The sequence below is a fragment of the Myotis daubentonii genome, chromosome 2, assembly GCF_963259705.1.
Source record: "Myotis daubentonii chromosome 2, mMyoDau2.1, whole genome shotgun sequence".
Classification (NCBI taxonomy): Eukaryota; Metazoa; Chordata; class Mammalia; order Chiroptera; family Vespertilionidae; genus Myotis; species Myotis daubentonii.
In genome coordinates, this window is record NC_081841.1 from 13,902,984 (window position 1) to 14,162,189 (window position 259,206).

Genomic DNA, 259,206 nt, shown 5'->3' on the forward strand with positions numbered 1-259,206 from the left:
AGTCCTATATAATAAAAGCCTAATATGCTAAATGTCTGGTGATCTGGTCATCTGTTCGACCAATCAAAGCGTAATATGCTAATGATATGCTAAGGCTGCTCAACTGCTCCCTAGGACATGCACTGACCACTGGAGGCAGATGCTCTGACCAGTAGGTTAGCTGGCTGCTGGGATCTGGCTAATCGGGACTGATCGAGACGAGCCGGACATGCCTTGGAACCCTCCCACAGTCCCTCCCCAGATAGCCAACCTCCCCCATCCCTCCCCAGCCCCGATCGTGCACTGGTGGGGAGGGCTCCAGGGCATGTCCGGCTCGTCTTGCTCAGTCCCAATTAGCCGGACATGGGGTCAGTTAATCATATATTTTACAAAATGTTCCTGGCCTGCGCCCTCTTGCAATCTGGGACCCCTCAGGGGATGTTGGAGAGCCAGTTTTGGCCCAATCCTGCAGGCCAGGCCAAGGGACCCCACTGGTGCACGAATTCATGCACCGAGCCTCTAGAACAGTGATGACAGTGTCAGAGGTGACACGGGAACTCATTTTTTTGGTTGATTTTTCTTTGTTAAATGGCATTTAAATATATAAAATAAATATCAAAAATATAAATCTTTGTTTTACTATGGTTGCAAATACCAAAAAATTTTTATATGTGACTCGGCACCAGAGTTAAGTTAGGGTTTTTCAAAATGCTGACACGCTGAGCTCAAAAGGTTTGCCATCACTGCTCTAGAAGTAAATAAATAGTAGAACATGGATATTGGAAAAATCCTGAAGATGGTACAGTGGAGCCTTGACTTACGAGTGTCCCGACTAACGAGTTTTTCGAAATACAAGCCGTCTCTCGGCCGATTTTTTGCTTTGAGTTTCGAGCTAAAATTCGGGTTATGAGCCAGCCTCAGATACCCCACCGCTAGTTGGTGCAGCGAATGTCACAGTGAATGCCACAACATCAGCCCAGCATCACGTGTCTCACTCATTCACTTTTTGATTTGACATACGAGTAATCTGAGTTACGAGCTCCATCAGGGAACGAATTAAACTTGTAAGTCAAGGCCCCAACCCCCAACCCATAGCAAGAGACCTAAAAACAAGTCTTTCTCTCTTTCCCAATAACTCCCTTGCCCCACCCTGCTTCCTATGAAAACCTTCCTGATAAGATTCTCTGGAAGGTATCCTGGCCCTGAAAAACTGCACCCTTTTAACTTCATAGTCCCACCCTCTTTCTGTCTATAAACACCTTCCATTTTGTACAACTCATTGGAGTGACCTTCTAGTTGCTAGTTGGGATACTGCCTGATTCATGAATCACTTAATTAAAGCCATTTGGATTTTCAGATTTACCCAGTTGCATTTTGTTTTTGTTTTTTTAAATATATTTTTATTGATCTCAGAGAGGAAGGGAGAGGGAGAGAGATAGAAACATCAATGATGATAGAGAATCATTGATTGGCTGTACCCTACTGGGGATCATGCCCGCAATCCAGGCATGTGCCCTCGATCGGAATTGAACCTGGGACCCTTCAGTTCACGGGCTGACGCTCTATCCACTGAGCCAAACCAGCAAGGGCACATTTTGTCTTTTAACACTTCTTTACCAACGGAGTTTGAGTTGGTGTGTCCCAAATTTGACTTGTTTTTAGGTCTCTTGCTATGGGTTGGGGGTTGGGGACCGGGCCCACATGATAGATTACCTTACTGGTGCTTGCCTAGAAAATTCCAGACTGGTTGATTGTGTTTCTGAAAAAGGTTGACGCTGCAATTATGTCACGTATTAAATCAGGTTTGGTATTGTGGTAGGCAGTTAGACAGACATGAGCAAAGAGCAAGGACGGTAGGCCAAGTACAGAAGGTCACCAGGATGGAAAACTCCGGGTGCCTAGCAACGGGCAAAACAAAGACCTCGCCCCGCAGGATAACCTTTCTTCCCCTAACATATCACTGGTCCTGAGGCTTAGACCTCCTGACTTTTTAAATCGCTGGTCATGAGGCTCATCGGACCCACCTCTGACCTTTCCTCCCCTGGCATGTTGCTCATTATGGAGGTTAGACTTCCTCAGAGGGAGAATGAACTAAGGGGTCGGAGAATAGTCCTTAAGCAGTAAGCTCCCAGGACAATGAGCTTCTGACCTGCATCAAATATGTCTAGGCCTCAGTTGTATTTCAGCTCCAGGCCCAGAAAAGCAGCAAAACCAGACAAGTGATGCCATGGCTGATCTCAGGACCAGCTGTCCTGAGTAATGACTCCCTGTCCTGGCACCATCCAATCAGTAGAGACCATGACCCTGAAAGGACACACCGGCAGAGCTGATGAGTATTCTATTGGGATCCTCCCCTCAGACCTCCAGATAAATACCCTCAAGCTGGAGGACCCAATGTGCTCCCTCCCCCCAGGAGTGTTCTCCTTACCTCTCTTTTTTCCTAAGCTCCACTGGCCTTTCTTTCGCCTCTGGAACTTATTTCCTGAGCCCCTTTCTTCCACAGCTCACATATTCTACCTGACTTTCTAAATAAACTTTCTCTTATAGTTTGAGTCTTGACTCTGAATTCTTTCTTAGCGAGAACTCAAGCACTGAGGTTGCTGAACTAAGGTCCAGTCTAACTCCACCAACCTAACCTAGTGCAATTTCACCACCAACAGTATCATGGGCTTGCAGCACCAGTGACACCATTTTACTTTTATTATATATATACACAAACACATACTAGGGGCTTGGTGCACAAAAATTCGTGCACTCAGAGGGGGTCCCTCAGCCCGGCCTGCACCCTCTCGCAGTCTGGGACCCCTCGGGGGATGTCCGACTGATGACTTGGGCCAGCTCCCCAGGGGACTGGGCCTAAGCTGGCAGTCAGACATCCCTCTAGCAGCCCAGGAGCCCTCGGGGGATGTCCACGGGGAGCGAGCCTAAGTTGTAAGTCGTACATCCTTAGTGCTGCCACAGAGGCGGGAGAGGCTCCTGCCACAGAGGCGGGAGAGGCTCCCACCACCACCACTGCGCTGGCCAGCCATGAGCTGGCTTCTGACTGAGGGCACTGTGGAAGCACACTGACCACCAGGGGGCAGCTCCTGCGTTGAGCATCTGCCCCCTGGTGGTCAGTGTACATCATGGTGACCAATTGCTCCCCGTCATTCCTCTGTTAGTGTCAATTTGCACATTACCCTTTTATTAAGTAGGATACGAGTATATAAATTTATTTCAGAGAGGGAGAGGAAGAGAGAGACAGAAACATCAACGATGAGAGAGAATCATTGATCGGCTGCCTCCTGCACACCCCACACTGGGGATTGAGAGGCCGCAACCCAAGCATGTGCCTTGACGGGGAATCAAACCATGACCTCCTGGTTCATAGGTCGATGCTCAACCACTGAGCAACATGATCCGGGCCAGTGATGCCATTTTAGGCCTGTGGTTTTGTTTCTCAGAAGAAACTCAGGTGATGGCCCCATCCAAACTTCTCTCCCATTCTCCCTTCCCCCCCCCAGCTCAAGTCCTCAACTCCAGCAGGATGCAAACCCTCACTCTGTCCAGGTAGGTTTCATCAGCTGCTCCCCCTTCAGACACCCCTGCCAAACCCTAACTCTTTCCAGGGAGCTGCTCTCTCCACTTGGCTATTTCTACCATTCCTCTTAGCCCTTCACCATATGCTGCCTTGTAACTGAATCACAAGAGACAGATCCCACAGCATTCAACAATTCCATCCATCGAGCAAGTTAGGTGTCTGGGTTTCACTTTTCACACCTCTATAAACAGGGAGCGGGGGAAGGACAGTATAATGGTCATAATCTGAGCTTTGGCGTCAAACTGCCCCAGTTTGTATCCCAGCTCCACCCTCACTAGTTGTGAGACTTGGGACAAGTTTCATAACCTCCTTGTGCCTCAGTCTCTCCATCAGTAACATGGGGGTTATGATAAACCCCTTAGAGTGCTGTTGGTAAGGGAAAAGGTTATCCGTGTAAAGTGCTTAAGACGGTGTTCAGTAACTGTTACCCACGATGACCATCATCTGCAAAGTGGAGCAAACATGAGCCCCTTTCTCATTTCAGAGATGAACTGAAAGGACACAGTGGGATGGTGGTGGGGGAAATGTGCCTACGACTCGAGGAGGGGGAGGGATCTGCCTGGTAACATCAGGGCTCAGGAGGATGTGTGTGGGCAAGGGGGGTACCCACGCCCCATCCTCCCCCTTTGGCACTTAGCCTCCTTTGATTCGGGTGCTGTCACTCTCAGCTCAGAGTCCTGGCTTTTGGGGAGGTGAAGGTAGATTCCCCGCACGGAGCCAGATGTGTGGTCCCTTCCTCTCTAATATTTCTTTGGGAACATGGAGTTTGCAACAAGGTTTGCCCAGCTTGAGGGCAAATGAGAAACAGTGAGCCCGGCGCTGGCTCCGTGGTTGAGTGTCGGGGTTGCCGGCTCCATCCCCAGCAGGGGGCGTGCGGGAGGCAGCTGATGGATGGTTCGCTCCCATCATTTGATGTTTCTCTCTCTCTCTCTCTCTTTCATCAATAAAAATAAAAATAAAAATAATAAAATAAAATAGCCCTCGCCGGTTTGGCTCACTGGATAGAGCGTCGGCCTGCGGACTGAAGGGTCCCAGGTTCGATTCCGGTCAAGCGCATGTGCCTTGGTTGCGGGCACATCCTCAGGAGGGGGTGTGCAAGAGGCAGCTGATCGATGCTTCTCTCTCATCGATGTTTCTAAATCTCTATCCCTCTCCCTTCCTCTCTGTAAAAAAATCAATAAAATATATTTTTAAAAAAATAAATAAAATAAAATAAAATAAACACAGACCAGCGGTTCCCCCTGGTTTCCGAGCCTCTGTGTGTTCCGGCAGGCGGCCCGCACTGCCTCCTTCCACCTCCTGCCTCTCAGAGCTACCGGGCCAGCCCCGGCCAGCGCCTGCCTCTGTGTCTCCGGGTAAACGGAGGTAGGTCACGTTTCTCCGTCGGCGGGGCATCCGCAGGGCAGGTTTCGCCCCTTTCTGGACCCTCCAGGTTGGCGCAGGTCGGCCCGCGACGACGGCCACGTGCAGCCAGGCCGAGGGCTCCGGGATCACCATGGCGGGCGCCCAAGGTCCTCCCGGGCCCCACGGCCCGCCTTCCCCTCGGTCGTACCTGACGAACCGCGGCCCAGGTCTCTCTTGCCTTTGGCCTCCGGCTCAGCCTGCGCGGCCTCCCTCACGTCGGTGGTGCTGCCGCAGCTGCCCATGGAGCGCGACGCCCGTGAGGACTCCTGGGCTGAGGAACTCCGAGCGGAGACCGCGCGCCCCCTGCTGGCCGCGGGTGGTGGGCGTGGCGTGGCGTGGCGGGCGGTGGGCGGGGCCGGCGAGGACGGGTGGTGGGCGTGGCGGGCGGGTGGTGGGCGGGACCGGCGAGGACGGGTGGTGGGCGGGGTGAAGGGGACGGTGGGCGGGGCTTGAGAGGCGGGGCGGGCGCTGGGACTCCCGGGTTCCTACCCTCTTTTAAGCTTGTGGATTCTTTTTTTAAATATTAAAACGCGCTCACTAAACATAAAACAGAAAGTGCATAGTGGAAAGAAGAAAATCAAGAGCAGCATCAAAATATGATCGTGAAAACTGCTGTGTTTACTATTTGTTCCCGTTTTCCCGCCTCCTTGACTAGTTTACGCCAGCTTTTCATTGGGCACAGGTATCTCCCGCTTTTCGGAATTGCAGGCTAAGCCACTTCGCTTTCACCAGAGACCTGCCTTAGTGCCTGTTTTCACTAACTGGAAGAAATGTAAAGAGCATTTCCGGGTCTACGAAGCGATAACGTTCGGCGTTTGTTTTACAGCGAGCTGAGCATTAGAGAGGCGGTGCGCACCCGGGCACCCGAGAACGGCCCCGCCACGCTCCTTCCCTGGGAACCACATTCAGCATCTCAGGAGCCAGCTGTGGCAGCATTAACTATTTGTGAGCATCTTGCTTCACCTCCATTTATTGTGTGCCTTCTGCTTTTACTATTATGTTAGTGTTCTTCTAGGTTTTATGTGGTATTTGGTATGATTTTGTAGGTTATTTCCGGGAGGGGGACTGCTAAAAAATTTCCTAGGACTGCTAAAAATTTTTTTCCTTTTCAATGAATGGCAATTGCTACTTTTGGATGGAGGTGGGGGTGCTCTACTAGCATTTTCCACCCAAATAATGGCCTGTCTTCCACCCTCTCCTCAGGTTTTGCCAATGAATGAGACTTACACAGACAGTCTTATTTTAAACAGAAGGCCTAGCCCTAGCTAGTTTGGCTCAGTGGATAGAGAGAGTGTCTGCCTGCGGACCAAAGGGTCCCAGGTTCGATTCCAGCCAAGAGCACATGCCTGGGTTGCAGACTCAGCCCAGGCCCTGGTCAGGGCCAGTGCAGGAGGCAACCAATCCATGTGTTTCTCTCACATTGATGTTTCTCTCTGTCTTTCCCTCTCTCTTCCACTCTTTCTAAAAGATCAATGGAAAAATATCCTGGGGTGAAGCTTAAAAAAAATAAACAAAAACAGAAGCCTGTTCACCCACCCCATCCTCACCTCCACGTCCACCTCTTATCTTGCACTTCGGTTTTATATAGCACTGACAGCCTTAGTCGGTTTGGCTCAGTGGATAGAGCCTTGGCCCACAGGCTGAAGGGTACCGGGTTCGAGTGTGATTGAGGGCAAGCACCTCAGTTGCAGGCTCAATCCCCGGCCCACATGTTCCTCCTCCCAGAATAGCACCTTTGCTTCCAGCCCCCCTGGTTGCAGTGAGCATCCTTGTGTTTAGAGCTCTAAGGCTCCCCTTACACATTGTCAAATGGCTTTTCCAGAACGATGTTCCCCATCTGTACTCCCAGTGGTAATGAACCTGGGAGGGATTTTTTTTTTAAACCAAAAGCACATTGTGCCACATCAGGTGGGGTCATGGTTCTCCACCAATGCAGTGCTTTGTTTTTCCTTCTTCCAAGGAAGTAACATATGTTAAGCATCCAGCCCAAATCCGGCCTTGTTCTAGGGTTACAGGGTGTCTAACCCAAGTTTCCTGCTCTCCATGAACTCCCATCCCAGCTGAGCGTTAGTGAACTTGTCTGGTCACCAGATGTGTGGTAGTGGTGCAGGCCCTTTGTTTTTATCTGGGTTTGTGGGCAAGCTTGTTTCCTGCTTTTCTTGGGAGCAAACCAGAGGCAAATGCTCTTGGAAAACGCTGGGTGTTTATTTGCTTAAATACAGAAAACAAAAGCTGAACCAAAGCCTTTTAAAAACGGACACGGCCCAAGGCCAAAGTGAATCTGAATAACAACCTTCATCCAGGTGTTTGCAGTCTCTGACAGCAACTAATAGAACTACACGGGGGCCTTTTAAAAGCCAAGAAAAGTTCCCTCCCTCTCTGAGCCAGGTCCACATTTTTCTTTGTTCAGTTCAAATGATTTGTTTCAGAGAATTTTTTAAGAACATGCTGTTCAACTTATGCTAAAATTACTATGTTGTCAGCAACATTCCAGTTGGGGTTGTCTTTTCTTTTTCTCTATTTAAAGCGCACATTTAACAAAAATGATGGCTTTTCCTTTTTTTTTTTTTTTTTAATACCTAGGAGAAGGTAGCTGAGAGTCATGTGCTTACCTGAGTCATCCAAACATACACCAACCATCTCTGAGGCACTTAAGATGAGCCAGGTACCCTGCTGAGTACTTTATCCAGATCATTCCGTGTTATCCCAAGAGCCCTATGTGGCAGGGACTATCATTATTATTATTCCTGTTTTCCAGGTGAAAATCCTGACCCTCGGTGGGTAAATTGCTTAGGATCACAGGGCCCGAGACTCCAATTATGGCACAAGGATCTAGTCCCCTCCACTGTGTCTGGTTCCCCTCGCATCCTGCCTCTGTGGGGCAGATCTGTGCCATCTCTGCCCCCTCGTGACTCCCCCCAAACCTGTCTCCATACAGCACACGCATTTGACGCTACCTATAGGCCAACCAGTCAGTGTGATGGGACCTAGGACTTCAGAGGAGAATAAAACAAAACTCCCTGCGTCACTGAAATGTACAGGGATTCGGAAGAGAGGGGACGAATCCCTCAGCACACCATGCAAGGAGGCCCTCTAGTGATCTTCCTCTCTCCCTGCTCTCCCCAGAGCCACGTGCACAGTGAAGCCAGGCCACCTTGGGGCCCTGAGATTAGGAAGCTGGCTCAGCTGCCTGCCACCGCCCTTCTTTGGCTAACGTACCTCTCCTCATCTTTCAGGGCTGGGCTCACTGGACCAAATGCTTCCGTCATTGTTGCCCTCGGCTGCACTGTCGATACCCCCTCAGCGCAGCTCCAGAAGGTCTCTTCTAGGGGCCTTCCAGGGGCAGAGATGGTGTAGAAAAAGAACAGCTTCACCGTAAGCTTGAGAAAAGGCTAACTCTTCCCATCAAAGACTGGAGGTGGCTGGGAGGCTGGGAGGAGCAGAGAAGTGAAGTCCCCCAAGCTACCCTCTGACACCAACCATGTTTTCCCCACTTATAAAGGCAGGTCCGTGTGTGTTTAATTCACCTTTGTGTCCCCAGCACCTGGCTCAGTGCCTAAAAGAATGAATGTGAACAGCCTATCACATGACATCAATCATCAATTAGACACTGAAAAACATCCTAGTTGTTTGAGTTTTCTGGTTGTTTGAATTTGCCCTGGGAATTAGATTTTAACGCAATTTACCTAGCCCGGCTGGCGTGGCTCAGTGGTTGAGTGTCAACCTATGAACCAGGAGGTCATGGTTTGATTCCTGATCAGGGCACATGCCCAGGTTGTGGGCTCAATCCCCAGTGTGGGGCGTGCAGGAGGTAGCTGATCAGTGATTCTCTCTCATGATTGATGTTTCTATCTCTTCCTCTCTGAAATATATATATATATATGTACATATATAGCAATGGGAAAAATATCCTCAGATGAGGATTAGGGAAAATAAAAAAATGAATGAAAAATAATAATAATAAATAAAGCAATTTCTCTATTATTAGAACTTTTTGCTTGAGTCACACATGCACTCCATGTTCCATTCTAAAGGAGAGTATAACACTGGGTCACCTGTTTGTAGGACTGCCTGTGCTCTAGTCATCCAACACAATGAACTAAGTACGTCAGGCAAGATAAAAATAACATGCACGCTGGTTTTGCTGTGGATGGAAAGGTAGACAGCAGCACTGCTTGTGGGAGATGCACCTCCTGATGCCTCCAGTCAGAATTGCCTCCTGCCTCAAGAAGTTCCCACGGCCCTTGTCCTGGCCACTGTCATCCCAGGTGAGAAGAGCAGAAAAGCAGGCTTTGTCATGAGACAGAACTGAACTTGAGTCCTGCTCTGGCAACCAGGAGCTGTCTGTTGCTAAGCTTCTCTGGGCCTCCACCTTCTCTATAAACCGAGACCTATTTTACTATCTATATGGCAGGGTAGCTATGAAGAGTAAGAGTAAACACTCAACATAATTGGCACCAAGGACACACTCCACTGATGGGTGGTTTCTGCCTCCCCTTGGGAGCTGTGATTCCAGGTCCCCTGGAAAAAAGCTCCAAATACTCTTACATTAGTAATAATAACACATGGGCATTATTATGCCCGTGTTGCAAATGAGGAGTCCGAGACTAATGTTGTTAAATAGGTTCCTCTGTAAAAGAGTGGCCAAACTAGAATTTCCTCCCAATTTTATCTGACTCCCACGTTGGTGACAGATGCTACACACTATTGCCTCTGAAGCAGCTTCATCTAGTTTATCATTTTCTTGGCCTGGCTTTGTCTTCTGATTCAAGAACTGTTTCCCCTGCCATTTTAATCCTTATTTTCCCCCGTGACTCACAGTTGGCTGAACACATGGTTAGGACTTATTCTTGCTTCAAGAATAGTGTTTTTATTTTTAGAGTAAAGCATGCACAACATAATATTGTTTTTTTCCCCTGAAATACGAGTTTACACCAAAAAATAAGGCTCTCTCTCCCACCTTACTCCAAACCCCAAATCTGCCTGCCTGGAAGCAACTACAGTTAGGTGTTTGTGGATCCTTCCAGAAAGAATCTTTGCATTGATAATGAGGGCACAGCTTTACGGTGGGAATTGAGTCCTTTTCCTGTATCAGGCAAATGAAAAATTAATGTCAGTGATTTTGCAAATCAGTCAACCTCTTGGGGGTGGCGGGGGGGGGGGGAGGCAGATTAGCCTGAATAAATACTGAGGATTAAGGATGATCAAAAGCCAAGCAATTTGGGAACAGAACTTTAAAGTCTGAGCTTCTGGACCCACATGTCCCATGGAAAGATGCTCTTGCAACTAGACTCTATATTTTTAAAAATATTGTGCGCTGCCTAAAAATATTGTCCTGAGGAATCTTTACATACAGAGTAATAAAAGAAGAAATATGGAACCTAGGAGTGACCACAAATTAATGATGTTCTCACAAAGGAGACTTAAACAATAAATCAAATATACCAAGGGGTTATATATAGAACTTACTTATTTCTCAGATATTTAGATGCTACAATTAGTTCCGAGCCTCCTGTGTGCCAGGAGCTGGGAAAAGGAGTTCAGCAACTACGCAGTTGTTATTTCTACTTCCCTCTTTATCTGTCCTTCCAGCTATTCCATTATAATTATGTCATCCGAGTCTCCCAGACCCCAACGAGGTCCAGCGAGATAAAAAGACTCACCCAGGTCAAGTAGCTAACCGTGGCAGAGTGAGGACCACAACCTGCACCTTCCGCCTGCACATCCAATGCACTTTCCCCGACACAGCTGCAGCTCTGAGAGCCCAGGACCTAAATAAAGTCCATGAGAAAGTCTTTAATTGCTGCAAGGGAACTGCTCATAAAATGCCGAGGCTCCACACCCATGTTCAGAGCAGCAGCATTTGCAACAGCTGAATGGTGGAGGCAAGCTACGTGTGTATGGATGGATGAATGGATAAATAAAATGTGGTAGCTACACACAATGGATGACTATTTAGCCTTAAAAAGGAAGGACATTCTGACACATGCTACAATATGGATAAACCTTGAAGACATGCTAACAGAAAAAGACAGCCTGAAGAGGACAAATCGTATGATTCCACTTACAGAGAAGTATCTAAAGTAGACAAATTCACAGGGACAGAGTAGAATGGTGGTTGCCAGGGGCACTAGGGAGGGAGAAATAGAGAGTTATTGTTCAGTGGGCACAGAATTTCAGCTTGGGAAGATGAAGAGTTTTGTGCATGCAGATGGTGGTGGCGGTTGCACAACCATGTGAAGGTACTTAATGCCTCTGAACTCTACGCTAAAAAGTGGCTAAAATGGCAAGTTTTATGTTATGTGTGTTTTACCGCAATTTTTTTTTAATTAAAAAGAAAAAATGCTGAGACTCCTCTAATACCAGCTCGGACAGGACAAAGGGCGAGAGGCAAGGACAGACTCTACGGGAGTGTGCCCATTGGGTCTCTTGCTGGAACAAAAATGATGTGTGCAGTGGACATCCGGACCCATATGACTGCCCAGCATCCCCTTCCTCTTCCTTCTGCAAACAGAACCCTTTTTTCGGGCGGAGGAACCCAGACCACGAAGTTCAAGGGAACCCAGACCAGGCCAGTCACATACCCCATCACTAAGGTCATGTCATTTGAGTAAACAGAAGCTTAGGAAAAGTAAGTCATTTTTCATCAGAATCTGTTCCTACATCGGTTCAAATGCTAGAGTGGTTTTCCAAATATGTCTGGAGATTCTGTCACACTAGTCCCTTCCAAAGGTGGAGCCCAGCATCCCCGCCCATAAATGCAAGCTGAAGCCAGTGACTCATTTCCAACTAAGAGCACGTTGCATACATGGGGGCTGTGTGTCATCCAGGGCTGGATCCTAAGTGACATGTGGCTTCTCTCTCAAATGCCTGGCCTTGCTCTAGAGGACGTCAGTGGCCGTGTTATGGGAACCCTCATGCAGCCCAATGGAGAGGTCCACTCAGTGGGCAATGAAGGCTTCCTGCCAACAACCAGTGCAGAACGGAGGCCTCCCGCCAGCAGCCCCATGAGTGTTCCCTGGGGGGCAAAACCACGCCCCTTCCCATTGAGAACTACCTGTGAACTGCCTACAGGGCCATGTGGCAAGGAACCCTAGATGCCCTCCAGAAGTCACAGCAGAAAGGAATGAGGACCGCAGACCTACACAGCAAGGACTTGAATTTGCCAGCAGTATGAACGAGTTGGGAGGCAGATTTTCCCACAGAGCCCCGGGGTGGGAACTCAGCCTGGCTGGTACCTGAATTTCAGTCTTGAGCTGGGAGATAGTAAACGGGTGTTGTTATAGCTGCAGAGCTTGTGGTGGTTTGTTAGGCGGCAGCAGAGACCTTGAGTTCCATGAGATGTGTCTATATTGTTATAATCATTTCCTCCACTCCTTTCCCCCGTTAAGCCACTTGAAATAGGTTTCTGTTATTTGCAACTCAAAATGTCCTAAGTAGAACATGACCTCACCAGCCGACTGAATTGCACAATTGATTGATCTGTATGTTTCACTGTATATAAATTCCACCCCAATTAACAAGAAAACAAGAAACAATTACCTCACAGGGTTGCAACGCACTTACGGTTCTGTATTAGGAATCTTTTGGATACAAGCGACTGAGACTCAAACTGGGTTAAGCTAAAACAGGAATGTATAGGCTCACAGAAAGACCTAGGGCAGTGATGGCGAACCTATGACACGCGTGTCAGAGGTGACACGCGAACACATTTTTTTGGTTGGTTTTTCTTTGTTAAATGTCATTTAAATATATAAAATAAATATCAAAAATATAAGTCTTTGTTTTACTATGGTTGCGAATATCAAAAAATTTCTATATGTGACACGGCACCAGAGTTAAGTTAGGGTTTTTCAAAATGCTGACATGCCGAGCTCAAAAGGTTCACCATCCCTGACCTAGGGGCAGGTCTGTGCTTGAGTTCCCCATTGCTCGATTTCCTTTCTTTTTAAAGCTGAATGACATTCCACTTTATGCAGGTAGCATACTTTGTTCACCCATTTATTTGTCGATGGGCATTTGGACACTTGCTTCCACCTCTTGGCTATTGTGAATACACTGCTGTGAACACGAGTGCGCACATACCTCTTCAAGTCTCTGCTTTCAGTTCTTTCGGATACATACCCGAAGTGGGGTTGCTCATCATAAGGTAGTTCTGTTTTAAATTTTTTTGTAAATGTGTTTTTATTGATTTTTTAGAGAGAGAGGAAGGGAGAGGAATAGAGAGATAAAAACATCGATGAGAGAGGACCATCATTGATCAGCTGCCTCCTGCACACCCCCTACTGGAGATCGAGCCCACAATCCGGACAGGTGCCCTGACCAGGAATCGAACCAGTGACCTCCTGGTTCTTGGGTCGATGCTCAACTGCTGAGTCACACCGGCCAGGCTATTTTTACTTTTTGAGGAACTTGCATACTGTTTTCCATAGCAGCTGCACCATTTTACCTTCTCACCAACAATGCACAAGGATTTCTTCACACCCTCACCAACACTTCTTATTTTTTGTTTTGTTTTTCACACTGTTTTTGGGTTGTTATTGTTGTTACTCCTCACCCGAGGATATTTTTTCATTGATTTTTTAGGGAGAGTAGAAGAGAGAGGGAAAGACAGAGAGAAACATCGATGTGAGAGAAACACATTGATTAGTTGCCTCCTGCATGAGCCCCGACCAGGGCCTAGGGCTGGGGAGGAGCCTACAACCAAGGTAAGTGCCCTCGATCGGAATCAAACCCGGGTCCCTTTGGTCCAAAGACCGATACTCTATCCACCGAACCAAACTGACTAGGACTGTTTTATTTTTTTCTACACTGTTTTGTTTGTTTGTTTGTTTCTTTTTTTAACTCACTGGATGCAGAGTCGTGAGTGGCTGAAGTGAGAGATGAAACTGCACAGCACTGGACGTTGGCCAAGATATGAAATGTTCTCACTAATCGTGTTGCTTTGTAATCATGGATCCAAGGCAAGTTTCAGGGCAGTTTGTATCAGCTTGTCAGCGCTGTTGATAATTGTGAGACTGATGATTTGCATCTTGTCTCAATGAGACCCCCTTGGGGGCTCTGCCTTTGGGTTAGTTCCATACCAAGAATGGCCCATGGGCCCAGCAGAAGGCCGGCCTGTGCTGCATCTTGGGCACTGTGATTCCCAGGTGTTCAGTCCCATGGTGGTGGTTCCTGATCTAAAAGCAGAGGTATGTCCGTTCAGCTCTGCAGAAAGGGGACAATTGGTGCCCGCGGCTGGCTCCCCAGACCCTTTGTTGCGATGCAGACTCTGGCTCCTTCTATGCGTGAACTCACTTTAATGCGCTTGCTACATTTTAGCCTTTTCTGCAACACTGTCATTTTGGGTCCCCTTTGGTGTCTTTAGGAATCAGAGCCTATCTACCTGCCACCATCACTTCCAGGGGGAGGAACTGGTTCTGTGGTAGCCCGGTGCCTGGCACAAAACATGCTTTTATTGTAAATATGTGTTGAGTAGTCCAGGCGAGAGCTGGTGAGGAGTGAAGAGTGAGGACAGGAGTCCTACAATCCAGCTCCTTCTGCTCCCTCCGGAGTCGCACAGACTGCTCATCAATGGCTGCTCCGTAAACACTTCGCAAGTGAGTAAATAAATGAGAGGAAAAATAAATGTTCTATTTACTTGGACTTGCTACAGAGTGAAAGAAAGGAAGGGCAATTAGCTGGCACCATCAAGCTTGTTCTTTCTCCAGGCCTCCCGGCCACACCTTTCTGATGACAGTTTCTCATGGTCCCTTCCAGATAAGTTGTCCTGAAATGAGAGAGTTCAACTGATTTTATTCTGGCAGACATTTCACCCCTGCTCCTTTGTGACCATCGCCCCAGGGGCTCTCGGGCCTTTTTTGAACTGCCAAGAATGGTTTAAAAGCAGATTTGTTTTTTTTTGGTACTAGTTAGTTTTTGTCAATCCTGCCTCTTTTAAAGTTTCACTTTCAAAAAATGGCCCATAAATTTGCTTTCCTCTAAACACCTCTAAAGAGAGGAATTCTCTACACTTAAAAAAAAAGTCTTTTGAAGTCCTGGATCTAGAGATATCTTAAAGTGCCATAATTTCTTTTTCTTTTTAAAAAAATATTTGCTTTTTTTTTTTTTTTTAATTGATTTTAGAGAGGAAGGGAGAGGGAGAAAGCAATAGAAACATCAATGATGAGAGAGAATCATTGACTGGCTGCCTCCTGCACGCCCCCTACTCGGGATTGAACCCACAACCTGGAATGTGCCCTTCAGTCCACAGGATGACACTCTATCCACTGAGCCAAACCAGCTAGGGCCATTTCTTAAACTTCTCTCTTTTTCTCTCCCTTAAACACCACTAGCACCTAAAAAATATATGAGGTTTCTCTCAAGTTCCATATTATTTTTATTCAGTAGTCAAGAAACACCTTTTGTGCTTGAGATGGGCTTTAACAGAAGGGTCTATGAGTAAGTACTCATTTAAATTTTTCTGAGTATTAATAAAAATGAACTTGATGGTTCACTGAAACCATTGGAAGTAAACAAAAAAAAAAAACAAAAAAAAACACACAACAACAGTGGAATTGCCCTTGGCTTTAGTACTTAGAAAATGAGCGCCAGGTTTCTTAATCTGGCCCTTTTAAGGGGTTATACAGATAGCATCTATAATAATAAAGGTAATAATATTCAAAAAAGAACTATGCCACCCGGCCAGTGTGCCTCAGGCTTTGAGCACCAACCCATGAACCAGGAGGTCAAGGTTCAATTCCCAGTCAGGGTACATGCCCAGGTTGTGGGCTCGATCCCCAGTAGGGGGAGTGCAGGAGCCAGCCAATCAATGATTCTCTCTCATCACTGATGTTTCTATCTCTCTCTTCCTCTCTCTAAAATCAGTAAAAACATATTTAAAAAATAAAAAAGAACAAAGCCAAAAAAAAAAAAGCTTATCTTGGGGAAAGAAATGTAAATTTTGGTATTTACACTTGGAAATGGGTTTGCCTGATTTCTGGTAACTTTCTTACCACATTTGTAGTCAAGAATGAAGCTACTTTTGGAGAAACTGCTCAGAAGGGTCAGTGACCCGTAGTTTTCTCACCCAAAGGTTTTGCTTCTGTTGTATTTCCTGTGAGATCACAGCCTTACTTTTCATATCTAACCACACCTTTTTCTGGGTAAAGTGAAGATAATAACAAAGCATGTTTGTTTTTCAAATATATTTCTGGGGACTCTTTCACATGTAACTGGCAAAACCCCCAAAATAACTAGAATAAATGAAAAGGTAATTTATTGGCTCACCTAAAGTAGTTGGCTTCAGGCACAGCTTGATCCAGGAGCTCAAATGTCATCAAAGCACACTCCCTTCTTCCTTAAACAGGCCTTCTCTAATGGGGATCATAATGATGACCGAGAGCCCAGACTTTCCTTTGACCAGCTTAGCATTCTCAGGCAGGAGGGCATCTTTCCAAACCTCTTTGGCAGAAAATGCTCAAGGAGGACTTTTGAATGGTCTCAGTGGGCTCGTGTGCCCAATTCTAAACCATGCATTATGTCCAAGGGCATGGAATCCTTTGGGAGGTGGATAGGACCAAACCCACTCAAACTACACAGGGCGGCTTTTCCCATAGGGAAGAAGAATGCTGCTTCCAGAAGAGGGGAGGGATGTCCGGCCAACAAACAGAACACACAGTCCCCACAAAAGGCCTTTCAGGGCGACTTCGTGGGACAGAGAGGCAGCGGGAAGTCAGAAGTCAGGGGTGGGGCACCAACTGTGGGGCACACTCTTTTTTTGTTTTTAATTTCCAGGACCCTCCTTTCCTCTTCCCTTCACTCATCTCTTGCAACACACCTTCTTGCTTGCTGGAAACAGCAGCAGCAGGAGCTGTGGCTGTAGACTTTCAACACAACATAGGAGGATTTTAATAGGGGTATGAGCAACGGGGGCTGGTCAGGCTTGCCGAGAACGTAATTTCGAGTGAGGTCTGAGTGATGAGAAGGAGGGAGTTTGCCAGGTTAAGTAGGAGAGGTGAAGACAGGTCAGGTAAAAGAGATAGCTGGCACCAGATTATGGCGTCCTGGCAGGGTAGGCACATTTCATTCAACACAGGAACGTTCTCTGTGGCTGGGGCAGAGGCTGCGTGCGAGGAAGGGGGCTGGTGATGAGAGAGCAGCGGAGAGGAACCTCAGGGCAGATTGCAAAATGCCTTGAACTTCATGCCAAAAGGTTTGGACTTTAGTCTGATCTCTCGGTTTGGGGGGACGGGGGAGGTCTTTAATCCTAGAATTAATTTTTCAAATATATTTATGATGATCTCTCTGACAGTTAAAGGGAAGGGGATTGGGCAAGGCTGCTGGCAAGGAGCCCCGTTAGGAGGCAAAGGTGGGAGCCCTGGCAAGAAGTGACAAGGACCCCTAAGGCAGTAGTAGAGGAAAGCTCGGGATTCCGGCGGTAGAGCCCAGGTAGAATCCATGGGATTTGGTTCTGCCGCTGTTGGGGGAAGAACTGATTAGCAGAAGCTGTAGATGGAGACAAGAGTTTGGAGCAAGGAGCTACTGCCCTCCCCTGGCAAATAATTAACACAGTGAATCATCCATTAAGCACCGGGAAAGTTCGCTGTATTCTCAGAACAGCAGATGCCTGGTGCTGGGAAACCACGTCAGGAGATACTTGTTGCATAAGTGCAGCTTTTCATTTCATTTACTGCCCAACCAATGCTTACTAGGCTCCTGTTATGTGCCAAGACCTGTGCTAGACACGGGGTAGAGACTGGAAAGTGGAACAGGCATGATGCCTGTGCTCCTGGAGCTGTCTGTGTACGAGGGGACAAGGACAACAGACGAATGTCTGTTTAATTGACGTTTACCGTGTTGAGTGTATGGAGGTAATGGGTTCTGGGTCCGATGAAAAGAAAGGCATAGGGAGCCGAGAGCCTCCCAAAGTGGGAGGTCAAGATGAGGCTGGGTTCCGAGCGGGACTGTTCACATCGCCTCTCATCTGGGGAGGGCAGGTTCTAGCCCAGCAGATGTTCAAATAATGCAAATTTTGTTATGGTGATAAAGTTCATTTTGACCTCACAAATTACTCTTTCTCCCAAGTATCTTTCAGGTTGTTTTTAAAGCTCGTGTCTTTTTTTTTTTTTTTTTTTAAATCCTCGTCTGAGGATATTTTTCCATTGATTTTTAGAGAGAGTACAAGAGAGTGGGGAAGACAGAGAAATATCAATGTGAGAGAAACACATAGGCCTGGGCTGGGGAGGAGCTTGCAACCGAGGTATGTGCCCTTGCCTGGAATCGAACCCGGGACCCACAGGCTGACACTATATCCACTGAGCCAAACTGGCTAGGGCTTATTTTATTTTTAATTAATTGATTTTTTAAATAATTTTAAAAAATGTTTTTATTGATTTCAGAGAGAAGATGGGAGAGGGAGAAAGAGGGATAAAATCATCAATGATGAGAGAGAATCATTGATCGGCTGCCTCCTGCACGCCTCCAACTTGGCATGTGCCCTGACCAGGAATGGAACTGTGACCACCTGGTTCATGGGTTGACACTCAACCACTGAGCCACACCAACTGGGCACTTTCTTTCTTTCTTTCTTTCTTTCTTTCTTTCTTTCTTTCTTTCTTCCTTTCTTTTTATTTTTTTGGTAGAGAAGCAAGCAAGAATTTATTGACCACAGCAAAAATATACTTAGGACAGTGAAACAAGGAAGGGCATAGAAGAAGCACTAGGAGAGACTGGGCTGGGCTGTGTTGGCTCACTGGGAAGTCAGAGAAAGGGGGGCCTTGGAGACAGGTTCAGGGGGTGAACCTGGGACTAGCTACCAATGCCCATTGCTCCCCTGGATGCAAGTCTCATGGGGCCCTTTAGAGGCTAGGGGATACGTGCCTGTGGGGGAAGAAGGAAAAGGGAATGGCACCAGCGTGCTCCCTGGAGGGAGAGTGCCTCTTTAATTTTTTGTTTTTATTTTAAATATATTTTTATTGATATCAGAGAGGAAGGGAGAAGGAGAGAGAGACAGACACATCAATGTTGAGAGAGAATCATTGATTAGCTGCCTGCTGCATGCCCTCCACCCCCACCCCTGGGGATTGAGCCTGTAACCCAGGCATGTGCCCTGACCTGAATCGAACCATGACCTCCTGATTCATAGGTCGATGCTCAACCACTGAGCCACGCCCGTCAGGCATCTCTTTCAGTTTTAAATGCACTCTGAGTAACAACACTGGCTTGACTTAACCTCAAGGCTTTGTGACTGTAACTCATTTGGTATTTTAAAATGTACGATATGAGTCTTCACATCTGCTGATTGATTTATTCGATGTCCCAGGGTAGATTGTTACAACAAAGGCTCCACTCAGTCAGGGTTTCCTAGGTCCGACCACTTGTGTGGACGCTTCCCACACTGGTGTTTGGTGTGGCCATGTGATGTGCTCTGACCAATGGGACACTGGAAGATATGATACAAGCGGAGAATTAACAAGTGCTTGAACACTGGGTTTGCCTGCTCTTCCTCCAGAGAGTGTCATGTGAGGAAGCCTGAGCTAGCCTAGCCTATTAGAGGATAAGGAACAGAGATGAGGAACCCATCGGAGGCCTCCTAGCCAATCTACAAACTGACTGTCACCACATGAGTGACCCTAGACAAAATCAGAAGGAAATCCATCTATCTGAGCTCAGCCCAAATTATAATCCCAAAGAAATTTTGAGCAAACGAAAGGATTGTTGTTTTAAACCCCTAAAATTTAGAGTATTTTTTATGGAGCAAAAGATAACTGATATGGCACAATCTTCAAACAGCCTAATTATTTTTTGCTTTGAAACAAGGAAACTTAAAGGCAGCAAAGATAAATGACTCTTCTACGATCTCACCCTAGTGTGGGGGTAGATCTGAATTCTTACTTTGCATCCTAGACTCTAAAGGCTGCTTCGTCTCTGCCACCTCCAGTGTTTCTTAGAAATACCCAAACCTAAATCCTCTAATTAATCACAGTTTCCCAACGTTCGAGTTTTCTTAGCCTGCATCCTAAAGTGATATTCAGATAATGGGCTTTGCTTCCATTTTAAATAGTTAAGAACCAAGATTATATATAAATGTATAAACAGAACTCGACTCATCATTTTCAAAATAGCCACCTAACTTCATAATCAAACCTCAACCTTCTGGGAAGCATATTATTTTCTCTATCATTCCAAACAAAAACTAGCTCAGAGGCAATAGAAGAACATTTTACAAAATTTGTTGAAAGGAAGTCATTGTGGCTCTCTCTCTCTTTTTTTTATTCTTTGTGCTTATGGAAGAACTGTATCTTTCCAGTTCTCTGAAATATGAGAACAATAACTAAACTTAAAGTAGTGTAATATAACACATATGTTTCTGAGTCTTTACAGATAGAGAATAATTTGTTCTCCAGGACATAAGAGAAACTCACATCCCTTTAATGTTTTCTGTACCTTTTTTTTTCTCTGAGAATCACTTTCAACTTTTTTTTAATAATGAAGACTTGAAGATGTTAAGTTACTTGCCCAAGGCAACAGATTATAAATCATAGAGATGGAATCAAAAACTTTTCTTTTTGAAGCCAAATCCCATTAACTGGCCTAACTAAAAGAATAATTCTTGTACAAGGAACACATGTTCATAAAACCCAAACGATACAGAAATATACAGATTAAAAAGCTCCTCCTCCGTCCTTGTAGCAGGCTGCAATGTCAGGTTATTTACCTGCCATTCATTCCCCATGTTTTACTTCCTTATAGAACCTGGATTTTTTTTGCGGCGCCCTCACCTGCCTCTATAGCCTCATGCATCTGGGGAGGTGGGCACTAGCCTAACTTGAAAGTGTGGTCCTGATTGGTCTATCTTTACATCGATTACAGTGGTTTGGACAAGGACCTGTGACACGTGGGACACACGGGGGAAGTGAGCTGGTGCATTTGAACTTAAGAGGAGAGATTGCTTGTGGATGTCATGAGACCGTCCCGCAGAGCTCAGCTGCAGGAAGCATAGCTGACTGGTGGCCGTTGCAGCGTCTAACTGCAGTCCCAGGGGCTGCTGGGAGCAGCAGTGGTGTGTGGCTAACACACTCAGACAGACTTGTTTCTGACAGGTGGCTTTGGCCTCCTCTGCTGGGGAAATTAAGTTTGGATGTTTCTCCTAAAACTACTACCTCCTTCCCCCTTGAGAGGAGCTGCCTGACAACAAAGCCCACGCACTGAGAAGGGCAAAGCAGAAAGATGGAAAGAACCTGGGTCCCCAATGATGCCCCGAGCTGCTGGGTAAATCGACCCAGGGTCCCTCTCCCCACGGGCTTGTTGTATCTATAATAATAAAAGCGTAATATGCTAATTAGACCAGACGTCCTTCCGGATGACCTTCTGGACAAAGCCAGGGTCTGGAGTGCCAGAGGGAAGCTGGTGCCAGCAGCTGGGGAACGAAAGGCCTGCTTCTGCACAAATTTTGTGCATCCGGCTTCTAGTAAGATAATAAATTTCCTACTGTGTGAGCCCCTGCGTGGGGGTTTTCTTGACTTGCAATGAGAGCATTGCCACTGATACAATTCCTCTCCCATCTCACTTCCCAAGAGAAACTTCTGGTAACATGTTACTGTGAACTTCGCCGAAACATTTGCAAACATAGGTATCGTTTTGCAACTTGATTCTTTTTGAAGTCATCAACATATATGTACATCCTTCCACAGCAATACACAGAGATCTAACTCAGCCTTTTCCATGGCTGCCGAGAATTCTATGCAGGGTGTGCCCTAATCAGTGTGCTTCTACCCATGATCATTTATGTTCTGCCCTTTTTCTGCCTCAGAAGACATGAGGAGAGAGCACTGGCAAATTCCTGTTATTCTTCCCATCCCGGAACTGGGAAATACACACCAAAGGCAGTCTGAGCAAATAAATCAGCCTTCGGAGCAAGAGAGGGCAGATGTTTGGTAGGAGTTGCCTGAGACTGCGTGTGCTTTGAAAAGGGGGAGTATTCCAGACTATTCTAGCCACTTGCACCTGCTCTTGCTCTTCCCTTCCTTGCCCCCTAGCCTCCTTCTCTGGCTTCAGGTGTGCCAGGCTCTGGGGACCAAGAGGGAGGCGGGAAGGGAGTTGGCTTAGCAGTAAGAATCGCCCCGCAGCCCTAGCTGGTGTGGCTCAGTGGATGGGCACCCTCCCGTGCACCCAAAGGTTGCAGGTTGTGGCTGGATCCCCAAGGAGGGCGCGTGCAGGAGGCAGCCCATCAATGTTTTGCTCTCACGCTGATGTTTCTCTCTCCCTCTCCCTTCCTCTCTCGCTAAAATTCAATTAAAAATGTTTTTTTAAAAATAAACCACAAATCTCCCTCTCCAGCCAGGCAGGGGGCTCTGCCCTGTATTCCTACAGGCCTAGCCCCCAAGCCCCAGCTCCACCCAGCTCTTGGCTTTAGCACCACCCTCTTGTCGCCATCCACTCTCCGCCCACTCTCTCCCTGCCTGGATCAAAGACCTTTGGCCTGGTCTGCCTCCCTGTTTAAGGGGTTGTGTTGAGTCTGTAAACAAACAGGAAAAGCAAAACAGAACAACCGGCAAGTGTTCGCTCTTTCTAAGGTGCCTATTGTTAGACCCACACAGCCAATGTGGGTCACCTAGCGAGACCCTCCGCGCCACCTCTGAGAGACGGAGCCCTCCTCCTCAGATGCTTCGCCCATCTCCAAGGTACGAGGTGGAAGACCGAGTTCTGCGCCCTGTTCCTCCCGCACCGGAACTGCCTCTGGCAAGCACCGCAGTTCCTCCCCATTCCAGGACGCTTCCCACGCGCGGCCAGCTGATCTCAGCCTCTCTGTGGACCTCAGACTGGCCCGCGCGGGGATGGATTTGGTCTGGGTGGGAAGATAAAAGCGGCTTGGCTTTTTCGGAGCTGTTGTAGGCCAGACTACCTATTATAGCAAACATTAAAATAGTACCCAACCACACAACACATCAAATATACTTTCTGGGCTTGGGCTGTAAATGTTATATGAAGAAGATGGAGAAAAGTGAGTGTACTCTTCCAAAGTTTATATAAAAAAGAGGGAGATACAGATATATGTGTGTGTGTTTACTTATTTGGCAGAGTGGAGTACAGTGGGAGAACATACCATTAAAAAAACAGGGGAAGAGAAGAAACTGACTGGAGAGAACAGAAAGAAAAGCTAGACTTCTTTGACTAGAGCTTGTTTTGTAGGTCGAAGGAACCATGCACTATTTTATGTAATTATGAAAAATAAAATAAATAAAAAGCAGTATCTAGTAGTAAAAGCAAAAGGACAAGAAGTTAACTGTGGATCCCATTGTCAGCATAGTCACATTGTGGAGCACTGACTCCTAAATAACAGCATTCTTTACGGCACCATTGGAGGAGACTGGAGAACCTACTCATTATTTTGAAAACTAGGCAATAGTTTAACTAAAAAAAAAAGAGAGAAAATAAAGAGATCTGCCTGGAGTCAGCTCTGAATTTCTCTAATAGCAGAGGCAGGCGGGCAATAGGACCCTGGGATCCTGCTTGGTCCTCAGTCACCTTGTGTGTCTAGTTTTTTCCACTGGAGGCTGTTCTTGGCATTACTCTTACTATCACTTCATCTGCCCTAGACATGTTGAGCTGGGAGGCAGGGGCAGAGTGTAATTTGCCCTGGGCCCCTCACCTGCTGGGGAGAGCTATTAGCCTGGAACCCTCCCTAAAGATAACTCCGAACACAGATTAAGCATGCATTTCAAGCATGATTTAATGAGCGTTCTTAGGTACCAAGAAATAAAAAGATAAGCAAAGACTGACTCAAAGATCAAGAGGGCAGAAGAACATTGAACGGCCAAATCAATTTTTTTTCTTCTCCAAAATATATGTTTGCAAATTTGTATTGGCAGCAAACTTGAAGGATTTTGGCTTTGTGGTCTCATGGGCAAGCATATAGCCAACTGCAAAGGCAAAAGTCTGCTAGTATTGGTTCCATCCTTCCTTAGTGAGTCAATCAAGTGCCACCAGTTGAATTCTCTTTATTGGTCCCTGCACTGCCCCTCTGTGTGCTTGGAGGTCTTTAGAATATAAGAGTTGGCCTGTTTGATGCTAAGGAAACTGGCCCAAAGCAAATAAGACTCAGAGCCAGAAACACAGCCTGATTTCACTGAGAAGGTAAACCAGAGAAGGATGGAGCCATCTGTGTTCAAGCTTATGAAGATTGATGAGGATGGTACAGAAAAGAAGTTTTCTACGGTTGGTCTGATGCGAAGTCCTGAGTGTACCAGGCAAGGGTTTTCTGAGCATACTAGAGATAACGAAAGATCCCCTAGACTTCCAAGAATGCATGGTCAAGGAAAGACAGACAGCTAAGTAGATAATTACAATACAACCTAATGTTGTATTGTAATCAGCCTGCTAGGCTACACACCACTGCAGGCCATTATTCACATTGAAGTCTAGATCAGTGGGGTGGGCACAGGGAGAAATCCCTTGGCCAGAGTCAAGCTATTTGTGGTGCAGAACCAGTTGTTTTTTGTGATATTGTGATTTATAATAAGAAATATATACCTGGTCTTCCTAAAACTCTTAGAACTTTCTAAGTAGTAAGAGGATAAAGGTGTCTAGATATTCATAACAAACCCCTTTTAACCACACATGAGTTTATGGCAATGAGGTGACTTTGGAACTCCCCTAAGTAAAGCCTCTGGTTGCCAGGGAACCAACCAGATGATTGATGGGTGGAACTCTCAGTCCTAGAATTCCACACCCTCCAGAGAAAGGAGATGGGCTGGAGATTGAGTTTGTTAACATAAGAAACATTCAACCCTGCAATGAATTTTTGTGAGTTTATTTGACCCAACTGTCAACAATTGCCCAGAAGCAGACTCTCAAGGAACTGAGACAATGCTCCGGAGAATGGCGTTTTTTCACCCATGTTTATAAATTACCATCAAAGGAGGAGTTGAAAGTTGGTTACATGAAATCCATTGGTGATAGATTAGGGCGGGGGGCGGGGGAGGGAGAGAAAGTAAGGCAGGGAAACCTCTGGGATTGGATAAAAAAGCAAAATGATAGACACATGCTTCTTATACATAGATGGGTATAGGATAATTAACTGTCAACAATTAACAGGATAACAATAACAATGAGGGAATTTGTGGTCTCCACCCTGGTGCCCTGGCATATTGGTTGTGCCCTGAGGGGTCCGGAAAAAGGGAAGTTATAAGTTCCCCTGACATTCCAAAGGTATGTTATCATGGATGCAAAAAGACAATAGGCTCAGTTAAGATCAAAGTTGATCTTTGTCAGGGAAGATACTGGCCTGGAACATGACTACCTACTATAAACTGCCTTTTAATTTTAAAAAGTTTTAATTTAACCATCCTTTGTGGTTACTTTAGGTCTCTGAGTTTGCAAGGCCGCCACGCAGGCCTTCCCTCAGTTAATCAGGTCAGCATGTGGCCCCTTTTCCTCCACAAGTTCAATCTCCAATGGCCAGTGATTTTATAACTCATGCCTATGTAATGAAGTCTCCATAAAAGCCCAAAGGAGGGGGTTCAGACACCTGAACACTGGAGATCTGGGGAGAGTGGCACCCTTGGAGAGGTCATGGAAGCTCTGCGCCCCGCCCATATGCCTTGCCCTGTGTATCTCTTCCATCTGGCTGTTCATCTGTTTCCTCTATAATGTCCTTTATAATAAATGGGCAAATGTCAGTAAATGTTTCTCTGAGGTCTGTGAGCCATTCTAGCAAATTGATTGAACCCCAGTGGGAAGGAGGGAAACCTCTGATTCACAGCTTGTTGTCAGAAGTACAGGTGACAACCTGGACTTGGATTGTCTTTTTGTTTGTTTGTTAATCCTCATCCGAGGGTATTTTTCCACTGATTTTTACAGAGAGTAGGAGGGAGGGGGAGAGACAGAGAGAGAGAGAAGCATCGATGTGAGAACACCATCAAGAAAATGAAAAGACAATCCATAGAATGGGAGAAAACATTTGCAAATCATAATTTGATAAGGAACTGATACCTATAATATATAAAGAACTCTTACAACTCAATGATAACACACACACACACAATTAACAAATGGGCGAAGGGTCTGAATAGACATTTCTCCAAAGAAGATATACAGGTTGCCAAAGATGTGAGTAGGGTTTAGGAAAACCAATAGGAGACAGAGTTGTTTCCCAGGGTTTATAAGACCAGGAACCGTTAGCACCCATAGGTCTGCAGGAGCATGTGGAGGGAACAGTCTCAGAACCAATGGGGAGGGATGCCCAGACAGGACGGAGGCCTTTGGTAGAGGGAGGCCTCTAACTCACAGTTCAGCAGGAAAGGAACCAGGGTACAAAGACTTCCCACCTTTGATCTCCTGCTGGTACCACCCCCATTGGCCAAACTCAAGAGTAGAGCTTGTGTCTGAAAAAAGTGCTGGAAACAGCTGAGCAAAGGCGAATGTGTGATTTAGGGAGTAGGAGGCAGAGGTAAGATTTATCTGTGGGCTATGGACATGAAAAATCAAAATGAAAAGAAAATTAAGGAGAGTAGCAGGGCAGGAGCAGGGAACCAGATGTACTGCTGATTTAGGTATGATAAGGTTGCTCACTGAGCACCAGGATGTCCGCTGGTGGGCAGATCCATGGGCCAGGTCATTCTGAAGCAGATGTAGCTGTGAAACAGTTGAGCTGGCTTCCAACTCTTAAAGGGACAGATAGTAAATATTACATTTTGCATCACAATAACTGAACTTCATTTGTAGTGGGAAAGCAGCCATAGATGATATGTAAATGAACAAGTGTGGCTGTGTTCCAATACAATTTTATTTATAAAAACAGGCAGCAGGCCTGCAGGTCATAGTAGGCCAACTTAAGAATTTTTTCATCACTTTGCCTTCAGATAGACTTTAGAAAAAAATACATGTGTTTATTGATTTCAGAGAGAGGAAGGGGGAGAGAGAGAGAGAGAGAGAGAGAGAGAGAACCATCAAGATGAGAGAGGATCATTGATCAGCTGTCTCCTGCACTCCCCCACACTGGGAATGGAGCCTGCAATCAAATCATGACCTCCTGGTTCATGGGTCAATGCTCAACCACTGAGCTACACTGGCCAAGTGATAGAGACTTTTTAAAAAATATATATTTTATTGATTTTTTACAGAGAGGAAGGGAGAGGGATAGAGAGTTAGAAACCTGGATGAAAGAGAAACATCGATCAGCTGCCTCCTGCACCCCCCCCCCCCCTACCGGGGATGTGCCCGCAACCAAGGTACATGCTCTTGACTGGAATCGAACCCAGGACCCTTAAGTCCGCAGGCCGATGCTCAATCCACTGAGCCAAACCGGTTAGGGCAAGTGATAGAGACTTTTGATGTATCTATCGGAATGGGCCTTCCCCCAGTTCTGACAGATAAGCAATCTGAACCTCTTACAGGGTACCAGGAGTGAAAGAGTCAGGAGATTCTGCTTCAATTCCTATTGATGTCTAAGAAAGAATGCATGTGCAGCTGATGAACCAGGCCCTAGTCTGGTGAAATGAAGATGAAGCTTCGAAATCCTACAGACCTGAGTTGAAAACGTGTCACTTACTCACCGTTTGGCCTTGCTGAGCCCGTTCTCTCACCTGTAAAATGGAGATGATACTCACCTCATAGATAGCAATAGCTGCTATTATTACAAGGAGTAACAAAATACGTTCGTACCTCCAAACGCTCTCTTCCTTGTCCTTTCCTACTGTCTTCCTGAAGACTGTTGGTTCTTGTAGTTTGTTCCCAGGATCTACAGGCTTTTTCATCTGGGTTCTCTGAATGCTCCTCCTGGCCGGGTAGCTCAGTGGATTAGAGCTTGGTCCTGATATGCCAAGGTTGGGGGTTATGTCCCCGCTCTAGGGACATACGCGAATCAACTAATGAATGCATAAATAAGGGGAACAGCAATAAGTGATCTCTCTCTCTCTCTCTCCCTCTCCTTTCTCTCTCTCAGAAATAAATATATTTATAAAAAAATAAATACTCCTCAGCCAAATCCAAAATAGATCTCAATTTATATATTGATCAGGATTCTTTGATTGCCAGCAATAAAACTGAATTGAAACTCGTGAAAGGGGGAAGACAGCTGGGGTGATGTATAGGATACTGGAGTCATTCTGAGAATCGAAGGATAACAACTCAGCCTCAGGAAATCGAAACTAGGCAAGTTCAGGATTTTCAGAGACTAAACTCCAACCTCTCTCTCCCTCCCTCCCTCCCTGCCCCTTCCTGCCTCCATTTCTGTTTCTGTGTGGACTAGTATTTGCCATACTTCAAGAGAGGTACCCACTGAGAACCCTTGGTCACATCGTGGCTTTACCATCTAAGAGGGAAGTTCTTTGCTTCTTCTTCCCCTGGATCTTTCAAAGTCCATGAAAGGGCCCTGTCTGTCCTGATGTGGGTGGTTACGTGCCCACTCAAGCTAAGTACTGTGGCTGGAGGAGAGGTCTTATGATCTGCTTAGCTTTCAACCACCCACATAATGTTTGGTGACGCAGGTGGTTGCAGCTGGGGTGGGGGTGGGGGGCAGGGAGCGATAGGGAGATGGGCAATGGCACCCAAAGAAGGAGAGGGATGATCCCTGAAGGGGGTGGAAAGGTATGCTGGGCAGCCAGGTGTGCCCAGTGTTCACAAATGACGCCGGCTCTAATCATGTGACATAACCATTTTTCCTATGTGCCTGCCATGATTACACTGCCAACATCCTTAGGGCGAGCTACAGGACAGGCACGGCCTCTTGACTCCTGCCCTGTTGTCAGAGGAGAGGGCCATGAGCGGAATATCTGGAATCAATTCCGTTTAAGGCAGCGGTTCTCAGCCTGTGGGTTGCGGCCCCTTTGGCGGTGGAACGACCCTTTCACAGGGGTGGCCTAAGACCATCCTGCGTATCAGATATTTACATTACGATTCATAACAGTAGCAACATTACAGTTATGAAGTAGCAACGAAAATAATGTTATGGTTGGGTCCCAACATGAGGAACTGTATTTAAAGGGCCAGAAGGTTGAGAACCACTGATTTCAGGTATAATGTAGAGGGATTCCACCAATAGTTTTCCAGGTGATCAGGCCAGACCTGTCAGAGTTTGATTCTAAAGCCATCCGTCTTTATTTTAGCCGAAAATTTTAAAAAAGGAAGTCCAGTTCACCGTGCCTCCCTCTTTGGACTCTCTTACTGCCTCCCACTCTGTGAACTTCCTTTCCCCTTTCTTGGCTCTCTCTCAAATCCTGGTCTGCCTCCCTCCTTATAAGCTTTGTGGTGATTTCTTTTGCATTTCATATCACTGGGGTAGTGGGGGCGGGGGGGGGGGGATACAGGGTGGGGCAGAAATAGGCTTACGATTGTGAGTATGCAAAACAGAGTTTATTCTTGTATCCTTATTTATTAATTATTGTGTTATTTTCCAGATGAACAACTGTAAACCTACTTCTGCCCCATCCTGCACATATGAACTCAGATTAAGTTCCTCTTTGTGGTTATTGTGTCTGGGCCTGTACCAGACACAGGAGGTGTTACTCAGGACTCAGTGTCAAGGTCAAAACCCGGCTAACACCAGCTCAGACCAGAGGGAGAACCAGAGACTAGAACTTGATGGAGACTCGCCTGTGTGTCCTCTCTGCTTCCCTCTTTGTGGGTTGGCTTTCTCCCCGGGGCTGGTGGCCTGGCAGCAACCGCCACCCCGTAGGCTCCTCCCAGCTTCGACACCAGAGAGAGACTGACATTTGCTCTCCTTGGTGTCCAGTTTTCAGTCCTGGGTGAGGGTTTTCACTTGGGATGGGGTGGAGGTTGAACCAGCGCATGGTGAGCCAGGGAGGGTCTCCCGAGAGTCGGTCACACACGCTTGTGTCTTTCTTCAAGGCCAGGTTCACTAGGGGAGACCTCCCAATGAGCCAACAGTCACACACGGGCTACACACAGAGGGCGGGGGGAGCTTCCGCGATAGAAACCAGCAGAATGAGCATCCGGTGTGAAGTCCTGGCCGCTGGCTGTGTCTGCAGGTGGAGAGGGTGTGGGTCAAGCCAGACGGCGGCAGTGGCTGGGTAGGAGTTCATAACCTTTGAGCTAGAGCATCTCAAGAATCTCTTAGCAATTCTGCACATGAAACTGGGACTTTGATGATAGGTAAACAAAGGTGGGAGGAGCTTTTCCAGATGGGGAAACGCTGTTTCAGAAGGATAACTGCCAAGTGGGGAGGGGCACTCCGCAAGGCGTCCTTCACTTTACATCTCATAAACTCGGCGACTTCTCAGAGTGAGGTCATACAGGCCTTTTAATAAAACTTTACCACTCTGGGCTCAGAAAACTCAGCCATGTAAATTCAGTCTGTGCTTTATAACTTTGTGTCCTTCGGTTGCATTGGGCTGTCATCAGACTCAATCAGTGTCAAGTCAAAGGCATGGTGGAGGGTCGCCGACGCTGAGGGAGGGGCATTTTAAGGGTCCTGGAGACTGGCTAGCGTGAGCTCCACAGAGCTGGCAGGGGACTTCTCCTCCAGGTGCTTGCTGGGGATGAGGGTGAGGGTGAGGGTGAGGGTGAGGGTGAGGGTGAGGGGCAGGACTGGAGGGAGTGGGGTAGGTATGTCAGGGGGTGGCATGCATTCAATAATCTGATCATTCAGCAAACGTCATCTTAGAGACATTGTTTAGGGCGCAGTGGCGAACAAGACAGACATGGCCAGGCTCTTGCAGAATTCACTACGAGGTTGTGCTTAGTGAACAAATCGCATGTAATTCTGAGGCTTGGACTTGGAGGATGAGGGAAGGCTTCCCGCAGGGGGTGAAATCTAAGTTAAATTCTGAAGGATGTGTGCCAGGGAAATGGAAAGGGGTGGGGGTCAGTGGCCCAAACTTCCCAGGTGGAATTGCCTGTTGTGCAAACCAAGAATATGCTCAGGGACCAGCAAAGCAGGGGTATCAGAAATGAGAGGAGGCCCTGGCCAGGTAGCTCAGTCGGTTAGAGTGTCTTCCCTATGTGCCAAGGTTGTGGGTTCAATCCCCAGTGCGGGCACATGCAAGAATCAACCAATGAATGCACAAGTAAGTGGAACAAATCTCTCTCTCTCTCTCTCTCTCTCTCTCTCTCTCTCTCTCCCCCTCCCTCCCTTTCTTCCTCTCTCTCTAAAATCAATAGATAAAAATTTAAAAAGGAGTGAGGGGGACTGGATGAAAGGAAGCGAAGAGTTGAGCCAAAGAACACCCATGCACAGCCCATGGTCACAGATAACATCACAGCATGGTGATGCCCAGAGGAGGGAAGGCTGGGTGGAGGCGGGCGAAGTGGGGGGCAATGAGGGACCTCTGTAATTCTGTCAACACTTTTTTTTAAAGTTCAAAAAAGAGAGAGTGGCTGAACAAAAGAAAAAGAAGATGAGGTGAAATTTTTTGGGAAAATAATTTGAAATTGAGAAACATGTCCAAGTGCTCATTTTGGAGAAAGAGAACTCTTCGGGATGTCCATCCATGTATTTGCAGTGAAGCATACTCTTTATTTGGAATTACATACGGGAGACATGGCATCATCATTTTTTCGGGCCTCAGAGCCACTAAAAAGCCCCTGGACCCAGGGGTGGACGGAGGGCTGTGACCTCCCATTTCCTCTCCTCCAGGGCCTCCCTCAGCACCTCCTTCCCTCTTCACACCTCCCTTATGGGACCATTTCCTAAAGTCCCTATTAACATTTACTGCCCTTTTATTCCTTCCCCAGGCACCTCTAATGCACAATGACGATGAGTGTTAATGATCACATTGCATATAAATTACTCCCATAACTGGGTAAACCAGATAACCTTTAAACATGGCAGGATTCCACTGTAATAACAAAATATTAGTAGCTGTCACACTTCCTAAGTACTCACAGTCTTTCTTAATGTTGATTTCTTTCTCAGTTGTCCCCTTCTCAACACTCACACCAATGACAGTAATAGCTAACACTCTGGGCCGTTTCTCAATGTGCCAGGGACTCTTTTCATGCCTCCCAACAACCCTATGAGTTAGGTCATGATCTCCAAAACGGATGAGGAAAGGCATCACTTCGCAGATAAGGAGGTTGGGGTAGACAGAGATGTAGCCTGTAGCCCGGAGTTCACATGGCTGGTAGTTAGTAACACCAGGATTTTAGGCCAAGCAACCCAGTTCTAGAGCCTGTCTCAGTTACCCATGCCAGCCACCCAAGAGTAACCCTATTTATTCACTACTCCTTTGCTTCTCCCTCTAGGATGTATTGCCAATCTATCCACTATCTCCAGCTCTGCCACCCTAGAAGAAACCACCATGGCGGATACATTTGAGGTCATCCATAAAAGGGGGCTAAATGAATGAGTTCCTAACTGAAATCAATGTGTGAGTTGAGTACTTATTCTGTTTTTCAAAGAAAACTGTGACTTTCAACCTATGAACTTGCAGGTTTTCTCTATTAATTTTCATGTAAATATAGACTTAAAAACTGGGGTTGTATTATATGTCTCTCTTTCTTTTCTTTTTTTTTTTCAAATCCTCACCCGAGGTTATTTTTCCATTGATTTTTAGAGAGGGTGGAAGAGAGAGGGAAAGACAGAGAGAAATATCAATGTGGGATAAACATATTGACTGGTTGCCTCCTGCACGCGCCCTGACCAGGGCCTGGGCCGGGAAGGGGCCTGCAACTGAGGTCCATGCCTTTGATCGGAATTGAACTGAGACTCTTCGGTCCACTGAGCCAAACTGGCTAGGGCTTATGTGTCTTTTTACCCCCCTTTTTCTTTTTGGTAGTGTGCTGTATTCTCAACATATTCTAAACATCTTCCCATGTTATTAAAAATTCTGTAAACATTTGTAATAGCAGCATAATATTCTATTTCATGACATACTTTATTCGACCATTTTCAAATTGTTAGACAATTAGATTGGATTGGATTGTATTATTTATCTATTGCTTTGTAACAAATTACCCCAAAACTCAATAATTTAAAACAACAAATATTTATTAACTCATAGTTTCTATGGGGCAGGAATCTCGTAGTGGCTTTGGCTCAGGGCCTCTCAAGGCTACAAACAAGGTTTCAGGTGGGCCGCAGTCATCAGAGGTTCAACTGGGGGAAGACCCACTTCCAACTTACTTGGCTGTCGGCAGAATTTGGTGCCTTGCTGGCTGTAGGCTGGAGACATTGGTTCCTTCCCCTCTCTCTCTCTGTATGTATGTATATACTAATATATATATTATATGTACATTATTTATATGTCTATATCTATCTATATCTCTATATACATATGTATACATCTATCTACACATCTATCTTTCTAGAGAAAAGGTACCCAAGACAGATCTCACAGCCTTTTTGTAATCGAATTTTACCTTCTGTATTCTATTCATTATAAGTGAGTCAGTAAGTCCAGCCCACACTCCAGAGGTATGAATACCATGAGGGGGGTCATTGGGGGCCATTTTAGAGTCTGCCTACCACTTAGTTTTTCCACTACTCCCAGTGCTCTTCTGAATATCTTATTACCTAATTGTCTTATTACCTGCATTACAAATTATTTCCTTATGACACACTTATTGGCCAGAAGGTAAGGACATCTTAAAGGCTGCTAATGCACACTGACTAACTGCTTTCCAGAAAGCTTCCCATCATCATGTATGGGAACACCCATCCCAATCATCTCCATCATACTTGCAACATTTTTTGCTTATTTGATGTTTCTCCTTTTGATTTGCATTTAAGGTTAAATCTTTTTTATTATCCATTTGTATTTTTATATGAATTTTATGATTTTTTTTGCTCATTTTTCTATTGAAGATACAGTGTGTTTCTTTTTTTATTGTTTAAATTATTACATGTCTCCTTTTTTCCCAATTGACACCCCCACCACCACCCTGCAGTGTGTTTTTTTATCAAAATATATGTACTTCACACATAAAGATATTAACAATAGGTGGGATTTTTTTGGTAATAGTTTTATTGAGATATCATGTATATACTATACTGTTCACCCATTTAAAGCATACAATTTAATGCTTTTCAGCATATTGACAGATTTGTGCAATCATCACCACAGTCAATTTTGGAACATTTTCATCACCTCCAAAATAAACCCCATGTCCTATAGTTATCATCCCTACTCTCCCAACCCCTCCCCCAGCCCTAAGCAACCACTAGTTGACTTTCTGTCTCTATGGATTGGTCTATTCTGGACATTTAAAATAAATGAAATCACATATGCTGTGGCCTTTTGTGTCTGGCTTCTTACACTTAGGTGAAGTTTTCAAGGTTCATCCATGTTGTGGCATGTATCAGAACTTCATTCCTTCTTATGGATGAATAATGTCCCATTGTGTGAATATACCACATTTGTTTATTCATTCATCAGTTGCTGGACATTTGAGATATTTCCACATTTGGGCTGTTATGAATAATACTGCTATGAACCTTCACATACGAGTTTTTGTGTGGACATATTTTTTAATTTCTCTTGGGTTCATACCTAAGAGCGGAATTGTTGGGTCATATGATAACTGTGTTGAACTATTTGAGGAACTGTCACTGTTTTCCACAGCAGCCGTACTATTTTACATTCCCACCAGCAGTGTATGAGGGTTCTGATGTCTCCACATCCTCAACACTTGTCATCATCTGTTATTTTTCAAAATTGATTTTAGAGAGAGAGGAAGAGAGAAACATCCATCTGTTGCTCCACCCATGCATGCATCCATTGGCTGACTCTTGTTTGTGCGGATCAGGGATCAAACCTGAAACTCTGGCTCCTTGGGATGATGCTCTAACCAACTGCGCCACCCAGCTGAGCATCTGCCTCTTTTAGTATCGCCAAACTAATGGGTGTGAATTAGTATCTCATTGTGGTTTTCATTTGGATTTCCCTTGTGATTAATGATGTTGGGCATCTTTTCATGTGCATCTTGGCCATCTAAATATCTGCCTAGTGCAGTGATTTTCAACCCTTTTCACTTCATGGCACGCATAAACTAATTACTAAAATTCTGTGGCACGCCAAAAAATATATTTTTTGCCAATCTGACAAAAAATACTTATAATTTTGACTCATTCACACTGGACAGCTATTGTCATTTTTTTTTTAATTTGACAATCTAAGAGAAAAGAGGTCAGTGCCCCTGACTAAATGGTCAGTTATTGCATGTCTTGAAAATTCTTGTGGCACATCAGTTGCCTCTGTGGCAGGCACACTGATTGAAAATTGCTGGTTTAGAGAAATGTCTATTCAGAAACTGCGGATGTGTGGGATTTTTATAAGAGAGACTGGGCTCAGAATGAACCTACAACAGGGCAAGACTAAGAGGGGGTCCTAGGTTTGAGACTTGGCTTCCCCACCTACAAGCTAGGTGTTTTCTGGGTTTCTTAAACTCTGGGCTTATGTTCAAGTTTTTAAAATGGGGATAATAACACCTACTTCATAAGGCCATAGTGTGGCTGACATGAGAAAACACCCGTGTAGCACTTGGCAGAGTACCTGATACACAGTAACCATGCAATAAATGGGAGCCATTTTCACGATTTTTAAAAGGTATTAACATGGTAAGAACTGTGTTTCAGGAAGATGAATGTGGCTTGTTATATTAAATAGATTAAAAAGAGATTGGGCCCTAGCTGGTTCGACTCAGTGGATAGAGCGTGGGCCTGGGGACTGAAGGGTCCTGGGTTTGATTCTGCTCAAGGGCACATGCCCTGGTTGCTGGCTCAGTCCCCATAGGGTGTGTGCAGGAGGCAGCCGATCAATGATTCTCTCTTATCATTGATGTTTCTATCTCTCTCTCTCTCTCTCTCTCTCTCCCTTCTTCTCTGAAATCAATGAGAGAAAGAGAGAGAGAGAGAGAGAGAGAGAGAGAGAGAGAGAGAGAGAGAGGAGAGAGGGAGAGAGACGCCTTGGCCAGTGTGCTCAGTGTTTGGAATGCGCTGAAGGGTCAGGAGTTGATTCATGGTCAAGGGCACACACCTGTGTTATGGGTTCAATCCCTGACCTCAGTTGAGGCAGGTGTGGGAGGCAACTAGTCAATGTATCCCTCTCACATTGATGTTTCTCTCTCTCTGTCTCTCGCTCTCTCTTTCCCTCCCTCCCTTTCACTCTCTCTCAAAAAAAAAAAAAAAAAAAAAAGGAAAAAAATATCCTTGGGTGAGGATTAACAACAACAAAAAGAGAATATAGATAGGAGTACCAGTTCAGAGAAGAAACAACTATTGAAGCAAAAAACAGACGAAATGAGAAAAGGATGCTTTCTGGCTTTCCTTCCTATTAAGGACGAGTTTTCCCTCCTGCCCTTTGCCTGAGCAGCCCTAAAAAGGAGAGTGATCTTGTTGCTTTTTCAAGTTCATCAAGGATATTTTAATCATCTTTGTATTTTAACTCATCTAATCCAGGGTGAAATGGTGATTAACATGTTTTAAATATTTTGATTAACACTTTATAATAACTTGCTAAAACGCTAAGTATGCTTATGAATTCCGTTTCTCTGGAGAAAGATGATACAAAACTTTGGTAATTTCAAGGTCATGTACACTATCAATTAAAACACTTTCCCACTGCCCGCTCATGCACTCATTTCATTCATATATATATGGAGTGCCAGCTCTGTGCCAGGCACTGAGTACAGAGTGGTGAGCACAAGGTCTCTGCACTCGAAGAGTTTATATTCTAATAAGGTAAAATATTAAAATCCATTCGTTCAACAAGTATTTATTGAGTACCTACTCTGTGCTTAGGATGCATTAGTAAACAAAACAAGCAAAAATCCTTGTCGTCATAGAGTTTACCTTCTAGTGAGAAGAGACAGACAGTAAACAAAATATAAAATATATAAGAAAAGTCTACCGTTTGTTAGAAGGTGATAAATGTTATTGAAAAAGAAAATAACACAGTTAAGAGAGAGTGGGGGTAGGGAGCTGAAATTGCAATTTTTAGATAAGTGATCACGGTTGCCTCATTAAGAAAAGGAAGGAGAAGTGAACTGTATGGATATCGGAGGGAAGAATGGACAAGGCAGATGGAACAGCCAATGCAAAGGCACTGAGGCAGGAGTGTTCCTGCCAGAAATAAGAACAAGGAGTAGAGTGAGCAAAGGATAAAGCAGGAGGAGATCCAATTAGATGGGGAGTGGAGAGGAGACAGATCATTGATCCCTTTAGGCCTTTGTCCAGTGAAGAGGCCAGTGTCATATCGCAAAGAAACAAGTAAGTACTGAGCGTATTTTTTTTCTAAGCGAAGGACGGGTGCATTGCAAGAACAAATCTCTGGACAAAGAAATCTGTGGTCTTACATAGCCTTTTGGAAGCATGGAGTTGGTTAATTAGCACTTTTAGCAACTGGACTGTTTAGAGAGGAAGTGAAGTTTAGCTGAGGCAGCAAGCAGGATTATAGACTGCCAGAAGCCGGTCCATCCTTGCTGCTTGACACAGTCGCTGCAGGGAAGAAACATCTGCATAGCATATGTTTCAAGGGACCTGGCGTATATGGCATACTGTTCTTAATATGTTTGCTCTCCTTCTTGGCGCTATGTGTTTTAACCAAGGTCACCTCTCTGAGAAAGGTTGTTTCCCCAGGTAGGGATTTTTCCCTGAAGTTAGGGAGGGAATAAAACCCCTTAACTAAATGCCAGGAAGTTAATCACTTTAACTTCGAACAATCACCCTTAAGCTACATAATCTTTACTCCCTGGAATGGAGATAAGAAACGCCCTAACCTTTGGAATAGAAAATGACAGGATTAAAATCAACTGGTATAAATACAGATGTAACAAGACAATAAAACACAGAACTTGGCTGGAGATGACAGAACCTGGCTGGAGACCCTGACAAGAGGAACCTGGCTATGATGATCACATGAACGTTGTCTCCGTGTCATTCCTTCTTCGCTGACTCCGTCCCCACCTTTGGGAACCCCTGGACCTGCTGGGGCTGGACCTCAACAGGAGACAAGTTAGGAGGGGAGAGGAGATGTGCCTTGAACTATGGTGGTAGTAAGGGAGGTAATAGGAAGTGTTCCCACTTGGGATATATTTATGTCAACAACAACAAAAACACGCCATGATAATCCAATTAAGCCAATCCTATTGAAGTAACAGAATATTTGCCTTCACACTGGATGAAATGGCTGGCTGACATTACAGAGAGTAACTGGGAGGGGCTGCTTTAGAAGGAGGAGTCAAGAGAAAGCCTCCTTGAAGAGATGAGACCTCAAAGATGAAAAGAAGCCAGTTAAGACCTTACTGGCAAGAGGCTGGTGTGTGTGTATGTGTGTCGAGAAGGTGGTGAGGTTAGGGGGCTGGGAGGAGGGAAGCAGAAGCCAGAACCCTCCAGGCCTTCAGTGCATAGAATGGATTGAGAAGAGAAGAATGGAGACAATACTATAAATACTGTAATAGACACTGTCCTCCTGGGAATTCTATGAGGCCTCATTAAAGTCATAAAGTAAAATCCAACTGAGACGTCTTCATTGTGCCAGAGATTATTTCATTGTTTGCTGAATTATGACTCAGAAATAATGGTATAAACTAAGGGGCAGCTGTGGTGCCCATACACCACGCAGTCACCCATCCTCTGTCTTTTGACTTTAATGCAAGGTCTGGATTAGCTATGTCTTTCTCAAGACTAAATTGTGATCCACGTCTCTCTTTCACCAGCTGATCATGAAAAATGGTTAAGGTTACTAGTACTGAGGGCTTCCTGAATATCGGTATAAAAAGACAGGTTGTCAAGGCAGGATGACCTGGGGGGTTCAACTGCAGAGAGGGTGTGGACTAGGTCCCCAGTCTCCTCCAATGAACAGATACCAGGGGAAGGAGAGCGCTTTCCTCACCTTCGTAGCCTCGGGGCTCCTAGCACAGTGCCTGGTAAACAGTAGGAGCTGAATCACCTTTTTGTTGAATCTGAATTAAGCATGTAGATTAGATCAACAGTACTGAAATAATACATTAGCTCAGAGAAAACAGTCATCCATGCATCTTTTGGTTCATCACCCAGTGTGTGGATTAGTCATACTTCTGATTCTACTACTTCTTTTTTATATTTCCTGCCTTTGAGCACATCCTTTCACTCCACTTTGTAAGTAATCATAGAGAAAGGAAGGTAGAAATGCAAGCCAATTTTAATATTTTCCTTTTTTTTAACCCAATAACAGTTTCAAAAAGTTTGATACATATTAAAATTCATATCATATAAAGATCTTGAGATAATGAGCCCATTTTTTTTTTAGGGCTTTCTATGTTAATTCTAAACAAGCCTAAGCTGTAGCTAGTATTACCCCCCACTGTGGAGGTGAGGGAACTCTCACACAGTGGTAAAGCAGTTTGGCCAGGGTCACAAGCCCTTAGGGGCCGGAATTTAAATCAGGTTGTCTGACTCCACGGCGGCATTGCTCCGTACTGCTCCTGGAATAATTTGGAGGCTTTCACTTGTCTTTTGCTTCATTATTTGCTCCAGAAATGTTAAAATATGTGGAGAAACAGTAGGTGCTCTATAAATAAAACATGCCTGTATATTTCTAAATGATTAAAGCTGGAAAGTTTAATGTGGCACGATGCCACTTGTTTAGTGGAAGCGAAGGGAAGGCGATTCCCGGCTCCCCTTGCAGAAATCCTGCCACCCTTTTACAGTGAGTGGCTTCTGGCTCAGCGCCCATCGGTGATGGTCGCGGCCCGGGGAGGGGGAAGCCCGACCCAGACTGCAGGCGGGGAAAGACAGCAAGGGCGCTCGGCTGCACGGAGGAGAGAACGGGCCAAGGATTCTTGCAGCCCAAATGTCATCTGGTTGGGAAAAGCCACTGTCAGTTGCAACTACTACGGGGATTTGGGGGGGTGGGGCAGGGGGAAGGGGCGGGTGCAACTTTTTAAGTTGGGGTGAAGGCTGGCTAGGCTGTATTTTTAGGTGAAATCCGAAGAAAAGCGACCACCATAGCTCAGTGCCCGAGTCAGAGGGAACGCATTTGGCAACGTGAACAAGGACACAAGGAAAACACGAGGTGCTGAAGGCGGTCCAGGAGGTAACTGCCGCTCAAATCCACCCGGCGGCTCGGGTGTCGCCCTGGCCCGCGGCTCCTGCCCTTGGCCTCCCCTTCTTAAAGAGCGAGGCGCAGGCCGGCGGCACCCAGGCAGGTGTGACAGCTCCACGTGCGAGAGGGTGGGGGCTGAAAAGGGGGAGCCCGAGATCCCCCGCTTCGCAGGGCCCCGGGGAGACACCGTGGGAAGAAAGCCTTACAGACCTCAGCAGCGCCCCAGATCCCGGCCCCTGGAAGCCGCGGGCTCGGCCAATAGACCGCGGGGCCCCCCAGACCCGCACCCCGCGGCGTGCAGCCCGCTCCGCCAGCGCGCGCAGGGGCGGCTGCTCGGCGCACGAGGAGGGGCCGGGGCGGGGCCGCGGAGGGCGGGCGGGCGGGCGCGCGGGAGGCGCGGAGGGAGGGTGTCGGGCGGAGGGAAGCGGCCCGCGGCGGAGGGAGGGGAGGCCGAGTGCTGGAAGCGGAGCTCCGCGCTGGGACTGGTTCCTTCGCAGCCATTTTCTGTCCAACCAAACAGCCGATTGGAGACGGGAGCCAACCAGGGCTGCATTGGAGGTTTGTGTCTCGCTTCGGCCAATGATCGCTCCTAAACCGACTCCACTTTAGCTCGAATGAAATGTCCGTCTCCTCCCGGCGCCGTCCCCGCCGCCAACGCCGCCGCGGCCGGGGGCACTCGCCTCTCTCCCGCCCGCTCGCCCTCCCGCCCGGGCCGGGGCCGGCTCGGCGCCTGCGAGGCCGCTCCCGCTGCGGGCCCGGCCGGGGAGCGGGCGCCGGGCCGCGGCGCGGTCTTTGTGCGCCGGGCTGCGAGCGGCGGGACGCGGGCCAGGGCGCCTCCCGCCCGCCGCCGCGAAGCTCCGGCCGGACGCCGAGCCAGGGGCTCCGGGCGCCGTCGGGCCCCCTCTCGGCGGGGCCCCGCCGGCTCCATTTTGTGCGGGGAGCGGGCCGGGGGCGGAGGGGACGCGGTTCGGACCCCCTGCCCGGACCCTGCCCTCTTGGCCGGCAGCCGCGCGGGGGTCCCCGGGGAGCGCCCCTCTGCCGTCCGTGGGGCATGCGGGTCGGGCCGCTTTGTCTGCCCCGCACCGGGGCCCCGCGCGGCGGGCGGGCGGGCGTTGGGCGCGGGCCCGGGCCTGGGCCGGGGGGATGCGCGGCGGGAGCGGGAGCGGGAGCGGCCGCCCCGCACCGGCGGGACTGACAGTTTGGCGGCTGGGGTGCAGGGTCCGCCCGCGCACCGTCGTGGGGAGGAAGCGAGGCCCCGGGAGGAAGGAATGGATCCGGTCGCCCCGCAGTCGGGTTTGCACGGGAAGGAGGCAGCCATCTGGCGGCTTGCGGTCCGGGGACCGGCCCCGAAGGTGGGACTCAGGTGGAACCTCGCGGGGGAGGCGGGAGGCTGTGTCGGGCCTTCGGAGCCCTGGTCTCCGAGAACAAAGCAGTACAGAACACCCACCAGTCGCAGTCTCCCCCAGAGTCCTCTAGCGGGGTGACTTAGCTCAGGTAGGGCGCGACCTTTCAAAACAAACCGAACACAGCGCATCCCACTCACCTTGGACTTCAGCGTCCGTGGGCCGCGCGCGAGTCGCTGGTCAGCGGGTGGCTGGGGCTCCGTATGCAAACGAGTCGGGAGGGAGGGGGTGAGCCCGTCGGTGTGAGTGGCATTCACAAGTAGGGGCTCTATTTGCAAAGTATTGCAAGTTCAACCAGAGTCCCCTCAAAGGCAGTTCAGTTATCCCTGCTCTTGGAGCTCAATTTAAGGACTTTTATTGATGCAAAACTCCGGTGGTTGATGCCGAAGACGGGAGGGCGGAGGAGGGGTCTGCCGCTTTTCTTGGATATCATTTGCATTTCTTCAAACATTAAACAGATGTACGCATTCCCTTGAGCTTTCACATATATCATAACCTGTCTTTAAAATATATATGCCATATGGGGTGAGAACGTTTTTCTTTAATTTACTGAATCTAAATACTCAACTATTTGGGTGAGTGTGGTGTGAGGGGTAGACCAACCCCACCCCCACCCCCACCCCCAAGCAAAATACACAAATATCTATATATCTTATATTTTAAGTGTTGTGAGGATTTCCCCCTCCCCCCCAAAGACACCCTTAAAAAAAATAACACTTCTAGTTACAGGAAATAATTTTTGGGGCAATGTTGGGGTTAAAAAGAGGACAATATTTGAAAAGAAATTAAAAATTGCTTTTACGATTATAGCAGACAATGTCAGCCTGTCTTTGCTGCCTCTACCCTTGTAATGGCTTTTTGAAAATCCAATTTCAGTGGCTACAATCTTTTCCTGCTGTTTACTAGATTTCATGCTGGAATGCCTATTATTTTTCTTCCCTTAAAATTAACACTGAAAGGATGTTTTTGTTTTGACACCTCTCCTCTAATTGTTTCACTTGAAAAAAGGAAAAGAACAAATGAGAAATGGAGATTGTAGCATTAGTAATTGATACCAATTTATTCAGCTATTCACAGTGAGAATGAAGAGCTATTCAGATGCAATTTTAGTCCAGATTGGTGGTGCTTTAAAATTATAAATAGAGGTCTTAATTGATTGTGTTGTTCTATGTATGTTCTCTGGACAGCATGTATCTTTCCAGTATAATCTGAGATATTTAATTTTAAAGCATTATATTCTGAGACAAAATTTTCTCCCCTTTTGGGCCCCTGAATCTCATTCTAAAACATTAAGAAAACCATCTCCAAATTAAGTCGATATTGTGTCTTGGCTGTTAATATTTTAAGTAGTTTAGATGTGTAATTTTTTGTCTCTTGCATATTATATAATTTGGTGTGTTGTGATGAATATGGTGAGCATGACTAAACTCAGAGCTATGTTGGAAAGGCAATCCCCCCTGCAATAGAATCAACTTTTAAAATTTGAGTTCTCCAAAATAAACCTTCCAATTTAACAAACACTTATTGGGTGCCTGCTTTTTGCACCGTTTTACACCATGCACTCCATTGAATAAGAATTGTAGGTAAAATTATACCTGCCTTTTAAAATTTTACAAACAAGAAAGCCTGCAGGCTATACATTTTTCCTACTGATACATGTTTATATTCCAGGTTGAAATTGGGCAAGTATTAGACACCGGTTTGGAAGGGTGTTCTTGAACACCACTGACAACACCGTTCTGACAGTATTTCATGACAGTAAGTATGTTTTACCATTTTGGTTGTTAATTAGATTTGCACAGTAATTAGCTGGAAATTACAACTGATTTTATATTGGAGATTCCTTATAGGATGAATGCCTTTCAAGTCTAGACAGACAGTACCGCTATTCATTCCCAAAGCTTCCTTCTTTTTAGTGACTTGGTCTGTAGTGTTTGCTGTGGGCCCCCCAAAGGGCTGTCAGAGAGCTACAGGATACATAGCTTGTCCCGGCTCTTAAGAGCCTGTCTGTTTATCTGGTCAGGCTTTAGTCGAATTGAGTACTTCAAGGACAGTTATGAGTGGAATGGAAAATGCTGGCTCTAAATAAGGACAGTACAAATGAAAAGACGAGAGGTGGGTAGGCCTGGGTAGTGGGAGTGTCATGGAGGGAGCTTGCAGGCCTCCAAATGAGCCTTGAAGGTTGAATGGGATTTGGATAGGTGGGGGGTATTGCCAAATGCAGAAGCCTGAAGGCGAGTAACTTACGTTTAGGGAATGGAGAGTACATCTGCATGGTCCAAGGGGGGGATTCCACAGGATAATCCAGTGGTGAGATTCCCCTTGGCCTGTCTGGATACTTAGTCCTGGATCTGCTACAATATCTGTGACATCAGGCCTTGAGCAGTGATTGCCTCACTGCTAAATTGAAAGAGCTGCATCTGGTGATCCATAGAAAGGCACGTTCTAGCACTAAGATTTTTTTTTTTTATCAGATTATAAGAAATGAAAACAAGATTAGTTAGGTTAAGTGAGGGACCCACTCTTCATGCCTGGAAAGATGATGAGAACTGCATTTGAAGGGACAGTCGTCATAGAAGGTTTCATTTGTCCAGTTCTTCCTACATATGGTGCTCTTTGCTCAGTGCTAAAAGGCACAATAACTTCACCTCTCACAGCAACCCCATTTGAATGGGGACGCTGAAGCACAAAGAGGATGGAACGGGAAGACATACAGCTACGAAGCGGGAGCTCAGCCTCAAACCCAGGTGGTCTAAGAGCCACTGTTCCATCATGCCTCCTGGTAAGATGAATCCGAAACCAGGTGCATTTCTTAGCCAGCTGACCATTAACGTCACACATTTTAGAGAACACTATTTTCAACAATCGTCACTAAAGGAATTCAGTGGGATTTCACTACTCTATTCCTACCAGTTCCCTTGATCCTAATGATTCATCCTTTTACCCGTTCTCTTGTCATTTTCCTACCTGCTCTTCCCTCTGTTCCCTGTCCTTCACCAGTAAGTGTCACAAGTGGGCATCCTGGTACCACTTATACGTTCTTGGTCACCAACTTCAGCCAGGCTCTTCCTTCCCGTTCTCTGCAGCAGTGGCATCGTCTGCCCAGCTGCGAGAATCCCAGCATTATCCTTGGTTCTTCCTCCAGCTCTGGTTCAGTCAGATCTGCTGCTGCTTTTACCTACTGCTAACATCTCTTCAGCCTCTGCTCTCTCCAGTCTCCAGATACTGGAGTGACCATCATCCTGCCTGAGTTCCTGCCCTGATTGCAGCACTGTGGTCCTTGCTGGTCTGCCCCTGTCCTAGCCCCCCTCAGTTCATTGTTACACTGGACTGTAGCCCGAGTGGTCCTTTAAAAAAGAAATCTGATTTGCCCCCTTTGCTCTTGTCCACTGCACTGCTTGATCTAGCCCCCACTGAGCTTGCTCTAATCCACCAGGACTACATTTCCCTCTTTTCTTTGTTTGGAACATTCTTTTCCCATCTTTCCCTGCCTGATTTCTATTCATCTTTTAGTCTCAGTTTAAATGTGATTTCCTAACACAGCCTTCCTTGACTCTCGGACTGTGAGGTCCCTTTCGGGAAAAACTCCCCAAACATACAACAAAACATCTGTGTTTTCCTTAGCACTAACAGTTAATCATTTGTAATTATTTAATAGCTCCTATTGTACAATGCTGTCTTTACATGGCAAGTTCTATTCTCATCCTACTTGCTCAAGGTCTCATGACCAGCAAGTAGTAGGGAATTCAAACCAGGTGACCCAATTCCAGCACATTCCTTGGAAGTACTGATAGGCTGTGCTTACCACCCCTTCCCCATGCCCCCAGTTGGCGTAACGTTTGTCTCTGCTAGATGAGGACAGAGACTTGTCTGTGCTGGTGACTGCTTTCCCACAGAGCAGGGACCCGATAAGTGCTAAGTGTTTACTTGGTAAATGTTTGTTGACTGGCTTGCTTACAATTGATAATCCATTTTTAGAAATATTTATAGGATATTTTAGACCTAGAAAGAAATCTTTGGGATGTAGCAAGTTCCATCTCTCCCAATATGCAGATAGCATATTGTAAGCATTAAAGAAGAGGCTAATTTGTTGATGTGCTCATTCATTTGTTGAATGAAAGGTATAAGTGCTTTGGGGATTCAGAGAAGGGAACACTAAGTTTTGGCTTGCAGAATGGAGTAAACCCAAAAGATTTCAGGAGGATGGGGGAACACTGGGTTTAAAGTATGGGAGGAAGACAGGAGGTATGGTGAAAGGACAGGAAAGCTAAAACTTGCGGAACCAGAGACACAGCTAAGCCCGTGATGGCTGGGAGGCTTATCTTCAAAGAAGGGGAGGTGATAGCTGATGTCTCCTGAGTACTCAGTGCCAAACACTGTCCTTAGCAGGTTTCTGTTCTTTGTTTAATTCTGACAACTCCAAAATACTGTCAGAAGCATTTTTTAGAAGCTGAGGTTTAGAGGCTAATCCAAATGATGATCTTGCTTTCTTAATTCCAGTGCATGACAAGATATTGCAATTTTTAACGTTTTGCCTTCAATACTTCTTATGTTATATTTATAAATTAATCTCTCAGATCCTAGTTATTTGAACAGTGTCCTGCAGATCAGCTAATTTAAAAAGACTCATGGTATCCTGTGGATATTCATTTTGGAAAGAATTTTTTACTGTGGTTATTTTCTCCCCTATTAAAAAGAGTTGTTTTCAGTTGTTTGTTCTGAAACAACCACTGGTCCTGTCTCCTGCACCGTGATCTCCCCTAGGGCATTGTAAAAACTAGTCAATTCACATTTATTCTAATTGAGCTTTTTTATGGCTAATAAAACCTATCATCATTCTATCTATTAAAGACTACTCTCCTAGTATCTTGTTTGTATTTTAGGATCAATACAGTATTTTATATTTGGGTAATGTTTCCCATGCATTTGTATTAACTGCAGTATTTGTGTCCTTGTCTAATACTTCTTTCCATCTCTGTTGGACTTTACAAAGTCTTCAGTAACAAGGCATTTATTTGATACATCTGTTGACTGCGGTATCTAACGTAGTTGGAAATACAGATATATTTCCATAATTTCCATAGTTTTTTTAGGGGATAGAGAACAGAATTCACATACCTTTAATAATTTGTGAAAGTACAGGGTACCTATTTACTCATACTTTAAAAAAATATTTGATTGATTGATTGATTTTAGAGAGAGACAGCAATTTGTTGTTCCACTTATTATGCATTCATTGGTTGTTTCTTGTATGGGCCCTGACCACAACCCTGGCGTATCAGGACAGTACTCTGAGCTACCCAGCCAGGGCCTCTAAGAAGTGATATACAGTCAGTGAGTTCTGACTCTGCCTTTCCTACTGATCTCTGAAAACAAGAATCCCTATTGGTTAAATGTATTTCTATATAAAATGGAAATAATGTCACCTTCCCTATCTCAAATAGCTGGGTTCTGGGCTTGATGAATATTTAGGATCAAGTGTCTCTTGATTTGGCCTGAAAGCATGTATATATTCCACTTAAATTTTGCTATACTGTTTATTCAGATAATGCATTACAAATTTTCTACCCACAACTAGCCAGTCCCTTGTTTTTTGTTTTTGTTTTGTTTTTTCTCTCTCTCTTTAAGTATTATCTGCAAAGCCGAAAGACTTCCAGGGTTAGTCATGTTGGTGAAATAAAGTGTAGTAGTTTAAAACTAATGGTTCTGTTTTTTTCCAGATTTTTCCCTCTTAAAGTTCTTTTAGCTCTGACCAAAATTAATTAAGCAGGCATCTTTTCAAATAGCCATTTTAACTCTCACTCTCGTCTGTGGTTATAATTTTCCTACCCTTATATGCAGAACTCCAGTCTCCTTGACCCCTCCTTTTTTTTTTCTTTAAAGAATCAGAAGTTTGAGGGTAGGGGAAAGAGAAAATGAACCTTTGGCTAGAATTAGAGGCTGATGAGCTCACTCAAAATGTGGGTGCATGCTTGGTTACATGGGTACGGATTGTGCAAGGAATTCATATACTTCTTATCCCAGACAACAGTTTGCATCAAGACGTTGTCTACTGTGGAACTTCCGTGAGACCACAAAGGAAGTCTGCAGAGGAACCAGAGGTTTTCCTAGGAATCTTAGGCTTCAGCAGGCGAGCCGAACGTGCCGCACGCAGGTGGCTTTTAGGAGACTGCTAATTTTGGTTTTGCTTGTTAATCCAGGGGTAAGTTAGGTTATAAATCAGAGTTGTCTATACTATATTTCAGGGTTATGCAGTTGAAAATAAAGAGATGTGTATTTTAGATTCATTCCTTATTTTGTTTCCCTGTTGGTCTTATGTTTTCACTTACGGAGGATGGTAGGGAACTCTTGGATAGTTGGCAAATTATCAAAAGGTTTCCAAATCAAGAAATAGAAATGTTTTCTTTTAGTAAGCTTAAGCTATGAAAAATGTAGTTGACCTGTCCTATGATATTCCATGAGCACTGACTCTGTTATGTTTTTTACACAAGTTTTACTGAAGAAGGCTGAAACACTTTTTCTTCCTAGATGGATGGTGACAGTTCTACAACAGATGCTTCTCAATTAGGAATTTCTGCAGACTATATTGGAGGAAGTCACTATGTTATACAGCCTCATGATGGTAAGAGCCACAGTCAGAACAGCTTCACAAGTAGAAGCAAATTAGGAAGTGGAAATTTTATTAATATGATGCTATAGGCTACTTTTGTCTTTATAGGAAAATTAGCAATCTTGCATCACCATTCATTGAAAGTGTATAAAGGTGTACTGTGCTACTTTATTTAGCAACAGTCTTCAAAGAGTGATGAGTTATAGAAAAGAATTCTGTAAGAGTATACCTTTTAAAGTTTCTTTAAAAATTTGTTACTGATTTCCTATTTGAGAATGAAATATAAAAAACTCTTACTCAACTGGAACAATAAAAAGTTCCTTAGAGGGTGAGTTGCTAGCTATTATTTTTAGTACTTATAAACAGATTTATTTTTGTTTTTCCTTCAATATTAAGTTTGAGTTTGCAGGTATTAAAATTGGCCTATCAGAAATAATTTGGTTTTGTGGCATTCTGATTTGTAAGATTAAAAACATTAAGATACATTTTTGTAGAAGACAATTAGAGGAGGCAATTAGTTACTTCATCCTAAAACATACTTAAACAAGTTAATTTTGACAACATCCTTTTAAACACATGAAAATGTATACTGAATCAGCTTAAGTGACTTTCCTATTTAATTCATATAAAGAGTGGGAAGTTTCCTTACAAGATAATGCATTTAATCATCAAAGGGTATTATTGGTACTGTGAAAGCTTCAGTTATATCTCAATCTACATAATTTGAAAATTCACTTTTATAATAACATTGAATCACTGCTATAGCTTTGTTCAAAACTATAACTACATTTGTAATAAACCAATTAGATCAGTAATATTCAAGTCCAATTTTCCCTTTGTAGGTAAATTTGGCTTTGGGTAGACATATAAGCTCTTAATCTAGCAGTAGTCAAGGAGCCATCATCATAGGTCAGGGTCTGTAAGTTTTATAGCTCAGTCATGAGACACATTTATGAGCACTTCTTATGTTATAGGTGCTACCAAGTGCTAGGAAAGAATCAAAGCTGACCCCTGGTCTCAAGTAGAAAAAAATCTAATAGAAGGAATCCTATATAATAAAAGGCTAATATGCAAATCGACCGAATGGTGGAATGACCTGTCACTATGATGTGCACTGACCACCAGGGGGCAAACGCTCAATGCAGGAGCTGCCCCCTGGTGGTCAGTGCGCTCCCACAGGGGGAGCGCCGCCCAGCCAGAAACCCTGAGCCGGGTTCACGGCTGGCGAGCCCAGCAGCCTCTCCCGCCTCCGCGGCAGTGCTAAGGATATCCAATTGACAGCAGTCAGAAGCCATCAGTCGGACATCCCCCAAGGGCTCCTGGACTGCGAGAGGGCCAATTTCTTGCACCGGGCCTCTAGTCAGAAATAAAAAGAATCATACAGTGTGTCAGAAAAGATGCAGAGGCACTTGTGATGTTTTGTGAAAGCAGAGCTCACTTCTGAAGTGCTGTGCGAGGTTGTTACTGAGCTCTTGGAGAATGAGTAGGTAGGATTTGAGTAGGAGAGCTGAGGACCAAAGTGTTCTAGACAGTAGGTTTGAAATTAAGGAGTGGGTTTCGTTCTGGCCCTGAGAAAGTGGTGAAAAAAAACTACTATATCCCAATCTCTAATAAGGGTTAGGAAATGAGCCAGAATGGCTCTCATCCTAGATTGCTATAGACAGTCTTCTCTACCTTGAAGTAAAAATTATGAGAAGCCTTAAACTAAATTACTTTTATTTCTTTAGATACTGAGGACAGCATGAATGATCATGAAGACACAAATGGTTCAAAAGAAAGTTTCCGAGAACAAGATATATATCTTCCAATTGCAAATGTGGCAAGGATAATGAAAAATGCCATACCTCAGACGGGCAAGGTAATGTAGAGGAGAAGCTTAACTAGGATATTTTGGGGATGGGGTGGGGTGGGATGTAAAACTACGTGAACATAGTTCATGACTACAGTTAGTTATTGATTTCAGTCCTTCAGCAAATCAAGTATTTCTTTCAATTCTAATACTTAGTTACTGAACAACATTCCATTTTCAGTTCTATCATGTCCCCAAAATGTGCTCCTTCTCCCACCTATTATAAGCAGATGAAATATAAGAAACTTTAAAAAAATAGGTGTATTGTCAGAGCTATCAGGTTTGGGCATATGAGGTAACTTTCATAATGTGGCAGCAAAATTGGGTCATATTGGACTGATACATGTATTACAAGGATTTTTTAAAAACCCTTTTATGCCCAAGCTGGTTTGGCTCAATGGAGCGTCAGCCTGTGGACTGAAGGGTCTCAGGTTCGATTCCAGACAAGGGCACATGCCTGGGTTGTGGACTCGATCCCCAGTAGGGGGTGTACAGGAGACAGCCAATCAACGATTCTCTCTTCATCATTGATGTTTCTATCTCTCTCTCCCTCTCCCTTCCTCTCTAAAATCAATAAAATATATTTTTTAAAAATCCTTTTATTTGGAAACAACTATTTTGTTTTTTATGTTTTTGTCATTTTACCTGAGAGAACATTTTTTAAAATTGATTTTTAGAGCAGCAGTCGCCAGTCTTTCGGACCTCATGGACCACCAGTGGTCTGCGGACTACCGGTTGGCGACCGCTGTTTTAGAGAGAGAGAAAGAGAGAAACATTGATGTGAGAGAGAACCTCTCGTGGTTGACTCCTATACTTGCCCCAATTGGGATTGAACCCGCAACCTGGGCATGTGTCCTAACTGGGAATTGAACCCACAACCTTTTGGTGTACAGGACGATACGCCAACCAACTGAACCACCTGGCCAGTGTGAAACAACTTTTTTATAAAATTATAGATCTTAACATACATTTAAATTCAACTGGTAATTTTTTAAGTAGTTTTGTTAGAACAATTTTAAAAATTCGTCACTGTACTCACCACATGGTCTCAAATAAAATTCACTTTTTATGTTTTATATTGCATAATAAACTTCTATCATTTTATTATAGCTTATAAAGTATACGTGAACGTAATAAAGCTTTTAAATAAATATATTATTAAAATATATCACTCAGCCTAGAAGTTCCAGTTTGAGAGGTCCTCTTTATGTTTGTTTGTTTTTTTAAATATAATTTTTTGTTGATTTCAGAGAGGAAGGGAGAGGGAGAGATAGAAACACCAATGATAAAGGAAAACCATTGATTGGCTGCTTCTATACATCCCCTACTGGGGATCGAGCCTGCAACCTGGGCATGTGCCCTGACTGGGAATTGAACCATGGGCTCCAAGGCTCAACTTCTGACTCACACCTGCTGGGTCTCTATATTTTAAGGGGGAAAAAGCACAACTGCTTATTATTGCTGAGGCTAGGCCTGCACTGTTGTCCAGTACCCATAGCTTCAGATGGTTATTGAGCACTTGAAATGTTATTGAGCTAATTGAGATGCACTTGAAATGTAAAACATAGACCAGGTTTTAGAAGTTTGTATGAAAAAAAGAATGAAAATACCTCAATTTTTAAATTGATCCTGTGTTTAATAATATTTTAGGTTTATTGGGTTAAATAAAACATGTAAAATTAACTTACCTGTTTCTTTTAATGTGGCTACTAGCTATCTAAAGTTATATATACAGCTCACATTATATTATCTTGCTTGACTGCATTTATGAAATTCGTTTACTTTTCTCCAGGATGCTGTTTAGGTATGGAGATGAAAGATAGTATGTTTTAGCAAGGATTTTGAGTGTCATTCCTATTAGAGTGGCTTTGGAATTGCATAATTTAGTCCATTAGAGTCTTACTTTCAAACCCCAGGCCCTTAAGAGAACGGTTTTTATGAGATGGTGGGTGTGTGCTTCTTTAGGTAGGCTTTCTTGTTGTTAATCCTTACCAGAGGATATTTTTTCCATTGATATATTTTTTTTAAGAGAGAGTGGAAGGGAGAGGGAGAGAGAGAGAGAAAGAGAGAAACATCGAAGTGAGAGAAACATATGGATTGCTTGCCACCTGCATGTGCCCCAACCTGGGCCGGGGATCGAGCCTGCAACTGAGGTCCATGTCCTTGACTGGAATTGAGCCCACCCTTCAGTCGGGCCAGCGCTCTAACCACTGCGCAACCAGCAAGGGCTGGGTAGGCTTTTTAATAAACTCAAAACCTATGCCTGACACTTTGTATCTTCAGTAGAAAAAATGTCACCAGGTGTCATTCTTTCACTCCCTTGCAAGTCTTATGTGACTTCAGTGTTTGTTTTTCAAGATTTTGGTGCCGTTATTCTTGGAAATGGTAGAGCACAGAACTGGCACCGAAGTCTGTAGCCCACAGTATACTATCTACACACAACCTGGTTTTCTTGGGACACTCATTAGTAAGGGTTTTTATCTTGGGGTGGAAGGGACGTCCAGTGGTTGCTTTTATAACTAAACTAGAGCCCGATGCACGAAATTCATGCAAGAGTAGGCCTTCCTTCCCCCAGCTGCCGATACCAGCTTCCCGCTGGCACCCAGGACCTGGGCTTCCCTTGCAGCCCCAGCTTCACCCCGAAGGTTGTCCAGTCTAATTAGCATATTATGCTTTTATTATAGATTATATCTGTTTTCTGTGAATAGTTGTCAAGGCTTCTCTGACTTATATTTGAGTTTTTAATTTTCACTCTGAGGGTGGAATTTTAATAGTACAAATTGTTTATGTTAGCATATATTTCAAAGATTAAAGGTTTAGTCATAAACTGAAGTTTGTATTATTCTGAATAGCTTTCACTTTTGCACATTGTTAGGAAGGTGATGATTATATTCCCTGCAAATTTACCTTTCATTTTTCTCTTCAGATTGCGAAAGATGCCAAAGAATGTGTTCAGGAATGTGTGAGTGAGTTCATCAGCTTTATAACATCGGAGGCCAGTGAAAGATGCCATCAAGAGAAACGGAAGACAATCAATGGCGAAGATATCCTCTTTGCCATGTCCACCTTAGGCTTTGACAGTTATGTAGAACCTCTAAAATTATACCTTCAGAAATTCAGAGAGGTGAGTAAAATGTCTTCCATTATGCTTCTAAGAAAATAAGATACACTATTCACTAACTTGTAAAATGTATTGCTTAAAAATTCATTTGATAGCGAACTACATAACATTTGTCAGATGTGTGTCATCACTTATGTTACTGTACTTAAGTAGCAAGTCCTTTCTTTTTCCTTTGGTTATTACTAACGACAGCATAGTTACGTAATGATTAAGAACGTGGACTCTGAAGGGTGAATCCCAGCTCCACCACATGTAAACCATGTGACCCTTGGCAGCTTATTTAAGTACCTTAAGCCTTGGTTTCCTGATCTGTAAGGTGAGGTAATAATAGTCCCTGCCTCCCAGCATATGGAGAGGGCCAGGTGCAACAGCCTATGGACTGCATTTAGCTGGGCATATAGTGAGTGCTCAATAATGTCAGTGTGTGCGGGTATTGTTATTAATCGCTGCCTGTGAATTTTATGAAAATGAGTTAAAATCGGCATATTTATTTCTGCACTGCAAGTTGGGTATATGATTCACTTTGCTTTCAAAATATTTTCTTAGTGTCTTTAGTGTTAGGATACCATTAAATTCGTGATAACTTTATGGAATGATTAAAGTAGGAAGAAATATGTAAATTCTTCACAGTATTTTTCCAAATCTTTAGCATCATGGGACCTTAGAATGGAAGATAACTTAGAGGTCTTTGGTCCAAACTGTAATTTTGATTTAGAAATTTTAAGCTCCATCTATCTGAGGAAAATCAAGGCCCTGCAGTTATTAAGAAAGGCAAATAAACCCTCCTTCTTATCTTAGTTCATGTAATAAAGGTATTTGTTGTTCTTAAAAAAAAAATTAAACTTTAAATTTGCTGTTACAGTACTGCCCAGTTAGCTGAAAGTGTATATGTAATTGATAACATGGGTCATTTGTAGTAGATTCATAAGCTGAATATTTATACTATTTTACAGACTATTTCATCTGTAAGTAGAGTTCTATTTTCCTTTTGATGTAGTGTGGAATTAGAATAATTTATTTAATTTTACCCATAAATAATTTAGATTTTCTAGGTCATTATTAAGACTATCTTTTGATGATTACTACTTGTATAAAAAGTTTTAGCATTTGAAGACCTCTTCATATGTAATTAACCAGAAGTGTTAATAAATATTCTGTGTAGTGTTTGTAAAAAGAGAAGCTCCTAACTTTAGGAATTAATCAAGCATTGTTGTTTAGAAAACTGTTTCTTTTGAATAGCAGTGATTACTTTTTTGGTTCTCCTCCCCCAGGCAATGAAAGGGGAGAAAGGAATTGGTGGAGCAGTCACAACTGCAGATGGACTGAGTGAAGAACTCACAGAGGAGGCATTTAGTAAGCAGTGTTGTTACACGTTTATACAACTAAATTTAATGTAATTTAATGTCAGTGGTGGTACTTTAGGAATATCAGCACTGAGTGTTTTAACATAGCACTGTCTTGAATAGTCCTTCTTAGTTGATGCCCGTATATTTGAAGTCAGTGAGGGATAAGTATAAAATTTAAATTTTGCAGACATAATCTTTCACCAGTAGTTCAACTGATTGCCATAGCCCTTATTTTTTCGTTTAAGATTCACGTGAGATAGGAATGCTGAGAACTGTAGTTTGCAATATAAAAATCTTGTGATTTAAATAAATTAGAACTGATTTATTTATTTATTTATTTATTTTAAATATATTTTATTGATTTTTCACAGAGAGGAAGGGAGAGAGATAGAGAGTTAGAAACATTGATGAGAGAGAAACATCGATTGGCTGCCTCCTGCACATCTCCTACTGGGGATATGCCCGCAACCCAGGTACATGCCCTTGACCGGAATCGAACCTGGGACCTTTCAGTCCGCAGGCCGACACTCTATCCACTGAGCCAAACCGGTTTCGGCTATTTTTTTTTTTTTAAATATATTTTATTGATTTTTCACAGAGAGGAAGGGAGAGAGATAGAGAGCTAGAAACATCGATGAGAGAGAAACATCGACCAGCTGCCTCCTGCACACCCCCCACTGGGGATGTGCTCGCAACCCACGTACATGCCCTTGACCGGAATCGAACCTGGGACCCTTGAGTCCGCAGGCCGACGCTCTATCCACTGAGCCAAACCGGTTTTGGCTCGGCTATTTTTTTAATTATCATATTGTTATATGGTGAAATAAAAGGTCTATGGTGATTATATTTCTCATATAAACTTTATATGTAAATATTTTATATTTCTCATATAAACTTCATATGATTTCTTATATATAAAATATATGCTGCTTAGGTATGTGAGTGTTGCTTCCAGCCAACCCTCATGGTGTAGGTCTACTCCTGACTCAGAAACTCATTTCCGCAGGTTTGTCCACATGGGTAGTTAGCTAAAGTACAGTTCAGAGAAATGAAGATTCAGAAAATCAAAAATGCTTTAGGAGCTTTTTTAAAATGGAATATTTGGGGGTTATGCTTTGGCCCAAGATTACATTGATAAACAGCAGAATTATAAGAGACGTTAATGGCACATTTTTACAGTTCAGACCAAGAAAGTAGATGCAATTCTTTTCTCACTTTAACTTTTTTTGGGTCTTTTAGCTAACCAGTTACCAGCTGGCTTAATAACTGCAGATGGTCAACAACAAAATGTTATGGTTTACACAACATCATATCAACAGGTAGAGTACCTTCTTTGTATTTAAAATTATTTTAAGAATTTATTATATCCATTGATTTTGATCACAGGTAGTTAATTTCAACACATTATTATTATTAACCTGATTTTTAAAAAGGTTAAATATTATTTTCTCGGAATATATAATTGTTTGGTACTCTCGTAATGTTATACACACACACACTCACACTCACACTCATGAGGCCCGGTGCACAAATTTGTGCAAGGGTGGAGTCCCTCGTCCTGGCTGTCGATCAGGGCCGCCTCGCCCAGTCCAGGGGGAGGGACTGTGGGAGGTTGGCTGTGAGAGCGCACTGACCACCAGGAGTTAGCTCCTGTGTTGAGCGTCTGCCCCTTGGTGATCAGTGCACATCTTAGCAACCGGTTGTTTGATCGACTGGTCTTAACGGTCACTTAGGCTTTTATATGTGTGTGTGTATATGTGTACACACACACACACACACACACACACACACACACACGGTCATATTTGCATAGAAGATTTCTAGAAATATAAACAAGAAATTAATAAAGTAGTTTCCTTGGGTAGAGAGAGAGAAGATTTGGGGTGAGAAGACTTATTTTTCATCTCTATTGTTGTTTTTCTTAATTGTCTATTATTTTTATTCATTGAATGTTTATAATATGCATGTTATTTTTAAACTAATTTTTCATTCTTGTCAACTTAAATTTTCTAATCTTAGATTTCTGGTGTTCAACAAATTCAGTTTTCATGATCTGAAGAAATGATGGAGCGGAGTAGGAGAAGCAAGTCTGTACGATTCCGAAGCAGAGACATTAGAAGGAAAGGACTGGGGAAAGTTGTCTCTCTGTATATTAAATAGCTGTAATGTAGCTTCCTGATGCTTGACTAATTGAGGTGTTAATTCTGACTTGAGGATCTTTTTCATGAATGATTTTAAAGAAAAATTTGGATTTTAAAGGTATTAAAATATTTTTGTTTTGTACAAGAGTTTGTTGCTCTGTATGACTCCTGTATGCATTGTATATTGCAATTTATTACTGTCAGAGATTTGTAGACAGTTTCTTATTTTCATATTGAATCATGTTACTTTTGTAATTCAAGTAAGCAGCTGGGTTAATTCATGATGTTTGCCCTTTTAATAAAATACAAGGGTAGAGTTCATTTTGAATGCAAGTTGCCTTTATTATAAGTTTGAGTTTGTCTTGGTTATATACTATCTTGCATGATAGCCTAGCTAGATTTTTAACATTTGCCATATTTATTAAAATTAATTTTTTGTAAAACATTCATAGCATAAGCAGCACCATTTTTAAAAAATGTAACTGAAAAATTAAGTGTGAATGCAGAAGCAAATATTGTCTGTCCTATTAAATTTGGTGCCCATTAACAGTGTTTACACTGTTCATTGTGCCTGTTAAGATAATTTTAGTTTATTGGAGCTTTGTTAAGACTACATTTATTTATTATAAGTGTTGGAATTCATTTAAGTTTAATGTAGTCCTAGTGCTCTTGAAATGGTGCCCCTTTCATTTTGTATAAGATTTTTCCAAAACATATCTTACTATCCTCTTCCAGAAGAGGGACTTTATAGTCTGATGGTAAATGTCCTCATTTTACTTTTTTAATTGAAATATCAAGTTTCCGGTTATACTATGGGAACCAAGAAGCATCAGACATCAGTCTGTATACTGACATTTTTTTGCATGGGTGAGTGAATGACATGAAGAATTGGGTGAGTGCTATGAATGGGGTGAAAGAGAAGCCGCCAGCTTCTAATGTGCTGTCTTGATCTTTGCAATAAACTAAACTTATATAATGTAACTTTGCATAATTTAGTAGCATGTATTTGGGTTGTTCCGTTTTTGAAATTAGGATTTGTATTTTTTCATCTTTTAGGTGATAATTAACTTGAGTGTGGTTTTTTAAAAAAATCAATAATTGCTATTGTATATTTTGCCTAAAAGGGCGAGTGTTTGAGAGAATGTGATCTTGGAAGAATGCTCATATTTATAAGGTATAAGCAGTTTCCCACATATAGGCTGAACAGAAGCATTTACTTTGCCAGAAGGCGCCTTTGGGGGCATATTTGGACTAATCTGAGGTTAATAACTTCCCCTCCCCTTTAAAAAATAGTCATCACAGAGAACAAATAAGCAAAAAGGGGAGGAGTGGTGAAACAACCATCATTCTACTACTATGTTGAAATGACCAGTGTTAATATTTTGGTAAATATCATTTGTCCTTTTACTTTGCTAAATATGTATATTTTTATAAAAATAGGTTCTTACTTGCTTGCATACTGTTTCATAATCTGCTTTTTTTCACGGAATATATTGCAAACATTTTCCAGGTCATTAGTCTCCTAATTTTATTCCTCTATTCTATCGTGTGACTGAAGCATAATTTATTTAATCCTCTATAGGACATTTTGACTGTATACATCTTTTCCAGGTATAAACAATACTTCACTGAATCTTGTGTACATCCATGACTGTTTTCTTAAAATAATTTCTTACAAGTAGAATTGCAGGGTTAACAGATAGGCAAAATTTTTAGGCTTTTGATACTTACATATAAGTGTATTTTTGAAATATCTTCTATTTGATCCAGGTAGTATGTCACTATCCTATATAATAAAAGCCTAATATGAAAATTGATTGAACAGCAGAACGACTGGTCGCTATGATATGCACTGACCACCAGGGGGCAGACGCTCAACTTAGGAGCTGCCCCCTGGTGGTCAGTGCTCTCCTACAGGGGGAGTGCCATTCAGCCAGAAGCTGAGGGGGAGAAATTAATAAAGTGTTTCCTTGGGTAGAGAGAAGATTTGGGGTAAGACTTCCCCTGAGGGGTCCCGGATTGTGAGAGGGCACAAGCCGGGCTGAGTGACAGCCACCAGTGCACAATGTTGTGCACCAGGCCTCTAGTATAATTGATAAAAAGCATTTGGTCTTTGGTAGTTTAAAGACTGTGTTATGTTTAAGCATCAAGATAAAGAAAAATTAGACAACTTTAAAATTTTAATATATACCAAAACAAATTTCTAAATTTAGTAATTCTCTGGTAGTCCTGACTAAAAGCTTTAAAGTAGGTAAAACCAGGTCACTTTGGGTTATGTGACTTTCATACTCTGAGAGAATGAGCATTCTGCATGTGCCAGGTACATAATCTCCTTTTACACACGTAAGAGGTAGTGATGGAGTCTTTCTTGGCTTATGTTGCACTGAACTGAATATGTTTTCGTCCCCTTTGGAATGTCGTAAGTATATAAGTTCCTACATTAACCTACAAGTGTGTGTTTTTAAAAAATGTAAGTTTATACATCCTGCTTTTATAAATATCCAAGAGAGAAATTGCCGGGAGCCGGTCCATCCTTGCTGTTTCAAGGGACCTGGCATATATGGCATACTGTTCTTAATATGTTTGCTCACCTTCTTGGCGCTGTGTTTTAACCAAGGTCACCTCTCCGAGAAAGGTTGAATCCCCAGGTAGGGATTTTCCCCTGAAGTTAGGGAGGGAATAAAACCCCTCAACTAAGTGCCAGGCGGGTAATTAATCCCTTTAACTACGAACAATCATGCTTAAACTACATAATCTTTTCTCCCTGGAATGGAGATAAGAAACGCCCTAACCTTTGTAATAGAGATTGATAGGATTGAATCAACTGGTATAAATACAGTTGTAACAAGACAGAAACACTCAGAACTCAGAACACAGAACTAAGGACACAGGGCTTGGAAGACAGGACCAAGAGAGACAGAGCCTAGGCACAGAACCTACACAGAACGTTCTCTAGAGACAGAAGAACTTCACTGGCGAGAGCATGCCGGAGGATCCTGGACAGGGACTGGCCTCGGAGCCTGGAGGCAGAGCCTGGCGAGAGAGCATGGCAGGGATCCTGGACTGAACCTGACTGCGGAGATTGGCAAGAGAACCTGACCAGGACCTGGCCACAGAACCTGGCTGGAGATCCGAAGCAGAACCTCTCTGGAGATCGAGACCATTCCTTCTTCACCGACTCCGTCCACACCTTTGGGGACCCCTGGACCTGCTGGGGTTGGACCCCGGCAAGAAATGGGCTCAGAGACTAAGTCATAGATAGAATATATATAAAAGTTAAGATATAAATGATCTAATTCAGGGGCACCAAAAATATGCACTTAAAATAGACTATCTTTTGGTGTAGCTCTTAACTTAGTATCATTTATATGAGTAGCTGAAAAGTATATTTTATCACATAAAGCAACAAATATTCTCTGGTTTGGGACTGTTGATAAAATAACTTTCCCTAAGAGATTTTTTAAAAAAAATCTTGCACTGCAAGATTTCATTCTTAGCAAATGGTAGAAGCTATTCCCCCCCCCCCCCCATGTTTCATGCCTAATTGCTACTGCTGTAGGAAATCCTTTTAGTTGGACCCTCATAACTGTGTTCAGTTAGCATTATTAAAGGTAGCCAGTGTTCCTTTAACACACCAAGGCCATCCAGAAAACAGGCAATAAGGCTTTTTTTTTTTTTCAAGAAAGGAAAATACTGAATAGATACTACACAGTAGGAGGAAGAGAAATACAAATAGCTTAAAACGTCCTCATACCCAATTATATGACACTAGGAAGGTAAAATTCTCTCTGGAGTAAAGCATCTCTATTATTATGAGGTAGAGAAGGGGCAGATAGGAGCTAATGAAGAAGCTATAGTCCCTTAGATATTTATTTCAAGACTTTTTATTTATCCCGATTTAAAGGATTTGAAAACAGTAAGGCAGAATCCCTTCAAATCATGCGCCACAGCTGACATTGGATGGATTAATTTCTCTGGCTTCTGGCCATCACCTTTCAAAATGTAAACTTGTGCAATAGTACAGGTTTCCCTAACCGTGCTTCCAGAAACAGTTTTCTTTTGCACTGCATATTAAATAAATACTTGTGCAAGGCAATGTATTATAAGAACTCCTATGCCACGGTTAATGCCAGCAAGTGTGCCCCCAAAAAGTCAGATATGTGCTGGCTCTGTCTATAGTAACCTAATGTTCATGGATTAGTTCTGGGGGTGCAAGTTATAAGTTTGATAGGTAATTTCTCCATCTTCCACAAAAATACCTAAGATTAAAAAGTTCTGACACTACAGCGTAAACTTTTGCCTCTAAGGCAGTGGTTCTCAATCTCTGGCCCTTTAAATACAGTTCCTCATGTTGGGACCCAACCATAAAATTATCTTCGTTGCTACTTCATAACTGTCATGTTGCTACTGTTATGAATTGTAATGTAAATATCTGATATGCAGGATGGTCTTAGGCGGCCCCTGTGAAAGGGTTGTTCGACCGCCAAAGGGGTCGCGGCCCACAGGTTGAGAACCGCTGCTCTAAGGTATAATTTAGGTCATTTTCGTCCTCTAAAACAAACAGTAACAATTTTGTGTCTTTTGCACCTGTTTTCCAAAGTTCAATTTCAGAGTACATGTGAATGAAAGATATTTTCAAACCTTAAACACCGGATAATTGATGTAAAACAAGTTGCTGGGCAAAAGATAAGTCATAACAGACAGTGCCTCCAGCCAGGACAGGTATGCCAAGAGGCCTATTCATGCATAGATAATCCCCAATCCTATGTTTACAAGAAATCAGATCCAAATCCTTTTTTCAGACCAAAGCAATGACTAATCAAAGAACACAAAGGAGTAATATTTGGGCTAACAGCCATTAAAGGAAATGCAGAGCCATTCTTTTAGAGGAAGAGTATAACTAAAGAATGGTTTCTGCACATTTCTAACCTTGCAAGTAGCAGTCTCACAAAAGTGCTATCTTGTAGAACAGTGCAAAGCAGAGAGCTTGGCACCCTGGAATTCTGTATAGACCAGGGGTGGGCAAACTTTTTGACTCGAGGGCCAAGTGGTTTCAGGTTGGTAGCTCTTCCTGCAGTGTCTGGCAGAGCAAACTCTCCTCAGGACCTCAATTTCAATCCATGCTTCAAATAATTCCTATTTCCCAAGGAAAATAAGTTTTAACTCGAGGGAAAATGGCACCACGAGGGAAAAACAACACAGTGTATACAACAGTGGAATCACTCACAAGGACTCTAAAGGAAAAAAGTAATTTGTAAAGGAATAGAAGCATGGAAAATACGAAGAATGAGCAAAAGATTACACAGAGAACAAACAAGAAGATTTGTAAACCAAATAAAACCCATTGAAATAAAGACCTGGCCAAGTGGCTCAGTTGGTGCAGCGTCATCTCATACACCAGAAGGCTGCAGTTTGATTATTCCCAGTCAGGGCACATATTTAGGTTGCGGGTTCGATCCCTGTCAGGGTATGTACAAGAGGCAACCGTTGAATGTTTCTATCTCACATCCATGTTTCTCTGAGAATCAATAAAAACATCTCCTAGTGAAGATTTAAAAAAAGAAAAACCCAACAAATAGAGGGGGAAAAATAAACACCTCCCCCAAAAAAAACCCAAGACATAATTTCTGACAAGGAACTAGAAATAAATCCAACTTATATTTGTAATCACAATAAATATAAATGTACAAAACTATGCAATTAAAAAGATAGTTTCTCTTTGGTCTTTTGAGTGTGTCTCCTGCAAATTCAAAATATAAGACCAAAGACAGATCGAAGATATTCAGATAAAGACTAACCAAAATCTTGCTATAGTAACAAAATAATAAAACTAAGGCAACAAACAACATTCATAGAGATAGAGTCCCTGCATGGTTATAAAGGGTCCAAAATTCACCAGGGAAGACAGAATTCTATATTAGTATGTATCTAATAATAAAGCCAAAAAAGAAAGAAAGCAAATAATGATAACTTCAAGAGACATTGAAAAATCTATCATAATCAGATCGTGAGACTTCAGGAAATAAGAAATCAAGTAAAAGGTCAATCAGTATAGAGATTTACACAGAACAACTACCAAGTTTGATTTAATAGACATGATACTCCACTAGTGGGGAACACACATTCTTTTCAAGTATATGTGGAACATGCATGAAAACTGATCACTTGATAAATCATAAAGCTATTTTCATTTCAGAAAACTGAAACCTCATATCTCATATTCTCTACAAAATGCTAATAAACTATAACATTTCAGTCCCCAGCATTTCCACCAAAAAACAAATATATAACACACCCTGGCATGTGGAAATAACTTTAAAAATAACAATTGGGCTAATATTCAAAGCTCTGGAATATTTAATATTTTAATTTTTAAAAAGGCGCAAATAAACTAGTAAGGCTCATAACTACAGATGCTGTGGAAACTAAAAATGTAAAGGTAACGGCTTCATATAAAAACATTTTAAACTAAGATGAAATGGAGAAATCACTAGAAAAAAATATTAATCAAAACTGTGTGCTTGCTTTGGCAGCACATATACAAAACTAACTCAATATAAAATCTTCATGATCCTACAACCCCTAAAGAAATGGAAGCAATAGTTAAAATTCTTCTCTTAATGACAAATGGCCTTAAAGACAAGGTCCAGCACTGGCCGGTGTAGCTCAGTGGATACAGCGTGGGCCTGCAGACTGAAGGGTCTCAGGTTTGATTCCCATCAAGGGCACATACCTGGGTTGCAGGCTCGATCCCCAGTGTGGGGTGTGCAGGAGGCAGCCAATCAATGATTGTCTCTCATCACTGATGTTCCTCTCTCTCTCTCCACCTTTCCCTTCCTCTGTGAAGTCAATAATGTTAAAAAAAAAGACAAGGTCCAATCTGAAACTCTTCCAGACAACTGAAAAACTCATTTCATGAGGCTAGTCTAATCTTGATACCACGACTAGACACGAAAGGAGTATTATAGGCCGATCTCACTCACCAATATAGGCATAAATATCCTAAACAGAACACTGGCAAACTGAGTCCAACAATGTATTAAAATGCACGAGTGCATGCACACACACCCATGACAAAGTTGGGTCTGTCCTAGGAATTAAAGATTGGTTGAATATTAAAAAGTCAACTACCATAATTTTATACATTAACATTAAGAAGAACAATTCTACCATTTAAATAGATGATAAAAATAAAATTCAACATCCATTCATAATAAAACTATTAGCCAACTAGAACTAGAAGGGAATCCCTCCTTAACCCAATAAAGGACTTTTGTGGGGGAAAAATACTGAACTGAAATGTTGAAAGCATTCCCTTTAAATCGGGGCTAAGACAAGGATGTTCATTATCAGTTCTTTTCTACTATACTACAGGTCCTTGCCACTGCAGAAGTGTAAGAAGAAATGTTTTTAAAGGTAAAAGGGTCAGAAAGGAAGAACACTTCACTATTTGCAGATGATATAATTATATAAAAATTCAAAAGGACATCTAGACACATTATTAGAACTAATAAAAGTTTAGCATGGCTGCTGGATCCAAAAATCAACACATAGTAACAATCCTATATAATAAAAGGCTAATATGCAAATAGACCGAATGGCAGAACAACCGAACAACCGGTCGCTATGATGTGCGCTGACCACCAAGGGGCGAGCACGGAACATGGCGGGCATCGGCAACAGGCAGCAGGGCATGGAACATGGTGGGCATCGGCTGCAGCGGGATGGTGGAGCAGGTGAGCGGGGGCGCCAGACCAAGGCGGGGTGCCAGTTACTGTCATTGGGGTGAGCCTCTGGTGGTTACTGAAAATTCTTTGCTTCTGCGCACCATGGTCCTGCCTGGCACTCGCACCTGCTGCTGGTGCTGGCCCTGCTCGCACCCACTGCCGACACCTGGCACTGGCCCTGATTGCTCGGCACTGTCAGCGGATGCAAGTGGCGGCTGCTGGCCCCGATTGCCCCTCAGGGCTTCTCCACCTCCCCCTGCTCCTGAGGGGCAATCAGGGCTGGAGCCGCTGCTCACACCTGCTGCTGGTGCCGGAGCCGCCACTCGCACACAAAGCTGGCACCAGTCTGGCTTGCACCTGTAGTTGGCGCTGGAACCGCCACTCGCACCCGCTGCCAGCACCTGGAGCAGGTCCTGATTGCTTGCACCCGCTGCTGGTGCCAGCCCCAATCGCTCCACACTGTCAGTGGGTGCGAGAGGGGCTGGCGCCATAAGCACATGGCTAGCGGCAGCAGCAGGAGTAGGGCTGCAGGCAGACAGGGGACCGGGGGCTGCGGTGGGAGGGGCCAGGAGGGGGAGTGAAGGATGGGCCTAGACCTGCCCCTGTGCCCACCGCAGCCTCGTGGCCCTCAGTTCCTTTCAAGGTGCATGAATTCGTGCACTAGGCCCCTAGTATATGTATAATCAGCAACAACCAGTTAGAATAAAAAGTGTAATAAAAAAACACACAACTTACCACAGCATTAGAAAATACAAAACTCCTAGGAAGAAATCTAAGACATGAAGGCCTTTATGGAGAAAAATTATTAAAGTTTATTGAAAGATATTAAAAGACCAAATAAGTGGAAAGACATACAATGTTTTTGGCTAGGAAGACTCATTATTGAAAATCAATTTTCTCCAAATTGATCAACAGATTCAATACAATTACAAAAGATATTACACAAACTGGGAGAAGATATATGCAACATGTTTAAATGACAAAGGATTGGTATCCAGAATATATAAAGAAATATGAATCAATGAAAAAAGACACACACCAGACAGAAAAATGGGCAAAAGACATGAAAACATTTTTATACATGGGAAAAAACTAAATTTCACAGAAAAAGAAACATGTTTACATACAGCGGGAAAAAACTAAATTTCATTAATAACCAGGGAAATTTGAATGAAACCCACAGTAAAACACAATATAATAGCTATCCAATTGACGAGTATAAAAGACAGTCAAGACCACGAGTTTGCTAAGACGTGGAGCAATGCCACTCAACCACTGCCAGTGGGAGTGTAAACGGGGACAAATGCTTTACCAGACAGTTCCGCACGGCCAAGTAAAACCTGCTTCTTAGAGCAGCGGTTCTCAAATTTTTGGTCTTAGGGCCTCTTTACATCCTTAACAATTACTGATGATCTCAAATTGCTGTTGTTCATGTGGGTTATATTTATAAATATTTGCCATATTAGAAATTAAGAGACATTTTCAAAACACAAAAATACACAGGTACATACTTGATTAGCTATCGGTGTGATGATGTCATCATAACTCTGGAAAACATTTAAACTCATGAAGAATGAGGGTGAAAAGGACAAATAATGTCTTAGGATTTTATGAAAATAGTTTTGTCCTCAGAGACCCCCTGGAAGGGTCTCAGGGACCCTTAGAGGTCCCCGGACTACACTTTGAAAACAACTGCTCAAGAGCAACTCTTGAGCATGTGCCACCAGGATACATGTTCAAAAATTCATTCATTCCTCAAATAGATGTGGAGCATCTACCATGTGCCAGGCATTGTTCTAGACGTTGTGAATGTCTAAACGGGCAAAACAGACAGAACCCCTGCCGGCACAGAGTTTACATTGTAATTGGCAGAATGTTCATAGCAGCGTTATTCATAACAACTAAAAACTGGAAACCCAAATCTCCATGAACAGAACAGATAAATTGTGGTATAGTCAGGTAATGGAATACTATACAGCAGTGAAAACAAATGAAATACAGTTACATGTATAAACATGGATGGAATCTCAAAAACAATTGTCAAAAAAAGTCACAGAAGAATACATACTGCATAATGCCACTTACATAACAGTTCAGAAACAGGTAAATCTAAACAACATATTAGGGATACAGACATAGATGGTAGAACCATAAATAAAAACATGGAATTATTAACAAAAAAATCCAGAATATGTTTGCCTCATGTGGTGTGTTTGAAGAGAGGACAAATGGAGGACTCTAGGCATCTGAGAACGTTCTAGTTCTTAAGCTGCTGGTTGACCATATGCATGATCATTTATTTCACAAAAAATATAAAAGTGGCATAAGGTTATATAATATATAATTTCATCAACAAAGAGAGGGAACATCTCCCCAATATTTCAGCCACTTCTGTGCACTGCAAATTAACCAATTATTGTAACTGGTGGGGAAGAAGTACATGATAATATGAGAAAAGGAATGAGCATGGGCTATTTCTTACAGAAGTTAACTGAGTTCCCATAGGATCATGATCCTACGAGGTATTATAAGCAGTGCCAGGCTCAGAGTCACTAGCATAATTCTGGTTAACTGGTTATTTTGTACACTGGGTATAATTATTTGAATAAAGTGAGAATGAAATGATAGATGATGCAAATTCCAAAATAAACTGACAAGGACACCGCCTCTTTACTGAATTCAGTTGACTATCAAAAGCACAAATTCTCTTTGGCACATTCTTCTAATAATGCATTTATTTGTTAAGTAATAAAAAAACATGGAAAGTGCATAGCTATTGACAGTTTCTCCACATCGATCAGTCGTAGGTGCCAAGCTGATCACTCAGATGTCATAAACAATTTTGCAATCTTATCTTTGTCAAGTTCATCAATGGCAGTGATACTTTGCAGATCAAACAAGATACAGTTAAGGTACAATGTCTTCTCCTCATTCAGGGTATTAGCTACCAATTTCAGTATACTATTTAAAAACTTGAGAAAAAGAGATCTTAAAACTATCTATTCCCTATAGCCAAACAGGGCAGGCTAAAGGTATTATCTTGAGTTAGGGAGTTGGTGCAAGAGGTAGACTAAGCCCGGCAGTAAATGGCTGGCAAACCACTCCCAGGAAATGGGGAAGTAGGAAGTAGATTCCCCAGGTCCAACTCATCAGAAAGTTCCAGACATTGCTGTAGCTGTTTAACAAATCTCAGGTGGCTACAAGACCCAAACCCTACCCATATTTAAGCTGGCGTGGACAATGCCACCAGGGGGTGCTAGCCTGCAACTGAGAGCAAAATGATTTTGGATCGAGCAGTTAGTTGGACCTTCAGAACAATGCCCACGCTCTCGCATGCTATGCAGCCATGAGTGGCACACGCACACCTCTGTTGTACTGGATGGTAATTATCACACCTGTAGCTTTTCCCTCCGTCTCCTATAAGAAACAGAGAAAGTAGGAGGGAACCTTTCTCAAGTGCTTAGGGAACTTCCATTCTATCTCCCCAGGTAGGAGGAGGAACAGATAATCCTCTTGGTCAGAGCTGGACACGTATTGGACCACGATTTGCTAGTGGGAAGAGTTAACTCTATGTTCAAAAACAAATACCAGCTGCTACCTTTATTTTTAACGTGTGTATGCTCCGACACAGAGGGTTCTTTTTGTACCTTCTCAATTCTCATGCTGAGTAAGGAATGAAGTCTTCAGCTTCTTGTCTCTGGGTGGTAAGGAGACCAGGAAGGGGAGTGGGTAGATGAGGGACCATTTCCTTCTCTACTACAGCTTTCATATCTGATATGCCTCCAATCCATATTTTTTGCACCTTCGGAGGTTGTATGTAAACACCCTGACATCTCTGAGCATTCTGCAAAGACTTTTTGCTGAACCAGCAAATCAAATCAGGAAATAGGAAATCCTTCTGTTCCCTCCACAGCCTCACATCTATGACTTCCTACCCTTCTCTCTATCCAAAGCCAAAGGCTTCATAACCCTGTATTCTCAAGACTTTTGAATTTGAAGTACTACCATGAGCGGTAGTCAGACTGTGAATTTCATGAACTTTAAGTACAAGCTTCTTGCTCAAATCAAGTTATGCAAGATACCAACTATGCAAAACAAAAGAACCTTCAACATACTCATTTTCAGGTGTCCGCGCTGAGAGGAACAGTCACACAAGTGGACATTTTCCTGATGTTAGTTCTTCAGAGGTTGGAAAAGAAGAAAATGGATATTAATAAAATAATCTATTTTTAACAAGGAGGCTGATATCCTTGAATTTTATAGCTTTTCTTTCTTCATTGAGTTTATAGAAATTATTGTTTCTACGCAGAATGTTGTAGTTCATGTTTTTCCACGCCTGATAAAAAAGTCTTTTCCTGATCATAAGAATATATAAGTATGGGAATTCCCAACTACACCTGGGAAACTTGGAAGGAAGGTGTGCCAATGTTATTTTGTTCTCCAGTAGTATAAGAATCCTTTGTCCCATAAGGTCAGAGGTGACAAAGTGACCTGACTGGAAATGTAACGGAATCCAGTGTGGCTCTAATGCTGGTGGCTCCAGCAGTTCCCTGTGCTTAAATATTAACAATAGGTAGCTTTTTCTAATGTTAGACAACTACCCATGGCTTTCCTATAGGGAAACAGAGAAATTAACTTTGAAAATATTTTTAGCTCATTTTCCTGACCATCCAATGTTTAAAATCATATTCCAGCAATGCCCACTGATTTCACACTAAATGCTGAAATCTTTTAGACCAAAGGCTTCCTCATGAGATCTATGCACACTTACATTAAACTCCTTTTAGCCTAGTAAATATGGGACATATCCCTTATTTATCCCAGAACTTCTCTCAGGAACCTAAGTAATAATAGCAGGACAGGGGAAGACAAAGCTGGAGTCTTCATTTCCTCCAAAGCCTTATTAAATCTGCTAAAAACTCTTTCCCTTTCAAAGCCTCCCTCCCCTTTTAACTCCAACTTGATAAAGGGGAGTGAGAGTATGAGAGATATAAAGGTGACAATTTTCTGTAATAATTTGTTGAAATATTTAAGTACCAGCTAAGTGGGTAATATGGGAGAGACCTAAGGACCCAGTCTCCGCCTCAGAGATCTACCACCTGGCAGAGGGAGAGGAACAATTCTAACAAATAGGGCACACAGTCTAGAGGCGGCTGTGACAGAAGATTTAACAAAGGACAGTGGGGGTACAAGAAGGAGTAGAATCTACTTGGAAATGGAGTGTCAGGAAAGGCTTCATTTCATAAGATTGGCAAAATTTGACCTGAGTTTTGAAAAAATGGATGGAGACCAGTAGGGGTGGAAAAAGAGAAATACATAGAGAAAGGTAGAGCATGGTATCAAAGAAACTAAAAAAAACTTGTGAAAGTTTCAAGAGAATGGTTAAAAGGACTAAGTATAATCAAAGAATTCACTGGATCTGGGAAATGAGAAGTATCCCTGACCTTTGCAAGATCCATTTCCATGTTGTAGCAGGACAGAAGCCTGGCTGCTGTGAGTTAAAAATGGGTGAAAAGCTTAAGGACAAAAAGATTAAATAGATTTCACTTATATCTGGAATCCAAAATAAAAATCAAAATAAATGAATAAACAGAACAAACAGAAACAAACCTTCAAAGGGGAGGCGGGTATGGAGATAGGTGAAAAGATGAACGGGAATAAGAGATACAAAATTCCAGTTATAAATTAAAAATGCATGGGGATGAATAGTGTACAGCACAGAAAATAGTCAATTATATCATCATAACTTTGCATGGTGACAGACAGCTACTAAACTTATCGTGGTGATCACATCATAGGTATATAAATGTTGAATCACTATGTTGTACACCTGAAACTAATATAATACTATATGCCAACTATGCTTTAATAAAAAAAAATTTAAAGAGTAAGTAGAAGACTAAAAAAGAGTTGACCAGTTTAGACTGTTTTTGGAGCTATTTACCTTTTTACTTACAAACAGACCAGTTCAGCTATAATAGGGTTAGGCTTTACATTTCTGTAAGAAAATGACTACCTAACACAATCCACTAACTTAAGAACAAATTTTTTAGACACAATCCAGTCTATGAACCTGCCTATATTATTTTACACGACTAATATAAAATCAACATTTCTAGTGATGGCAGATTAGTGATCTGCCATCACTAATTTTTCTTTCATATAGTTCAAAATAAATAACACCTATACTTGGTAATAGTAGAAAAGGTGCTTTATTTTACATATCATTGGTACACAATACATAAAACTGCCTAAAGTAAATCTTGAGAAACATAACTGTCAGTTAAACCTTAAATGGTGAAAGACCAAGTCTATTTTGCAACTTACTTCATTTATGATCAGATGACTACAATAATTTTAAATACTAATAATCTCTTCATATCCAATGTTACAAGTGATTTTTATGCTACAAGTGCTGCACTTTTAATAATAAAAATATCTTCAGTTATAGTAGACCATATCTCTAATCAGAACAAACTTTTGCTAGTCTACAAGTCTTTGAAATAATGATCAACAGTTTCACCTTCTTATAGATCATTATATTTATGTAATTGGGTTATAGGGCAGGGGGGCCTTATACATGCAATGAGATTATTTCCATTTTTTTAAAAATGCAGGGGAAAGTGAGTTTATAATACCCTATTTCTAGTTAAATTGCCAAAAACAGTTTACTAAACTTAAATGAAACCAATACAATATTTTAGAAAACATAATTCGAAGAGCATGCAACATCAAAATCTTTTTACTACATAAATGAACCAAAGTTGCAGAGCCCAGGAAGAGGACTGTGGCACAAAGACTTGTACATCTGAATTGCTTACCCAGCTGGGAGGAGTAAAGAAACTAATTTAACTAAGTGTAAATCCTCTTATGATATCTGCATTACATAGCCCACTGCTACTCAACGGGATCTCACCTTAGAAATGTACCAATCATAAGCTAAATGTGTTTCTCTTTTTATTTACCCCAATCCATTCTAGTCATGAACACACAGCTCAAAGATCTCTTATTGACTGTTAATGTCAAAGCCATAGAGATTTCTCAATGGCATCTTTCAGTCACCAATCACTTATCAGAGAGATAAATGTGACTAATATTTAATGTACAAATGCTAAAAAAAATGATAAACTCTGGGCTAATTCTCAAAGTAAAAACATTTGCTATTTTAACAAATCCTTTCAGAAAGAAAGAATGCCTTTCTCTCTAGAAAATAAGGAAGATGTTAGAACCAAAAGTTCATATTCACCTCCTGATCTAGGACAGTAGAAGCATTTAAGCAAAGTAAACTAAATCAAATACAAAATAGGTATAAATGTGCATACTCAAACAAATAATCCATTCTTTGCTTAAAATCAGGTTATTCCTTATTATTAAGAGAAGTGCTTCAAGATACAAACTGTTAATTAATATAGAGAATAAGGGGTTTAAAGCCAGACCTTTTTCTAATAAAGCAAAAAGGTCATTAAAATAATTGGGCCTGATACACATACTTACTATAACTTTCCATTCTTACTCTTTATAACTAAACGCGCACACATACACAACAAACCCTAGCATTTAATATGTGCAAAATTGCTTACCATTTATTTTAACTTTGGTTACGTTTTTGTTTAGCCTATTATCAGTCACATTATAGAAGCTATACAAATGATTACAAACATAATAATGAGGTAAGTTAAAATTCTACTAGTGCAAAAAGCAAGCATATGCCAAAAAGCAAAGCATATGAGTTACACAAATGCAGAATGAAGCTCTCATCAAGGGTGGTGCTGGGATTAACAAACCAGAGAAGCTCCTTGTAAACATTGTTTGTAAAATACACATTTAAAGATTAAGGATTCATACAGCCACAAAAAAGGTATTCTAATAACACCATAGTAGTGCATTTATTTTACCTTTAGAGTTTGGAAATCACTCAGTATGCATCTAACAATTTGCATATTTTCTTCAAGAGAAATTTAATTAGTGAGACACATTAATTACAAATACTGTAGTATAAAAATCCCACTTCTTTACAAAAATTATATATTAAAATATTCTATACACTTTAAATTAGTAACTGGAACATACATACATATCAATTCTGCACAATTAAACCTATCTTTGCTTGGAGCATTATACATGAAGTTGGAGGACATAGCTACTCAGTCAACCTAAACTGGCATAGGTTATAAGGTATAAAAAAGATAGACCTGTGCCTCTGCAGTTACTGCAGTTCTTAGTTTGAAATATCTTTTCTGCAATTATTGCTCTGTATCTATTCCCGATTTGAATAGGCAGTGAAACCAAGAAATTACTAAAAGGTTTAAAACAGGTTACCTGGAGCAGAGTATCCACAATGCCTCTCTGCATCTTTATGATCGCAATGGAACCTGAGTAAGCTACCTAATGCTTGTATTTCAGTTGTAAAAAAGTTTATACAATTTTGAGGTAAAAACAATGCAAAAATAAAATATTTAGAGCATTTACAAAAATCTTACAAATGTTTAAAACACTATTTCAAAATCTGTGTCCTTTTAAGGTGCTTCTTTCTTTTTGCAATAAGGGGAACATGCACTTTAACTTTGAATGTTTTAGTTTCAGCAAAAGTAAAGTTAGGGCCATGAAAACAGATGTTAAAATATTCAGGGATATGCTTCACTTCTGATGAAAATATAGAATTTAAGTGCTGAAAGGGACCTTAAAGGTAAAATTTTAAAACTCCCTCATCTATTAATGAGGAAATTGAGGGCCAGATAAGTGCTTTGGCCAAAAATATATTCCAATATATCACCCTGGTATGAATCAAGAAAACCCATTATATTTTGCCATGATTCTGGAAAAATAATAAAAATTCAAAAGCAGTTTCTGAACTTGCCTCTTTTTTAATTTCATTAAGTTCTGTGCTAACTATATATAAACAAAGAAATCAAATGGCTGCTAAAATCAGTAAAACAAATATTAACCAATAGAAGACAGTTGTTAGAGGATCACTGATCATATAAAGTTAGAGGACGTACTCATAGACAGGGCCTTTACAATGTAGGGAATGTTTACGGTATAAGACAGCACACTGTACAACAGCCAGTTACTAGAATCTCCTCAATAACCCTAGGATGACTGAGTTACATGACCTTTATAAAATATATTGGGGTAATAATGTCTTCTAGCTTTTATCTTAATTTTACTATTTTCCTTTATAAAAGAGCTATAACTATAACAAAGAATCCATATACTAAATCTCAGAGAGTCTTTGCGACTTTTCTATTTTTATTTGGATCTAGAATTGAGCAAATACATTTTAAGAACAGCTTACAAATTCAAATTCATAACTGCTAGAAATACAAAGAATACTCTTTTTAAATGACAAATCTTCATAACCAGTTACTAATAAATAATCATAATCACAATAGCTTTAGTAAAAACAATTCAATTTAAAGGTGTTTTTTTATTGTTACCTTGAAGCCACCGAACTTGTGTAGCTGGTCCATATCCCTTTTCATTCTTTGCGGATATCCTGAACACAATGGCAGGTCTGGATGTGTAATCAATATGTGCATTTGCAAGTTGCCCAGTGGTTACTATACATGATGTCTTAAGACCACAATAAATCCTCATAAAAACAAGTTGACTTGGATTATCTTGTATTTGTGCTGTGCGGATTGCCAAGTAGGCTGAATATTCCAAAATATTTCCAGAAGGTGAAGTTGGAGGTTCCCAGGAAAGATGGATACCCTCAACATTCTTGAAGAGAGGAGAGAAAAAAAAACAGGTAAAGGTTCTGAAGTTTTCTCTACTATGTTAATTCTATCTATAGAATACAAAATGCTTTTTGTAGTAGATGTTAGAACTTTTATTGCTGAGTTTTAAAAACCTATCTTAATTGGATCTGCAATGTGTAATTAATGCCCACTTTTCAAAAACATATCTAGGCTTAATTGTCTGCTTGTCCTATGCCAAGAAAGGTATTTTTCTTGCTTGAAAGCAGACATTTTCTTCTCTAAAATTTTAAAGGGGCAGGACCTTAGGATAAAATATAATCCAATTTTATGTATTCTATTAAATTCTTCTAGCACAAATCTTTGGTTCCATAAACAAGTATAAAATTAATATTAAGAAATATAGCAGATTTCCCTTTCTTTACTTTGGATGCTGTAATTCTACTTGAAATTTGGTCCTTAAAAATATTGTGATTGATTAGCAAAAAATATTCTTTTAACCTTTTAATCACCCCTTTTAAATATCTCCCATTTCATTAGACACTAACAAGAATCTCTTTACTGACAGTTTTACTTCATGTACAAAGTTTCAAATAATTTACATAACCAAGTCTTAACCTGACATCTCACCTTTGAAATTCTGACTGCAGAAGGAGCTCCAGGAAAACCAGGAATACAAGTTTTAAATTCACTGATTTTGCTGAAAGGGCCTATTCCACAACCATTGATAGCAGCAACCCTGAATCTGTATCCTGTGCCTGGAACAAGATCTTGTTTCTTAAGTAAACTGTAGTCAGGTACGTCTGCATTTCCTATCTAAAATGCAATATATGCAAAAGTAAAGAAAAGGTGCAATTAATTATTTTTTAATTAAAACTTTTAAAGAATGGATTGTTTAAAGGTTCTAGTCTACATTTATGTATTTCCCCCTTTTCACACATGGAATGAGAACTCCAACACCAAAACAACAGAGCCCATAAATTGGTGATTCGTATTCAGAGGAAAAGTGCCCTTCCAGCTGAGAATCACTGATTACAAAAAGAAGTGCAAGGGTATTCTGCACATGAAGAGTGCACAGGTAGCAAAAATTAAGGATCACTATAAACAAAGTAACAACCATCTCATCTCCATGCTGAATAAATGTTAAATAATTGGATTTCATAATCTAAGTGGGAAGATTGTAATATTTATAACTTTCAAATAATTTTTACAAATTCTCCCTAACTCTTACTACACCTCGGTGAAACATGTAGCACCAACACATCATCCCATTTTAAGGGAGCTATATCATCTCCATAGGAAACTGAGCCTCAGAGAGGTTAAATGAGTGATTTGTCCAAGGTCACACTGTTGAGTGCTAGAACTAATCATGCAAAACCAAGTTTACTGATTCTAAATGTTAAGTTCTTTTTACCTTTCAGGAAAAACAAGTAGCTGCTAGGGCCTTATATAGGTATTTCCTTACATATGAAATCAAACTGCAGCCAGAAATTTTATTAGGCATAATACTAACAAATTATTAACCAAGATTTCTATTTTGTTTTCGAGAATTGGAAAAATTCAATATGAAAAAGAGGGACACCAGTAGTAATATTAGAAAAACTAAAATATAATGATAAATGATATATTCACCATTTGTGCAGATCTTTGGGAGATTCAATCTATTCCTTGGCAATTCTCTCTCTGAAATTTACCATTCCAGATAAAAATTAGTTCAGTATGCTTTGGCGCTGTTATCTGTTTCACAATCCTCAGAGGGTAAATGTCTCACTTATATATATGAAGTCCTCCTTTAAGGGATTTCAGAACCAAGGGAAACTTAAATTGTATTCACTAGCCTACAGGGGCTTTTAAATTTTTTAAGTTGTGAATTCAGAAATAAAGTTGAGAGTAAGAAAAATATTCTATTCTCTAAACACAACACATAATATAATTAGAGATATTTCAAAAAATCCTTATCTATACAGGACAGACTATATTATTTATGACTCAAAATCCAGTCCAGTGATTGTATAAGATTTTTAAATTACCTGCTTGTGCCCTAGCCGGTTTGGCTCAGTGGATAGAGTGTCAGCCTGTGGACCAAAGGTCCCCGGATTCAATTCCGGTCAAGGGCTCATACCTTGGTTGCAGGCTTCTCCCAGGCCCGGGCCCTTGTCAGGGCGCATGCAGGAGGAAACCAATCGATGTGTTTCTCTCACATCGATATTTCCCTGTCTTTCCCTCTCTCTTCCACTCTCTCTAAAATCAATGGAAATATCCTCGGGTGAGGATTAAAAAATAAAAATCAATAAATAACCTGCTTGTGATGTATTTTATAGAAAGATCCTTTAAAAAGAATACAACATAACTAGATATATAGAATTCTCAATTACAGATTGTGAACAGATCCTAATTTCATGCATTCAAGTGTCTTCAATTAAAGTTACATAAAAACAACACCAACCTCATTCTAGAGGCTTGTAACTCACAGTGTAGAAAATACATCAATAGCTACCTTTGAAATGCTTTGCTTCCCTTTTGGCAGCAAATAAAACTGGCTCACCAACGCTGTGTTATTTTTAAAAATTCCTACATCACACCACTGTCGTTCTCCTGCTTTCGTTGTGGTCACTGGATTTGAAGAAGTCTCTTTCTGATTTCAGAGAAAAAAAAATTTATGAAGACTCTTATTGAGCATATAATAAATTTCTAGATTTAATAACTCCATGCAGTGATCTACAAATAGGCATATGGGTAAACACCACAACATTAATAGTTCATAAGTAAATAAACTCTTAAGAGATTAGGTCAACTGACAGTGAAACAGGGATGCCAATTCAAACACAGGGAGTGACAGGCATTCTCCAGGTCAGTAGCTCTGTACTATCACCCTCGCTGGAGTTAGCATGCTTTCCAATCCACTAGTGGTATGTTAAAATGCCAGCTGTTTTATAGAACATTGTCATTTCAGAGACTCTCTCAGAAAATGTCATCTCTTTAGTGTGACAATACAACTTGCTCCAAAAGGAGCTAATAAGAAAAAATTCATTCCAAGCTGGCTTATTTCTAGATTCAAAAACAACTAGCAGAAATTCAGTGATCTTTGCACTTGAAATACCTGTGATTCTCCAAACCTAAAAGGAGAAAAAATGTTCAAAACTAAAATGCAATTTGAATACACTTTAGTATATATACTAAAGAGGAACAGATTAAACAGTTTTACATTTTTTGCCTTGCTTTAAAACAAATAAACTTCCTCTACCTTAAGCTACTTTTAGTGATAAGTGAATTATACTTATCCCTGGAACTAACCTTTTTAAGCCATCTTCTTTATAAATGAGACACTGTTTCCAGAAGCTCAAAACAAATGTGCACTTCAGTTATTTATTTCTGTCTTAAATATATAACAGCAGAGGTACATGCTTACAATTCACATTATTTATTATTTAGGCTATCACACATGACAAAGTGAACTAACCAAGAATCTTTAAGGTTTTTCTTTAAAAAAAGGAATAGCTTTGAACTTGTTTAATTTTTAAAGTTGTAACAACTCTCTTCAACAACTTTTATAAAACAACTGGCTCCAAATGAAATAACAAATACCATTCTGGCTGATGCATCACAAAATAGATTTAAGAGAAAAAAGTTCACTTTAATAATTCTTCCCTGAGAAGAGTCTTAGAACACTAGGATTTAACATTTTGTAAAGGTAAAAGCTGATGATGGTAAATATATGATCAAAATCCGTAAAATCATGATTTAAAAAAAACTAAAACCATAGACAATTGAAAACTCTAAAACGTAAATATTAGGTCAAATAAAAACTCTTGCTCATAGCAATAAAGTTGAAATGATTGATAATTTAAAAATAAATTAAAAGGCATATGCACACACATGCACACAAACATGTATTGTCCCTATATTTAACTAATTAAGACAATCTTGGTATCTTTGTGAGGCACTTTCCTAGCATTTTAAGTTTGGTGCCATGCAGACCCATTCTGGCTTCTCTTTTAGTAGCAAATAATATTGTCCAATGTCAGAGAACACTGGGCTACCCTATAGGTATGTCTAACCCAGTATCACAATATTCTGTTGTTCTCCTATTAAGCAGCTAGCAATAGAGTCATTCAAGTTTTATGTTCCATAACATAGCCTTTTACTCATAAAACCATTAATATAATTTACATATATATATATATCTACATACACATTTATTATTATAAAAGTAACACATTTCATTATAGAAAAATATAGAAAGCATAAAGAAGAAAGTAAAAATTGTCTGTGGCCCCACAACCTAGAAAAATTCATCTAGCATTGTAGTGTGGATGTGGGTGAACTCATGTGATGTATAAATGAATGTATTAGGTGTATTTTTTAATAAAATTTGGACCACAGTATGAATGTATTTCTGTGTGTGTGTGTGTGTATATATCTTTTTTCACTTATCATTACTGTGAACATTCTTCCTATTCAACCCTTTATTTCTCAATCTATGTCAAATCATTACTAGAGGACACACATGAATCTTTCTGTGAGTTTATGTCAAAGCTGCTCAGTATTTAAAGTCTATTTACTCGTCTGTAAACACACACTGTCTCCAGGTCATATACTTACAGAAAACGGCATTGCTGCAGCATGTGTCTCCACACGGCTGATCTTAGTTGCAGGCAGTGCACAGGTTTCGTCAACTGAAAATTAAACAATTCATCAGGTAAGACTTATATAATCACTTATCAAACAGACACATTAAAATATAATTTATAAATATGCCAAATTAGCCAGAGGGGAAAAAATCACAATAATTAGAAATATGTACCCTCTAATTCAAACTAATTCACAAAGCTGATTTTTCCAGGGTTTGATAACCAGCTATAACTTCAGCAAATATTTACCAAAGATGAAACACAATTCCTAATTGCAAAAAAAATGAGAATTTACAAAATCAGAAATCATTCAAGCTGGGAGAATTGTTACTCCATAGTCTAGAACTAATCTTTTCTAAGGAAAAAAAAATTGTTGAATATATTCACGGTATTGTGTTTCAGTGTGTGCTGATTTCAATATTTTATGTAAGGCAGCAGAGAGTATATTACATAATCATTTTAATTGAAATGCTTTATATGTTTATACATAATTCAATCCAAGGTGAAATGCAACTCCCATCTAAAACAAGTCTGATGAATTTATATACAAATAAAGGTTCAAAATACAATATGTGAAACACATTTCATTTCCTATTTAAAACAAGTAAGTTTGATGAATTTATATATAAAAATGGTCAAAATACAGTATGTGAAACACATTTCAAACCTTCAGATTTGGTACTGAATGTTGTTAGTGAAGTTTCATCTTTAACAACTGCCCCATTTGTACTGGATGATTCAGTTTTAATGGTCTGCTGGGTTACCATAGTTTGTGCGCTGCAAACAGTACTGGATACAGAAGTTTCAGGAATTACTGTTCTTAAGTCCAGGCAACTACTTAGAACACCTATATTTGCTGAAGTGTGAGGACCTAAAATTAAAGGGAAAATATCAATTATTAACATAATACCTGCAGATAATTGTTGTATCTTATAGTTCTTATAATTCTTGGTATTTTCCCATTTTAAAATCATAAACATGAGCACCACAAATGTCACTCATACTAATTAACCATTAGGCAGAAAATATTTAGAAAAATAAAGTGTATAATATCCAAAACAGATCTCCAACTTCTCAGCTCCCTCTTCCATTCTGAACACTGAATCACTGTTCTCCAACTCTACTAAATGACGCATCAGATGCCTTATCTCCCATTTTAGGTGAAAAAATAAAGGTCATCAGGCGTGAATGCCATCAATTTTGTGCCTTCTCCTGCCCTAAACTAGAAAGGTATGTATGACTGTGTCCATTCTCTCCATCTTCTCTTCATTTCAGAGGATGAGCTGACCTCTCTCCTAAGGAAGTGTAATCTATCTTCCTGGTCCCATTCCTCCCCCATATTTTGGGACCCTCTTACCAATCATTCCTCTCTCTTCAGAATTTACAGGTTCTTTTTCTCCAGTTTTTGGCCTTCAGTCCATAACATTATCAAGTCTCTCAAGCAAACAAACACTCACCTTTCTTGACCCCGCCCCCGCAGTTATCCCCAGTTACTCTCTCCCCTTATTATTCCCTTCAGAACAGTCCCTATTTCCCTGCCCTCTCCAAATGTGGTTTCTAAAACACTACCTACTTTAATGAAATGGCTCTGGCAGACAGAAATGATTTCTAAAGGATAATTTTCAATTTTAAGTTACCTCACCTTTCTGCAATGTAAACTATGCTGACTATATACTCCTTTCTATAACTTATCTTCATTCATTCTACAATATTGAAGATTTACTATTTACCAGACTTTGTGCTTGTTTCTATAATGGTGAAACAAAGAAAGTATGGTCCATATCTCATGAACTTACAGTCACACGGTAGAGAGAGAGATGCATACACTAGTCACAAACTGTGATGCCTACTACAGAGGGGAAAACATACCAATCTTTTTGGTTCATTTCCTAACCTGCTAGGAACCCCTTTTCAATCTCTTCAGCTAGCTTCTCTCCTTCAAATGATCCTTTAAATGCAGGTATTCCTAAGCCTTTTCTTTTCTCCTTTTACATGTTTTCCCTGTGCTTTAACTACCATTCATGATTATACTTCTCTCAAGTACACGTGGGCACTGTGCCAAGTGCTGTAAACTAGAGCAGCGAACACATCAAACAGGGTCCCTGCGCTGAGAAGTTTACATGTTAGAGACCCTTAACTTCTAAATTTATACTTTCAGACAAGAACTGCCTCCTAAACTCCAGACCTAAGTATCCAACTATCCATTAGAAATCTTTACCATATGTCCCTCAAATGCCTCGAAAACAGTCAAATTCACACTTGCTCCTATATATATTTCTTCTCTTGATGACAAGTATCATCATCCATCGAATGTCCAACACTGGGAGTCATGTTCAACTCATTTTTATTTATCATATCCAACAAGTTTTCAAGTCTAATAGTCTCCAAAATGATGTATTCTCTTTCCTCCAACTCACCCACTGCTTTAGTCTCAATGTATCTCTCAGTCCTAAAAGTTTCCTAACAAGTTTCCCAATCAATTTCTATTATAGTTCTTCCTGATGATGAGACTAGAGTGCCCTTTCCAAAACAAAACATTAATCATGTCACTCTTCCACTCTTGAAAAATACCAGCTACTCCAACCAGCAGACAAAAGACCCAAATCTGCTCATGTTAACCTGAGATTGGGTAGCTATTCACTCAGACCCTTGAGTGTCGATGATGTGCCAGGTACTGTCAATGTATAACTACTTTGATTTTCCCATTTGCCTAATATTCATTTTATCCAGACTGCCTTACAATGTAGAATTTAGAGTACATTAAGATTTTGAAATCTCAAAGCTCATATTTGTTTTCAAGAGTATAAACTTCTTTATAAAACAGACATAGAACATCACGATAAGAAAGAAATTAAAGTTGAGATCTAGGTCCAAGTTTCTATAATTTTGACCAAATAATTTTCTTACATCAGCAAATCAATAAAACAAAAGCACTCTCCTCTTCCACAAGTAATGAAATGACAAAACTTATAGGAAATTATTTTCCTTGAATATTTTTATCTGCCATCAACTTATGAAGAAAAATGGAAATAAAAAGAATATTCCTCTTGCTAAGTTTGAATCATTAAAGAGGAATTAAATTTAATCAGCTGTCATAATTTTTTCAAACTAAAAATAAAGTCTCATGATCCTATGTCAGGGATGTATCAGAATGAGATTTATAAAATAATTTTAGATATTAAAATCAGAGGCAATGCTTATATCTCATATGGCTTCAGAATATTCAAATTAAGTTATTTTAAATATAAAGATCACCAAATTATAAGCTTTTCCATGACTGCAACAGCTCTCATAAATGAACCATCTTTCTGAAAATAATCCAGTTATTTGCTAAACAAATATTTACGAAGTGACTACTTTACCAGGCATGAATCTGGGTGCTAAGAAAATAGAGGTGAACAAGATAGACAAAAACTCCCTGCCCAAAATAAATAATATCAAACAGTTATAAATGTTAAGAAAACAGAGCAATAGGATAGTGACACTGAACACACTGGCCAACTACAAACACTGGCCAATTGCAAATGTCATACAAGAGCTTCCTCATGTAAATTCTTTTTTTTTCATTTTTAAATGTATTTTTTATTGTTATTTAAAGTCCATAGCTCATAATTATTCATTACTATTCAGTTTAGTGCTTATAATTGACATCACAAATCACTCTAACTAGTCAATTCGTTTGTTATATTATTATTTTGAAAATGGATCAAAACCATGTAACATTTACTTTTTTAAACACTCAAAAATTCCCTACCGTTATTATAAAAAGCTTTAGCTTTACTTAAAACACTATCTTTATTACCTTCATTTTTCCTTAGCATATCCACCATACAGCTATTATGATTAGAAGCATTAGTTGCCAAAGGTGAATGTAAAACAGCATTAGAATCAGTTGATGATTTGAGATCTGGTTTGTTTTTCACTGAAGTTACTTTCATAGCTGTATGTTCAGTTTTTGCACTGTTCATTATATCATTGATCTACAAGAAATAAAATAGTTTGTTGTAGCAAGCAATGCTCAATTGCATAGAAATACATGTAAAAAACAAGCAAAATAACCTACAACTTAATGATTTTGAAAATAAGTTAACCAAAATATGAAAGTGTAAATTATATTCTTAATTTGTAAGAATTATTTTTAAAATTTATATTAGTTTAAGAAGACAATTTCTTTTTACTTAATTTCCATTCTCAAATGGCTTGTTCTAAAGGGAAAAGGGAGGGTATATTTTGAGAGGGGAAAATCTACATTTTTATAAGTTGTAGTTAGTATTTAAGTAAATATGTATGTAACACAGGAGACAGCACCACAGCTACTGAGTCTAACATTCTGGTCAAATTTTCTTAACAAGGATCAGACATGTATATTACAGATCTGACAACTACTAAAAGTAAAATCTCAGTTACATGGACTCTTCAAGCAAAATAATTATTCTGTATAATTGAACTTCCCATACAGATATCAAGATTTAATACACAGACATATCAATATACTTCACCATTAAACATTTTAGATAGGAATCATTCTAATTATATTTTATTTTTCTTAGTAAACATACTATAAAGAACACATTTAAACTTTTTTCTATTTCAAGTCATTAACGTGAATATCAGTTATTATATTACAACTAGAGGCCCAGTGCATGAAATTCGTGCCCTGGAAGAGGGGGGGGGGTCCCTCAGCCCGGCCTGCACCTTCTCACAGTCCAGGACCCCTCGCTCCTTACCGCCTGCCTGCTCGCTGCTCGGCTCGCTGCTCCTTAGCACTGCTGCGGAGGCGGGAGAGGCTCCTGCTGTTGCACTCACCAGCCGTGAGCCCGGCTTCTGGCTGAGCAGCACTCCCCCTGTGGGAGCGCACTGACCACCAGGGGGCAGCTCCTGCGTTGAGCGTCTTCCCCCTGGTGGTCAGTGCACTTCATAGCGACCGGTCGTTCTGGTTGTTCCACCGTAATGGTCGCTTAGGCTTTTATTATATAGACTAGTAACTTTGCTCTTTCAGGATCTTTCAGGGTGCAACAAATGGCACCAGGGCCCGGACCACAAATTCCCTCATTGTTATTGTTATCACTAGAGGCCCGGTGCATGAAATTTGTGCACTGGGCTGGGGAAAGTGCCTTAGCCCAGCCTGCGCCCTCTCACAGTCCTGTACTCTCTCGCAGTCCGGGACCACTTGGGGGATGTCCGCCTGCCGGCTTAGGCCTGATCCCCCTAGTGCCTAAGCCAGCAGTCAGATATCCCTCTCGCAGTCCAGGGCTCTCACAGTCTGGGACCCCTCACTCCTTACTGTCCGCCTGCAGCAGAGTTGGGAGAGGCTCCTGCCACTGCCACTGCGCTCACCAGCCATGAGCCCAGCTTCTGGCTGAGCAGTGCTCCCCTTGTGGGAGTGCACTGACCACCAGGGGCAGCTCCTGCATTGAGCACCTGCCCCCGGTGGTCAGTGCGCATCATAGCGACCAGTCGTTCCACTGTTTAGTCAATTTACATATTAGTGTTTTATTATATAGGATACTTATAGGTCCAATGAACCATAAAAATGATCTGATTTCATTGATACTCCAATATCGCTGCTCCTTTTTAGTTACCTGTTTTTTGTTATTTTTATAACTATATTGTCAACTATAATTTCTCATGGTTCTAAGGAGACTTAACATGCCCTATACTTCTCTTCTAATTGATAGTGATGGTGCTACTGTTAATAAATAATGATGCTGGCCACAAGCATTAGGAAGCATTATACTATGTGACAGGAATTCTTTAAGTTGAATAATATGACCCCTATTATTCATGAAAAAAATGAGATTCAGAGACCATAAATAATCTACCCACAGTCAGGCAGTCAGTAATAACAGAGCTAGAATTTGAACCACCGTGTATGTCATTCCAAAGTCTCCATGTTATAATGTCTCTAATGTACTCTTTGCTTAAAAATCAGGTATCTATCTAGTCTAACTAGAATTGTTAAAATTAGAAAAAAATAAGCCCTGAGGATTTTTGGTTAAACTTAGCAGATTAAACACGTTTCAGGAGATTCCTCCAAAAATCCAACTCAAATAGTCATAAAGGAATATCTGTCTCTAGAGAGGCATAATCAAGAGGGACAGAGTGGGAAATTATTATACTTCATTATAAACCTTGTAGTACTATCTAAAATTTTTTAAGAATCTATAATAAAAGAATAATATGCTAATTAGACCAGATGTCCTTCCAGACGACATTCCCGATGAAGCCAGGCTGCAAGGGAAACCCGGGTCCCGGGTGCCTGCCAGTGGCCAGAAGGAAGCCTGGGTCCCGGGTGCCAGAGGGAAGCCGGTGCCAGAAGCCGGGGGAAGGAAGGCCTACTCTTGCATGAATTTTGCGCATTGGGCCTCTAGTATATAAATAAAATATAAATTCAACATATAACATGTGTGTATAGCACCCCTTAGCCATAGTTTCGCTTTTTGTGATTTCAGTTACTTGCTGTCAACCAACCATGGGCCAAAAATATTAAATGGAAAATTCCAGAAATAAACAACTAATAAATAATTCAAACGTTCTATACTGCATGCTATTCTGAGTAGCATGGTGAAATCTCCCGCTGTCCCACTCCATCCTGCCTGGATGAGAATCCACCCTTTGTCCAGTGTAGCCATGTTGTATACACTACCTACCCACTGGTCACTTAATAGCCATCTTGGTTATCAGATGGACTGTTGTGGCATCGCAGAGCTTGCCTTCAAATAACTCTTACTTAACAATGGCCCCAAAGTGCAAAGAGTTGTGATGCTGGCAATTTAAATATGCCAAAGAGAAGCTATAAAGTTTGTTCTTTAAGTGAAAAGGTGAAAGTTCTCAACAAGGAAATTTTTAAAAATCGTATGCTGAGGTTGCTAAGATCTATGATTAGAACAAACCTTCCATCTGTGAAATTGTGAAGGAAAAAGAAATTTGTGCTAGTTTTGCTACCGCACCTAAAACTGAGAAAGTTACAGCCACAGTACATGGTAAGTGCTTAAGATGGAGAAGACATTAAATTTGTGGGTGAAAGAATAAACAGAAAATGGGTCCCAACATGTTGTGCAGAAAGCACTTAGCCCATATGAAGGCTTTAGCAAGGGATCTCCTGAAACAAGCGACCACATTCATATAACCTTTATTACAGTCTATGGTTACAATTGTTCTATTTTATTATTAACTATTGTTGTTAATCTCTTATTGTGCCTATTTTATAAATTAAACTCAATCATAGGTATGTATAGGAAAAAACAATATATAGTGTTTGGTACTATCCACAGTTTGAGGCATCCACTGGGGGTCTTGAAGTGTACCTCCCCACAGAAAAGGGGGGATTACTTTATGTGTGTTGTGTGAGTCTATAAATATGGGCTATTCAGAAATGGCTGTATGGACTTTATTTATTATATCCCCTTTTTGGAATAATAGTCTTTTTTGCTTATTACAGGTCCTCTTCCCAGAACACCTGAGTCTATATCTACATCATTTCCCTAAAAAAGAATGTACTGTGAATGTAAAGCACAGTTTGCCAGATAAAATCAGTGTAAATCCTAGTAAGCTTATTCATTAATCTCTACAAAAACCTACTGTGAAGCACTTCATAAACAAGAAAGAACCTCACACACACCGGTGCTCAACTTAGCAACTCATATTCTTTGGTAAACAAAATACATAGTTAAAGAAATATATTTCGCTGAAACCGGTTTGGCTCAGTGGATAGAGCGTCGGCCTGCGGACTGAAAGGTCCCAGTTTCGATTCCGGTCAAGGGCATGTACCTGGGTTGCGGGCACATCCCCAGTAGGAGATGTGCAAGAGGCAGCTGATCGATGTTTCTCTCTCATCGATGTTTCTAACTCTCTATCTCTCTCCCTTCCTCTCTGTAAAAAATCAATAAAATATATATTTTTTTAAAAAGAAATATATTTCATATGTATTTTGAAAGTACACCTTTAGAAATTTAAAATGTGTATAATATTTAGAAATGGCGAAAGTATAAATAATGGATTAGCCTCTGATGCCATATGGAATGAGGTCAGGGGTTTTTAATTCAGGCTACTGTCACCATGATCTATGGACCTTACTTTAAAAACACAGCTACCTGAGCATCATCCTAAAGATTCTGCTACTACTAGATCTGGGGAAAGGCTTGGGAATCTATGTGTTTATTTTTTAATCTCACAGGTGATTCGGATGTACAGCCAGGATGGAAAACTCCTGTCCTAAGATAATATGCTAACAATATTAAAACATGGGACTGTGACCATACACATTCATTTATCATCCTAAATTTTTTTAAACTTACACTGTTAGGAATGATGCTATTACTGTCCTGTTTGTGAGGTTCCATCCTGACTCCTGCAAGAATAAGAAAGTTCAGACTGATATGATCTAAATTAGCTTCAATAAAATATATTACAATCAAAAGTTTTCAAGAGTTACATGTTAAAGGTTAAAAAGTAGTTATCTTTATCAAAGTTTATCTGCTTTCTTAATAATTGACTGAAATCATTTCTTGGGGAACATGTAAAATTAAATTTGCTTTTATTTTCCAAGTACCTGTTAGTTAAAAATATTTGGGGGTGGGGGAAGCCAAAATACATCTGAAAGCTAATTAAAATCATCTCCTGGCCAAAACCGGTTTGGCTCAGTGGATAGAGCGTCGGCCTGCGGACTGAGAGGTCCCAGGTTCGATTCCGGTCAAGGGCATGTACCTGGGTTGCGGGCACATCCCCAGTAGGAGATGTGCAGGAGGCAGCTGATCGATGTTTCTCTCTCATCGATGTTTCTGACTCTGTCTCTCTCCCTTCCTCTCTGTAGAAATTCAATATCATCTCCTGGAGTTAAGGAGCTTGTCAAATTAAGAAAGTCCATCAAAATGAACTGAAGAAGAAACAGGCTACCCTACATATCTGAGTTCTACTACATTGTAATTGTAAAACAGTCAAGTTACAAAGTTGAAACAACATATTTGATTTACCAGGCAGGAAACATCATATAAGATTTCTTACACCAAGGCATACTAATAGGCTTTTTAGTATCTTAAAAAAAAAAAAAAGCATACATGCTATAAGTGTGACAATTTATGTTAAGTATGCAATTTACCTTGCATATTTGTTGCTGCTGAAGAATCTGACGATGCAGCTTGGTATGGCAAGTCGGTATTCAACTGCAAAAGATAGCCCTCAACTGTAGGCACTTCATCCCATTTGACATGAAAAGAGTTGGTAGTGGCTTTGATCAGTTGTACTTGTGATGGCGCTGGTGGTTTCTCTAAAGAACAATATTGATATTGATATTATAAGCTTCAAATGTGTCAATAGTTTGCCTATAAAAGTTTGTGTAGACCTGGAGCTCTGAAAATGTCAGCAATGAATATTTCATCTGTTTACCAAGAGGGAAAAAATTTACTAAAATAAACACAGCTATGGAAGGTCAAGTGAAAATAGTTTGGGGTTCTACTTTTTTATTTAATCCTTTATATAAATAAATTTAAAAATAATGTAGTTCCAACCTATTTGAATCATCAGGTTAAGAAAAAAAAATGTTTAATCCTAAAAGTGAGGGGAAGTATTACATAGTAATAGCTACATAATTTTACCTACTCTAAGTTTTTAATTTTATGAATCAATTTTTAGGCAACAGTATACATGTTAGAAATACTGTTAATGCTAGGTGATTTGGGTATGATATTTTGGAACAACAAAACCTCTTTAGAGTTAATACCCTTTTATCAAAACTTGTACTATTCAAAACAGGTAATTACTGTGGTATAAAATATTACCAACATTTCCAAAACAAATAAAAATTACAGACTCTTAGAACTTGAAAAAAGGAACTGAGATTATTTCTACGATATCCTTTTCCTCTTTTAGTTACCTGCCAAACCACAGAACTCATAATTCCAGAGGTAGTATATCACATCTTTGCACAGTTATATAAGACAATTAATTCTTCTAGTGAACTGAAATCTATAAATGATAACTTAACCCCTACAGAGTACATCTAATATCTCTTTGTATCTTTTAGAGTAGCAGTCAACAAACTATAGCTCATGTGAATGTTTTGTAAATGAAGTTTTATTGAAGGTATGCTCATTTTTTTATGTATTGTCTATGACTGCTTTCATGGTACAACAACAGAGTTGAGTAGTTATAACAGAGACCATATGGCTTGCAAAGCCTAAAATATTTACTACTTGAGCCATTACAGAAAAAATTTGATGGGCCTAATTTAAAGGATAATTAAGCCTAGATCCTTTAACTAGTCCCATGTATATTCCTCCATGACCCAATTAACAATCCAATTTATTTATGTTACTCAAAGTACAGCAACCTACACCTGAACAAAAGTATGGTTACAGGAGGTAAGCCAAGCATTTAACAGAAGTTACATGAAGAGAGAAGAGAGAAAACAGTAGGGTGCAAATCAATGAAATAAATAAAAAAAATTCCCAGAACTGAAGACCACGAAATTCCAGAAAGAGTCCACTGAGTACTCAAAACAATGAATTAAAAACAGGCACACAACAAGCACATCATCATGAAAATTAAGAACAAGTTGGGGATGAAGAAAAAAATCCTAAATGTTATCAGGAGTGAGGGGAAAGGACACATTTAAAAGGAGCAAAAATCAGAAGTGGTTCAGATTTCTCAACAAAAACATTAGAAGCTTGAATACAATATAACAATGTTTTCAAAATTCTTAAGGGTAATGATTTCTATTGTAGAATTATATATCCATGCAAACAGTCAGTTACATCAAAAGAGAGACTAAACATATTTTCAAATAATGCAAGATCTCAAAATAAACTGTCACCTATGCACCCTTTTCCTGGGATGTGTTCCACAAAAATGAGGACATAAACTAAGATAGGGAAAAACACAGGATCCAGGAAACAGGAAATCCGGTACAAGTGAGAGGCAAAATATATCCCCAGGAGGATGCTGAAGGGAGACTCCAAGATGATAGCTGTGCTCAATCTGTGGAGAGCAATCACCCAGATTGAAGCAGAAGTAATCTCTTCAAGATGATGAAATTTGATAGAACATCTGATGCATCTAACCATAAGGAGATGAGAGAAAATTTAAGCAAATAACAGAGTATGGATTGAATTAGTGGTGAAAAAACATACAAATCTAAAACAAAAGTGATAGTTATTAACCCATGGCAAATAAAAAATAGAACAAGGAAGGTATTCAGAATACTCTATATGACCCACCTGTGAACAATGTTTACATAGTCATGATATAAACATTGAATATTCCTCTAACAAAATGTTGGTGTATTTATATTGAGAGAATAGGAAGTAGGGAATGGTGGGGAAAGATAAATCCTTAACCTCTATAGTAGAAAGTGAGCATGTTATGCCTAAACTGAAAAAAATCCAAGTAACAATATACGCATGTTATATGTAGATATGGAAGTAAATATCAAAGAAAAATGAACAGAGTTAAAAATAGATGCTTGTGAGGCAAGGATAATGGGAGGAGAGTGGGAGCAAAAGACCACTATTCATAAAAAGCCTTATGGAATTATATTACTCTTTTAAATATTATCAAGTGCACAAAGTTTAAAAGTGAAAAAAAGCAAAATGAAGAGCCCTCATACACCACCCACAAAATTGATGCTAACTTATCAAAAGGAAAAGCAAAATGGCCCTTATGATTAGTGGCTATAATCACTTTTATTTTATTTTTTATTTTTTTAAGTATCTGCCCTCTGACTCGAGGAACAGACAGAGAGAGCCTGCCCTCTGATGGAGGGACAGACAGATAGCCATAATTACTTTTAGATAAATATTCATGTCTAACGCCTTTTATGGAAAGATTTATGGAAAAAATGGCTATTTAAAGCCAATGACTTTTATCCTTTTAAAAGTCCCAGATCCAGGGCCCTGGCTGGGTAGCTCAATTGGTTATAGTGTCATCCTGATGCAATGATACTCTGTCAGGGCACATACAAGAATCAACCGATGGTCTTAGCTGGTTTGGCTCAGTGGATAGAGCGTCAGCTGTGAACTGAAGGGTCTCAGGCTCAATTCCAGTCAAGGGCACATGCCTGGGTTGTGGGCTCAATTCCCCAGTAGGGGGCATGCAGGAGGTAGCCAATCAATGATTCTCTGTCATCTTTGCTGTTTTTCTCTCTCTTCCCACCCCCTTCCTCTCTGAAATCAATTATACACACACACACACACACACACACACACACACACACACACATATATTTTTTTTTTTAAAGAATCAACCGATGAATGCATAAATAAATGGAACAAGTCAAGGTCTGTCTGTCTCTCTCGCCCTTCCTCTTTCTCCCATTAGTAAGTAAATAAAAATAAGTGTTATAAAAGTCATAGATCTCTTAGAGACTCTGCTTAAAGTGACATACCTGCTACTGAGAAAAACTTACATGCACACATTTTTCTTCCAATCTCAGAGACTGAAGCTTATCTTTGGACTTCACTTAATAATTCCCAATTTCAAATATGAATCAGTACGTTGGTTTTTCTATATTTTTTCTCCCGCTTGCTAGTCTGTGCTTATTTCATAGTCTCTAACTTTTTCCATTTATTATTTTTTCATTATCTTAATTTTAAAATTAAACTGTTTTTACATTACCAAAGTAATATATGCTATTATAGATAATACAGATAAGAGAGAAAACCTTTTAAGAAATGTCTGATCTAGCCCCATAGATAATATTGTGGTACACAGTGAATCTTTCAAGATTTTTCTGTTTATACACTTTAAAAAACATAGGTATGTTTTATCATCTGCTTTTCTCATATAACAACACATATTACATCTCCAGATCTGATCTTTCTACTGGCCTCCAGACTTCTTTATTCACTAACCTGACTACTTGATCTTGTTATTTCATGGTCTAGCACAGTCTAAATGGAACTCAATTTCCCCAAAGCTTGTTTTCTCATCTGTCTTCCCCATCTCAGTAAATGGAAATACCACCATATTTTTCATGCAAAAAACTTCATCCTCCACTCCTCTCTTTCTGTCATCTGCCACAGCCAATTCCATCAATAAGAACTCCAAAATATATTCTGAATTTATCCATTTCTCCTCATCTCCACTGTCACCACTATCGTCTGACTTCCTTGTCTACTGCAAAAGCCTCCTGTCTCCCATGTGTGCACTTTTGACCGCTATCATTTATTTTCCACACAACTGCAGTGACTGTTCCAAAATGTTCAATAGATCATAGCATGCCTCTCCTTCAAACTAAAAAGTAACTTACTATTGTACTTTAAAAACAATTTAAACTCTACTACGGTGTTGGAGGCCTTACATGATCTGTCCTATGGTCACGTCTCTAACCTCCATTCCTGCACTCTCCACTTTTCCTCAGCTTAAATCTGTTCCCAAACATGCCAAGTATTCCCATCTTAGGGCCCTTGCACTTGCTATTCACTCACTCCTCTTCTAGTTTTCCTCCAGCTTTTTACATGGATGGCATCTTCTCACCATTGGGATTACATCCCAAATGCCATCTCATCCTTTTCTAACTCCCCATTCTGAAGTAGCCACCCCTCCCTTCATTCCTAGTAACCACACACCCCCTCCCCCTCACTATCTCATTGTTTTCTCTTACTGTCTTCACGTACTGACCAGAAACTTATTTTGTTAATTTGTTGGATTATTGTCCGTCATCTCCCTGCCCTCATACTCTCTTAGAATATGAGATCTTTGAAAGCAGGGAAACTATCAGTCTTGTTCATTGCTGTATCTTTAGCATTTGGAACAATATCTGGTACACAGCTGTCAATCAAGAAATATTTATTGAAAAAAATAGATGTGAGTTCTATCTTTAAAATATTTTTGGTGTTATAATACTTTTTAAAAAAATCTTTTTATTTTGGAATAATTTTAGATTTATAGAAAAATTGCAAAGAATTCTCATATATCCTTTCCTGTTTCCCCTTAATGCTAACACATCTGTTAAAACTAAGAAATGAACATTGGAGGCCCTGGCCTGGTAGTTCAGTTGGTTGGAGCATCTTTCTGATACGCCAAGGTTGTGGGTTCAACCCCTGGTCATGGCACATATAAGAATCAACCAATTGATGCATAACTAACTGGAACAAGTCAATGTTTCTATCTCCCTCTTCCTCTCTCTTTAAAAAATCAATTAAAAAAAGAAATTAACATAGACTACAGACTATTCAGATTTCACCAGTTTTTCAATAATGTCTTTTTTTTTGTTTCAGGATCCAATCTAGGGCATCACCTTGCATTTAGTCTTCATGTCTCCTTAGTCTCCTCCAATTTGTGACTATTTCTCAGTCTTTCCTTGTTTTCCATCATTTTGAAAATTTGAACAGTACTGTTCACACAGTCTGCAGAATAGAATGTCCCTCACTTTGGTTTTGTCTGATATGTTCTCACAGTTAGAATGGAGTAATGGATTTTTGGGATATCACAAGGGTGAAGTTTCTTCTTATCTCATGATATGGGAGGCAAGGGCAAATGACATCAACATGACTTATCACTAGTGATATGAACCTTGATTACTCACTTAAGGTGCTGTTTGCCAGGTTTCTCCACTGTAAAGCTTCTATTTTTCCCTTTCGTACTCTATTCTTTGGAAGGGAGTCACTAAATCCAGTCTACCTTCAAGGAGAGGGAAATTAAGAAACTCTCTTGGAGTGGGAAGTATCTACATATATTATTTCTTCCATGAATTTTTTAAATTCTCCTCCAAGGATATGCTTATTGATTTTAGAGAGAGAGAGAGAGAGAGAGGAAAGGAGGGAAAAGGAGAGGAGGTCGAGGGAGAGACAGAGACAGAGAGAGAAACATCGATGTGAGAGAGAACATCAATTGGTTGTCTTCTGTACGTGTCCTGACCAGAAATCAAACCCGCAACCTAAGTATATGCCCTGACCAGGAATCAAACCCACAACCTTTCAGAATATGTGATGGTGCTCCAGCCAACTGAGCCACTCTGGTCAGGGCTCTTCCATGTATTTTTTAATTGCTGATAGTACTACAGATGTCTCCCATTTCTCCCCTTTTTGCCCCCTCCACCCATCTCCTATGTATTTTTAATTATGGGAAAGACAAGCAGTGGAATAATGTCTCAAAAGACAGACATTATTCCAACACTTATTTACCTAAAGGAAAATTGTTATCTGTTGAATATTCTTACCTACCAGTATCAAGATACCAAAGATCCTTGCAGCAAACTTGACTATTCAGTGCTTTTCTATAGCCATCTCTTCCACTCCAAAAATACAATCGTGTGCCAATTGCAACAGCACAGTGCCCAGCTCTTGGTCTTGGTCTTGAATTTTTTTTATCTTCCTGAGAATCTGATACTAGGGTGGTCCACTCTGCTGTATCTAAAAAGATAGAAATATCCATGACTAATCTGTTATTCTTAAACAAAACAAAAATTCTTTTGTTAATAAATTCTATTTCAAAAAGCAACTCTTAAAAGACTCACCCAGATTTAGGTAAGAAAATGAACTGGTACATTTCCATTCACAATCATGAGATGAAGCCTCAATATTTTCCCCCTTATGTGGAACCCATCCTCCAAAAATGTACATCCTAAAAAACAAACAGACAAAAAGAGCATAAAGTAGTTAAATTTTTTCCTAAAGCTTTAATTTTATTATTTAGATTTAAAATCCTAATAATAGACTTAAATGTCTTATTTGTTGACACCAAGCTATAGAACTATTCACTCACTTGTCAATGCCAAGGTAATGGAAATAAGATAATGAATAAAGTAGACGTCTTTCAAGAGTTTACAATTTTATGAAGCAAAAAAGAATCAAAATTATCTCTCTCTGGCAAGTTATTCAAAGTGGGGAATATTTCGATTATTATGCATTTGAAAATCAATACTGATGTAATATACTAAGGGTTTCTCAGTCAGAAAGATACTCAAATGATCCATGACATTCAAAGTCAAATTTAGAATTGTATGCATATAGTAACCAAAGAGGATTAAGTTTCTTAATAGTCTGGCCACTGATATAACTCAAATAAAAAACTTTAAACTATGTTCTTAGGGCCCTCGCGGTTCTTGAGACACCCCTAACGGCTAATGAAGGAGAAAGGCTCATCCAGTAGAGCTTGGGTCCCATGTGACTTCAAGCTAACCAGAGAAGCTCTATTTTTAATCTCTTATATATTAGAGTTCCAATGAAAAGCTACATTTTATAAAAGGGTTCTGCTGTTTTAAAAAATGTCTACTTTTTAAAAAGAACTGCCCTAATCGGTTTGGCTCAGTGGATAGAGCGTCAGCCTGAGGACTCAAGGGTCCCAGGTTCGATTCCGGTCAAGGGCATGTACCTTGGTTGCGGGCACATCCCCAGTAGGGAGTGTGCAGGAGGCAGCTGATCGATGTTTCTAACTCTCTATCCCTCTCCCTACCTCTCTGTAAAAAAATCAATAAAATATATTGAAAATAAATAAATAAATAAATAAAAAGAACTAATGAGTCCTAGCTGGGTAGCTCAGTTGGTTAGAGCACTGTCTGGATGCACCAGGATTGCAAGTTTGATCCCTGGTCAGGGCACATACAAGCATCAATCAATCTACACTAATAAAAGAGAAAAATGGTAATTGGCATACGACGATACCCTTTTCATTGGCTAATCAGGGCTATATGCAAATTAACTGCCAACTATGATTGGCAGTTAACTGCCAACTAAGATTGGCAGTTAACGGCCAACTAAGATTGGCAGTTAACTGCCAACAAGATGGTGGTTAATTTGCATATGTAGGCACAATGCAGGGAGGCGAAAGGGAAAGCAGGAAGAAGCCCCCTGCCACTGACAGTGATCGGAAACCCAGGGGGGAGCTAAGAGCTGGGGGGCAGGGCAAAGGCGGCCCTGGGGCCGCCTTTGCCCTGCCCCCCAGCCATGATCGGAGAATCAGGCGCCTTTGCCGCCCTGGCCAGTGATAGCAGGAAGTAGGGGTGGAGCCAGCGATGGGAGCTGGACACGGTCGAAGCTGGCAGTCCCGGGAGCTAGGGGTCCCTTGCCTGTGCCTAAAGCGGAGCCCACGATCGCGGGGCCGCTGCAGCTGCGGGTCCCCGCTGCCCGAGCCGGACGCCTCAGCCAGAGGCGTTAGGCCTGGGCAGGGGCAGAGCCTGCAACCGTGGGGAGCTGGGGGTCCCCTGCCCAGGCCTGACACCTCTGCCGGAGGCCTCAGGCCTGGTCAAGGGGCTGATCCGGTGATTGGTGATCGGAGGGTGATGAGGGTCAACTCCTCTGGCTGAGGCATCAAGCCTGGGTCGGGGGCTGAGCCGGGGATTGGGGGGATATGAGGGTCCCCTTGCCCAGGCCTGAAGCCTGGGTCAGAGGCGTCAGGCTTGGGCGGGGGGTGGAGCAAGCAATCAGAGGGAGATGGGGGTCCCCTGCCCAGGCCTGATTCCTGGGCCAGAGGCCTCAGGCCTGGGTGGGGGCCAGAGCCAGTGACTGGGGGGAGATGGGGGTCCCCTGTCCAAGCCTGACACCTTTGGCGGAGGCGTCAGGCCTGGGCAAGGGGCAGAGCCAGCAATCGGAGGGGTCTGGGGGTCCCCTGCCCAGGCCTGATGCCTGCGCCAGAGGCATCAGGCCTGGGCTGGGGGCAGAACCAGTGATGGGGGGAAATGAGGGTCCCCTGCCCAGGCCTGACACCTCTGTCAGAGGCGTCAGGCCTGGGCAAGGGGCAGATCCTGCGATTGGAGGGTGATGGGGGTCAACGCCTGAGGGCTCCCAGTATGTGAGAGGGGGCAGGCTGGGCTGAGGGACACTCCCCCCCCACACACACCCAGTGCACGAATTTCGTGCACCGGGCCCCTAGTGAATGTATAAAAATGATGTCTCTCTCTCTCGCTATCGCTCTCTCTCTCTCTCAAATCAATAAATTAAAAAATGTTTTTAAATAAAACAATTAAATAAAACTAGTGAGGTTCTAAATTACAACTAGTTGTTTCCTAAAACATATTTTGCTTGTCTATTTTGAAAAACAAACTAATAAATAAGATGACAGAAGGAGACAACTTTGGGTGGTGAACACACAATGCAATATACAGATAATGTATTACAGAATTGTATACTTGAAACTTATATAATTTTATTAACCAATGTCACTCCAGTAAGTTTAATAAAATTTTGTGTGTTTTCATTTGTTCAGTCCTCACCTGAAGATATTTTTCCATTGATTTTTAGAGAGTGGAAGAGAGAGGGAAAGACAGAGAGAAATATAGATGTGAGAGAAACAAATCGACTGGTTGCCTCCTGCACAAGCCCCAACCAGGGAGGAGGAGCCTGCAACCGAGGTCTGTGCCCTTGACTAGAATCGAACCTGGGATCCTTCCATCCACAGGCTGCAGCTCTATCCACTGAGCCAAATCGGCTAGGGCAATTTAGTAAAAATTTTTAAAAAGAACTAATGAGGATCTAAATTACAACTGTTTCCAAAAACACTGCTCTTAGGGTAAAGTCCCTATTTAATTAAATACTTAAATTTTATTTTTAAAAATACTAGTTCAAGCCCAGCCGGCGTGGCTCAGTGGTTGAGCATCGACCTAGGAACCAGGAGGCCACGGTTTGATTCCGGGTCAGGGCACGTGCCCGGGTTATGGGCTCGATCCCCAGTGTGGGGCGTGCAGGAGGCAGCCAATCTAAGATTCTCTCTCATCACTGATGTTTCTATCTCTGCCTCCCTCTCTCTTCCTTTCTGAAGTCAATAAAAATATATTAAAAAAAAAAAAACTAATTCTGGCCCAGTGTTGCACAAATAAGGGCATTTACTTGTTGACAACAGTAATAGCTAACCATTAAGTGCCTCTATGTACCAGGCACTGTTTGAAATATTTTAAATGTATCAACCCATTTAATTCTCCTGACAACTTTGTGAAGCATGTTTTATTATCATCAGCATTTTATATTTCAGAAGATTGAGATACAAATAGGTTAGGTTTCCCTGCCCCAGGTCATATAGCACAAACAGCAAAGCTGGGACTTGAATTCAGGCAATCTAGTTTCAGAGTCTGTAGTCTAACCATAACTCCATCAAAAGTATAACCATGGAGTGCACATACTGAGTAATAGCCGAGTACAAATCAAGCACTACCAAAAATACGTAAAAAGAAACAGTGAGGTGTGTCAAACCTGTCAATGGAGGACTGATCACTTTGACAACACTTTGCGTTACACTTACGTAATACGTACTCTGTGCAAGGCATTGTAAAGAATGTAAAGAAGTATAAGAGGCAGCATGATAAGAAAATGGCACATTAAACATTTTAGCTTCTGTAGGCATAGTTTTTTAGCTTCAGTAAGCACAAACATTATTAAATTCAGTAATATATTTCTAAGAAACTAGTAGCATCACTCTTCTTTGTGTATATCTTTCTTTTTTTAAAAAAAATAAATCTTTATTTTTGAAAGTATTACATATGTCCCCTTTTTCCCCCATTGCCCTCCCTCCACTCTCCCTGCCTTCCTCTGAGGTTTGACAGTCTGTTCGATGTTTCAATTCAGTTTAAAAACAGTGAAAACAAAAAAGCACCATACTTGTTTCCTATAACACTGGCTGTGTGAAGGCTTCGTGGAAGTGGCACTGTCCCTTTAGTTTCTGGTTTTGACCATGACATAGTTTCTAAAAGTAAAGATAAGTATATTAGCAACTTGATCTAATAACAGCAAACTATCTCAACTTGCAGAATTTTAAAAATTAAAACCAAAAAGGTCTTACGAAAATAAAGAAAAAATATTTCAAAACTGTTACTTGAATTTTATTTTAAACATTTCCAACTGACATAAATTGCTAGTCACAGAAATCTATTTACACTTTATTGTTAGTACTTGTAATAGAGAGATGTATTTAGAATGCCATCAATTCTGAATTGGGACATTAAGGATTTTAATATTTTAAGTAAGAGTACACTGGGCAGAGACAATCAAAAGTAAGAGGCATACCTACTCCCCAATTATTTATTCCTAGGATCTCTTTAAAAAGGGCTACTCAAGCCATGGCTGGTATGGCTCAGTTGGTTGGAGCATCACCCCGAGCACTGAAAGGTTGCGGGTTGGACTCCTGTTGGGGAGCATGCAAGAAGGCAACCAATTGATGTTTCTCTCACATTGATATATCTCTCCCTGCCCCCCTCTCTCATCAGTAAAGAGCATATCCTTGGATGAGAATTTTTTTATTTTTATTTTTTTGGATGAGGATTTTTAAAAAAAAGAGGTACCCAAGGTTTTTCGCTGACCAGCAGTAACATTACTAATGCTACATTTCCTGTAGATAAGAGTAACGATATAAATTTGATCATCCCCAACTGGGACACTTCAGAGTGAAAGTGGATGCTATGGATAATTACATGGGATAATAAGCATGAACTAGGACCATTAAAGCAAACCAGGACATATGGTGATCCTACTGACAGGAAATACAGGAGAGTCACTGTCATAAACACCCATTTGTTCAATCTAATTGATCAGCAGGAACCATTCACATCACACCCTGCTGCCCCTGGTAATGTCTACAGTGCTAGTCTAATCTAATAAAAGAGAAACATGGTAATTGGCGTACGACCGCTACCCTTCCCATTGGCTAATCAGGGAGATATGCAAATTAACTGTCAGCCAAGATGGCGGCCGGCAGCCAGGCAGCTTGAAACTAACATGAGGCTTGCTTGCTTCAGTGAAGGAGGAAACCAACGTTCCCCGCCTGCCTTGCCGGCTTCTGAGCCTGCAGTTTCAAACATTGTAACAAATACAGACGCTAAATAAAACTCCAGAAACCAGCTTTCAGCTGGCTGGGATCTCAGAGCTGGAGTTGATACAGAGTTTCGAGAAACGAAACAAACCAGATACCTGCTTTCAGGAGCGGAGGCCTAAGAGCTGGAGCCTCAGAGCTAAAGCTGGCCCAGAATTAAAAGAAAAAAAGAAAAAAAGGAGCAGTTGGGAGCTTCAGTCCCAGCCTGAAAACAGCCCTCAGCCCCTCACCCAGACTGGCCAGGCACCCCAGTGGGGACCCCCACCCTGAATGGTGTGTGACCAGCTGCAAACAGCCATCATCCCCTCACCCAGGCTGTCCAGGCACTCCCAGTGGGGACCCCCACCCTGATCCAGGACACCCTTCAGGGCAAACCAGCCGGCCCCCACCCGTGCACCAGCCCTCTATTCTGTATAGTAAAAGGGTAATATGCCTCCCAGCACCGAAATCAGCGGAGCCACGAGGCCTCCCGGCACCAGGATCAGCGTGACAGGGGGCAGCGCCCAAACCCCCTGATTGCCCTGCGGCTCTGTGTGTGACAGGGGGTGGGGCCACAACCTCCCTATCCGCCCTGCTCTGTTCGTGACTGGGGAAGGCGCCCCAACCTCCTGATCAGACCTGCTCTGTGCCTGATAGGCGGGAGGTCCCCAACCCCCTGATCGGCCCTGCTCTGTGGGTGATAGAGGGCGGCGCCCCAACACACCCCCCCCCACGGGCCCTGTTCTCTGTGTGACAGGGTAGAGCCATAACCTCCCCATCGGCCCTGCCCTGAGTGTGACAGTGGCGGCGCCCCAAACCCCTGATCGGCCCTGCTCTGTGGGTGATAGAGGGCAGCGCCCCAACCCACTGATCTGCCCTGCTCTGTGACAGGGGGCGGTGTGCCAAATCCCCTATCGGCCCTGCTCTGTGAGTGACGGGGGGAGCTCCTCAACCCCCTGATGGGCCCTGCTCTGTGCGTGATGGGGGGAGCTCCCCAACCCCCTGATGGGCCCTGCTCTGTGCGTGACAGGGTGTGGCACCACAACCTCCCATCGACTCTGCCTTGAGTGTGACAGGGGGCGGTGCCCCAACCCCCAAATCGGCCCTACCCTGAGGGTGACTGAGGGTGGCATCGCAACCTCCCAATCCGCCCTGCTCTGTGCATGACAGGGAGTGGCGCCCCAACTCCCCAATTGGCCCTGCTCTGAGCCCAACCACGGGCTGCACCTAGGGATTGGGCCTGCCCTCTGCCACCCGGGAGCAGGCCTAGGCCAGCAGGTCGTTATCTCCCAAGGGGTCCCAGATTGCGAGAGGGCACAGGCCGGGCTGAGGGACTCCCCCCTCCCCCCCCAGTGCACAAATTTTTGTGCACCGGGCCTCTAGTCCTATATAATAAAAGCCTAATATGCTAAATGTCCAGTCATCTATTCAACCAATCAAAGTATAATATGCTAATGATATGCTAAGGCTGCTCAACCACTTGCTATGATGTGCACTGACCACTGGGGGAAGACACTCCAATTAATAGGTGAGCTTGCTGCTGGGGTCTGGCCGATTGGAACTGAGCAAGATGGGCCAGACATGCCCTGGAGCCCTCCCATGGTCCCTCCCCAGCTTGCCAACCTCCAGCTTCCCTCCCCGGCCCTGATTGTGCACTGGTGGGGTCCCTTGGCCTGGCCTGCACCCTCTTGCAATCTGGGACCCCTTGGGGGATGTTGGACCGCCGGTTTCAGCCCGATCCCCCAGGCCAGGCCAAGGGACCCCACTGGTGCACAAATTCATGCACCAGGCCTCTAGTTATAAATAAATCTAAGTGCAACTCAATCAATACTGTAATAAAAAATACTTTTCAAAGCAATTTTTATATTTGCTTTTATCAATCATAACCAGTTCTTGAGCCTGAATCAAGTTAAACTTACCTAAGTCGAGTTGCCATAGGTCATCCAGGCGAGCACCACACATTCCACCAAAAACATACATTTTAGGACTTCCAGAATCTTTTTTGCAATATATAACAGCTGTGTGAGATTCTCTTGGCGAAGGCACAATCCCTTTAGTCACTGGAATGCTCCAACCCACAACACCAGAACCATGCTGTAGCTCCAATTCATAGAAATCATTTAAATATCTAAGATATCATTAAAAAAATGAAAACATTAGCATAATGTATACCTTTCATTTTTTTTCTACCTACAAAGGTAATATATGCTTACTGTGAAAATTCATATAGTACAGAAAAACATTATGAGAGCAGAAACCCCATACCTAATCATCAACACATATTTACCAAACACTACTGTGTATCAGGCACCCTTCTGGGGATAAGTAGAACAGAAGAGATCTAAAAAATTCTGCCATCATTTAGCCAACACTCTTGTCCATGACAATAACCATTGTAGTTTTAAAACATAGCCATAAATTCTGTGACACTCTTCCCACTCTCCCTTGATTCTGGGCAGGCCTGTGACTGCTCTAACTAGTAGTGTATGATGAAATGACAGTATGTGACTTCTGAGGCTGAGTCACAGAAGGCCAATGCAGCTTCACTATGAAATCTTGAACCACAATGTAAGTCCAACTATCATACAACCACCATCCAGAGGAGCCATATGTAGGCACAAAGGATGACAGTCCCAGCTGAGTCCACCCTTCAGCCATCTCAGCGGAGGCATCATACATGCAAGTGACCATTCATGCATTCCCATCTGAGGCCTAATCATTATTGCTATGTTCTGTCTGAATTCCTAATGCACAGAATCCTTGAGTGTAATAAAATGGTTATTTTGCATCACTAACTTTTAGAGCAATTTATTACATGGTATGAGATTACAAAAAATATTACTACTGATAATAATTGGTAAGACTTCTCTCTGTGTGGATATCCACAAATGTATAAATGAGGCATATTACAAATGTTGTTTTGCAAGTTCTCTTTCTTTTGAAATTTTCACTCTATAATGTCCTATACAACAATGTCCTATACAACTTTTTTACTTTTGGAACTGGCACAAACTTCTTATCTGTGACATGAATGTTTCCAATAAAATAATGTTTACAGGAACCTATTTCCTATTAAATTACTACTCAAATATGAAAGCAAAATTAAAACATTTGAGGTATATAAAATTTCAAAGTTTAGCCATATAATTGTTTTAGGAAAAAGTGATTCTAGATGTAAATCAGGAAAAATAAAAAGAAATCCAAGAAGAAATACACTGAATAAGAGAAATAGAAGAGCAAAGAAAATAGCAATTTATAATTATATTTAAATTGATGTTGATAACTGTGGTTGTGAGGTCTAAATAATCACTAAGAAAGACTGACCAAAAAATTAATTTATTAACATTATTTCAATCTAAAATAAGATTTAAGAATATATGGAAAAAGGAGGTAAGCATAAAAAAAAAGGCTTAGAGGTAAAACTAGTAACCTATTCCCAAATGATTTTTAAGAAAACTACTTTAATCTGATTAAAGATGTATATTAGAAATCTACAGCAAATATCACAATTAATGATAAAAAGATAAATATACCAATGAAACAATAGAACCTAGCACAAGAGTTGACGAACTTTTTTGGTGAAGGGTCAAAAAATAAACATTTTAGGCTCTGCAGGTCATAAAGTCTGTCACAACTACTCAGCTCTGCTTTTTCAATAGAAAGCAGTCAGAGTCAATATGTAAATGAATGGGCATGGCTATATTCCAATAAAATTTTATTAACAAAAAATAGGCAGCAGGCCAAATTTGGCCCACAGAGTAAGTATAGTTTGAACTCCTGGTCTAGAGAGCCTAGATAAAGACCCATTTATTTGAGGATAAAGATATGACAGAGATAGGGCTTCCAATTAATAAGAAAAAAATGGCTTACTTAATAAATGGTGGTGGGAGAATTGGAACTCCATTAGGAAGAAAAGTAAACAATAGTCACAAAAATACATTCTAAATGTATTAATGTTTTAAACAAAAAACAAAGTTGTGAATGTACTAGAAGAAAATACCTAAAAAATTATTTTTATAGTTTTGGAGTAAAAGAGTCTTCCTAAACAAGATATAACACCAGAAAGCCATAAAATAAAATATTGTCAAACTTGATAAACAAAAATAAGAACTCTATAAAAGAAAAAGGGAAACAGAAGATTTGGAATGAGTATTTGGAACATATTAAACAAATATACAAAGAACTCCCAAGAGTCAATAACAAAACTGAAATCCATGCAAATATGATTAAAATAATAAATGAATTCAGCAAAGTCAGAGGATACAAGGCCAATATACAGAGACCAACTGTATTTCGATATACTAGTAATGAACAATCCAAAAATAAGAAACCAAACCTATTCACATCATCGAAAATAATAAAAAATTAAGTATAAATTTAACAAAATAAGAGCAAGACTTGTACATTGAAAGCCTCAAAATATTGCTGAGAGAAACGAAAGAAGGTCTACATAAATGGAGAGACATTCTATGTTCATGGATTGGAAAACTCAATATTAATAAGATAGCAATTCTCCACAATTCAATCTATATATTCAACACAATCACTATCAAAATTCCAACAGAACTTTGTGCAGAAATTGGCAAACTGATCCTAAAATTTACATAGAAATGTAAAGCACCCAAAATAGCCAAAACACTCTTGAGAAAGAATAATATTTAAGAACTTACATCTTCCAATTTCAAAACTTACTACAAAACTACAGTAATCAAGACAGTGTGGTACTGGCATAAGGCTAGACATACAGATCAATGGAACAGAATTGAAAGTCCAAAAATAAACACTTACACTTTGGGTCAACTGATTTCCAACCAAGATGCCAAGGCAATACAATGGGAAAAGGATAGTCTTTTCAACAAATGGTGTTGGGACAACTGTATATCCACAGGTAAAAAGATGAATTTAGACATTTACTTTCCGCCAGGAAAAAAAATTAACTCAAAATGAATCATACATATACATGTAAGAGCTAACACTATGAAACTTTTAGAAGAAAATAGAGGAACAAATCTTCAAAAGCATGAGATAGGCAGAGTTCTTAAATATGACATTAAAAGCCTGATCCATAAAATAAAAAATTAATATGTTGGGCTTATCAAAATTAAAAACTTTGTGCTTCAAAAGATACCATTAAGCCCTAACTGGTTTGGCTCGGTGGATAGAGCGTCGGCCTGCGGACTGAAGGGTCCCAGGTTCGATTCCGATCAAGGGCATGTACCTTGGTTACGGGCATATCCCCAGTGGGAGGTGTGCAGGAGGCAGCTGATCGATGTTTCTCTCTCATCGATGTTTCTTACTCTCTACCCTCTCCCTTCCTCTCTGTAAAAAACCAATAAAATATATTTTTTTAAAAAAAGATACCATTAAGAAAATTAAAGACAAGCTAGACTGGAAGAACATATTTATAAATCACATTTCTGATTAAAAACAAACTTGTATCCAGGAATATAAAGAATTCTTACAATTTATAATAATAAAAGCAAAACATGTTAATTAGACCAGGCATCCTTCCAGATGTCCTTCTGGACGACATTCTGGATGAAGCCAGGGCTGTGAGGGAAGCCCGGGTCCCAGGTGCCTGCCGGCGGCCAGAGAGCAGCCTGGGTCCCAGGTGCCGAAGGGAAGCCGGTGCCAGCAGCCAGGGAAGGCCTACTCTTGCACGGATTTCGTGCATCGGGCCTCTAGTTCAATAATAAGAACATAAACAACTTCATTTAAAAATCAATGAAGAGTTGAATAGAAATTTCACCAAATGGCTGAAAAGCTCATGAAGAGATGCTCAATATCATTGGTCATTAGGAAAATGAACCACAATGACATACCACTACATTGGTGACAATAAAAAAGGCAGACAATAATAACAAGTGTTAGCAAGGAAGTGGAGAAACAAGAACCCTCATAAATTGTTGGTGGGAATGTAAAATGAAATAGTCACTTTGGAAACAGCTTGGAAGTTCTTAAGAACTTAAATATAAATTTACCATATGACCCAGTAATTCTTCTAGGTTTCTAATCTAGAGAAATAAATGTATGTCCATACAAAGCTTTGTATGTAAATGTTTACAGCAGCATTATTCATAAAAGCCCAAAACTGGAAATAATCCAAATGTCCATCAACTGATAATACAGATAAACAAATGTGCTATATCCATGCAATCTATACAAAATAGGAAATGCAAATGTCCAAAAAGCAATTAATGAAACTCATTTCCAATTTAAAAGATATCAAAATAAAATCATCTATCTATCTATATAAAAGCCTAAGCAACCAGCTGATCATCCGACTGTTCAACCGGCTGGTAGCTATGATGCACACTGACCACCAGGGGGCAGATGCTCAATGCAGGAGCAGAAACCACAGGCATGGAAACATGGAACAGATTGATGAATCTCAAAGGGAAGGCAGGAGGGGGGAGGGGGGAAGAGATTAACCCAAGATCTTATATGCATACTAGAGGCCCGGTGCACAGATTTGTGCATCGGTGGGGTCCCTCCACCTGGCCTGTGGGGATCAGGCTGAAACTGGCTCTCTGACATCCCCCGAGGGGTCCCGGATTGCAAGAGGCACAGGCCAAGCCAACGGACCCCACTGGTGCACGAATCTGTGCACCAGGCCTCTAGTGTAATATATTCATCAATTAGCTTAGCAACAATTAAGAAGAGTGACACAATTCAGTATTGCCAAGGGTGTAGGCATTCTTGTACACTGTTATTAGGAATATAAATTGTCTTTCTCTTTGGAGACTGACTCAGGAGTATCAGGAGTACCTAAAAAATTTAAATGTAAATACCCTTTGACATCTCCTCAAATTCCACTTATAACTATCAGTCTTACAAAAATATTTATACATGTGCCAAGACTAATAGCAAAAAAGAAAGATATTTAAATGTCCATCAGCAGGGGACTGGTTAAGTAATTTGCATAATTCACACTACTTTCAGCCTTTAAAAAACAAGGTCAAAATATACCTGCTGCCATGAAAAGAGCTCCAAGCTATATCCTTAAAAGAATAAAACAACAAAAACAAACAAGTACACACCCAAAGTCACAGAGCAAAAAGAAAGATCCCACTTCTATAAAAGAAAATACATGTCTTTGTAGGATCAAATTAATGTTTCCAATTCTCCTCTCCCAGTAAGCAGAACATATATCCCTGGAATCATTCCTGAAGGCTTGGCCTTATGACTTGCTTAGACCAATGGAATGTGAACAGAACTGAATGTACTAGCTTTAGTCAGAGGCTTTAGAAAATACTGCATGTATCTATTTGCACCCTCAAGTAGCATAAACTCGGGAAGCTTGCCAGCTACATACAATAACTTAAGAAAAGTTGAGTAATACAATGTATTACATGAAAAAGGTCCCAAAAGATACATATCAAATTGAATTATGTGTTTGCCTATGTGGGGGACATTGATGCTGTGAGAAAGAACTTTACATACTTTCTAATTTTTATGAGTCTCTATCTAAAAAAAACTGTTTAATAGATAAAATGAAAAAAAAGACATGCTCAAAGTAAAAGTATCTGCATTAGTGTGGTAGAATAAATTATTTTTCCTTTTCTCCAGTTTCCAAATTTTCCATGTTTTAGTAAATGTTATTTTTTAAAGTTTAAAAATAAAAACTAAGACTCTAACATTAATTTAATGTAGTAAAAAGACCCATTATCATGGTCATAATAACTACTGTACTATGTGCTGGTGGCAACCTCAAAGTGCTTTGAAAATTATGCCAATGATCTTTTTTAGCCATCACAATGACACTAAAAGGTAGGTATTTAATCACTCCGATTTCAATGAAGGGAAGCAGGCTTAGATTACTTCTACTAAAGGACACACATAGTGAGCAGTGAATCAGAAACAGCCTTTTAGACTCTAAATCTCCAAATCCTGACTGCTATAATGACAGTGTGATCAAAACACTATGTGAAAACAAAAGAGGTAGTGATTCTGTTTGGAAAAAGAAAGGATTGGTTCCAAAAGTATTTGCCTGTGTGAACCATTCTAGTAGCTTTCTGTGTGAATAATGGAAATGATGGCCTTCATTTTGTAGTCAAATATTTGTCACTAAATTCCCAGAGAAATCAATGTGAAAATAACCATTTGTTACTTTTCATGATCATTTATGTCAACCAAAATACATTAGCAGGTTCAAAAGATACAAATATATTGCTATAAGCAGTTATATTAGTATCAATTTAATAAGTATTTTTGATGAGAAAAGGCACAGTTTTGAAAACATATACTCCAGGGACTAAGGAAAATATAAATGCACACAAATTTGTTCTGTTAAGTTATGCAAAAAAGGCTAAGCTTCATCCACTCTAATAATTAAAGATGGAAGAAACTAAATGTTCTTAATCTTAATCATAAGATAAGCATTTGGCCTGGAAAAGGGTCAGCATACCTGGGAACATTATTATTTGAATCTTCACTTTCATTTGCCAGGCCACCAAACAAATAGCATTTGTTACCATACAAAGAAAAGCTATGTCCAAGCCGAGGACAAGGAGGTAAACCAGAAGAAGGGGCATGGGGTTTCACTTTTTTCCATAACCAACGACTTGCCTAAAAAAGAGCATAAATACACTCAGACAAAATCAGGAAAGTATTCCTATATTGCTAATAGTATAAAATCATACTAATGCATTTAAATCTGAATCCAATCAGAAGACTCCAAAAAGGTACTTTTGGGACAAATGACAATTAAGCAAATAACTTCTGGAATTAAAATAAATGTTTCAAAAGAAATTCTGTCTAATCTTCCATATTCATAAATTTATTTTAAATATGTTTTTATTGATTTCAGAGAGTAAGGGAGAGGGAGAGAGATAGAAACATCAATGATCAGAGAGAATCATTGATCTGCTGCCTCCTGCACGCCCCCTATTGGGGATCGAGCCCACAAAAGGGGCATGTGCCCTTGACTAGAATAGAACCTGGGACCTTTCAGTCCCCAGGCTGACACTCTATCCACTGAGCCAAACCAGCTAGGGTCATATTCACAACTTTATGCAATGGCAAATCAAGCTTATAAAAATAAACACTAACAGTCCTAAAATATTTTCCAAATGAAACATTAAATATTATATATAGCTTTAAGATTAAATGTAATTTTTAGTCTTACTTTCTGAAATTAGGTACTCCATTAATGGTATATATTTTATCCTTTAAATAAGCACAAAGACAATTTAACAAATCAAACTCAAAAACTTATTCTCTAGCTATACATGCTTTCTAAAACGATTTTTAAAATTAGTTGCTTGCAAATAGGTATAATCCACCTACATCTGACAATTACCAGATGCTCTCATGCTATATTTTTAGGCTTTTGTATTTTGGTGCAGTTCTTCAACTTCAACCTGCAACACAAGCACCTGAAGGGCTTGTGAAAACATAGATCATGGCCCTGAGAACATATGCACAATTCAGGAATAAAAGTCAATTAGGTCTGTGACAGTGGACTCTGGTTTAGTAGATTGTCAAATTGAGAAAGGATATGTAAAACTGCTATCCTTCTTTTGTATGTCTGGCCAGAAAAAAAAAAAGTTTAGTGTGAGGGTAACTATTCCTATAACTAAGGCAGAGGTTTTCAAAGTATTATCTGGGGGCCAGCAGCAGCAGGTGAGAACTTGGTAGGAATGCATACAGCGAGGTTCCACTACAGACAGTATTAATCAGAATCTCTGGAGGCAGGGCCCAGCCACCTGTTTTCACAAGCCCTCCCAGTGCTGCTGCTGCAGGCTGAGGTTGAAGAACTGCACCAACATACAAAGCCATAAACATGTAATATGTACAATGATGCTAAGTAACAGATATCTTAATGATACAAATGTTCCACTGGGTATTGGAAAAAGATTACATTAAAAACTAGTTTTTCAGTGAAGTGGAAATAATTTCTTCTGAACTATACAAGGTGAAGCTCACACTATTTTCAGTATGTTAATGAAATATTTTGAAGAATTATGAGCAATATCATTGAAATAATAAATCTGAAATACACTTACTTGTAACTCATATAACTCATTGCTGTATCTTCCATATTCAACCATTCCCCCAAATACTAATATTCTGGTACCATCACAGACAAATCCATGGGCAGCACAGCCTGGAGGGATGTCTCCTCTAACAGCTGGTAGGAACCACTGATTTGTAACTAGTTGCCAAAACAGAAACAAAATTAAAAGCAATTATTTTATTTATTTATTGACACTTGAGGGGGGGGCGCAGGAAATGGGGACGGGGGGAGAGAAATAAACATGGATTTGTTGTTCCACTTATTCAGGTATTTATTGGTTGCTTCTTGTATGTGCCCTGACCAGATGTCAAACCTGCAACCTTGGCTTATAGGGACAACGCTCTAACCAACTGAGCTACCTGGCCAGGGCCTAAATGCAATTTATCACAAACTATGAGCATGTACTTTATGTCTATCATCTACATCAGTGGTCCTTAATTGGGGATGATTTTGCCCCTCACCCAGGGGCAAACTAGAATTTTTTAGTTGTCATAACTGGAGGGAGGGGGATGGTGCTACTGGCTAGGAGTGGGTAGAGGCTATGGATGCCGCCAAACTTACAATTAAGTACAGTGCAGTCCCCGTCCACAAAGAATTCTCTCATTCAAATGTCCACAATGCTGCTGCTGGAAATCCCTGATCTACATCATGTAGCTCTTACGAAAACCCTGCTGGAAACCATCATCTCCGTTTTACAAGTGAAAAATCCGACAGCACGGATTCTAGGAAACTGGCGGAACAAAACTCAAACCAGGTCTAACTTATCCCAAAGCGAAAGCTTTACACCACATTGTCAAATAACGTTTAAAAAATGTTTTCTATCGACGTTGGAGAGAGAGAGGAAGGTAGAGAGACACAGAGAGAAACACATCAGCCGGCTGCCTCCCACAGGCGCCCCCACCGGGATCCAACCCGCAGCCTCGGTGTGTGCGCCCGGACCCAGGACCCAGGACGGAACCCAGCACCTTTCCGTGCACAGGACCGAGCTCCCACCAGCCGAGCCACGCCGGCCGGGCAGGGCCCAGACAACTTTAGCACTTCCTATGTCGGGGCGCCAGGAGAAGGGGAGGGTGAGAAAAATAAAATGCGCCCGATTCCGCCACCGTGTTAGCCTTTCAGTGACCACTACGACTGAGCGGCCGGGTCCAAGAGAAGGGACTGCGGCCCAGACCCCACCTTCAGGAGAATTAGCCTTACACCGAGGAAACCGGCTGCTCCCGGCAGCGGGCGCATTTACAAGTGGGAAAAATGAAGCCCCGACTTCCTTTCTCACCCGCGGAGGTGCTCCAAGGCCAGGCCTCCCGGGCGAGGGGCGCGGGGGACGTGCGGTGGCGCGCGGGCTGACCGTCCCCTTCCCGGGCGGAGCGGCGGCTCACACCCCCCACTGTGCACCGACAGGCGCTGCGCTCACCCCAACCACTTCCCCGACAGTTAAGGGGGTTACCAGCGGGGGTGGGGGGGATCTAACCTGCCACCTGCCCGAGACCGGGCTGCATCGGAGTGAAAGCACCAGCAGCCTCTGGGTTTCCCTCCGCACCCCAGCCCCCAGCCTCCCTTCCTCCCGAGAGGAAAGAGGGCGAAGACCGGGGAGGTCCGGAGGCGCCTGGGTTTGGGGTTGGTTTGGGTTTTTGACAGAAGAGGGACCGGGGGTGGACGAGACTTGGGAAGGAGGCACAGGCGGTTAGAAAGAGCCACCCTCGCGCGCCGACGTCCTCTAGCGATGGCGGGGCGTGGGGGGGGGGGTGGTGATTGTCGGGACCGCTCGCCGGAGGGCCGGCGCGTCCCGCTCGGGGGCAGGTTCCGCCCGCACGGGCACCGGGGAAACGAAGCTGCCCCCCCGAGACACTGCGGGGCCCGCGCCGCCCGGCCGCGCCGCGCCCCTCGCCGCCCGCGGGAGGAGGCGCTGACCCGGCGGTGACAGCTGTCAGGCCCGGGCCGCCGCCTCGCCTCCCCTCCCCCTCCGCGGCTCCCACAGGCGGGGCCGGAGACCGCCGCCGCGCCTACCCGTGTTGTAGACGTGCAGCTCGTCCGCGATGCCCTCGTTGCCTCCACCGAAGATGATCATCAGCTCCCGGATGGCCACGGCCCGGTGTCCGTGCCGGGCGCGGGGGACCGGCCCCGTGAAGGAAGAAACCCGCCTCCAGTTGAGGAGGCTGGGAGCCGCCATCTTCCCAACCCCCGCCCCTCTCCCCACAATGCCGCGCGCCGCTCGGGCGCCTGGGCTCCCGGGGGAGGGCGGGGCCCGCCTCCAGCTGTGCGCGGGGGTGGCGGCGGGGGCGGTCACGTGACGGCGGCCGCCCCGGGGCAAGGCTGGAGGCCAGCGGGCCGCGGAGGGGGTCTAACGGGGGAGCTCGCCCCCACCCCCGGGCTACATCGCCGGGCCGGGGCAGCGGGGCCACAGGTTTTGGGTGGGAGGACGTTTCCTACCGACCAAGTCTCCCCTCCCCACCCGGGGCCCCGCGGTTTGTGTGCGCGAGAGAAGGTGCAGCGTTTTCCTTTACGGCCGCCTTGAGCATCTAGATGTGCGGGCGGGTCAGACCCGTTCAGCGGTCACAGCACCGAGGGCGGAAAGCTCGCGCAGAGGCGTCGGGACGCGGGGAGGGGAGAGCGAAGTCTGTCTCCGCGGAGGCGGGACGCGCCTGGGCCGGGGGGGATGCCCTGGAACGCGGGCGCGAGGGAGGGAGTCTGGACCACGACCCCAGGGAGGAAGGGAGCTGAGCCTGCAGAGGCCGCTCGGGACGGGCAGGCTTGGCGACGACATTCCAAGGGGCTGAGGAACGGCGAGCCCCCAAAGGTTCTGTTTTTGTTCCGTGTAAGCAGGTGAGAGTTATACGGAGAGTCCTGTTTTATTGCCGACAGGTGAGCGTCCTCCGTTGCCAAGCACCGTCCTCACGGCCTTGGCTGTCTCATTTGATCCTCCCCGCAGTCCAGGGAGCGGGTACTGTTACCTCCTTTTCGCGGTGGGGAAACGAGGCACAGAGAAGGAATTGTCCCCGGGGCTCCGAGCAGAACAGGATGGGGAGCAGGGTTCAGGCGCGGGGTTCTGATTGCAGAGCCCCTACCCTTCACCACTGAACCGCCTCTGGTCGTGGTTAGATGTAACCCTTGTAAGTCAGGCTCGGCTGCTTTGTGACCTAGTCCTACACAGAATCACACTCAGAGAGATACCAGTCAAGCCGGAAAAAAAAAAAAAAATGGGAAGCAATTAAAACCCCTACCTCACACTCTAAAAAAGCAGGAATACACACAACATCTATAAAATTTCCTAACATTCCTTCTTCCTCCTCTTTGGTCATTTTCAGTTTCTCTCCTATGCCGAGCGCAGCCCCCTTCCCCAGCTCCCTCTCCACCTTCGCATCCATCTAAACTTGCTTCTGAGGGGTGATTCTCTACCTTTTTAAAAAGGAATTCTCACTGTTCTTTTCAGCTCCTGCTTCTCAAGTTCTCCTTCTCACTATTACCCCAATTTCAAATAGGGTCAGAGAAAATTTGGGAAGGGAGGCGAAAGATGGCTGGAAACGAAAAGGGATATGAATATTTATGTAGGAAGGTTTTCTTTGTCACATATCATGGGCCCTTCAATGTTTCTGTTATAAAGTTTTTATGTATCTAAAACAAAACTGGAGAAAGGATAGAGCAATATGTTTTTCATAAAACTTAAGATATTTGATTAAGAACTGTACTTTAGTCCAGCTGGTGTGGCTCAGTGGTTGAGCGTCAACCTATGAACCAGGAGCTCACTGTTGGATTCCCAGTCAGGGCACATGCCTGGGTTGCAGGCTTGATCCCCTGTGGGCTACGTGCAGGAAGCAGCTGATCAATGAGTCTCTCTCATCACTGATGCTTCTATCTCTTTCTCCCTCTCCCTTCCTCTCTGGAATCAATAAAAATATATTTTTTTAAAAGAACTGTACTTCATTCTGAAAGTTCATTGTTAAAATGTTCAACTTTTATGAATGATTATGTAAGTAGATGGTAAGTTTTTTTTTTTAATGTTCTTTAAGAAAAAGATTAAGAGTAAAATTAAAAAGTTGCAAACTGCCCCAGCCAGTTTGGTTCAGTGGAAGGGTCCCGGGTTTGATTCCTGTCCAGGGCACATACCTCAGTTGCAGGCTCCTCCCTGGCACTGCAGGAGGCAACCAATCGAAGAGTTTCTCTCACATTGATATTTTTCTCTGTCTTTCCCTCTCCCTTCCATTCTCTCTAAAATCAATGGAAAATATCCTCAGGTGAGGATTTTTTTTAAAAAAGTTGCAAACCCAATGTTGGTATTTAAGTTAAACAAAACTGGTGTATGATATTTGCAAGTTATAAATGGTTTGTCAGATAAGGAGCTGCAGGACAATGGAGGAAGTGTGTATCTGTTTCCTAGGACTTCTGTAACAAAGCACCACCAACCAGGCGGCTTGAAACAACAGAAATGGGCTGTCTCACAGTCTTGGAGGCTAGAAATCCAAAATCAAGGTGTCAGCAGGGCCCTCATCCCTCTGAAACCCATAGGGAGAATGCTTCCTTGATTCTAGCTTCTGGTGGGAGCCATCAATCATAGGCATTCTTAGGCCTGTGGCTGCATCACCCCAATCTCTGCCTCTGTCGTCACAAGGTATTGTCCATGTCTGTCTTTGTCTCTTGTTTTCTTATACATTCACCAGTCATATTGGATTAAGGCCCATCCTCGTGACCTCATCTTAGCTTGATTACATCTACAAAAGACCCTGTGTCCAAAAAAGGTCACATTCACAGGTATTGGGTGTTAAGGGTTTAACATATCCTTTGAGGGCACACAATTCAATCCATGACTAAGTGCTTAATCCAACGGGAAAAATACTTTTACCAGATCAGCTTTGACTCATCTCTGTTTAAATGACGAATCTAGATTAGGGCCCCTGTTCCCAAGAAAGCTACCTTCAATCTTGGAAACTACAGGATTAGAAGTCAGCACCTAGGAGGAGAGTGTAGAAAGGGAAGAGAAGAAGCCAACATTTAGGACGTACAGACCAACGGAGGCACTCGTGAAGAAAATAGAGAATGAGGAGCCAGAGAGGTCAAAAGGGAACTGGATGAGGGTGATGTCAAAGAAGCCACCCATGAAGGGGATTTCACAGAGGCGGAAGTGGTTATCAAAGCCAAAGGCATAGAGAGGTCAGAGAGGAAAAAGACAAAAAAAGTGTCTATTTGATTTGAAAATTAGGTTATTAGTGGCCTAGATTAAAATGCTCAGCAGAGTGGGAGGAAGGAAGGCAGAGAAGATCGAAGAATGACTAACAAGTGAAAAAGTGCTAATAGCATGTGTAGTTCACTTTTTACAGAGACTCGCCCATGAAAGGAAAGAATGAACAGTGGTTGGAGGAGAGAAATTGGTGCGGGGAAAGCTGTTCTTAACTTCTTTTTTTTTTTTTTCTATAAATATATTTTATTGATTTTTTACAGAGAGGAAGGGAGAGAGATAGAGAGTTAGAAACATCGATGAGAGAGAAATATCGATCAGCTGCCTCCTGCACATCTCCTACTGGGGATGTGCCCGCAACCCAGGTACATGCCCTTGACCGGAATTGAACCCGGGACCTTTCATTCCGCAGGCCGACGCTCTATCCACTGAGCCAGACCGGTTTTGGCTGTTCTTAACTTCTTGATTGTCAGTCTTTCTTTTTTCAACTAGATCCTTCTTTAGGGCCACAATCAAGTCTCATTTTGGGCTGCTAAAACAAAATACTACAGACTCAGTGGCTTATAAATAACAGAAATTTATTTCTCATCGTTATTGAGGCTGGAAGTCCAAGATCAGGCTGCCAGCATGGTCAGAGTCTGCAGGTTGCAGACTGCTGACTTCTCCCTGTATTTTTACATGTTGGAAGGGGCCAGGCGAGTCTCTAGGGTCTCTGTTATAAGGGCACTAATCTCATCCATGAGGGCTCCATCCTCATGACCTAAGCACCAAAATACCAAAAGCCCCACCTAATGATAACATTGCCTTAGGGGTGAGGTTTTCAACAGATGAATTTGTGGAGGGACATAAACATTCAGAACATGGCAAGAGAAATGTCATTTGGAAATGCTTTCCGCCACAAGTAGCAGAACATTCAACACATAGTAACTAAATGGTAAGGCTCGTAATTATCTTGCACAAGAAATCTGGGGTAGGTGGCTCCAGAGTTCGTTCAGCACGTCAATGGTGTCATGGTTCTGAGTGGTTGCTTTGGATTTCTCTCAATCTTTCCTTTGTGGTCATAAGAAGGCTTTGGCAGCCCTGGGCATTGTGTCCTCACATAACATGCCCAAAGGCATGAAGCAGGAGGATAGCCAGGATGGAGAAATAGGACTTTCCTTTTGCAGGGAAAAAACCATCTTGCCCACAAGCCACCCAGAACCCCCAGGCCTTTGGTATATTAAGATGACGTTAGCTGCAGTGACAGAAATATAAAATAATAATAATAATAATAATAATAATAATAATAATGGCTTTAAAAGTTGCTTTTTTTTCATGTAAATGAATATTGGAGGTAGCATTCCAAAACTGGCATGGCAGCTCTGTTTCACAAGTCCTCAGGAATTTGTAGATTTTAAGGCTTAGAATTCCTCCTTCCAACTCATGGCCCAAGATGGCTGCTTCAGCTCTAGCCATTTCATCCCCATTCCAACCAGCAGGAAAGAGTAAGAGAAAGGAACATTCCCTTCTCCAGAACACATCCTGGGATTATACATATTTTTTCTATTTATCCCATAAGCCAATATTTAGTCACAGGCCAGTTGAAGAAGTTTGGGAAATATAGTGTTTTTCTTTTAGTCCTCACCTGAGGATATGTTTTTATTAATTTAATTTATTTTTTTTAGATAGAGAAAGAGAAACATCCATGCAAGAGAGAAACATCAACCAGTTGCTTCCTGAATGCACCCCAGCGGGGATCAAACCTGCAACCTGGGTATGTGCTCTGACCAGGAATCGAACCTTTCAGTGTATGCAGCGATGTTCCAACCAATTGAGCCACACCAGCCAGGAAATGTAGTTTTTATTTAGAACTAGAGGCCCAGTGCACAAAATTAGTGCATGGGCTGGGTCCCTAGGCCTGGCCAGCAATCAGGACCAATAGGGGCCTTCTGGTGCCGGCTGGGGCCTTCCTTCGTTCCGTGCCACCCCCAGGTGGTCAGCACACGTCTTAGTGCGCGATCGAACTCCTGGTCTCCCAGTCAAACTCCTGAGGGGACTTTGCATATTATATATATATATATATATATATATATATATATATATATATATATATAGCCATGTACTCAGGTAATATTCAAGTTTCTTGGTGGAGCAAAATCCTGGAGGATCAAGAAAAGATAGACTAAGGAGTACACATAGATTTACATGTATATTAAGGTTGAATATATATTTCTGTATTATAGATTATAAATTATATAGATAGTTATATGCTTTAAAAATAGAATATAAGCCCTAACTGATTTGGCTCAGTGGATAGAGCGTCAGCCTGCAGACTGAAGGGTCCCAGGTTCGATTCCAGTCAAGGGCACATGCCCCGGTTGCAGGCTCGATTCCCAGTAGGGGGTGTTCAGAAAGCAGCCAATCCATGACTCTCATCATTGATGTTTCTATCTCTCTCACCCTCTCCCTTCCTCTCTGAAATCAATAAAAAAAATATTTTTTAAAAAATAGAATAGAAAACAGAAAGCTCTTTTGGACAATACTGTTCTAGCCTTTTTAGATTACATTAGAGAAGGTACCTTCATCTCTCATCACTTTCTCTCCTTCACACCTGCTCCCCCATATCAAATACCCATCATCTACCTGGACTGATAATATAGCATAGAGGTCAAGATCATGGGGTTTAGAATCCAATAGGTGCAGCCTTTCATTAGCTTTTTGATCTGGGTCAAATTATTTATTGTCTTTGAGCCTCAGATTCTTTTTCTATATAATGGCTAGCATCTATTGCTTAGGGTTATTTAAAGATCAAATGAGAGAATAGATGTAAAACACAGGCAGCCCTTGCCTTGCATGGTGGTGCTGTTCTGTAAAAATGACCATGCAAGCTTAAACACTGCAAAAGGGTCTTCTCAATGAGAAAAATCACAATTGTTCGGTGACCTTTAAAATTTCTGTCAGAATGTTTAAAACTCTCCCTGTTGGCTTTAAATATCTAGGGAAATGAAAAGTTAGCTAACCTAATATTTATTTGCCATTCTGTAATTTAAAACATTAGAAACATGGAGAACAAGATGTTTTAATTTTGTATAAAACTTACCAAGAGGACCTTCTTATTACTGTACAGCGCGAGCAGCTTTTCTGTGCCTTGGCAAGTTGGCAAGTTGGCGTACTCCTTTCTAAATTTGGATCAGCTTCCCATATTTTATCCTTCACACTTTCAATGTCACAAAACACCTTGGAGAGTTCCTTCGGTGTGAATTTTTCGCTCACTCACTTTCTCTGCAACATCTGCCTCCTTTTCATCACCACCGCTTTCCTCGCTTACGTTCATAAATTCACTTTTACTAACTTTTCCTAGCTGCATATCTAGAGTTGAATAGTTATAGCTCACGGCCATTTACCTTGGATTTGGACTTCACTCCCACCGGGATCACTTTTTGTTTCTTTACTACACTTTTATCTTTATTGGTCAGTTCTCTCCGTTGCCCATATTTGTAAACATCACATGGGTTTATCGCTGGGTGTGAAGGACGCATTGCAACTACACGCTTTGCTGTCTGTACCTAAACTGAATAACAGATTCCAGTGACCAGTCACCAACAGCCACTGTGTCAAAGAAGTGACATGAGTGGCCACTGATTCTGATGTAGCTCTGTGATTTGCACAGTTGCTTTGAAAAGCTAGCCACAATGTTTGCAGTTATGGGATTACAGTTATTCTATGGCAGTGATGGCGAAACTATGACACGCGTGCCAGAGGTGACACGCGAACTCATTTTTTTGGTTGATTTTTCTTTGTTAAATGGCATTTAAATATATAAAATAAATATCAAAAATACAAGTCTTTGTTTTACTATGGTTGCAAATATCAAAAAATTTCTATATGTGACACGGCACCAGAGTTAAGTTAGGGTTTTTCAAAATGCTGACACGCCGAGCTCAAAAGGTTCGCCATCACTGTCCTATGGTGACAGATTTGAACTGCGTTGCTTGGGGGAGAGGGATGATGTTATTAAATTACACCGTGGTAACTGAAATTTGTGCTGTTGCCATGCAAACAAGCACAGTGCTGCACTTAAGCAATGCCTGGCAGGTAGGTAGCATTAGGGAAGTAGTAAATGGTTTTACTCCAGCAGCAGCATTTTCATTACATCATCACCGTTTCTACTCCTTCTTCTGAGCCACCGAGGTATCTGCCTCAGAGGGAGGGACTCATACTGGGAGGCAGCAGACAGTGCTGTGTTTTCGGCCAAGAGGATAAATTGCATGTCCGAGGGATACCTTAATTCAACTGAGGACTCGGGCCAAGGGTTTTTTGGCAGAGCTCTGAGGAGAGGTTCTGGGGAGTGCCAGCAGGTCGACTGGACTCCAGCAGCAGAGAGTCTGGGCAGGCACTGCTCCCAAGATGAAGGGAGCAGATGGTGTCTGAGAGGCCTGTTCACAGATCGCACGGCTCTGGCCACGGGTCTTGGCTGGAGCTGTGGCCAAGGCATGGAGGGGGCAGCAGGCAAGAGCAAGGCAGAATTCTGCCAGGGAGAGCCTGCACCAGTTACAAGAAAGGAAATTGGCACAAGAGCCAAGGAAGAAAAAAACGGTCATCTTGTGTGGGAGAGAACCCAGGTGCAAAGAGTAGGGTGCAGGAGCCATTGTGCAGGTCGGGGTAACAGGGGACCTAAGCTCCAGACAAGGAGATGACCCATCGTTGAGCTCCACCAGGCAAAAGAGGGAATTGGGGCTCCTATAGTTGTGCTTCCTGCCCCACGTGGGTGATCTTGGAGCCCAGACCTGGGAGACAGAGACAATGAGTAGAGGCTTGTCAGACCAACCCAGCCATTGAGTGAGTCACTGCTACTACAGAATACGCTCTCCTTTCCTCCCAGTCGCCTTTATCAGCTTTACTAAATTTTTATCGAAGGTTTATCTACACTCAGCAAGGCAGGCCCATTGGGTAAGAAGAAATGATGACCATTTGACTTTCAGCAGAAAAGAAACATGGAATACTAATGAGCCAGATATACAATATATTGACACCACAAATTTAAAATGCACATGAAATGCATCAAGGTCACACAGGACTGCATTCAGGCATAGGACTGAAACCTGACCAAAGTGACTTAGCACAGAGGGCTTCTTTTCCTCATTTAGCAAGATGTGTCCTAAGTAGTTAGTTCAGAGCTGCCGGGTGGCTCCTGATGCTACCAGCGACTCGGGCTCCTCCGTTGTCCTTGCTCTGCCCTCTTAACACGTGCAAGGCTGCTGGCCACCCTGTGCAAGGATATTTTCTGTTTGCTTATACAGATCAACCCTCCACACTTCAACCTGTTCAGTGCCCTGAGAGGCTGACAGAAGTGGATTACATCACTTGAGCTCCCTTGCCCTCTGACTTCCATTTGGGTTTGGCCAACGGGAGGCACCACCAAGAGGAGATTGTAAGGTTGGAGGAATTCGCCCCCTAGTCCCTTCTCTGTGGGTCAGCACAGACTGCCGCTACTGGGCTGCCCTGTTCATGCAGCCACTTCCTCGCAGTCCTGCTAACCACACCCTTCCCTCACCCTTCAGGGCCAGGGGCAGTGATGGCTCCCTGCATTTTCTAACCCCAGGCTACCGAACCAACTCTTAACCACATTTCCCTAAAACCTCCGACTACACACTTCAAATGGCCTTTCTTTTTTTTCTTTTTTCCAAAATCTCCACCACTAGCTTATTGGATTGAGCCATCTGTGTCCTGCCAGGCCCCTCGCTGACTCGACACTGCAGTCTCCATGCACAGCCACTGTGACCATATGCAGCCGCCCAGCGCGGACCTTGATCCTCAGAGCTGCAAGATGCTCCTCCACCTCCAGGCATCGAAGTTGGATTTCAGACAGGAAGAAAGGGCAAAAGGTACCACACGCTCTCTGCCAGGAAAATGTAGCTTTCTAGGAAGTCAGACAGCCGCTCTGCTTACAGACACTCTAGCTTAGGATGTCTGAGAAGACGACTATTGTTAACCCTCAACGGGCACCTTCTGCCCGAAAAGATAGCGTTTCTATTTGAAGGGAGGAAGCAGAGAAGGTTATTAAGTAGGCTACCAGCAGTGTTTGCAACATTGTATAACTGACTCACTTGGATTTTTGTTGTTGTTATTGTTCCAAGTATGTTACTGTTACATTTCATTTCCCTTGTTCATACCGTGGGTTTCTCCAGACAACAACAGTAATAACCTCCATGTATTGAGTCCTTGATGAGGGTTTTACATGCATGATGCCTTTTAACCCTACCAGGGTCCTATGAGGGGCCTATGAGGCTTCCCTACTTTATACTGTAGATGAGAAACTGAAGTGAGATTTTTAGTAACACACACACACACACACACACACACACACACACACCCACACACACATATATATATATGGCTTGAGCTAGCACCTAGGTCTGTCTGTCTCCAGAGCCCATGCTGGTAGCCACTGCACTTATACCCCGTGTCTCTCTCTGTCCTCATTTCTTCCCCAGGGAAGAATATGTACATACTGTGTAGAAATCTAGGTCATGGATAATACGCCTCTTGCATCCTCAGGACATTGCCCAGCAGAAATAAAGGAGAAAGAATCTAAGTTGGAGACGGCAGGGGGTCAGCAAGACAGTGTACGAGGATCAATGACCAGAGAGATTTGGGTCCACATAGAAGTTAATTTGAATAGCAAGCAGGATCTACGAAAACCACATAATTATTATTCCAATTCCAAGTCCTCCTCTTGAGTGCTTTGTTGTCCTCCTCTCTGAACCCACTTATTCAGGAGCTCTTACAGTGGGCCAGGCACCCTGGCAGGTGGATGAGAGATACACAGGAGAAAACACGGTCTTCGGAGGAAACAGGAATGTCCGGAGGTCGCTTGGAGTGTTGGAGAGACCGGCCTGCTGCTCCTGACAGCACACAATTCTGGAAGAGCGGTGGCAAGCCCGGGGCAAGGAAATGTTGATGCTATTTTTGCTCATGTGGGTGCAGTGCAGACTGGAACAAGAGTACTTAGTGCACAGTACCCTGTGCTGCCACTGCACCTTCTGACTTCCCACAGGGCCAATGTATAAAAATGCTTTTGCTGCAACTAGAGATACATATCTTACAACCATGCCTGTTAGCTAAAGCATTGACTAGAGTTGTGGTTTAAAACAGAGTCCAACTACACCATCCTGGCCTGTGTGGCTTGATTGGTGGGAGCATAGTCCTGTACACCAAAAAGTCCTGGGTTCTATTCCCACTGAGGGCACATGCCCAGGTTGCAGGTTTGATACCTGGTTGGGATACATATGGCAACCGATCGATGTTTCTCTCTCACATTAATGTTGGTCTCTCTCTCTCTCCCTTTCTCTTCCTCTCTCTCTAAAATCAATAAAAAGAGGATTTTTTTTTTTTTAAAAAGAGTACACCTTGCTGGCAGTCAAGAAAGAAGAGGACTAAAAAAGAATGTCAAGCCAGGTCCAAAGAAAAATGACACACTTGCTGGATTGTAGGAGGGCTTTGGGATGAGAATACAAAAGGGAACGCCACCAGGACAGACAATAATTCTATACAAGCAGTGACCTGATGCTGCAGAGAGACCTGGTGGGGTCCAACCCCAGCAGGTCCAGGGGTCCCCAAAGGTGTGGACGGAGTCGGTGAAGAAGGAATGACATGGAGACAGTGTTCAGGTGATCATCATAGCCAGGTTCTGTAGCCAGGTTCTCTAGCCATGTTCTCTCGCTAGGTTCTCCAGCCAGGTTCTGTCTTTTTTTTTTTTTTTCAAGCATGTTTTACTTTATTCCTCTCAAGAACATAAAAATTATGAAGGGGGAACTTAACAGGAAATTTAAAAAAATGTAACACAATTTTTCCTTTTAGTAGTCCTTGGGTAGTTATTACAGAATAGGTTCCACTTTCTGTTTGTTTCCTTGAACAGGGATTTTGGTCCAAAGTTTTGTTTTTAATATCTGCTTCTGCCTCCCCCTCTATCAGATCGGCTTCCTCCACGGCCACCACCCCTGGGTGCTCTGCGGCTTGAACTGCTGTAGGAATCACGTGGAGGAGGGTACCCCCTTTCCATAGAAGGGGGAAGCCCTCTTTCTTGTCTGCCAACCCAATCACGACCACTGGAGTAGAGGTCACTTCGGCTGCTTGAGTAACTGTCTCGACTTCCACCAAATCCGTCACGTGAGCTGCTGTAATCATCATAGCGACTGCTTCCACCATAAGATGGCGGGGGCCCTCGTGTAGGTGGAGCACTATGTGAGTTACCATAACTGTCATATGAATCCCTGTAGGAGCCACCGCTTGGATGATCTGAATAGTCATGATCATGACCATAGCCATCTCTATCTCTATAGCCTCTTGATGGATAGTCATCACGTGAACTGGAATGACCATAATCACAATAAGTATAATCTCTTGGTGGTGAAGCATAATCTCTTGTATCACGGGAGCTTGGGTAATCTCTACTTGAGTAGCTGTCTTTAGTAGAATGTCCGTCATCTCTTGGGGACAAATAAACATCTCTACGGGAAGGCAGGGGTTCCCTTCGAGGTGGGCCTCCATAACTATCTCTTCCTCGAGATGCAGGAGCTCTTCCTCCCATTCCACTGCTGCTGCGAACTGGTCCTGAAGGAGCAGATCTTTTAGCAGGAGGACCCCCACTTCTCAGTGGTGGTCCTCTTTTCACTGGAAGTGGTCCCCTGGAAGAATTCATGTTAAAATTCATGGAATAGCCACCGTCATCCATGTGCCCTCCACGTGAGGGAGGTCCCCTTATTCCTCCACTTCCTCCTCTTCCGCCTCTAAGACCCCTTGGAGGGCCTCTGCTTCTTGGAGGTGGAGGTGGTCCACGCCTACCAGTTTCAAATGATGGTTTGGTGGCTTGTTCTACCTTGATGGCTTTTCCATCTAAGGACTTTCCATTCATATCTTGGGCTGCATCCTTAGCATCTGTTGGGCTTTCAAAGGTGACAAAAGCAAATCCTCTCGATTTGTTGGTTTCACGATCTTTCATCAAGAGTACTTCCACTATCCGTCCATATTTGCCAAATACAGCTTCAAGGGTTTTCTCATTTGTTTCTGTATTGAGGCCACCAATGAGGAGCTTTTCTGGGCGATCAGCCTCAACCATGTTTCCCTCCTGATAAGAGTTGGAGGGGTGATGAAGGTTTCAAGCTCCTACGAGCTCGCTGACAGGGGCTTCCTAGCTGCTCAGCACAGGGAGCACCACTGGCTCCGAAGACAGAAGAGAGAACCTGCAGGAACTACTGCGCCATATGTTGGGGTCCAACCCCAGCAGGTCCAGGGGTTTCCAAAGGTGTGGATGGAGTCGGCGGAGAAGGAATGACACAGACAGAGCATTCAGTTGATCAGCAGCCTAGTCAGGTTCTCTAGCCAGGATCTCCAGCCAAGTTCTGTCCAGGTTCTGTCTTTTATTGTCTTGTTACATCTGTATTTATACCAGTTGATTTTAATCCTATCAATTTCTATTCCAAAGGTTAGGGCGTTTCTTATTTCCATTCCAGGGAGTAAAGATTATGTAGCTTAAGCATGATTGTTCGTAGTTAAAGTGATTAACTACCCGCCTGGCATTTAGTTAAGGGGTTTTATTCCCTCCCTAACTTCAGGGAAAAATCCCTACCTGGGGAAACAACCTTTTTCGGAGAGGTGACCTTGGTTAAAACACATAGCGCCAAGAAGGTGAGCAAACATATTAAGAACAGTATGCCATATACGCCAGGTCCCTTGAAGCATATGCTGTGCAGATGTTTCTTCCCTGCAGCAACCGTGTCAAGCAGCAAGGATGGACCGGCTTCCGGCAGAGACCAAGTGAAGAATGCAATCACTATGGATGCAATTGAACTCTAGGGTTGCTGTCAGAAACCCCAGTATCTGAAATATGCCTCAAGTAAGAAACAGTTGAGAAATGCTGAACAGGAATTCCAGTCCTGGATTCATGACTAATTTGCTTTGGGAACTTGGAGTTTAACTTGTTCAAAGCCTCAGTTTGCTCAGCTGCAAATTGGGGCAAAACACAGCTGTTCAACTTACTTGACAGGAATGTTGTGAGAATAAAGTAGAAGATATGAAAACACTTTGCCCTTTAAAAGTTCTCTACAAATTCAGGATATCCCCCCTCTTCAAGTTCAAGTCTGAAAAAACAACAACCCACGAAATCACTTTTCTTACAATTACTGTTCATTCAGTATAGTAGACACTAGCCACATTAGCTATTAATTCTTCTTAAAATGTGGCTAGTGCGATTGAGGAACTGAATTTTAAATTTTATTTAATTTTAATTCATTGAAAAAAAAAGATTCTGGATTCAGTCATTGGAAAACTTTTTTTTAAATGATTGGAACAACTTGGGTATGTGAATTTACTTTTATTATTTATTTATTTCACCACCATTTATCCCCTCTATCGTTTTTAAACTATGCATTTTATGAAATCAATTGTTTCCGTTGAGATTTAGTGTTTAAAGTTTAAACTTTAAACTGAGGAGTGCTGCAAGTGTAAAGTATACACCAGATTTAAATACCTAGTACCCCCAAAACATAAAATGCGTGGTTTATAATGTTTTCTATGGATTAGGAGTTGAAATACTATTTTGTACATATGGGGTTAAATGAAATGTATCGTTAAAATTAATTTTCCCTCTTTGTACGTTTCCTAAAGTGAGTACTAGAAAATTTAAAATTACAGTGTGACTTGCATCTAACTTCTCTCCAGCAGCACCACTGCAGAAGGAGGAGTGAGGGGTGGGTCCTCCTTTCCTTACAGGAACTATGGGGAGAGGCCATTGCAGAAACAGAGTCCTAAGGCCCACGATCCCAGGCAAACTGCTGGCACCATTTCCTGGGTTTCAGAGAATCAGAGACAGAAGCTCAGAACAGCACAGCACGGGGCGGGGTTGACTCCTTGCCTGATTCCTTTCCATGTTCAGGCACAAAACACACCCTCTTGGTACGTCTGTCGCGTATCGTTGCCTTGGTAGAATGAGACCACAATTGTTATCTGGGCTTTGATTTGGGGACAACAGCATTTTTGCATTACCTTTATTAGTATTTTTTTTATGCTGAATTTACTTCCAGGCCATAATTTTTTGTTTCTTCTGGGATATCTTTCACTTCTGTGCAACCTCCTCTCCCGGTTTAGGAACAATCTGCTGTTTTTCCATGAGGGGTCAATGTGGCAGCGAGAGCTCGTGTGTGGGTTAATCCGCCCGTGAGCTCGGTGTGTTCTGCGCTGCATGTTGGGAGCTATGTTCACCTGAATGTGCGCAACGACCAGACAGTCTACATCTAAACCCTTTAGGTCAGCTTTACTCTCTGCATTTTTTAAGCAAGTACAGCAAAAATGCAGCGTCCAGCCCCACTATTTGACCTGGGCACACCTACCAACTCCACCATTGGCACGGTGGAATGGCACACATGGCTTCTGTAAAGGGACATCCTTCAGATATTTGGTGGCTTTTCGAATAGGCATACCCTTGATGGCCTGGGCAGTTTCACGAGTGTTCTGAAAGTGAACACGAAGATTTGAGCCTCTTGATTGGCATGATTTTGTGGGGGTTTCTGGGTCAGAGGGAATAGAACCATTTTCAGAGGTCACCTCTGGCCGCTTTGGGAAGGAGGGGGGACAACAGCATTTTAATCACTAGATTTCAGGAGAAGCTGGTGCCTACAGAGATATTCTTAAAATCTCTATGAACTTTATTTTCCTCTTCTGCTGGACCCCACATGTGGTAGAAATTCACCCTCCGGGCATTTGCTTTCCCTTGGTCTCTCGTCTTTCCCTCCAGAGCAGCCCTGTTTTTGAAATGCACGCAGGCTCCCGGACTGGGATTCCAGGGAAGGCAGGCCCGTCCCAGCTGGCCTGCCAGCACATCTGGAAGTGGTTTCAGCGGCCGCCAGCGCACCGCCCGGATCCCCAGCTGCTTCGCCCAGGGGTGGAGACACCGGAGCTGCTGCAGAGTCAACGCAAGCAGAGGGAGGTGCGGGCCGGGGAGGAATACTGTCTTGGAAACATAACATTGGCCTTGGACTCTCCGGCCCCTGGGGTTTTCCAATGGGATCTCAGGAGCAGCAGCGGCAGTGAAGGGCAGCAGCCCGGGGCCAGCCGCTATCTGAACGCTCAGCCCTGCAGCTCTTCTGGACCCAGGAGCCCAAAGCCCTGCCCTCGCCAGTCACCAGGTAAACAGAAATTTACAAGCCGGGTGGCAGCCTTTCCGTTTCACCCTGCCCCAGTCTTTTATTTTGCTGTAGATGCAAGAAAGTAAATCAGAGGGAGATTGGCCCACACAAACTTTGCCTTCAGGAGCCCCAGCCAATGTTTGCAGCATTCCAACGGAACTTTTTTTTTTTTTTTTTTTTTTTTTTTGTATTTTGGGTGTTGTTGTTTTGGTGGGTTTTTTGTTTTTGTTTTTGTTTTTTTTGCCATTGTAGCAAATCCAGGACACTCAATGTGCAAGTTGCTCACAACCTGGACTGCTTTGCCTGACCCAGGTTTATCCCTACCCACCCAAAATGCTGTGATCTACTATTTCCATCGTATTTTAAACATGGAAATCAGTGGTTAGCCAGGACACAGATAAATGCTAGTCTAGCATTCAGTGCAGATACGGTTCTGAGCCACAAAAGATGTCATTGATCTGGACTCATGTTTTCAGAATCTGTCCCAGGAAGCTGTTCTGAGGTCCCCAACTCCCTGCCCCCACCGAAGGACTGGCAGTTGTGGAAATCTAAATGAAGCTCATTGTAAATACAGAGTCATGAACAGGACAAGAGCTGAGTCAGTGTTCAAGTGGAAAATGCTTTTGAACTTTCAAAAAATGTTTTCTTATATTCACTTTATGAGCAAGTGTAACATATTGGATAAACCTGATACATAACAAGAGAAGGGATACTTAATACAAGAAATGAGAGAGAGAGAGAGAGAGAGAGAGAGAGAGAGAGAGAGAGAGAGGGAGAGAGAGAGAGAGAACATGATGATATGTAAACATCTGGCTGTTTTGGTGGGGGTGGGGGGTGGGGAATCAGTACTCTAGCTGTTCGGCCGTGTGCAAAGCGACATTGGTTGGTTTGTTTTGTCTTTTCCTCCAAAGTGTTGGTGCTGCGTTTCTATACAGTATCCTGTCTGTGCTACGTAATGAAATTCCAGCGCTCTGTCTAATGCAGTTAGAAGCGGAGCAGTGCGGTGCAGTGGTGAGAACGTGGGCTCAGGGTTCAGACTCCCAGAGTCGAATCTATGCACTGCCACCTAGAAGCTTTATAATCTCTGACTCTGGGGGAGTTAACTTCTCTGTGACTGTTTCCTCATCTGTAAAATGGGACCCAAGGGCATCCTATGGTTCAAGAATCTGTAGAGTAGTGAGGAGGCCACAGGGAAGGTTAGCTTCTCTGGTGGTGCTGATGACCATGATGGTGATGATGATGACAAGCCACCACTCATCCTGCATTGGGCAGCAGCCATGCCTTTGATACATCCTTCTTTCTGGCCAAGTCATCCACATGTTCCTCCCATCCTCACGTGTCTCTCCGGGGCCTTCCTCCTCCCTCCAAACACCTCTTTGCGTTTGTCCCACTCTGGGTCTCTGGATTTCTCCTTTATTCTCCTGCTTTCCCTGCTGAGAGAAAGACATGCTCAGTAAGCCACAGCACTGAGAGTTTTCATTTCTAGTCCCCAGAGAGCATGATTCTAAAGACTTCCCTTAGTTCAGCATTTGCCCAGGGATGTTCAGAAGAAGACAGTCCCATGGGGAAAATGAGCTTTGTGAACCGTGTCACCCTCTCAGAAATCTCCAGGTATGATGGCATTTCAAAGGTCCTGAGAAGTCCCGCAGTAGAGGAATTTGCTGAAAGTCGTTTAATACAGGGTTCCAAGTTGCCCCCTGAATCATGCTTCACCATAACACCGATTAACATTTCTCGGAGCACTCTGCCTTAGCCTATTGGCCATGTCTGTTTTCATTTCGGCTTTTCTTATAGACATCCTACTTCATACCTTCCCTGGTGAATACCTGAGGGGATGGCCTGTTCTTCCTCCCCTGGTCAGGGACCTAAGATGGGTTACATGTGCCCTATTGATATCTAGAAAATCTGGCCAAAAGTGGAAAGCAGGGACCAGCCACCTTTTCCTGCCAAGGGCCAGTGGGCGATTTTACCGGCCATGTGGTCTCTGTTGCAACTGCTCAGATCTGCTGTTATAGTGTGACAACAGCCATAGACAACATGTCAAAGAATACGTCCAGCTATGTTCCCACAAAACTTTATCTACAAAAACCAGTGCTGGGCAGGATTGGGCCCAGGGGTGTGGTTGTTGGTAACTGATCTACAGCCGTTTTGTGAAAGAACGCCTCCTTCCCACACAGGACAGGGCAGGACGGGTTCTCCACATACTGAGGACTCCCTCCCCTGGCTCCCCTGTCCTGCAGCTTTTGGTGGGTCTTGAGTAAACCTTCCATGCTACAGTCAAGTGGGAAAAGGCCAGCGTGTTCTGTTGGAAGCCAGATTCCTGGGTCCTGATTTCTTCCTTCTTTCTCTCTCTTCAGGTGCACCCATGCTCTTGTCCTGTTCGTGAGTCTGTAACTTGGCAGGTTTCAGATGACGTGCTCTGTGAATCGCTTTTGTGCATGTGCACACTTTCAGGGTGCAAGTCTACGGAGCTAACTTAGATCCCAGAGCTTGTCAGTCGCTTGATGCATAATGGTAACAATCAGCAATGGAAAGTGTTGGCTTGGAGTAGCTATTGAGGTGGTGAAGAATGTGAACTCAGAGCCAGACCGCCTGCCTGTGAATCCCAGGCGTGCCACTCATTAGTTATGTCACCCTTGGCAAGTACCTTAGCCTTTCTGAACTTCAGTCTCCTCACTAGAAACCTGCGGATGACAGCCTATTAGGGTTGTTGTGTGTGAATCGATGGAAGGGGTGTTTTTTTTTTTTAATTTTTTTAAAAATATATTTTATTGAGTTTTTACAGAGAGGAAAGGAGAGAGATAGAGAGTTAGAAACATCGATGAGAGAGAAAGATCGACCAGCTGCCTCCTGCACACCCCCCACTGGGGATGTGCCCGCAACCAAGGTACATGCCCTTGACCGGAATCGAACCTGGGACCTTTCAGTCCGCAGGCCGACGCTCTATCCACTGAGCCAAACCGGTTTCGGCGGAAGGGATGTTTATAAAGGTGTCAGAACCATGCCTGGCATATAAAAACTACTAAGTGTTACCTCTTATTCTAGGTTATTTAACTGAATACGCAGTGCAGATCCATTATAGAGAGTGGGGGTTTTGTGAATTGCCCAAGATTACACAGCGAAGAAGTGGTACAGAACCAAGATTCAAAGGCAGCTCTGCCTGATGACAAAGCCCATGGTATTTCCACTCAGGTTCGTGGCCGGCCGGACTTAAGTCATTCAACAGTGCCTTTTAGGGTCTCCTCTTTCATGTTCCCTTTTGATCCCCCAGGTCCTTTCTAAGGCCTCCCTACCAGAACCCAGGACACACAGGATTAATCAATCACTTTAAAAAAAAAAAAAAAACAACAACTTTCTGAGTCTGCTGATAGCGTTGGATTCCATCTCAGTTTAGCAGCCCAAAAACCCTACCAACTGATCTGAGTTGGCATGTAGAATCAAACCCACTAGGAGCTCTGCTTTTTGAAACATTATTCTGAAGAGTTCTTCCCACTTTCGTCTTTTCTTCTAGGCCAGAGCTAATCCTTTTAGCCGCTGCCAGGTCTGAAAACATTCTTCCTAGATTTTTGTCACCAGCCCAAACTCTTTGGCATCTGGTAAAATAGCAGCCCATGCTAGGTCTTCAAGGGTTTTTTTTTTTAATTAATATATTTTTTATTGTTTTTTTTACAGAGAGGAAGGGAGAGGGATAGAGAGTTAGAAACATCGATGAGAGAGAAACATAGATCAGCTGCCTCCTGCACACCCCCTACTGGGGATGTGCCCGCAACCAAGGTACATGCCCTTGACTGGAATCGAACCCGGGGCCCTTGAGTCCGCAGGCCAATGCTCCATCCACTGAGCCACACCGGTGAGGGCAGTCTTCAAGTTTTTAGACTTAGTGGCCTCTTTCGGGTCCAGGCCAATGTCCTAAGCTCTCTTTTTCTTCCTAGTCACGGGCACTGGGACCTCGGCCTTCTGCCCTCCCCTCTTTGCAGCTGTCGCCGTCCCATGCCTGGCCGAGGGGGTTCCTCTGTCTAACGCTGGCTGCCGGGCGACTTCCCAGCTCTGCCTTTGTTGCTGTCTTGAAAACAAGCTTACAGGCTCTTTAATGCTCAAGGCTTGCCTACTTATTACTACAGGTAAACCAAAGCGCAGAAGCCATGTAGCCTAGAAAAGCTTTCAAAAGGGCAGGGGACACAGTTCTGGGCCTCCTTGTTGTGATGGTCAGAGGAAGGCTGATAAGAACATGAGAGCCCTCTGCGTTTCCTCCTGGATAAAGACCATCAGCAGTGCCCTTCTTCTGGCTTTCTTCCTTAGTGAAGGTGTGCTGACACCTTTCTTTCTACCTCTTTCCCGTTCTTCCTCTCTCCTGTTTCTCACTCCTTCATTCCACACACATTTTGAGGCACACAGAGGTGGGTAAGCCATAGTCCCTGTCCTCAGTCCTCTTGTGATCTGGGGAAAGAGGCTGGCACACTCATAATATTAGAACACAGTGTTCTGAGTGCAGGGATAGGGATAGGAGTGGAGATTAGGGGAGCACCCAGGCAGGGTAATCAGGAAGACTTCCTGAAGGAGGTGCTGCCTGAATTGAGACTTTAAGGCACAAGTAACAATTAACTGGGGAAAGAGGAGGGGAAAGGGCATTTGGGGCAGAGGGGACTGCACGAACCAAAGTCCAGAGGCATCAGCTTGGGTGTGGAGGACAGTGGAGGGCTGAAGACTACCCCTCAGACAGTTCGGTTTGGGCAGAAGGTGTAGCATGGAGGACCTGTGTGCATCTTAGAGTTCCAACCTTAACCCTCTGGTAGTGGGTTTCTGGTGAAGAGCTTTAGGCAGGAAAGGGACACTCAGCATTGTGTTTTAAATCATTCAGTAGATTTCTGCAAGACAACTGGCTTCTCTTCTGAAAAAAAAAAAAAAATATATATATATATATATATATATATATATATATATATATATATATATATGCCATAACAAAATAAAAAGGCAGTTTGGGTGAGGTGGGGTTGATCAAGAGTAAAAGATATGACAACCAAACTATAAAATATGGTATTGGAACAATGGGAGAACTTTAATAACACCTGCTTCCCAGATGTGATTAAATTCATGTCGTTTTCCTAGGTGTGATTGTGACATTATGGTTACTAGGGGAATGTCCTTGTTCTTAAGAGTTGCTTGCTGAAGTAATATTAGGAGCTGAAGTGTCATGATGTCATGATGACATATGTATGTATGGGGGAGGAGAGAAATAAAGCAAATACAAGTATAGCAGCCATGTTAGCAAATGATGAATCTGGTGCAGCGTGTACAGGAATTCATTCTTTCAACTTTCTCATAGACTTGAAATGTTTCAAGTGATAAGAAAAATTGAACAAAAAATTCAATGTACTCCAACCCGAACTGGTTTGGCTCAGCGGATAGAGCGTCGGCCTGTGGACTGAAAGGTCCCAGGTTCGATTCCGATCAAGGGCATGTACCTTGGTTGCAGGCACATCCCCAGTGGAGGGTGTGCAGGAGGTAGCTGATTGATGTTTCTCTCTTATCAATGTTTCTAAGTCTCTATCCCTCTCCCTTCCTTTCTGTAAAAAATCAATAAAATACATGTTTTTTAAAAAGAGGATGCTTGGAGGACACCAGAGGAGGAGCGTCTATGGGGAGGTGCTGTGGACACAGGGGGTTTGAGGTGCTTGTGCACCATACCTGAGGAGAGTCACTCATGCACCCCTTTTGTCTGTAAATAGTTTTTTACTTTTTAAAATTTTATTGATTTTTTACAGAGAGGAAGGGAGAGGGATAGAAAGTTAGAAACATTGATGAGAAAAACATCAATCAGCTGCCTCCTGCACACTCCCTACTGGGGATGTGCCTGCAACCAAGGTACATGCCCTTGACCGGAATCGAACCTGGGACCCTTCAGTCCATAGGCTGACGCTCTATCCACTGAGCCAAAAAGGTTAGGAATTATACTGCCAGGCACTTGTACTGGGCATATGACAATGAACAAAACAGACAAAATTCCCTGCCTTCATGGAGCCTGTAACCCATCATTGGGAGGGCGGACAATAAGCCAGTAGTAAAATGGGGAGCATGTTGGATAGTGGCGATTGCTGAGAAGTAATATATGCGTGTTGGGGTTAGGGGCTGCTGACTAGGAGTCTGAGGGAAGTGAAAGCGCGAGCCATGTGCATACCTGGGAGTAGTGTTCCAGGTGGATGGAACAGCATGTCAGGTGGAGGGAACAGCAAGTGTAAAGGCTCAGAGGCAGGAGAATGTCTGGCTAGGAGGCCAGTGGGATCATGTGAGGTTTTGTAGGCCAGTGTAGGACTTTTGCTGTTACTCTGAGAGAGACAGGGAGGCCTTGGTGTGGAGTCCCACAGGAAGTGTGGGAAGGAGGAGGGATCCGGTTGGTGGGCCTGCACCTCCCATGCACCCAGGCCTCTTCCCGTATAGGAATGAGTCCTAGGGTGCGTTTCCTCCCCTGGAACCGTGTTAACCCAGAGGATCCTCTCCCAGGCTCTGCCCCAGACATTCCAGTTTCTCTTGGCCCCTTATTTTCGTCCCCTGGCTGGTCCCTCCAGCTCTTGGCCCTGACTTCCTCCATCAGTTTTCTATCTCCTTCCGACTCTGATCCCTCTGCCAAATCCACATGATCTAGGAGCTGAAGACATTCCCGCAGCACCTACTTAATCTATTAAAATGCTTTTGACTGCAAGTATCAGAAACACCCATATATAGCCGCTTAAACAGCAAACACCACTGTCACAGATGCAATGACATGGTGAAGAGGGAGAGAAGGCATGCGGAATCTGTATACAACTCCATACTTTTTAAAAATTAAATAAACCCAGCTTTCTTTTTAAAGCACATACTTCTCAAGGACTTCGCTCTGCCTCACGTTCTAAAAGTGGCTTCGGTTTCCTCCAAGAATCTGCTGAGGAATTTCCCTCCTTGACTCACCACTGCTGTGCCTTGCAGTTCAGTGTGCCACCCTCAGTTTCCGGAAGCCTCCTCTTTTATCATAAAGAGATTTCAGAATTGGCAACCTGCTGGACAAGGGAGAGGTGGCCCTCCCTCTCCCTCCTCAGATGAGTCAACACTTATGATTTCTGTGATTCTGGCGTAATCTCAGTTAAAGTAACTGAGCACTCGGGGACTAGCAGACCAACCTTGCCTGGGGGCTGCACAACTTGATCTGCATGCAGTGACATCTGTTACCTCAACTCACCGGCTTCCTGAGGTTGCCAAAATAGTCTTTCAAGAGCTCCAGCACCTGTGGTTAAAGAACATAAGCTTTGAAGCCAGAGAGCCCTTCATCTCAAATCCCTGCTCTGCCATTTACTAGCTGTGTGATTTTGAGCAAGTCACTGAACCTCTCAGAGCCATAATTTCCTCATTTGAAACATGGGAATAGTAATATATCCACCGGAAAGGTGTTGTAAGAATTAAAGGTTAGGGGAGGGTGGGGGTAAAGGGGAGAGATCAACCAAAGGACTTGTATGCATGCATATAAGCCTAACCAAAGGACACAGACACCAGGGGGGTGAGGGCATGAGCGGGGTGGGAGGGGGTGGCAATGGGGGGATAAGGACACACATGCAATACCTTAATCAATAAAGAAGAAAAAAAAGAATTTAAGGAAGTATGTGCCTAGATGGTCAGTACAGAGCTGGGTACAAATGAAGCTTTCAATAAACGGTAGCCACTGTAGTCGTAGTATTTGGCCCCTGCAAACATGTCCCTATATGGGCACACCCTGCTGGCCACAGGGAATATATTTGTAAGGATTTTTAGTTGCAAGACACTGAACCTCATTTCAAAGCAGTTTAAAGAAAAAAGGGGGGATTTATTGGCTCAGCTATCCAGCTGACCCAGGGAGGAACTGACCTCAGGGACTCGGAGCTGGGATCTTTCTGGTCTCCCCGCCTCGCCACCCCTCCTATTCTCTCCCCTGGGACTAGATGGCCTTCCTTCATGGATGGGAGGAGTGGGGGGGTTTGTCCTGTGGCCAACGACCATTCTAGGCTTATATTGTCTCATAAAGTTAGCTAAATGCATGTCATCTAAAATCATAAATGGATAAAAAGCACATGAAACCAACCTCAGAAGAAGCCTAAGTAAATTACTGTTTGGGCTCGATTCTTTCCCAAGTGCGAGAAGGCAAGAGGACAAGGGTCACTGCAAATGCGCTCTGAGCTAGCTCTGGGTATCCAGCCTCTATAGCCTCCATCCCGGGAAAAGAAAAGGACATTGTAGCTGGTTGTTTACACTGAGTTAAGCACCTGAATCAAAGCCCCCCACACTCTGGCTCATGAGGACACCCTGGGGTGCTGTGACATCTGCCTGTTCTGTTCGGTTCCCGCAGGCTCTCTGTCACATCGCTAATTCCTAAAGGGTATTATTATTCCCTGTGTGCTGACTGCTGCCTCCAGTCATACCTCAAGCTCAGAAGTTCCTTGGAAGGACCTTAATTAAGAAGAATCAACTTAATTTAAAATAGACTTTGAGTTTTCAAGACAAATTGTTATTTATAACAAATTAACTTCTTTTCTCCTAACATAAAGGGAGTCAGTTTCCAGCTCCTGGGGTGATTGGCAAAATGCCACAAAGAAATGAATGAACATATAAATGTGACAAAATTTGATTTTAGATTTACAGACTAAAATGAATTTTATAATGTAAAATTCTTTTCTAATGGTTAACGTCATTTTTACATCAAAGCTGCCCATTTATCCCATGCTTTTCTTAATGCCCACTGGTGCTTCTTTTTTAAAAAATTATTTATTGAATTTTAGAGAGAGAGGATTCTATTTTAAACAAAACTTTTTTCTTAATCCACAGGTCACAGTTTTTATCCACATGAACATACATGGCTTTGTTACGAAAAAGTAAGTTTAAAAGTTTTGAAAATCATGGTTGAAAGATATTTTGGAGGACTGCTGTGATGCTGGGTTTTGCCCCCACCCCCCCACCCCCGTTTTTTTTTTTTTTCCTGAAATCTGCTTTGATTATTACCATGGAGAGTTTCCCCAAAGGCAGTTCTTGGCATCGTATCATTGTTAAGTATTTTGGTCATAGGTGGACTTATTATGAGAGGGTTCACATGTTTCTATACAACTTGCAAATATTATTTTTTGATCTAAATAAAGATTCATGTTCCCATCTAGCATCTGTAATTTCGTATTCTTATGCTTAAAGAGTTATCTCAAATTATATAATCTCGGGCTCCATCAAAACCTGGTTTTGCCCCTGACTGTAGATCCAGTTGTTTGTGAATCTGGGAAGAAACGCAGTGACCTAATTGTGCTACTGTTGCCCTCAGGGTAGAGTTGCCTGATGTGTCAGATGAAAAGTCAAGCTATCCAGTTAGATATGACTTTCAGGCAAACTATGAGTAATGTTTTAGTATCACTATATCCCAAATATTTCATGAGACATACTTTTTTTTTAAAGTATTTTCTCTGTTAACCTGGCATCAGCAGTAGCAGCCATGGTTGAAAGGGTCAGACGGTAGTGACATGGGCCACTTCCCCAAACTGGCTGTGGCAGGTAAATGTTAATCAGAGGTACTGATAACCTATAGAACTTTGACCCTTATCTTCTGCTTCTCTATAGTTTTGTTTTAAACCAAGTAGTATCTGGTTGTCTCTGGCTGAATCTGACAACCCAGAGGCAGAGAGGAGCTGCCGGGAGCCGGTCCATGCTTGCTGTTTCAAGGGACCTGGCATATATGGCATACTGTTCTTAATATGTTTGCTCACCTTCTTGGCACTATGTGTTTTAACCAAGGTCTCTGAGAAAGGTTGTTTCCCCAGGTAGGGATTTTCCCCTGAAGTTAGGGAGGGAATAAAACCTCTTAACTAAGTGCCAGGCGGGTAATTAATCACTTTAACTACGAACAATCATGCTTAAGCTACATAATCTTTATTCCCTGGAATGGAGATAAGAAACGCCCTAACCTTTGGAATAGAGATTGATAGGATTGGAATCAACTGGTATAAATACAGATGTAACAAGACAGAATTTAGAAGACAGAACCAAGAGGCACAGAACCTAGACCAGAACCTACACAGAACCTAGAGACAGAACATGGCAAAAGATCCTGGACTGAACCTGACTAAGGAAATTGGCAAGAGAACCTGACTAGAACCTGGTGACTGAACCTGGCTGGAGAACCTGGACAGAACCTGGCTGGAGAACCTAGCGAGGGAACATGGCTACAGAACCTGGCTGGAGAACCTGGAGAACCTAGCAAGAGAACATGGATACAGAACCTGGCTGGAGATCCTAAACAGAACTTTGCTGGAGATCCAGACCAGAACTTGGCTGGAGATCCTGGCTAGAGATCCTGGCTAGGCTGCTGATCAACTGAACGCTGTCTCCGTGTCATTCCTTCTTCGCCGACTCCGTCCACACCTTTGGGGACCCCTGGACCTGCTGGGGTTGGACCCCAGCAAGGAGCTGCGTGTCAGCAAGGTAGGATCACTGAGCCTCCTAACGTAGCTCTGGAAGGCATCTGTGGCAACTGTTCAACTCCTTCCTCCTACGGATTTTACAAATGTGAAGAGAAAAGCCTAGGGGCCCTAAAATAGATCAGTACGAGGCCACTGTAAGTAACTATTCTGATGCACAACAATTGTAAAACCTTTATTGGGATCGCATTGCCTTTGTTAACTCTCAGAATACCCCTGCGACGTAATGGTTATTATTACAATTCCCATGTAGCAGATGAGCAAACTGAGGCTCAGAGAGGTTAAGTAACCTGTCCAAGGCCACACAGCTGGGAAGTAATAGAAATGAGATTTGAGTCTGACTTCAAATCCCAGACCTTTCCCCTTCTACCAGCATTTTCCAAACTGCAGCCTTTGTGGTGATGTCGTAACTTCTCAGTTTTCAGCATCTGTGTTCCTTCTGTCCAATGCATGACTATTTTCTTTAAATGGACTCATTTTAAAAATCCTAAGGGCACTTCATAATAGGAAGTTTATATCTGTACTGTAACTAGAACACCGGTTATCTCCTATCATAAAAATAAGGAAATTATACAACTGTATGTGGTTAGAACCATGTTATTCAATTCTGGGTAGTTTTTGTTATCTTCCTGCCTATGAAATTGGGACTGATTTCTCACGCTATGATTTAATGTGACTTAATGCTATGAGCACAAACCTCCCCCATCATCTCTGGTACAGCCAGTGGTACCTGCTTCCTACTGTGACAACACTGTTCTGCATCACCCCGCTTCTCAGGAGATCCCAGGGGCCAGGGCCACTGTTCTGAAACAGATGCTCCCGGAGGCTCAGAACTGGAAGACATGTAGGTGGGTCTTCTAACCTCCTACCCAAGGCAAACATTTTCTTTCTTTCTTTTCTTTTTTTTTTTTTTAATCCTCACTAGGATATTTTTTCATTGATTTTTTTAGAGAGAGTGAAAGACAGAGAGAAATATCGCTGTGAGAGAAACATAGATTGGTTGCCTCCGGCACACGCCCCAACCAGAGGTCTGGGCTGGGGAGGAGCCTACAACTGAGGTACGTGCCCTTGACCGGAATCAAACCTGGAACCCTTCAGTCCTCAGGTTGACGCTGTACCCACTGAACCAGACTAGCTAGGACAAGGTAAAACATTTTCTGTGTGCCATTCTTGACCGGTGACTGAATTATCTGAGAAGTAGCTGGGTTCTAATGGCTAAGGACATAAAATAAGTGCTGGCTCATCACGAGTGTTAAATAAATGTTAGCTATTATTCTAAACAAAGTTCGTGCACAGAAAAGGCAGCATCCTATAGTCATGAAGGTGGTTGCCTCTGCCATCCATCTCCCTGGGGTTATCCCTGGATCCTCCTTAAACTGCATGTGCGTATCCTTGAGTATCAACAACATTGCAGGTTAAGTCTTTCCTGAGCATGCCATCTGCTTAAAGAAGGTCCAGGCCACCACTCCTCTGTATGTCAGGGAAGGCAACTCCTTACACGGCTGCTCTGAACTCCTGCTCAATAGGTTGAACTTGTTTCTTTTTTTAATTTCAGTTAATCAGGTGCTGCTGTTCCTTCTGATTGTGACCCTCTGTGGGATTCTGTATAAGAAAGTTCACAAGGGGACTGTGCTCAAGAATGAAGCAGGTATGCTAGGTGACATAAGCCAGGCACCAAAAGACAAGTAGCGTGTGAATCCTCTTAGGTGAGGTACTTAGACCGTCAAAATCCTAAGACAGAAAGTAGAATGGTGGTTGCCAGGGGCTGAGGGGAGGGGAAGATGGGGAGTTAGTGTTTAATGGGTAGAGTGCCAACTTTACAAGATGAAAAGAGTTATGGGGATGGGTGGTAGAGATGGTCGGACAACGGGGTAAATGTATTTAATACCACTGAACTGTACACTTAAAAATGGTTAAGATGGTAAATTTTATGTTGTGCATTTTACCACAATTCAAAAAAATATACCCCCTATAATATGGATAAACCTCACAAACATTATGCTAAATGGAAGAAGCCAGATTCCTTCTATCTTAGGGTTTTGGTGTCCTCAATAGGTAGTTTCCACCTGTGGTCTAAGGTGGCTGCTATCATAGCAACATTCCAGCCAAGGGGAAGTGAAAAGGAGGGGGGGGCTGGAGGGGGGGGCGGTGAGCAAGTTTCTTATAAAAGCAAACCCAGTAGTTGTACACATCACTTGAACTAACATCCCACTGGTTGGAACTTGACGACTTAGAGCTGCAAGGGAGTCTGGAAAACATTCTTAGTGGTTGGCCATGTGCCAGCGAAAATTCCAGCATTATAAGGGAAGAAGAAAGACTGGATATTGATGAACAATCCACAGCCTCTTCCACACTCTGCTTTCCTTCCCTCGGGGGTGTGGAAGACAAGTTTAATGGACCCGACTGTGAAATTCCTTCATGTTCCAAGACACTGATTTTGGTTTCCAGGTGAGGACTCTGGGACTCCCGAGGAACTGGACGCTGAGATCCCCGTGGTGATCTGCGCAGCAGCAGGGAGGATGGGGGCTGCGATGGCCGCCATCAATAGCATCTACAGCAACACGGATGCCAACATTTTGTTCTATGTAGTTGGGCTCCGGAATACTCTGTCTCGAATACGGTAAGTTGTATACTTCAGCGGTTCTCAACCTTGGGTCGCGACCCCTTTGGGGGTCAAATGACCCTTTCACAGGGGTCGCCTAAGATCATTGGAAAACACATATATAATTACATATTGTTTTTGTGATTAATCACTATGCTTTAATTATGTTCAATTTGTAACAATGAAATTGGGGGTCACCACAACATGAGGAACTGTACTAAGGGGTCGCTGCATTGGGAAGGTTGGGAACCACTGCTATAGATGTTGGAGTTTTCTACTTTTTTTTGATCTTCCTTGTTTTTCCTTAAATGGATTTCCTTTTTTTTTTCTCATTTGAGAAATGTCATTCAAATTAAGAAGGGGATGACCTGAGGTTTATTTGGTGACTTGATAAATGTGTTGCCTCACTAAGGAATTTCTAGCAAAGCCTCACTAATCTGGTAGGGCTGTGTGTCATGGTGCAGAATTGAATTGTCTAATGAACTAAAGAACCCCAATCCTTAAGCAGTTTATATGAAATTCATTCTTTCTAAAATGGTTTCTCTTTTCTTTACTTTCTTAACCTGAAAGAATATTAGTGTAATATAATCATTTTAATATGGCTCAGAATCATATAGATAACAAACCCAATTTAAAAATTCCTTTGTCACTAATTATAATTTTTGAACTGCAAAGTGATATCTTTCATGTCCCTCACCACACTAATAAATAAATTGGAGTTGGATTGAAAAGAAATATACATGCCGAAACCGGTTTGGCTCAGTGGATAGAGCTTCGGCCTGCGGACTGAAAGGTCCCAGGTTCGATTCCGGTAAAGGGCATGTACCTTGGGCACATCCCCAGTAGGAGATGTGCAGGAGGCAGCTGATCCCCAGTAGGAGATGTGCAGGAGGCAGCTGATCGATGTTTCTCTCTCATCGATGTTTCTAACTCTCTATCTCTATCCCTTCCTCTCTGTAAAAAATCAATGAAATATATTTTAAAAAAAAAAGAAAGAAAAGAAATATACAGAAAATCAAATTTTAAATGTATTATTAAAATGTAGACTAGCCCTAGCTAGTTTGGCTCAGTGGGTAGAGCATTGGCCCTCAGACTGAAGGGTCCTGGGTTCGATTCTGGTCAAGGGCACGTTCCTTGGTTGCAGGCTCGATCCCTGGCCCCAGTCGGGGCATGTGCAGGAGGCAACCAATCGATGTGTCTCTCTCACATTGATGTTCCTCTCTCTGTCTCCCCCCTCCCTTCCACTCTCTCTAAAAATCATTAGAACAATATCCTCAGGTAAGGATTAACAAAACAAAAAGAAAAAAGACCAGAAAGATCTCCACTGTTAACAGTGACCATCTCTGGGGAGGATGGAATATTTGGGGAAAGCAGTGATGAAGGGAATTTCAAGGTGTCTCAAGTGTTATTCCCATCAGTTACAAGAAGAATGTATTTACAGATGGTTTTTATAACCATATTTGTGGGTAGTATCGCCATTAGGAGGTACTGAGATATGTAAGACATTTGCTCCTAATCTAAATGGTCCTTGGTTGCTGTGGGTTTTGGAGGCTTATATGTGCTTTCTGGGTTTTTTGTTTTGTTTTGTTTTGTTTTTGTCCCATTTGTCACTCTTCTTATAATTTACTGTTGCAAATGGGCTCATTTAGTCTGCCCCTCCGTTATCTGTGGGTATAGATAACAAACCCAAAGGATGGCTTGTGTGATATGTTCTGAGTAAGGGTCTGTACTTGAACAGTAGTTATGAGCTTCAGGATTGTATGACATTTGAGCAGGGAATGATTCCCAGTTCACCACCCCTTATTTTAAAATATTTAAAAAACTCTTTTCACTGAAGTATAACGCAAATACAGGAAATTGTATAAACCCCATGTACAGCTTAGTGAATCATCACAAATGTGTAATAGACACACCCTTCAACAACCACCACACCAACACTTGGTGCAGTCAGTCTTTTTAACTTTGCCATTCTGAGGAGTGCCAGCAGTGTCTCATTGTGGGGTTCCCTTATTTCTAATGAGGTTGAGCACTTTTTCACACACTTCTTGGCTGTTTGGATATGCATGCCTGAGTCTCTTGCCGATTTTTCAGCTGGGCTGACTGACTTCTTATTGGCATGGCTGCCTCCCGCCCGCAGCTTTATTGAGAAATAATTGATAGAATACATTGTGTAAATGGCTACTTTTTATGGTTCAAATTGATCTAAATTTTGTTGGGAAGATTTAATTCCTTTGTCAATTTAAAAAAATATTTTGTATTGATTCCAGAAAGGAAGGGAGAGGGAGAGAGAGATAGAAACATCAGTAATAAGAGAGAATCATTAATTTGCTGCACACCCCACACTCACAGTCTGTGAGTAGGGGATTGAGCCTGCAACCTGGGCATGTGCCCTGACTGGGAATTGAATCTTGACCTCCTGGTTCATAGGTTGAAGGTCAACCACTGAACCATGCTGGCCAGGGTCTTGGTCATTTTTTAATCAACAAGAAATACTACTATGTGTGGTTTACGTGTTGAAAATTTTATTTTGAGATGATTTCTTACAAGAAAACTCTTATGAGTTAGATTAAAAGATAGATGTTCTGGCCTGGCCTGGCCTGGCCAGCGTGGCTCAGTGGTTGAACATTGACCTAGGAGCTAGGAGGTCATGGTTCGATTCCCGGTCAGGCCATATGCCTGGGTTGCAGGCTCAATCCCCAGTGTGGGGTGTGCAGGAGGCAGCCGATCAATGATTCTCTCTGATCACTGATGTTTCTATCTCTTTCCTTCTTCCTTCCTCTCTGAAATCCATAAAAAGAAATATTTTTTAAAAGATAGAAGTTCCGCCGAAACCAGTTTGGCTCAGTGGATAGAGCGTCAGCCTGCGGACTGAAGGGTCCCAGGTTCTATTCCGGTCAAGGGCATGTGCTTGGGTTGTGGGCACATCTCCAGTGGGAGATGTGCAGGAGGCGGCTGATCGATGTTTCTCTCTCATCGATGTTTCTAACTCTCTCTCTCCCTTCCTCTCTGTAAAAAATCAATAAAATATATTTTTTAAAAAAAGATAGAAGTTCTGTAAGACTGAGAAAATGTGAGGGGAGAAGTCAGGGAATGAGGAGGGATGGGGAAGACTGAGAGACAGAGACAGAGAAACACAGGTAAATTCAAATGGCCCTGGAGTCAAAACGGCAGGGTAAAGGTGACGTCAGTCACCACAGAAGGTTGATAATATCCCGCTTTGCTTCATAATATTACAGAGTTGCTGACATGTGACAAGAATGGTACTGGCAACTACAGATGCTGCCTTATAAGAAAGGGGGAATGCTACTAGTATGTTCTTCCAATTACCTGTGGAGATGACATAGATGTGGGGAGATATTTGGTTATTACTATTTTGTTTTATTTCCTTTGCAGAAAAAGTTATGTGAATAATAATAATAAATAATGGAAAAATTTAAACCAGACCAGATGGGGGGAAAATTGGGAATTACAGACTAAACTCTACTAAGGTTACATATTTTATTTTTAACTTTCTAAGGAGCCAATGGATTGAGGCAATAGTCAAATTGAGGAAAGGTGGGATGTGTATACTAGAGGTTGTTTTTTGTTTGTTTTTTATCTCCTTAGAAAATGGATCGAACATTCTAAATTGAGAGAAATAAACTTTAAAGTCGTGGAATTCAACCCTATGGTCCTCAAAGGGAAGATCCGACCAGACTCAGCGAGGCCGGAGCTGCTCCAGCCTGTGAGTAGGACTGTGCTGTGCTGGGGGCGGTCCTTGGTGAGCCCCTGTTCTGTTCGGTTTGGAGTTCTCGCCACTGGGATGCAGACGGAATAGTTCTGAAGCCTCACAGTTGTTAGATCTTCACCAAACTCTGCTTCTTTGTAATTTATAAGTCACTTGCTTCCGAAAGGATTTAAGATGGTTTACATCAACATAACAGAGTAGTCAAGGAAGGAATGAAGCTTAAGAACATGTGGGATGCATTTATGTGTGTGGATATGCCTGAGGGGGTGGGGGAAGGGGCCAGGTAGGGAGGCCAGGGAAAAACATTCCCAACCCCACAGGCTGCTGTGATTGGGCATAACATTTATCTTGGAATATCCCAGAAACCGAGGAAAACCGGTAGCATGATGGATTATATACTTCCTAGTATCGACTAAGATAATATTTTCAGAAGACACCAGCTCTTTTCCTAGCTTTGGAATCTTAAGGTATTTTACTGCAAGGGTTCTTACCAAAGGGACCGACTCTCCCCTGCAAAAAGAGTGGCGTCGATGGCAGATTTACAGGAAATGTAGCCACCTTCTACATATAATTGCTACTTAAACCCATCCTTGAAAATGGACTCAATTCTAAGCCCTCTTCGTAATGACATGATCTTTCCCCAGTTCCAGATGTTTATGATTGGAGCGCCAGCTGGGCCGGGCCTTTGGATTAAGCTGTGTGGTGGCTAATAAACTCCCACTCTCTGCTGACGCTCCTCCATTTTCTGGTTCAAGGAGCTGAGGTTGAGCTTATAGTTGAGGATGGCGCCCGTGTGTGTGTGTGTGTGTGTGTGTGTGTGTGTGTGTGTGTGTGTGTGTGTGTAAGGCTGATTTAGCTCACAGCAGTCAAATTACTGAATGTAGAGGAAGACAGGCAATTTGTGGCCTGAAGATTCAGGAGGAAGCCTCTGCGACTCCCACTGAACCCCAGCACCCTTGGAAGACACTGTGCCCTGTGCCTCTTCCCCACCGTCGCTTCTTCTGTTGTTTCACAGCTGAACTTTGTTCGGTTTTATCTCCCTCTGCTGATCCACCAACACGAGAAAGTCATCTATTTGGACGACGATGTCATTGTACAAGGTATACTCGCCGACTGCCTGGAGCACTTGGAAAAGGAGCTGCTGATAAGTAGAATGACTGTCTGTCTTCATTTTCCAAAGAGTTAGCTGCCCAGTGGTTTTTTTCCTGCTTATTAAACTTGGGACTATAGTATTGTTGCAAATTCAGGAATATTTTGAAAACAGGGGTTGATACTTACTTCCCTGGACAGTCCAGTTGGCTTTTTGAAAGCCACTCTCAGATTGTTAAAGATTGAGATAAATAGCTTGGCTGCCTTTCCATTCTCTGCACCACTAAAATGTATGGAGTGATAGTCTCACTGATGACATTCTTAGAACTAAGTTTTGGTGTTTAAATGCAAATAAGAAAGCCCTGGCCGGTGTGGCTCAGTTGGTGGAGCATCGTCCCATGCACTGAAAGATCACCAGTTCAGTGCTTCCGAGAGACAACTCATCAACATTTCTTCTCACATCAATGTTTCTCTCTCTCCCTCTCCCTTCCTCTCTGTAAAATTAATTGAAAACATATTAAATGCAAATAAGACAAGCATCGGTGGGGTACCTACATAGCAATAGAAATAAAGACATTTGCCCAATGCCCAGCTGAGCTTCTTATCAGGTGGCTTTCTAAATTGAGCTGAGCTATTCTTATTCAGTAAATCGCCAACCACATGAAATCGGGGGTCACACACTTCTCCCCCACAGCAAAACCAGGGATTAGTTAAAACTCTAAGGCTCTATGCAGCCCTAAAACTCATGCTGCACTCTCTGAACTCCTGGTGTTTCTAAATGCAGGTGATATCCAGGAGCTGTATGACACCACCTTGGCCCTGGGCCACGCGGCCGCCTTTTCAGATGACTGTGATTTGCCCTCGCTTCAGGACAGGCACAGACTTGTGGGGCTGCAGGTGAGCACACTGTCTCAGAAATCCTGCCTTTCCCCCCTCCCCCAACTCAGAATGAGTGCAAGCTACCGTCTGGATTGCTGGAGGCGGAACCCAGGGGCCTGGGCTTCCGATGGACACCCCAGCTCCACTCTGTGGTGACTCCCGGGCATGTTCCGGAACCCTGCAGGAGCCACTTTTCTTATCTGAAACATGGCAACAATAATATCCATGTTATCGTGTCTCTGTGAGCTGTGATGAAATAGCGTGTCCGGTCTTCAGTGAATGCACCAGGAATGAGTTATCTAGGTCCCTCTTAACCTCCCTTCTGTCAGAGGTGGTGTTTTCTGTAAAAGAGACTTGCTGAGTCTTTGGTTCTGCTTTCAGAGTTTTAGCCATTGCTTCCCCGCCACCACCACCGCACCACCCCCAGTAGAGGGAAATGCTGATTTTGTTCAAGGGTAAAGAGCTCCTTACCTGGGTGGAAATGAGAAAAGGTGAACCTGTACGTAATACTGAGACCAAAAGAATGGCTTTAAAATGCAAGGTGTTATTAAGAATCGAATGTTGTTCTTCAAAAAAGTTCCAGGGAACAATTTTTAAATGGTGACATTCAAGAAGTGGCATGCTTTAAGGTCTACACTCTGGGGTCAGACCCGACCTCGGCTCCATCACCTAAGTAGCTTGAGGCAAGTTACTTAACCAATTGTTTTCTCCTTTATTTGCCAAATAGGGGGGAATCGCTGTGAGAACTAAGTTAGTTAATACATGTGAAGTTATGGCACACACATAATGAGGTAATGCATGTGCAGTTCTTAGAACGGTGCCTGGCACATAGAAAGTGCTCGAGTATGTCTGTTACTTCCGTGTCATGTCTGAGCACTCCACTGAGGTAGATTATGGCAGCCCACGTGTGTGAAACATTATGTCCTGCCTGGTGTTACATTCATTCAGCTATGCACCGAGTGCTTCCTATGTGCCTGACAGTTTTAGGTTCTAATAATACCGCAAACAAAACTAAAATCCCTGCCTTTGCATAGCTTACATTCTAGTGGGAAGACAAGTAAGGTACTTAACAGAGGATCTGGGTGGAGGTGGGCTGTATGTTAGGGCGACCATGGAAGGCTCCACTGAGATGGTGTCGTGAACCTATACCTGAAAGAATGAAGGGAACCACTTAAGCAGGGAGAACAACATTCCAAGAAAATGTTGCCAGCAAGTGCAAAGGTCCTGAGGCAGGGGTGTATCTGGCGGATTAAAGAACAAGGTCGATGTGGCAGAGGGATCCAGGGGGAGAATAATGGACATTGCGGAGCAGATGGCGTAGGGCAGGGCAGGCCATTTTAGGAACTGTGGCTTTTACTCTGAGAGAGATGGAAGGCATTAGAGGAGCTTGGAGCAGATGAGTAACATAGAGACAGAGTGGGGTTGAAAGGGGTGGAAGAAGCAGGAACACCGGTTAGGAGGAACGTGCAGAAATCCAGTGAGTGGTCATGATGGCCCGGACAAGGAAGGCAGCAGGAGAGGCAGTGGGATGTGCTTGGCTTTGGGATGTATTTTGGAAGATGGGACCAACAGGATTTGCTGACAGATTTGGATGAAAAGTGAATGAGACCAGTCAAGGATGACCGAATGACCCTGGGTTTTCTGCCCAAGTTACTAGAAAGACGGGGTTGCACTAACTGAGATAGGGCAGGTTGTAGGAAAGCACATTTGGGACAGGATTAAGCATCCAGGAGGACACACGGAGCTGGCAGATGGAGCAGGAGTGGGAAATCCAGAGGGGAGGTCAGGGCTGTCTACACGGATGGTGTTTAGAGCCATGAGACTGGATGAGGCTGTCAGGGAGTCAGTGCTAGAGAAGAGACAGGTGCTGGAAAGGAGACTTGGGGAACCCCGCTTTTATAAGTTGGGGAAACAAGAGGAAACCAGCAAAGGGCTCTAGGAAATGGCCAGTGACACAGGAGGAAACCCAGAGACACCACACCACGGTTTCAAGAAAATGATTGTTTCCAGATTGTTTCCCATGTGGCACGCATATCCTGTTCCTTTACAGAACACCTACATGGGCTTCCTGGACTACAGGAAGAAGACTATAAAGGACCTTGGCATCAGCCCCAGCACGTGCTCGTTCAACCCTGGTGTGATTGTTGCCAACATGACGGAATGGAAGCACCAGCGTATCACCAAACAACTGGAGAGATGGATGCAGAAAAATGTGGAGTACGTGCACATCTGTCGTTTTTGAAAACAAAATTATACAATGAATTTTCTATGCATAGCTCAGGGGTTAGAAATATTTTATAGACATCTTAGGTCAGACTTTCTCACTGGGGAAGAAAAGGGGCAACAGATGAAAATATATTCTCAAATGATATGTCAGAGGAAGCGAGATCCTGCGGAATCCTTATAATACACACATTTTTCTAAAAAATTATTTAATAATGCGACTGTAAATCTTCTCCCAGAATCCTACTGAACCTTTTCCACTGAAAAATCACTTACCTTAGTCGAGTTCCTCCTTCTTACAGAGATTTGTTTTTAAGGGTTATTTTATGAAGTCAACTTTGTTTCTTAGGGTTGAATTTTTAAAAATGTATCATTTTTCATGACTGAAGTCTTAAATAGAGGATTAATGCTAACACAATCACTATGATCATGTCACTGTATTTCCTTGCCTGCTTTTTTTCTGGATATTTTTAATACCACCATACCTTGAATTTGTGAACAAATTTATTCTAAATAATGGAGGATCAGAATGTGATCTTCTGTGTTTGCCATTAAGAAGCCTGAGAATTAAAATGGCAAAATATTAACACCATGAAACTGGTACATGCAAGTTCATGGTTTTCTGCTTATAATTTTGTGAAAGTTTAACAATTTTCAAAATACAAGGTTGGAGGAAAGAGCAAGATTATAGTCTTATTATATAGTGAGAGACTGTCCTGCATCTTTTAAAAGGATTAGATTCTTCTTTATCTGAGTCTGTGGGGCTCCAGGCTTAAAATATTTCTTTTCTATTCATTTTCTTAGGGAGAATCTCTACAGCAGTTCCCTGGGGGGAGAGGTGGCCACCTCTCCAATGCTGATTGTGTTTCATGGGAAATACTCCACCATCAACCCCCTGTGGCACATAAGGCACCTGGGTAAGCACTGTGGAAAAACCATGCAAATGTGCATTTTATAGATCACTTGAGCGGGAGGTTGGGGAAAGCGTGCTAGAGCACCAGCTTCCTCAGTCACATCCTCCATGTGACCTTGGAGTTTTCCTTGGACTCCTTATTTAACCGTCATTGCTCAGATGTGCAAATGCAGCTGATAAAGATGGCCTGCCTGAGAGGTGTGTTTCTAGGAATTCATGAAAAGCAATTAGACTCATGCTTAGCATACACATAGTACATGCCAGATAAACATTAACTATTGTTAGGACTTTCACTGCTGGGGTCCAACCCCAGCAGGTCCAGGGGTCCCCAAAGGCGTAGACGGAGTTGGCGAAGAAGGAAGGACACGGAGACAGTGTTCAGTTGATCAGCAGCCTAGCCAGGATCTCCAGCCAAGTTCTGGTCTGGATCTCCAGAGAGGTTCTGCTTTGGATCTCCAGCCAGGTTCTGTGTCCATGTTCTCTTGCTAGGTTCTCCAGCCAGGTTCTGTCCAGGTTCTCCAGCCAGGTTCAGTCACCAGGTTCTAGTCAGGTTCTCTTGCCATGTTCTATCCAGGTTCCATAGCCAGGTTCTGTCTCTAGGTTCTTTGGCCAGGTTCAGTAGCCAGCATCTCCAGCCAAGTTCTGTCTGGTTATGTTGTTTCTGTTGTCTTGTTACATCTGTATTTATACCAGTTGATTCCAATCCTATCAATCTCTATTCCAAAGGTTAGGGCGTTTCTTATCTCCATTCCAGGGAGTAAAGATTATGTAGCTTAAGCATGATTGTTCATAGTTAAAGTGATTAATTACCCGCCTGGCACTTAGTTAAGGGGTCTTATTCCCTCCCTAACTTCAGGGGAAAATCCCTACCTGGGGAAACAACCTTTCTCGGAGAGGTGACCTTGGTTAAAACACATAGTGCCAAGAAGGGGAGTAAACATATTAAGAACAGTATGCCATATATGCCAGGTCCCTTGAAACAGCAAGCATGGACCGGCTCCCGGCATTTCACTGTGAAAACTTTTTCATAACTTTATTGAACTCTGAAGTGACCTACCGTGGACAAAACCAAGTGAATTTAGCATAATGGTTTATGATGCATTTATCTAGCTGGCAGGGTATCTTCTTTTTTCCTCACCAGAGGATATGCTTTTTATTGACTTTAGAGAAAGGGAAGGAGAGAGACAAAGGAAGAGAGAGAGAGAGAGAGAGAGAGAGAGAGAGAGAGAGATCGATTGGCTGCTTCCCATACATTGCTTAACTGGGAATTGCACACACAACCCAGGTGTGTGCCCTGACCGAGAATCGAACCCGCCACCTTTTGGTGTATAGGACAATGCTCCAACTGAGCCACACCGGCCAGGGCTGGCAATGTATCTTTCAAAGAGAAATTGTTTACTGGTTGTGTCCTATGTGTATTCACTCTTCACTACAGCAGTGCAGGCTCTAGGGCAGTGATGGCGAACCTATGACACGCGTGTCAGAGGTGACATGCGAACTCATTTTTTTGGTTGATTTTTCTTTGTTAAATGGCATTTAAATATATAATATAAATATCAAAAATATAAGTCTTTGTTTTACTATGGTTGCAAATATTAAAAAATTTCTATATGTGACACGGCACCAAAGTTAAGCCTCCCTGTTTAGACCCAAACGTATACCACTCTAGGGTATGGGTTGGGGTCCCAACTCTGCCTATGGTCCTGGGCAAGTTCTCAACTTCTCTGTGCCTTACCTTCTTCATTTGTAAATCAAAGCTAATAGAACCTTACACGGTTTTTGTAAGGAATAAATGACCTAACATATACATTGAGTGGCGAGATTATGATGACCGGCCAGATAATTCTGTCCACCCCCATCAGTACAATGAAGTGAATTAGTTATGCAAATAATAGTAATAATAAAACCTTGAGAGTATTTGCTTAGGAAGTTTTCAATATTCAGTATTTTTGGAAGTGTCAATGAAATACTGATGGGATGGTCATAATAATCTGGCCAATTAGTGTATAAATTGCTTAGCACAGAGACATTCACATTCACTCAAACACATGGCCACAACCCTTTAGCTAAAACCACTGAGCTGTACCTATTTAGAAATTGAGAAGGATTTTTGAACCCTAAAATGCATATACTTATGTTATGCAATTCCCTGAGTGGGATCTAGGTTTTGCTGCCACAGAAGTTATTAGAAATCCTTTTGTTTTCAGACATTTGGGGATGATTACAGACTTGGAGGCAATGGATTATGGACTTCTATTTGCCAAGTGCCCATTGCTTTTCCAAGTGCTGGGCCCAGTCCAGAGGATAAAGATGAACAATCCTCTAAGATGCTACCTCCCTTACTCTGCCTTTTACAAGGACAGACAAAACTGTGGAAGCTGGGTTCCTGTCTCCTCTTAGTGATTCCGTCTGGACGGCTTCTGCCTCATTCCCAGACTCTTCCCTGACTTTCCTGAGCCTCTGTAAGCACATAAAAGCGACACAGGGAAGCTAAGGACACTATTGTTCCGTCTGATTTGATTTATATTGATGCTGAGTTCACTGTTAGGTCAAATATCAACATTTCAATGTAATGAATGTGCAGAAAATCCCATTAAAGTAGAATGTCTGTGAAAAATGTTGTGTAGGTACAGCTATGCGGAGCTTGGATCGATAAGGTTGGAGCATTTATGAGCTTGGAACAGAGACTCAGAATTACATTTTATGAAATATCTAACTTACTGACAAGTAGAAAGCAGCGGAATCTTCCCAAGGGAAAGAAGTCATTTTTCTTTGTAGAAAGCAGTCATTCTTCTCTGTAGAGCGGAATGTCGTCCGTGCTGAGGGTTTTGGAATCAGGGGTGGTCTGCCAAGTGAATCTACCCAGTGATCATTTCAGAAATACCTCGATTTGAGAGTGTTCTGAAAGCAGAGAGCAATGTAATGCTAACAGTGGTATAAGTTTGGGTCTAAACAGGGAGGCTTAAAATATTAAAAATTGATGAAACGTATTTGGCTAAAAGCAAAACTGCAAGGCCCTCTGGTCCTCCCGTCAAAGAGCTGAGAGATGAGGTTCTACTTAGTGAGGCTTCTGGCAGGAAGGTCCCTCTTCCCAAATGAGCATTTTGTTTCCTCTGTATAGACTCCACGGCAACCCGAAACGCTGAGCTCCTCTCCTACCCACTTTCACAGCTGTGTTTATGAATAACAGAAGACAGGTTTTTGGTTGTCTCACATCGTATGATAAACTAGCTATTCACCCTCTTTACTCAATAGCCTGTTGTTTTTTCAAAAATATCAAATTCTCTTCCTTAGAAAAAAACACACTGTAGAGGATATTTAAAAAAAAAAAAAAAAAAAAAAAGACTTACATTCTCAAGATCTTAATGTACTTCTGGAAGAAGTATTCTAAAAATATTTGAGCAACAGCAATATTAAGGTAAATGCATATAAAGTCTCTAAGTGAATCTTATGAGGGAAATAATATTCACATGGAGATAGCTGTTTGTTAACAAGTGGATCTTATTCTTGGTCACTTTTCATATAGTCAAAATAAGACTGTTTAAAAAGAAAATCTTGCCATATTGTTGGATAATGTAGCAAGATAAGAATTCCTATAAACTCTGGATGGGAGGCAAACCGTTACAAGTTCTTCTGGGGACAATTGGCAATCTCTTACCAAAAGTTAAAAGGCACACACCCTTCAATTTCACAATTCCACCTACAAGATTCTTATTCTACAGATATACTATTTGTATACATGCATAAGACATGCATAGAAGACTGTCTCCTGTAGCATTGTTGATTCTAGTGAAGGGACAGAAACAGCCAAAATGTCCTTAATAAGAATCTCAGTAAATAAGTAATCATAGTACATCTACACGATGGAATACTATGCTGCTCTAAAAAGGAAGGAACTCTTACCATTTGCAACGTCATGGATGGAACTGGAGAGCATTATGCTAAGTGAAATAAGCCAGTCAATAAAGGAAAAATACCACATGATCTCACTCATTCGTGGACAATAGAGACCATTATAAACTTTTGAACAATAATAGATACAGAGGCAGAGCTGCCTCAAACAGATTGTCGAGCTGCAGCGGGAAGGCCGGGGAGGGTTGGGGGGCAGGAGGTAGGGGGGTAAGAGATCAACTAAAGGACTTGTATGCATGCATATAAGCATAACCAATGGACATAAGACACTGGGTGATAGGGGAGGCTAGGGGACTGTCTAGGGCGGGGGGATAAAATGGATACATATGTAATACCCTTTGTAATACTTTAAGCAAAAAAAAAAAAAAAAAAAAGAGTTCTGTCACTGACCCAAGGGGGAAAAAAAAAAAAATAAGTAATCATAGATGCGTTCTATGTAGTCATTAAAAATAATTCAGCCCTGGCTGGTTTGGCTCAGTGGATAGAGTGTCAGCCTGCGGACTGAAGGGTCTCAAGTTCAATTCCGATCAAGGGCACATGCCTGGGTTGCGGGCTCGATCCCCATTGGGGGATGTGCAGGAGGCGGCCGATCAATGGTTCGCTCTCATCATTGATGTTTCTCTCTCTCTCTCCCTCTCCCTTCCTTTCTGAAATCAATAAAAACATTAAAAAAATAAAAAAATTCAGTAAATCAATGTGCAACTATGGAAAGTTTCCTAAGAGTAATTTTAAAAGGCAAATTACAAATTTTTAAAAATGCATATATAACATGCATGGGTATGTATATACACAAATACATACTATATACACTTACACACATACTGGTGTACAGGTAGAATAGTTTTTCATGAGAACCTCAAACCATGGTCACTTTATTATTATATTTTAAATATATTTTTATTGATTTCAGAGAGGAAGGGAGAGGAAGAGAGATAGAAACATCAATGATGAGAGAGAATCACTGATTGGCTGCCTCCTGCACGCCCCCTATTGGGGATCGAGCCAGCAACCCAGGCATGTGCCCTGATGGGAACCTCCTGGTTCACAGGTCGACGTTCAACCATCGAGCCACACCAGCCAGGCAAACCATGGTCATTTTAGAGATATAGGGTGGGTGGTAAACTCTTCATTGTATACCCTTTAATTTGTTTACTTTTAATTTTTTTTATAATGAACCTGTATTCAACTTTTAATACATAAAATTTTATTTTCTAACAAGCCTATTCTTTTTCTCTAAACACAATAAAGGCTGGAGTCCAGATACCAGATATTCAGAGCATTTTCTGCAAGAAGCAAAATTACTCCACTGGAACGGAAGACATAAACCTTGGGACTTCCCCAGTGTTCACAATGACTTATGGGAAAGCTGGTTTGTTCCTGACCCTGCAGGGATATTTAAACTCAGTCACCAAAACAGATGACACTTTAAATATTTTCTGTATAAAAACGTGGAATTGTCCATTTGCAACCTACTATAACATCATTCTTTATGAACAGTACCTTCGATACGTATGATCCACAATATGAAAAACAGAGACTACTGTGTGCAAGTAATACCTTGGATCACATAGGTATTGATTACTTCCTTAAGTACAAGCGCTGAGTGTGGAAATCAAGATTATGTGAGTGAAATATATTGTTGGAAAGAAATAAACCCATGTAGGTTCCAGCAACCAATTTGCTTAACTCAGTGACAATTATATCTAAAACTTTTCAAAATTTCTACATGTATTTTTCACATGTAGGTATTTTTTTAACAGGTTGCCAGTCTTGTGTTTTTGTATTACACTTAAAACATGAATGCCTGAAAAATAAAATAGTCATAGATTTTTAATGATTCTCATTGTTTATAGTATTCTATATGTTAAATATAACAGAAGGCAAACTGATCTCAGGTTTAAAGGATGAAAGAATACCAGTAAGTCTCACTACAGAAAAGCCTGCAACTTAAGGATAATCATTCTTATATTTTTTATTGTAAAAAGCATCAGACTTTCAAATGAATTTAAAAACTTTTTCAATATTTTTTAATGAAAAAGTCTCATACTGTCATGTATGGAATATATCAACATTTACTACCTGTCCTTTAATGAAACACACCATTGTTGTACGTTTGGAAAGTCCTTAAACCCATTCTCTAGTAAGTGTCCATAATTTAAAGGGTATTTTCTCCACTTAAATAAAAAAAATCCATTGTAAGGCTACAAATCATTATATACCAAAGCAATACCTAGTTACATGCTTTACACAGTCCCATGAAAAAATAATTCAGTTGTTCCTAGTCCCTGATGCAAGGCGCTTCAAAGCACCCGCACAAAACATCCATGTAAACAGCAGTACAGTACATGATTTAAATAACATGAATGACTCCTACACAGCTTGATCCAGACTAAAGGAAAAATAAAATTCATCACAGCCAGCAGCTAAACAGCATGTTAAGATTCACAACAAGGATTTGTTTCTCTTATTATAAAAAAAAGAACAGGGCATATAACCTTTTAGAAAAACACCTTTTGATAAATATTTCCATATTGAAAAGCATGCTCTGTGGGTATATGTGATCAAGGGGAGATGCAAATAGCATTTCCCAACACCCAGGTTTATATCTGCCAGGTGTAGAAGTCTGGACTATCTGTAGCACCCTGGAAAATGCATTAAAAATCACAAAGGTACATTACTTAAAAACTAACCTTGCATAAGGTTAACGTAGTCCACAGTAACAAAGAACAATGATGCAGAGACAGAAGTTTGTAAATTACTGGCTTATGAGATTTAACTAGCAAGAACATTTCTGTCTTAATTATAGTAGCACATCTCATGTACATAAAGCACCAGTTTAAAAAAGATTATCGAACACCTCCGGCATCTTGCCGCTCAGCCTGAAAATTCATTTCTCATCACTTGGCATGTTATACCCCTAAAGCCGAGGAAGATAAAATTCAAACGGTGATAGGTACTGAAAGAGAAATTCAGTTCCTTCCCTATCGAGTGTATGTCTCTCAAGTAAAACACAGACGAAGTAACAACATTTAAAAGGTCTACTGCATTCCCTGGAGCCCACCATCCCAGCAGAATTGGTTCTGCCTATTAGAGAACTAACACACAGGGTGAGGAGGCCAAAGCCAGGGTTGAATGCCCTGTCACGTAAGGCCAGGTTGGTCTTGCTGCTGCAAGGCCACACTCTACGTTGGTACTAGAAAGCAACTCTCACAAACGATCACCACTGGTAAAGAGGTCTGAGTGTGAACGTGACTCCAGAGGCTTAACTGCACATGAAAATCCACACATCTGCCTCTTTACCAGTGGCAACTCTTATTAACAGCATGCCCTTCTTAGGCATAAGAGGGGTAATGGTGTTTCTAGGTTTATGCACAGTGAATAATCAAATATAAATATTCAGACTGTTGCATTTCTTAAATTACAGTTTAAAAGTGACTCCCCCCCAAAAAATCACTTTCTTCCTAAATGAAAAAGCCTTTATAAAATGCTGGAATGATGATTCATTCAAATACAAAAACTCATATACAAAAAAATCCTAAATGTTCCTTCCAAACTACCTAGGTTCATACAGTTGATGCTACCACACAACTGTACTATGGATACATCACCAGAGGAAAACACTAATAAAATACTTCAGTTAGCAAACTGAGGGCCACTTCCTGACAACTGCAATAAAACTGCAGCATTGGAGCAGGGCTGAGAAGCACCGTGCCTAAGCAAGGTTTCCTTCCTCCTGTTCTTGCATCCCACAATGATTGTTGAAGGAAGGAATCTGGTCCGTAAACGATTGGCTCATCCACTGCCCGTTGGGAACATCACTGAAAGTCGATTCTCCACAGTCAGCTGCTGGCGGGGAGGAAGGAGAGAGGGAGAGTGTTAGTTTCTTACATTTAAAAGCTTTAAATCAGTGGTTCTCAACCTTCCTAATGCCGCGACCCTTTAATACAGTTCCTCATGTTGTGACCCCCAATTTCATTGTTACAAATTGAACATAATTAAAGCATAGTGATTAATCACAAAAACAATATGTAATTATATATGTGTTTTCCAGTGGTCTTAGGCGACCCCTGTGAAAGGGGTCATTCGACCCACAGGTTGAGAACTGCTGCTTTAAATGATCATATTAGGGGATTTTAACTGTCCAGTGAATGACAACTGTTATTAAAATAGTTAAGTACGCTTCTTCTTCTTTTTAAATATATATAATTGATTTCAGAGAGGAAGGGAGAGGGATAGATAGAAACATCAATGATGAGAATCATTGATTGGCTGCCTCCTGCATGCCCTCTACTGGGGACTGAGCCCACAACCCAGGCATGTGCCCTTGACTGGAATGGAACCCGGGACCCTTCAGTCCACAGGCCGACATTCTATCCACTGAGCCAAACCAGCCAGGGCAAGAAGCTTCTTGAATACAGTATATTTCTGTTCTATTTTCAGATACCGGACTAATAAGTCCTCATTTGTTATCCAAGGAGGAAAATGCAACTAAGGACTTACTGTAGTTAGTGACTTAAAAATAAAGGGGCTGTAAGTTTGTGTACACATATAAATAACCATCACATTTTCTCTACGAATCACTAACCAGATTTTTATATAATAATTCCCATTCTTCAATAATTTACTCCTTTTAAAAGAATTTCCCCTACCCCTCAATCCTGACAAAAGCAAGTCTTTGAGAGAACAAACATAGGGAGGGGACATACTTAGCCCATTTGAAGAGAAGCTGCAAGGTTCACCATTGCATGGATTTGCACCATAAGCACCGCCATACGCTGCTTCATAACCCGGATCATATTTTTCTTCCTTAACAGCCATCTTCTTTGCATCCTCTGTGGGGAGGGTGAAAGAAATTTAAAGCTAATTTTGTATAACAAGTTTAAGAGAGAGCTTTATTCAGATATCATGAGGAAGAAATCTTTTTCTTAAATATTTATGTACACTGAGATACATCTTTTGCTATGTATGACCTTTTGCACTCTTCGTAACATATACTATATTAACTCATAAGAACTCTTACAGCCTATAAGATTTAATTTTGGGTGGGTTACAATGTTTTTTTGGTTTTTGTTTTTTTTACAATGTTTCTTATATCCTCAACATCTGTAAGAGCACCAGGAAGACCTTAGTAAAAGGAGATTCTAACAGTGACTAACAGCCATTATCAGAGCACTCTGGCTGCAAATATAACTGCTTTCTCTCCTCCTCCTTTTAAATCCACAACACGCTTTCTGGAGTGTATACAGACATGAAATGAAAACAAGGAGCAATAACGGGGACACACCTTGGGCAAGCTGCAGGTCAAATGTATACTGAACTTCCTGAACGTCTGTGTTTCGTTCAATGCCTTTCAATTGATCTCTTAAGTCTTTCAACTTAATGTAGTAATGAACTTTGTCCTGGGCTCGGGGAAACTGAGCACATCTTGCACTGGATGATGGCATCACGTAGCAGAGCTAGAATCATAAAATTGGACAGTTATAGAAATCTGTTCAATCCACTGCTATGGAGATAGAAAATGTGTCTTTCTTTGGGTTCATGACTTGATACTTATTATTTTAGCAGTTTATGCAAAATTAACATAAGTGGTTGAGTTTTTCTTTTCATAGCATAAATTACAATGGGTAGGACAAATAAAAAAGGTCAACTGGCTAGAAAAAAAAATCCACATTGAGCTGATCTGCAAATATAATTTTAAGGACTTACAGTTTCTGTGTCTGGGATCTTGTGGGGTTGAAGTCCAAATTCTAAGTTCTTAACCTTTACTCCAAAAACTTCTTTACTAAAAATTTCATAAATACCTAAAATGAAATGCAAACATATTTACATTGTCCATAATGTTAGCAAAGAAAAAAGATAAAATTTAAAAGCAAGCCTTACATTTTCCATTAAACACTGCTATTCGTGGCTGATATTTCTGTAATTTCTGCACTAGAATACGTCCTCCTTCACGAAATTCTTTACTAAAATTAAATTAAAAAGTCATAATATAAGTATGGCAATATTTATAATATACTAAATTCAGATAGCTTTCCAAGAAAGATCAAGTCACATACTGTTTGTCAAGTTCAGCTTGAACTAGACACATATGGTATTCCTAGAGTGTATGAGGCACCAGCACGGCCAAGGTTCAGCCTATAAAAATAAATGTTATGTAATTACCTGGAGAGGTCCTTGCTGCCTGGTGTTGTCCTTTCCACCATATTGGTAAATCCAATACCATATTTTCCTGGTAAAGTGTGATCATCCATATGGTTCAGTTGGACCTCACTCAGTCCAGACATAAATAGACACTTCCCTGTGAGAAAGAGAGTTTATTTATTCCCATAGAAGGTCAAAGGTTTCTGCCCTATGGGTTGATGTAGTAGTCTATTTTTTAAAAATTGTTCTGCTTTATTTTAAAAAATATATTTTATTGATTTTTTACAGAGAGGAAGAGAAAGGGATAGAGAGTTAGAAACATCGATGAGAGAGAAACATTGATCAGGTGCCTCCTGCACACCTCCTACTGGGGATGTGCCTGCAACCAAGGTACATGCCCTTGACTGGAATCAAACCTGGGACTCTTTAGTCCGCAGGCTGATGCTCTATCCACTGAGCCAAACCGGTTAGGGCATGCTCTTTTATATTTTTATAGTTGATAGTATTATAGATGTCCCCCATTTGCCTCTCTCTACCCAGTCCCCACCCCACCCCAGGCCGTTACCGCATTACTGTTTGTCTCCATGGGCTATGCATATATACATATATATTCTTTGATTAATCCCTTCCAGTCCCCTTCCACCTTCCTCCCCTCTGAGATCTGTCCATTGGTTTATATCCTATTCTTGAAATTTAAAAAAATTTATAATATTATAACATAGATCAAAAACCATATCAAGTATTACTGTGTGCTAGGTACCATGCTAAGCCCTTTGCCTGTATTATCTTATTTAATCATCATACTTATGAGATATTACTATTATCATTCCCTTTTCATAGGGGAGTTAAGATAAAGGCCTGTCAAGAATATACATCTAGCCGGAACCGGTTTGGCTCAGTGGATAGAGCGTCGGCCTGCGGACTGAAAGGTCCCAGGTTCGATTCCGGTCAAGGGCATGTGCCTGGGTTGTGGGCACATCCCCAGTAGGGGGCGTGCAGGAGGCAGCTGATCGATGTTTCTCTCTCATCGATGTTTCTAACTCTCTATCTCTCTCTCCCTTCGTCTCTGTAAAAAATCAATAAAATATATTTAATAAATAAATAAATAAATAAATAAATAGATTTCCTTAAAAAAAAAAAAAAGAATATACATCTAGTCAGTATAGGAAACTCTGAAACAGCTCTCCTTTCTAATCATTGGTGATACCACCACCTGCCCGGGAATACCTCAAACAGGTAAACAGCTGAAACCGGTTTGGCTCAGTGGATAGAGCGTCGGCCTGTGGACTGAAGGGTCCCAGGCTTGACTCCGGTCAAGGGCATGTACCTGGGTTGCGGGCACATTCCCAGTAGGAGATGTGCAGGAGGCAGCTGATTGGTGTTTCTCTCTCATCGATGTTTCTGGCTCTGTCTCTCTCCCTTCCTCTCTGTAAAAAAATCAATAAAATATATTTAAAAAACAAAACAAAACAAAACAAAAAAACAGGTAAACATACACTGATGGGCTTGACAGTGGAGAAAATGAAAAGTTCAAAATTCCCTAGGAAAAAACTTTTTATTTTTTTTATTTTTAATTTTTTTAAAGACCAGAAAGACACAAGGCTATATCCACTTATTCCACTTTCTTCTCCTTCTTTCTATGTTGTTCTGGACATTTTTAGCAGAAAAAAAACTTTTTAAATAATGGAGACAATATGCTATTCATTCCAAAAACACATTACTATCATTTGCCCTAAATATTTTTTTTAATTTTTAATCATTATTATTATTATTTTTTATGGAGAGGGGAGGGAGAATTAGAAACATCGATGAGAAACATCGATCAGTTGCCTTCTGCACGCCCCCTACTGGGGATGTGCCCGCAACCAAGGTACATGCCCTTGACTGGAATCGAACCTGGGACCCTTCAGTCCGCAGGCTGATGCTCTATCCACTGAGCCACACCGGTCAGGGCTGTCCTAAATATTTTTTGTTACTCTTAGATCACCCACTAGCTTCTAGTTCCCGCGGGCCTACAGCATGCCTTGTTCCATTAGGCATGCTGACAAGACGACTGGTATACAGGACAATTCAATAGTTATACATGGTTTTAAAGCTCACTCGACAAGTATGAAGGTCTTTAATACTATTTTCTGCTAGATATGGAGTTTCTGTACAGAATGTCTCCAATCACAGCACTTCTCAACTTGACTGCCAATGAGCAAGCATTTCATCTCTCCTAGAAATGTGATGGCGATCAGCAGAAATCTGCAAGAGTCAGTGTTCTGTCTGCACTGGCTCAGCGATGCACTATGGCTGCTATATCAATAGGTGACAACTAAAAAAATCCTTTAAAAAAGTAGTAACACTCACTTGAAACAATCCAAACAAAGGAGGAAGTACTCCTTCTCATGCCCCTCTACTCTTGGAAACCAAGTGACATGTCATTCCAAACCTTCTTTGTGTATACACACATAGAAATCATGGATGTATATTGATACATATATACAATCTCTCTTATTAAAAACACAATTTGGTTTAAAAAAACAACAACGCAAACTATTAACACAGGTATCGAGTTTAAAATAACAGTAATAATAATTAAAAAAAAGCAACCACTTACAAAAATGGTTTCCAGGTCCAGGGTAATGATGCCCTTTGTAAGCAGCCATCAGTCCCGGGTTTATACCAATCTAAAAAAATGTTCATACATTTTAGTAGGGTGTAAGGGCGACAGAGTGGTAGACAAAATTGAATTTATTAAAAGTGTAATCTGACATCATACACAGTATCATTTATCAATTACCTCCTCTTGATCTGAATAAAGTACTCCAGTCTGAGGAAAAAAAATTTCCTTTATATTAAAAGTTATGCTGTTGTTTTTAAAAACCAGTTTGATTCCCTCATATCCCCAGGCCCCACCCCCACCCCCACCCACTGGGCTGGAAAGAAAGAGGCTCTGGAGCAGGGGTCCTCAAACTTTTTAAACAGGAGGCCAGTTCACTGTCCCTCAGACCGTTGGAAGGCCGGACTATAGTTTAAAAAAAAACAACTATGAACAAATTCCTATGCACACTGCACATATCTTATTTTGAAGTAAAAAAACAAAACAGGAACAAATACAATATTTGTATTTGCATGTGGCCCGCGGGCCGTAGTTTGAAGACCCCTGCTCTGGAGCCATCGGTGAGTCTGAGCCCAGGTTTAGCCACAAGTCTCCTTCTCAGCTTCCAGCAAGCAGCTGACTTCACAACATCTGCACAGCTGTCTGCATGCTGTTTCTTACAGTTACAGACAAAAATCAAAGTTCAAAATCAGTGTTACCATTCGTGGGGAACTCACAGATGTCATGCAGTCTGAGTTACATGGACTATTTAATTTAATTGAAACCCTATGAGAGAGGCACTATTATCACCCGTTTCACCAAGGAGAAAACTGGGATTCAGGAAAGTTAAGGCTTGCCTAGAGTCATACCCATGTGGCAGGACTGGACACTGGACAACTCTACTCTGGAGCCCACCCTCTCAAACACTCCCCAGTAATAGGACCTCATGAAGGTGACATCACGTACTACCAAAAGGATTCTCGGAAACGGTTCTTTTCGGCAAAATTATTTGCAAGGATAAAGGTTAAGTTAATCCACCAATCTTCTATATTATAAAAGGCCAGTGACCGTAACGCTGTAACGACCAAACGACGGGTCACCAGGAGGTGCACTGATGGGTCCCGCAGCACAGCAGGTCTGAGTCTTGTGCAATTTCGCGCGCTGAGCCTCTAGTGCTATTTATAAAACCAAATGAGGACAGAAATCCTTACAATCACAATGTCCAGATTGAAGGTCAAAATGTCCGGGAGCGTCTTGGTCAAAAGTTCAGCTTCTGAAACACCATTAAAACGGTCAACTTTTCTCTTCACTTTAAACGTGTCTGTAATTTTTTCTTGCTTTTCTTTTGATTTTGCAGACTTGGCAGACTTCTTGGCCTCAGCAGGTTTCTTGGCCTCGGCGGCTTTCTTGGCCTCGGCGGCTTTCTTGGCCTTGGCAGTTTTCTTGGGTTCCGCTGGTTTTTTTGGTTGTCTTGTTCTGGGTTTTCTTTTCCTTCCTTTGGGAGCCTCTGAAACACAATGATTTCCAGGATGTGATGCAGAAAACTGCAACTGCAAAGCCCAGGCAGTTTTCCCAGAAAAGCCACCTTATCCACATCCTTTTCACCTTTCTCCTCAATCTCCCAGTGCCAGTTTCCTCTACAATGTCTTCCCCTTGCTTCACCCTCCAACTGGGTTCATGTGGCCCCATCCACGACCCTCCCTCCTCTGCTGGCTGTTGTTGGGATGAGACCTCCATCAGAATCATCGATTGATTTTCTACACAATCTTACCTAGCATCTTGGCCTCCCCTGGGATACAAAGCATCTATGTTCTATTTTATAGGAATTCTACATGTAAATACATGAATAGCTAAGTTAACAAATGACAGAAAAAGTAGACAGCGAAACAGGGAGGAAGGGAAACAGTTTAACTCAATTTCCCCATAATTCCAGCAGTAGACAGCCTCAAAAGCAAGGCCTGTGGGCTTGTTTTGGAGATTCTGAGTGTCTGAACTCAGAGGTGCTGAAGAGGAAACCTCAGGCTGGCAGTAGGAATCTGATCTCAGGACCTAACGCAGAGCTTCTCAGTCTTGGCACTACTGACATCTTACATTGAATGATTTTTGGTTGTGGGAGACTGTTCTGTATATTATAAAATGTTTAACATTCTATATATTTTAAAAAAATATATATTTTTTATTGATTTCAGAGAGGAAGGGAGAGGGAGAGAGAGACAGAAACATCAATGATGAGAATCATTGACTGACTGCCTTCTACACACTCCCCACTGGGGATCAAGACTGCAACCCAGGCATGTGCCCTGACCAGGAATCGAACCGTGACCTCCTGGTTCATGGGTCATTGTTCAACCTCTGAGTCACATGGGCTGGCAACATTCTATATTTAATAACAGCCTTGGCTTCTGCCCACTAGATGCCAGTAGCATCCAGCCAGTCATGACAATCAAAGGTGTCTCCAGACAATACCAAACGTCCCTAGAGGGCAAAATCATCTCTGGTCACAAACCACTGTCCTAAAATATCCGACAGGAAGCCTTGGTTTTCTAACCTTAGTTCTTTAACATCTCTTATAACTTCTCAGGCTCCTCCCCCATTCTACTACTATTGGGCATTTCTCCACCCTAGCCTCCCGTCCTTCCTTTTTTCTATCTCACACTGCTTTGGCCACTCCTATGCCAAGAGATCCACCTCCACTGGCTTGTAGCTGGGGAAGCCCCAGTGCTGCCTGCCCAGAAAAACAGCGGTCAAGGGCAGGGGTATCCCCAACGCAGTGAAGGGAGGCATGTTCCTGGGATCATAACCTGGAACTTGGAGCACATTTCTCATGCAATACAGCTACCCTGGAGAGAGTAGCTGGAGAGGAGCTCTCCATCTCCCCACCCCCAAATCTGTTCTCCTTTCTTCTAATTCTCTAGCTTGGTGAATGGTACCTCCTTCATCCAACTGTCTAGGAATTATTTCCAGATTCCTTTTCCTCCTTGTCTCCCCATGAAATCCATCTACCATGGCCAGTAATTCTACCTCTGGAGGAGTTCCTAATTCTGTCCTTCTCCACCCTTTTACATCCTCCTCATTTTGTCCCCAGATTACTCAGAGGATCTCTAATCCACTCCTCGCCTCCAAGTTCTGCTTGTTCTCTACCACCCATTCTATCCTCTGTAATACCTGAGGCTGATATTTTCAAATGCCACTAGACTACGCCCCTACCTGCCTACATTCTCTCAACAGCTCCCTATTGCCTTCAGAACAGGATATACATCTTTTAGGCTAAACAAGCCTCAACACCCCCTTTCCAGCCTCGTCTCTCACCATTTCTTTGCTATACCCCAGACTCCAATGTCAGAATCACTGTTTTTTAACTGTTGTGCTTCACTGGTCTGTGCTTTGTGCATGCTTCCCCCCTACCTGGAACTTCCCCAGCCCTTTCTTCCTGGGGATAACGTCTCCTTCCCCTGGAGTTTCTGAGCTCTGGGAAGCTGCCTCTGAGCCTCAGTCTGAGTTAGGTGTCAATGCCATGAGCTCTCACAGCATCCTACGCCGCTCTTCACTGCTCTGTGTGCTGAGCCATGACATGTATTTACTTATTATTTTTCCCTACTAGATTATGAGATATTCTAGAGCAGGATCCACATCCCTTTTTAAAAATATGTTTTAAAAACATGATTTCAGAGAGAGGAAGGGAGAGAGAGAGGGAGAGAAGGAGAGAGAGAGGGAAAGAAGGAAAGAGAGAGGGAGAGGGAGAGGGAGAGGGAGAGGGAGAGGGAGAGGGAGAGGGAGAGAGAGAAAGAGAAATATCCACTGGCTGCTTCCCGCACACCCTCCCTGGGGATCGAGCCTGCAACCAAGTTATGTGCCCCAACCAGGTACTGAACCAGAGACACTTAGGTACATGGGACAACACCCAACCAATAAAGCCATACCAGCCAGGACAGGATCCATGTTCCCCCCCTTCTGCCCCACAAACCTACAGTGCCTGGCAGATACTAAGTACCTAAAAAGTGGGTTAAATTTTTTAACACTAGCCAGGCTGGCATGGCTCAGTGGTTGAGCATTGACCAATGAATCAGGAGGTCGCGGTTTGATTCACGGTCAGGGCACATTCTTGGGCTGTGGGCTCAATCCCCAGTAAGGAGGGTGCAGGAGGCAGCTGATCAATGATTCTCTCTCATCATTGATGTTTCTCTCTCTCTCTCTCTCTCTCTCTCTCTCTCTCTCTCTCTCTCTCTCTCTCTCTCCCCCTCACCCTTCCTCTCTGAAATCAATAAAAAAAATTTAAAAAAATTTTAACACTAAAATTCATCATTAAACCCTTTCTTAAAAAGCAGGCTAATCCAATAGCTACTTTTCTATGCTCTCCTGGTGCAACTACCTTGTTCAGGTGCCTGAGCAGGAGCTGGCTCTGGAACTTCCGCTGGCATCTGCGCTGTGTCCATAGCTTCCATGTTAGGAGCCTCGGCCATCATTTGTTGAAATGGAAATGTGTAAAAAGCTTGAGCTTGCTGAAGAGAATAGCTGAAAGAACAATTAAATTAAGATAAGAGGGTAAAATTACCCAAATGTAAGTTTAAAGGATCAGCTGTACATAACTTTTCAGGACCCAAATATGTTGAAACCAGGATGTGGTATTTATTTAGAGTTGACAACAGGTGCAAAGTGAGGAGGAAGATCTAGTCTCATATGTACACACTCACCCAACCTTTACGAACCAACACTAATTCACTCTCACACTGTTTAATGGCAAGATGTGTCCTCAATACAACTTACCAGTCTGTCAAGTCAGCCTGCACTTTCCCTGAAATGAGATCATGGAAATTTCTAGCAGGGAGACACAAAAGGCCCACAAGTCCACACAAAAACAATTTGTGTTACTACCATCAGTATTGAATCCTCTAATCTAACCCTCCCCTGGCCTAACTTTCCCCCCAATTTTGATATAACATTGTGTAAGTTAAAGATGTACAACATGTTGATTTGATACACTTACATACAGGGTGGGGCAAGAGTAGGTTTGCTGTTGTGAGTACACGAAACACAATTCATTCTTGTATTATTATTTACTAGGGGCCCAGTGCACGAATTCGTGTATCTTGAAAGAAACTGTGGGCTGTGAGGCTGCAGTGGGCACAGGGGCGGGTCTTGGCCCATCCTCTGCGCCCCTGCCCAGCCTCTCCTGCTGTGGCCCCTAGTCCCTGTCTGCTGGCACCAGCCCCGCTTGCACCTGCTGATGGCACGAAGCAATTGGGGCCAGCACCAGCAGTGGGTGCGAGTGGCGGATGCTGGTCCGATTGCCCCTCAGGAGCAAGGGGAGGTGGAGAATCCCTCAGGGGCAATCGGGGCTGGCAGCCACTGCTCGCACCCACTGACGGCACAGAGCAATCGGGACTGGCACCAGGTGCTGGTAGTGGGTGCAAGTGGCGGGTGGGACCGCGGTGTGCAGGAGCAAAAAATTTTCAGTAACCACCAGAGGCTCGCCCTGATGACAGCGACCAGTGCCACGCCTTGGTCTGGCAACCCTGTTCATCAACCGCACCATCCCACCGCGGCCAACGCCTGCTATGTTCCGTGCTCTGCCGTCTGCTGCCAATGCCCGCCATGTTCCGCACGCACCCCCTGTGGTCAGTGCACATCACAGTGACCGGTTGTTCTGCTGTTTGGTCTATTTGCATATTAGCCTTTTATTATGTAGGATTAACTAGAGGCCCAGTGCACAAAATTCATCCACGGGTAGGGTCCCTAGGTCTGGCTGGCGATCAGGGCTGATCGGGGCCTTCTGGCTGCTGGCCGGGGCCTTCCTTCCTGGGCCGCTGGCCACCGGGCCTTCCTCATTCCATGCCACCCCCTGGTGGTCAGCGCATGTCATCGAACTCCTGGTCTCCCGGTTGAACTCCTGAGGGAACACTTTGCATGTTAGCCATATGTGTGTGTGTGTGTGTGTGTGTGTGTGTGTGTGTGTGTGTGTATAGATAGATATAGATTATTGTCTCACTTTATATATGGACAACTATAAATCTACGTTTGCCCCACCCTGCATTGCACAGTGCTGACCACCATGGAACAGCCTTAGCTAACACCTCCATCATGTCACATAATCACCATATTTCTTTTTTGTAGTGAGAACATTTAAGATCTATTCTCTCAGCAAGCTTCAAGTAAATAACATGGCAATGCTGTACATCAGTCCCCAGAACTTATTCATGTTTTCTTAAATTTATTGAGTTTATATAGATTTCAGGTGTACAATTCTGTAAGACAACATCTGAACGTTGTGTGTTTGCCGCCCCAAGTCAAGTCTCCTTCCATTTATCCCCCCTTTACCTTCTTCTACCTGGAAGCTTGTGCCCTTTGACCAGGATCTCCCCATTCCCACTCCTCTTCCAATCTAAAGTTCTCCTGGTTTCTTTGCCTGTTTACTTATTTACTCATTGGATCTGTTTTTTAATTGTTGCTGGGTTTTTGCTTTTCTGTCACTAAATGAGGATTAGAAATGAATAGTGTGTCTATGAATTTATGGAGAAGAAAACCACTTTAAACCTGTCTTCTGAACATGATTTAAGCTTTGTTCAAAGTATTGTGTTCAATGTCAGGGACAGAGGCCTTCACAGAAAACAATTTCCCCAAAATATTTCTGATGCCCATAAACCGCTATCTCAAGCTGCTGCATCAGCACAAAGCTAGGGAAGTAGACACAATTTATGAAACCCAAGTTACGCTAATGCCAAATAATGCCACGGGATATGCAGGAGAAAGAACACCAGGAAATAAAGTGAATGAGTACTGTTTACTATGTTCTGGGGCAAGATACCCCACTTATTAGTTTTCTTTCTCTTTGCATGTGGAGAAAGAAGACAAAGAGCTCAGACAGCAGGAATTAAAAAGACAAACTAGTACACTTTAAGCGTGTCAACTTCATAGTACCTAAATCATATCTCAGTAAAATGGTTGTAAAAGAAGTGAAACTAAAGCATCCCCCTGAAAAAGTATAAAAGGCTGAAACAGACACAAGGTCTACCTACCCATGGTGGCTGGGCTAGAATATTAGAATTGCAAAGAAAACAGGGGTTCAATCCCATGTTATCAATGGATAAACCACTGGAGAGGCATTTTAACATCAAGCTGTCTTTCAGGGTAAGTTGATTTTAAAAGGTTAGGAATTAGTGCCCTGGCCTGTGTGGCTCAGTTGGTCGAGATCATCCCAGGCATCAAGAGGATGCAGGTTCAATTCCCAGTCAGGGCACATGGTAGGGACTGCAGGATCAATCCAGAGTAAGGGGCGTGCAGGAGGCAGCTGATCAATGTTTTTCTCTCTCAAAAGAAAAAAAAATCAATAAAAACATATTTTAAAAAATCAATTAAAAGGTTAAGAATAAGACAGATATTAATCTATACCTTGAGAGTTTTATTTCTTTAAATATATTGTTCTCAAATTATGTAAAAAAATAAATACGATATAATGATTTAGAAAACATTAACATGAGACAATACTATGCAGCTCCTAGAAAGTAAATGTACTGATATTCTGTAAAAGCACACAAAACCTCTGATATGTTTTAAAGTGGAAAAGAATACAAAATAGCATTGCAAACCAAGGCTACACATAGGGAAACCATGTAGCCAAGGACTAGAAATTAAAATGTAAAAATGAAGAGAAGTGAAGTGTGACAGCACAAAGTAAAATGTCCTCTCTTTTCACACTTTTAATACTATTTGTAGCTCTTTTCTTAACTTGTCAAAACATTGGTTGTTCAATGTTTATGATTTAAATATTCCGATGGGGAGTAGGGTAAGGCTGTTACATTGCGAGATCATGTGCAGTTTGCCCTCTGGAAATTCTAGTAAAACGAACTGTAACTTTTGGCTGGGGCTAATGTCAGTTTCCGAGAGGCTAACAGCGCTTTCGGTTCGAATATAGAAAAGTAAAGACATGTGGTCACAATAAATGAGTGGCCAAAGAATGCACGAGGTCTGCTCTTTGTCATATTGTCAGGAAGGCAACCTACCCCCTCCCCCTCCCCCATGTTTCTTGCTACCACTCTCAGAATTCAACAGATGTTGAGTACTTCACAAAAATCCAAACCTAAGCTCTGGCTGAGTAGCTCAGTTGGTTAGAGTGTCGGCCCAATACGCCAAGGTTGCAAGTTCGAGTCCCAGTCAGGGCACATACAAGAATCAACCAATGAATGTATAAAGAAGTGGAACAGCAAAATTGATGTCTCTCTCTCTCCCTCAAGTAAATACATAAACATTTTTAAAAGTAAAGAAAAATCCAAACTTAAAGCATATAAAAATTGGGGAGACACCATTCACATTACAAAAGGGCTCTGAACTTAAAAATAAATGTTTTCATTGATTTTAGAGAGAGAGGAAGGGAGAAACATTGATCAGCTGACTCCCGTACCAGGAATCAAACCCACAACATAGGCATGTGCCTGACCAGAAATTGAACCTTTTGATACACAGGACAATGCTCAAGCAATGAAGCCACACTGGACAGGGCAAGGACTCCAGACTTTAAAAAATAGATTTCTGAAATATGGCTCCCTTAGCATACTTAGGGGGTCATTAAGGATCTTCAGAAATTCTGGGGCTTATGAAAGGAAAAATTAATATTTTCAAAATCAGCTGATTGAAGTAAAAAATAATGAAGAAAAATACCTGGAGCTTTATTTTATATATCAATTTTGAAAGAAATCTAGAAATTTATCTAGAATACTGATGTGTCCCTTAATCTTTTAAAAACTATCTCTGGCACTTTACAGTAAATTAAATTAGAACAGACACAAAAATAAAGCTATGGAAAATAGAATGTGTGAGTTCTAAAGTAACACTATCTTTGAGTGTTAAATTTAGCCTGATCAACTTACAGCCAGAACAAAAGGAAACAGGGTGGGTTACAACATTCTTATTAGTTGGCAGAAGAAAGCATGACATCTGTACAAAAACCTTCATGAACTTGAATGCTAGGCAACTAGAGAGTTCTGAGTAATCTCATTTTCTTTTATGTAATAATAAATTTGTAAACATAAATTTCTTTCATCGTTAATGTTAAAATACCTCTTAAATACATTGCTGTATTTGTATATGGTAACTGCCACTTCATAACTCAGAATTCTGCAATATTTATGAACAGTAATTGTCTCTGTACGAGGGGAAGAGCCACAAAAGAGCAGCTAGTCAAGTCATTCAACCTCGAGAGAGCTCCGTTGCCTCACCATGAAAATGAGGTGAGATTTGGTGACTTCTCCATACATGGAGAATGCATAGAAAATAGGACCAAATCTGTCCAGACTGCAGACACACCCCAAAGAGCTTTTATTGTCTATAATTCCCTGATCTCAAACTTATAAGTATGAATGACTTTACTTCCCCTTCTCCACTTGTCCCTTCCATTTATGTCTGTCCCCACCTGCTGGGTGCCACCTGTCTCCTTTCCCTGCCGCTAACCCCTTCCTCTCTCCTGGCCTCCAAGTGCACCCCCTTTCTCTGGAACAACAGTGCTCAAAGGGCTGATTTTTACAGTTGTTTGAAATTGATAAACTGAGTTTTTCCTGATGAACTGTCTATTTTCCGACAGTCTTTCTCAAAACATACACACATGCGTACACGTACACACATATACCCAGCTGATTGAGGAGTTCAGTTCAGATTTTCCTGTAGTTAAACTAACTCTTTAAGGTTTGCCCTAAAAGAAACAACTTCAACCTCTTTAATCTGCAATTATTTTCCACTATTTTAAAGTTTTAGGTTGCTCTTTCCAAATACATTTGTTTTAGTCCATTTGGGCTGCTACAACAAAATACCACAGACTGGATGGATAATGAACAACAAATATTTATTTCTCAGTGTTGGAGGTTGGAAAACCCCCTTTCCAGGCACCAGGAGATTCAGTGTCTGGCCAGGGCCTGATTCTGGGTTCACACGTCAGAAGGAGTGACACATCTCTCTCGGGACCTTTTTTTTTTTTTTTTAAACCTCACCCAAGGTTATTTTTTGCAAAGAGGGAGGAGGGGGGCAAAGAGAGAAAGAGAAAGAAACATCGATGTGAAAGAGACACATCGACTGGTTGCTTCTCCCATGTGCCCTGAACAGGGACAGGAATCGAACCTGTGACCACCCCCATGCTCTAACCACTGAACAAAACTGGCCAGGGCTTGGGACCTGTTTTACTATAAGGGCATTAATCCCATTTAGGAGGGCTTTGAACTCATGACCTAATCACCTCCCAAAGGCCACCCCACCTACAAATACCATCACATTGAAGATTGTTAGGTTTCAACATATGAATTTTGGAAGGACACAAATATTCAGTCTATGGCAACGTTTTATTATCTTCATTTAAACAAGCATATACAACCCTGAATACTTACAAAAGTAACAATCAACACTAAATAATCCATAAGCTCAAATACAAAGGACTAGTTATGTAACTATGATGGAATACCATCATAACTATTTACTTTTGTTTATTTATTTATCTTTATTGTTGAAAGTATTACAGATGTCCACTTTGTGGGTTGTTTTTTCCATTGACCCCCTCCACCCCATACCAGCCCCTCCCAGGCCTTCACCAGACTACTGTCTGTGTCGATGGGCTATATAAATATGCATACAAGTTCCCCAGTTAATCTTCCTGCCCCACCCCCACCCCTAGTTTCCCTCTGAAATTCGTCAGTCTGTTCCATGCTTCTATGTCTCTGGATCTATTTTGTTCATCAGTTTATTTTGTTCATTAGATTCCACATATGAGTGAGATCATGTGATACTTATCTTTCTCTGACTGGCTTATTTCACTTAGCATAAAAACTCTCCAGTTTCATTCATCCTGTCAAAAACGGTAAGAGTTGGTTCACATTGTATTACATTGTGTAAATGTACCACAGCTTTTTTACCCACTCATCTACTGATAGGCACTTGGGCTGTTTCCAAATCTTAGCTATTGTAAATTGCGCTGCTATGAACATAGGGATGCATTCATTCTGATTGGTATTTTGGGTTTCTTAGGATATATTACTAGAAATGGGATTGCTGGGTCAAATGAGAGTTCCATTTTTAATTTTTTGAGGAAACTCCATCCTTTTTTCCAGTCTGCATTCTCACCAGCAGTGTACTAGGGTTCCCTTTTCTCCACATCCTCACCAACACTGGTTGTTTGTTGATGACAGCCATTCTGACAGGTGTTGTTTTAATTTGCATCTCTGACGATAAGTGATGTTGAGCATTTCATATGTATCTTGGCCAATTGTATGTCCCCTTTGGAAAAGTATCTATATAGGTCGTACGCCCATTTTTAGTTGGACTATTTGTCTTCCTTTTGTTGAGTTGTATGAGTACCTTATATATTTTGAAAATTAACCCCTTATCAGATGTATCATTGGCAAATATGTTCTCCCATGCGGGGGGCTCTTTTTTCAGTTTGCTGATGGTTTCTTTTGCTGTGCAGAAGCTTTTTATTTTGATGCAGCCCCATTTGTTTATTTTCTCCTTAGTTTTCTTTGCCCTAGGATATGTATTACATATTGCTATGAGAAATGTCTGAGATTTTGCTGCCTATGATTTCTTCTAGGATTTTTATGGTTTCACGACTTACATTTAAGTTTTTTATCCATTTTGAGCTTAATCTTGTGTATGGTGTAAGTTGGTGATCCAGTTTCATTTTTTTTGCATGTTCCTGTCCAATTTTCCCAGCACCATTTATTGAAGAGGCTGTCTATACTCCATTGTATATCCTTGCCTCCTCTGTCAAATATTAATTGAGTGTAATGGCTTGGTTGCTTTCTGGGGTATCTGTTCTGTTCTTTGTGCCTGTTCTTATGCCAGTACCAGACTGTTTTGAGTGCAGTGGCTTTGTAGTATAACTTGAAATCTGGTATTGTGATTCCTCTAACTTTGTTCTTTCTCAAGATTGCTGCAGTTATTCGGTATCTTTTTTGGTTCCATATGAATTTATGGAGTGCTGTTCTAGATCTGTGAAATATGCCATTGGTATTTTAATAGGGATTGCACTGAATGTATAGATTGCTTTGGGTATTATGATTCCATCATAACCATTTAAAGGCTACATTCAATAATGCTTAAGTGTGTGTATTCACCATGTATTACTGGGTACTCACTGTGCACATTCACTAGAAACTGTAAACACAAAGATACAGAAGAAGCCAGTTCATTTAACTACTCTTCATATAGTATGACTTCAAATTTCCTCACTATTTGGTCATTTTTGGTGCTCAGAAGCAAACAAACAAACAAAAATACTTCAGATATAGCCTCATCATCCTGAAACTGAGCTGGGCTATCTACTTCCTCATTCTGGAGACACAGTACAGAACCCAATACATTAGCTGTAGGGCACTCACAGTATCCAGCCGATTCATACTGAGTTCACCATCAATGAAAACTGCCCTTTTATTATCTCTCACGTGTATCATTGATTTTTCCACACCTCAGCAAGACATTGTGTCTCTTTTTGTAAAAGCTGATTCACCATTCCAGCAGGTTGGGATTGATCAGGATTCTGATTCAACCCATCCACTCCACAAAGCGGTCCCAGAGTTAGGTCAGGGACACATTTTATAATTTCATCAACTTCTGAAAAGTACAAAGTTGGGGTAGAACGAAATGGCACATCAGTACAGACTTCCCTTCAGCCTGCATTTGACTCTTTCGGTAGTAAACCAGCTTTGATTTCACCTAATTAGACTGCTATCAGTCTATCTTCATCGCGCGCGCACACACACACACACACACACACACACACACACACACACACACACAGTGGTATGGCACAATTGTTAGGGAGGCAGGCTTTGAAGCCACACTGCCTGGGTTCAAATTTCAGCACTGCCACTTCTAGCTCTGCAGGCAAGTTCCTTAACCTCTTTGTGCCCCAGATTCCACATCTGTAAAATGGGAATAGTTGCACCTAATTTACTGGTTATGAGGATTAAAGTAAGAAACCTGTGCAAAACACTTAAAACAGTGCCTGGCATGTAATAAGTTTGCCATAACAATAACAAAAACAGGAGATGATTAAATATTTTAGGTACCTTCTCTCATCCCTCCTGATGTTGTCTAGTCTAGTTATCATTAGCTAAAAGGGAACGACCTAGCTTGGTGGCTCTTGCTTTTTTCTGAACTTATACTATAGCCTAGTGGTCACTGGTTCCTCATAAATGTGCTCAATAACTACTGAGAAGCAAACATTTTGTTTAGGATCAAAGTCCATACTTTAAGAAGACAGATTCCACCTCTGGAAGAAACAGGGACCCATGTTTTTATTTTCGGTATTCAGGCCCTCTCCTGTGAGAGAGAAACCCACCGATTGCCTCCTGCAAGCGCTCCAGGGCGATGAGACCCACAACCTAGGCATGTGCCCTGCCCAGGAATCAAGCCCACAACCCTCCACTTTACAGGATGATGCTCCACCTAAATGAATTACCCGGCCAGGGCTCTCTGAATGTTTTGAAATTACTCCTCCAAAATAAAAAGCAAACTCATCATTACCCAGCATCCCATTCCACTCCTTGATTAGCATAAAGTAAGGGTAACAGGGAACCACTTTCTTTGGATTCTGGGAGCCTGTCATTTCGGAATTCCCAAGGATAAACTCCTTACAGTATTCACGCAGAATTCTTCATATTTCCTGAGGTTAAAGTTTTGCACGCCAAAATTTAAAAAATGGTCTAAGACTCTACGGATTTAAGTGAAGACAGAATATAAGTCAGTTTTGAGCTAAACACACTACCATCCTGTTACTTTGCTTTATAAGACACTAAACAAGGTCTTAGAACACGGAATTTATTTGATGGTAGGGTTTACCCAAGTTCCCACTCTGATCTGAAGTAAGATCGCAAAGGTCAGAGCGATTTCCACAAGGTCTGGTGAATTCTTTTCTTTGTAAAGTTCTTCTGCGAAAGAAATGGAGTAACTTCACTCCAGGATTCGATCCACAAGGTCAGGATAAAGTTCCCACTTTATCTACAGGTTCTCTCCTCTCCTAAACGCTCAGGCGGTTTTGGTGGCTTAACCCTTTCCAGCTAACACGGACCCACCGCACGTCGGAACCGCATTCCAGCGACGCCCCATTTACAGACACGACCAGGCCCAGAGAAGGGAGGGTCTTGCCTAAGTTCGGGGCCCATTAGCCACCGCAAGTCAGGATAAGCCTTCCTAGGTCTGGCAGTATTTTATTCCAATACGGAGCATCACTTTATAAAAAGACCCTGTTGTTTACCATATCTGGTTTGTTTTTTTTTAATTTGGTTTTCTGCCCGTTCAAATCTCGAAATCTCTGCTTTGGCAACGTTTTCCCACACGCCTAACACTCTCCAAAGGAACGTATTAAAAATGGACTCTTAAGTTCGTCCTCAAGACCCTTAGAAGACATTTCGGTGACTTTTGGGAGCGGTGTTCAGTCTCAGAACTCAAGAGCTCCAGGATGGCAGCGCTGGCTATCGTGCGGCCCCGGATGCTGCTTTTGGTAAATCTTGGGGGTGGGAAGCCCCATAAATCTCACTACAAAATGAAACGATCACGGAGCCAAGGGCGGCCACCAGAAGCACAACAGGAGACTGCAGGCCGCTCACTAATGCATCTGAAAGCCGGCGAGGTACCGGAAAAGGCCGAGGAGGGGCCCAGGTGCCGCGGCCCCGCGTGGGCGGGCCGGGTGCGGAGGGGCCGGCCGGCCGGCAGGCACTGCGCACGCGCGGCCCCGGCCTTTGTACCGGCGGCGGCACCTGAAGACCCCCAGCGAGCATGCGCGCCCGCGGCCGCCCGCCGCGAGGGGCGCGGGGGGAGGGGCGGCGCTCCGCCCTGGCCTTACCTGCCCGCGTTCTCCGCTTCCATGCCCGGCTGCCGCTCCCGCGGACGGCTGCTCCTGCCACGCAAGCGAGCGACTGGTCGCTGTCGTACCGTGGCGGAGGTGCAGCGGTACAAAAACCAGAGGCTTGGACCCGACGGCCGGCAGAACTGGGGCCGTGGCTAGCGCTCAAGCTCCGCCCCCAGGCTCCTAGCGCCCCTCCCCCCCAGCGCAAACCCCTCTTTTACGGGGCGCTTCCGGCTGCGCCTAGCCAAATCCCAGGACTTGTAAGGGTCACGTGTCGCAGGACAGCCCAATCAGGTTGGTCCCTCTCTGGGTTCCTCTGCCGGCCGCTTGGCCTTTCGGGAAGGGTGGAGGACCACAATGGAGGAGGGGAGCGCCCCGCTGACGTAGGCTCCTGTCGCCCTCCACCCCCGCGCTTTGGTGGCGGGCGGTGATGGGGGTGAATGGGTGAGGATGTCTTCTGGGGGCGCCGGGTAGGTGGGGCTGTTATGCTTGTCAGGATTATCCGGGCCTTTCCACCCCAAATTTTATCCTGATTAAAAACTGGTTTGCATTCATCATCAAGCGTGATCTGGGAGAAAGAAGCGTCTATGGAATCAAAGAACCTGGGAGTCCAGGCCCCTGCACTATCTTGGGCCTCCGGTTCCTAATCTGTACATTGAGGTGATTGTAAAATTGCTTTGTGAAATGTAAAACTTGACATAAATTGTTGTCTGGTTTACTTTGGATATATAAAAATATTAGTCTTTGAAGTCTAAGGCATCACGTCTTCTTTTTAAAAAAATATATATTTTATTGATTTTTTTACAGAGAGGAAGGGAGAAGGGTAGAGAGTTAGAAACATTGATGAGGATGTGCCCACAACCAAGGAACATGCCCTTGACTGGAATCGAACCCGGGACCCTCCAGTCCGCAGGCCGACACTATCCGCTGAGCCAAACCGGTCAGGGAACGTTTTCTTTATAACCTTCCAGACTACCCCTGTGTTGTAGTGTTTTGTTTTCTCAATGGCTCTTACAGCTAGTTTTTGTCTCATTATTTCTCAAGTTGTCACTAGTGTTTGTACAAGGACTTCATTAAATAGCCCTTAATGGAGATAGCTTTTTATCTTTCTCTAGTTTGCATAATGAAAAATATGGCTGCTGTATTGGTTAGCTTTCCCTAGTTAAGCTGTGGTAACAGGCGACCCCAAAAGCTCAGTGGTTTACAGAAACAAAGGTTTATTTCTCACTAAAGTAACATGTGGGCTGAGAGATGGCTGTGGCTCTGTGGGTCATTTGGCTTCTTCATTCTAGGATCCAAGAAAAGGGCTTTCATGAGTAAATACACATTAATTTGTATTATGCCAATTGTTTAAAACTTTTAGTATTTTGAAACTTTTCAGAACTTTTACCAATACTGTGTCCCTTAATAGGTACTACTTAGAACCTGACTCATGATAGGTATATTTAAACCCTGACAATTGATTTTTTTTGTCTTCTTTTGTTAATGCAAGTGCCTAACTTAAGCTTTGATTGCCAAGGCATTTACACTGAGTGGCCAGATTATTATGACCACCCCACTAGTACAATGAAGTGAATTAGTTATGCAAATAATAATAATAATAAAAGAGAAACATGGTAATTGGCGTACGACCGCTACCCTTCCCATTGGCTAAACAGCGAGATATGCAAATTAACTGCCAGCCAAGATGGCTGCCGGCAGCCAGGCAGCTTGAAACTAACATGAGGCTTGCTTGCTTCAGTGACGGAGGACTCCAACATTCCCCGCCTGCCGCTGCAGGCCTCTGAGCTGGCAGTTTGAAACATAGTTACAAAAATAGAAGCTAAACAAAACCCCAGAAACCAGCTTTCAGCTAGCCGGGATCTCAGACCTGGAGTTAGAACCTAAACAAACCAGATACCTGCTTTCAGGAGTGGAGGCTTAAGAGCTGGAGCCTCAGAGCTAAAGATGGCCCAGAATGAAAAAGAAAAAAAAGAAAAAAAGGAGCAGTTGGGAGCTTCAGTCCCAGCCTGAAAACAGCCCTCAGCCCCTCACCCAGACTGGCCAGGCACCCCAGTGGGGACCCCCACCCTGAAGGGGGTGTGACCAGCTGCAAACAGCCATCATCCCCTCATCCAGGCTGGCCAGGCACCCCAGTGGGGACCCCCAACCTGATCCAGGACACCCTTCAGGGCAAACCAGCCAGCCCCCACCCATGCACCAGGCCTCTATTCTATATAGTAAAAGGGTAATATGCCTCCCAGCACCGGGATCAGTGGAGCCGCGAGGTCTCCCGGCACCGGGATCAGCGTAACGGGGCAGCGCCCAAACCCCCTGATCGCCCTGTGGCTCTGTGTGTGACAGGGGGCGGGGCCACAACCTCCCTATTGGCCCTGCTCTGTTCCTGACAGGGGAAGGTGCCCCAACCCCCTGATCGGCCCTGCTCTGTGCCTGATAGGGGGGAGCTCCCCAACCTCCTGATCACCCTGCGGCTCTGTGTGTGAAAGGGTGCAGCGCCCCAACCCCCGTCCCCCCCCCCCCCACGGGCCCTGCTCTGTGTGTGACGGGGTAGAGCCATAACCTCCCCATCAGCCCTGCCCTGAGTGTGAGAGTGGCGGCGCCCCAACCCCCTGATCGGCCCTGCTCTGTGGGTGATAGAAGGCGGCACCCCAACCCCCTGATCCGCCCTGCTCTGTGCCTGACAGGGGGGAGCTCCCCAACCCCCTGATGGGCCCTGCTCTGTGCGTGACAGGGGGAGCTCCCCAACCCCCTGATCGGCCCTGCTCTGTGCGTGACAGGGGGCAGTGCCCCAACCCCCTGATTGTCCCTGCTCTGTGCGTGACAGGGGGAGCTCCCCAACCCCCTGATCGGCCCTGCTCTGTGCGTGACAGGGGGCAGCGCCCCAACCCCCTGATTGTCCCTGCTCTGTGCGTGACAGGGGGTGGTTCCGCAACCTCCACATCGACCCTGCCTTGAGTGTGACGGGGGCGGTGCCCCAACCCCCCAATTGGCCCTACCCTGAGCATTACTGAGGGTGGCATCACAACCTCCCAATCTGCCCTGCTCTGTGCATGACAGGGGGCGGTGCCCTAACTCCCCAATTGGCCCTGCTCTGAGCCCGACCAGGGGCTGCACCTAGGGATTGGGCCTGCCCTCTGCCACCCAGGAGCAGGCCTAAGCCAGCAGGTCATTATCTCCCGAGGGGTCCCAGACTACGAGAGGGCACACGCCGGGCTGAGGGACCCCCCCTCCCCCCCGAGTGCACAAATTGTAGTGCACCGGGCCTCTAGTAATAATAATAATAATAAAACCTTGAGAGTATTTGCTTAGGAAGTTTTCAATATTCAGTATTTTTGGAAATGTCAATGAAGTACTGATGGGGTGGTCATAATAATCTGGCCACTCAGTGTATTTCAAAGAGGCATCCACTTCATAGACTGGCTATCTAGAATAAATACATTGCCAGACACACACACACACACACGCACACTGCCTGGCATGCACACACACACACACATGCACACTGCCGTGCACACACACACACTGCCAGGCATACACACACACACATGCACACTGCCAGGCATACACACACACACACTGCCAGGCATACACACACACACGCACACACTGCCAGGCATACACACACATGCACACAGCCGTGAACGTACACACACACTGCCAGGCATACACACACACATACACACTGCCGTGCACACACACACACATACACTGCCAGGCATACACACACACACACTGCCAGGCATACACACACACACGCACACACTGCCAGGCATACACACACATGCACACAGCCGTGAACGTACACACACACTGCCAGGCATACACACACACATACACACTGCCGTGCACACACACACACATACACTGCCAGGCATACACACACGGACGGACGCACACTGCCACGCATACACACACACACACTGCCAGGCATACCCACACACACACGTATACACACACACACACACACACTGCCAGATGCATACACACACAAACGTAGATTAAAGAGCCAGGCCGCCTGTCCTAACTGAGGCTCCTTTATTTTAGGAATCTTGGTTGATTTCAATAAATGACCATTTGGCCTACTTGTTTCTTTTCCTTTTCCAGTGCTTTAATTTCCGCTCTTTTGTTTTAAATCCACTGATAGTGAACTCTGAAACCCTAGACTTCCCACCCTTGACCCCAATAAAGCAGACCCCAGGCCCATGCACATGCATGCTCACTCTCTCTACTGCGACCTTGCTGTGGGGCCCCAGGGAGGTCTTGTAAATAATAAACCAGTGTCTTTTCAACATTTCTGTTGGGGTCGCCAAAGGAGGCCAAAAAGTGGTAAGGGATTATAAATTTATTAGGTCATCTGGAGTCCAGATGGGCTGAACCCCAAAATGGCGCCAGCACCTAGGGATGGGGAGTCAGAGGTTTTAAAGGATTCTAGGTGGGCTTTTTTGGCAGGAAACTCTCCGGGTGGGTCTGTATCCTGGGAAAGTCTGGAAGGGAAAGATAATAGTCTTAGCAAGTGGAATGTGGTCTTAGCCGGTGGAATGTGGTCTAAGTGAAAGGGAATGTCAGTCGTGAAGTCAAAAGGTCAGTTCCCAGGGGAGGGTGTATCAATTCAGTTATTTGATCAGTCCTAACAATTTCCTGATGGTTATTGCTGAGGTGTCTTGCAACCAAAATAAGAACCATAAGAGCCCTAGCTGGTTTGGCTCAGTGGATAGAATGTCTGCCTGAGAACTGAAGGGTCCTGGGTTCGATTCCAGTCAAGGGCACATACCTGGGTTGCTCGATCTCCAGTAGGGGGCGTGCAGGAGGCAGCCAATGATTCTCTTTTATCATTGATGTTTCTATCTTCGTCTCTGAAATCAATAAAAAATATACATATACATATATATGTGTGTATACATATACATATACATATACATATACATATACATATACATATACATATACATATACATATACATATACATATACATATACAAGCCTAAGTGACCGTTACGACTGAACGACTGGAACTGGTTGACCGGTCACTATGACACACAGTCTAGGACCCCTCACTCCTTACCGCCTGCCTGCTCACTGCTCCTTACTGCTCAGCTCGCTGCTCCTTAGCACTGCTGCGAAGGTGGGAGAGGCTCCCACCACCAACATTGCACTCCCCAGCCATGAGCCTGGCTTCTGGCTGAGTAGTGCTCCCCCTGTGGGAGCACAGTGACCACCAGGGGGCAGCTCCTGCGTTGAGCGTCTGCCCCCTGGTGGTCAGTGTGCATCACAGTGACTGGTTGTTCTGGTCGTTCTGCCATAAAGGTCACTTAGGCTTTTATTATATTTATTTATTTATTTATTTATTTATTTATTTATTTATTTATTTATATTTTAGAAGCCTGGTGCATGAAATTCATGCACGGGTGGGGTCCCTAGGCCTGACCGGCAATCAGGGCTGATCGGGGCCTTCCTGCTGGCTGCCAGCTGCCAGCCAGGGCCTGCCAGCCTCGGGGAGGGACCAGGGAAGGTTGGCCAGCCACAGGGGAGGTTGGCCCACGTGGGAGGTTGGCTGTGGGAGTGCACTAACCACCAGGGGGCAGCTCCTGCATTGAGCATCTGCCCCCTGGAGGTCAGTGAGCATCACAGCGACTGGTAGTTGTGGTGTTCCAGTTGTTTAGGCATTATATATATATATATATATATATATATATAGATATATATATATATATCCTATTTAATAATAGACAAACATGGTAATTAACCGTACCTCCGACACACTTCCCATTGGCTAATCAGGGCTGTATGCAAATTAACTGCCAACCAAGATGGCGGCCGGCAGCCAGGCAGCTGAAGCGAACAGGAGGCTTGCTTGCTCCAGTGAAGGAGGAAGCCAAGGTTCCCCGCCTGCCGCTGCTGGGCTCTGAGCTTGCACTCTAAGAAACAATGTTGCAATTATAGAAGCTAAACATACCCCATGCTTTCAGCCAGCCGGCCAGCTGGAGTTGCAACAGTGTTTTAATTATAGAAGCCTCAGAGCTAAAGCTGGCTCTCAGTTCCAGTGGCAGCCATAGAAGGTAAATAAATCCCAGAATAAAAAAAAAAGAAAGAAAAAAAGGAGAGGTTGGGAGCTTCAGTCACCCGCCAGCCTGAAAACAGCCCTCAGCCCCTCACCCAGACTGGCCAGGCACCCCAGTGGGGACCCCCACCCTGAAGGGGGTGTGACCAGCTGCAAACAGCCATCATCCCCTCATCCAGGCTGGCCAGGCACCCAAGTGGGACCCCCACCCTGATGGGGGACACCCTTCAGGGCAAACCAGCCGGCCCCCACCCGTGCACCAGGCCTCTATCCTATATAGTAAAAGGTTAATATGCCTCCCAGCAGTGGGATCAGCGGAGCTATGAGGCCTCCCGAATCTGGGATCAGCAGAGCTGTGAGGCTTCACGCCCCGGGATCAGCTGAGCTGCGAGGCCTCCCGGCACTGGGATCAGCGGAGCCGCGAGGCCTCCTGGCACCTGAATCAGTGGAGCCGCGAGGCCTCCTGGCACCGGGATCAGCAGAGCCTCACAGCATCGGGATCAGCGGAGCAGCGAGGCCTCCCAGCACCCGGATCAGTGGAGCAGCGAGGCCTCACTGCCCCTGTGTCAAGCAGAGCCGCGAGGCCTCCCAGCACTGCGATCAGCAGAGCCGCGAGGCCTCCTGGCCCCTGGAGCAGCATGACGGGGCAGCGCCCAAACCCCCTGATCGCCCTGGGGCTCTGTGTGTGACAGGGGGCGGGGCCACAACCTCCTTATCAGCCCTGCTCTGTTCATGACAGGGGAAGGTGCCCAAACCCCCCCCGATTGGTCCTGCCCTGTGCCTGATAGGGGGGAGCTCTCCAACCCCCTGATCGGCCCTGCTCTGTGTGTGACGGGGGAGCAGCAAACTCCCCATCGGCCCTGCCCTGAGTGTGACCGGGGCGGGGGGGGGGGGGAGTGCCCCAACCCCCTGATTGGCCCTGCTCTGTGGGTGACAGGGGGCGGCGCCCCAACCCCCTGATCTGCCCTGCTCTGTGTGTGACGGGGCGGTGCCCCAACTCCCCTATCAGCCCTACTCTGTGCATGACAGGGGGGAGCTTCCCAACCCCCTGATCGGCCCTGCTCTGTGCGTGACAGGGGGGAGCTCCCCAACCCCCTGATCGGCTCTGCTCTGTGTGTTACAGGGTATGGAGCCCCAACCCCCCTGATGGGCCCTGCTCTGTGTGTGACAGGGGGCAGTGCCCCAACCCCCTAATCAGCCCTACCCTGAGCATGACTGGGGGTGGCATCGCAACCTCCCGATCCGCCCTGCTCTGTGCATGACAGGGGGCGGCGCCCCAACTCCCCAATTGGCCCTGCTCTGAGCCCGACCAGGGCCTGCACCTAGGGATTGGGCCTGCCCTCTGCCACCTGGGAGGGGGCCTAAGTCAGCAGGTCGTTATCTCCCGAGGGGTCCCAGACTGTGAGAGGGCACAAGTGGGGCTGAGAGACACCCCCCCCCCCCGCCAGGGCATAATAATAAATAATAATTATTATTTATATAATAATTTATATTATATAAATACACACAGAGTGGCCAGATTATTATGACCACCCCATCAGTACAATGAAGTGAATTAGTTATGAAATAATAATAATAATAATAATGATAAAACCTTGAGAGTATTTGCTTAGGAAGTTTTCAATATTCAGTATTTTTGGAAGTGTCAATGAAGTACTGATGGGGTGGTCATAACAATCTGGCCACTCAGTGTATATATCCATAAGGGCTGGTTCCATCACAACATTGGTTGTTGATAGGCTGAAACCAGTACAAAACAGTAGGTATCCATTGAATATTTCTTGAATTAATGAATGAACAGGGTATCTTCTCTTTCTCTGGTTTCTCTAACCACCTAGGACAGTGATGGTGAACCTTTTGAGCTCGGCATGTCAGCATTTTGAAAAACCCTAACTTAACTCTGGTGCCGTGTCACATAGAGAAATTTTTTGATCTTTGCAACCATAGTAAAACAAAGACATATTTTTGCTATTTATTTTATATATTTAAATGCCATTTAACAAAGAAAAATCAACCAAAGAAAATGAGTTCGCGTGTCATAGGTTCGCCATCACTGACCTAGGATCACAGTCTAAGAAAAATTTTTAAGCAGTTGGCTTGCCTCACTGATTTCAGAAAGGTCATTCTAGTGACCGAGAGTATGTGTAAAGAGCTACAAACTTTTCTTAGGTTTTCACTCAGGAAGAGTCACCCTTGGGCACCCAGGACCTCCTCCACTGTGGGGGGCTGCATCTTCTGGGTCGGCCAGCTCCACTCGTGACCCCAGCAGACCAGGGGCCTCTGCTTCTCTACCTAGTTCTGTCTTACAAAAGGATGAGTTCACTGGGAGAGTTGTTGGGGCGCAGTACACTGAACTTGGGAATGGTGAAGCAATCGGCAAAGGGGCTCCTATTCCGTCAGTGCCTCTCTCTTCATCCTGAATCTGTCTGGAAGACAAACTTGTTCAGCTCTGAAGCCCAGGAGAAGTCTCCTGTCTTTGCCAAATAGGCCTCTACTTTAAGAGACCTTGTATGATGGGACAACGAAAGAAGGGCCAAGTCCCTTCAGCGTGTTTCCCTCCCCTCGCGATCCTCCTCTCCCTTTCAAGAACCTGGCAAGCTTGCTTACCCTGCTTGCCCAGCGGAGGAGGCGATATGGAGGGATGAGAAAGGGGCACAAGGAAACTTTTTGGTTGTGATAGATATGTTCATTATTTTGATTGTAAGAATGGTTACATAGGTATACACCTAGGTAAAACCTCATCAAATTGTATGCTTTAAATGTGTGGTTTATGTCAAATAGACCTCCCTAATTGTTTAAAAAATGAGTGCATCATAATTCACCTTATACACGCAACCCATCATCTTTCCGTATTGTCTTGCATTAACCTTTTGCTTCACATAAGTCAACCCATAACCAAAGCACAACCTAAAAATGCGTAAATATTGCCCATTTTCGGGTTCCCTGTCTTCCAGTAGCACCACAGCACGAGGGCATCGCTAGCTGCCTCGGTGTGGCTGTTTCAGTATCCAAGGACGCCGGGCACCAGGAGACAGGCTTCTGACTGCACTCACGCGAGGGTGACCCCCTAAGCACTCGCTGCGCAGCGTGCCCGTCTCCCATGGCCGGTGAAAGATGGTTAATGGAACGCGAGCCGTTCGCGCGTGTCACAGGACAAGCGATGCCGCACTACAGCCAGAGCGGCCCCACGTCTGCACGTCCGCCAGGGAAACCCTACTGTAGGGAGAGGGACGAAGAGAGACTAAAGCCGGAGCCGGAAAGTTCTGGGAATAGGTTTAGAAAACACTTCTGGTTCCGGCCCTAAGTCCCACTTCCGTCCGGGGCACATGCGCGCGGCAGTGTTCCCTGCTTTCCTGTCCGGCGGGGCCCCAGACCCCGCACTTTCCGTTCTGTCCGCAGGCCGTTCGCTCCGGCTCCGGAAGCCCCTTCCGCCCGTGCTCTGAGCCGCTGCCGGGCCGTGCCCTCCGGTACGGTCTCTCCTTGTGCCGTTTCTCCGTGGGCGGTACCGTCTCTCCCTGGGCCGCCTGTGGGGCCAGTGGGGGTGCGGTCTGCAGTTCATCTCCTGGAGTTTGAAGGGGCGCGGGGAAGCCACGCGGGCCGCCTTTTCCTTGCTCCCCCAGAGCTGCCTTTGGATCCCGAAGGCCCAGTCCCCAGCGCTAAGGAGACTGGTCTCAGGCCCGAGGGCACGTCCGCGCTCTCAGCGCCCTGGGGGAAGGGGGAGAGGGGTGGGAGAGAACCCGGTGTTTCCCGACTTGGTTTAGTCGCGAGCTGGGAACCGAACACCAACCTCTTTCCCTCCCCGCCAGCCCACTGACCATGCCCGCGGGCGTGCCCTGGACCACCTACCTGAAGATGTTCACCGCCAGCCTCCTGGCCATGTTCGCGGGGTCCCAAGTGGTGCACAGGTACTACCTGCCGGACCTGGTGAGTGCAGGAGGGCCCTGGGCTTGGCCCTCCGTTCTCCCCACAAAAGCAAAAGGGATCTTTAAACGAACCAGGAGCGCCTCTGCCCTGGGCCCAAAACCCGATGATGGCGCCCAGTTGCATGGAGAGCAATGCCATGTCCTGCTCTTACACAGCCTGGCACCTGCCTGCCACTGGCCTTACCTTATACATTTCCGCCCCTTTCCCCGTGTTGCAGCCACACCAGCTTCCTTGCTGTTTCTCAAGCTCATCAAGCCTGTTCCCATCTGAAGGCCTTGCCTTTCCTGTTCTTGGGGAGCTTTTCTCCCAGATCTTGGCTTGGTTTCCTTCTTCAAAATGTCAAGTTTCTGCCTAGATATCTCCTCCGTCCATGAGGACAGCCTCAGAAGGATTGCTCCTCTGCTATTCTCAGTCCTTCCTTTCTTCCTTTGGTAGAGCACTTGTTACAATTTGCAATTATTTTATTCCTTTGTCTCTACTTGTTTTTATTCTTGTTTCCTCCATTAGAATGTAAGGTCCACAAAAGCGTTGTTCCACAATACGGTAACACTCTGTAACCACTATGGTGGGTATTAATTAAAAAAACACGCGCCTTGCTAATGACGTGCTGGTGAGGATGTGGAGAACCTGGAACCCTCATACAGTGCTGCTAGGAGTGTAGAAGGGGGTAGCTGCTGTGGAAAGTCTGACAGCTCCTCAGTTAAACACAGAGTTACCATATGACCCAGCTATTCTGCTTCTAGAGAGAGATGAAAACATTTGTCCACACAAAAGCTTGTACATGAATATTCATAGAAGTATTATTTATAAGAACCCAAAAGTGGAAACAATCCATATTGTCCATAAACTGATAAATGGACATACACAATGTGGTATACCCATATAATCGAACATTATTTGTTCCTAGAAGGAGATAAAGTACTTAACATGTGGCAACATGGATGAACCTTAAAAACATGCTAAGGGAAAAAAACTAGTCACAAAAGCCTACATATCGTATAATCCATTTACATGAAATTTGTCCAGAATAGACAAATCTATTGAGCCAAAACTAGATTAACGGTTGTCCAGGGCAGTGGTGTGGATGTGGGAAAGCTTTGTGGGAATGGGAGTTACTGGTGGTGGCTCTGGGATTTCTCTTGGGGGTGCAGTTCTAAAATTTATCGTACTGATGCGTGTACAACCTTATGAATCTACTACAGGCCATTAAATTTATACTTTAAATGGGTGAATGGTAGGTATGTGAATTATCTCACTAAAGTGGTTAAAAAAGTAATCTCAGGCCTTTCCTGACCATCTTTTCTGAAGGTAGTTTGTTTTATTTATTTATTTATTTATTTTCCAAAATGTGTTTATTGGGATGGTTTCCCACTCGTCTTGGTTCGAGGTGCGTTTAGTGCTGCTTTCCTTCTGAAGGAGCACCCTTCTGTAAGCCTTGCGATTTTCCTCCTGTTGGCTGACAGAGAACAGTGGAGCCACCAACCCACAAAACTGCCGTTTGTGCATGGCTAAAGGCAGTGGTGAATTTATAGCATCCTGGGCATTTCACATCCCTAAGTAGGAATCGGGGCTCTGCACCAGGCATTTCTTCTCTTCTGGAGAGGGGTGGAGGAGATCCTCAGTGAGAGGCATATTGTCGTGGGGAGGTCATCACCGCTGGAAAGGCTGGGAAGGTAGTTTTATATTTTTTTTGCTCACTGCTTGATACGGGTGGAGAGTCAGTAAATAGTACAGGAGTAAATTTCCAAATATGGAAAGTTGTATTCAAATTTGTGATAGTGATGCAAACTCTCCCCCTCTAGAACTTAAAACCCAGCGTGGATAATAGAGTCATTAGGGTTAGAGAGGGACTTAGATCAACTGTGGGTTCTCATGATACAGATTTATTGTTGAGTAGCAAGGGTCTTTCTTTTACTCTACCTGCTTTGAAGTCTTTCAGGTCACATTTAATTACAGTCTAAGAAAGCACTGGCATCTGTGTGATTTTGTGTGTGTGTGTGTGTTTGTGTTTTTTTTTAAATAGACAATACCTGAAATCCCACCAAAGCCTGGAGAACTCAAAACGGAGCTTTTGGGACTGAAAGAGAGGCAACACAACCCTCAAACTTCTCAGCAGTAGAAACCTCAAAATACAACCCTGCCAAGAACTCTGTGAATAAGTCTTAAATATATATTTTTAAAATTGATTGAGTCCAACTACTTGCACTTAAGCACCTAATACAATGCTAACTATAGGAGGAGGTACACAGAAGGTATTAACTGATGCATTGAGATTTATTTATGGTTTGACCAGTGTTTCTTGAAAACTGCCAAAGCATTCTTAAATGTGGTTTGATAGTCATTTAGCTGTGAATATCATATGAGATAGAGTATTTGCAATGACTCCTACTCTTACAATTCATACACACACACACACACACACACACACACACACACACACACACTCCCATGTTTATTGCAGTATTAGCCAAGGTACAAAAACAACCCCAAATCCCCATCAACAGATGAATGGATAAGAAAGATGTTGTACATATATATTCAGCCATATATTCAGCCATAAGAAAGGAGGGTATCCTGCCATTTGCAGCAGCATGGATGGACCGTGAGCACATTATGCTAAATGTCATGAGTCAAACAGAAAGACAAGTATTGCTATGATACAACTTATGTATGGAGTCTAAAAAAGTCATACCTATTAAAAGCAACAACCATGGAGAGTAAAATGGTGGTTAGCAGGGTCTGGGGAGTGGGGATAAGAGTGATGGTATTTAAGGGTACAGACTTGTGACAAGTAATAAATAAGCCATAGTGATCTAAAGCACAGTATAATGAAGCTAAACCAGCGATTTTCAACCTTTATGATGCAAGAATTTTTAAAAACATGCAATACCTGACTATTTAGTCAGGGGCACTGACCTCTTTTCCCTTAGGTTGTCAAATAAAAAAATGACAACAGTCAACACAACAGTAGCCATCTGGTGTGAATGAATCAAAATTATATCTATTTTTTAAAATGTTTTTTATTTATTTGAGAGGAAGGAATAGGGAGAGATAGAAACATCAATGACGAGAGAGAATCATGGACCGGCCGCCTCCTGCACATCCCCAGTGGGGACCAAGTCCGCAGCCTGGGCATGTGCCCTGACTGGGAATTGAACCGTTACCTCCTGGTTCATAGGTCGACACTCAACCTCTGAGCCACACTGGCTGGTCATACTTATCTTTTTGTCAGATTGGCAAAAAGTAAGATTTTTTCTTTTGGTGTGCCACAGAATTTTATTTATTAGATGCAAAAAGGTTAAAAATTGCTGATCTAGACAATATTATAATTATGTAGTATGATAAATATTGCTACAATGACAATCATGTTGCAGTATATAAATGTATCAAAGTAACACTTAAACTTACACAATGTTACATGTCAAATTTATTTAATTTAAAAAAAAATTTCAAACTAGTAAAGGTCACACTGATACATAATTTGCAGTCAATGTTGACAATTAACTACTAGAGAAAGTAGTCATTACAGGGTCCCCCTGGTAGAGTTCTCTTGATAGAAGGTTTAAGTTGAAACACTAGAATTCAACAGGAGAATATCTCTCTCTGCCCCTAGACAAGATTAACCCTGTGTTCCTGGACTTGAATTCTGAAAAGATCCTAAGGAGTATGCTCCAGGAACATGCCCTCATGCTCCACAGGGTCTGAAAATATACTAATTCCTCATCACACAATGGGTCCTTTTATGAAGTTAGTTCTAAATTAAATTACCACAGCCTTAACACACCTTCACACAGCCATGTGGTTTGTGATTCAATAGTATACATAGAACTCCATGTGAAATCTCTGGAAACTGAAGTAGTTGTTGATGTAATTATACAGCTTTATAAATAAAAGTAACAAAAGCAAATGACCTAGAGCTAGAAATTCTCAAGTATCGTAGGATCTACCAATTTTAGTATCTCCTGAATAGGGCAGGCTGGAGTGGGTAGCTGAATTGTCTCCAAGTTTCCCTTTCCCACCTTAGTAGCTGAATCAATGGGTATCTTTATACACAAAGTTATGTTGCGTCAGTAAAGATTGTTTCCCAGGACTACATGTGAAATCAGTCATCTCTGTACTAGTCTTCTCTGTCCTGATTGTAATTATACAAAACATCACCCTATTTACATTTTAATTCACTAGCATCTTAGGGAACATACTTCACTACAAATAAAAGGTAGTTCTCTATTTAAGGAGGGTATGGGGGGACAAATGGTGAACACACGATACAGTGTATATGATGTGCTATAGAATTGTGCACCTAAAGTCTGTATAATTTTGTTAACCAGTGTCACCCCAGTAAATTTTTTTAAAACTTAAGAAACATCTAGAAGAAATTACAAACAAGCATTCTAATCATAAAGCAGTGTAATAATGCAGTGGATGCCTTTTTGACTGGAAATAACAAAATATTTAAAATGATGACCAAATGGATGCCCAATATACTCTTAAATAATACTGACGTAGAAAGTTTCACTCCATTCGGAGAGCTTCTGGGTGATGAACAGGTGGAGATGCTGGGAGAGTGGAGCTCCGGGTGAGGGCATGGAAGTGCCACACCCTTTGCCCATTCCTTACCCTTTAGTCCACAGGCCTGAGACAAACTGGCTAGGGCAAGCCTTGGGTCTTAACATGACCATTTTTTTTTCTTTTTTTTTGGGGGGGGGGTGTATTTTTTGTAACTTCCTCAAATCTTTAGAAAGATCAGATTTGCTTTTCTTATTCAACAATTCTAATCTGACATCATGTAGCTATAATCATAGCATTTTTCTTAATTTGGGTGAAACCAGCTGTGGGTTTAGAAGTTGTCTGTGTATTTCAAATGACTCTGTAATGCTCTCTGGTTAACAATGAATCAACAGAAGTTTTAGAATTAACATAATTAAAATGTCCATACTGCCCAAAACAATCTACAAACTCAGTGCAATTCCTATCAAGATACCAATGATGTATTTCACAGAACTAGAACAAATATTCCAAAAATTTACATGGAATCATAAAAGACCCCGAATAGCCACAATAATCCTGAGAAAGAACAACATTAAGAGGAATCATGCTACCTGATATCAAACTATATTACAAAGCTATAGTAATCAAAACAGCATGGTACTGGCATAAAAAGAGATATAGATCAATGGAACAGAATAGAGAGCCCAGAAGCAAATCCACGCCTTTATGGTCAATTAATATTTGACAAAAGAGGCAAGAACACACAAGGGTAAAAAGCAATCTATTTAATAAATGGTGTTGGGGAAATTGGACAGATATGTACAAAAAAATGAAACTAGACCACCACCTTAGACCACATGCAAGAATAAACTCAAAATGGATTAAAGACTTAAACATAAGACTTAAAAACATAAAAATCCTAGAAGCAAACATAGGCAGTAAAATCTCAGACATTTCTCAGCAATAGTTTTTCTGATATATCTCCTTGGGCAAGGAAAACAAAAGAAAAAAAACAAATGGGACTGCCTTTGTAAAACAAATTTTTACACAGCAAAGGAAACCATCAACAAAACAGATAATCCACTGAATGGGAGAACATATTTGCCAATGATGCATCTGATAAGGGATTAATTTCCAAAATACATGAAGTACTAATACAACTCAACAAAGAAAGACAATGCAATTAAAAAATGGGCAAAGGACCTGAACAGACACTTCTCCAAAGAGCACATACTAGTACAAATGGCCAAGAGACATGAAAAAGTGTTCAATGTCACTAATCAGGAAGAGGCAAATTAAAACGAGGTATCACCTCTCGCCTATCACAATGGCGACCAGTGTTGGCAGATGTGGGGAAAAGAGAACCTTCATGTACTGTTAGTGGGAATGTGGACTGGTGCACTGTGGAAAGCAGTATAGCGTTAACTCAAAAAATTAAAAATGGAACTGCTTCATGACCCCACAACTCCACTTCTGTGAATATACCCAAGAAACCAGAAACACTAATTAAAAAAAAAACATACGCACCCCACTATTCATTGCAGTATTTATAACAGCTAAGATTTGGAAGCAGCCCGAGTGATAAGCTGTGGTATACTACTTGGATGGAATACTACTTGGCTGTAAAAAGGTAGGAAATTTTACCTTTTGGGACAGCATGGATGGCCCTTGAGACTATGATGCTAAGTGAAACAAGCCAGTCAGAGAAAGACAAATACCATAGGATTTCACTTATTTTTGGAATCTAATGAACAAAATAGCAACATAGATACAGAAAACAGACTGCCAACTGTCGGACTGAAGGGGGTTTGAGGGCTTGGTGAAAAAGGTGAAGGGATTAAGCAGACAACAGGTATAACTGAAACCTACATAATTTATTGTTACCCCAATACATTCAATAAACTTAAAAAAAATTAAGTATTAAGTTTAAAGTGTGGACTTCTTTTGGTATTGTGTACATACATAAAAAATTCTAACAATTGTGACTTGGACTGTCACAATTTGTTTACCTCCAAATTTAGATTTATAGGGAAGTTAGTAGTCTCATCTACCTTTCTCCATTTCCATGAATACTCGTGTTAAAATGGTACATATTACATATGTCAAAGCTATCAACTATGTCCCAGACTTTATTGTGTTTTAATCTAGTTGCATTTAGTTGCCCTAGCTCTTTAAAATTTGTGGCTATTTCTTTCCTTGGTTTTAACCTTAAAACTAAAAAAAAAAAAAATGTTTTAAATGTTTTTCCTGATTTCAGAGAGAGCAAGAGAGGGGAGAAACATCAATGTTGAGAATCATGGATTGGTGGCCTCCTGCATGCCCTCCTACTGGGGATCGAGGACACAACTGGTGCATGTGCCCTGACCAGGAATGGGACCTTGATCTCCCAGTTCTTAGGTCAGTGATCAACCATTGAGCCACACCAGCTGGGCTAACCTTGAAACTTTTGAAGAGTACTGTTCACACATTCTTGGTTTGTCTGATGTTTTTCTCATTAGGCTAAGGCTATTGATTTCTGGAAAGAATACCAGAGGTGAAGTGTCCTTATCACATCCTCTGAGAGGATACATGACATCACGGGTGATACCAACCTTGATTACTTGGTGAAGGTAGTGGCTGCCAGGTTTCTATGCTGTGAAGTCACTATTTTCCCCTTTCCATACTCTATTCTTTAGAAGACAGTCACAAAGTCCAGCCCACACTCAAAAAGAGGATTATCTTTTCTAACTATAAATAAACATTTTTAAAAATTAAAAATAAAAATGCAAGACCCTGGATATTTGGGACCTTTTTTATTTTTATACACATGACAAGATTTTACACCAAGAATAGTCAGTTAAATAGTACAAATTTACATTCATGAGGAATGTTAAAAAAAAAAATTCAACTAAAAAACCCTCTTCTTTCGGTGACCCACGATTCCAACATTTTACAGTGCAGGGGAGAAGGGAGCTGGGGGAAGCATCCAAAAGTCTCTCCAAAAAGAAATGACTTAAATTTCACATTCCCTCTCCACACAGGATCCAAATGGTGAGAGTGTAATTTACAATTCATCTTTTTCAGCTGAAGATTTCTGTGAAAACAAAAATCAGAAGACATTAAAAGCTAGCAGAAATAAAACCCTTAGCTCAAAAGATTCATATGTGGAAAAAATAAAGAATGGGCCAAGCCTATTTCCATTATTTCAGCTGTAGACTAAAACTTACCTTGCTAATCTGCAAACATTTTAGATAATTTAGAACCCACCAAAGGCCAATGGCCCCTGAACACAATAAAAATTTAATACACCCTAATGTTACCATATAGTAAGGGAGAGGAAATGGCAAAGAGGATAGTAGCATTGTGGGCTACGGAAGGATCTGTTTAAAAACATCTCAAGAATGGATGACTAAAGTAAAGGAATAAAAGAAGTGAGATCAAAGTATACACTTTAAAGAATAAAAATGATTTGCTCCAGCTTTTGAATTTGATATGAGATACCTATTTGGGGGCAGATCTCTAAGTCTGACTTCTTTATGTTATAGTCCTAACTTTGCCAGAAATAAGAATGCAAGTCCCATTCTTGATTGGTACCTCTGCTTTTTCGTCTTCATCATCTGTTCCGGCATCCGTATCTTCGTCTTCGTCTTGCTCTGTGTCTTCTGTGGCATCCTCTGTTGTTTCTTCAGGTTCTTCTTCAGGTTCTTCTTCGACCTAAGGGGCAACATTTATGAACCCATTAATGAATCTATTTTCACTTTGCTCATTTAAATATATAAGATCACAATCCTCCAATTAGAGTTAACATCCAAGCTAACAAACTGAGATAAGACCAGATAAAAAGAATTTCTTTTATAAAAAGAGAATTTAATTTTTAGCATACTGCAAGACACTTGGGATTCAAACACTTAATAATTTCTAAAAAGTAGAAATTAGTCCAACTTCTGCGGTATATCAGTCCTGGGAAGCCTATTCTTAAAGGAAAATGAAGCCTATGTGGGAGGGTTGGGAATACAAACCTTTGCATCAAGGTCAATGTTTAAACTGAGGCGGAGCATCCTTTCTATCCTATCTCCATATGCTTTAGTGTCTGGTAAAAGATACCCTGACCTCAGTGTTGCTGTTTCAAATAAAACCACGGCAAGATCCGAAACTGTCTTGTCCTCTTCATCTTCCTGAAATGGAAGAAATCACACTTTATTAAAAGGTACAGAGTATTTAAGATGCAGGAGTATGGCTGTAGTGTGACTCACCTTAACTCGTCGAAGCATGTCTTTGATCAGAGGATGTCTGGGATTGATTTCAAATGTTTTCTTCTGGCTGGCATAATAACTGTTAAGGGATAAAAAATGAACATTAACAGTCCAGCTGGCACAGCTCATTGGTTGAGCGTAGATCTATGAATCAGGAGGTCACGGTACATGCCTAGGTTGTGGGCTCAATCCCCAGTGTGGGCTGTGCAGGAGGCAACCAATCAATGATTCTCTCTAATCATTGATGTTTCTATCTCTCTCTTCTTCTCCCTTTCTCTGAAATCAATAAAAATATTTTTTAAAAAAAGAACATTAACATCAGATTTTAGGGTCCATACATTTCCTTTTTTCTATTACTTTCATAATTACAGTGAACAGCTTTTAGAGAGATCAAGATGTACTCTTACTGCTACATCATTCTTTCCCTTTTAAAGGGGGATGGACATGCTTAGATGAAAGAGTTAAATAAAGAGGACTACTTTATTTACTAATGAATCCCAAGTTCCTAGAACACTGTTGAGTGGATGAAATGACTTAATGTCTTGTTCATCCCCACTTAATTCATTCTCACTACCTTAACTGCAGCTCTGGTTCCCACAGAGATCTGAGTTGTCTAGGCAGACTCAGGGTGTGCGCAAATAACACAGTCTCCATGATGCCTTCACCAAACTGGTTCCATAAAAAATTAATCGCTGCTTTTATCTGACCTCAGTTCCCAATTCTGAACATACCCTCACAGTCCCTACCATTTTACTGTCAGTGGTGACTGTCCTCTCTCCTATAGCTGCATGCTGAGGACAGGGGAACTACAGCTGTCCCCGTCGTGGTATACCCAGGGTCTGTGCTGGGCTAGAAGATTAGGACTTCATTTGTCATCCTGACTAGTCTGAATGGCACAAAAACAGCAGTAATATCTACTTTAGATCATCAATGTGTAAGTGCAGTAGGTGCTCAAATGCTTATTGATTGAAAGGTAACTAACTTCCTGTTAATGAATAATTGAATGACTACTATGGCATTGCAATGGGATAAGCAAAAACCTGTTCTCTCCACCTGACATTTATAATCTAGTCAGGGAACAAAACAAATAAGATAGCACCTTACCATTTTGTTGTATAAATATGTATTGATGAATCGTGCTAATTATGAAATGTATGTGCATGTGTGTAAATACATACTTATTTTAGTAAATACATTTGTGAGAAGAACCCTTAAGCTAAGCCTTGGGGGAAAAAAGTATGAGAACTAGGTAGCAAACATGAAAGAAGCTACTCCAAGTAGAATAAGAGAATAAAAGTAGGGAAAAAGCTATTTTCAAGGCCACTGCTGTGACAATAAAACGTAAGCTTGAAATATTTCTTAAAGATAAAAGGTACTAAAGATCCACTTACCTCCAATACCTGGACCTTGAGTTCAAAATACTTAACTCATGGGTCATATTTTAGCTTTAATTTTGTGGCGCATACTATTTAGGTTAAAAAAAGACTTAACTCTTTTTTGAGAAACACAATTGTCATTGACCTCATCTGAAACTAAATCTAAAAATGTAAAAGAAGTCTAAATACCAAGTCAAACATACAGTCTAATGAAAAAATACAGTTTATGTGTAACATATTAAGAAAACTTGCATTTGTATATAAAGTACTATAAAATAAATCATGAGTCTAAGACCTTTTCCTTAGCAATCTGATATAGGAAGAATCCCTTTGTAAACTTCTTTTCTACCTAACATATAGTGGACACTTATAACACATCAGCTCCTTAGAATAAAATGCCAGCTTCAGTATGGAAGGCTGGACAAGAGCTAACACTGTGGCGGGAGCTTTCTTTTCCCAAGGACACTCACTTTGTAGAGATGTCTTTGCCTGTTTGGTACGCTTGAGCTTTCATGATTCTCTCCATGTTGCCAGACCATCCGTACTGGCTGGCCACGAGAGCACATGGAGACTCTGTCAGGCGCTGAGATACCACAGCCTTTTCAATCTGGGAATAAGAAACCGAAGTTAGATACCTATCTATAAATATCAACAGTTAAGGTCATTTGATAATTGCATTTCAACTCTTCAAGGATTCATCACTTAAGATCCTAAACATAGAGGCAGGCCATTAAAGTACCTCTCATATTCGTCAGAGCCACTGTCATTTTATAATCTGAATTTTTCTGTCAGAAATACTTAAACACCAACTTTAAAAATATAGAAAAAAAACCCCAGCACCTACATAAAGAATAACCACTATTATCCTTTTAATTCTTTGCAGTTCCTAAATTTTAAGCTTGTCCTCCCAGTAATTTAACCATATTAAATGTTGTCTTGACAAGTTTTAATGGTTGTAAAGTAACCAGTTTCTAAGTGTAATTTGTTGGCAAGACAAATTTTTTAAAAATGCAAATACTAAAATTTTCACACTTTCTAATTTCCACAAGAATACCTTGTCCTTGAGGGCTTTATCTTTCATCCAATTGAGCAGAGGCTCAAATTCTTTCTCAAGTGCTTCACGATTCTCCTTAGTTTTCTCACTTTCATCAAACTTCACTCCTTCCTTGGCAACATTCTGGAACCTCTTTCCATCAAACTCAGGAAGAGCCTGAATGCAGTATTCGTCCACAGGTTCTGTGAGATAAATCACTTCATAGCCCTTTTTCAGAAGTCTCTCAACAAAGGGAGAAGATTCCGCCTACAAAATAAAGGAGATTTAAGTTTTCCAAGTCTAGCCTTGATATGTTAACGTGTTCATCCCAATAGCTATGTTTATATATTACTAACAACCTCATTTACAGGTAGAGAATTAAAGAGGTGCAGAGAATACAGTGACTGACCAGACCTCATACCTGCTACGGTTCAAAATTACATTTAAGTTTTCCCTTTTGTTCTCAAACATTGGCTATAACTTCCCGCTACAAACCACAATCTCTGACAACTGGTGTTTATCTCACCTCTTTTCTGCTGGACCCAGCCATGAAGTAGATTTTGTCCTGTTTCTCCTTCATTCTTTCCACATACTGGTCTAGACTAGTAATGTCACTTGGATGATGAGAAGACTGGAATCTAAGAAGTTTGGCGAGACGTGTTCGATTTGAGTGGTCTTCAATCACACCAAGCTTGATGTTGGTACCAAATTCTTTCCAAAAAGTATCATTGTATTTCTCATCAGCAATCTTTTTTATCATGTCCAGAGTTTTACGGACAAGCTTCTTTCTAATCACCTAAACAAAATTAAAGAATAACTGATTAGAGAACTTCATCTCAATACAAGATGTAAAGTAGCAGGCAAAAGAGACAAGGACAGGGCATTGTCCTTGCCATCTATCAAGAGGCAGGGTATGATGAGCACTCCTATGCTAACCAGAAACTAAGTTGTCAGTGGACATAGTCACACGACTGCTTTAATGTTTATGTTCTATCTTCAGACTAGGTAGAGGGTGTGCATGTGTGTGTGTGTGTGTGTGTGTGTGTGTGTGTGTGTGTGTGTGTGTATATATACACACACACATATATATATGGATGTGTTCACTATGTAATTCTTTTGACTTTTCTATATGTTTGAAGTTGGGTTTTTTTTTAATTGCATAACTGGGGGAAATAATAAGATTCTCAGGATTTGAGAATTCTAGAATAAAATTAAATTCACCTGAACAACCAAAGACTAGTTTCAAAATCTGGTAACTCTATTAATGGAAACTGTCCTTTGTGGCCCAATCAAAGAGCAAAGCAGCCAGTCTCTTCCCAGAGGTACTCACCTTAAGCAGCTTATGTTGCTGAAGAGTCTCACGGGAAACGTTCAAGGGGAGATCATCTGAATCCACCTACATATGGTAAAAGAAAGTTCAGTGAGCAATAAAAACACTGGAAAAAGACAAACTAAACAACAACAAAATCCCCCCTTCTCGCAATCTTCAGATACTTACAACACCTTTGACAAAATTAAGGTACTTGGGCATCATATCATGGAAGTCGTCAGTGATGAACACTCGGCGCACGTACAGCTAAGGAGAGACAGTAAGAAGGTTACTTTGGGAAACTGTACTTTCAAATTTAAAATTCTGTTTACATTACTTAAAAACCCACCTTAATGTAATCACTCTTCTTAGATCCATATTCGTCAAACAGACCACGTGGAGCAGAAGTAGGTACGAATAAAATTGACTTGAAGGTAACTTCCCCTTCAGCAGTGAAATGGATATAAGCCATGGGGTCATCACTTTCCTATGGAAAATTGGTACTTCGTTATGCAAAAGGCATAAAAAACGGTGGTACAAAGGCTAAGTAATTTATTATGTGGTACAGTCCAGTTTAGCTCTTAAGAATAAAGTTCCCTGCCTGGCCGGTGTGGCTCAATGGTTGATCATCAACTTATGAACCAGGAAGTCACGGTTCAATTCCCAGTCAGATCCCCAGTAGGGGGCATGCAGAAGGCAGCCGATCAATGATTCTCTCATTACTGATGTTTCTGTCTCTGTCTCTCCCTTCCTCTCTGAAATCAATAAAAATATACATTTAAAATAAAAATAAAAGTTCCCTTACCAAAAAAGGGGTGGGGGAGGGCCTGGAGGGAAAAAGAAGCAACTAAAATGACATGGTTGTTTTGATGGTGACTGTCAATAACATTATTCCTAAACCCAGGAAGGTTCTACTTGTGTGAGAGAAAAGGATGGGAAAACCGCCATCCTGCCTAAATGGCAAAATACAATAATTCATGAGTGTATTGGGCAACCATAGTAAGTACTCAGGCACAGATTTTTCCCAGGGAATTTGGACTATAGCAGTAGATATAAAGAGGTATGTAAATAGCTACGAAAGTGTAAAGACAGAAATTTTCTACATTGCATTTTCCATTACTGTACCCACATGTGGCTATTCCAAATTGAGATGTGATTAATGATAAGTGTAAAATATACAAACAGACTTTGAAGACACAGTACAAGAAAATCCCAAAGAGTAAACTATAATTATTTATATTGTACATGTTGAACTAATACTGTTTTGGGTATGTTGGGTTAAATAAAATATATTAACAATTAACTTCACTTGTTTCAACTTAAAAAAAAAGTGGCTTCTAAAAATACCCTATATAATAAAAGGCTAATATGCAAATTGACCGAACCATGGAACAACCAGTCGCTATGATGTGCACTGACCACCAGGGGGCAGATGCTCAACACAGGAGCTGCCCCCTGGTGGTCAGTGTGCTCCCACAGGGGGAGCACTGCTCAGCCAGAAGCTGGGCTCATGGCTGGCGAGTGCAGCAGCAGTTGCAGGAGCCTCCCCTGCCTCCGCAGCAGCACTAAGGATGTCCGACTGACACCCCCCAAGGGCTCTCAGACTGCGAGAGGGCACAGGCCAGGCTGAGGGACCCCCGTCCCGAGTGCATGAATTTCCTGCACTGGGCCTCTAGGTTAAGATAATAGTATTGGCTTACATTATATTTCTAATACACAATTGCCCTAGATGAAGTACCTTTATATACACTAGGACATTTGAGAACCAAGGGAAAGTTTTTAGAGTTTTTAAAGGATGGTTGGATGTTAATATTAAGGAAAACAAAGAAGGTTAAGTAACAAATCAGTAAACGGAATAAAGAGTAAAGGACAAACAGAATCACAGAATATTAAGTTCTATCTAGTATGCTAAATAAGTGCATTAAACTATTCTATTTTGTACAAAATGTGGTTTGGGAAAACATTAACTTGGAAGAGTCTTAATCTCTGCTAGTTTTGGATTAAGAGTTAAAAGAAGGGATCATTAAAAGAAAAAACAGAGTTAGTAATTATTCCTACTTAGGCATGCAATGACCTCACAGTAATTATTTGATGTTGTTGTAAAGAAGCTCTTTAAAGAATCAGTTAAAAGCCACTCAATAACACAACTTTGTTTTATGGGTTCTATAGTAGAAACCAAACATATACTCATGGAGGTATATTTTTTTCTATAACACAGAACTTTTGGCAACCTGGTGAAGCCTACAGATTTCTTCTCAGAGTAATTTTTTTAATGCATAATATAAAATACACAGGATTAAAAAGGAAATCAATTGTAAAGTAGTTACAAATTATTTTAAACTTATTTTGGAATTTAGTACCTTTTTATCACATTTTTCTAAATAATATTTACCTTTGAAAATGATTTGTAGAAAGCTTTATATTCATCCTCTTCTACTTCTTTTGATGGTCTCTGCCATATTGGTTTGATATCATTCATAAGTTCCCAATCCCAGACAGTTTTTTCAACCTGAAGTTAACAATATTTAATTAGTCTCTCCCAGCAGTTACAATAGTGGAAACTGTAGCTTTAGGACATTTCAGAAGAGAACACAGAAGGAACAAAGGATACCTCTAATCTAGTATGGTTCCTGCCAACTATATAAAAAATTAAAATAAAAAAGGGTCAACATTTAAGAGTGATTTAAGATTGATATTTAATATAAAAAGACAATTGGTTATCATTCTAATTAAAAAGCCAATTTTTTTCATTATTTTTAGCTAAAATGTTATTTCTTGAATATGTTTTGAGACTAGAAGGATATACATACTATATATTTCCTGACTTATAGAAAGCCAACATCTTACAATAAATATTCCTAAAACCCCACCACAACACAACTTCTACCTACTCTGCTTCCTGAGTAGGCCAGAGAACTACTTTTATAGTTAATACCTACTTAATACCTACATGACAAAAGAAGATGCAGAATGCTTTTTAAAGATTTTAAACTTCAAAACATATAAGCCACCAGTCCTGAGCAATATATAGAAGTCAGGAAACTCTCATAAAAGTGAGCCGTTTGGCACTTACAAATTTCTAGAAGGAGAAACATATGTGCAGACACACACACACACACACACACACACACACACACACACACACAACCTGATTTTTTTATACGATGGATTCAGCATTTGGAAAGAACCTTTAAGAACTGAAGCTTGCCTCAAATGAGTGCATACTTGGGGTTTTCTAATATATCCTCAACAATATTTTAAGGAGGACATAAACCAGATTTACTTTTTTAGTTTTTGGTTTCTTTTCTTCTTCTTCTTCTTCTACTGCAGCTTCATCATCAGATTCTTCCTTTTCTTCTTTTGCTGTTTCTTCTTCTTCTTCCATGGGTTCCTCAACAGTTTCAGTCTGTTGAAGTAGAAAGTAGAATTATGGTTAAACTCATTTCTTTAAAGATTCGGATTTCATCTGTAGAATACAGAACAAAAGGACAACTCAAAAAAATAGGTGGTCTGTGAGGAAACCCAAATACCTGAACTGGAGAAAACCACATTTAGCTTTCTTTAAAAATTAAATACTAGAGGCCTGATGCATGAAATTTGTGCAAGAGTTGCCTTCCTTCCCCAGCTGCCAGCACCAACGACCCAGCTTCCCTCACAGCCCTGGCTTCGTCTGGAAGGTCGTCCAAAGGACGTCCAGTCTAATTAGCATATTATGTTTTTATTATTATAGATTTTAAAATGTGCGAAGGTGATACATATAAATTTTCAGCAATACAGATTTACCTTGCTGCTCCATACATAAATAGGAAAGTTTATGAACTGTGAGTACTTCTTGACGAGATTTTTAATTGTATCCAATTCAAGGTAATCAGATGCTTCTTCTTTTAAAACAAGGCTGCAAGGGAAAGAAGATATTTATAGGCACATCTATGGTTTAAAAGAGTTGATTATAAATTTGCCTTCATGACAATGCTAATAGCCAATAGTTCTGTTTAATCCAAGATATCCTCTCTATTAAGAAAATATTAAGAACTTTCATCACCAATAAGGGTTTGTGAGCAAATACACCAAATATGGGTATGATTAAAAAAAAAACCAAAACTTTCCTTGCATTCCCAAATGGAGAATAACCTTAGTTCCAAGTTGAAAATGAAAATGTTCCCAACCTTCTAAATATATTGGGCTTTTTCATTTGAAAAACTGAAATCTTAAGATAGCTCAAGGCGAGAAAACATTCTAGAGAAAAGTGGAATTATATGCACTCTAAAAGTTAGTCTAGAAATCAAATGATTATTATAGATAGCAAACCCCTAATAAAAATGTTCCTTTAAAAAACTAGAAAATTAATCTGAACTATTGTTATATCTGCAGCATCCCAAACAGTAGCCATCAGTCAAATATAAGTATTCAAATAAAATTTGAAGTTGGTCTTAACTTGCACTGTCACATTCCAAGTACTTAGTAATTCCCATGTGGGCAGAACATTTCCACCAGAGTTCTACTGGACACACTGGCTTAGCCAACTCCAATACAGAAAATTGTAGCACTGCATCATCTTCTTCCTTACTGCCCTCTCTGCAAACCCTTCCCTCCATCCACCAAAAATAACAAATCACAACATATTCTTAAACACAGCAGGTAGCCCATTATCTTGATGTTTGTAGGAAATGTATCCATGGTTCCCTTCCCCCTTCAAAAGTTAATAGTTTTGCCCTGACTGGTTTGGCTTGCGGTTAGAGCGTCCACCTGCGGATAGAGCGTCGACCTGCGGACTCAAGGGTCCCAGGTTCGATTCCGGTCAAGGGCATGTACCTTGGTTGTGGGCACATCCCCAGTGGGGAGTGTGCAGGAGGCAGCTGATCAATGTTTCTCTCTCATCGATGTTTCTAACTCTCTATCCCTCTCCCTTCCTCTCTGTAAAAAAAATCAATAAAATATATATATTTTTAAAAAGTTAATAGTTTAGTAGCATTTGCCAACAAGAAGACAGACAGTATACATGACACAGCCTAATGAGGTGAAAGTCTCTGGTCTCAGAGCAGAGTATCTTAGAGCTGCTGAGTTGGGGAAGAGTTCAATTTTGGATGCAAGCTGAAGCTGATGGTTTGACATCTTGGTGATATTTAAATGGCAATTAGATATATGAACAGACCATTAGTGAGCTCTTGACCGGAGTCAACAAACTGTGTATGGCTGGCACCCACATGAGAAATTTTATTGGGCCCTAGCTGGTTTGGCTCAGTGGATAGAGCATTGGCCTGCAGACCAAAGGGTCCCAGGTTCAATCCAGTCAAGGGCACATGCCTCGTTTGCGGGCTCAATCTGGTGTAGGGTGTGCAGGAGGCAGCCAAACAATGATTCCCTTGCATCATTTATGTTTCTATCTCTCTCTCCCTCTCCCTTCCTCCCTGAAATCAATAAAAATAAAAAATATTCCAATTCTCTTAAAAAAAAAGAAATTGTATTGGGACACAACCTCATCATATGTTGTCCATGGTTGCTGTCAGCGACAAAAGCAGAGTTGAGACATGTGACAAATCCTATGATTGCAAGCTTAAATTATCTACTAGCTAGCACTTTAAGAATTAAATGAGGAACATAAGGATAATGAGAAAAGGGCTCAAACTTAACTTTTAAAGAAAGAGAACATCAACATTTAAGAAATGGGCAAAGGAAATATAAAAGGATTTGTAGGGTCATGGAAGCTAGGTAAGTGGACAGTCTTAAGGAGTGTGTAGAAAAAGCCAATTCTGTAGACTACATCACAGGAAAACTAAGAAAAAAAGACAATCTATTGCTGGGAGCAATGTCATTTAAAAAATCCCCAAATCCACTGGATTTAGTAACAAGGGTTACTGGTGAATTACTTCAATGGAAAGGAATGACAAAAGGTGAAGTAGCAGCAAAGGCAAGTGTACTTTTTAAAAAAAAATAAATTGTTTTTCCCCTTTTATTTTTTTTAAAATTATTTTCTTTTACTTATTTTTATTGATTTCAGAGAGAAAGGGACGGGGAGAGAGAGAGAGAAACATCAATGATGGGAGAATCATTGATCAGCTGCTTCCTGCATGCCCCACACTGGGGATCAAGCCAGCAACCTGGGCATGTGCCCTTGACCAGAATCGTACCTGGGACTCTAGTCCACAGCCCGATGATCTATTCACTGAGCCAAACTGGCTACGGCCAAGTGTACTTCTTTTTTTATATATATATATATATATATATATTTTATTGATTTTTTACAGAGAGGAAGGGAGAGGGATAGAGAGTTAGAAACATCGATGAGAGAGAAACATCGATCAGCCGCCTCCTGCACCCCCCATTGGGGATGTGCCCGCAACCAAGGTACATGCCCTTGATTGGAATCGAACCTGGGACTCTTCAGTCCGCAGGCCGATGCTCTATCCACTGAGCCAAACTGGCTAGGGCCAGGTGTACTTCTTTAAATTCAACTGTGGAGGGGAGAGAAATAGTGTGCCCAAAAGGGGATGGCACCACCTGCCTTCGCCCTACCCCTGAGACCAGGACATGCTCACACTTTGATGGTAAAGAGGGAGGTGAGTGGGAGGGCTGACTTTAAAAAATGGGGTAGGAATTAATTTATGCTAGTCTCCAAGGAGGTAAGATGAGCGATCACAAGTGGAGACTAGTTTTAGGAAAAAATGTAGAATACCACCACCTTCATTGTGGTAGAAGCAATAATATTTCATGATCTCATTTAATCCTCACAAAATTTCTCATAAGGGTACAGCAGAGGCTACTTTAAAGGTATGAACAGAGATGAAGTCCTGGATATAGGGCAGGATCTTGACCATGTCATTTCCTGGACTTCACTCTCCATTTTCTTTTGGCCACTCTAGACTTTCAGTTCCCCAAATAGGCTTGTCTCTGAAACTTTAAACATGCTGTGCATGCTGCCTGGAATATTTGAATTTACCGCTATTTCAGAAAGGCCTTCTGGTAAGGGAGGTGTCCCTTAGCTTCTTTTCTAGCACTTGCCACTCTGAAATGACTTCACGTTCTCCCCCACTTACTAGAATGAGCCATGTGAGAGCAGGGACCACACCTGTCTTATTCTCTGCAGTAACCTTAAATCCTAGCAGGTAAGAGGCATTCAAATGAGTATCTGTTGAGTGAATGGTGGGGTAGGAAGACTTGAAGGAAAAGGCAATTTGCCCAGGGAAAGCAGAATCCGTTGTAAAGTTTCACTTACTTATCAAGCATCCATGGGACTTGCATAAAACTGCTCTGATTACCTCATTCATACAAATATTTACCTGTCAAGTGTTAGTTCTGGGAATAGAGCAGTCAACAAAATGTTTGCTTTCATAAAGCTTACATCTAGGCCATCTTGCCTCTCTCTCAGCACTCTAAGACATCAGCATCTCTTGGGACATCATTTTCTAGCTCTTTCTAGTTGAGAGATGTGATTACCTATACTTAATGAGAGAGGGCACTGGGGTGTGATTATTAGTGATGCCTCCTAATGAGACTAGGAGGTGTCAATGTTAATAACAAAGGCAGGGAAAGGTAAATTGGGACGAATAAATTAGTAAAAGTACTGAAATGCAGTCCTCTAATTAGCCTTCATTAAAAGAACATCTGTGACCATGAAGACAGGAAATGTTACCCTTTGGGATCAAGAAAATTGGTCAAAATAAGATAAATGCGTTTTTTCCTATTTGGATATTTAGTGTTAAGAAAATTTAAAACTGAATTAAGGGGGGAAAAAGTGAGACCTCAGGCATATAACATGTGAGAAATAATTTCTATTCTAGAAACTTGCAGGACTGGGTAAGTCTACTTCACTGTGATGTAACCAAGTGATACTGGGCCTAAAACCCGTCTCATCTATACTAACAATAGTTATTGGCTTAAAATGAATTCAAATTCAATCATTTCTAATTATCCTCAAACAGGACTACAACCCAGTTACTATCACAGATCTTAAATATTTTAACGGTCACCCAAGGAGTCTCCTCTCATCCAGTCCTGCCATCCTTCAGAAAACTTGAATCCTGTGAACACGCTCTTCCTCCATCCCTTTATCCATGATGCTCCACAGACTGAGTCCAAGTCTTGCTTCCCTGAAAACCTGGACCAAGCCACTGCTCTGAGGCCTCATCTGCCTTTGCCCCTGAAGAGCTAACCCTTCTTACTTATGTCCTCTACATACAGCAGCCATCATAACTCTGTTAGGTCCTCAAACATTTCTTCAAGTGATGAGAACAATTCAATTTCCTCATTTTATAGGCAAGGAAATTATTGGCCCAGAATAAGCCATTTGCCTAGAGAGCCTGAACTGGAGAGTCAAGATCCTCATTAGGACTATCAATTATTATTATTAGGAATTAGTAACACTCACGTAATTGTCGTTCCCCGGCCTAGAGTGTTTCCTCTTGGGTCAGCAATTACAGAAAATTCATTGGAGTCAGATTCCCAGATGTGCTGGGTATCGTTGTTGTGTTTCGATGTGACAATAACTTTATCTGCTACAAGGAAGGCAGAATAGAAACCGACACCAAACTGGCCAATCAATTCAGAAGTTGACTGGCCATCTTCTTGTGCCTCAGTCATTTTGTTTAAAAATTCGCTTGTGCCAGATTTGGCAATGGTACCAAGGTTTTTAACCAACTCTTCCCTCGTCATTCCTACACCAGTGTCTGTGACATGTAGCAGGTTCTTCTCCTTGTCACACTAAAGGAAAGACAAAAACAAGATAATTATATTTACTTAATACTCATGTTATGACAAGTAAATATTGAGCTATTATTGAAAAAACTCTCAGCTTTGGGCAACATCAATTCTAAAACAGAAAACTAAATTGAGGTATTTTCCCTTCATACTCCTTTATGGGCTTTTCAGAAAATGCACATGTTAAGTATAAGCATCTTTCTTTATAGAGAATAATTTTAAGTTTAGTGTGTTTGAGAAAGGATCCATATAAAGAGGGCAGAGACTGATCTAATTGTCAAAGGCAGAAACAGACTAAACAAAACAAGTTATTTTTGAAGAAAATATTCAGTAATAAAATCTTATATTTTGCCTATGTCTTTGGTAGAAAATAAAAATCCACAACTCGAATGACTTCTGGGTTAAGAATCTGTGGTGATCAATGTTTTTATTGAATATTCCCGACTCTCTGCCTTCTAGAAACATACTAGGAATATGCTTCCCCCATTTATGGCTGGGTGAGGCCATATGACTAATTCTGGCCAATAATTTGCAACCAAGAGTGTGGCTTTCACTGTGGAGCCTCTAATTGATGGAAGACCCTCCAAGCTTTTACACCATGGCAACCAGCTACACTCCAGATGGCTGCTCTAACAGCCTATGTCAGTGATGATGATATAAAACAAAGGCCACAGGCAGCCTGTGACTGAATTAAGCCAGAGAGTAGCAAACTTTTTTTGTAAAAGGGCCAGAGAGTAAATACCTTAGGCGTTATGGGCCATATGTTCTCTGTCACAACTACTACTGAACTCGATCATGCAGCACAAAAGTAGGCATGGAAATGTTCTGATAAGACTTTATTTATAAAAACAGGCAGCAGGTTGGACTTGGCCCATAGGACATATTTTGCTGACCCCTGACTTAACTCCCTGAGATTTGGGGGGATATTTGTTACTGCAGCATAACCTAGTCTATCCTGACCGATTATGGGTTCTCTGTCACCAAGGTTTCTTTTTATTTTAAAAGAAAATTGTTTTAAGCTTACCTTAATTTTTACTGTTAGTTCCTCATTTCCAGAAAGAGCATTTTCATCTGTCAGTGATATTAGCCTTATCTTATCTAAAGCATCAGAAGCATTTGAAATCAGTTCTCTCAGGAAAATCTAAATGGAGGCCAGATTTAATACAGTTAGTCTCAAGATACACAAGACGTTACATTTAATGTCAAACTCATTTTATTGCTCCTCTGTACTCTAAAAAAGCACTCTATGTAAAGAGGTGGCTTTACTCTCTTGGTAAAAGGAGGTACAGCTCTTTACACAAAAGACTGTAGCAACTAGAAGGGATATCTGAATTGGTTAAGAGCAGTAACACCACTCTACTAGTGGTCTTCAGGTAAGAAATGCATGAAGCCTGGTTAGCAATGGTCCATAAAGACTCACAACTGTTTAGCAGGCCATGAACATATTTGGAGGGGAAAGAAAAAAGAAGGGAAAATGCTTAACAACCTCCCATCCCCATAACACCCCACCCCCACTCCACACACACTGTATCTAGTAGCAATTCTTGTATATACACTACAGGGAATTTAAATCTTACTACTTATTTGGAATCACTAAGTCCATTTACTATGAAAGTAAACAAGTATGCTACCATACAGAGAAAAATAATTATCCTAGCCACATGTTGCTTACCTCCTTATTTTTATACAATGAATTGATGATAAGTTTCATCATTCTGTTTACTTCAGCTTGGAAGGCAAACTTTTCTGATTTCTCTCTAAGTTCTCTTATTTGGGATGCATTTAATCCATCCAACTGAATAGCTTCTTCTTCCCTAAAAAGTAAATTTGACAAACAAATAAGCATTGCTTAGTTCCCTCCAAAACTGTATGACCTGTGCTGAGAGCACAGGAGTCTCTTAAGATAATGGTCTTAAGGGTTAAAAGGATAAATTGGAGACCTTTATAAAATATTACTAATCTACCATCTCATTATTATTTTACCACAGCAGTAGGTTTCCTTTAACACTGCATTGGAAATACTCAGTTCTTAAAAATGTCAGAAAAATAAACCCAACTCTCCTCTACTAAAAAGCAAAGTCATACTCATTTATGTTCCCTCACACGTGGAACCGCCCCTTTGCCCAGGGAAGCTTTGGCTTCTACAGGTCTACAAAACCAAGTCCCAGGAGGACACATCTTAAAGCACTGTTCAACTGACAGAAATCCTCTTTTTAAAATTACTAAGGACACCCCGAGTACAAAATCAACTAAACGTCTTTTCTAAAGTCCTAAGGTATATAGTGCTAAGTATTCTGCCATGTAGTTATCAAAATACTTTTCAAAGGCATTCATTCAAGTCGGACCATTCTTAGGGGCAGATTAGGAGATTCTCATGTGTACACATGCTTGATACATTTTCTCTGAGCATTTTTTTAGCTAATTAAATTTTGGAAATACAAACGAAGCCACAGTTTTCCAGTGTTCAGAAGGGTTTGTACATATAGTTATAAATGAACACAGACCTCTGTACTACTTCATCATCTGTCCTTGAGCCTTCTCTGCTTTTACCCAGATCCTCTTCTACTGTGCCATCCACGTCGACTTCATCATCAGCTCGGACTGACCCTGAAGGAAGATTTAACACCAAAAACCTCTTAAAACATCGATGCTTCATGTACTTCTCAGAGGGCAAATAAAAAGGGCAAGGAAAGGGGATGCAAAATTCAGTTTTAAATACGGGAGATGGGGGTGGGAGAATGGATCCGCTGGTTTAAATATCCAATGTAAACCCACGTCCGAACATTTCTTATTTAAGTTCAGATACTGAGGTTCCCCAGTAGAAGCTGAAATACGGAGGCTGCCATCACTTCTACGGAGCCAGCCTCGATCCTTTATAACTTAGCGGATTTGATACCAGGATCCCTCCATTCACACGTGTTGCGCGCAGGCCAAACTGACCATGCCAAAAACTAGCCTTCGAAATCACAGGTCAGAGTACAAACAGGATTTTGTGCAAACTCTGGCGAGGGGAACTGAAATCGGGCCCAGGGGCCTGAGAAGGGGAAGACATGTAAGGAGCTGGAGCACAAGGGAACCCAACGTTGCCCCTGCGGTGATCCAGGCCCTCCGCTCCCCAGACCGGACCTAAGAAAGGAAACGCGCGTTCGCGAGGAGTCGCAAAACATGGGGGGCGGGGGTCCCGGAGCTCAGGCCAAAGGTTGAGGCGTGGGCAGAAGTCCTCCCGACGGGGCCCCAGCAATGCTCTCGGGGGAGCGGGAGCTCGAGAGAGGCCCCCCTGCGAGGTGGCTGAGATCTGCCGGCACGGACACTAGGAGAGCTGCACGCGATTTAAATAACTCCGTTCTCTTTTTTTCTTTCCAGTGAAGCAAAAGTAAACGAAAGTCCCTAAGCCTCTTTCGAGGAAAGGCGATGGTCCCCAAGGCGCAGCGCAGACCCGGTTATTTTGTCCCCCTCCCAGGCTCAACGCCCCTAGAATCTTCGAGAAGAGGCCGCGTTTGCGGAGGGGGGACGTCCCAGGGTGCCCGCTCCTGCGGGATCACTCACCGAAGGTCAGCAGGACGCAGCAGAGGCCCAGCACCCACAGAGCCCTCATGGCGCGCGGCCGGTGAGAGTCTCAAGTCTCCTTTAATCGCAGGAGCCGCCTCCGCCCCGCCACCCCAAAGCTCAGATCCTCACACCTCACGCCGCGCGGTCCGCCCACTACCCCCAAGCGGGTCCGACCGCTTTTCACCCCACTTCTCGAGGGCGGGGGACGGGAAACACGAACCCACCAATCGTGCCGCACCACGCACTCTCTATACCCAATGGGGACTCGTGGGGGGGACCGCAGTCCACCAATCGGAGCTGTCCAGGTGCGGTGCCCCATGCCCGAAGCGTGGCTCCTTCCGATTGGTCAGCCTTAGCCTCTTTTCTCCAATCAAATGGCTCCGCGGGTCCCTCTCACGCGGGACCGCCCCTTTGCCTGGGAAGCTTTGGCCTCTTTGGGAATCAGTCCGGTAAACGTCAGGTCAGAACACATCCCTCTTTTTGCTGAGGTCGCAGAGGAACTACTTCCGGATCCTAGAGAGCGTTTATTTCGTGACCAGGGGAACGGTAGCCGTGGCAACGCGTTCTTCAGCTTTCCCCTATCTACGCGTGGGGTCACGCTGGGAGGATTTCAGTGCGACTCTTCCGTCAGCTTTCTATTTGGCAGAGCATCTTGGAAACGAGAAACACGGGAGAGGTTGAAAATCGCAAGGGTGCTTTTAGATGAAGGAGGTAGAGATGGGGGAGTTGTGAGCCACTATAGTTCCCGGCATGCAACGTACTGGGGTACACTGCATTGAACACTGGGAATCGTAGTCTTTGACCAGCAGCCTAGTTTGGCCTTTTCTAATGCATTTTTCCAGCTTGTCTTTACGTGATGTCTGCGCTGCGTGATTTAGAATTTATATTTTGCTCTCATTGCGGTAGCTGACAGCTTTAAGAAGCGGGACTAAAAAGCCGCCATGCCTGGGCTAAGGCCACCTGGTGTTAGGCGAGTCGGCCTCTCTGAGTCTGGATTCCGCCTCTGACTCGGAGACGCACGTTTCCGAAAACTGGCTTCTCGTGAGTCACTGGGGCAGCCTGAGTCTTCACTTCCTCTGCCTGTTCCGCTGCCGGAATCCCGAAGCCTCCCTAATTTGGTTTACAGAAGAGGGTTTGTTTTGTTTTAATGGAAATTGCGAGCAACTTTGATGCCCTCGGCTTGCTCCTTAAGTTGGCCCTAGTCTGCTGTAAGTCAGGAGAATGGTTGCGAAGTCCGGTCTAGCACAGGAAAAGAAAAAACAAAACAAAAAACTCTTAGTTTCACAGGGGCAGGAGGATACACCTGCAGGTATTTGAAAGCAAAACCTGTGGGGCTGCAAATGAGAGACGGAGTGTAACTTTGTAACTTGATAGAAATACCCAGTCAGCGTCCAGGACAGGCACCACCAGGTGTCTTTCCTGGGAGGGAAGTCCTCACACTCAGCTTGCGCCTTTGGACATATTTTCTGCCACTTTAACCTAGTCTTTAGGTACCCCTCACCCACCCCCTCTCTTCCGTTTCCGTTTCCAAGAAAAACACTCCCTTTCTTATTGCTAGGAAAATTGAACTTCGAATTTGTTTTCAGATAATCATCCAAATTCCTGAAGACAAGCTTTTCAGTGATCGTCTATCGTAATCTTTTATAACTTCCCTTATTTAGGTGTGCAGTCTTACTTCTGTGGTTGGTGTGTACACATTGTGGTGGTGCCTTATTTACATCTGCCCAAATTACCTACATTTATTATTAGTAAGCAAAAGGTAGTTTACAAAGCCTTTTAAAATGCCTCTGTGCTTGCATCTTTTTTTTTTTTTTTTTTTTAAAGAGGATACTAGGGTGTGAATTACATCCAGAAATCTCACAATTGCATTTTTGTATGTTTTAACTCTTGTTTATTTTTTAATGTTTTTTGAAGATTTAATTGGCTTTATTAAGCAATTCATGAATTGGGCAGCATCTCATCTTGCAATTCAAAGTGGCTCCCTCTTGTTTACTTTTTGTATTTTGAAAAAAAAAGATGAGTTCCTTCACTTTTCTACATTTCACAGCTCAACTTTTTTACATTTTTCTCTAGCTCTGAACAAGTAAGCAACCATTTCTGAAACTGCAGATTCCATTGTAACCGTTCAGTGGTGGGTAGTTCGTGTTGCACCTGAAGGGAACTGAGAATGAGATGTGCCCTCCAAATAGATGCATTGTTTGAAGCTATACTTTTCTGCAGGTGGTGATGGGTATTTATGAGACAGACAAACACAAGGCAGTAGGCTGGCAGAAGAAGATGGCCAGCTATTGTCTGGCTCAGCTCTGCCCCTTTAAGGCAGGATCCCTTGCTGAACATCCTGTAAAAGAAGTGGGAAGCTTACTCAGTTCCCAGCCTTCCTGTTTCTCACCTATTGGCTCCGCCTCTTCTGACTCTTTATTTTATCGTCAGTTCCTATCTTTTTTAAAATATATTTTTATTGATTTTAGAGAGGAGAGGGGAGAGAGAGGTAGAAACATCAATGATGAGAGAGAATCGTTGATCGGCTGCCTCCTGCACACCCCACACTGGGGATTGAGCCCACAACCTGGGCATGCGCTCTGACTGGGAATTGAACCGTGACCTCCTGGTTCATAGATTGACACTCAACCACTGAGCCACGCTGGCTGGGCTCGTCAGTTCCCATCCTCGCATAGTTTCTTCAGAACTTACATTCCAGGTTGATTATTAAATTGAATACCTTTCGATCTGATTCCCTTGCTTCCTAATTTTATTTTGTCCCTTTTGACACTACATATCCATGGACATACTGGAGACAGCTCCCTTTGTTGTTTTGCTATTGTTGTTAAGCTTCTTGGAAGGAAAAACTAGCTAGGCAAAGGGGTGCCATTAGGGACGGTGGATGGTTCACCTAGTAATTACAGATGTAATGGGCAGTGAAGAGTCAGGGAGAATGCAGGAGATCATGGCAGGAGAGAAGTTGGTATCGGAGCAAGAAGGAATGGGGCTGAGCACCAGAGTGAATTTGTTGGTTGGTTGATTGGTTCACTCATTCATTCATGCATTCATTAGCTCAGTATGTGTTGGAGATCTGGTATGTGCCAGGTATTATGCAAGGTGCTGGCAGTGTAGGGGTAAGCAATATGGATATGGTCTCTATTCATACAGAGCTTGAACAAATATTAGCAGTGGAATTGCATCATAAGCGCATGTATCTTATTTAAACTAAAGCAAAGGTATAAAAGAATGATTGCAAAAGAGCATGAGGGAACTATTTTGGGGTGATGGAAATGCTGTTGTTGATGTTGGTGGTTAAAACTCATCAACCTGTACATTTTAAAGAGTGAATTTTCTGATATGTAAATTATGCCTCAAGCAAGAACAACAACAACAACAGAAAAACACCAAACAAACTAAAAGCAGCTATCATTCTAAACAACAAAACACTAAAGCCCGTATTAGTAGGAATCAGGAACCAGAGACGCCTGCTGTTGCCAGTATTGTCCCATACTGCTTAAGAGCGTCTAACAGTATGCCAAGAAAATGAAGTGATTTTATAAAAGTTGAAGTCTTTTATTTAGAAATTCCTTCTTACTGGTGAAATGATTGTATATCCCAGAAACCCAAGAGATTCTAGTTAGAAACACACACACACACACACACACACACACACACACACACAGCATAAATACGAGAACCTGGTAAATTATTGATTATATGATAGATATATAAACATCAAGCCTTACTCTAATCTTGCAAAAACACATAAGTAGAAACTTTAAATAAGTTTCATTCATATTAGAGACAAAACCTATAAAATACTTACGAATAAACTTGACAAGAAAGACAGCTCCTATATGAAAAAAAACAACCTATAAAATCTTATTAAAGAATATAAAACAGCCCTGGCTGAGTGAATCAATTGGTTGGGGCATCATCCCATGCCCCAAAAGGTTGTGGGTTCAATTTCTGATCAGAGCACATACCTAGGTTGCGGGTTCGATCCTCGGTTGGGGTACATACAGGAGGCAACCAACTGATGTTTCTCTCTCACATCGATGTGTCTGTCTCTCTCCCTTCCTCCCTAAGAATCAATAAACATATCCTCAGATGAGGATTAAAAAATATTAAAAAGAATATAAAACAAATGGAGAACTTGGGTCAAGTACCATACCCTACATATTATCTATTGCGGTATAACAAATTAACCCAAAACTATGCAGGTTAAACAACATTCACTCATTACCTCACACAGTATGTGTAGGTCAGGAATCCAGGAGCACTTTGCTGACTGGTCTGGCTCAGGGGTCTCTCAGGAGGCCACAGTCATCCAGGGCTTGCCTGGGCTGGAGGGTGTCCTTCCATCACGGCTCACTCAGATAGCTATTGGCAGGAGGTCTCAGGTCCTTGTCACATGGCCCTCCATAAGGCTGCTTGAGGGTGTGCTCGTGGTATGGCAGTTGGCTTTCCCCCAAAGAGAGTGCTGATCCAAGTCAGAAACAAGGCAGGAGCTGTAGTAATCCATGACCAACCTTAGAAATCATAAAACCATCATTTCCCCCAATAACCCTACTCAGTGAGAGAAGGGATTACACAAGCATGTGAATACCAGCCGTCAGAGATCACTGGGGCCTTTTTAGAAGCTGACTGCTGCCCACACCCTTGCTTTATTTATTTTATTATTATCTTTAAATATATTTTTTATTGATTTTTACAGAGAGGAAGGGAGAGGGATAGAGTTAGAAACATCGATGAGAGAAACACGATCAGCTGCCTTCTGCACGCCTCCTACTGGGAATCCAGCCTGCAACCAAGGTACATGCCCTTGACCGGAATAGAACCCGGTCCCCTTCAGTCCAGCGGCCGATGCTCTATCCACTGAACTAAACCAGTTAGGGTCAGACCTTCACTTTACTAAGAGAAAAGCTCTGACATTTTCAGCTTCTTTCGTGAAGGATCGGCTCATAAGTTGGGGATAAGAAGCATAAGGTGGGGATTTCCCCAAATCCAGGAAGGGGATTCAGATGCTGCAGAGTCAAGAATAATAATAAATGTCCACTCTGTTCAAATATGCAAAGAGACCAGTGCAACCCAAGAGAGATTCAGAAATAGTTTCAATTTAATAGGCGACAAAAGTGACATTTCAATTTAGAAGGGAAAGGATAGTTTGTTTCATAAATGATGCTGGCTTTGATCGGTTACCCAGCTCTAGAAAAATAAAGTTGACTCCTGTCCTACTAGTACACCATATAGAAAATAAAACCAGCTTAGAAGAAAGTAAGAGAGCTTGTGAGTACGCGCTAGGGGCTAGGGAGATCTTCTGAACCAAGATTCAGCATCCAGAAAACACAATGGACAGCCTTAGGTTTACCAGGCCTCCTCCTTGATGGGCCTTGAACTCCAATTTTGTATTTTGGGCGCTAGCATTATGAGGCTGCTGAGCTTTGCTTAGCTTATCAGCCTGCCACCCTCTTCTAAGATCATTGGTTCTTTATGGCACAAGAATCAGTAAGTACTTGTAGGCAAAAAGCAGCAGAGAATGTAGAGCTCACTTCTCTAATTTTCCCTTCTCTCTGGAATCTTGTTTGCTCAATGCATGTTGCCTGGGTCTCCTCAAATCCGGGTGGCCTGGGTAGCTATCTGATGCCTTTCAATACATTCTCAAGTATCGTATCCCGTTTCTCTAGTCATTTTGACAGGAGGTTAGTCTGCTTCAAATTGTCCATCATAGTACAGTTGACCTTTGAACAGCATGGCGTTGGGGCACTGATCCCCTGCACAGTTAAAAATCTGCCCATACCTTTTGACTCCCCCAAAACTTAACTACTAAGAGCCTTTGCTGACCAGAAGTCTTACCAATAACATAGTCTATTAACACATTTTGTATGTTATATGTAGTATATACTGTATTCTTACAATAAAGCAAGCTAGAGAAAATGTTAAGAAAATCTGATGCCAGAGAAATTAATGGGCCAGACTTCCCAGTCATGAGTGGGAGTGAGGCTCTGGGGGTGCTGCTAAAAGAGGCATTTTCAGAAGCCCCCATGGGAGGATGGGACGTGGAAGAAGGCTTTATTGGCACAGAGTTACATGTCTCAGGTGGCCATGTCCCATTTCCCCCAAGCCAGCCCTGAAAGGGGCAGCTGGGAGTTCAGCAGAGCCAGAAAGAGGGCCAGCGCCCAGAGCTTCCATGCCATACTGCAGCCGGTGTGGTCCAGTATTCAGGTGGTTACAGCTCATTAGTCCCATGTGAGGAGTCCAACAAGGCAGTGTGCTATGGGGACACGGGGAAGCATAGCCCGTGTGTGTGTGTGTGTGTGTGTGTGTGTGTGTGCATATGAGAGAGAGAGAGAGAGAGAGAGAGAGAGAGAGAGAGAGAGAGAGAACACGCATTCACTTCTTTGTTTAGAAGTTTAGTTAGGTTTCACGCTCGCAGTGGCCACACCCATCCTGGCCAATTACTTGTTTCCAGGTGTGATTGACGGTCAAGTATTTTACTACGTCACTCAGACCTTACTGGGCATGCGTCCAAATTGCCTTTGTCAAGTCCCTGCCCCCGTCAATCAGCGGGAAATAAACTCGGAGAATGTAAAATGCAGCTTTTTGGCAAAGCTGTGTAAATGGTACGCCTATATCTAGTCTTTCCTTTCCTCCTTTTCTGTTAAGTAATAACCAGGTTATTACAATGGTATCATATCAAAGGAAGAGGAAATGTATTCACAGCGCTGTACCTATTTATTGAAAAAACTCTGCATATAAGTGGACCCATGCAGTTCAAACCTGTGTTGTTCACGGGTCAACTGAAGAATGTAGATCTAGATAATAATAGGAGCCCTTGGTCCTATTTTAATGTTTCAAAAATATGAAGATTTCAGCTAAGGCATTAGACAACCACAATTATTTTCTCATGTTAACCTTTTGGTGACTTTTCATCAAGCAATTTATATGATGTTTAATGTTTCCAAACTATGGAACTTGTATTATTTTTGGCTATAAAATAACAAATGTGTTTCTTGCACCTGTACTTATAGTTTATATATATCTTCTTTTTGACTAGTTTTATCTGTAATTTTGGATTCTTTGTGATCTTTTCCTTATCCGTTGCACCAGCTCACCACATTACCCTGCCTGAGAATTGTCAAGGTAAGAAACACTCAAACCTGTAAAGAACTTTCCTGAGTTTATTTGAGTCAAACTGTTGACAATTTCCAGAAAACAAAATCTCAATGGATTGAGATAATGCTCCAGGGAATGGCAGTTTTGCACCTTATTTTATATATTACAATCAAAAGGGAAGCCAGTTACCTGAAATTCATTGGCGATACATTAGGGAGGTGGCAGAAAGCAAACCTCTGGGATTGGATAAAAAGTAAAATGTTAGGCATGTACCTCTTTTACATTGGTGGGTACAGGATAGTTAATCGTCAACAATTAACACAATAAAAAATAACGAGAGGATTTGTAGTCTCTGTTCTGGTGCATTGGTTGTGCCCTGAGGGTCCGGAAAAGGAAAATTACCCAGACATCCCAAAGGCACGTTATCTTAGATGCAAAAGACAATAGACAGGCTCAGTCAAGGTAAAACTTTGTCTGGGAAGGTTCTAGCCTAGGACATGACTACCTGCCCTACACTGCTTTGAGTTAAAAAGTTTTCATTTCAGACCTTCCTTTGTGGTTATTTTAGGTCTCTGAGTTTGTAATGCTGCCACACAGGCCTTCTCTGAGCTTCTCAGGTGAGCATGTGGCCCCTTTTTGTCCACAGAATTGACTTTGAATTTGTAAAATGGTTACCTGCTTTTGCTAATAAAATCCCTGGGTGCTGTGATTCTCTTACACTTAGTCAGAAAGTTTAAACCTGTTATAAACAAAATTCACTCCCCTAGTCTTAGAGTTTACATTTTATTTTCTGTTAATTAAAAACAAACATCTCCCTAGAGTCTGCCTTAATTGAATCCTATATAATAAAATCCTAAAATGCAGATCGACTGAACAGCAGAATGATGGGTGGAACGACTGTTTGCTATGATGCACACTGACCACCAGGGGGCAGATGCTCAATGCAGGAGCTGCCCTCAGCCCACAGATGCCAGGTCAGCCAAAGCAGGTGCCAGCGGGGGCCCCCTCTATCGCTCCTCCGGTCGCCCCACTGAGGGAGGCAACTGGTGGTAGTGTTGGGGAGCGGGGCAGCGCTAGGCTGGCCAGAGCGGGTGCCAGCGGGGGTGGGGGGGCCAGTCACCCCGCGGGTTGCCCCACAGATTGGCCCTGATCACCAGCCAGGCCTAGGGACCCTACCTGTGCATAAATTTTGTGCATTGGGCCTCTAGTTTCAAAACAGGGATTTGTTAAATTTTAAATTGTGGAGATAAATTTGATATTTTGTATGATCAAATCACCCATGTTAATGATAACTGAAAATAGGGAGTTAACAGTGTTTTAGAGCTGGAAGGGATCTTAGAAATCATGTAGTTCCACAATGCTCCCTTTCAGTTTTAAGCTAGAAAACTAATATATTTTCCTGGTTAAAAAACCAATTAGTATGGAAAACTATAAGTAAAAGTGTCAGGTTTTCCTCAACCCATTCTTTAGAGGTTGCTCTTGGTAGAGGGTCCTTATGCTTCCTTCTAGAAAGGTGTTGTGTGTGTGTGTGTGTGCGCACGCGCGTGCGTGAAATAAAATAAAAAATGAAATGTTTAGTTTTTAAAAGATGAATGGCACAGTACTCTGCATATTGGCTCATTCCATTTAATGCACCTTGGATGTCTCATTTCCTTTTATCTACTCCCCTATGTGATGGGCATTTGTCTTATTCCCAGTTTGTTGCTATTACAGTCAGTGCTTCAGGGAATATTTTAATATGCACAAGTTGTCTTGTTTGTGTAAGTTTATGTGGAGGATAAATTTTCAGTTTGGGGATAATTAGGTCAAGAGTATGTGTGAAAGGTTAAGGTGGGTGGTGCGTGGGCAGGCCAAATAGCCATCTCGGACGGTGGATTAAAGAAAAATTTGAATTTATTTAAGGAAAAGGGGTTGGGGGATGAGGATAGCCAAAGAGTATTGGGTCCATGATGGCAGCAAAAATATACCCTGGAGAAGGAGCAACAGGAGAGACTATGCGGGGCTGCTTTGGCTCACTGAGAAGTCAGAGAAAATGGGGCCCCTCCATCAGGTTCAGGGGGTGAGCCCAGGACAAGCTGCAGCTGCCCATTGCTCCCCGGGTTGCAAGTCTCCTGGGATCCCTTAGAGCAGTGGTCGGCAAACCGCGGCCCCTTGAGTGTGGCTCTTCCACAAAATTCCATGTGCGGGCGCGCACATACAGTGCGATTGAAACTTCGTGGCCACACTCAAGGGGCCAAAGAGCCGCATGTGGCTCGCGAGCCACAGGTTGCCGACCACTACCTTAGAGCACCGGTGGTCACCAACCTTTCAACCTCACGGACTGGTTGGCGACTGCTGCCTTAGGGGTTGGGGAATAGGTGCCTGTGGGGGAATGTCACAGGCAGGCTCCTTGGAGGAGAGCTGCACTGGCTTCTTTGTCCTGAGCTATTTAGCTCTTTCTTGCAGGTGGAAATCTTAAGGGAGGTCTCTGGGGAGGGTCTTAATAGAATACTCCTCAGCTTTCCAGCTGTGCTCCTTCAGGACCGTGGTCTCCACTGGTTGGTGGGCGCCAGGGCAGGGGGTCATTAGTCAATGTAGCTGGTCCTGAGGCAACCAGGTGTCACTTGTCTGGTTTTGCTGCTTTTCTGGGCCTGGAGCTGAAATACCACCAGGCCTAGGTGTTATCTTTAGGGGGGAAAAGGTCAGGGGGCCTAGACTGCCTCACCAGCGACATGAAAGATCCGGAGGGTGCGGTTCTTTTTCCCAGTTTTGCCCCCAGTTTTGCTGGGCATCCGGGGGTTTCTGCCCTGGTGAGTTTCTGTACCTGGCCCATCGTCCTTGCTCTGGGGTCTAAGAATGTGCATTCAAAATTCCATGGATGTTTAACAATTCCTCCACAAAAAGGCTCTACCAATTTATACTCACATCATAAGCCTCCCCAGCCACACTTTCGAGAAAAGTTAAATGAAAAGCTTAGGAAAATAAATAAATAAATAAATAAATAAATAAATAAGCTTAGGAAATTTGAAGTTCAGAGAAATTAAATGAGGTCCCAGCATTAGGTAATGGCAGAACAAAGTGGAACTCATATTTAAAAACTTTCTTACGTTGTTCTAGCCACCACATGCCTCTTGACTACTTGAAAGAGTTTTAAGGCTTTTTTAAAAAAAACAAAAGAAATGTTACCTTTTTATGATTTTAAAAGATACAAATATGTATTAGTAAAAATTAGAAATTAAAAAAGGTCAAGGGAGAAATGAAAATAACCCATACTCCTTTATTAGATATATCACTATTAGCATCTTGATGCCTTTATTAATATTTAACATATATTTTTAAATTAAATTAGGATCACCCAATAATGTTGTTTATAATTATCTTTATTTGCCAATATGTGGTAAACATTATTAGAAATAAATATTTTTACAAGGTATCCTTTAATGAGTGTGCACTAATTCATCATGACTGTGTCATCATTATCCAGTTTAGTTTGTTACCTATTTTTAAGCCATTATAGATATTGCTACAATGAAAATCCTCAGAGATAAATCCTTATAGAAAAATAGAATAAATTCTTAAAATTAGAATGCTTGGCAAAAATGTATGACTAGTTTGAAAAGGCTTTTAAAAAAATATTTTTGTTATTGACTTCAGAGAGGAAGAGAGAGAGAGATAGAAACATCAGTGATGAGAGAGAATCGTTGTTCGGCTGCCTCCTGCACCCCTGACCAGGAATTGAACAGTGACCGCCTGGTTCATAGGTTGACACTCAACCATTGAACCACACGATTGGGCGTTTGAAAAGGCTTTGGATATACCTTCACAAATTGCCCTCAAGGAAAGTTGTACCAATTTACATTCCCACTGATTTACATTTTAAGTATAAAAAGAGTTAAAAAGAAAGGAAAAGAAAAGTAATAGTTTTGGGCTGTCAGTAAAAATTACTCAAGTTAGATGCTGTGGTCATTGGGGTTGGGGGGTGGGAGGTGTGGCAGTTGAATATAGAAATTTCAAAGCCTTAAAATATTGAGAGAAATTTCTGAAAAAGTTCAGAGGAACATTTGACCAGTTAATAGATATTCTCATAACTTTTAGTCATAAAGTTCAGTAATAAGTACAGTGATATCACTGAGGCTGCAAACATTTGCAGTAGAGGTAATATTAACATTGACAATAACAATAGGGATTGCAAACATTTACTGAGGGCTTAGTATGTAACTTGCAGATTCTAAAATATAAATTAAACAGAGATAACTTGCTTAAGAAATCTGTTGGGAAGGATATTTCTTTTTTTTCTATTTTATTGATATTTTACAGAGAGGAGGGGAGAGAGATAGAGAGTTAGAAACATCGATGAGAGAGAAACATTGATCAGCTGCCTCCTGCACACTCCTTACTGGGGATGTGCCCCCAACCAAGGTACATGCCCTTGACCGGAATCGAACCCGGGACCCTTCAGTCCACAGGCTGATGCTCTAGCCACTGAGCCAAACCGGTTAGGGTAGGAAGGATATTTCTTTTTTTTTTTTTTATTGCTTAAAGTATTACAAAGGGTATTACATATGTATCCATTTTATCCCCCCGCCCTAGACAGTCCCCTAGCCTCCCCTATCCCCCAGTGTCTTATGTCCATTGGTTATGCTTATATGCATGCATACAAGTCCTTTAGTTGATCTCTTACCCCCCTACCTCCTGCCCCCCAAACCTCCCCGGCCTTCCCGCTGCAGTTTGACAATCTGTTTGAGGCAGCTCTGCCTCTGTATCTATTATTGTTCAAAAGTTTATAATGGTCTCTATTGTCCATGAATGAGTGAGATCATGTGGTATTTTTCCTTTATTGACTGGCTTATTTCACTTAGCATAATGCTCTCCAGTTCCATCCATGCCGTTGCAAATGGTAAGAGTTGGAAGGATATTTCTTGATGAGAAGTTACCTTAGCAGTATTCAAAGAAAATAAATTTTTTATTTAATAAGTTTATTAGGAGCCTATTATGCAAAGTCTCATTAAACCCTGCCACCACGTGGTGCAGACATTATTTCTAGATTTCCAGCTGCAGGAAGTGTCAGACCTTGAGGCAGGGTTTATATGACTCCAAAGCCCAAGCTCAGCCACTGGGAGTGTACCCGACAATGTGGGAGGTGCCTCTGTGATGCTACTTGCTGCAATCAGGTGGGCCAGGGATAGACTTTAATAACTTTGATTCCCTTGTGGGGAGGTTGGATCGGATCCTTTCAATTCTGTTTTAATTTTTCTAATTATGCCAAGAGTTAGTCAGTTTGGTACAAGTTTGTCTTAAATGTCTCTCTATTAAGTACATGTCAGTCTGTTTTTAATGAGTACTGTATCTAACGAGAATTTATTCACACTGTTTGCTTTCTAATGCATTTATTTTTATGACTGCTATCTATTTGTGGCATATAAGAAGGGTTTGCCACTTAGGGTAATAATGAAAAATTTCTAGTTAATTCTTTGACTAAAATTCTTTTAAAGAAAAATAAAAAGGCATGTCCTACTTTTCTGTATCTTCTTTCCACTCAAAAACAACTCCTTCCATTTAGGTCTACTATGTTTTCTGTTTTTGTTTTTCCCACAGTTAATCCTCTCTTTCTTCAAAAGCTAGAAGGTTCTTTATCAGCTGTTGTGGAGCAAAGTATGACAATTATTATTTTTTAATTAAAAATTTTAATTATAAAGCAATGTAGCTATAGTTTACAGTCACTTTCAAAAACAGATGTGCCATAATCTCATCACTCTAACACAGCTACTATATTATCATTTTTCTTTTCTGATTTTTCCTCATGTGCATTTGTTCTAATCATGATAGTCAACATTCATTGAATGTTTAATAGGCACTATTCTTAGGATTTTGCATCTAAGAACTTATTGAACCTTGTTAAGCATTTTATGATATAGATACTGTTATCTCTGTTTTGTAGATGAGGAAACTGAGGCACTGTGAATTTAAGAAACTTACTGTAAGGACTTGAATCTTCTCAGCTTGTACTTTTCATCTTTATACTGTGCTGTTTCCCATATTTAGCTGTGTCTTATTAACACTGTTGTTATTATGGCCTATATATATTCTTTTCCTTTTCACTTAACCCTTACTTATATTTTTCTCTTGCTATGTAGTTCTTCAATTTTTAAATGATTAACTTTATTTTGGTATAATTTTCATAAAATGCACTCATTTTAAGTGTTCAGTTGATAAGTTTTGATGAATGCCTACACTTCACCACCACTATAATTAAGACAGAACATCCCATCGCGCTAAAAAGTTCCCCTGTGATCCTTCCCAGTAATTTCTTCCCTCATCCTTCTGTCACTATTTTAATATTTCTTTTGACTTCCTCTTTAACCTATGAGTTACTTAGAAATTTAATGTTTAGTTTCCAGAATTTGTGAGTTTTTTTTTTTTGGTATCTTTCTATAATCTGTTTCTAATTTAATTCCATTGTGGTTAGAGAACATAATTTATATGATTCCAATTTTTTTTTTTCAGATCTGTTGAGTTTTTGATTTATGGCCTAGAATGGAGGTTGGAAATTTATTGTTTTAAAGGGCTAGATGGAAATGATTTCAGGCTTTGTGGGCTATTTGATCTCTGTCAACTTTGCTGATGTAGTATGAAATTCATAATATGAATGGGAGTGGCTGTGTTCCAATAAAATATTCTGTATAAAAATAGCCGGCAGGTGGGCTTTGGCCATCAGGCTGTAGTTTGCTAACCCCTGGCCGAGAATATGGTCCTTGTTCGGTGGGCCCTTGAAAAGAATCTGTATTCTGTTGTTGTTGGGTAGAATGTTCCAGAAGTGTCAGTGAGGTAACGTTGTTTGATAGTGTTTCTCAGATCTTTTAAATACTTTATGACTATCTGTCTACTATCAATTACTGGGAGAGGAATGCTCAAATCTCTAACTATATTACTGGTTTGTTTCTCCTTTAATCTCTGCCAGTTTTTGCGTTGTATATTTTGAAGTGCTGTTGTTAGGTGCATACTCTTAGGATTGTTAAAACTTCTTGGTAGATTACTTTATGTGATGTCCCTCTCTAGTCTGAGTAGTACTCGTGTCCTGAAGTCCGTTTTTTCTGATGATAATATAGCTCCTCTAGATTACTTCTCTCGGGGATCACTCCTGTATTGTCTAACATCTGAAAATAGCTACTTCATATACTTTGTCCAGTTTTCTAATTTTTTGAAGAGGGTAGGCAAGCGGATGGAAGCAGAAGTCCCTAACTGTCTTTGTAATAGATGCACCACCTGCCATCAGAGGTGGTACTTTTAATCTCTTAGTTATTCCCTTAGTGAAGACTGGTTTGCTTTCTTTCTTTTACTATTTTTTTTCTATTGTATAGAATGCCATGAATATCTTGGCTGTAGCTTTTCATTATTTTGACTGGAGTGATTCCCAGAAAGTAGGATTGTTGAGTCAAAAAGTATAAATACTCCAATATATTTTGAAGTATATTGTCATTTAATTTCCAAATATACCTTCCATAGCTTTCCAAAATTATCTGAGATATGTTCCACTAATATCTAGATGGCTGTACTTGAAAAAATCTATAACATTGTTTATTTTTAAATTTCATTGAATTCTAGAAATGTTGAATATGCTTTAAAAATTTTTGACTTTAGAGAGAGAGAGAAACACTGATATGAGAGTGAAACATTGATTTGTTGCCTCCTGCTTTCGCTCATGACCAGGGAATGACCGGTAATTCCTTGTGTCCTGACCGGTAATCAAACACACGACCTTTTGGTGTATGGGACAATGCTCCAACCAACTGAGCCACACCAGCCGGGGCATTGAATATGCTTTTATATGTATTCTTGTATTGTTCTTTCTCTATTTGTATATTTTGCTTATTAGTGTACTAGGGTGTCAGTATTTTTCTTGGAATAAAGATAAAATTTATTTGTGGCAAATATTTTTTTTATAGCCTGTTTGCCTTTTAAGTTTTTTAAAAATGCAACGATACCTGTCCATCTTTTCTTTTGTGATTTCTTCTACAGCATGTAAGTTTTGAAAGTCCTCTCCAGGTCTGATAAATATTTATTTATGCTTTTCTAATTTAAAAATTATGTTATAATTTTTCATTCAACAAATGAATGAGCCCTAACTGGTTTGGCTCAGTGGATGGAGCATCGGCCTGCGGACCGAAGGGCCCCAGGTTCAATTCCGGTCAAGGGCATGTACCTTGGTTGTGGGCACATCCCCAGTGGGGGATGTGCAGGAGGCAGCTGATCGATGTTTCTCTCTCATCGATGTTTCTGACTCTCTATCCCTCTCCCTTCATCTCTGTAAAAAAAATCAATAAAATATATTTTTTAAAAAATGAATGAGATTATTGATGTTTTTTATTATTTATTATTCTTCTTCCTCACTGAGCCAGAAAGAGAGGCAGGGGGAGGAAGCCTGCTAAGGGAAACAAGAAACTCCCTTTCATTAGCCAGACTAGGAGGGGAGGACGGCAAAGCAAGAAGAGAGTGTGTGTCACCTCAGCAGCCAGAGGAGGAAGCCACAGGGGACCTGGACAGGCTGGGCCCAGGCGCCCTCCCCCCCCCAGCACAGCTGCCCCCGGAGGGAAGCTGGCTCTCACCTGGGTGAGGTGGATGTGGGCAGCAGAGGAGGTGCTGCTCCTGAGAACACAGCTGGGCCTGAGAAGCCACGTACTTGGAGGCAGTCAGCTTTGTTTTCTTGTGGCTGCCTCAGCTGTCTGCAGCTGCAACCCCTCTTCCCCCCAGCGGAAGCCAGGGCGCCCCAGTGGAGAGCTCACATTTTTGCTCCTTTGTCCTCACCCCTGCTTGCGTAAGGGGATCTTGCAGATGGGAGCTGCCTGTAGCCAGCATTCACCACTCCCATGCCCCTCACCTGCCTTGTGGACAGCTGGTGTCTCTTTTGCAACACGCTTCAGAGAAGGTCCATAGAACAACTGACTTTTACATGCTTCCTCACCCTGTTACTCCCATGCCCCGGTGGCAGCGCTGAAATGACTTCCACTTACTCAACTGGCTTTCTGGTGCCAGGTAACGTGACAAGGGTTTTATCAACATGTCATGTAACGCTCTCCATGCCCAGCACCGCAGACCCAGATGAGGGGATGGGTCACACACCTACACGTGGGCAGAGCAGCGAGTTTCAGCTCAGGTCTTTGCTGGGCCGGGAGCCCTGGTCCTCATTACTGCACTGACTTGCCTCCGCTGGCTCTTTTAGAGGGTTTCCAGCAGGTCCTCTCCCCCCATTGGCTCTCTGGAGGGCTTGCACTCAGTAATGGGGAATGGACAGAAATACTAGCGGGAATTCTTGGCAGGTTTGGGCAGGCTGACTTCTGGGTCTTTCTCCCTTTGCTCCACAGCTGTGGTCTCCTCAGAGCAGCCAGTCACTTCCATTCCCCATGTCTGTCCACTAAATTCCCTTCAGGAATGCTCTTCCATTCTCTCAGATCCCTTAAGGCCCTAGTTAAAGGTCACACTCTCCATAAGAGGAGCTGATAGGTGCCTCTCTCCCTCACCCCCAACTTTGACCAGGGGCAAGGATAGGGCCAGTCCCATTATATTCTAGCTTGTATGGGTGTCTCCCTCAAATACTGTGACCTTGCCTCTGCGGTCCCTCAGGTGACTTATACATAGTCCTGTCATGCATCTTATTGTCTCCCTCTCTAGCCCTGTGAGTGCAAGGAACCATGTTTATATTATTGGCCATTGTCATACTCAGTGCCTGGCATAGAGGTTCTCAATAAATCTGTGTTGATCGGAGACAACGCTGCCAAAAAGCGAAAAAGTTGGTCAATCACTAAGTCATTTTGTTACAAAGTATCATGGAATGATATCAATGAACTGTTTTCCTCTCTCCATAAATTTACCTGTCCCAACTGGGTGTTTAAATACTTGAGAAGTTACCATGGTAATTAGGTAATAGGCCATTGTCATTCAGTAGAGACAGTTGGTCCTGCCAGAATAAAGAGAAATATTTGAGATCATTTTCCAATACTAATCATGCTGACCTTATCGTCAACATAATTTTGAGGAAAAATGATTCTAATCACCCAACATATGATTTTAGAAATACCGAATGTATGTTTTCCAAGATAAAAATCCACCAGCATCATCCTTGAGTGTTTTTTTGTTTTTTTGGCCCTGGATTATTTTTTGATGATGATTATGAGTGAGATTGTGCTTTAGGATTGTTAGGCTGTGTGTACTGTTTGAGATTCGTTCACATCCATTTTGCCACTTAACCTCTACACCAGCTGCGGGAAAGCTGAGCGATCCATGCCTCCCAGATGTGACTGCTGACGAACCATCAACACCAAGAAATGGTGACACACACAGCTCAAAATGCACTCTTTAAATGATTACTTGTCGTTTGAAGAAAAACCACTAGAAAAATAAGTGTCTTCAAGCTCCTGATCTGTGTGCTCAAGTCCCTTCTCTTCCCTAGGCCTCAGTTTCCTCATCTACAAAAGGAGGGCTTTGGACTAGACTAGATGATGTCCAAGAACCCCTTCTGCTTTAGAATTCTGTCATTTAAGGCCTGGAATCTCAGCATTGCCCAATAAAACGCATGACAGGACATGTGTAAGTCACCTGAGGGACCACAGAGGCAAGCTCACAGTCAGGGCACGCCTGGGTTTTGGGCTTGAACCCCAGTGTGGCACGTGCAGGAGGCAGCTGATCAGAGATTCTCTCTCATCATTGATCTCTCTCTCTCTCCCTCTCTCTCTCTCTCTCTCTCTCTCCCTCTCTGAAATCAATATCAACACTAATAAAAGAGAAAAATGGTAATTGGCGTACGAGCTACCCTTTTCATTGGCTAATCAGGGCTATATGCAAATTAACTGCCAACTAAGATTGGCAGTTAACTGCCAACAAGATGGCGGTTAATTTGCATATGTAGGCACAATGCAGGGAGGCGAAAGGGAAAGCAGGAAGAAGCCCCCTGCCACTGACAGTGATCGGAAACCCAGGGGCCGCCTTTGCCCTGCCCCCCAGCCATGATCGGAGAATCAGGCGCCTTTTCCGCCCTGGCCAGTGATAGCAGGAAGTAGGGGTGGAACCAGCGATGGGAGCTGGGCATGGTCGAAGCTGGCAGTCCACTGCAGCTGCGGGTCCCCGCTGCCTGGGCCGGACGCCTAGGCCAGAGGCATCAGGCCTGGTCAAGGGGCCGATCCTGCGATTGGAGGGTGATGGGGGTCAACGCCTGAGGGCTCCCAGTATGTGAGAGGGGGCAGGCTGGGCTGAGGGACACTCTCCCCAACACACACCCAGTGCCCGAATTTCGTGCACTGGGCCCCTAGTCTATATATATAAAAGCCTAAGCAACTATTACAACCAGTGGCTATAACACGCATTGACCACCAGGGGGCAGATGCTTAATGCAGGAATTGTCCCCTGATGGTCAGTGCATTCCCACAGCTAACCTCCCGCAGTCCCTCCACCTGGCCTGCTGTCCCCGATCAGCCCCTATTGAGACCGGGTGAGATGGCCCTAATCACCGGCCAGGCCAAGGGACCCCACCCATGCACGAATTCGTGCACCGGGCCTCTAGTATATATATAAAACCCTCAAAGGATGAAACATCAGGATTAATTTTTCTCTTCTTGACACATAGTTTTTATTGTGTGACTTTATATTTGAAGTAATATCGGATCAATGGAACCTCTAATACTTTTTAGTACCGATTATTACTTTGTGAAGTATTTTCTCTAAAACTTTAGAATATATGTAGTTATCAATTATGTAAGTAATACATGTTTTACATAGAAAATATGTAAAGAAGAAAATAGAAAATTAAATATACTCACAGTCTTATCACTGTTATTCTTGTACAGTCCTCTTTTTCCTATGGCTGCATACACATGCATATATATATATATATATACACTAGGGGCCCGGTGCACGAAATTCGTGCACTGGGTGTGTGTGTGTGTGTGTGTGGGGAGTGTCCCTCAGCCCAGCCTGCCCCCTCTCACATACTGGGAGCCCTCAAGCGTTGACCCCCATCACCCTCCAATCGCAGGATCGGCCCCTTGCCCTGGCAGAGGCATCAGGCCTGGGCAGGGGACCCTCATTTCCCCCCATCACTGGTTCTGCCCCCAGCCCAGGCCTGATGTCTCGGCCAGAGGCGTACACCCCCATCACCCTCCGATCGCAGGATCGGCCCCTTGCCCAGGCCTGACGCCTCTGCCAGAGGTGTCAGGCTTGGACAGGGGACCCCCATCTCCCCCTGATCACTGGCTCTGGCCCCCGCCCAGGCCTGAGGCCTCTGGCTCAGGAATCATGCCTGGGCAGGGGTCCCCCATCTCCCCCTGATCGCTTGCTCCACCCCCCGCCCAAGCCTGACACCTCTGACCCAGGCTTCAGGCCTGGGCAAGGGGACCATCATATCCTCCCAATCCCCGGCTCCGCCCCCCACCCAGGCCTGACACCTCTGACCCAGGCAGGCTTCAGGCCTGGGCAAGGGGACCATCATATCCCCCCAGTCCCTGGCTTAGCCCCCCGCCCAGGCCTGATGCCTCGGCCAGAGGAGTTGACCCTCAACACCCTCCGATCACCAATCACCGGATCGGCCCCTTGACCAGGCCTGAGGCCTCCGGCAGAGGTGTCAGGCCTGGGCAGGGGACCCCCAGCTCCCCGCGGTTGCAGGCTCCGCCCCTGCCCAGGCCTAACGCCTCTGGCCTAGGCGTCCAGCCTGGGCAGCGGGGACCCGCAGCTGCAGCGGCCCCGCGATTGTGGGCTCCGCTTTAGGCCCAGGCAAGGGACCCCTAGCTCCTGGGGCTGCCAGCTTCGACCGTGCCCAGCTCCCATCGCTGGCTCCACCCCTACTTCCTGCTATCACTGGCCAGGGCGGAAAAGGCACCTGATTCTCCGATCATGGCTGGGGGGCAGGGCAAAGGCAGAGCTGCCCCTCAGCTCTTAGCTCCCCCCTGGGTTTCTGATCACTGTCAGTGGCAGGGGGCTTCTTCCTGCTTTCCCTTTCGCCTCCCTGCATTGTGCCTACATATGCAAATTAACCGCCATCTTGTTGGCAGTTAACTGTCAATCTTAGTTGGCAGTTAATTTGCATATAGCCCTGATTAGCCAATGAAAAGGGTATCGTCGTACGCCAATTACCATTTTTCTCTTTTATTAGATAGGATATATATATATATATATATATATATATGCTTAGGTAAATGAAGTTACACACCACATTGTTTTGTAATTTGCTTATTTAAAAAAATCCTTGCCTAAGGATATGCTTATTGATTTTAGAGAGAGGGGAAGTAAGTGAGTGAGTTAGTGAGAGTTAGCTCCCAGCAAAGCAATGGAGCTTTTGTTCTGGAAGGGAATGGCAGATGTTAATATCTTCACACACATAAGCATACAATTACAACTGACACAAGTGCTGCCAAAGATCAGCATGCAGTGTCCTGAGAGCCTCTGATGAAGGGACTTGACCTTTGGGGACGGCTTTCTGAAGGAAGAGTGACCAGAGCTCTGCAGGAGGAGGGGCTTTCCAGGCAGTCACCTGGGCAGTGTGGTGCAGTGGTTAGGAGCCTGCCTCTGGAGCCAGACCCTCAGCTTAACTACCAGCTCTGCTTATTGTTTGAATGAATCAGGTAAGACATTTAGTACTTATTTTTATTTTTATTATTTTATTGAATGTATTGGGGTGACATTGGTTAATAAAATTATAGAGGTTTCCGGTGTACGATTCTCTGATACATCACCTGTATATTATGGTGAGTGTTTACCACCCCAAGTCAAGCCTCCTTCCATCACCATTGATCCCCGCTGAGAAGACAGCCTCTCTGTGCTTCAGTTTCCTCTTCTGCTCTCTAAGGGGTTGTTAGGAGGCCTGGGTGAGTTAGTGTACTAAATGTGTACCCGGGATTTAATCTATAGAGGAGGGACCGAGTGGTGGTATGAAGAAGCCAAATGTCAAGGAAATGATTGATTTACTTCTCCTGTGAGAAGGAGACATGCTACTCCACAGGGCCCCACGGGAAGCATCAGGGTGGTCAGGAGGCAGGAGCCAGGAGCCAGAGAAAAGCCAAGGCCAAAGCCTTTATTGGGGTTTCCATAAGAAAAGCAGGCGGAGCAGAATAAGCAGTTCAGGGTTGGACAGTTTGAATAATTCTGATGGGCTTTGTGGCATAGAGGCTGTCCCTCTGTGGCTGTCTGGTACCTGGTCCTGGGATGCTATCCCTCTGTGGCTGTCTGGTACCAGGCCCTGGGATGCCCTCTCTCTGTGGTTGTCTGGTACCTGGGATGCTATCCCTCTGTGGCTGTCTGGTACCTGGCCCTGGGATGCTATCCCTCTGTGGCTGTCTGGTACCAGGCCCTGGGATGCCCTCTCTCTGTGGTTGTCTGGTACCTGGTCCTGGGATGCCCTCTCTCTGTGGTTGTCTGGTACCTGGTCCTGGGATGCCCTCTCTCTGTGGTTGTCTGGTACCTGGTCCTGGGATGCCCTCTCTCTGTGGTTGTCTGGTACCTGGTCCTGGGATGCCCTCTCTCTGTGGTTGTCTGGTACCTGGTCCTGGGATGCCCTCTCTCTGTGGTTGTCTGGTACCTGGTCCTGGGATGCCCTCTCTCTGTGGTTGTCTGGTACCTGGCCCTGGGATGCTATCCCTCTGTGGCTGTCTGGTACCAGGCCCTGGGATGCCCTCTCTCTGTGGTTGTCTGGTACCTGGTCCTGGGATGCCCTCTCTCTGTGGTTGTCTGGTACCTGGTCCTGGGATGCCCTCTCTCTGTGGTTGTCTGGTACCTGGTCCTGGGATGCCCTCTCTCTGTGGTTGTCTGGTACCTGGTCCTGGGATGCCCTCTCTCTGTGGTTGTCTGGTACCTGGTCCTGGGATGCCCTCTCTCTGTGGTTGTCTGGTACCTGGTCCTGGGATGCCCTCTCTCTGTGGCTGTCTGGTACCAGGCCCTGGGATGCTATCCCTCTGTGGCTGTCTGGTACCTGGCCCTGGGATGCTATCTCTCTGTGGTTGTCTGGTACCTGGGATGCTATCTCTCTGTGGTTGTCTGGTACCCGGCCCTGGGATGAAATACTGGCCTGGTGAGTGAGAGTTAGATAAGAAGGCGGGTCAGGGTGTGGCCTTGGATTGGCTGGTCTGCACATGAAACGCCTGATCCAGGCAAGCTGTCCACCAGCCCTAGGAATTAGCCGGCCTTGGGAGGAGCCATCTTTCTCTGGACTATAAGACCCCCAACAGATGTCAAAACATCATGAGATAGAGAAAATAAAAAACCATACCTAATACAGTTAGTACCCGTGGACATATGCAACACAAAGCGTGGCTCAGAGCAAGCAGTCAGTATATGATAGTTGCTATTATTAGACCAAGAGGGTGAGAAAGGATGCGAAAGGAATTTAGAAAGATCTCATTAGGTGTTTATTTTATTGCAAAGTAAAACCATTAACTTAAGGTAGCATCGCTGAACAAAGTGACAATTCCCTTTTCTGGGAATCGAACCTGAGACCCTTCGGTGTACTTGCCAACGCTCTAACCATTGGGAACACCAACCTGAGCTAAAATGTTTTGCTCTCTTTCAGCATCATGTTTAACACTCCAAATCTTGGACTCAATGTAATATTTGTCGCAGCTCTCTTTCTCTCTCATTCCCCACCTCACTTTCCCAATTCATGCCCCACAAAAATGCCTGAGCTACACACAGTGGGGGAGGGGAATTTTCTTTTCTGCCTGTGGGTTTCCTAAGCACTGCACCTGCCGCCTGGGCAGATTGTGCACCTCAGACCAGCTAGCACAGAGTCTCTCCAAATGGGTAGATAACATGGGAATCACGTCATCAGAAACGAATGATGGGTATTTGAACAATGGGCTCCCCTTTTGCTGTAGGTCTTTTTTTAAAAAGAATATTTTTATTGATTTCAGAGAGGAAGGGGAGGGAGAGAGAGAAACATCAATGATGAGAGAGCATCATTGCTTGGCTGCCTCCTGCACACCCCCTACTGGGGATGGAACCCGCAACCTGGGCATATGCCCTTGACAGGAATAGAACCTAGGACCTTTTAGTCTGCAGGCTGATGCTCTATCCACCGAGCTAGGGCTCGCTGTACATCTTATAAAGAGCTGGGCTTGGTCTGCTATCCAGCTGTGTGACCCATTCATCTTGTAAGAAAAAGTGTCAAGCAGAAACTTAAAATGGATCTGTTGGAACCACTTCCTTTTGGAAATGAAGAGATAATCGTCTTGACTCCAACATTCAACTTGCTATTAGTCTGCTCAGCACCCCTTGGCCTATATGAGATCCAGGCAATGGATTAACTTCTCCTAAATGCATGCCCTCAAATATGTGGAAGTGCTTATTTACGCGGTAACTATGGTGTATATTTAAAATAGAAAAGTAGGTCACGAATATTTCCTTGGGGGGGTGGGGTGGGAAGACAATATGAAAATCAGCATGCCCACACGCTTCTCAGATTCTAGCTCAGGGATCATAACGGTAACTAATTTTTTGGCAAATTCAGACTGATTTATAAGGAGATACATTTTAATATTTTAGTGTTTTTTTCAAACTACCTTGTTTTCTCTAATTATGGCGACAGAGCTGTTAATCTGTTTACTATGATGTTTTCATTTGCTAAAAAGTCAGATGCATCTCTAATAATAAAAGCATAATATGCAAATCGACAGAATGGGTGTCCAGATATCCTTCTGGATGAAGCCAGGGCTGCAGCCGCGAGATCAAGGCCTACTCTTGCATGAATTTCATGCATCGGCCTCTAGTTAGACTATAATTCATATTTCAAATAGGTGTAATCACCCCTGTCCGAGAAAGCAGTCCACATGCCTTTCAGAATCCAGCGAATCATAAGAAAACACATTTCCAGCGAATCTTGGTCAGAAGCTTCCAAGAGCAAATCGCTTACAGAGCTGGCCAGGCATTTAAAAATGAGCGGCTCCTGGGGGCATCTGTGCAGCTTTCTCCCAAGTCCTAGGTAAGTTGCATCATTTTTATACCGTGTTTGGCATATTTAGCATTTAGTGACTCATAGTTCCCATTCATGCATTCATTCATGCATTCATTCATTCCGGAGGGACCATCATATGGCATCACATTAGTGGCTGATGGATCCCCAGGGTTGCTCCATTTGATCATCTGGCTCTGCAGAATGTCCTATTCCCTTCTTGACTACCCGTGGATTCCTCTCAAACATTAGAGTATACAGATGTTTTTAAACGTGAACCCAGTTGACTCTGATGTCAGAGCATGTGGTAATAAATGTCTTGTCAAAAAAAAAAAAGGCATTCTGGAGAGAGGAGGATTTGTAGTTGGGCAGGGATACAGGATTGGCCATGTTCTTCTGCTGGACCCTCCTCCCTTCCTGCCTTCCCTTCCTTTTCTCCACCTCATCTTTGCCCCGTCCCCTCCTTCCCTTCCCTTCCCTTCCCTTTCCGTCCCCTTCCTTCTTGTCCTCTTACACATTCCTTCTGCAAACATCTATCATTACCCCCTGTCTCCCACGCTGTGGTAGGCTCTGGGGGATGCATGAGTGACTGGGATACAGCCCCAAGTCCTTATCTGCTTTCCACGCGCACAGTGGGGGAAGATGTGCAGCCAGAGAACTGCTCCACACGTGGGAAGTGCATGTGCGGCCTCGCCAGGGCAACCACCAGAGCTGTGCAAGTTCAGAAGAGGGCGGGGCTGGCTCTGCCTGACGCTTCCAGTTCCGGGAGCCCTCTCAGAGGAGGGGTCCCCTGGGCAGATGGGTGGCATTGGTCTGACTGCTGAAGGTGACAGGCTCCTATTTACCTGTGGACCCACCCTAGTCATAACATTAGTTAAGACCTCGATGAATAGGCTTATGGAATGCAAATTTCGATGCATGAAATACTCAAATGACTTAATACATTGTGTTACAAGGGTCAGACTTTCCAGCAGAGACCCGAGGCCCGCGCTTCTGGACAAGGCTGCCCCTCCTTCCCTCAGGGCATGTATCATGGGCGGCCGGGGAAGACGCTGCCAGGGCCCACTTATGCTCAGTGGCCAAGAGTGAAGAAGGCAAGTGCTGGGTGGAAACCCTCCTCTGATACCCCTACATTTTTTTAAAAATATATTTTATTGATTTTTTTTACAGAGAGGAAGGGAGAGAGATAGAGAGTTAGAAACATCGATGAGAGAAACATCGATCAGCTGCCTCCTGCACATCTCCTACTGAGGATGTGCCCGCAACCCAGGTACATGCCCTTGACCGGAATCGAACCTGGGACCTTTCAGTCTGCAGGCCGACGCTCTATCCACTGAGCCAAACCGGTTTCGGCAATACCCCTACGTTTTTAGTAAAAGTCTGCGACAAATTGTTTGGGGGGCCCTAACCGGTGTGGCTCAGTGGATAGAGCGTCGGCCTGCGGACTGAAGGGTCCCAGGTTCAATTCTGGTCAAGGGCATGTACCTGGGTTGTGGGCACATCCCCGGTGGGAGGTGTGCAGGAGGCAGCTGATCGATGTTTCTCTCTCATCGATGTTTCTAACTCTCTATCCCTCTCCCTTCCTCTCTGTGAAAAATCAATAAAAATATATATATAAAAAACAACAAAAAACAAAATTACTTGGGGCACGAGGAAGAACCCACAGTTGTTCCACATGTAAGGAGGGGCAGCAAGCGGCCCCAGGAAGGCAGCGCTGGAAACGCAAGCCCTGGTGGGTGGAGGGGATGAGGGCCCAGGCGGGGCGGGGGGGCCCAGGTGTGAGCAGGAGTTAGGGTGGACAGGTGCCCGGCACAGGTGAGCCAGGCCTCATCGGAAGCAGGACTGGCCTGGGGAAGTGGATATACGACAGATTCCTTCCCCAACTCCACCAGCGGGAAGAGGATTGAGGACGCGAGGGCCAGGCCTGTTCTAAGGACAGCAGAGCATCCGCCTCCCAGCCACAGTGCCTCGCCTCCCGCCCCACACGGGAGATAGTCGGAATTCCCTTTTCCAGGCTCATTCTTCATTATCTCCATTTTGTTCCGAAAGGTAAATAGGCTACTTACACTTCTGCCCCCCGCCTGCTTCTGGAAAGGCGGTGAGTTTCCAAGGGTGGCCCGTCTGTTCCGTTTGATGGGCTGTGGCTCCAGGGGCAGGAGGCTGTAGGTACCGCAGGGAGCGCGCGCCCAGTTTCCCAGTTCCTCCCTCCGGATCGTGGGGCTCGGCGCCCCCTCGTGGCTGCAAGGAGAACAAGCCCTTAACTTAGACGCCGAGTTCAGAACCTAAAGCTGCTTCTCCCGGCTGCCTGTTGGCGCCTGAGCTTGCCCCTCCTGCCTGAGGCACCCGGGGAAGCTGCCGCTCTGATGGACGGCCAGTCCAGAGGTCTTAGGGCAGTGGTTCTCAACCTTCCTAATGCCGCGACCCTTTAACACAGTTCCTCAAGTTGTGGTGACCCCCAATTTCATTGTTACAAATTGAACATAATTAAAGCATAGTGATGAATCACAAAAACAATATGTAATTATATATGTGTTTTCCCATGGTCTTAGGTGACCCCTGTGAAAGGGTCGTTCGACCCCCAAAGGGGTCGCGACCCACAGGTTGAGAACCACTGTCTTAGAGCCTTGAGGACACCTCGTATGGTCGAATCAGCTTTTATAGATGATCTGAGACATGATACTCTTGTTTTGGGCTGGAGCTCAGAGCCACATAAAAGTGAAGAAAACGCATTTCTGGCTGCAGTCACATTTTTTGGACAATGTTAAAGATGAGAAGAGAGAGAATAAGAGTAGATGTGGCAGAAGGATGGGTCCCCAGCGTGGTTCCATCTTGACAGATGGCTGGCAGATGTGGTGGGATAGGGAAAACCATTTTGTCTTTGAGGGGGGGCTTTCTTATGGGGCAAAGGGTAAATGCATTACATTACAGGATCTGGCTGGAAGGATGTAGTAAATGGGACATGAGCAGCTTTTCATGATAATGTACTTTACAAATATTTTCTCTTAGTCTTTTTTTTTTCCATTCTAACAGTGACTTTCACAAAGCAGTTTTTAATTTTAACACTAGAAAGACTGAAATTTAGTATATACCTATATTGCCCAAAAGCAGTCAAAATGACTGCATTGTGAAAGAATAATATCGGAGCACTCTTCACTTATGTTCCTTAGCTTTTCCAATAACTCACTTCTATTCGACATTTCTTTCATGAATTTAGGGCGCAAAAGAAATAAAATAAGCAAGTTATTAGAACAAGTATCACTGCATAAAGATTCGAATAACAAGTACTAGTTTAGCTTATTGAGCAACTGCAACTTATCAAGTATCGACAATTTATCATGTACTTGTATGTTATCATGTGATGGTAATCGAAAAAAAATGAAAACTGTTATTTCAATACAGAGCTGAACTGGTCATTTAAGAAATTTACTCAATTCAATAATAAGAGTCATTTGATTATTTAAAATTTCCCAAGCAGTCAAAATGACTGCTTTTGGGCAATATAGGTATAACACATATATATATACCGGAAATGAAGGAGGGGGGAGGTAACTACAATTATTAATAAACACATTTATATGTTGTACGAAAAGTCACAAAATTCTAAGACATTGTGTCCTTATATACATAATTGTTTTTCTAATTGAAATTAAAAAGCAGTCAAAATGACTTCCTTGGGCAATCTAGTGTTAATAAAGTCTAACTTAATATTTTCTTTCATGGATTATGCTTTTGATGTCTTATTTAACAAGTCATTGCCCAGTCAAAGGTCACATAGATTTTCTCCTGTGTTTCTTCTAAAAGTTTTGTAGTATTTCATTTTATATTTGAATTAGGTTTCATTCTGAGTAATTTTTATGTGAAAGGTATAATATCTGTGTCTAGATTATTATTTTTTGCATATAGATGTCTAATTGTTACAGGACTATCTCCATTGAATTGTCTTTGCTACTTTCTCAAAGATCAACTCGACATGTACAGAAGATTTTTACTGAGATTGCATTGAATCTGTAGGCCAAGCATCTTTTTTTTTAAATATATCTTTATTGATTTCAGAGAGGAAGGGAGAGGGAAAGAGAGATAGAAACATCAATGATGAGAGAGAACCATTGATTGGCTGCCTCCTGCAAGTGCCCCACTGGGGTCAAGCCCACAACCCAGGCATGTGCCCTTGACTGGAATCAAACCTGGGACCCTTCAGTCCACAGGCCGACGCTCTATCCACTGAGCCAAACCAGCCAGGACTAGGCCAAGCATCTTAACAATGTTGAGTTTTCCAATCCATCAAAATGGAACATTCCTCTATTTATTTAAAACTTCTTTGATATCTTTCACCACAGTTTTGTAGATTTTGCATATAGGCCATGTACATATTTTGTTAGATTCATACCTGAGTATTTTATTTTTGGGGCGTTACAATAAATGATGTTGTGGTTTAAATTTCTAATTCTAATGTGCATTGCTGGTACATAGAGCAATTGGCTTTTGTATATTAACCTTGTTGATTTTTTTGGATTTTCTACATAGACAATCATATCATTTGTGAACAAAGGCCGTTGTATTTTTTTCTTTCCCAGTATATCTTTTTAAAATATATTTTTATTGACTTCAGAGAGGAATGGAGAGGGAGAGAGAGATAGAAACATCAATGATGAGAGACAATCATTGATCGGCTGCCTCCTGCACACCCCTTACTGGGGATTGATCCCATAACCCGGGCATGTGCCCTGACCAGAAATCGAATCATGACCTGCTGGTTGATAGGTCGATGCTACCCACTGAGCAACACCAGCTGGGCCCAATATAACTTTATTTCCTTTTTCTGTCTTATTGCACCAGCTAGGACTCCTAGTAGGATGATGAATAAGAGTGGCGAGAGGGGATATCCTGACTTCAGCTTTTCACTGGCATCTCTCTAGTGAGCCCAAGTGTCCAAACTGGTCTTGCTACTTTCATTCCCCCCCCCCCCCCCTATAAATTCTATTGTTTGCTAAATAGCCAGGATAAGCTTTTAAGAATGTAACCCAGATCATGTCACTTCCCAGATTAAGACCACTCCAGTGGCTTTGCTATTGCACTTATTCTAAAATCGAAATTCCTCGGTTTCGCCTGCAGGGCCCTCCATGACATCCGCATGTCTGGGTACCATCATTTCGTCAGATTCTTCCTCTTGACCTCGAGATGCCAGCTACCCTGGTCTACTTTCTGTCCTTCAGAACATTCTTCCTGTGGGCCTTGACGCCAGCTGCTCCCTCTGCCAGGAAGGCTCTTCCTACTCGTTTATCATTCCAGTTCTTCCTGGTTATGTATCTAGATCTCAGCTCAGGGTGGCCTCTCAAGCTGTGTCATACGTAGTCATTCTATATCTTGTTAGCGCGTTTTAGCTCTTGGCATAGCTTTTGCTGCTACCTGACTTTGTCTTCTTTTCTTTCTTTCTTTCTTTCTTTCCTTCCTTCCTTCCTTCCTTCCTTCCTTCCTTCCTTCCTTCCTTCCTTCCTTCCTTCCTTCCTTCCTTCCTTCCTTCCTTCCTTCCTTCCTTCCTTCCTTCTTTCTTTCTTTCTTTCTTTCTTTCTTTCTTTCTTTCTTTCTTTCTTTCTATCTATCTTGCTCCTCTCACCCCTGCCCACTACCCTCCCAGCCACTGGAAGGTAAGCTGCTTGAGAGCAGGACTCTGCCCCTCATGTCCATACTGTCTCCCCAGTGCCGGGAGCAGCACCAGGCATGTGGGTGCCGAGTGGCCCCTTCCTGTGTCTCCGTCCTGACCTTGAACCAAACACCTTGTTCTCTCTGCTCTTTGGTCTCCACCTTCCAGTTCTCTAAGTGCCACGCTTTTTCCTGTCCTACCGCCTCCGGAGGGGTTCTTTACTCTGTCCAGACTGTCCCACACCCTCCCTCCCTCATTTTGCCTTCTACTCTCTCTCTCTCTCTCTCTCTCTCTCTCTCTCTCTCTCTCTCTCTCTCTTTTAACTGTCAGATCAATTTCTAATACATGGAAAACTTTCTCCAGTTCACATCACCATCTCTTCCATGGTTCTTTCCATAGTTTGAATTCATACTCACTTGTATGATCATATGATGGTCAGCACCCCTCTCAGCACCCCCCCCCCCCACTTGCTTTTGACAGCCCAGCTGCAGGGCCAGGTCTGTTTGGTTTCATCCTTTACTGCATCCAGGACAGTGCCTGGCCCATAGCAGGTACTCACGGTGCTCAGTGAATGGTGTTGGAAGAATTAATTCACTAAAGAATAAATACCGGATTTCACTGGTTCTAAGAAGCAGGCTTTCTTAAAGCTTAACATTTCTGAAACAGGGATGCATGTGCATTTAATGGCATTTAGAGTCGAAGAAGAACATATAAATTGTTTTTTTAATTATGTTTTTATTGATTTCAGAGAGGAAGGGAGAAGGAGAGAGAGAAACATCAGTGATGAGAGAGAATCATTGATTGGCTGCCTCCTTCATGCCACACAATGGGGATCAAGCCCGCAGCCCGGGTATGTGCCCTTAACTAGAATCGAACCCGGGACCCTTCAGTCTGCAAGCTGACACTCTATCCACTGAGCCAAACCTGCTAGGGCAAGCTGCTATTTTTTTTTAAAAAATAAATCATTAATAAAGACAATATTCTGTTTCACTAGTAATCAAAGAAATGCAAATTAAGACAAGTTGCTAATTTTCAGGTACCAAACTAACAATGATTTTTTTGTATAATGAATTTTAAAAACAATAATAATATTGGTAAAGGTGTGAGGAAATATGTAGTTTTCCATGCTACAGGGAGAGTTTATATTGGGACAGGCATTATGGACAGCAATTTGGCTACATATATACAAAGTCTTAAAAATATTAATATTTCTAACAGTTGCTCTAAGAAAGTACTTAGGGAGGTTTAAAACAACTTCTGTTGCCCAGCCAGCATGGCTCAGTGGTTGAATGTTGACCTGTGAACCAGGAGGTCATGGTTCAATCTCTTCCTTTTTCTCTGAATCAATGAAAATATATTTAAAAAAAGATTTCTGACAATAATTCTCACTAGATGAATTTTATAATACTGAAACATTGACTAATGCTCATCTGTAAAATGGAATAAAATTCAGTCATAAATATGTGTGTTCCCAATTTTAAGGATATGGAAAAATATTTACAATATAATATGTTTTCCTAATAGCTTATAAGCTACATGAGGGCAAGAACCATGGATATTATGTTCAATATATATTCAACATCCAGCATAGTACTGTCTTATCAATATTTGTTGAATATGGAAGTGAAAAGTTAGGCATTAAACATTATATATAGGACTAGAGGCCCGGTGCACAAAAATTTGTGCACTCAGAGGGGGGTCCCTCAACCTGGCCTGTGTCCTCTCGTAGTCTGGGACCCCTCAGGGGATGACCACCTGCTGGCTTAGGCCTGCTCCCTGGGGGATTGGTCCCAAGCTGGCAGTCAGACATCCCTCTGGCAGTCCGGGAGCCCTTGGGGGATGTCCACTTGCCAGCAGGGAGCAGGCCTAAGCTGCAGTCTGACATCCTTAGTGCTGCTGAGGAGGCGGGAGAGGCTCACACCACCACTGCTGTACTGGCAGCCTTCAGCCTGGCTTGTGGCTGAGCAGAGTTCCCCCATGTGGGAGAGCACTGACCACCAGGGGGAAGCTCCTGCATTGAGTGTCTGCCCCCTGGTGGTCAGTGTGTGTCATAGTGACTAGTCATTTCCAGTTGTTCTGCTGTTAGGGTCAGTTTGCGTATTGCCCTTTTATTATATAGGATAGAGGCCTGGTGCATGGGTGGGGGCCAGCTGGTTTGCCCTGAAGGGTATCCCAGATCAGGGCGGGGGTCCCGCTGGGGTGCCTGGCCAGCCTGGGTGAGGGGATGATGGTTGTTTGCAGCTGGTCACACCCCCTTCAGGGTGGGGGTCCCCGCTGGGGTGCCTGGCCAGCCTGGGTGAGGGGCTGATGACTGTTTGCAGCTGGTCACACCCCCTTCAGGGTGGGGGTCCCCACTGGGGTGCCTGGCCAGCCTGGGTGAGGGGCTGATGGCTATTTGCAGGCTGGCTACACCCCCTTTAGGGTGAGGGTTCCCCTCTGGGCTGCCTGGCCAGTCTGGGTGAGGGGCTGAGGGCTGTTTTCAGGCTGGCCAAGCACCCCAGCGATGGAAGCTCCCAGCCTCTCCTTTTTTTCTTTTTTCTTTTTTTTTTTAATTCTGGGATTTATTTACCTTCTATAATTGAAACTTTATAGCCTTGAGAGGAGTTCAGAGCCGGCCAGGGTGGTAGGGAGGGAAGCCTCCTGCTTGCTCCAGCTCCTTGGCCACAGTTGGCTGAAAGCAGGTATCTGGGGTTTATTTACCTTCTATAATTGAGACTTTGTTGCTTTGAGTGGAGCTCAGAGCCCGCTCCAGCAGGCGGGAAGCCTGGCTTCCTCCATCATTGGGGCAACCAAGCCTCCTGCTTGCTTCAGCTCCGTGGCTGCCGGCAGCCATCTTGGTTGGGTTAATTTGCATATAGTCACTCTAATTGGCTGGTGGGCATGTCTTAAGGCATAGCAAAAGTATGGTCAATTTGCATGTTTATCTTTTATTATTGTAGATGAGCCCAACTTTAATTTTAAAAAATGAGTGTGGGTACACACAAAAGATCAAAAATGCATATAGCAGTTATGTTGACAGAGATTATCTTTGAATGATGCAGTTATGAGGAGTTTTTCTTATACTTTTTTATATTTTTCAATTTTCTATAATGTACACATACTTAGCTTTTAAAAAATATATTTTTATTGTGTGTGTGTGTGTGTGTGTGTGTGTGTGTTTTAGAGAGAGAGGAAGAAAGAGGGAATAGAGAGATGGAAACATTGATGAGAAAGAGACATTAGTTGCTGCCTTCTGCACACCTCCGACTAGGGTTCAAACCCTCAACCCGGGCATGTGCCCTAACTGAGAATCAAGCCGAGGACCTCTTAGTTCATGGGTCAACCACTGAGCCACACCAGGTGGGCCACGTATTATAATGAGTTTTATAATGAGGAAAATTACTTGCTTATCTGTTCCAACCACATTTTGGTGCTAAGTGACTGCATGTGAAGATGTGGTCAGTGGGAGGCAGGGTTCATGAAGGCATATTTCTTTGAGCACATAGATTGCTGAATTGAGTATGAAACAGAGTGGTGGACGTGGTCCATTCCAACCTGAGCCCTGACAGGAATCTGGACCCAATAATTCTTCTGGAATGGGCAAAAGCCCCGCCTGGGCAGGCGCCCATTCCTCAGCTGTTTGTCTAGCCCACCCTTGTCTGCCTGCTCTGAGCAGCTGCTTATAGTTCTTAGGGTCCCTGTCACTTAGGGTCCCCGTCATACCTACCTTAGGCCCCTTTGCTCGGATAGCCACGGTGGACAAACATCTCGGACCCTGAGTGCTCTCTCTCTCCCTTGACTCGGATTTCATTTTTGCTCTCCAACTTGAGGCACCGTAGCTCTGGTTCAAAGCCTCCCAGCCTCCCTGCAGGCAGAGGGCTGCAGCCTCATCTGCTGTCCCGATGAGCCTGGAATGCTGTCTCACACATAGATGCTCAGTAAATATTTACTCCGTGTGGGAATGGTGATCCACAGCACAGTTGGCAGACAGAAAGCAGGAGGGCACTCAGGTCTGGGTAGCCTACAGCATGTGCAAAGGCACGGATGAGGAACAAGGAGCATATTTGTGTCAAACACACTCAGTGCAGTAATTTGAAATGCAACAGGTGGAAAATGTAGAGGTTTAGATACTGGAACATTTGGAAGGAGACAGTCTGAAAGTGATGACTTTGGGGTACCATGTATTAAATAGGGTCCTCAAGTTAAACATTCTATATGTTTTCATTTGTGTGGAGTAGAATATAACCACACACATGTGCACATACACACACTCACACATGGTATGCTCCTTATTTTGTTTTGTAGCATCCGTTCTTTCTGTTAAAGCCAGTCATTCAAGAGAGTTGCAACAGAGGGCAGAATTGTGCAAGAAATCAAAACACTTTTTTTTCTTCTTGCCTGAAAGTCCCCCCCAAATACAAATTACAGCAATATACAGATTGGACTATAGAAATCCTCTTCTTTGACCCTCTGGTTTTCAAAATATATAGGTTATTTAAAGCCATGAGAGTTATTTTTTATGTCATTGTTTAAAACACTTGGTAATGTATATAAATCTTAATAAAAGCAAAGTGCTGATCCCTTGAGAGAAAAACACTAAAATATGGACAATGCACTTAACTCCGGTATCAAGTTCAGTGACGGGGATTCTTTGTGCCTTTTCTAAGTACGGTTTAGATTATTTGCTCTTCTTTCCATTCCAGTGCTGGGATGCAGGCCCCTTGAGGTTACTGTCCCTGACAAATGCTGGTTCATGTTCTTCATCGAGAGATTTTTGAAGCTTGTGGGCAAGACCGAAGAAGCAGAAGCGTCGTTCTTAAATGCTGAGGACAGGTTAGTGCAGGTAACGTGGGACAGAATTGGAAATCCTTCAAGCATTATTCCTTTCGTTATTTTGTTCCTTGACAATTTAGTCCAAAATGGAGAAATCGGTTAATTACGTTCATCAATGAGGAAGCAATGATTTTAATCCATGCCCCGGACTGTATATTAATGACAAGAAGCAGTAAATAGATGGGAGTCCATATGGAATGAATGAGTACTAATAGGTGTCATTTTTTGGAGGGGGAAGGAAGGTTCATAAAGCAAAAAGGGAAGCTGAGTAATGGATTGAAGTGAACTAATAAAAGGCTGGCTACAGACTTGGTCATACTTTCCATCAAGATGTCGGGGAAGTTGATCTTGTCTGTACTGATTTACTTCTTCTGAAAGGATGCCATTTAACTGCCCTTTAAGAAAATGATAAACTTTCACTGATTTCAGTATAAATTGTGGACCAAAGATAGTCTAACCCAGCCATGGGCAAACTACGGCCCGCGGGCCGGATCCAGCCCGTTCGAAATGAATAAAACTAAAAAAAATAAAAAGACCGTACCCTTTTATGTAATGATGTTTACTTTGAATTTATATTAGTTCACACAAACACTCCATCCATGCTTTTGTTTTGGCCCTCCGGTCCAGTTTAAGAACCCATTGTGGCCCTCGAGTCAAAAAGTTTGCCCACCCCTGGACCAAGCTGACTTTATTTTAAAGCAAACATCTTCAGATTTTCATGAAAGACTGCCTCTAGCCCATTGACACACATCTCTCTAGAAGGAATTCTATCTAAAGAGATTTTTAAGATTCAACATTCCAAGTCCCTTTATGGCAGAGACCATTGTCATCCACCAATATTTGTGTCCTCCATGGCGTAGTGCAATCTTTGGGTACTTAGGAAACGTGATAAGTGAATCAGTGACTCAACGTGCATCTGCAAGTACTTTGTGCCCTTAGAAGGCAGCGTGGAGTAGTGAGCAGAGCAGGGGCTGTTTGCAAGCTGACCCAATGGAAAGTTCTGTGGCACTCACTGCTGTGACCTCGGCAAGAATGCTCACCTCTGACTCATCGCATTTGAGGACTCTCTCTGCCTCTTGGAGCCATTTCCAGGCTTAACTGAGACAGCGCACAAAGCACTTCACACACCGTGTGGCACACAGTGAGATTGTCAGAACTGGTAGCTGTTTTGTTATTACCGTCTTTGGGTTATAAAGTGATTGAGGCCTCGGTTATAAATAATAAGAGAGTTTGATTTAAGCTATGTTGCCCACTCTTTCATCTTTCAGAGTAGACCCCGATGTTTCTCTGGTGTCTTATCATGACTGTGGGATTTTATCCTGTACCAGGTGATTTTTTTTTTTTTTCTGCGAGGTGCAGATTCCCATCACTGACGTGCCTGTCTGGAAAGCATGTTGTTCGTTAGGTAATCATTGAGTGTCTGGTATAGCTTCATTCATTCATTCACTCACTCACTCATTCACTCAGCCGATGTTCCCTGAGGACTTTGCCTGACCAGCACACTGTGCCAGGAGTTGGGGGAATAGCTACGAGCCCACAGGCTCAGCGTCTGCCCTGTGAGTCTCCCAGTCTCGCTGGGAGCCCCTGCCAACATCAAATCAGTGTTGGAGCACGACCTGTGAAACACATTGGTTGTGAAGGGATGAGGCTGGCTTCATGGGAGGCGTGCCAAAGCTTAGACCTTCAAACAGAACGTCCACTTGAGTCCTTTGTAGTCAAGACTGAATTCATAGCACAGAGAGCTAATCTGCCTTTTTTTTTTTTTTTTTTACTATTAGCAATGCCCAGTAACAACACCTCTGAGAACATTATTATGGTTTTTCCCTCTTCTGAACAAAACATGGCTTCGAAAATACTTCATACTTTTTAGAAGTCTGTATTATTGTCAGAATATATAGCTCTCAATAAGGGAGCAAAATGTTCAGCCCTTGCAGAGGGACATTCTCAAGGTGGTGTGTATCCAGGCAGAGCCCGTTACTGATGAATTGGATTTATGGGGCTTAGGCATGTGCCTGTTATTCCAAGGCAGTATCATTTATTGTTTCTTATTACACTGGCCTCCTCTTAGGACTCGGTTACCACAGTGACATCTCTACTCTCACTCCGTGTCTGACCCGTTCCTTTGTAAAACAGACCCAGAATTTGGTTTCAATCTATTTTCTTAGATCTGTGGCCCAATAATGGCTGTGCACACACAAATATGTTGTATGAAAGCCAAGCCTCATGCAGGGTGGGTCAGTCATTGATTTATTAAGAAAAAACAAAACAGCCAAAACCGGTTTGGCTCGGTGGATAGAGCGTCGGCCTGCAGACTGAAAGGTCCCAGGTTCGATTCCGGTCAAGGGCATGTACCTGGGTTGCGGGCACATCCCCAGTGGGAGATGTGCAGGAGGCAGCTGATTGATGTTTCTCTCTCATCGATGTTTCTAACTCTCTATCTCTCTCCCTCTCTGTAAAAAATCAATAAAATATATTTAAAAAAAAAAGAAAGAAAGAACAAAACAAAACACAACTATTGGTTGTGATGAAGAAATGGTATTAAATACTCTGCCTACTGTCTCCTTACTTCTTTTGTGGAAAAGAAAACCTTAAATATCACTTCTTGGCCAAAATTCCTTCCCTGCAGGCAGAGGCCTGAACAACCTGGCCACGTCAGCGTCCGAGGAGTACTTTAAAGGAAGCCACAGTTTGGAATGTGCTACGGGAACGTCCAGCTCACTGGCCAGCCACCCCTGTGGCCAAGCTGCCATGAAATACACCGAAGGTGTTCCGATGTAAACGTGTCGTTTCTTGATACATGTTGGTTTTCTGTACTAGCTTTTACTGTGAGGATTAATACGCTTAACCCACACTCGTGAATCCATCTCCCACCTCTGATTATTGGGGTAAGAAATGCTGAACCCAAGTATTCCCATCCTCTGGCCCAGTGGTTCTCGACCAGGGGCAATCTTGCCCCCCAGGGGACCTTTGTCCATGTCTAGAGACATTTTTGGCTGTCATGAGGGGTGTGTGTGTGTGTGTGTGTGTGTGTGTGTGTGCGTGCGCGTGCACATGTGTGTGTGAGTGTGCGTGTGTGCATGTGTGTGTGTGTGTGCGTGTGCGTGCTTTTGGCATCTAGTGGGTAGAGGCCAAGGATGTCACTGAACATGCTACCGTGCACAGGACAGGCCCTACAACAAATTATCCAGCCCCGAATGTCAGTAGTGCTGCGGTTGAGAATAGCGCCCTAGTTTCTTATAAAGATGCACAAACCTCTTATACATCACGCGGAAGGCCTTGAAGCTCTGTGATTATGAACCGCTCTGCTGTCTTGTATCTTCCTATACAACATGCGGAGTGTTTAGGAGAATTATTTTTGGTAGCACAACGAATGCAGCCAATGTTGATCGTGCCCAGTAAACAACACACGCGTGTTTTATTTTCAGATTTGCTGCTGGAAACAATTCTCTTGCAAACACAAAATTTCGAGACTGCTTAACTCCCAGGAGAAGTGTTTGGGGGAGAAAAACATCCTCGTTGGAGAAATTATGGAATTTTTAGCAGATTTACTGATTATCCATTAAGAGAGAGTGGAAGGTAAGTTTTAATGAGATGTTTCAAGTAGTGTATCTCCTTCTCCTCCAACCCCCCCCCCCACGATGGCAGGGAGGTCTGGGGCCCCCCATCGGGGCTGACTCACCTCTCTGGCTGCAGCCTCAGAGGGACTCACCGTGTCTGAGAGTTCTGTTCCGACCATAACGTGTTTGCAAGGAGCTCTTAGCCCACAAACGTGCAGAGGTTTCGGCAGTAGGAAAAGTACTTTCCCCTGCCTCACTCACAGGCCTTGTGAGGACAATGTACCCACCCGAGGCCTCAGCCCATGGTCTACGGTACTCACAGCCCGCCGGTCTGTCTTCTGCAGGACCTAGGCCAGAGCCTGCAGGACTCTGGCCATGCTTTCCTGCGACCTCTCCTGGCTGGGGAAGTCCTCTTGCTCCCTTGCGACATGTGGGGCTTTCCTACGCTCCCCACACAAACATCATTAAAGCTGCTAGAGACAAGATTATTCGTGACCCATGTTACAGAAAGGCAAGGCAGCCATTGTCCAAACCCTTCGTGACAGGTGTGGGGCCACTGTAAAGGGGTTTTGCAGAGGGGGAGAGAAATTGGACTCAACTCTGAATACAAGGCAAACTTTTTTAATTTAAGGCAAACTTTATTGATTTTTTTAAAAATAAGGCAAGTGAAAATGTGGGCCCAGAATTAAACAAAAATTTTAAGTAACTTCTGGTTGTTGTATAATGGGAGAATATAAGCATCAAATTTTTTACTATCACTGTATAAAATTGAAAACAAATATTTTCCAAATTCTAGCAAAATGAACTCCTCTAATACAATATCATTAAGTCTACAAAGTCACTGGCAAGTTATTTGGTTGCGTCCAAATCCTATAAAAGTTTCTCATTGTAAATTTTAGAATATCCTACTTTTATAAACCCACTATTCTGTCACTGGACAAATATTGAAATTCCAAGGAATTTCTGTTACTCTAATTTAAAAGAAGTCAAAATAAAAAAAATAATGCATTTTTCAAGGTTAATATAATTCAAATACAGTGGTACTGAAGACAACACATAATTTAATGAAACCAAATCTATTTGAAAGGTAAGTCATAAAGTTAAACAAAGGAAAAATTACTATTAGAATCAGTTGTATATGATTAGTGAAGAGTACTTATTTGAAGATTTTCACTGGGAAAAATCTTGAAGCCCTTTCTTTTTCTGTAGCTTAAATACTGGATTTTGTTCTATTTACTCAACGATTAGTCATGTTTCTGCAGAGACCTTGTTAATTTTTATACCTGCCAATATGTTCACGGGCTATAATAAGCCTTTGAATTTGTGCTGTACCTTCATAAATCTGATAGATCTTGGCATCCCTCATTAGTTTTTCTACTGGATATTCAGGGTAAACAGCGGGACCCTGGCTAAACCGATGAACAGGATTCTTGCTGAAGGCAGGCCAGGCTGCCTGACACGCTCTGGGGCTGGGGGATGAAGAACAGGACTATGTGTGTGACGGGGATCAGATAGCGAGGATGGCTACGCTGACCCAGCAGGATTCTTTTTTTTTTTTTTTTAAACATATTTTTATTGATTTCAGAGAGGCAGGGAGAGGGAGAGAAAGACAGAAACATCAATGATGATAGAGAATCATTGATCGGCTGCCTCCTGCATGCCCCACACTGGGAATGGAATCCACAACCCGGGCATGTGCCCTGACCAGGAATCGAACCTTGACCTCCTGGTTCATAGGTTGATGTTCAACCACTGAGCCACACCAATTGGACGACACAGAGGAATTCTTGCTCAAAGTGGACAATGCAGAGATGACCATGGAAGTTAAAAGTTGAGTCCTAGTTGAGAAAAAGCTCAGACAAGCCCGAGTAGAGTTTGGTCAGGGGGAGAAACTCGTCAGCATCTGTGCTTATAAGAGGGTGTAGGTATTACCCTCCGGATCTAATCCCTGTTGGCGTCTGCTGGGCCTGACCACTTCCCTTGACAGGTTTGTGTGGGAGAAGGCTCTTTGCCAGTCCACAGAGAGACATACACCCACAGCCTGCCTGTGGCCTGGCTTATATCTTTCATAGCTAATTCAGCTGGGCCAATGGCCAGGGATGCTCAAGGTTAAACCGTGAGGTCGTGAAGGCTGGCTATTGTAGCCTCTCCCCCCTTCTCCCCCCTCTTCCCCCTCTCCCTGCTCCCTAGCTTGCTTTTCAGTGGAGCTTTCCACTTTTCTCGAGATAGTTCTCCTCTCACCAGAGAACTGACCTCTTCCAGCTTTTGCTCCCAGGAAGAATGGGATGTTGGTAATCTCTAACACTGACTACTCTTCCTAAGAGTATTGACCTTTAAACAAACAGCCCGAATAAGCGTATCTAAGGGAAAAATTACGGGTGCTGTGTCGCAGTAGTGAGCAGTGGGGTCCGATTGCCTGGGTGCAAATGAGCATCACTGAGAACTTGGGCACACACTGCTTACCATGTGGGTATCTCATCCACTTCCTCGCTGGTGAAACGAGAGTGGTCACAGGATCTTCCTCACAGGCTGCTTGTGAGGACGCAGAGATCCTGCATGGAAAGAGCTCAGCAGAGCGCCTGGCACTCACCAGGAGAGCCCATGACTGAAGTCGGATTGCAGAGCCTCTGAGCCTAGCCACCGTGTCACTACCAGGCCTGCCGGACTTTAGTTCCCGCGCCTAGCCGTGTCATTCTACTGCACGTGTGGATACCCCAGGACCACAATATCCAATGTGACCCCAAGCCTTAGCAGGTCTCCTTTCATCTCTGTGGCCACTGCCTTAGCTCAGACCCTCATCATTCTTCCTCTAGAGCAGTGGTTCTCAACCTTCTGGCCCTTTAAATACAGTTCCTCATGTTGTGACCCAACCATAAAATTATTTTCGTTGCTACTTCATAACTGTAATGTTGCTACTGTTATGAATTATAATGTAAATATCTGATATGCAGGATGGTCTCAGGCGACCCCTGTGAAAGGGTCATTCGACCGCCAAAGGGGTCGCAACCCACAGGTTGAGAACCGCTGCTCTAGAGTCTAGAGCAGGGGTCCTCAAGCTTTTTAAACAGGGGGCCAGTTCACTGTCCCTCAGACCGTTGGAGGGCCGGGCTATAGTTTAAAAAAAAAACTATGAACAAATTCCTATGCACACTGCACATATCTTATATTGAAGTAAAAAAACAAAACGGGAACAAATACAATATTTGTATTTGCATGTGGCCCGCGGGCCGTAGTGTGAGGACCCCTGGTCTAGAGTCTAGACCAGGGGTGGGCAACCTTTTTGTGAGTGCGTGTCAAAACCAGCAAAATCTCTGACTCAAAATTCTTCTGCGTGCCAACCCTAATTTTTTGAGAACATGTTACGCCTACTTGATATCTCTTAAGGTGTACATATGTGAAGAACCTTCCTTGAAGAAATAATAAAATTCATTCAAGCGACAAAAACACAGTATATGATGATGAAAAATACATTTATTTTTTAATGTATACTTGTACACTGATAGTCCGACAGAAAACTTTATGACTCCGTTTGATATTATCAGTGGGACTTTTGCTGCTGCATCACTGATGACAGAGATTTTACATCAGGTTTATATTTCGTGACCTTCAGAGATATGCACGAGCTACTACTTTCATCCGTCAGGCTACTCCTATTGTGAGACTTAACAAAATTCATCACTGAGAACAAAGATTCACAAGCGTATGTGGGTGAAACCAAAACACTGGTCGGATCTGGGAAGGCAGGGAGAGTTAAGGCAGAGGCATAGAAATTGCTCTTCCCCTCTCTCGTCAATCCATGTCTGTGGTCTTTAAGATAACTTGTTATGTAAAATTATTTATTTATCTAAGATGCACCTACACTGAATTTATCTGAAAAATTAAAAAGTTGATATTAAGGAAAAAATTGTAAATGGAAGATTATAAGAGAGGGTTTCGCGTGCCAGCAAAGTTACTGGCATGCCATGTTTGGCACGCGTGCCAGGGGTTGCCCACCCCTGGTCTAGACTAACTGGTCTCCCTGCCTATAGCCTTGCTTGCTGCAGTTTATCCTCCATACATCCACCCAAATGAGTTTTCTAAAATGCAAACCAGATCACATCATTCTCTTAATGAAAACTCTTCAATATTAAAGTCCCCAAACCTTCGGTGTGTCCTCAGTGCTCTTCCTGAGTGGCCAGTCCTCTGTTTCACTCTCCAGTCTCTCCTCCTACCTTGGGAAATTGCCTGAGGCAAGAATTAATTAGTCTTAGGTTTGCACTCCAGCACTAGCGCCAGCATTCCTCGAATGTTTGTTTAGTGAATGAATGACTGCAATGCTCCTTTGATGCAAAACTTTAATTAAATTTATCTTTTCTAGACTCCAAAGGAAGAAAGCAATTGAATATTATAAACAAGTGATAAAAATAAAGGGAAATGCAAGCCCTCTGGCCAACTCTTCACACGTCAGGAAGCAGCTGAGCATCAACCTACGTGATGCCTGTTGTAAGTTAGGTAATTGCTCTGATCCTACTCTGTCAGAAGCATATTTTGCTTATTTAAAATACTAGCGGCCCAGTGCATGACAATCATGCACTTGTGTGTGTGTGTATGTGTGTGTGTGTGTCGGGGGGGGGGTGGTTCCCAGCCTGGCCTGTGCCCTCTCACAGTGTGGGAGTCCCGCAATCGATCTCTCCAAAGAGGTAGGCCCCGCCCACCCATGGGGGCTCCTTGATGGATTGTCCCAAAGAGGTAGGCTGGAGCCGGGTGTCCCGCCCCTGGAGTCGCTGTGTGGACCTGCCGCCTCCAGGGTCACCACGTGGAGCCGCTGGGACCCGCCTCCATGCCACAAGGAGTCTCGGGACCCCTGGCGTTGCCTCCCCGCTGCACAGACAGCATCAAGTCCCTGCCCACCCACATGCGCCCTCTATGCACGCAGCCTCCTGGTGATGGATTGTTAAGGAGTGAGGGTGTGAGGGCGTGACGACCACATAGGCTTTTATTAGTATAGACTAGGGGCCTGGTGCAGGAAATTTGTGCACTGGGTGTGTGTGTGTGTGTGTGTGTGTGTGTGTGTGTGTGTGGAGTGTCCTTCAGCCCAGCCTGCCCCCTCTCACATACTGGGAGCCCTTAGGTGTTGACCCCCATCACCCTCCAATCCCAGGATCGGCCCCTTGCCCAGGCCTGACGCCTCTGGCTGAGGCGTCCGGCCCGGGCAGCGGGGACCCGCAGCTGCAGCGGCCCCGCGATCGTGGGCTCTGCTTTAGGCCCAGGCAAGGGACCCCTAGCTCCTGGGACTGCCAGCTTCTACCGTGCCCAGCTCCCATCACTGGCTCCACCCCTACTTCCTGCTATCACTGGCCAGGGCGGAAAAGGCACCTGATTCTCTTAGCTCCCCCCTGGGTTCCCGATCACTGTCAGTGGCAGGGGGCTTCTTCCTGCTTTCCCTTTCGCCTCCCTGCATTGTGCCTACATATGCAAATTAACCGCCATCTTGTTGGCAGTTAACTGCCAATCTTAGTTGGCAGTTAATTTGCATATAGCCCTGATTAGCCAATGAAAAGGGTAGCTCGTACGCCAATTACCATTTTTCTCTTTTATTAGTGTTGATGTCTTCAGCCTGCCCGGAGTTGCTCAGTGGTTGAACCTCGACCTATGAACCAGGAGGTCACGGTTCGAGCATATGCCTCAGTTGTGGGCTGGATCCCCAGTGTGGGCTGTGCAGGAGGCAGCCGATCAATGATTCTCTCTCATCATTGATGTTTCTATCTCTCTCTCCCTCTTCCTTCCTCTCTGGAAAAAAAAGTCTTCCTTCTTGAAGTAAGCAACTGTTTCACATACAGTGGGGCCTTGACGTACAAGTGTCCCGACTAACGAGTTTTTTGAGATACGAGCCGTCCCTCGGCTGATTTTTTGCTTTGAGTTGCGAGCTAAAATTCGGGTTACGAGCCAGCTTCAGATACCCCACCGCTAGTTGGCGCAGCGAACGTCACAGTGAACACCACAACATCAGCCCAGCATCAAGTGTCTCACTTGTTCACTTTTTGATTTGACATACGAGTAATTTGAGTTACAAGCTCTGTCACGGAACTAATTAAACTTGTAAGTCAAGGCCCCACTGTACTCTCAATTTTTTTTGCTACCTATTTACCTTCCCTCATTAGGAACGTGTTTTCATTTGCGCGGGCTGCTCCAACAGAACACCATAGACTGGGTGGCTTAAGCAACAGAAATTTATTTCTCATAGTTTTGTAGGCTGGGAAGTCCAAGATCAAGGCACCAGCAGACTCAGTACCAGGTGGGAGCCCAGTTCCTGGTTCATAGATTGTTATTTTCTCGCTGTGTTCTCGCATGGTGGAAGAAAAAGGCTGAGAGTAATTTGGGGGCCTCTTTTATAAGTGCACTAATCCCATTCAGGAAGGCCCCACCCTCCCAATCTAATCACCTCCCAAAGGCCACACCTCCTATCATCGCTGGTGTTAACATTTCAACATAAGAATTTTAGGGAGGAAACAAACATTCAGTCCATCACAGAAAGGTACCTTTTAAAAGTCTTTTCCATCCCATTTCTCATTCTTTTGTAGGCAGAGCACCATGCTCAACCACATTTCTCTCGTCAGTGCGTCCCATCTTTCTTCAACTTCTGTTTAAGACACTTTGTATAGGAATAGGCTTTTCACGAATAACCATGACACGAAGTAACACGTGACCTGAAGTAACAAATGGCACTTCACATGGGCCCACCTTGGATTTTACTTATGGAATGTAGGACTTAGTGCCTCAGACCCAACCCAGAGATCCGAAGGTACTTTCTGATTAAAGATAAAAACTTAAAAACTTAAAAATGAAATTAAAGTTAAACACTGAATTTAAAAATGTGGTCTCCGATCTCACTAGGAGGGGAAGTTGGGTCCGTCTACTCCTCTTGGTACTTGTTGGTTCTGTTATTACTGTTTTGCTCCCCTTCCTGGTAGGAGTTCCCATGGCTTCTCTGGAGTTTTTTCCACCGGAATGTTGATATTATCACCCGTGGTTTATAGTGAAGGTTCAGTTCCTTCTTCGCTGGTACTAGTTCAGTTCGGTGGATTTATTCACACTGTAAGGGTGGTCTTCCAAGGTCACTATTAAAGAACTCCTCAGAGGCCTCACGGGAGACAGGGCTATGCTCCAGGCTCTGCTACTGCCAGGGCCAGAGTGGCTGGGCCTTATCATGTATGACCTCAGTTCTTATTTGGCCCAGCAGGCCATTCGCTTATTCTGCAGGTAGTGGCTACTCAGTGCCTGGAATGTTGCTGCCAAACTTGGGAACTGAGGAGAATGGAGAGTTGAATTGGAGGCTGCAAATAATGTTGGGACAGTAAGCTGGAGACAGGCCACAGCTGGAGAATGAGGTGGGGGTAGTCAGAGGTGTGGCAGTGCCTCCCAACCCTCTGAGGGTGGGTTACTGGTGTGCCAAATAGAGACCTCTGAGCCCTTGGCCGGCTTTGCTTATTTATTCTAGCGGGCTATACAAGAAATATTGTTTTCTATAAGTACCTTGGGGCTTCAAAGGGGAAGAAGGTCATTGAGGGATGGTAAGAAGAGCAGCTGGCCTGCCCTATAGAGAGCTCAAAAGGTTGTCTCTGATAATCTCTTATGATGGGCAAGGCTCCTAATTTAAATTTTTCTAGGCAGTTAAGGGTGTGTGTGTGTGGGCGGGGGGAGGGGGAGGGACACAGAACACAGAAGCCTCTCTTGAGTCTGAAAGGTCTCAATTGCCTTGAGCTGTAAATAACCTACATACCTCAGAGGCGCATCTACAGTCGTCACAGATTTCTAAAATACAGGGTGTCCTCCAAAAGTGTATAAACACTTTAACAGCTGATAGCTCAGTTTTGAAAATGAAATGTATTTTAATAGCCCTAGCTGGTTGGCTCAGTGGATAGAGCGTCGGCCTGTGGACTGAAGGGTCCTGGGTTCGATTCTTGCCAAGGGCACATGCCCGAGTTTTGGGCTCGATCCCCAGTAGGGAGTGTGCAGGAGGCAGCAGATTGATGATTCTCTCTCATCATTGATGTTTCTATCTCTCTCTCCCTCACCCTTCCTCTCTGAAATCAATAAAGAAATATATTAAAAAAAAGAAATGTATTTTAGTAAATACTGCCTTTATTCAAAGTGTGTGTATACATATTTTTTGGACACACTCTGGATTAAGGATCCAGAGTCACGAAGAAGCTCGAAAGACCCTTTTATGACACTCATTTTCTATTTCCAATGTGGGCATCTTGATCTCTCAGACTGAACAGGGGCCTTGTAATTCATGCTTCATTTCTTCAAAGCATTGGAAATGGTGTTCCATCAATGCAGGAAGGGGGAGGGAATGGATAAACAGGTTCTTTCTAGGTATTTACAGCATGTGCCTGGGTATTCAACAGAAGTGTTGGCTGTGCCCAGCCTAATAGCATTGAAAGAAATGGCCTAAGCTGTATTTTAGTAAGCACATGTTAAAATGATGGAATTGTGAGAGGGCGTTAAATCCTAAATTTTGTTTCTAGTATATATATACACTAGAGGCCCAGTGCATGAAATTGTGCACTGGTAGGGTCCCTAGTGGCTCAATGATGAGAGATAACCGTAGATTGGCTGCCTCTTCCACGCCCCATACTGGGATGAAGTCTGCAACCTGGGCACGTACCCTGATTGGGAATCAAACCATGACCTCTTGTTTCATAGGTCAACGCTCAATCACTGAGTTACACTGGCCGGGTTTGTTTCTTCTTCTGATCGCAGTTTTGTGATGCACTTATTCAGAAATGAAATCTTCCTGTTTAATAGATCCTTTATAGCTCATCTCATCTCAACTTCAATTTGGTTTCAAGAACAAATCTTAAATTAATAAAACTCTTAATTCTAGAGATTTCAGTACTAATCCCAACTATGAAAGAGGCTTTGTGCTTTATGTTCCAAGCTACCTCTGACACAGAGAGGCCTTATTATTCTCCTTCTCTGATATTTGATTTAAATCTGCCTATTGAGAAACCATTTCTGTGGGAGAAAAAAACCGGAACTGCGGGTTTCATATTCTATTACATCAAGCCCGGGGTTCTGTATTGAATTGCTTATTTTGGGTGAAGTATGGTAGATGAACATTATGTGACTTCCCTCTCTCTGGGGTTCTTGTAAAAAAAGAAATGCCAAGCACCTCAGTCCATGTAGAGGAAGACATTAAACAAAGGCTCTAGTGGGTGACTCAAAATGCTTGGCTCAGCCAAAAACCTCTTCTCTATGACAGGAGGTCCCTTAATCCCAAAAGTCAGGTAAGTGATATAGACAAAATTTGCATTTTAATTTTTTAACTGAAACACGTAAGTGTACTTATTTCCCCCCAATTTTAAATTTAGAAGCAGAGAGTCCTGAGAAAAGAGGCTCCAAACACATTTCCAGATTGAAACTCAAGACTGTGAGGACTAAGATGTCAGACTGTTTAGCCCCTGGAACTTCATCATTATATATTTCTCCACTGAGGTTCTTGTGAACCCAGCCAGGGCCTAGGACTTGGCCCACAGATGCTATGCAATGTATCATAGTGTGGTCCTAGAGGTGGAATTCTACTCGTGGCAAGGTGATAACTGGGTGTGGTAGGTGTAATGTCCATTTCCCAACTGGCTACCCTCTAGGGACTCAGGGGTGTTTTGGTGGTAGAGTGTCTACAGTCTCTTTGGAAATGAAGAGGGATCCAATTTCTAGAGGTTGATAGGGATCCTCGTGTTAGGAGAATGAGTATAGGTAAGAGGTGACAAAATTCATTGATGCAAAGTTGCTTAGTATAATTTTGTCATCCTAAAATTTCTGTATTTGAAGTGTTTGTCATACTTAAAAATGACTGTTAATATTTTGTATATGAGTTGTGATTGTGATAATTTTGATAAATTATATAAGTACATATATTGTAAAATAAAGGCCTATCTTCAGCTTTTGATTTTCTTATAAAAAAAAAATAAATTTAGAAGCAGTCTTTTTTTTTTTTTTAAATGGGTCCTCTGGTTAGTATTAGATGCCATCTGTCTCAAAATGCCTCACCCACAATTTCTAATTCTGGCTTCTGTAGATTAAGAACTTAGACACACGAGCATTATTCCCTAATTTCACCCAGCCCTACCCAACAGTGACCACAGTAATAGCTTGGGAAGTCCTCGCCGTTCAGTGGTTCTCGGTCAGTCTTTCCTACAGGAGCCAAGACTGACTCAGGCCCACAGAAATGTCGTGTGGGAGCAGTTCCTGTTTATTTGACTTGGGTGGAACCACAATGCACAGAACAGGTGCAGCCTGAAAGGTCTGAGAGAAGACAGGTGCACCGTGCAGGTGATGTGGGCAGGAGCAGGATAAGGGGCAGTGTCCGGAGGGCCTCCCTAGGGAGGCAGACATCGCTTGTGGGGCAATGGCCTTCTGGGCTGTGCCGTGGGGAGCGTCCCTCCAACACATCAGCCCAGGTGTGGGGGCTCGGCCCAGCTGCCCTCTCCCGGGCAGCACTGGGAGGATCCGGGGGCGTTCTAGGCTCACCCCCGCAATCCCGGGGAGATCCAGAACTCAGAGGCCATTCATGTGGAGAGAGGTCTCCTCCTGCAAGTGGGGACCAGAGGCACTGTCAGTGCAGCCAGAGTGCAGGATCAGGTCGGCGCCGGGGACACGGTTAGTAGGGCGGCCAGAAGTCATCCCTTTCCTCGTGATCCCGG

At 42.9% G+C, this 259,206-nt stretch overlaps 7 protein-coding genes, 4 long non-coding RNA genes and 1 pseudogene across 30 annotated transcripts; 6 read left to right on the forward strand and 6 right to left on the reverse strand.

The window, feature by feature from the left end:
* The first annotated feature begins 5,479 nt into the window (after positions 1 to 5,479).
* Positions 5,480 to 11,462, forward strand: LOC132227090 (uncharacterized). Its single transcript, XR_009451124.1, has 3 exons — positions 5,480 to 5,908; positions 9,029 to 9,231; positions 10,556 to 11,462. It is a non-coding gene; the product is annotated as an uncharacterized LOC132227090 (long non-coding RNA).
* Positions 11,463 to 39,888: 28,426 nt separating this feature from the next.
* On the forward strand, positions 39,889 to 56,715 carry NFYB (nuclear transcription factor Y subunit beta). Of its 6 annotated transcripts, none has more exons than XM_059681799.1 (8): positions 39,889 to 39,915; positions 42,999 to 43,085; positions 47,856 to 47,949; positions 49,665 to 49,795; positions 52,713 to 52,910; positions 54,179 to 54,260; positions 55,493 to 55,572; positions 56,273 to 56,715. In XM_059681799.1, exons 2-8 carry the CDS (start codon positions 43,080 to 43,082, stop codon positions 56,303 to 56,305), a joined length of 624 nt encoding a protein of 207 aa, XP_059537782.1. In that variant the 5' UTR covers positions 39,889 to 39,915; positions 42,999 to 43,079; the 3' UTR covers positions 56,306 to 56,715. The 6 variants fall into 6 exon arrangements, with proteins under 6 accessions (XP_059537782.1, XP_059537784.1, XP_059537780.1 ...); XM_059681801.1 differs by lacking the exon at positions 39,889 to 39,915 and adding an exon at positions 40,332 to 40,482 and having other exon boundaries at positions 47,819 to 47,949; XM_059681797.1 differs by lacking the exon at positions 39,889 to 39,915 and adding an exon at positions 40,332 to 40,482.
* An 11,640-nt stretch (positions 56,716 to 68,355) lies between these two features.
* Positions 68,356 to 111,362, reverse strand: HCFC2 (host cell factor C2). Of its 14 annotated transcripts, XM_059681803.1 has the most exons (17): positions 111,182 to 111,311; positions 109,739 to 109,907; positions 109,167 to 109,315; positions 107,567 to 107,727; positions 101,079 to 101,287; positions 97,974 to 98,058; positions 93,902 to 94,008; positions 93,605 to 93,797; positions 89,261 to 89,502; positions 87,548 to 87,715; positions 86,748 to 86,800; positions 82,253 to 82,430; positions 79,118 to 79,321; positions 78,422 to 78,495; positions 76,317 to 76,454; positions 74,450 to 74,635; positions 68,356 to 73,844 (listed from the first exon to the last, which is right to left on the reverse strand). In XM_059681803.1, exons 2-17 carry the CDS (start codon positions 109,779 to 109,781, stop codon positions 73,530 to 73,532), a joined length of 2,505 nt encoding a protein of 834 aa, XP_059537786.1. In that variant the 5' UTR covers positions 109,782 to 109,907; positions 111,182 to 111,311; the 3' UTR covers positions 68,356 to 73,529. The 14 variants fall into 14 exon arrangements, 10 of the variants coding, with proteins under 10 accessions (XP_059537786.1, XP_059537785.1, XP_059537788.1 ...); XM_059681802.1 differs by lacking the exon at positions 109,739 to 109,907 and having other exon boundaries at positions 111,182 to 111,362; XM_059681808.1 differs by lacking the exons at positions 68,356 to 73,844; positions 109,739 to 109,907 and adding an exon at positions 75,452 to 75,502 and having other exon boundaries at positions 74,497 to 74,635; positions 111,182 to 111,362.
* Positions 111,363 to 122,116: 10,754 nt separating this feature from the next.
* On the reverse strand, positions 122,117 to 123,562 carry LOC132227094 (RNA-binding motif protein, X chromosome-like). The gene has a single exon (XM_059681812.1). The coding sequence runs from the start codon at positions 123,439 to 123,441 to the stop codon at positions 122,266 to 122,268; it is 1,176 nt and encodes a 391-aa protein (XP_059537795.1). The 5' UTR covers positions 123,442 to 123,562; the 3' UTR covers positions 122,117 to 122,265.
* A 2,415-nt stretch (positions 123,563 to 125,977) lies between these two features.
* Positions 125,978 to 154,144, forward strand: GLT8D2 (glycosyltransferase 8 domain containing 2). The gene is made up of 10 exons (XM_059681816.1): positions 125,978 to 126,505; positions 135,332 to 135,378; positions 138,518 to 138,610; positions 139,411 to 139,582; positions 143,171 to 143,288; positions 144,307 to 144,391; positions 145,165 to 145,277; positions 147,310 to 147,476; positions 148,287 to 148,399; positions 153,556 to 154,144. Exons 2-10 carry the CDS (start codon positions 135,360 to 135,362, stop codon positions 153,726 to 153,728), a joined length of 1,053 nt encoding a protein of 350 aa, XP_059537799.1. The 5' UTR covers positions 125,978 to 126,505; positions 135,332 to 135,359; the 3' UTR covers positions 153,729 to 154,144.
* Positions 154,145 to 154,264: 120 nt separating this feature from the next.
* On the reverse strand, positions 154,265 to 175,983 carry TDG (thymine DNA glycosylase). 2 transcript variants are annotated; one of them, XM_059681815.1, is made up of 10 exons: positions 175,848 to 175,983; positions 165,402 to 165,544; positions 162,244 to 162,539; positions 161,051 to 161,120; positions 158,470 to 158,605; positions 158,188 to 158,270; positions 158,014 to 158,108; positions 157,592 to 157,763; positions 157,014 to 157,139; positions 154,265 to 156,150 (listed from the first exon to the last, which is right to left on the reverse strand). In XM_059681815.1, exons 1-10 carry the CDS (start codon positions 175,868 to 175,870, stop codon positions 156,020 to 156,022), a joined length of 1,275 nt encoding a protein of 424 aa, XP_059537798.1. In that variant the 5' UTR covers positions 175,871 to 175,983; the 3' UTR covers positions 154,265 to 156,019. The 2 variants fall into 2 exon arrangements, with proteins under 2 accessions (XP_059537798.1, XP_059537797.1); XM_059681814.1 differs by having other exon boundaries at positions 154,265 to 156,153.
* Positions 159,224 to 160,040, forward strand: LOC132227101 (uncharacterized). Its single transcript, XR_009451130.1, has 3 exons — positions 159,224 to 159,336; positions 159,615 to 159,684; positions 159,935 to 160,040. It is a non-coding gene; the product is annotated as an uncharacterized LOC132227101 (long non-coding RNA).
* Positions 172,677 to 175,691, reverse strand: LOC132227100 (uncharacterized). The gene is made up of 2 exons (XR_009451129.1): positions 173,770 to 175,691; positions 172,677 to 173,725 (listed from the first exon to the last, which is right to left on the reverse strand). It is a non-coding gene; the product is annotated as an uncharacterized LOC132227100 (long non-coding RNA).
* A 22-nt stretch (positions 175,984 to 176,005) lies between the features above and the next one.
* On the forward strand, positions 176,006 to 188,018 carry LOC132227098 (ubiquinol-cytochrome-c reductase complex assembly factor 6). Its single transcript, XM_059681817.1, has 3 exons — positions 176,006 to 176,144; positions 185,715 to 185,832; positions 187,856 to 188,018. The coding sequence occupies exons 2-3, from the start codon at positions 185,725 to 185,727 to the stop codon at positions 187,949 to 187,951; spliced, it is 204 nt and encodes a 67-aa protein (XP_059537800.1). The 5' UTR covers positions 176,006 to 176,144; positions 185,715 to 185,724; the 3' UTR covers positions 187,952 to 188,018.
* On the reverse strand, positions 187,185 to 187,631 carry LOC132225553 (small ribosomal subunit protein eS27-like; annotated as a pseudogene).
* A 5,079-nt stretch (positions 188,019 to 193,097) lies between the features above and the next one.
* On the reverse strand, positions 193,098 to 210,680 carry HSP90B1 (heat shock protein 90 beta family member 1). Its single transcript, XM_059681813.1, has 18 exons — positions 210,511 to 210,680; positions 209,469 to 209,571; positions 208,637 to 208,778; positions 207,989 to 208,105; positions 206,636 to 206,967; positions 202,054 to 202,165; positions 201,554 to 201,676; positions 200,663 to 200,779; positions 198,620 to 198,757; positions 198,460 to 198,537; positions 198,292 to 198,357; positions 197,488 to 197,757; positions 196,983 to 197,228; positions 196,399 to 196,535; positions 194,553 to 194,631; positions 194,319 to 194,474; positions 193,894 to 194,013; positions 193,098 to 193,393 (listed from the first exon to the last, which is right to left on the reverse strand). The coding sequence occupies exons 1-18, from the start codon at positions 210,557 to 210,559 to the stop codon at positions 193,364 to 193,366; spliced, it is 2,415 nt and encodes an 804-aa protein (XP_059537796.1). The 5' UTR covers positions 210,560 to 210,680; the 3' UTR covers positions 193,098 to 193,363.
* Positions 210,681 to 243,322: 32,642 nt separating this feature from the next.
* LOC132226000 (uncharacterized) lies at positions 243,323 to 256,068 on the forward strand. Its single transcript, XR_009450997.1, has 5 exons — positions 243,323 to 243,488; positions 244,832 to 244,961; positions 248,387 to 248,537; positions 252,876 to 253,004; positions 255,085 to 256,068. It is a non-coding gene; the product is annotated as an uncharacterized LOC132226000 (long non-coding RNA).
* The last annotated feature ends 3,138 nt before the right edge of the window (positions 256,069 to 259,206 follow it).

Coding starts and splice junctions, on each gene's coding strand:
- NFYB (XM_059681796.1), top strand. CDS start 40,539: ATGAAATGTCCGTCTCCTCCCGGCGCCGTCCCCGCCGCCAACGCCGCC. Junction 41,277..42,998: donor TCCGGGGACCGGCCCCGAAG/GTGGGACTCAGG, acceptor TTTATATTCCAG/GTTGAAATTGGGCAAGTATT.
- GLT8D2 (XM_059681816.1), top strand. Junction 145,278..147,309: donor ACAGACTTGTGGGGCTGCAG/GTGAGCACACTG, acceptor GTTCCTTTACAG/AACACCTACATGGGCTTCCT. Junction 147,477..148,286: donor TGGATGCAGAAAAATGTGGA/GTACGTGCACAT, acceptor TCATTTTCTTAG/GGAGAATCTCTACAGCAGTT.
- HSP90B1 (XM_059681813.1), bottom strand. CDS start 210,559: ATGAGGGCTCTGTGGGTGCTGGGCCTCTGCTGCGTCCTGCTGACCTTC. Junction 198,358..198,459: donor TTAATTTTGTCAAAGGTGTT/GTAAGTATCTGA, acceptor TACCATATGTAG/GTGGATTCAGATGATCTCCC. Junction 194,632..196,398: donor GGCAAAGACATCTCTACAAA/GTGAGTGTCCTT, acceptor ATCCCTTAACAG/TTATTATGCCAGCCAGAAGA.
- TDG (XM_059681814.1), bottom strand. CDS start 175,870: ATGGAAGCGGAGAACGCGGGCAG. Junction 158,109..158,187: donor AGCAGTGTTTAATGGAAAAT/GTAAGGCTTGCT, acceptor ATTTCATTTTAG/GTATTTATGAAATTTTTAGT. Junction 156,154..157,013: donor CTTCTCTTCAAATGGGCTAA/GTATGTCCCCTC, acceptor CCTCCCCGCCAG/CAGCTGACTGTGGAGAATCG.
- LOC132227094 (XM_059681812.1), bottom strand. CDS start 123,441: ATGGTTGAGGCTGATCGCCCAGAAAAGCTCCTCATTGGTGGCCTCAAT.
- LOC132227098 (XM_059681817.1), top strand. CDS start 185,725: ATGCCCGCGGGCGTGCCCTGGACCACCTACCTGAAGATGTTCACCGCC. Junction 185,833..187,855: donor GGTACTACCTGCCGGACCTG/GTGAGTGCAGGA, acceptor TTTTTTAAATAG/ACAATACCTGAAATCCCACC.
- HCFC2 (XM_059681802.1), bottom strand. CDS start 111,344: ATGGCGGCTCCCAGCCTCCTCAACTGGAGGCGGGTTTCTTCCTTCACG. Junction 89,503..93,604: donor TGGTATCTTGATACTGGTAG/GTAAGAATATTC, acceptor CCTTATGGTTAG/ATGCATCAGATGTTCTATCA. Junction 76,455..78,421: donor CTGCAGCAATGCCGTTTTCT/GTAAGTATATGA, acceptor CTCTGAAATCAG/AAAGAGACTTCTTCAAATCC.